The 288,358-nt window shown below is 39.3% G+C and overlaps 4 protein-coding genes and 2 long non-coding RNA genes across 19 annotated transcripts in view; 2 read left to right on the forward strand and 4 right to left on the reverse strand.

The window, feature by feature from the left end:
- Positions 1-33,186: 33,186 nt before the first annotated feature.
- Positions 33,187-58,374, forward strand: SP4 (Sp4 transcription factor). Of its 3 annotated transcripts, none has more exons than XM_080577855.1 (6): positions 33,203-33,721; positions 34,352-34,452; positions 34,938-36,498; positions 53,027-53,255; positions 53,494-53,693; positions 54,785-58,374. In XM_080577855.1, the coding sequence occupies exons 1-6, from the start codon at positions 33,715-33,717 to the stop codon at positions 55,030-55,032; spliced, it is 2,346 nt and encodes a 781-aa protein (XP_080433981.1). In that variant the 5' UTR covers positions 33,203-33,714; the 3' UTR covers positions 55,033-58,374. The 3 variants fall into 3 exon arrangements, with proteins under 3 accessions (XP_080433983.1, XP_080433981.1, XP_080433982.1); XM_080577856.1 differs by lacking the exon at positions 33,203-33,721 and adding an exon at positions 34,091-34,241; XM_080577857.1 differs by lacking the exons at positions 53,494-53,693; positions 54,785-58,374 and having other exon boundaries at positions 33,187-33,721; positions 39,845-53,071.
- Positions 58,375-63,359: 4,985 nt separating this feature from the next.
- LOC308188633 lies at positions 63,360-65,591 on the reverse strand. The gene is made up of 3 exons (XR_013945657.1): positions 65,542-65,591; positions 65,350-65,400; positions 63,360-65,157 (listed from the first exon to the last, which is right to left on the reverse strand). It is a non-coding gene; the product is annotated as an uncharacterized lncRNA (long non-coding RNA).
- Positions 65,566-204,565, forward strand: DNAH11 (dynein axonemal heavy chain 11). The gene is made up of 48 exons (XM_080577863.1): positions 65,566-65,932; positions 67,589-68,423; positions 72,159-74,461; positions 77,042-77,184; positions 79,467-82,432; positions 95,441-95,596; positions 96,731-96,955; positions 98,255-98,336; positions 99,234-99,360; positions 103,990-104,132; positions 104,360-104,499; positions 107,109-107,247; positions 108,818-108,910; positions 109,763-109,889; positions 114,145-114,293; positions 117,204-117,328; positions 118,278-118,406; positions 119,472-119,568; positions 120,751-120,979; positions 123,770-123,872; positions 124,362-124,561; positions 125,380-125,472; positions 127,150-127,343; positions 132,300-132,423; positions 132,514-132,692; positions 133,227-133,335; positions 140,558-140,716; positions 146,651-146,884; positions 148,676-148,822; positions 154,653-154,766; positions 165,233-165,370; positions 168,950-169,007; positions 171,503-171,611; positions 172,101-172,211; positions 178,754-178,957; positions 181,746-181,906; positions 184,466-184,694; positions 186,833-186,995; positions 188,682-188,893; positions 189,452-189,665; positions 190,362-190,470; positions 194,601-194,808; positions 195,685-197,534; positions 199,073-199,244; positions 199,371-199,490; positions 200,333-200,442; positions 201,572-201,641; positions 203,755-204,565. Exons 28-36 carry the CDS (start codon positions 146,681-146,683, stop codon positions 181,813-181,815), a joined length of 1,155 nt encoding a protein of 384 aa, XP_080433989.1. The 5' UTR covers positions 65,566-65,932; positions 67,589-68,423; positions 72,159-74,461; positions 77,042-77,184; positions 79,467-82,432; positions 95,441-95,596; positions 96,731-96,955; positions 98,255-98,336; positions 99,234-99,360; positions 103,990-104,132; positions 104,360-104,499; positions 107,109-107,247; positions 108,818-108,910; positions 109,763-109,889; positions 114,145-114,293; positions 117,204-117,328; positions 118,278-118,406; positions 119,472-119,568; positions 120,751-120,979; positions 123,770-123,872; positions 124,362-124,561; positions 125,380-125,472; positions 127,150-127,343; positions 132,300-132,423; positions 132,514-132,692; positions 133,227-133,335; positions 140,558-140,716; positions 146,651-146,680; the 3' UTR covers positions 181,816-181,906; positions 184,466-184,694; positions 186,833-186,995; positions 188,682-188,893; positions 189,452-189,665; positions 190,362-190,470; positions 194,601-194,808; positions 195,685-197,534; positions 199,073-199,244; positions 199,371-199,490; positions 200,333-200,442; positions 201,572-201,641; positions 203,755-204,565.
- On the reverse strand, positions 204,293-221,487 carry CDCA7L (cell division cycle associated 7 like). Of its 5 annotated transcripts, none has more exons than XM_080577861.1 (9): positions 221,333-221,487; positions 211,510-211,641; positions 210,705-211,064; positions 209,121-209,195; positions 208,499-208,684; positions 207,830-207,961; positions 206,833-206,982; positions 205,892-206,028; positions 204,293-205,239 (listed from the first exon to the last, which is right to left on the reverse strand). In XM_080577861.1, exons 1-9 carry the CDS (start codon positions 221,432-221,434, stop codon positions 205,209-205,211), a joined length of 1,305 nt encoding a protein of 434 aa, XP_080433987.1. In that variant the 5' UTR covers positions 221,435-221,487; the 3' UTR covers positions 204,293-205,208. The 5 variants fall into 5 exon arrangements, with proteins under 5 accessions (XP_080433987.1, XP_080433985.1, XP_080433986.1 ...); XM_080577859.1 differs by having other exon boundaries at positions 211,501-211,641; XM_080577860.1 differs by having other exon boundaries at positions 207,830-207,964; positions 221,333-221,486.
- Positions 221,488-247,578: 26,091 nt separating this feature from the next.
- On the reverse strand, positions 247,579-258,690 carry LOC308191230. Of its 3 annotated transcripts, none has more exons than XR_013947820.1 (3): positions 258,579-258,690; positions 258,197-258,267; positions 247,579-247,786 (listed from the first exon to the last, which is right to left on the reverse strand). It is a non-coding gene; the product is annotated as an uncharacterized lncRNA (long non-coding RNA). The 3 variants fall into 3 exon arrangements; XR_013947821.1 differs by lacking the exon at positions 247,579-247,786 and adding an exon at positions 253,632-253,764; XR_013947822.1 differs by lacking the exon at positions 247,579-247,786 and adding an exon at positions 253,875-254,832.
- A 14,946-nt stretch (positions 258,691-273,636) lies between these two features.
- The window catches only part of RAPGEF5 (Rap guanine nucleotide exchange factor 5), a 161,708-nt gene continuing 146,986 nt past the window's right edge, over positions 273,637-288,358 (reverse strand). For all 6 annotated transcript variants that reach the window (XM_080580454.1, XM_080580452.1, XM_080580451.1 and 3 more), the window contains 3 exons: positions 286,480-286,544; positions 280,320-280,374; positions 273,637-277,303 (listed from right to left, as the gene is read on the reverse strand). In XM_080580454.1, coding sequence (XP_080436580.1) covers positions 277,185-277,303; positions 280,320-280,374; positions 286,480-286,544 — 239 coding nt within the window. In that variant the 3' untranslated portion in view covers positions 273,637-277,184. The remainder of the gene's footprint in view (positions 277,304-280,319; positions 280,375-286,479; positions 286,545-288,358) is intronic.

Raw genomic sequence — 288,358 nt, forward strand, 5'->3', positions numbered from 1 at the left:
GGACATTGTGTTGGAAGGAGACCATGCAAACAGGCCAAAAGCTGAAAGATTTTAGTGATAAAAGACTAGGAAAGAGTGAGTTACTAGACAATGGACTCCATAAAAAGACACATCTGTCTCTATCTAGAAGTGATACAGCATACTAAAGAACATTTATAAAAAGTGTAAGTGCTACATACATGCAGAGTACTGAGTACTTCTACCTTATTGATTTATTATATCATTTGACAGTAGTTTCCCAGTAATGGATCATAGCTGCTTCACAGCTGCTAATGATAATTTTAAACTGCAATTGGAATGAAAACAGGACTTCTCTTTAATCTGGTATGTGTGACATGTTACAATAGATGTGATTCACTACTGATGTTGTGAATTACCATGATTGGCCAATATTGGTGCAGTATGTTCTATAAAAACATACGCAGAAGTAAACTATTTCATACCCTCCCTTCTAGCTTTCCAGCTGTGCTGGCAAGCAACTTTTATATGTTCTTACTCTTTTATGAAATACTGATTGCTTGATTTTTATTTCCTGAGCAGTTAATTATATTAAATAATTATTAAAAAAAAAAAAAAAAAGCTTTTACAATGCAAGGTGCATCAGCACTTAAAATTCATGACAGTTTAGACCATACAAATTGTTATTGCACATTTTTCTCTACAAAACACTTCATAGACACGCTTTCATAATACTTAACAATAGCTATATGAGTCATTTATTTGGTGAACTTGACCAGTTCAGGTTTTGGGGGGAAAATTGTTTCTGAGGCCCACAGAATCAAGTGTTCACCAGAACAAATTATCAGTCAGTGGGCTCAAGCAAGTAATGTGAGATAATCAGTGAGAAAGGTCAGGGACCACACCTATCACCATGCAAACAAAGGGTTAATTCATGCTCTATTTTCTCCAGTTCTCTTTCTAAGACTTGCACCAATACTGAGGAGGAAATCTCAAAGAACAACTAGTAGGATGTTGTGGTTTAACCCGGCTGGCAGCTAAACACCACACAGCCGTTCGCTCACCCTCCCCCCTCCCTCTCTGGGATGGGGGAGAGAAACGGGAAAGTGAAGCCTGTGAGTTGAGATAAAGACAGTTTATTAAGACAGGAATATAATAATAACAATAATAACAATAGTAATAATAATAGTATTACTACTAGTGTGTATGAAACAAGTGATACACAATGCAATTGCTCACCACCCGCTGACCGATGCCCAGCCTATCCCCAAGCAGCCGGCCCCCCCACCCCGGCCAGCCACCCCTATATATTGTTTAGCATGACGTCAGATGGTATGGAATACCCCTTTGGCCAGTTTGGGTCAGCTGTCCTGGGTCTGTCCCCTCCCAGCTCCTGCTGCACCCCCAGCCTGCCCGCTGGCAGGACAGAGCGAGAAGCTGAAAAGTCCTTGGCTTGGTGTAAACACTGCTCTGCAACAATTAAAACATCAGCATGTTATCAGCGCTCTTCTCATCCTAATCCAAAACATAGCACCCTACCAGCTACTAGGAGGAAAATTAACTCTGTCCTAACTGGAACCAGGACATAGGAGAGGAGAAAAATGGATTCCATGTTCAAAATTCAGTGGAGTAGAATTTTTTCACATGTCCAAAGCTAAAAAAAAAAAAAATAAAATGTTTTCAGGTATTTCATCTCATCTTTCTACCACAAACATAGCTATATATTCTTTCTGAAAGAAACTATAAGATAAGCTGGTCTCAATTTGAGGAGATAGACAGAGTTTCTGGGGTTCTTTCAAGCAGAGATTTAATGCATACTTTAACATGAATTCCTGTTATTTTGAACAGTTTAGTGTTCTTAGAATAGGAAGCATACTCACCATGTATACTCAAAAAGAGGTAGTAAGTTCATTCCAGAATTATATACAGAAATATTCATCCCAGATCTCAGTCTGTGAGATCCCATGAGCCTGTGACATTCTTACTATTTAAATTTTCTGTTTGCTTACGATGAGAAGGAGGGTCAATTTAGGCAAAGCTGATGGCAGCAGAGATTAGCAAAGGAGAACAGACACAGAATTACGGACCAGAATTTATATTCAGAAAATGAAGAAAAACAGACTGCATTTGGTGACTAACGTGAGACACAATTGAGCTGTACAAGAAAGAGAATATTTCATCACTCCTCTTTTTCCTGGTATCATTTTGCTAGCTATTTTCCTAAATGGGTTCATCTTTTTTGCAGGTTCCAGCTCATTTTCAGAGGAGCAGCAAAGAAGTACTCCACATGGTCAGCACTGACACAACTCAATTTTACATACACAGCTGCCAGTCATGTGAGAAAGAGCTTACATATTTGGGGATATGCTACGTATCAGTTCTTCTAGATATCTTGTTTGTTGGTTTAAAAATAAGTGCAGTAACAGTCTCCAATAGGGGGTGCAGGGAGAAAATAATTACATTACTGCCCAGATCTCTCTTGCTTGCAATATCAGAGGGAGTGTTACCCTGTTTTCTCTGCTTAATTATCCAATTGTACTTTAAACTCTCATTTCATGCACTTGCAGAACAGATCCACACTTTCTCTGTTTTCATTTCTAATTGCTTTTTTGACTAGTTTTCCTTATGTGCTATTCATATCTTATGAAGCATTTCTGGGGGGAGAGAAACTAAACAACAGAGCCTATGTACAACCAATGAGAAATGAGCCATATGCTCCCCTAAATTACTAATTGTGCTTATTAAGTAGAAAAGCAGAAATAGTGGTGATCTTGCTTTGCATGAAAGCATCTTTGTTTCTGCTTTAGTTTCTGCTTCAAGTCAAAGCAATGGTCTTTTCCTGTAATCCTAATTCAGTAATTAGAGTGGTAGGTGCTTTCTTTCCAGGACCATGGAGAGTGCTTCCATTAGCCCTGAGGGGCATCCCTCCAGTCCCTGCACGTGGCAGAAAGCATTTCAAGTAAATATGTATTTGCAAAGAAAAAGTCATAGGTATGGGTGTATGTTTATGTGTATATGTATGTGTAATGTGTACATGCATGTGCATGTGTATGTTTATCCATCTTGTTAAGCTGAAGACTAGATGTATGTGCAAGTGATTTATGAGTGAAATTCCCCTCAAGGAAATGTTTTATTTTTCCGGTTCTGTATACACTCCACACTTCTTGTCTGTTGTTCTTTGTCTGCAATGAAAAACAGTTTGCTTGAGATTTTGATGGACATGTCAATTTTTATGGATTTTTTGAAGTGGTATCCTGAAATAGGACTTTTAAATCTTTTGATAGCAGAAAAATAACCCTGAGTCCCCCTCTCCTCACACTGATAACTGCATAGAAACACCTTGCCAGCCATTTACCTTTTTTTGTATTGCTTACATCTCTCTTGTTTCATGTAGCAACAGCAGTGATTGCACACATGGACACAATTTTGCAGAAAGTGTAATGTTATGTGGCAGCTACATTGGGCAGGCCTCTCTTAAGAGCCTTACCAACTCTGTAGATCCCAGCATGAAAACTTTTGTTTAAAAACTTATGAGTAGTAAAAAAAAAAATGTATTTTTATGTATAAAAAATTAAATATATGACTCTCAATTCTATTCCATTTTGGGAGGTACTTTTCCCAAACAATTTTCCTGATAGTGGTTTTTGTAACTAGTTGCAAAAATCTCTATACTGAAATGACATGATAGAGTCCTACAAACAGCACGAGTGTATGTTAACATGCATGTTCAACAATGTACAATTTTAAGTTGAAAAATATATTTCAGATCACTTTACATCTCACTGACCCAATATGAAGATTAGCTCTGAGAGCTTAAGTGCCTGCTTTTCAGTGGCTTATGAGAATAACCTGTACAGAGCCAATGCACAATGTGATTCTTTTCAGTACATTCTCACAAAAGAGATTGTAGTTATAAAGAGAAACATGAGGTAAGGGGAGACAAGTTCAAGAGCTGATGTCTTCTTTAACTGCCAAGTTTCTTGAATACTTAGTTGGCTTTTTATCTCATACATGCCAGACAATTCCAGCAGATAAGATTCTTGAAGAAAAAGCACTTTGAGCAGAATATAATCAATTTACTATTTAGGTGTCAAATGGTTGACTATTGAGACACAGGGAAAATACTAATTCTGAAAAAATGTAACAAGCAAAAGTGTAACTGAAAAAAAAATAGCAAATTTGAAAAAAAAAAATCTCCTTGTGTGTGTCTAACATATAAAAATACATTTGAAAACATAATATATAAATCAATTGTTATGTGGGTGGAGGCTGGATGAGATGATCACTTTACATCTGTTCAACTATTACAAAATCATATAATCATAGAATGCTTTGGGTTGGAAAGGACCTTAAAGATCATCTAGTTCCAACCCCCTGCCATGGGCAGGGACACCTCCCACTGGATGAGGTTGCTCAAAGCCTCATCCAATCCGGCCTTAAACACTTCCAGGGATGGGGTGTCCACTTCCCTGTGCCTCACCACCCTCAGAGTAAAGAATTTCTTCCTAATATCTAATATACCTACTTTATTTTAGTTTAAAGCCATTACACCTTGTCCTATCCCCACACCCCCTGACAAAGAGTCCTCAAGCTTTCCTGTAGGTCCCCTTTAGGTACTGGAAGGCCGCTAGGTCTCCCCAGAGCCTTCTCCCCAGAGCCTGTCTTCTCCAGACAGAACAACCCCCATTCCCTCAGCCTGTCTTTTTAGGAGAGGTGCTCCAGCCCTTTGATCATCCTTGTGGTCCTCCTCTGGACTCATATTTTCATGTCCTTCTTGTGCCCCCAGAGCTGGACATGCTTCCTTTGATCCATCCCACGATACAGTTGGCTTTCTGGGCTGCAAGCTAACATTGCTGGCTTATCCTGTTGGTAGGAACTTCACCAGTCTGCCATAGCTTCTCAAAGATAGTAGCTTAGCACCTACATCTACCAGTTCCCTCAGGACATTCCTCCTCTGTGATTCTCTGTATATGAGAGTGGACACATCCATGCATAAAACACTCTTCTCAAATAAGGATAGGACATGACAGGCATTTAATTACAGGCTTTTAGTGATTTGAAAGAGAAAGTGTAAAACTGGACTCTAAGGGCAGCTGCAGAAAAGATTTTTTTATTTTTTCAGACAAAAAAAAAAGAGAACATTTCATAGTAAAAAAAAAAAAAAAGAGATCTGAAAAAGTTCTAAAAGAACACCTGAAATTCCAGATCTTTTTATAAGGTTTTGAGCAGAAAGGTCTTTGTAGTTGCTGGCATTAAAGAAATACTATACAGCTTGAGCAAACCTAATGCTTCTATTCAAGGCTGTCTCAAAGGGGTGAAACTAACTAAAAGATTAGGTGGAATCTGAGTTTTATACCAGAAATTCATGCGTAACAGGATTCCCTTTAATACCAAATGCTATTTAATATTATTGATGTGGGTGTTACAGTACCCGAAAGCATGTCACCTCCTCGAAGAGCTCTGTAATTCCCTTAGTAAGATGACTGTAAAGAAGTCCTCTCCCTCTTTGATAACTGATGCAGAGGGCATTTACTCAGTTCAGAGAGAAGGCATAGATCTATTTTTTCCCCTGTAAAGGCAGTCTACATAGAAGAGAGAGCACAAAGGACCTCCCTTTTTTCCATCCTACAGAGGCTTGATTTAACATATACATTCATAAATAATCTTTCTTTTTCTGAGTTTTTGACTCAGCTTTACTTATTTGGTATTTTCATGCATAATTCTGAGCAAGCAGCCCACCAACCCCCCTTTTGTTGGGACTCCTTTGACTTCTGGCGATTTATATTTATCTCTATTCTATATAGGATCATCCCCCAAAACATCCTTTTTGAGTCAGCTGTCCCAGAAAACAATAATATTATATATTAAAAGCTGCATAAAATGTTGCTGATTTCAGGGAGTAAATACATCTGTATAAGTCAATATGACAATGCCTTGGACTCAGTAGCCATGTAGCTAACAGAGGACTAAAGCTTCTAAAAATGAAAATGAACCTGCAAATCTTTTTTCTCTTTCTCTCTATTCCTGAATACTGGTTAACACCAGGACTTGTTCAGACTGTCAATGAAATATCTGTTCTGGGACAGCTGAAACATAATAGGAAAATATGCAGTTTGCTATTCTTCAGAATTTTTGTATATGGTGAACAGATGCATACTTCTACTTATCTTTGTAGTTATTCTGCTTTTGTGCTACTTTCAAGAGCCCTCAGATTCTGGAAACAGTTGCTTGATAGTAAGTAATATATTTAATTCCTATTTTTTCTCTCTCTCTTAGTTTTTTAATATAAATTCTCCTATTAAAATCAATCTGACTCTCCTTTGTTGAACTAAGACTTATATTTAAAATATAACCATTTTTCTACTTAGCAGATGTAAACTTTCTTACTAGGCACTTCTTTGTGTTTCCATTTCATTCTGAGCAAACAGTATTTGCAAGTTGTCAGTACTGCCTACAGTATCTCCCACTTTTCTTTTTAAATATTTTGGTATCATAGTCATGCATCTGAGAAAAACAACACCTGTTGCCAATGTACAGTACCGGACAGGTTTGCAGCTTTCAGTATATACATGTGCACACGCAAACATGTGCAGGCACAATTTGTCTCTCTGCTTTGCAAACAAAACCACAGGAAGGACTTCCCATTCTAAGCATCTGGTTCTCCACAAATACTGGCTTTCCTGCCTGTGAAGAGCAGAGAGCGACAAACTGTGGGAATCCTCCTGAATGCTTCAAAATGTCACTTTACCTTGGGACTGTAAGAGGCAAAAAAAAAATAAAAAATCGTACTTTGAACTAGATTCAACACAAGCATGAAGACTAGTCTTTGCTAGAGAGCTTCAAAAATTGTTTTCCTTTTCTTCTGCATTCTAGTTTACTTCTTCTCCAGCACTCTCCCTGTAAATATCCTTTTTTTTTTTTTTTTTTTCTCTGAAACTCCATAGTATAGTCATTTTCTTCATGTATGTTCCCTCACTGTGGGGTATAATTGAAGTAATTCTCTTGTCACCAATTAAAACTTCTTTCTCAGTGGGTAACTTGGTGGGTACTTAGCCAGAAGAACACATTTTATCAACAGCCCATAACATTTCCACATAGATACCAGCTTGCTGACACGGCATCTTGAACATCAACCTTATTCTTACAGTTATTATCTACCATCTACTAGGCTGAAACAGAATTTTAACCTTTTCATGTGAATAAAATACAGGCCACAGCCTCCAGTAGAAATGGTTTTCTGAAAAATGGTTTACCAAATGTCATAACAAGGAAAGATTGTTCTGTGGCTAACACACTGTGCTGGCTACCAAAAACAATTAAAACATTATTCCTGCATTTCCTCTCTCCATATATACACAACCCATTATTCAGTCACCTCACATGCTGACTTATAGTTGCCACCTGTTACTGTGGAGACTTTCAGATTTTTAATCCTGTAGATTCCTAATGTAGATCAGAAAATAAGCACTACCTTTATTTATCAACAACATTTCAACAAAATTGCTGGTACGATCACACGTGGGAATTAGATCTCTTCTTTCCTCTCCATGCTTAAAATAAAAACTTTTAAATGAATGTGTTCATTATATTAGTCTCTAAAGGTCAAAACTTTTGATGAAGCTCTTTCAACCAGACTAGAGTGTAGGTTATGTCCATTTGAAACTGTAGCCTGACATATGCACAACAAAGGGACATTTGACCCTTTCTTCATTCCTGGCATGTGCTGGTTCAGCATTCTCATACATTTCCATCCTGTTCACTGCTACTGTTTTGATGCTCTGCCCTCACCGTTGTCTCATGATCCTGACCCAAGTGACATTCCCAGGCTGATCATATTCTGCTAATATCCTTGTCTCCACTTTGCCTTCAGATCCATTTGCTCAGCTCCCTGCCATCTTGTGTAACTACTTATTTTCCAGATGTCCTATGAGAAGTTCCTCTTCCAAAAGCTGCAAGAAGAAAGCCTTTGCACTTCTAGATAAAAGCCTTCCTCTGTTCAGCTCTCTCTGACTAACCATGAAATGGCTCATACAAACAGCAGCGTGGCACTTTGGTTCCTCAGGAACAGGTGTTGAGACAGATGAGATTACTGCAGAACTCCCTTCTAGTCTTATTATATTGCGTTTCTGTACTTTAAAGTTATCAGACATTAACAAAACATATTTATCAAGTAATAGACCTTTGTGAGTCTATATATTAATAGCCTGCATTCTTCTCCATCACAGGACACTGCTTGCCAGGAAGGTGCAGATCCAGATCAGGAAAGTAAGATTGCTGGTACCCCCTCTAATTCAGTGGTGATCTTCTATTTTATGAAATAGCAATCAAAAATGAGTCTTATACTAAACCTTAAAAACAGCAACAACAACAACAAACACAAGTTCAGCAGACTTTCTCAGTATGGACCAATCTAAAGCACATTGTAAAATAAGATTTTTTCTCCAGAAAAAAAAAAAAGAAAAAAAAAAAACCAGCCAAAACGTTGTTTTCAGCCAGCCAACTCAATTTCAATGTTAATACTATTAAGAACGGCAAGGTAAATATTATTAAAAATGCCAAAATATAAACTAAATAGAAAACAAAACAAATCAAAAAGATGCTATAAAGGCATCTATAAGAACTTATCATATAAGCCACCTATCCTATAAAGGCATCATATAAGAGGCTACAAAGATGCATCCAGGGGAAATCCAAATTAAGCAGTCATACTCTTTTAGAGATAAAAAGGCACTTATGTACAATCCTGAGCCAATTTTCGAGGAGATCCATATCTAAAATGTTTGATTAGATTTTGTGAATTGGTGAAGGCTGACTTATGTTTTGTAAGGTAAATTTCTTTATTAGTACGGCCAGCTAAAGGCTGCACACTGCATAGAGCCCAAATTCATCTTTTCTCTGGGATTTAATTTCCTGAGGCCATAAATTAGCAAAGGTACAAAGGCCACTCTTTCCTCAAATATATATATGTATATATTTTTTTTTCCAAAAAATGTCTTCTCCAGCCTCTTCTACCTACCACTTCATTCTCATTTCACTTCCATTTGAGTGAGGTTATGAGAAACCTGTGAAAGGAATCCTGAAGATTTCCCTTAACTCTTCCCAATCAATATCAATATCTGCCAAGACAGTAAGTTTCAGAGAAATATTGAGAGACAAAGGGAACCATTTGAAGGGACCTGAGGACTGTGAAGTCAAAATAGATCATCACAATGACCATCACTTGTGGCTGAAACAACACGAAAGACAGCAGAAGAGTAGAAACCAACCCCTGTCAGCATCCTCAACCCCACCCCCCCACCCCCCCACACCCCCCATGCCACTTCAGAAACAGCACCAAACCGGAACAGGCAGACTGAATGCATGAAATCCAAGTGTTTCTAAAGAGCCATTTATCACAGCAACACTGTAATAAAAGAGAGAAGCATCTTCTCTTTCCTCTTTATTCTGTGAAGACAGGCTGGGTGTAGCAAACCGACATCCTGCCTCGGATGCCAAAATATCCTTCTATAGCACTGCCTCTAGTTCTTTATCTATTAATCAATACTACATTTCGTTGGCCATGACTGTTTCTATAGGTTTATTTTAATTGCAATAACAGCATAAGGAACAAAAATCACCTGTTCCTTCAGCACTGACAGACATTTCAAACAAATAACACTTGGAAGTGTTAATACAGGCTGTGCTGTGGTTCCTGGTCATTTAGGATTTTTAAATCATGGAAATATCATCAGCTGGCAAGAGAAACACTTCCACTTCTTCCTTCTGACAAGTGCTTTCACTATCCAATGTTTTCATTATTCAGAAAGCAATTAATAAAAGATAGCCAAAGAGGTAAATTAATTAGAGATGCTCTAAAGTAGAGATTTCACTTTTTACAAGAATAAAAAAAAAAAAAAAGTCAAAACTTATAGAATGGGATGATTTCTTTTTAAAGAAAAATCCAAACTTTTTTGTTAGAATCCTTCTACATCTAAGTTTATTACAGCAACACTAATATTGTTTGCCAAAATCTGCAGTACCTGTTAATCTATTTATTTTTTCTTAATACTGTCCTGCAGCACATCCATCTTTCATGTGTGCAGAATTTAAATGAAATTAATTACATTTAAAGATACAAGATTTCTACCTACAATTCAATAGCACTACACAATTCCAGGTTATTAATCTTATATTTCAGGGTTTTGTATTGAAATTGCTATGGATTTCATTGCATATTTATGCCAGAGATTAATTGCAAAAAGAAAGCATAAGTAATTTTCATTTACATACTAATATGTCTTGGTTCTTAAAGTCATCATAAATTAAGTATTCGACATATGTAACTCATGAAGGTACACATCAAGTAAATTTTCTGACGGCAAAGTGCATGAAAGCTCTTTCTGTATACCTTTCTTTTAAAGGCATATTAATAGCACCTTTTTTTCTCCTAGGCTGTCAAATAACACTTCTAGGACTATCACCATTTAGGGAAAGAAGACATCAATGTTCTTTCAAAAGGACATATTTGCCGTTTTATTAGGTATTAAAGATTATATGAACATTATGTTACAACATAGTGATTATTAACTTTAAGGGACACATGCACTTCATGCTTTTTTTTGGAAAGCTGAGGTAACACATGCTTTCAGTAAATCTCATCTCTTCTGCTGCTCCTTGCTTTGTTGGAATGACAGATCAGGTAACATGGGCAGCATTGACTAACTCCTTGTTTCTACACAGAATTCACCTTGCAGGCTGCAAAGGATGGTTCTAGTCCTCAGAAATGTCCTATTTTTCACACATGCTGTGAATTTTCTGGCAAGAATAAAATGACAGATTTGTAACATATCCATTTCAAACCTCTATCTTTGCATGGACTTTTTATGGTTTCTCAGCCTTAATTTATTCTTCTACCTCTTTTCTGTTGCTCTGTGTGTTCAGGGGTTCACAAGTCACCTTGGCATTAGCTGACAATTTTTCAGCAAGATGAAGTTTACATTGATATTGGAGACAAATGCTTTAATAACATTAAATTAGGTGATTACAGTAAAGTTTAAGTCTAAGATGCACGCTAAAGACCCAGAATAATTCAGATGACTAAAGTTAATACATATGGGCTGTTAATCAGTAATGTGACCTCTAAAACTATGAGGGCTGGTTATTGGCAAGAGCTGTCATTCTCTCCTGTTAGAGTCTGAAAGAATCTGGCTCCTCCATTTGCCTTCAGAGCTTGATAGTGACTGGTAAGCTGCAGAAAAAGGAAAAAGCGTGCAAATCAGTAAAGAAACCAATAGCTTCTGTCTGCTTCTTACAATCTGTAACACTGAATTCAATACTGACATTCCACAATTACCAGTCCAGCATGTGTGGTTGAACTGCGTCATGATCTTACTGTCCAAATTCTGACGCAGAACTGGTTAATTGGCTTAATGCAACCTCTGTAAAGACCAGTCAAGAAAATTTGAGAAAATAAATGCTTAAAAAGTATTCACATCATCACCACAGGTACATCATAATAACCACACATACTTTTATTTCTGTAACTAGAACAGTAATTCAAACTTGGGGAACCAGACAGTGAATGAACATAAATGCTTTTAGTAGACAATTGGGGGATTTTGCCTAAATGGGTATGATATAGCCTTCTTGGTATTTGTGCTGGCAAGATGATCTGCTGTGCCTGTCTTCAGGAGGTGGAATGGCTGCTGGTGGGTACGTGTTAGAGCAAGGATAATCTATTTCCAGAGCCAAGGTTAGGAGGAAAGTCCAGAAGCCATAAGTGATTGTTACTGCTCATTCTACTCCACTGAGTCACTGCCGCAGATGTGCTAAAAAATGATTTCTGGAGATTACAATGTTATCTTTTTGCAAAACTGCCTTCTTTTCTCCCTGCCTAAATTTCTCTCTCCAGACTGACTCACTCTGTACTTAGTGTCTGTACGCAGAAGATATTTTCACTCTAGCTTTAGGCCAGTCTCCATTTTTCAAATTTTTTTGCCAAGAGCTATTTTTGACAGAAATCACGTGCATATGGAATTCTGCCACAAACCCAACTTATTTAAAACCGCTAGTACCAATAATAAACTATGAAATTAAAATGGGAAGGAGGATTGAATCTAAAACTGTGGTCTATTTTAGGTAATGTATCAATGTTTCTATTTTGAAGTAAAATATCTTTCAAATATAATTCAGTTTGTCAGCAAAAGAACATAATAGCAAACTGAGTAGATTATTTTTCAGCAAAGGAAAGGATATGTATGTGAGTTTTGGTGACTGCTTGTCCCAGTTTTACAGTCAAATGTAGAATCCTTGATCCAGGCTACTAGAAGACAGTAACTCTTTGAAGATGACATTACAAATTTATAAAGTATCTCATAGATTTGATTGCAAACAGCAGATAACATGCAGCAACTTTAAGACAAAAAAGAAATCTTTAATTTCCTTACAAACTTCCTACAGAAATGAATCCATTTGCTACTAAATTTTTTAAAAGCATGTTTGTAATTCAAATCAATCACATTTCTATAGTCAGCCTCTTTGTACATCAATCTTCTCACATACTAGTTAGGATCTTATACCAAATATTTATTACATATTAATAGCAATAAATGGCCTAAGTATCTAAATCTATTTTTATACATTGATTTAGATACTTTATATATGGTTGTGATGAGTAAAGAGTAAGTACAAGGCCTGAGGTTGACAGAAAGCACCCTCTTTATATATTTTGTTAATCAAGTTATAGCTCTATTTAGATGGAAACAGTGGGGACAACTGTTTCACTCCTTAAAAAATAAAAGAATCTTTTTCTCAGCTTAATAAATGGAAATTTTATTTTGTATAGATGGGTAAAAGTAGCAAAAAAAATATTATAAGACCTAGTGAAGTTTACGCAAAGGTTAATGTATCAGTTGCCTGTGGTGGACTATCAAATGTAAGATATCATGCAAACTGAGATGCTTAATAACAATAATTTGACTATAGTTTTGGAACAAAACTCTTGCAATGTGCTGCTGACACACATAAAAATATATAGAAAAAGATATGTCAGGTTCTGCTGAGGAACAAATGTTTCAAGTAGTATTTTCCATCAACTTTCATATAAACATCATCTGCTTGTGACGCACTTTTCCAGGATGCAACCATACTACCATGATGTATATACGTAGACCAAATGATTCATGTGTTGCCATCATATTATTAGCTCCTTTTTCAGTTGAGTCAATGTTGTTACAAAATTTGTTAGAGAGAAGTTATTTTCATCTGTGGTCACATAATCCCTGGGACCATGGAAATACCATATAGTTTCTGATATTTCTGTGTTACCACCAGGTTAAAAGAGTATAACCCATTGTTTATCTAATTGTCTTCAGACTCTTTTCCATGTCAACCTGGGAGTTCAAGAACTGCAGGAGATAAAAGTTTTCACTCTGAAATAGGCAGAAAAGTTAGAGCCTCCCAAGGAGATGTCTTTCCTGGTGCTGGGTACTTCATGTGGTAGGTTTAGGTTTCCTTTCCTTGCACTAGTGACTAATAAAGCACGGTGACTAGACCTCCTTGCTGACAGATAGCTGGAGAGCACAAGAGCAAAATGTGGTTACTAAAGAGTCAGCTGGTAAGTTTGCACCAGAGGGAGTTTCCCAAGGCCACATCTGTGCCTCATTCTCTCCTGAACATTTCCTCATCCTTCAGCTTCCATCATCCTCATGTCCCCATTCAAGCCTACCATTACTCCAAATGACTAGGGCTTTGGTTACTGATTTGCATTTTGCCTAACTGGTATAGACAGGTTGCAAGAGGAAGCCACAAGAAAGCTGTACACTCCTACTGACTCTCAACAGATTTTTACTTCTGCGGCAAACCTGAGCCTATGCCAATATCTGTGCTGTGATCAGAATTTGGGACTGCAGCGTGCATTTCCTTCCTTTAATCACACCTCATTGTTATTCTAATCCTAGGCTACTTTGGGGAGTATGTTTGAGCTTGAGTAAAGCAAAGAAGCATTAACAAAAATGTAACATTAAGAATTACTTTAAAATAATTAAGAAGTCTTCATATTTGCCTTGCACAAATACTGCAATCTGAAACTGAATGCAGCTCAAGGAATTGGGGCCTGCCCTTTTTTAACGTAGTTAGGTCAATCTGTCAATAATTAGACGTTTGTTTTATAGCAACCAAAAAAATAACTGAGAGTGTTTATGGTATTCACTGGAAGCATCTGCCTCATAAAATGAAAACGTAATGTTTCCAGACAACATTGATAAATTGGATTTTTCACTAATTTATCATTAGTGAAATCATCTTTTGTGTTGTTTGCAATGTTATACACTTGCAACTTGTCTCTTCTTCATAATAACTCTTCTTCTGTTTTCCACCTCACTAAGCTAACAGAAGCATCTGGGTCCTAAGCTTGTCATTCTTTTCTTCATTCACTCTTCTGTTCAACCAGGCACACAGAAAAATAATTCCTGTTAAATGCCAAAGTACTGGATCCTGTCTTTTCAGTGCTGAAAAGAAAAGCCAATAGCTTCTTTAATTTAAAAAGGCGATGCTTGTTATTCCTCCCCTTCAAGCCTAATCACACATATTTAAAGGATCTGACAACCACAAGTGACATTACTTACAGTCTCTTGAAGCTCACGCATAGCTTTTATATCCTTTTAAATAACTGTTCTTACATTCCTTTAAAAGAGGAAACTGCCCATTTTTTAACAGTACTTGAGTTGTCGATCTATAAACCCAGCCCTTTCCTGCACCTTCTCTGGAGCTGGGGGAGGCAGGGGAGCCAGCTGGAAGGGGTCAACAGGCTGACCTGCACAGGTCCACTGTACACAGCCAGTTGTGCAATGGTATCCCCACTGGATGATCAGCCACTCCAAATGCTTTATCTCTGCTTTAACTGTTTGCACACCTCCACTGACTTATGCCTGACCTTCATCCCTGCCTACAGCATCAAGTCTTTCAGCCTGAGAGATGACAGGCTGGTTCAGGAGGAGGTCTAGGATCTGCAGTTCCTAGCACACACATGGAAGAAATAAGCTGTGGAAAAGAAGCTAGAGAAACTGAAAAATATCTCTGCTTGATGTCTTTCTTATAATTTCACTTTTCCAGTTGCTCTGAACGGCAGCAATATAATAACCTCCATGATCTCTAGTGACTTAGAGATACAGCCTGATGGGTGCCACGAGTAGTCCAGCTCACTGTGCTTTGAGCCTCATCCCCAGCAGTTAGGGACACTAACGGGAGGAGGTTAGCTTAGTCCTCAACACTTTGTTCAGCTGCTGGGAAGAGCTAATCCTGTCAGTGTAGACGTTAACAGAATCTGAGAAGTAAAAGTGTTAGCAAAAAGTGTTAGTGAAAAAGTGTTAGCAAATACAATAGAGCCCCATTAAACATAAATAAATAGATAAATATAATTAAAAGGACATTGCTTGTTGTAAAAATTCTTCATTGCAGTTGTCTCCAGCTATATCATTTTAGAACAAAGTTTATCAAACAATTTCTGAAATTTCATACTGGTTAATTCAGTACAATATTAAAAGTTATATCAGCGTAAGATGCTCATGATTATCTAATCAGGGTCAGGTTCTGCTGTGAGTCACCCAGGGTACATTCCCACAAGCAGCTCCCCCTTTGTCCTCACCCTAACTGACTTAATACAAAAAGACCTTTTTTCTTTTTTTTCTTTTTATTCTTTTTTTTTTTTTTTTTTTTTTTTTTTTTTTTTTTTTACTTTGCAACTCACTTGGAGGATACCTCCTTCTGGACAAAAGCACAGAAAAAAAAAAGGAAAAAAAAAAAAAAAAAAAGGACATGTCCTGCTTGAATAGTGAGTTCTTTTGTCTCAGGGAGGGGACAAGGGGGCTGACGAGTATTAGAGCAAGAAGAGAAGGATACAGTAAAGGGCTGTCTGGTAGCAGAGAGAGCGTGCAGAAGAGAGACTTGTAAAGAGATCCTTGGAGCACAGGAGGAGCAAGAGATCCCCTTCTCAGGTGGCAGTGAGCTACTAGAAAAGCCCAGGGGTGCTTATGGAAACACATCCTGGAAAACATTCTTTTTTTATCTTTCTTAAATATGTCAGTGTTTGATTGTGTGAGTATTGCCAGGAATAATACTAAGGGAAAGGAAAAAAGATGAAATACAGTGAGAACAGAATGCATTTGTAAAATCACCAGAAGGTTATTGAACTGGACAAATCTAATGACAAAACAAACAGTGCATATGTTTAGCATATGTATTTCTTTGTTTTTAGTATAGTGCTGCTTTCTGACAAGTTTCATGTGTTCAATTGTTGTTGTCATTGTTTCAAGGCTACTCAATAGCATCTGTCTTAAATTCTTGCATTTAAATCCAATTTTCCTTTATTAAATCAAATACACTTAATGCCCTGAAGAGAAGTTTTTTTTATTGCAGCACTAAATAAAAAAAATATTTTGAATATAAAACATATTACCCATGGGATCGCTAAAATAACATTTAAATACTGATTTTCAATACAGCCTGCATTTCACAGAAAGTTTTATCAATAAAAAATAAAACAAAAATATAATGAAAGTAAAAAGCTAATTATTATGGTATAAAAATATAAACAGATTTATTGAGCAGAAATTTATCCTGTAAAGTAAGACTAGTGTGCTGTCTATTTTGTCTGATTAATACCCTTAACACTGAGATAAAAATAGCAACAAATAATTACATGATTATGAAGATCCACAGGGCAACCACCTACATACCTGTCTGAAGGCAGCTTCCAGCAGGCCATAAATGTAGCATTCACCTTCTGCTACCTTTCCATATACGAAGTTTGTTCACACGAAGCCTGATGACTTCTGTGGGCTAAGAACATCTTGACAGTAGACCCTGAAGTCAACCTTAGAACCATTCTCAAGAGGCAATGTAGACGTATCCATGCATATATCTGCACACCACATACAGGTCTCGGGAAACTCACACACTGCTCCAAAGTCCTATTCTGTTACCAGTGGTATTTTAAACTCCCAGAACAAGGCAAGTCAGAATAAAGCATAGCCTAGTTTTTGTACATCACCTGTTAGAAATTCAACTTTTTTGTTCCTATAGGCAGGTATCCTATAGGCAGCATAGGAAATTAGAAGTACTATCAAAAATTCCTTTCATGTCAGGGAAAACTCCTTTGGAAAATAGTTGTTCCATGGTTCATGTATACTTTCTTTTAAAATTTCTTTTTTTAGCTGTAAAAAATACATGCAAAACCCCTCTAAATTTCTCACAAAATTGATTTATATAAAATAAGGCTACAAAATTTAGAGACATGATTATATTCATAAATGATCTGAAATACTAAGTGTTTTCATGTTAATATAGCAAAGCAAGCCTGCAACACAAAGAAAACAGCACCCTGTGTATTAACAGATTAGACTTAGTCTTAAAACTGATTCCTTTTCTTTTACATGCTGTGCATTCCAAATAGGTGCACAGGATGTCACCAGACCAGCTTTCTGAGGAACATCTTGTTCTAAATCAATAGATATTGTCATATCTATCTAATATCTATCTAATAGATCTATCTATCTAATAGATATATCTATCTAATAGATATTGTCAATATACAGAGTACCTTCTTGTGTTGCTTTTTTCTTTTTTTTTCTTCAGAGGAATTCTTCCACTCTCCTGACTTCACGGTCTCAGGGCTTCAACATAACTTGGTATTCCTTAATTTAAGCTCGGTTTTGATGTCATGATATGAGTTCTCAAAACTTTACGCATCAGCAGCTATTTTATATCCTTCCCACATCCATGACCTCCATCCAAAATTCCCCTTATATGAAAATTTTTCCACACCAAAGTAGTCTAAACCCAGCCTTAAATGAACAATTTGTTGTAAGCATAGTGAGACAACAAAGACAAGGCCAGTAGTAAAGAAGGAACTCTTGGGTATGGCAGGTTGAAGTTCAGTGCCTGTTTCATGAGGGTTTTTCTTACTACCTCAGGCAAGTCAGCTAGTCAGATCTATGCACTAAAATATCTTTCGTGAATATGGACTTTAGCACCTCTGCGCTTTGATATCCCAACAGTACTGGTAGCAAAAAAGCTTCCTAATTTTACCAGAGGGTTGTGAGCATACAAATGTTAAAAATTAGAGGTGTTGCAAACACTCTGGCATAAGGACTTAGGGATAAGATACCCTTTCTGAGTCTTGTGGGATTCTGATGGATTACATCATTAAGCAAAAGTCTCAAGCAAAAGCTCAGCAAGTGTGTATGTATGCCCTTCTATTAACAACAGAAAAAGCCTCAGTAAATTCTACTGCAAATTAGGAATCATACAAAAACGGTGCCATGCAAAATTAGCTATTAAATAAATAATTAATAGAAGTAATAATTAAAATAAATTAAATAGAAAAATGAATACTACAACCCACACAGTTTTTATTATTAAATTCATCATAAAATACTATAAATAATTCAAGCTGCCCTCAATGTTCCAGTTATGTTTTGATTGTGCATTATTCTATTAGCAGTGGTGCATTTGCAGAGAATGAAGACCTGGGTCTTGGATAACATTCCCTTCTAGCTTTTGTCCCCATTACTTACTGTAGTAATATGTTTAACCACTGTTTATAGAACCTTATTGGTAGGTACTTTCACTGCCTTTGCTTGGAAGACAGGCTGTTGACTCCAAGTGACTGTTCCACGCCTCGGTTGAGCTGAATTAACACCCTAACACTGCTGACACATGCACTGCTCCCAACCCTACCCTCTCACCTTTCTGCCCCAGCACTAGCCACTCTGGCTGCTTACAGCATGCCAGCTCCAGAGCTAATGAAATATTTCTAGTAGCCAGATTCATTCACTGAAAGAGCAAAAAGGGATCATTTCCCGTTGCTGGGTGAGTTAGATCAACTTACAAAAAAGCCTGCTGATGGTCAGAGCTGGAACAAGGAAGGAAGAGGGGTTGAAGGAGCAGGAACACCTGGGTGAGGAAAAGGAGGAGCAAGGAGCTGGGGAATAAGGCTTTCTTGGCAACTGAGATCACGGTCACTCACTGCTGACTCTTGTCTTTTAGTGTGTTACTTCACTAACCCGAGTACAGGCTAAAAAGGAACAGTACAGGTTTGTTCCTGCTAAGGTGATACTTTTGGTTGTTCTTCTCTGCAGTATGCTCAGTATTTGCTGGTGAGTTGTATCCCAGACACAATCTTCAGATTTTGGGGTCTTCTTTCAGTGCAGTACAAAACTAGACATTTGGGCTAACAGCAACCTTGACAAGTTGTCTTCAAAATGCAGGCACAGCTAATGGCACAGGTATCCTCTGCCAGAAGCCAAACACCAGGATGTAGCAATGATAATCCTTAACTTGTGTGTGTGGCTGGGAGGTACTAGGCTGATCAGGAATTGTTTTCCCTTGAAAAGAAATTAGAAAATGTCTGTAATAAAAAAGCTGACAAATTTCATATCTAAAGGTCTTAAATAATATGAAGTGTCCAGCCAAGGATCTTCTGTAAATCATGGAATACTCTGAGAACTGTAAAACTAGCAGAATAGCTGGTTCACTCAATTCAGCTTCTGGCATAAAAGAAAGAGCTGGGAGCAAGGCCAAGGAGCTATCCGACCGGCTATTCTCACATGCCATAGTAGCTCTCCAGGGAATGTTGCTGTGCTGTATTTGTTAAAGCAGCATTGACCTCTCCTTGTAAATATCTGTAGCAGTGGCATGGTAGACAGGGGAACAACTTTCAGAAATGTTTCCAGAAGTAGAGGTAATTGTGTCACCTCTATTGCTTTTTTTTTTTTTTAGGCTGACCCGCAGTTGGTATGAAATTCAAATTATACCTTTAAAATCCATATGACGCCATCTCATCTCTTGAAACTTCTTGTATACCATGTCTCAAGCAGAGTTCTTTTGATGTATCCTACTTCTAGGCTTAATTCTCCATTATGCATAACTTAAGCCAGCTCTGCCCCATGTGGCCTGTGAAGAGTCAGTCAGACCAACTTCTCCCGTCCACACTTGAGTTTCCCCTTCTAGCACGTCAGTCCACTTGTGCTAACACACAAACTGAAGTAAAAACCTGTGTGGACAAATGCGGAGTTTTGGCTTGACACCTGAGCTGAAATAACAGCTAGAAGGTACTGGCAGGCCATGCTGCCAGCAGAGGTGGCTGAAGGGTCCAAACACAGTGTGCATCTCTTTTTAGCTGTACTACAAGCAGTTTCACAGCAGGACTGAGCCTATTATGAAGGAGGGAAACAAGACCTCATGATAACAAGGAAAATCAGTGCAGATGTATTCTGCTAACCCCACAGAGGAGTGGTTTCATTCCTGTGGTAAGTGACCTCCACTGCTGCTGAAAGGTGCAATTCCTCCCTCCGCCTGGCTACGTCTCCTCACCTTTCCTTTGTGTTGATGCCATGCTGCTTTGTCAGCACAGTCAGCTGTAAAAGCTTGTTGACCTAGGTGAAAAAATACATTTTTTGTGACTGTTTTTCCCAGCTGGGTTAAGCGAGCTTCTCTGAGTCCCTGTGTAGCCACACAAGCGCCAGCACTACCACAGGGGCATCAGTGGTAACGTGCACCAGGGGGAGAAGAATTGCTCTTTTTGGAAGAGCACCTTCTCAAGCTGGCTGAAGATAGTTGTGAAACCACAAGGCTGCAAATGAACCCAGCATAGGTAAGTACATGGCTGCAAGTGAATCAGCACATAAAACTAAATGAAGAGCCCAGCAGATGTTAATTAGACTGTTGTTAATGTAGCGCTGCAGCTGCTAACAACTAGCATGGGCATGGCCGCTGAGGTTGACATAGATCACAGCGATTTTCCAGACCACGGCTTTTCTGACTATGAGCAGAGTATTGTCAGGCACCAGCAAACTGAGAGAAAGCATAAATGTTAAATGTTTCTGAAGACTTTCTTGTTTTATATAACAATAGGAGATTATTAACTTTGGCAAAACACGAATAATTTTTAAACAAGAGTTGAAACTAAGCAATCCCAATAATGTCCTCTGATACAGGATATCAGACAGGAAAAAAACTGGCAAAAGCTCCACTGTGCTGAGTTTCTTGTTCTGGAGTTTCCTGCTTTGATGTGTTCATAGCTGGTCATGTCAGCTTTATGGAGAGAGTCGACAAGAAGTCTGCAAAAATCATAAGCTGATATGAAACGTAAGGTTTGGCTCTGGCCCTCCCTGATGTTCCCCTTCTCACACTGTTTGAAGCAGGAAAAATAGGTAGTGTCAGGCTGAGGATGGGGACCAGGGAATTCTAGCTGTGGTATAATTTACTGTCAAACTGACAAAATAGTTTAGCCACTTGCTATCAAATCTTCAGTCTGCACCACTGTGTGATTACAGCAGCCACTTCCCTGCTGTTTTCTGCCCTCACCTCTCCGTAGTAATTAAACATGTGCATTCCCACAGAGTGAGGCTTGATGGCACCCAAAGAGTTTGGCTCTCCATGAATGCTTTTTAGTCATCTCAGCTATGCAGCAGGGCAGTGCTTATTCCAGAGCTGTGAGGTGCCCTTGTGAAGCTTGGAGCTGACTTTACTCCAGTAAGAACGTCTTCCATTTTTTAATATCTAAACTACACATCTTAAAATGGTGGGCTTATATCTTTTAATGACCTTTAAGTTATTATTTTTCAACTAGGTAAAGAGAGAAACAATTTCCATATTATATTTTATGTCTTCCTAGTCACTTTTCTGGCAAGGTTAGTGTTCCACTGTAGAAAAAAAAAAATCAAAATACAAAAGATATCTTTCACTATCTGGTAACTGAATTTTGCAGTGCTCATACATTTGTCACTGCAAATACGTATTTCAGCAGGAAACCGCATGAGACAAATTAGATTTCCTGTTCACCTCACAGAGTAGCAGAAGGCTATTGAAGTGTCTAGCTAGTTCAGAGTTGTTATCTACCCTTACAGGAGACACAACTCTGACATTAAAACTCTTTAGTTTTTCTCAATCCAAAGACTAACATTAATGGGTTGCATAGTGTCAAATTAGTCCTGTCCAATTCTGTGTACTGCTTGTTGCTACATGCAGCTACCAAGACCAGCAAAGTGCAATAAATTTGCAGCCCAGAAAAGCTGCCTTTGATGTCAGGCAACTGTGCCTGTGCTCTAAAATAAAAATTTAAAAATACAGCTATAAATTAAGGTGCTCTTCTTAGTCAGATGGAGAGTTGTTCATGGCCACATTCTTTTGCCAAGCAGAAAAGGTTGAACTCTCTTATTTCTCAGCAACAGCATCTTATAGCATCACATAATTCCAAGGGGTATCAGAAAGCAATTTCCTTTCTCTTTCACATAATAACTAAAACTTGATGAAAAGAGAAGACTTTCATTATGATTTAGAATGCAACTTCTAACACTTTGGAGGTGAATCTCAGCAATCTGCACAAACCTCTTCATAAAATGGAAAGCACTTTTTATGTTTCCATCAAAATTAAACACAAAAACAAAACAAAATCCAAAACAAAATATGACACAGGTAAAGTGACATAGTCATTTTCTTCCTTGATTTACTGACATTTTTTCCTTAAAAGAGAAAAAAGAACAGATTCAGGTAATCATTGGACCTTCCACAACACCTAACATCAAATGGGGGTAGCTTGCTTACAAGAACCATATGGTGCCATATGTTATATGGGTGTTTTCCTGAGAGGTTTAATCTCAAAAACAAAACAAAACAAACAAACAAACAAACAAACAAAAGTTGCATATGAAACTTTCCGATTGTATTTTAGAATTTTTTTGTGTATGTATCCAGAGTCTGACCTATGGCAGAAGAGCTATTCTGTGTTAGGCTGTGTGATAAAGCTCATCTGCACACCCTTAACTGAGCTCAGAGAGTCAATGGCAGGTGGTGAAGCAGAAATAATATCCTGCCAGGCTACAGCCAAGCCCATCACAGGAGCCACCATCCCAACAAAAGTTTGTCTCTAGGAGTGCAAAGGAACACAGGGACACACAATGGCAAGCAGGAACCCGAATCAAGGAGTCCTAAAGAACGAACACCTTGTCCAGGCCTCCCCAGACCTGCCCCAGCAGAGCTATCAGCCCCAGTGTCCAGGTGACAAAGCCATCATGATGAGGTGTCGGGAGCAGCTCTCTGGAGTCCTATGGGACCTGGAAAATCCTGGCCAGCTGTGTGGGTGTGATGGTCTGTAAAAGCATCTGGAGCAGGGCTGCAGCCTCAGAACTGTCCACATGCCAACTGGGGTGACTGGGATTCAGTGGGAGCTACTAGGCAGACTGAAGGTCCAAGCCTGGGTGCTGGAAGGATCCACATTGTGTATATGCATATGCATACTCCCACTAATGGACTTTTGTCCTGTCCAGCCAGAAAGGGGAGCATCATGAGGCCGCTGGTAGTGTCTGTGTTCATGTGGGTGCTCTGAGCATCGGCCTGGACATTGTCCTGGGCAACCTCCTCTAGGTGTTCCTGCTTGAGCAGGGGGTGGGCCAGATGGCCTGCAGTGGTCCCTGCCAACCATTCCATATTTCTGTGATTCTGAGGTCTATGTGGGTACACAGGTGTGCTTTGTGCTCATGTGCTTGGAGACAGTACCTCTTGTAGCAGCCTCACCTCTCTTGGGCAGTTGGAGCTGGCACGATATATTTTCCTTATCATTTTCCTTATCATTTCCCTTATCATCAAAGCCCTGAGGAGAAGGGCCTGGGAGTGTTTGTTGCCAAAAAGCTCAACATGAGAAGGCAATGTGTGCTTGCAGCCCAAAAAGCCAACCCTATCCTGGGTTGCATCAAAAGTAGCATGGCTAGCAGGGTGATGGAGGTGGTCCTCCCTCTCTGCTCTCTTGAGACTCCGCCTGGAGCACTGGGTTCAGTTTTCCAGCACAAGAACGATGTGGGCCTATTAGAACAAGTCCAGGGGAGGGCCACACAGATGGTTAAAGGGCTGGAGCACCTCTCCTATGAAGACAGGCTGAGGGATTTGGAGTTGTTCAGCCTGGAGAAGAGGAGGCTTCAAGGAGACCTTATAGAGGCCTTCTAGTACCTAAAGGGGGCCTACAGGAAAGCTGGGGAGGGACTCTTTGTCAGGGAGTGTAGGAAGGTAGGAGATCCTACCCTCTTTTTTAAACTAAAAGAGGGTAGGATTAGATTAGATATAAGGAAGGAATTCTTTACTCTGAGGGTGGTGAAGTACTGGCACAGGCTGCCCAGAGAAGCTGTGGATGCCCCATCCCTGGAGGTGTCCAAGGCCAGGCTGGATGGGGCTTTGGGCAACCTGATCTGGTGGGAGGTGTCCCTACCCATGGCAGGGGATTGGAACTAGATGGTCTTTAAGGTCCCTTTCAACCCAAACCGTTCTGTGATTCTATGATTTTGTAGCTTACCCTTCTTGGCTGCCTTCCAGTGGGCAACATTCCTTACCTTTCATTCAGTATAACGCTCTTCAGGCCCTTTCTATGAGTTCAATAGCAAAACATCCCAAAACAGGGGATATATTTCTTCAATTATTTAATTTCTGAAATTAAATGCACACTTTTAGTTAAATTTTCTCTATATTTTATACCTGACTGGCGTTGACTTTTGTTTTGAATTTTCCTGAACAAGGTTAACCAAATGAACACACAATTTGAGTGAGTCTCATTCATTCATGAACTGACATAAGAAAAAAAATATTTTCTGTATTTCCATACCTCACTATTTATATCCTAACATTCTGTATGCTTTTTAAACTCATTTTGCTCACTGAATGACAAGTTTCAAGTATGCAACTTGGTAACCAGCACTTTATTAAGATGCAGTTTTGGTAAAGAACATTAAAAAATATTCCAAAAAATGCCTTTGTCTACACATTAAAAGTTCATATATATTTCCGTTCCTTAGTTAACTACTTTCTAGTGCATGAGAGTCCAGTCTCTAATCATAACTTCTTATAACAATATAGCAATATTCAGAAGGACAAGCCTGTAAAAGTTACATAGAATACTAATACACTGGTTATACAATTTTCCTTCTGATACGTTATTCTACTATATTCTTTTCTGCCTTGTAAATTTAGATACACAATCTTCATTTCTACATTCCCTCACTATCTAAATATTTACCTCAGAAATTTTCTGTGTACTGGTTCTAGAATTAATACATTCATAACATCTCATTGCCATCCCTGACTTCAAGAATTCATGGAAGACAGGTGAATATGAATAGAGGAGAAATAATACGATATTCAGAAACAAAGGAGGAATCAGGCATACACCATAATTTTGATATCAAGAAAAATACTCCAATAAATTATTAAACAGTTACATTAAAAGCACCTGGAGGGCACAATGAAAAAGAAAGAGACAGCAAAGATTTGTTGCAAACAAAAGTTTGTTAAACTGATGTATTTTCTTTCTTTAGCAGAATATCTGCCTGCAGTGAAAGAGACAGGAGTGATGTATACGGACATCAGGGAGTCCTTGGGTACCATCTTACAAGACGTTCTCATAGACAGTGTCAGAGATATTTTTTTCTGGGAAAAATTACTACAGAGTGGATGCTGAGCTGCTTGAAAAAATACTCCAAGACTTATCAATACTGCATTTTCAAGTAAAAAGTTTATATGATATAGAATTATGCTGGGTCTAGCCAAGATCAGATACAATGCAACATTTTAATTCATGACTTGGGTGACTGAATGGAGAGCACGCTTACAAAATTTGCTCATGATGCCAAAGTATAAGGGGCTGCAAGGGAGCTGAAGGATTAGAATTCAAAATGGTTTTTATAAATGGGAGAAGTGGTCTGTAATCAATAAGGTGAAATTCAATAAAGACAAGTACAAAGTACTATACTGAGGCCAGAAAAAGTCAAATGCATAAATATAAAATTGAGAATAATAACAACATCATAGAAAGAGACCTGGGTGTTACTGTAAACCACATATTGAATATGAGTCAACAATAAGATGCTGATGCAAAACCAGAAAAACTCATCCTGGGACATTTTAACAGATGTGTCATATGCAAGACAGGAGTGGTAATTGTTTTTCTTAACTCATCTCTCAGAAGTCTTAGTTTGGTATAGTTTAATAGGCTAGCACAAAAAGAGGTTACAAATTGATATTTAAAAGATAGAGACTAATTGAAAAAGGGAAAGGATATATTTGCTCTAAAAAGTAAAGGCTGATGGCAGGTGCGGTGGTGATATGATAACAGACTTCCAACATGTAGAAGGTTCTCGTAAACAGGGATGCAACTGACTGTTCTTCATGACGCTGAGAACACGACAAACACTAACTGGCTTCAATTGCGGAAGGAAAAGTTTAGGATAAAACTGGAAAAACTTCTAAGGATGGAAAGAAATAGATCACTAAAGATGTGGTATAATCTCCATCATTCAGGTTTTAACAAATAAGTTAGAAAAACACATCAGAGATTGTCTGTTCCTTGGAGCAAGAGACAAACAGTATGGGTTCCTGCATTTTTTTCATTCTAGTTACTGTTGTTATAGTATCAAAGAAACAGAAGCTCTTAACTTAAATGACCTCTTTTAGCTTGATATCAAATGTTTTCATATCAATTTCTGACAATGACTGAGCTTTCTTATCTGCAAAAATAAATTCATGCCCTGGTGGCTTGCTCCTTGTAAGCAGTAACATCTGCAGAGAAGTTAGATCTGATGCTGACTTTGATCTAGTCTCTCAAGACAGCTTAACAAGTCTCTTGATGCCTATGGGTCTTTGATTCCAAATATTTATCTTTATTTGGATTTATTTCTGGCCACATACATCTGAGGTTTCCCCACAAAGCCCCTCTAATACATGTCAGCTACAGAATTCAGTTGCCGTTGTTCACGACACTTCCTGCTGGTATCACTGGCTGCCTGTAACTCTTGGTAGACTTATTTATTACGTGAATAAATTATCTAATGCAACATCTTTGATGGTTTTACCAGTCTACTGGGGCATAAACTTAAATAGATACTAAGTTCATTTTAAGGATCTTGTTTTCTTAAGTACTTTACATTTGGTTTTGTGTTTTTATGTCTTTGGACACACTACAGTTTGGATCACTATACTAATCTTCACTATCTTCCAGCTACTGTGACAGTGGGATTCAGCTGTAATTACTTCTTAAAACAGATCTCATTTGTTACTTAAGACTAAATCTGTAGTGCACCAGCAAAGCTACCTACTGCTTAAAGCAGTCATTTGTGGTAACACGAATTTGGTTCTCTTAGCTACATCCTTCTGTGACATTTGAGCCACTAATCCTGGGTAGATGAAATAATCTATTACTACTAGCTTACTTCCATTTGCATCCTTTTTTTGTGCACTTCTTCTTTTACAGGGGTCAGTCTTCTACCACCAAATGTATTGAGACTTACATCCAGATAAAAATGCAGTCTGTGTCTCATGTTCTCAGTTTTCTCATCTAAGAAATTTCATTAAAGCAAAACTGTATCATATCGAGGAGTCACAATTAATATATATATATATATTTGAGAATACAGAATTTGCTTTTTTCATTTTGTTTTCTATTAAAGGTCAGGAGTGGAAGCTCCATCTCACATTTCTCCCATACACCTACTGTACTTGTGGACTAGGCATATTAATTGATTTTGTCAAACAAGAACCAGTACAGTTATTGACACTTCGCTCGTGCAGCATTTTCCACACTTATTAATACCAGATTGTGCACAACAGGGTCACTGGTAGCATATACAACATCTGGATCACATGTAAGCGTGAACTACAATTTATGCAGAGCACAGGCTATCCTCTTTACTCTTATGTGTATTATAGGCATGTTAACTACTATCCTAGATTGAACTGCATCCCAGTTTCTCATCCTCCAGTACCTTGTAAGCTGCCAGCCCTGTTTCACTGCAGGGAATATGGGAGAAGGAGCATCCTATTGTCTTTGAAGTACTTAACAGCTTTAAAAAGTTCATATAAAACACTACAGAACTATCACCACACCCATCACCACAGCCTCTGCATTTTTGTAGTCTTTGCAAGCAACTGAGCAGGAAGCATGTGTCTGGGCACGGCAGTGGTGCTTCAGTGGCAGTTCAGATGCACACAGACTTCCTGAGCCAGAAGCGTTGTTTCCTGCACACAACACACCACAAAAAACTAGACAGCAAAGTCAGAGTTACATCAGGTACAACCCTCTGTAGAGTCAGATATTGTCACTGATGACAAGGACAAGATCCCTCTGAGTGTCATGTCTGGCTCTGTGAGAAGAGTTCTGCAAACGTAGGTGGGGTGGTTCAGCACTGAAATGAGATTTTTAGAATGGGAAGTACAATATTAATGGTAGATTTGTGACAAATTCAGCCCTTATTCGGTGAGGTAATGACTAGTATAAGTGTCTTGTTGAACATGTAGAGGAGGGTGACTTAGTCACGTGGCAACCCAGGGCATACCTCCACAGCACTAGTGCTCTGGCAGCATGTTGGGATTGGAAAATCAACAGCAAGCAGGATTATTTTGGAAATGAAAACAATCATTTTGATAAGTGACAGCAGACTTCTCTTGGATACTTTCTCAACAGCTTTCTCAACTACTCAGGGTCACTGAAGGGAAAAAAATATACTCTCTGTATATTCAGCTCTCCATGCTCTGGATCAAAAGGAAAGAGTAACAGTGGTGCAAACTGTTGTAGTTAACTGTGGAAGACAAAACCGGTGTTGGGTGGTTTAGCAAAGTGTGTGATGCCTGGGTGTCCCACAGCTCTCTCCTGGCCATGCCAACTGAAGCAGGCTGCCATTCCCCACATTCGCAGCACACTGAGATCAACAGACCGTCAAGAGCCACTGGTGACTGCGCCTGTAACCCAACGTCCCAGCTCTTCAGCTCATTCATTGGCAATCTCCACTGAGGCCTTTTCTATTACTGCCTCAGCTGCTGTCAAACGGTAGTTGGATGTGTGCTTGTCCAGCTCAAAGAAAAGTCACGGTCTTCTGTCAGACTTCATTCTAACCACTGCTTCCCCATAACATTTTTATTTTATTTATTTTTAATTAACAGTAAAAATTCTCCCTGGTTGGACAAGTAACTGTCTCAAAATTGTGAGGATGTACATCCCAGGGATTCTCCTTCCTATGTAATTTAGCACTGATGATGGTAGGTCACATACACAGCAACAGGGGCTCTCTGGCTTGGAAGAAAAAAGATGTCTGCAGAGATTAGATCTGTCAGAAGTTAGGGACAGGAGATGACAAGCCGAGGACTCTCAATAATAACGATGAGTAGGGCCCATAGCTCACCAAGCTCATACAGACTTTGAGTAAGGCTTTGTTTCAGTTTTCAAACTTGCAATAGCTCAGCATACAAAAGTGCACAGCAGAAAGTGATCACCCTCTTAAAGTATGCATGTCACTTTTGTGCTGGATAATGTGTTTCTGGGTAGTGAAAAAGCACATCTTTGACTAAGCCAGGGGAAGCCCATAAGTGGCTGTCCCGAAACTAATGTGCATGTCGTCTCCTTGGATTTTCTGCATAGCAGCTGTGACCTGTTGCTGTGACAAGGAATGAAGTTCGATGTCTTGAGTAACGTCAGGTGGATTCCACTTTTCTATCCAAACCTCAAGTTCATTTGTACAACGTGTGACACAATGCCACTCAATGGCCAGGGCTGACATGTCAGAAGGGTGGAGAGTGCATGGGCCCTGTCTAGATTGACATTATTGCATAATTTCTGTTTAGAATAAATAAAGGATTGATTCAGATTCTCAGACTGAATTATTTTCTCATAATTACCACCACATCATTATGACATGACAAAATCCTAGGCAAACATCAGGTAAGAATAAGGTGCAATGGGTACAGATGTGGTAGAAGGAAGGAGCGCCTCTTGTTTCAAGCTTGGATGTGTTAAGGCCACGGCAGTCAGAACTGGAGCATTCATTTTTACCATTGGGTTTCCTGGAGGCAGGATTCTTAACCCAGTGCTGTGCTGCTTGAGGTCCCTCAGGCTGATACATTTGCACCTTGACTTCCCACGGTGTTTTTGATACAAGTTTTCCACAGACTCCAAGCAGGTCAAATAGCTCTGAGTTGGTCCACTTGGGATCACATGGAGCAAAGCCTAGGGAGTATGCTTGCCAAGCACATGATTTCCACTGTGGCTCCGGTCCAGGCTCTGTCTGATCAGTAACACTATGTCGTCACTGAATTCTTCGAAGCTGCTGTTGTTGGAGCCAAGACAGCTTACAACAAAACACTGGATTCCAGGAAAGGCCCAAATAAAAGAGGAAAAATATGCACCCGAACCTGCATATACACAAGAAAAGTAATTTCCTGGAAACATTTGGCTTCTCTAACAAAACAGCATCAAGAGGAGAAAGGGAGCATGAAGGAATTGGCAAAAGAGCCTTCGGGCTGTCCGAAGAAGGTTCATTCAGAAATGCAGATATCTGACACCTGATCTTGCACAATCCTGCCAGATTAAAATTATTCCCTCTTTTATTTATACATTCTCACCACCAACACCCACCTTAAATCAAATAGAGTGGTTTTATACTAGTCCAGCATCTTGTGTCTAAGGGGTATAGCATTATTAATCTAACACCAGCTGCACTACCACCTGATTTACAGTTTTGTGAAGCCATCGTCTCATTACTCTCTCCACTGTTTACAGCCACTGTCCGTCCAAATGCAACCTATGTAAGTGCTGGCAGATAGTAGAGAGGTTAACCAATGAAACTGGAGCATGCAGCCAGCTGTCTCTCCCTCCCCCTTCACGCCCCCCTCTTTTTTTTTTTCTTTGCAAAGATATTTAGGTGTTACTCTGTTCAGCATTACAAGCCTTGCTGTGTTCAGTACAGAAATGCCTAATAACATTTAAAAATCTAAGTCAGTGTGCTAGGTAAAAAAATCAACGGACACTAAAGTATAGCTGAGAGAGCAAGCCAAAAGTGACATAAAAGAAGATATAATTTGGGATAAAAAAAAAAGGAAAGAAAAAAAGAAAAAAAAAAGGAAGGAGAAAAAAATAATGGTAAAAGCATGATTTGGGGAAGTAAGTATAAAGAGGAAAAAGTTGGACAAAGTGAAGAAAATGAAATCAGGGTACTAAGGAAAGTCATCAACAGGTTAGAAGAATAGAAACAAAATTTAAAATTGATAAACAGAAGAGACAGAAAACAGCACATATGAACACCGAGAAGGCATAATTGAAAATATTAAAACAAAGAGATAAATAAACTTTTACTGATTAAATAAAACACACTAAGAGATGCCAAGCACCAAATGAACTTTATTAGTTTGGGCCCTAATGCAAACTAGCCCCCTCATCTGATATTACGTCTGAGCTAAGTCTTGCCAGAAACCTCACCCTTCAGTGGGTCTCTGCTGATCCATGAGTTTCCAATCTGTGATTTGTTTCTGGGTGTCAACATACTTTTAAAGTTTTAATCCTTAAAGAAGGTTGTGATGAACACTTTTTGATTAATTTTTCCCTGTTTCTGATAGTTTTCTTTCACCTATCCCAACAGCAGATGGGACGCCTGTGTCAACGGATATACATCATTGGATCTAATTTTCTGTTAAAACCAATAGGTGACTTCTGCTGACTTCTGTGAGAGCCTGCAGAGAGCAACCAGTATGAGGGTGTGCAGGGTAAGCAGTGGTTCATGCGGGAACAATGCTGAAAGTGGCATGCTCAGAACACTTAAGCTGGTAGAAAGAATCTCAGCTGGAGTGACATTTGGAATTTGGGAAACAGTAGGTGGTACAGGAGTGGAACTGTAGATGGCAAAGATATATAAAACCATGATGCCCCTACTGAAACCACCTACACCACCAATATCTTATATCTGTCATTTTTATCACACATAGTTGAGACAGCTTGCACTCTTTGCACCCTAGGGCCAGATTTTCAAAAGGACTGTACTTACACATGAAAATGGGAATCCAGTGAAAGTTTAAAAGCTTCAGTAGGACTTAAAACACCTGTCCCTCACTATTAAAAAAAAAAAAACAAAAAACACAGTAGCCTTGCTAATGTATTTGCCCAATCTTCATGCAACCTCTCATTTCATCAGGTGCTTGGCATTTGGGGTCCTCAGGGTCCTGCGTGTGTGGCCAGGCTGTGATGCCATGACCATCCTCCATGGGCCAGGAGTTCATCTCTATAGCCCTATGCCCCTGAGCCTGCTGGAGCTACACTGCCAAGGGGCTGTGCCCAGCCCTCTCCCTGCTGTCCTCCTCACCAGCTTGAGGGGCCCAGAAGAGCCAGATGCGCACTGCCAGTGACCTCAGCCCCACGTCTATGGCAGAGAAGGCCCTGCTTCCACTCTCTGGTTACTACCTGATTCTGTCAGCTTGTGCTGTGTGATGCCCACTGGACATCAGCAGATTCTGTCACCACCCTGGCTCTGCTCAGACATGGGGGACTGCACCCAAATGGGGGGCACCACCCCACAAGAACTGGGGTCATCACCTTGGCCCTCGGCTCCCTCCTGGGGAAGACCCGCTCTTTCTGCTCCCTGACACTGTCTAGGAGAAGGCACCGAGATTGGGCTGAGCTGTAGGCTGTGAGATATTACTACTTGCTCATCTGAACACAGATAAGCCAGCGTTTATAAGGCCATTTCCTGATGCATCAACATGTGACCTGCATACTCACGGCACATACAACACCTATTAACAGCCCAGGCCATTTATATTTCATATTGTTTTATTTGTCTTTGATGAAAAGGCTTGGTATTTCCATATTTCCCTTATTCCAGAGGCCTGAATTGAAGATCGATCAAAAGCTTTGTCATCCACATGTGCGCAGTACCACCAATGTTCTCTCCCAGATCAAAATGGCGCTAGCAGGCTTGGCCGCTGCCAGCCCCACAAACCCTCCACTTCTTTCACCACGCCACACCACGGCGAGCCCTGCCTCAACCAGCGCTCCTCCAGAGCCACCACGGCATGGCGGCCAACGGGCAGCACGAGGGCCGGAGGAAACCCTGCGGAGGAAACCAGAGGCACAACCCTCATTTCTCTGCCTTTAACGCGCTGCTGCCCAGCCCTGCCCAGCCCAGCCGCGGGGTGACCGCAGCACCCCAACATCATCGCCCCCCCGTCGCCCCTTCCTAGGCCGCCGCCTCAGCCCGGCCGCCCCCCGCCCCGCGCATGCGCCGCCTCCCTCGAGAACTACATTTCCCGGCGTGCCCCGCGCGCAGCGGCCGAGCCAATGAACGGGCGGGACGCCTGCAGGGAATATCCAGGGGCAGGTGTAAAGGAACCCCCCGGGACCGCGGGGAGGCCACGAGGGCCCAGCCCGGGACGGGACGGGAGGGGGGCCTGGGGGGGTAGGGGGGGGGCGCTCCCCTCACTTCCCGCGCGCTGTCAGTTAGGCGGGCAGCTGCCACCCGATTGGCCGGCGCGGCGCGGAGGCCCCGCCCCCCGGCGGGACGTCAATCAGCACGCCGAGCCCGGCTGTCAGCAGCGCGTGTGCCGAGCGCGGGAGCCGGGCCGCGGCTGGCAGCAGGGGAGGGGGAGGAGCCGGGGCGGGGGGCGGCGGTTGGGCCAGGCGGGCCCCGCCCCCGGCGCCGCGCTCCCTCCTCCCTCCTCCCTCCCTCCCCCGGCCGCCCGGCCCGCGGCTGTCACTCACGGCGGCGGGCCGAGGCCGGCGGCGGAGAGGCGGGCGGCTACGCCACAGCCCCGGCGGCGGCCATTCGTGGAAAAATAGGCCGGGCCGCTCCTCCCCGCTCCGGCTGCGACCGGCCTTCTCCCCGCTACCCCCCACCCCGCCCTCCGCCGCCTCCTCCTCCTCCTCCTCCTCCTCCTCCTTCTTCTCCTCCCCCCTAGAGCGGCGCCTCGGCGGGGCATTAATGCGGGATGAGCGGTATGTAACCCCCTCCCTCCCGCCCTCCCTCCGCTCCTCCCTCCGCCCTTCGGCCCCCCCCAGCCCGCCCTCCCGCGGGCCCCCCCTTTTTATTCTGCCCCCCCCCACCACCCCTCTTACCCCGGCCTCGCTCCCCCGGCGTCGCCCCCCGCGCCCCCTTTCTTCTCGTCCTCCTGCGTGCCCCCTTTCTTCGGCAGCCCTCCCTCCCTCCCTCCCTCCGTCCCTCCCGTGCGCATCCCTCCCTCCTTCATTCCTCCTTTCCTCCCTCTTTCCCTCCCATGCACAGCCCTCCTCCTGCCCCCTGAAGCATCGACGGCCACTCAGTGGCCGTCGATGCTTCAGGGGGCAGGAGGAGGAGGAGGGTTGTGGGTGGTTTTCTCCCGCTGTCTCCGGGAGAAGGAAACCAAACCTCCCCTTTCTGGGTGTTAACTCTCCAGCCCCCATGGGTTGGGTTTCAAACCACGTTTCTCAGGACTCGCTCTTTTGTAACGATGGCTTGCGCCGTTGTTTTCCCGGGGAGGTGCGGGCGAGAGGCTGGGAACCGAAAAGGATGTGCTCCTAGGGTTTGTTGTTGTAGGAATGGAGGTGAATAATTAACCTGTTACGCTTGATTTTTTTTTTTTTTTGCAGATCAAAAGAAGGAGGAAACTATGCCCACAGAGGGAGAGAAATCTCCCGAGGCAGAGAATAACAACAATAATAATAAAAAAGGGAAAACTGGAGGCTCACAGGTAAAGCACACGCACACACCCGAATAGGGAAGTGCCCAAACTATTAGCATTTAAAATGAAATGTTCAGCTGACAGCGTTTCCTGTTCAGGGCATCTTTCTTTGGGCTGGATGAAACGTAGTTCTTTGGGTGCAATATTTTTACTGCCTGGACATGTTTTTTGATCGCGTTTGACAGTGATCAGATGCTTCCCATGTAACTGAGGTCTTTTTTTTTTTTTAATTTGCCCTTATTATAGGGGAGAAAAAGACTGGATTGAGGAAGTGGTTGAGGTCCTGGTTGTCACATACTCATTGATAACTGCTGGCCTATACTTAAAGATTATTTAAAGAAACATGCACTTCCTTATTCAGAATTGTATCGTTGGTCTTTATGTGCAGAAACACACTTAGGTCTGTTTCCTGTGCAAATCTTAGTGCTTACTCCTGATAATTAATACTCGTGCTCTTCTCCTGAATCTGTTCTGTTTTCTCTCCCTATGGCTAGGATTCTCAGCCTTCACCTCTTGCTTTGCTAGCAGCCACTTGCAGCAAAATAGGAACTCCTGGTGAGAATCAAGCAACTGGACAGCAGCAGATCATTATAGATCCAAATCAAGGTTTGGTGCAGCTTCAAAATCAGCCGCAACAGTTAGAATTAGTAACAACTCAGCTTGCTGGGAACTCTTGGCAGCTTGTTGCTGCTGCTCCTCCTGCTTCAAAAGAAAATAATGTTGCTCAACAAGGATCTTCTGCTGCCTCAAGCGCAGCAAGTCCCTCCAGTAGTAACAATGGAAGTGCATCTCCTTCAAAAACCAAATCGGGCAATTCTTCTGCAACGACCCCTGGGCAATTTCAAGTCATTCAAGTACAAAATCCAAGCGGTAGTGTCCAATACCAAGTGATCCCACAGATTCAGACAACAGAAAGTCAACAAATTCAAATTAATCCCGCTAATGCTACTGGTATACAAGATATACAGGGTCAAATTCAGCTTATTCCTGCGGGCAATAATCAAGCTATTCTCACAGCTTCAAACAGGACAGCTTCGGGGAATGTTATTGCTCAAAACTTAGCAAATCAGACAGTCCCGGTCCAAATCAGACCTGGTGTTTCCATACCACTGCAACTGCAAACTATTCCTGGTACTCAGGCACAAGTTGTAACAACTTTACCTATAAACATTGGTGGGGTAACCCTAGCGTTGCCTGTGATAAACAATGTGGCAGCAGGAGGAGGCTCGGGTCAAGCTGGACAGTCTTCAGAGAGTGGAGTTTCCAATGGAAGTCAGCTAGCGTCTACGCCTGTCACTACTGCCTCTGTTAGTTCAATGCCAGAATCTCCTTCCTCATCGTCCACTTCTACAACCACTGCTTCAACATCTCTAACTAGCAGTGACACGTTAGTGAGCTCTGCAGAAGCAGGCCAGTACACAAGCACAGCAGGCAGCAGTTCGGAGCAGACAACTGAAGAACCTCAAACCACTGCGACGGACTCTGAAGGCCAGAGCTCTGGTCAGCTTCAGTCCAATGGACTACAGAACGTACAGGATCAGTCTGGTTCCCTTCAGCAGGTCCAGATAGTAGGCCAGCCTATTCTACAGCAGATACAGATCCAGCAGCCTCAACAGCAGATTATTCAGGCCATTCCTCCCCAGTCATTTCAGCTCCAGTCAGGGCAAACTATACAGACCATCCAGCAGCAGCCTCTGCAGAATGTTCAGCTGCAGGCAGTAAGTCCAACTCAGGTGCTCATCCGGGCTCCAACTTTAACACCATCGGGGCAGATCAGTTGGCAAACTGTACAGGTTCAGAATCTGCAAAGCCTTTCAAACCTTCAAGTTCAAAATGCTGGGTTACCCCAACAACTAACCATTACCCCCGTGTCTTCTTCAAGCGGTGGCACAACCATCGCTCAGATTGCACCAGTGGCTGTTGCCGGTACCCCAATCACACTGAATGCTGCCCAGCTTGCTTCAGTACCTAATCTCCAAACAGTAAGTGTTGCCAACCTGGGTGCTGCAGGTGTTCAAGTTCAAGGAGTTCCAGTTACCATTACCAGTGTTGCAGGTGAGTGGTCTGACAAAGTGGTGGGATTTTTTATTTTATTTTTATTTATTTATTTACTATTGCAAGAATACCAGATCATCTTTAATACTTCTACAAGGCTTTCTTTGGTAGTAAACTTAAAACCCTTAACTGTGAGAAAATACCTTATCACTGAAATTCAAATTTTAAAATAGTTGACACTTCTCCTAAACATTGAGTGGATATTACCAGTTTCATCAATTGAAGTAGAACTACTTGTATTTGATAAACTATCTTTCAGTGACCCTTTTCTCCATCTTATTAAAAAGTTTGAGGCTTTGGGAGATAGCTAAAACCTCCCTAGTAGAGCTAGTAGAGCTTTGATATGTTTATTTTATATATAAATTATATATCGTTATATTTCATACTATATATATATAATATGAAATATAACGATATATAATTTATATATAAGATATATATAAATATATATTTCATATATAATATGAAATATAATGATTATATGTGTGTGTGTATATATATGTGTGTGTGTATATATATATATATAAACAAAAGCCAGCAACACAAAAGCTTTTTTCAAGCAGGTAGTACTCCTTATTTCTGCATGGGGGATATAGGATGAGGAAGGTGGCAGTATGTGAACTGTGAAATCCTGGGTCATGACATGCATTTGTATGGAACTTCATTATACTCTGTACTAGCTCATAAAGTTGTTCCCTCAAAAGTCTGAATATTGCAGAGAGATTGAGTGGAGTAAGGTATACTTACACACAGCGTTGTTCCTGTGACTTATTTTAATTTGAAAACAAACAAACCCACTTGTAACCACCTCAGTGCTTGATGATGAACTTCTGACGTGTATTATGAAATGCCCATGTGGTTATGCTGGTCTATTAGTTGTGGAAAGAGCTGCTAAAAGGTTCTAGGCTGGAATAAAGAACTTAGTTCTAAAGTAAATTCACTGCAAGGAGTGCAGTGACCCACAAGGGCAACTCTGTAGGCAACTCTGTATGTAAAACTTGCAAACTTTTAGTATTACAGATAAAATTTGAGGGCCTCTCTTCACCAGTTTGATAACTGCTTACAACAGTTTGCTTTAACCCCATAAGAGGAAAAGGCTTCTGTTGTATTAGTTTTAATAAAAACTCTTGTATTGACAGTAACTCAACTGTAGTCACAGTTTTTCTTACAAAACTGTAAGAAAAAATGCATTTACTGTCCAGTCAACATGAAAAATGTTAGTATCATATTGACTCTTAATCTGTTTTTTATAATCGTGCTAAGATGAGAAATGTTTAACTGGGCAAGGGATTGTTCAGCTAAACAGAAGTACTTCCAAGGAGACTAAACGTACTTTGCCAATGAGAAATTTGCTATCGGGAGAATTTTGTCTGCTACAGTGCTCTCCAGTACTTGATGGAACATGGTAATACTAAGGGTTGGGTTGGATGAGTTAAACTTGTCTTACTTAAGGAATGTTACAGTGATGTTAATCAGGGTCATCAGAATTAAAAACTTGACCTTGTGTCTGGTTGTAATGGTTCAAAAATAAATGTAGGCTCGCTGGAGCTGACCAGCTGCTACAATATCTTGCAGTCTAATTTGTCTTGGAAAATTGTCCTTGATGAGAAAGTGCAGGTTGGCTACTGTTAGACAAAAGTGCCTACTTTGGAAGGGGCCAAAGGAATGGAAAGCCTGCTTTGGAAGCAGCTGAGATTTGGGTGTGGGAGAAATCTTACTATGTGCTGTTCTCTTCTGCTTCCCTGCTTACTGATGGCTTACAACTGTGGCAGTTCAGACAAGAAATTCTGAATATCATCTTGCTCAGTTACCTTGTCTGCACCTCTGACTGCATGTGATGTCTTCTGGAGAATAGAGGGATTGAGATTCCTTACTGAGCAAGGGGAATGAGTCAGAAGTATGCTTCTGGAGAAGCCAAGCCTTACTCATAAAGGGTTCATATGTTACCTAAACTTAAACTGTATGACCACTGAATTCCCCTCTGCCTTCCTCCCCACCCCTTGCCCAGGTAAGCTGCTTCTGTAGGGCTTTTAATTTTATACTAGCAGCAGTGAGTACATCAATCATTCCTCCATGTATAATGTACTATTTATGTTCCCCAAGATTTAAGGTTATGGAGCTAGAACTTTGAGAATGTGAGAGAGAAATAAAAGAAGGAAATTATAATTTCTCTCTCTCTTCTGTGAGGCTTCTGATTGCTATTCCCAGAGCAAAGCAACATGGAAAGGAGAGCAGAGAGCATGATGTGCAGTCCTTGTGTTAATGCTAAACTAAGTGTTCAAAGAAGAAATGGTTACGAAATGGAAAATTATAAACATGCAGAAGTCTAAACTTGCCAATTATAAGGAAAAAGTTGTCTTGTTCAGGGCTATTATCACTGTTGTGTTTGTTTTATTTGAAATTATTTTTGCTATTATTGTTACTGGACGTCTCCAGAAAAAAATAAACTGCTGAGTTACCTTAACATCTGCAGGCTGATATTTCCATTCGCTTTCCTGCAGTACCTAAGCTTGTCAATGTGAACTCTTTTTGCACATTAATTGAACTCTCCAGAAGTGGATCATTTACAACAAATGAGCAGTGGAAGTAGGTGTTAGAAATGAGGAGTACAGAGGATGTCCAGAAAGTGTCAGGGAAGAGATGGAGTGAAGGACTCAACCCATCCATTGATTCAGGTGCTCTACCCTTGTTAGGACAAAAAAAAAAGTTTTTGTCCTTTGAGCAAGCCTGACTGATATAGCCAGCCAAGTTTCAGACAAAAAAAAATGGAATAAGTAGCTGCCTGAAACAACTGTTCTTTTATTTGTGCCATATGTTTTTCGTGGACATTGTTTTTTCCCATTTATTTTTACAAATGGGTAATTTAGGTACCTTTTTATTAGTTTTTCAGTAATAAATGAAACAAAGCAGTAGAACTCTAATTGCAAATAACAAACTTGTGGCTTAAAATTCTTATGGAAATGTTAAGCTATAGAACTATGTTGGGAAAGCCTATTTAGGAATTTTTTGTTGTTGTTTTGTGTTTGTTTTTTTTTTTTGCTTAACAGTTTGTAAATTCTAATAGAGACAGATCTCACATTGGGAAGAAAAATATTTAAATCTTCAAGTAAATGATGTATTTTGGTTTGCTTTTTATAACCTTTGTTTTTCTGCTTCCTGGCCTAAGGTGTGTAGGCTCTACGGTAAACCAAGAAAGATGAAAAAAGTTTGTGCTTTTTCTTTTGTAGCTGTTCAATTTTTAAGTTAAAACCTCAAACATGTTGGTACCACACTTTCAGCTGTACGTTGTGCGTGGTCAAAAAGCAAGGCAAAAGCAAGAGTTCTCCTCATGTCTTTCCATTTTCAGACCCACAGAAGAATTCATTCAGTATCAGTGATGCAGAAGGAAGATATTTTTTTTCTACTGTAAGGGTGACTGAGTGCTGGCACAGGTTGCCTGGGGAGGTTGTGGAGTTTCCATCCATGGAGATACTCAAGGCCTGTGGTCCGGGTCAGCCAGCTCAGGTGCCCTTGCTTGAGCGAGGGTTGGACCAGGTGACTTCCAGAGCTTACTTCCAGTCTGCACCACCCTGTGATTCTGTGAAGCTACGCAGAGATGTACAAAGTGTCAGTCAAAAGAATAATTGAAAATATAGGGGCAAGGGGAGGGGGGTATGAAGAGAATCTGAATTCAGGAGGATAAAGAAACTAAGTGAAGTGCTAATCAAACAATAGACTACCTAAAAGCAGCTGTGTTTACTTTAACATGCAGGGATCTACAAATACCTGCCTGGCTATGAGGTCAGTACCTGCTGTGGACTTTAAACAAGATAATTCTGTACAAAGTAAACTGCATTTTTTTCTGTAATATATGAATTAGCTGTTGTTTTATACATGATTCTCTGTGGAATGGAATAACCTTTGGTGTCATTTGGATGTAAGATAGATGGTGACATCCCAAATTTACCCCATATAACCTTGGGGACAAGCAGGTGCTTGACAGTTCTCTTGCCTTTTTTTTAAAGCTTCTGCTGTGATAGGTATAAAATTAAGATCAAGGATTCCCCTCCCTTCTTAAAATAGGGTAGCTTCTACCTTTTTTAAGCTTATTTTTGTGCCCTCTTAATTGTTGAGATGTGTTAATTGACAAAAGTGAGTCTGTGGAAGATGATTCTAAGAAAAATAGAGTTCATGAAACCATTTCCTTTTGGTGGACTAAAGTTCTTTTTTGTTCCTCAACACACTGATCTTGAAGTGTGTTTGTATTAGGAACAGCACAAATTATGAATATTTTTGTGGGTGCTGATGAATATGGAGTGAAATAAAACATCTGATTTTATTAGGACAAGTTACAGACAAACCATGAATACACAGCATTTCATTACAATGTAAGACTTTTGTGTGCCCCCTGTTCTTACACAGGGGTCTTCAGAAGAGGTAGTAAGCTTCTTTTTCATTTTTTTTATCATTTCTGTTGACAGTGGGAATATATTGATTCTGTCCTCATGGTGGAAACAATGGCTTTTCAGAATTCCCTGTTTCTAATGAAGAAAAAATAGTAATAGATCAGACTTGTCTACCTCTTGAAATAATTTTGTTACATGACAATGGTGTTTGGCTCTCCTTACATGGGATGTTTTTGTTTTAAAAACAGTAAGAAATATTACTTGTATTTTATACAAGTGTCTGGTCCGAGCTTTGTTAGTTGCTTTAAGCAAGAGTCCCCAGATCCCACCACCTTGCAACTCAAGTGCAAGCCATTTTAACCCATGAGTATTGGCATGGCCTGAATTACAGGGAATCGGAGTTCATCCACGTAAATAACGTGGAAGAATGACTAGTGTTCAGTTTGCTGCCTGGCAATACCGCAACTGGAGAGTTTTAAGAGTCTTCTGCAGGGATGTGTCGTGGATAATAAAACAGTTGGTAATGACAATGAAGTCCAATACTTAGTATTCTCATTAGGGGGCTTTTTAAAATGTAATTGTCCTTTTCTTTCATACTCTCTAGTATATAATGTGACTTACTAAGTCTTTTTTCCCTTGGCCAGTTACTAGTTGTACAATTTGCTAGTACCTCCAGGTCTCTTCCTGTCATGTATTTCTCAAATTTGTCAGCATCCATCTTCTGCTTGTTTTCCAGACTTTCTCTTCGCTTTGCTTCTTTATTAACTCTTCTTGTGTGAGTCACTAATTCTGACTTGCTGTTCAAACGCTGAAGAGATTGGTAACAAAATGTAAATGTTCTGCTTCAGACTTTGCAAGGGAGTTTAAAGAATTTGTTAAAATGCTTCAAACAGGAATAAAATGGTAGTCCCAAACTACATGCATTTATTCTATGAGTCAAAGGAGTTTCTGACTAAATATTTAGCTTCTGACCATGTCTGATGCTGACTACATGCAAGAGTAATGGGTTTTCTCAGGTACTCTTCCCACCCTTCAATGATCAGCAGCTCAGGTCTTCATGAGTCAGAAGTGCTATTTTTTTAGTACTTAGTAATCTTTAGATTACTTTTCTTCCATGAATTTGCTTTTTTTGAGTCTGTGTAAATTTTTGACATGTTCATTACTTGTCTGCAGTAAATGCAGTGTCTCAGTTCTTGTGTAAGACATCGTTTTATTTAATGTTCTCAAACCGTTCTATTATGAGAAATTAAACTGATTCACCTTTGTACCACTCATGATCATCTATTATCTCTGCCATTTTTGATATTATGATAGTTATTGAGAGAAGGAAGGTGTTTAGCCTGAAGTCTTAGAATTTTACGCTTAAGTCATCAAATGAAAGAAAGAGCATTTTCATTACAGTGTAATCGGTGGCTCTCCTTGCTCATGTTGATGCTACAGTGGGTACATGTAGAATCAGAACTCAATGAGTTGAGTAGCTAAACAAGGAGAGATGTCTGCAGGTGGTGACAAGGTGAAAAGGGTTTAAAATAGCCACAGCATATAGAAGCAAACCGGCGTTAAAGTCAGAGGAGCTAAAGGGTGGTGGTCCTGTGAGGAGGTTTTTTGAACAACATCCAGTGCTTCTGTGGATTCTCATTGACAAGTGAGTTGTGGCAAATACCTGGGAAGAAACAAGCTGCAAAGCTATGGAGTCTGCAGTGGAAAAAATAAGTACAAAGAACTGAGCTATTTTCTGCAAAAACAGGACAAATACAGGAGTTCTGCTTACTTCTTGCATCTTTTTTTGTCAGTTGGCATTCTGAGGCTGTAGTTGGAAAGAAAGTAGAAATTTAGTGTAGTTCTTCCAAAGTCATGAAAGGTCACTTGCAGCTCTTCTCAGGTTGCCTTCAGCTGAGAATTGTTGCAGAACCACAGTGTTCTAAATATTCTAGCAGCGACATTGTTTTCAAATGCTTCAGAGTAATTAGAAGCATTTAGTCTTCCAACAACAAAATTGCTTTGTTTATGGGGTTTTCTTAAACTGAATTTCAAAATAGTGGCGGAAGCAGTTTAACTACAAACTGTGCTGGAGACAGCAAACACTTGCCTAGGTGATGGCAGCTTTAAAATCAAGTGTCAATATTCTGTTCTAAACTTGATGCGTAAGGTGTACACAATCTTCCTATTCAGCTAACGGGAGAATCACCTGGTAAAAATGCCTCAGTAAAATAAGCCTTTGCCTTACCTGTCAGTGGCAAGACGTGACTCTGTTAACAGTCACTTCCAGGGAAAGCAGGAAGGGGAAGTATTTCAAGTATCAGCTTTGCTCATAATTGCAAGGTGAAACAGGTTTTTAACGAGCCATTTCTATGCTATCAATTTCAAGAATTAGATGCAAGTTCTTAAGCTCTTCAAAGTAGAGCATTAGTAAAACTATTTCCCAGTTAGAGTACATGGTCTTACAAAAACATTTCAGCATTATGGGTTCTCTCTAAGAATATCAATTTTTGCCCTCCCTTCTCTAGTTCCCTGTTGCCAAGAATCAGAATATGTAGAGCAGGAAATCAAATGGCAGATCTTTCTTGTTCAGAAAGTACCAAGCAAGCAAATGCTTATGAGTGATGCTGCACGTCTTCATCACCTTGTTAGTATTTAATTGTTTTTGTTTTTAAGAGTGCTTGGATCCATGCTAAGCTAACCTACTTGCTCCCCGAAAGGAGGAAGATTGTGAATCTTGTGCTTCCCCCACTCCCTCCATTTTTTAATACCTTCCTCAGCGTAACATGCAGTATGTTATGATGTACTTAGCTTCATGTGATTTTGGTAGTGGTAGAAGTGAGAAATTCTCACTGTTCTAATGTATTAAAAGTGCTGGATGTTAATGATTATTACTTACAATCTAACTCACGTAATGGGACATCATGTTCCAAGGTGAATGGTTAATTCTGAGTATGAACAATATTGTTGAAACACCACTTTTTAAATGGTTAGCAATCTGATGGATAAAAGTTATTAAAAGTTTTATTCATATGCTGTAGCTTAGTAGTTGGGACTGCATATAAAATATAATTTTCATAACGATTATTTTGTTCTTGTCATTAAACTTTCACCAAAACAAAAACTCTGGACATCTGCAATCTCTTGAGAAGCTTAGCATTTCAACATCTGTTTAGGTTAGTTTGGGGTATCATTTATACAGATTTCTGCATGCATCCATTCTTAGAAATGAATGGAGTTTGTGGTATTTAATACTACTGACAGTGGCTAATAGTCACGTACCTTGATCAGCCCAGCCAGTCTTTAAACCATGTTATCCCAACATGCATAATTAGTCTTGCTAGATTGGCAGACTAGTATAATTCTTGTGTAAAGAAAATATCTAGTTAATATCTTCCTGCCAAAAGCAACTTGGCACACATCTTAGGTACAAGTCTGACTTTCCTTAATTATAGAATGGTTTCAAGTGATGATGTGACCACTCTTGCTTTGAGTTTCTTCTGAACTTTTTTCAAAGTTTTTTTTTTTCTGAATTCTAAGAGATATGTGCCTTGTTTGTGTTGTTTCCTTGGCCATTGGGAAACTACTCTGAGTAAAACATCAAGCTTTTCAATTTGTTCTGAACCAGAAAGGAAGATTAGGTAAGATCAAGCATACTCTTTTTACAGGAGTGATGATGTTACAGAATAGCTGGCAGAACTGCCGAGGGTTTTGATCTTAGAGAGTTACATGGTCTTTATAAGATGTAGCTCTCTTGTAATCTTGCTAGACCCTTTATCAGGCAAGGACCAGGTGTTTCAGCTTTAATAAACAAATTAATCTTCATCGCTAGCATTTCTTAATTCTGAACAAATTATCAAATGATAAGTGACTTAGCCTAGTTTTGAAGTCAGCTAACTTCCTGTCTGTTGAAAGAATTTTCCATTTTCCAAACTCCTGTGCATAGCATCATATTTATTTTAATCTTGATCAATACGAAGATAGCATTTCATATAGCCAAAATGTTTATTTCAAGGACATTTATGAACCTTCTAGTCAAGTGTGGACTTGAAAGTCAACCATCTAAACTGTAGTTAAAAGCAAACAAAAAGACAACACTGAAACCTTAGTTTGGGTTCTTGTTTATTTTGTTTTTTCTTTCTCCTGTCAGCCTTCTTTCAAGATCAGGCAATTGCTATTTCCATGGTAATATACAGAAGTTGAACTGAGGTGCTGAAAAACAGACTTCCTAGAAATCCCAGAAAGCAGTATTTTGATTTCTGTATGTCAGAACTGTGTAGGATGTGTATGTAACTTCTTTACTGTTACAGTTTGGCAGGTAGTGAGCTCTTCTAGTCAGGCTATAGAGACTAATAATCAAAAAGGTTCTTTCTTGCCCTATCCCTATTTCAAGGTAAAGGGGAAGAGATGGAAGAAAGAGCCCAGCCAACTTCTGTTGTGGCTATAACCTGTAAAATAACTTGAGGGTTGGGATGGGATGATAGAGTAGAGGCAGATGCTCAGTAAAAATAAACTTTAAAAGCTACATTTCTTATAACTACTACTAGTTCCATGCAGTGCACCTAACATTCGACAGCACACTTAGTAGTTGGATTTTCAGTTATCTATCTGCTCTAAGGTTCAATATACAGGGAACTAACTTTCATCTGCAGAGGAGTGTTCTCGAACACTTATCCTAAATGCACTTTTCTATTTGACTTTTTAATACAGGAGAAAAACAATTTTTTGTAAAGGACCTCTTGTCTTAGCAGTAAGACAACAAGGTGTTTTTTTCTGATTCCAGCTCCTTTATAATATCTAAAAACTGAACACATTTTCTTTCTAATTGAAGCCTATTAAAATCGCAGCAACAATCCTGAGCAATTAGTTATTGCCTTGCTTTGACTGAAACCTCTACTTGGTTGTGCAAGGCTAAATTTTGTGAAAATGTACGTCCATGTCTATTTCCCTGTATTGTTCCCATACAGGTCTTTTTGTGTTATGTTTGTGAGAGCTCTTTGCGAAGTTTAATAATAATAAAGAGAAAATAGGCTTTCAATTAATTGAAAGGTAATACAAGCTGGAAAAAACTTTTCTGTTTGAAAATACTGAGGTGACTTCAGGATGTCCTAATCCACATGTGAAAAACCTGAAATTTTTGAAAAGTTATTAAAGTATATTAAAGTACTTTCATGAAACTCCTTGGGTGATGTTTTGTTTTTCTGTGTTGCCTGTATGATTCTTGCACAAAAGGAAAAACAGTACATTTTTAAGGTGTTTAAAACTCTAAAACTTTTTTTCTGCCTTAATCCTCATGCTTCTTAGTGGTATTTTTCACAAAAGCTAAGTTTGTGATGCTGGTTAGTAATTTTTGAACAAACCATCCCATCTGACATGGGAAGAAAAGTCTCTTGAGGAGAAGATATATTCCTCTGAATATTGTTCAAGTCAGAAACAGGGAAAAATAGAAACTTGCTGCAATGTCCCTGTAGGCAGTAGAAAAGAAATCTATCTACTTGATGCTGCAGTTTGTGCTGGAAATTGTAGTAGCATCTGGACACAATGTGCGGTGACAACCCACATTTCCTACAGTAGTCGGTTGGATCCAGTTCCTTTCTCTACTCCAAACTGCTCTTCTCTGAACAATGTGAGTCCCTTGCATCAACCCTTGAGAAGTTTCTATTCTGGGAAATAATTCCCCTGACATATATAATTTCTGTATCAAAACTTTTATAAATTGACGAGAGGTCGGTATTGTCTGCATAATGTTCAAGTAGCATCAAATCACTGTTGAAATCACCATTGTCTTCTGTGTCAATACTGAAACTCACTGTTGTCTTCACATTATGTTTAATTTTAAGACACGATTTTCATCTCATTCTTCAGCATGAAACCTTTCCAGTAGGTGATGTTAAAAATCGTTTTTTCCAACTATAAACTATTGCACGGAGTTTTTTAAATTTTAAAATCCTGGCTAATCTTAAAGTAAATTCTAATTTTCCAAACGGAATATTAGACTAAAGAATGTTTGCAAGCTAACTGCAGTTAGAGTATGCAGAGAGTGGAAAGGAGCTGAGACCTCTTTTTCCCCATTCTTTTTCATCAGTAAGTTATTTAATGGGTGAGTTGGTGTGTCAGCTCCAACGCTTGTAGAACTTTGAAACTTTGCGGCTTGTCATTAACTTTACTTTAGTCCTCTAGCAATATACATACAGATATGGGTGTCGGTTGCAACCTTCTCTTTCATTTTTAGAATATACAGCTAAACAATTTTTTGTTTTTGTAACATTAGTAATATTAACCATTTTCATTCTATGTACAGTTTGCAAAGCGTTCCTCAGCTTTTGCAGTAAGGTGCACAATATGGAGATATCTCTCATTAATGCTGACATCTCTGTGACTACAGAATGCTGGCTGCATAACAGCAACAGGAACTCAGTGTTAATTGTTTTGGGGAACTGAGTGATAGAAACTAGAAGTGTCCTTTTCTTGTCTTAATTTCTCTTCCGTACAAGATCCATTTTCTAAAGCTTGACTCCAATGACTTCTGTGGATTGTCAAAGTACAGCCCTTTCCTTATCCACCCTACTTGTCTCAAAGAGTAGTTTTTCATGCTTACTGCATCAGGTGAACAAGAACAGTGTGATAGGAATGCATACGCAATGTGTAGTAAAAGGAAACTTCTTTAGACTTAGGATGGATGGCTAAGCCTAATTAATGACAATGATTTTCAGTTGTAGGTCACTCTGTAGCAAAGTCACTCTACAGGACAGTGTTCGTCAGGTAGCATACCTTAGCTTTCTTTGTCATTTGGATTGTGTTACAGGAGTTCTTATTTTGCAAGTTAGCTTTGAAACCTAAAATTGATATGTATCCTCATGATGTTCGGCTTTATAGGAAGTACCTGAAAATGTTGAGTTTTCTTGCATGAACACATTAGGCTCATATATACAAGAAAGTATATGCGATGTAACTGTTAAGCCATAGGGTTGTGGGTTTCTTTCCAAAATTGGAAGAAAATGTGGTACTGAAAAACAAAGGATGCACAATCCTGTATTTTGTGATAAGTCATTCATTAAATGCTTAAGTGTTTAAGATTAGTGACTAAAATCGTGTAGGTCCTTCTATTTGAGAAGGTTTAAAATGTCTATAACATTCTCAATTGTATCTTCATAATCATATATGCAATATTCTAACTAGTGAGAGGCTTACAGTGCTTGGTTTGCAAAATAAATGCTATATCAGATTGCCTTGTAGGTTTTTTTTTGTTGCAGGACAACATGCAGTGGTTACTATCCAAAAGAAAGAGTACTTACACCTGAGAGAAATAAAATCAAATGCAGTAATTGGTGTCAGTGTTACTTTGTACAGTAGCACATTGTTGTAACTTAAAGTTGTAACCTGACAGCATGTACAGTAAAGTTCAGTGATGATTTTGTTGATCAAGAATGTTTCACAATTTCAGAAAATCAGCATTAAAAAGAAATTATGGGAATTTTAAGAAAAACTGTCTTCTAAAGGCAGGTAGAAATGTGCGGTGACTGCTTTGACAACTCATCTGTAACACCACAGATGAACTGAAGTGTGACTTTGTTTATTTCCTCATGTAATGGTTTGTTTAGAATTCTTTCTGAAATCTGTGTTGAAACATGAGAGCTCTTGTTACTAAAAAGCTTGATTATGGATGGTGAAGTATACTGATACTAGGTCTTGTGGTTTGGAGTACCTCAGAAAGAAGTAATGTTAAGTGATATCATGATTTTAGCAGAATTTCTGGAAGGCTTTAAATTATATTTTTATGCCCCTAGTAGCAAGCCATATGGATTATTTTTAAAAGTCACTATAAAGTGACGCTAGACTTTTCTGTTCCTGTATGTGTAACATTATCTCAACTAGTTGGTTTTAAAATCAGCACTGGTTTTTTGTTTGTTTGTTTTTTAATGAAAGCTAATTTGATAATAGGAGAAAGTACAACAGTGCATTTGACAAATTTTAGTTCACCTCATCTGATTACTAGTACTGATGAGCTCTGGCAGCATGTTGTAGTTTCTACTGCCCTGTTAAAAGTTCTGGGGGACAGCAGAGGCTCTGCTTACTGAATAGATACAGTGTTGGGGCATTATATAGATAAGAAAACTACTCTAAGTTTTAGCATTGCTGCAGGTTTTGGTGTAGGATGTTGGGGGTGTTGGTCGACACTTGCCTGAACATGAGCCAGCAGTGTGCCCAGGTGGCCAAGAAGGGCGACGGCATCCTGGCTTGTATCGGGAATAGTGTAGCCAGCAGGAGCAGGGAGGCGATCGTCCCCCTGTACTCTGCTCTGGTGAGGCTGCACCTTGAGTACTGTGTTCAGTTTTGGGCCCGTCACTACAAGAAGGACATCAAGGCACTGGAGCATGTCCAGAGACGGGCTACGAAGCTGGTGAAAGGCCTGGAACGCAAGTCCTGTGAGGAGCGGCTGAGGGAACTGGGGGTGTTTAGTCTGGAGAAGAGGAGGCTCAGGGGAGACCTTATGGCTCTCTACAGCTACCTGAAAGGAAGGTGTGGGGAGCTGGGGGTCGGCCTCTTCTCACAGGTAACCAGTGATAGGACTAGAGGGAATGGCCTCAAGTTGCGCCAGGGGAGGTTTAGGTTGGAAATGAGGAGACATTTCTTCTCAGAAGGAGCAGTCAGGCATTGGACCGGGTTGCCCAGGGAGGTGGTGGCATCACCATCCCCGGAGGTGTTTAAGGAAAGGTTGGACGTGGTGCTTAGGGACATGGTTTAGTGGGTGATATTGGTGGTAGGGGGGCAGTTGGACCAGATGATGTTGGAGGTCTTTTCCAACCTTTATGATTCTATAAGTTAAAAAATAAATAAAAATAAAAACAGATGCACATCTTTCTATCTTGTATGCTAATAGTGTGCTGATTTGTTGGGATGCTTTTTGAAAAGTACAAAAAAAAAGTCCAGGATTTACAATATTGAACTTTCCAGTGTTTTCTGATAAATACTCTTTTCAGGAATGTACATAATTATCATATATCTCTATTTCTTCCAGTCACTCTTTTACCTCAATAAGCAAATCTCTACTTTATGAATACTGCATCCTGGATCTTTAAATAAAGCTATTTGTGTGATATTTTGGGAATTTCAGAACCTTCTGTTCTGATCTTAGTATGTGGAATTCAAGGAAAGGGACGTTTAAAATAACTCCTTGAGCTTAATTTAAAGAAGAGAATCAACATTTCAGTTCACATTAGAAATGTAATAACCGTATTAATGCTATCTGAAAAGCAGTCATTTAATTACTGTTTAACTGAAACCATACGGAGAATGTAACTGTTTGCCTGAGCAACCTTACTTTTGTCATTTTATCTTTTGTATTTTTGCTGTCACCTTTACAGTTATTATGAAGAATTTCTGCTGAAATGTATCACTATATCATGTTAAATAAATAGATAGAGATTGTGACTCAGTAGTGTGTATCCTGTCCCCCAAGATGCGTATGTGGACCATGCATATATTCCTTGGAGGACAAATGACAAAGATGGGGGAAGGTGCAGGATCAATAAAATATGTAAGCAGTGGTGCTGGATATTATGAGGAAGTATCAGAAGACCCTTGTGTGGATGGCTCTCTCATGACTTGGACTGAAAGTTGTTTTTTATCAAATCAGCACAATATGTTGGGGTGTTAGAAATGCTGAACAGGCTTCCACATAAATGTGTATTGATCAGATCCAGCAAGTGTTATGTGTCACACATTCATCACTGTAGCAATAGTCATGGGGTAAAAAAATAGTCGTCCTGCTCAGGGTTTGAGTGCCCCAGTTCACATTGTACTGAAAAAGCCTTTAGTCTGGCAGCCTGGGAAAAGTTGTGTTGAAGCATTAATATCAGTTAAAGAAAATCGTGGAGAAAAAGAAAACTAGGAGAAAATGGTTAGGTCATGGGACTTTTTTTTTTTTTTGTCAAATAGGACTTTGACATGGATGGAGTCATCTCTCTAACAGACTCTGATGGCAAAGAATAACTTAATGTGCTTGAAAGCACACCTGACTGTTGGTGAGAATAGCAGCAGATGCTGCTGTAGGTGTGACTGTAGTACACGATATATCTTTAGTTTTGCAGTGACAGTCGCTAGACTGCCATCACTTATAGTGTTCACCCTGTGGATTAAAGGAGTTTGCATCTGGGGTCTGTTTAGCGCACTGAGAGCAGTTTGTGTCTCTGCAAAAGACTACGAGCGGAGCCAGTTCTTCCTGTTAACTTATTTACCTTTGTCTAACTAAAACCTACAGTTGGTTTTTAACACAAGCAATCACATTAATGTGTTAAGATAAGTATTAGATATAACAAAAGCAATCAGCCTTCTTTGACTCTAGCTATTCATAGCACTCAGTACTTCAGCAGCTTAACGGCCTGACACGGAATTGCCGATGGACTAGCACTTTGGAAGCTCATGTCCTGTTCTGCCAGTGCTAGACCCAAGTGCTAGATACTACTATCTATCTGCCTTTATACCTCACTGTTCTCCTTAACTTATCATATTCTCCTTCAAGAATTCTTGTGAGTGCTTTTCTTTCCTGTTACTAGAAAGAAATTTATTTAATACATTCCTATTCTGGAAAGAAAGTCTTTCTTCTAGCCTAGATATATGGAGGCTCTACACTCAAGGTTAAGGTTTTAATTCTTCTTCTATGGTTCCTCTGCTTCCAATTCCAGACTCTTTGTAGAAACGTTTTTCTTGTATTACTGTCTACTTATCCCCAAAATCCTATGAATTCCATGTGAGTTTCAATCATCATCACTTCTGGGTTTGCCCTTGTTCTTTTCAGAGAACCAAAAGTACTCGATATCTGCTGATATTTGTGGCCTGCTAAAGAAAACATGGAATTTGTGTTTATTTGTATCTAGCTGAATCGGGTGCAAATTCCAGAATGAAACCAAGAGAGTTTACTGGTCAGTGCTTCTGGTGAAAATAACCTGGTACTGACCCAGGCACAACACAGATTTTTTCTGTTTCCTGTAGTGAACTACAGCCTGTCGGATGATAGTCAAGTCACTTTGGGAGGTTCTTCAGTCCTAATCTGTCTGTGTGTATGTGTTGGTGTTTGTTAGGTTCAGTCTATGGATGTTACCGCTGCACTGTACAACATATCCTGCCCAGGCAGATATTGCTCCTTAGCAGTCACGTGAATAAAGTAGTTGTTATTTCACACTCCGTTGTATATGAACTCAGTTAGTAGCTAGGCAGTTTAGGCTTGAGTGTTCTTCTCAGTCTTGTCCTTGTTGATTTCTATTACAGATGTCTGAGAAGTAGGTTTGAGTACCTATTTGAATATCTCTGAATCATATTACCTTTAAGGGATTTCAGAGTTTTAAATTAGTGCTTCAATACTGCAGACTTTCAGGTCTTGGAATATTCTATTTGGGAATTCTGTCTGTTCTTGGGAATTCTGGTTGGTCATTACACTCTATCAATAAGTAGGCAGTGTTTCCTCTTATTTTTCATTTGTATGAAGTTTTGAAAATGGCAATATCTGATGATATTTTGAACCATTCCTGTTGAGATTGATAAACTTATGTAGTGAAATTGAAGTCTTAATTCACCAGGTCAGTCTTTTAATTTTATCTGATTCAATCAAGCTGCTTTTCCAGTCTTTTTGAAAACATACTCCCTTCTGCAAAACAAAATCAATGAGCTAGCGAAGCAGAGCTTAAGCCTAGTCCTATGACCCTTCTTTTTTTTTGTGAAAGTTCCTTTGTGGCTTAGTGTTTATTCAGTACAGATTGTAGAAGTGACTTCTGTATATCATAAAATAACTTTCAAAATGAGCTAGTCGTAGTTCTCTGAGTGTAGGTGTACTTTCATGTTTTCTATGGCAATAGATTTAACAAAATCTTACACAGAAATATTGTCTTCTCATTTATCTCAGCATTTTGGGTGTGAGGTAGCATTTGTTAAACTAGCTCACATTTCTTAATATCATTTGCAGTCTTGTACTGTTCTGGTAACATTAAATTACATTAAGCAGGACTGTCTGAGCTAACAGGTACATATTCTGGTAGTGCTTCAGAAAAATGGCTAGATTTAGTATTTGTTTTATGGATTCCTTTTAAGTAGTTTATTTTTCTATAAAATATATAAAACTTATTTGTGAAATGACCAAGAAAAGGTACAAACACTGTCTTATTTTACAGGTCAACAGCAAGGTCAGGACGGAGTAAAAGTACAGCAAGCTACAATAGCTCCTGTTACTGTAGCAGTAGGTGGCATTGCTAATGCAGCGATTGGTGCTGTTAGTCCTGATCAGATAACACAAGTACAGCTGCAACAAGCTCAGCAAGCTTCTGACCAGGAAGCACAACCTGGCAAGAGACTGAGAAGAGTTGCCTGCTCGTGTCCTAATTGTAGAGAGGGAGAAGGAAGGTGAGTATAAACTTTATCAATACATATTTAGGCATCTTGTCACAACTTACCTCATTTGGACTTGAGATTTTCTTTTATTGTCTATGCTGTTTATTGCTTTCCACTAGGAAGTATGATTATATGTTTCTTTTCAGAGAGTGAATTATAACTGTATCTATTATCATGAAGTATTTTTCCTAAGCCAACTAATAATATTTTAGAATAAAATTACTTATCTGTTTAAACTTGATCTCTTTAGAAGCAGCAATGAGCCAGGAAAAAAGAAGCAACATATCTGCCATATTGAAGGATGTGGAAAAGTTTATGGCAAGACATCTCATCTTCGGGCACATCTGCGCTGGCATACTGGTGAAAGACCATTTGTATGCAACTGGATTTTTTGTGGCAAGCGATTTACAAGGAGCGATGAGTTGCAAAGACATAGAAGAACCCACACAGGTTGGTCAGCCCTCTCTTTATACATAATACAGTAACTCTGAATCATAGTGACCATGAATAAATAGTGATATCGAAAATCTCACTCATTAGGGTCTCTGAAAATTACTTTTAAATGTAAATACAGTAACTTGAGACAGAGAAAGCAGTAGATTTCAGCTTTCATCAATGCAAGCTGACTGAAAAATCAAATAAATAAAGGTCTGTTCAAACTGTTCTGTACCTTTCCTAGAAAGAGATGTCATTTTCATCACTGAAGATATAAGTTAGATAGTGCCTTATCAAAATGTGACAAATTTCCTTGAGCACGTAGGATTGGTCATGGATTAGGGTTGGTTTTCCTCACTTAGATTAGCCCCAGTCCTTAAGATTTTTTTTTTTAACCTAGTCCATTCATCAGATTTGGTGGTTTTGGGAAATTCCTTGACGTTTCAGGTAAGAACTAAAAAAGCAAGCTCTCCTAACAGTTTAGATTAGAAGGGTGGACCATTTAGAAACTAAGCTTTATTAGTCTTCGTATTTCTAGCCCCAAGAAGGCTTTCTTTTTTTCTCCCCCCTCAAACTTACAGTTGCAGAAGGTAACATTCAAAAGGAGTCTAATGATATTTAAACAGTGTCAGAACATTTAGTATGGTGATTTTTTTTCCTGAGTTTGATTTTATATATTCTCACGAGACAGATTCATGGAGCTTTGGGATTCAAATTTGTGTCCAAATTCCATTCTTGTAATCTAAATAAAAGTTTTTTTTAAATGCTATCAAGTGCTTCATTCACTGTTTGTACCTCTGCTACTCTGTCAGGTTTATGGAAGTTTAGGAAAATTCTCCGGTGATCGGAAATTCAAACTACTCACCAAATAATCACAGCATAGCAAATATTTGTTAAGAACTTTTTAATAGTGAAGAGTAGATTGCCAAGAACTTATGACTGAAAAGAGCAGACCTGGAAATCAGGCAGGTAGAGACGAAAGTATTGTATCCGTTGAAAGATACTTCAAATGTCAAATAGGAAAGTGTCAGATTTAAATGATTAAACAAAAAGCATTTGGTGCTCTCTTTCACTAACATTTTGGTTTCATTCTTCTTTTTAAAAAGGTGAAAAGAGATTTGAGTGTCCTGAATGTTCTAAAAGGTTTATGCGAAGTGACCATCTCTCGAAACATGTCAAAACTCATCAGAACAAGAAGGGTGGTGGAACGGCCCTTGCTATAGTTACCTCAGGAGAACTGGACTCTTCAGTTACTGAGGTTCTTGGTTCTCCAAGAATTGTCACTGTTGCTGCCATTTCTCAAGATTCAAACCCAGCAACCCCTAATGTTTCAACAAACATGGAAGAATTCTGAAAGGATAATTTATATGGACGCCTAGTGCTGCACTTAAGTTTACATACCTTTCAGAATATGAAAGTGGGCTGGTAAAGTGGATTACAGAGCAGGAAATCATGTTTTCAGTCTTGACTTCTGTAATTGTTCCAGGCTGGAGGGTCAGCATGGGAAGTGTACACTGGTGCAACAAGACGAAAATTTCAAAAATACAAACAGCGCAAATTGATGTACTGGATAAACAGATGGGGGAATATTATTTCCATACTGTACTTTTTTAGTTATATGTCTGTATATCATGTAATGATTTTAAATGAACTTTTCCCCTCTATTTTGGCATTGTATGTTAATGTGTTTGTAAATTCAGATAATATCAATGTAAAACAGGGTGGACCGTGACTAGAATTAATATCGTTTGATGAAGGTACTTTGTTTTTAATATAAATTTGTAATATTTTCATGAGAACATCTTTTCCCATAAGGAACAGCAAAACTGAATATAGATTGAATGATAGTGGAAATAGTTTAGTTTTTTGCTCAGTCCGCAGAACATGTCAGTTTATTTTGGCCGTCTTTTCTCAAGTTTTGGAATTACTCAAACAGCAGCTGGATGATACGTGCTTGCTGCAAAGTGGATCTGAGGTGGACCTCAGATTAATTTTGACCACTACATTATAGTAGTGTGTATAAATGACAATCAGTGAGTTCTAATTCCTCTCTTTCTTTGGAGAGCTAAGGTTATGTAGAATTAGTGTGTACAGTAGGAAAGATTAAACCATAGAAAGATATTAACATAAGATTTTACAAAACTAATGGTGTCTTTATGTAGGATAAAGAATGAATATGGCAACTTTTTGGTCAGTTTTTGGTATTTCATATTTTAAAGCATCAGCAGTCCATTTCTAACTCATAGGTAACATGAATCATAAAAACTCAATTTTAGACATTTATATGTTTTAATTTTGTTAGAATTCATGGAAGTCAATCAGAGAATTGTCTCCATGAGTGTTGTAGATCATTCTCCTGTATCATCTTCCTGTAAATACTAGTTATTTTTTTTTGTGTGGTTAATGTGCTGAGTTCTTTATGCTTTGACTTAATAGCCAAAGAAAAGAATTAATTACCACATTTTAACCAAAAAAGGCATCGTAAGTAAACATTTTCTCTCCTTTCCCCTAAATATTACTGTCTTCATTTTCTCTTCAAGGATAACATGTGGGCTGGTAATAAATATCTGTTACCTGACAAATCTTACATTGAGACTCCAACCACAAAACGAAATGGGAAAAGAGGAATATGGTTATCTTTTTATTACGTGGCTTTTGATTTTAAAGGTTTGGTTATATTTTCAGATGAGTCAGATTAATAGGTATATAGAGGAAATGGAAAGCAACAATAACAACACAAAACTGCATTTCGTACGTGAAAACTGCAGTACATAAGAGGAGGAAAGATGGCCAAATATTTCATGCTCAGGATTTTGAATTGTTTCCCATAGTCATAAATGTAACCTTTTACACACATAGTCATTTGGTAACAATTCTCATGATCGGTATTTTTAAAAATTTATACACCAAAATATTTTTCATGTAACAAAAGGAAGTACAGTGCAAGAAGGTTAAGATTTTTGTTTGTTTGTTTTTCCTGCAAGTTAAAAAAGGGAGAATGTATTTGGTAACTGTTGGTTTGAGATGCATAACGGATACCTTGTGCATTCTCTCACAAAACATATACTTCTCATCTGAATACTTTATCAATCTTGTGGTGTTTTGCGTATTTTTGAAGCAAGAGAAATACCAATCATTGTTTACACTGTGTACACTTTAGGCCAGCCCTTTGTAGCAAAATATTAAGCTGAAGGTATTTTATACTTTCAGTTTACATTTAAAAAAAAAAAAAGCTTTGAGATTAAAGAAAACAATTTTACACTGTGGTTATAAATTTCAAGTTTCTTAAAGCTTTTGTAGACTTGTAACAGTCTTTAAATTTTAGTTGGGTTTTGTACATTATTTTGTATATTTTATTTAAAGTACTCTTAACTGATGTATCTGGACTTAAAACATCAGACTCAATTAGATGTTACATTTAATACAGATGAACATTAGGTAGTATTAACTGTTAATTTTATTATATAGGAAATGAAATGTCAAATATATATTTTATCATTATGCTTCACAATCAGTGCTATAAATTTCTTTATGCAAAGAAAAAGTTTCCTAATGTTATTACCATGTTTCCTAGAAGTTAACAATTTTTGTAAACTGAAGTTATGAGCATTCTGCACAACCATTTCATATATAATTTGTTCATGCATACTTACATATGCAGATAGGAAACTGAAGTCATTTTTAATTGATGATGAATCCCTATTGTAGATGTATCGAAATCTAAATCTGGTTGGGTTCCTAGCATCTAAAGTACATTAACTTGTGTTAGCAGGTGCACATTTTACTGATGAAATTAGAAGCATTTTGACAGTCTGTTCTGCATACCATTCTGAATCCACTTTTCTGTCTTAAAAGGATCGTAAATTTCAATGTCCTTTATTTGACTCAGTGGGATATAGCTGTTGTAAGTAATAGGGCACAGATGTGCAGTAGTATCTTGTTTAATGGCATTTCACTGTTCATTCCCTTTGCCACCGTTAAAAATTTTGCTTTATTGTAATTATCAGTGCAAAGTGTATTTACCATGGTAGAACTCCAGTGTTAGACTAGTTTTTTTCTTACAATATACTTTTTTTGGTTAGGTTTGTGTATGTGTTGCCGATTACATTAGAAATTGGTGTTAAGTCATTATTTATCACATTCTTTCATGAGAGCAGTAATAAAAGTGTGTAATCTAGGAGAAAAAGTTAATTTGTCAGAGTTAGGTAAGCATGATGTTTAGGTCCTATTTTTCAATTTTATAACTGTTTTATTGCAACAATATTTGTATTTAAGTCTTCATTTTAATGCCTTGTGGTGTTTTTTTATGCATGTCACTGAATTGTCATCCCGCAAGAATTGATGTGCAGCATAGGGTATTAAATCTACATAATGATTTTGAAACAGAAAAATAGTTGATGGTAAAAAATGTAAATGTTTTGCAAAAAAAATCCTTATAAAAAGTTTTGTAGTAATATTTCACTTGTAAATTTTTCTAAGAAAAAAAAACGGAAAAGGAAAAAAATGAGTAACATTTCCCCACATCTAGAATTTAGAACTTAATTCTGCCAGCAAAGCCTGTAAGGCACTAATCTGACACTTTTACAATGCTGATTTGTATAATTTTTTTGGTGGGTTTGGAACTAAAATCATGTACAAGTTGTTGCCTGCAATAACATTTTGCAAGTAACCTATTAAAATTCCCTTGAGTTTAAAAGGTTTCTTCATTTAATTACTTATAAAGCAGCAATGAATTATGTTTGAATGATAATCTGTTCATCACAAAGAACACTAGAAAGCAAACGCTTCTCAATGGGGAAAGGTTGGCAGCAGCTTCTGGATTTGTGTAATTAAGACCTGCACTTACTGGTCAGCGTTTCCCGACTGGCAGGCTCCCAGCAGGGAATTAAAACAGCAGATTCTAGCTCAACATGGACAGCATGGATTCGGTTGGGTTTGCTCAGCTCTTGGGAATGGAAGTTAGTTATTCCTGACAATATTGAAGGAGCAACTGAAGGAAAAACTTTGCTAACATAAGGAATAGGAACACCCACCCACTGTGTGCACACAAAATTTAAAAATTGTAGGGAGAAGTAAATAATAGAAGTGTCACGATTGTCTTGCAGACAGGAAATGAACAGAATGAAACAATGGAAAGCTGAATGAACCTACTTCAACTTGTATAAACTATACTGAGCTTTTTTTCTTAGTGAAATGTTAAATGGGTTCCTGCATTGTCTTGTACTTAAATAACTTTGATCGCATACCAAACTGCTAATTATCGAAGTATACTAAATGCTAGGGCTTTTTTATACTAACAGTTTTTTCGTTTGTTTGGTTTTGTTTTTTTTTTGGCAAGCCATCAAAAAGTACAGTACTTCTGCAGAGAACAAGTAGTAGTATTTCACAGAGGAAGAAATAAATACCAGGAAAACAACTTGCTTGTTCCATCTTCCAAAAGAAGATGGAATTGAAAATTTGTGACTTCTAGTACTGCAGGACAGAATCATCTTTCCTCTCTTCTAATTCAGACCTAAAGTCAATTATCTTTATTATATGTTTGAGGAACAACCTATTTAAGATCTATTTGAATGCAATGATTATCAAACAAACTTTCTAACTGAGGTAAAAAATATGTCGTAATTCAAAGTAGGTTCATCTGACCAACTAAAATGCTTTTATTACCCAGATTTTAATATTGTGGTACTTTTTTTTTTTTAGGATTGTTTTCAAGTAGCATTTCCTAGATTAATTATAAGAAATTAGTTTTCCACTTACAAAGCTATTGTTGTGTTAAATTGTTACATCTGATCTTATACAAGAAATTAAGGATGAGTATGCATATTTCATTTTACCCATTTTTGTGTTTTAAGTGTGATCTACTCTGAAACAGAATATAATGCTAAATAGAGCAGTTTATACTGCAGTTTTAAAGTACATTCAATACCATTACTGTAACTTTCAGAAATAATTTTTATATTTTATTAAATAGAAATTAATAAATTAATGCAGCTAGGTAGCAAATACTCAGGTGACTCTCTTCAAATGTAAAATTCATATTTAATTCATACTAAGCTTCTTGCTGTCACTTTCACTTCCTTATGCTTTCCATGTCCCTGTTTTCCCTCCTTTTTTCCTTTCTCCAAAACTACATGCATTATTTCCCAATATCCTGAGCCTTGCAAATGCTGGGGAGACCAATGGCTGCTATATGCTGTCCTTGCTCAGATAACTTTCCAAGGGAGAGGACAGCAAGATACATTTTTCTAGCAGAACTTCCAGAAGTCAGAGTCATAGAATGGCTTGGGTTGGAAAGGACCTCAACTATCATCCAACTCCAACCCCAAAAAAGTCATTGGCAGCAGCTGGATTGGTGGTGTAACCCACTGATGGGAACGTGACTAAGGGCATTTTCTCCCTCTAAGCTAGATCGGTAACCCCTAGCACTTTGGGATTTGGCTCCATGTGCCTATCCCATAATGGAAGTGATTTAATGTTAACAAAAATGTCAAAAGATCCCTAATGTTGCCATGGAATAATCTGTCCTCTGAAAGTATTTGGGATAGATGTATAGCATACTCACAAAGAATTTTAACAGTCTATGCTATTTGGGAATTTTTCAAGTCTTTTTGGTTTGTTGTTAGTACATGTTTTATTTACTTGTCTGTTTCCTGGCTTGTTCTAAACCAGGATAAAAAAGTTCCTACTTCTAAATTGCCAGATCAGGAAACGAGCATTTCTTTGACATAGTGCAGCACTAAGTAGTAGTGCTCAATCTAGTAAGCTTCGTAATTTTTAGACTAGAAGCTTTGCCTATCGTTTCTACTTTGATCAATGGAAAATGTCTAGCTGTGAACCATCATTAATAATGTCTTCCAATAATGGTTTTTAGCATGACTTTTTAATTTAAAAAAATAAAAAATACAGAAATCATGTCAACCTTTAGACTTTCCCCTAGGAAGAAACCCATTCAGTTCTAAAATGAAGTATCGCAGACACCATAAATATTCAGAGTTTTTTTTCGTCTCTACCAGCAAAACGTCTTACAGCCTTTCTAGATTTTTTTACTTTCTCTCTGACATCTCTACCGTACGTTATGTCCTAGCCTACGTTTCCATTATATACCTTTAGATATGTCTTATAGTTAATTAAAAAAAAATGCCATTGCCACAACAGAAATATGTTACAGGCTTTCTGCCATGTGGAATTTTAGAAAGTCATTAAATCCTGCCAAAATGTCTTACTTGGGGGAAGGAAATTTGCAGAGGTATTGGAACTTCTAAGCAATCTCCCTCAAAAACTTGCAAATTGCACCATTCTTGCTGTGTTCTCAAATGCCACAGCCTGTTATCTTAATAATCTTCTACTTCTTGCTAAAATCATCATAGAAACACATAAACTTGACAAAAGAATGGTCCATCTTAAATATTCATTCTGGAAAACTTTTTTGGAAAGTATTTATGAGTTGAACAAGGTCTTTATGTCATCCCCACAAGTTATAGAATCATATTCCAGGGTAGAGTTTAAAATGGAGTATAAATTTGCAGGGCAGGATGTGTTCCTAAAAAAATGTTTGTACTGCTGATCTGGCTAAGTGTTAATTTTTAAGCTGGTTTAAGTTCAATACATAGCTTCATGACACTTTTTTACATTTTAAAGGAAAGTCTTGGGACAAATTCCAGGAAGAACCCAATTTCAAAGTTGGTTGACCTTTTAGTGTTGACACATTTGTCAAAATTTTGGAAGATTTTTAAAACACCTAAAATCAAGCATTAAGAGAAGCATGCTCTCTGTAGACCTAGGCATATACAGGGTGTTTTGTTTTTTTTTTTAATATAATTGAAATTATGATTTCATTGGCATTGATTTACTTTCACAGCCATTCTTTCAATTTGCTAAATTCAACTATTGCTAATGGGTAAGATGTGTGTAAGTGATGCGTGTGCATCTTTCAGGAGCTACATGAGTGGTTTTTCTGTTTGTCCACCAGCAAGTGTAAAAAATAGTCTCCTCTTTATAAGTCGTTTTAGTCAATTCTACTTCAGTCTTACAAATACACCTCTGCTTACAGTTTTAAAAGCCTAGGGAACTAATACGTAAAATTACAGGTTAGTGGAACAAAACCAAGAAAGTGAAAAGCAAACCAAGTGAATTAACTTTTTTAGGCACATATTTTGTCATGTTTACTCTGATCTCTTAGGCATGCCACATTTTTGTCACTTTCTTTTACTAGTTTGTAACAGGAAACTTCCATAGCTAGACATGGGAAAAGTAGTGTTATCTTTAGAGGTACCTTTTTCCCCTAAAGCCTTAGGTTTTTATTTGCAGCCATCATTAAAGTTTGCTGCCGTTTTCCGCTACTGCTAAAGGTGTTTAGTACAGACTGGCAAAGGAAGAAGGTATCAAAGTAATTGACTAACTGAAGGAGTCAAGAGTGGGATGAGAGGAATGATAAAAATATGTAACTAGCAGAAGGATAGTAAAAGAGTACATTACAAAACAGGAGACTAAAGATAAGGACGGGGACAAACCTGAATGGGATATAAAATAATCATAGAGGAGGAGGAAAAGTAGCAGATCTCATTTGGAGCTATAAGGAAATGGCAAATGTGTAGGATTGTCCCTTTGCAGATACACATTTTTTATGCTTTTGAATTTTGAAACAACACTGCTCATGCACATGGCACAGGCAGCTTCTTTCTGTCTTGATGAGAAGCAGAAGTCTTAGATTCAGTACTAAAAGTTCTGTAAAACTGGAAAGTGGATCCCAAAAGTGCTGGATTTCCAGTGGAATACATTAAAAGTAGAGTCTTCTGGGAGCTGTGCATGTGCATAGTAAATGTCAGTCATCCAGGATCTGTTACCATCTGTTTACGTTAAGACAGGCTTAATTTTTACAGACTGTCATAAAACAGAAAAAAAAAATTTTTTTTCTTCTCTTTTGTAGCAGCATGCAACTACTCAGAAATCAAGTCAGTAACCTTAATGGAATAAAAATACTCTTGTTTAAATAGCAAGAGCTTAAGACGTGAAATAGCAATACATTTAAGATCCCACTCTTAAATATGGGCAGAACTGTCCATACAGTGTCTTCCAACATCGACATACTGAAAAAGTTCAAGTGGTATAATTCAGATGTCTTATGGACATTATGGCTTTCACGTCGAGCACAATTCATGCTTCCATGTTACCATTTATAAATTTCACTTCTGTTGAACTAGAGATATGAAACCTCTTCTGAAAGTGATACTGAGGGTAGCTTTGTCTTTTTGTACTTCAAATTCAAAACTAGTGTGCCATTGTGAATCACCTAGAAACCACTTTGATTGCTATGTATTATTGCTATCTAGCCAGTAATAATGACTGATTGCACCTTTGTTCTTCCTTTAGTTATGACTGTGCTATAGCCTCTATCTTCAGTTTTAGCACAGTATTCTGTTACCATGCTATTAGAATAAAAGATTTTTTAAGAACTTAACCGTTCATCTAAGAACACTAGTACTTACTAGATTGTTTTCTAATTAATCAGTGGTAGCCAACTGATCATCCAGTAGAACAAATATGAAGTGTCCTCTGGAGAGCGCTGAAGTATGTAGCAAGAAAATATATAAAAAGGCATTATCTGCAAAAATGCTAAATGTAATCCTCTCTCTACCTGACCACTTCCTGTCTTTCAAGTTCTGTTTGTGGCCTGCAGGGAAAAAAAAAAATAATAAAAGTTATTCTTGGTCTTGAGAAGATGTCTAGCAAATACACAGGAACGCATGCAGTGAAAAAAAAAAATGGCTGAAACAAATATTTTTTGCAAACAACTCCTGCCAATTGAACAGCAGTGATATGTTGACGAAAAACAGAAGTGAAATTTACTGGGCAAAATGGTAACAGATTTCAAATTTGTAACAAGATCAGAGAAGGAATTGGGGGGATTACCTTGTTCTCATATTGAAAAAAAAAAAAATGTGAATTCCTGTATCACAACAATCTGCATGAATCCCTTCACTTAAATGCCTTCATAGAATGTCCCATGTAATCTCTTAGTTGAACTAGCCACCACAAAGATTCTATAAAAAGGAATTCATTATAAGGTTCAGAAATAGCTTTTTATGAAGGTACTAATCTTTTTCGTATCAAAGAACAAAAGTCTCTGTTCAACTGCTTCACTGAGATCATTATCTATTTCCTGTACATCAAGTCAACTCTCACCTTGTGTCCCTCAAGACTTAAGATTATGAATTCAAAATACCGTTGAATTTGTTAATTGTCTGATAATTTTCCTTCTGACTATCCAGCTGGGGGATTCAAATGTTTCTCTACATACCTTGCTGAATGTGTCTATTCATCGTGCTACAGCTGCAATACCTACCTCAGGTTGAAGCTTTCAACCATACTTGCCGAATCGCACGGCAAGAAGACCTTCAGTTTTACCAAACTGTTTGAGACAAGATTTAAGGAAACAAAAGAATTGGCAGCAAAGAATAAGGCGAATAAAACTTGGGGAAATTTCCTGTCAGTCACTGAGGTTACAGAAGAAGTCAGGAAACTTAGGACCCATCTTTTGGATTTTTATCCCTTGTTTAGTGGTAGAATTATCTTCTTTACTGCACTTATTTCTCCCATGGACATGGGGAAATTACTTGCCTTCAAAAGACAGATAGATGAAGCTTTTTCACTAGTGCCCAATTAAGCCTGTAGACTGTTCTGAAAGGTTTGTCTGCAGGGAAGCAAAAACCTCTGCACTTATACCGGGACAGCTATTTCTTCTGCCACTCTGTGATTCCAGAAAGGAAAAGCAGATCAAGCCTGCCAGTGAGGAGCTATACTCTACAGATCGATAGCTCCAAAGAGCAAGAGGAGTTGAAAGCAAATATTTCTCTTGCTGTTTCCTTGAAAGAGATGGAAAGTGCTCCAAAAGTTAGTTATGTGCTAAACGTTGACCAACGGGTGAGAGAGCCCAACTCCAAGCTCCAGCGACAGTGCTGGCCCCTGCGGAGGGGGCAGCAATCCCTTTGCACTGACAAAGAAAAGTTTATTTTCACAGAAAAGAAACCAAGGGAAGAAATTTAACGTCCCCTGTACTGCAGAAGAATTTGAGAAAAAATCATCCAGGGGCTTTACAGTTTCGTGTACAAAGCAAGAAGGAAGGACAGCTCCAAAGGTCTGTTGGGCAGCAGCCCGACATGCAATGGAAGCATTACCTCAAAACTTGTGCTCAACTTTCCAGAGTACTTCACAAGTGGCAGAGCAGGGCTCTGGGCACTCAGATCTTGGCTCATGCAAACATAGGTGCTGTTTTCTAGGGTGTGTTGGGAGTAGAGCTCAACTCCTACTCATTATTTTTTTTTTCCTAGATGATACCTGTTTTTGAAAGCCTTTCATGATCATAGAGGTCTTCTGGCTATTGCTGCTTTGGTTATATGGTGCAAACCAACTTTTGCTGTGATGAGAAGCCATCTCGGGAGGTTCTCTGCAGCCTGGCTGACCAGCAGCTTGGCTGAACATCCTAAAAGCAGAAAGAGGAATGAGCAGCTGCTAAGTGCAAACCTCAGAGAGAAATCACTGTCACTCACTAAATAAAGCCGGCTTTCTTTGCGGCTGACATAATGGATGTTTTTCTCAAACATCAACAGATTTTTGCTTTCGGTGGGTTGAAAACATATATTCTTCAAACAGGGATATGTTGTTTGTATTTAACTGGGCAGCTCTAGCAGCTGTGAAGGCAACCACCGGTGCCGCCGCCTTCTTTCTGCAAAAATAAAAATGCCAGGCGAGGAGCGGCTTGAAATTGCAGTAGGAAGCAGTGCCGCTTTCCTCAGGGGCAGCCCCGGGAGGGAAGCGGGGAGCTGCGGTGGGCCAGGCTCCCACCTCCCACCCGCCGGGGGCTTACCGGGCGGTTTGGCGAACCTTTTCGCCGGGGGACGGGGAGGCTAAGAGAGGGGACCAGGAGGCAGCGACGGGGAGAACGTGCTATGTATAGGCGCCGAGCTACAGGTGCCGTCAACTAGCACGGTTTCCTCCGAGCCCGGCAGCTCCGCCCGTGCACCCCCCGCCCTCCATCCCCGCCCCAGGGGCTGCCGCGGGCGGAGTGGCGGGGGGAGGACCGGAGGAGGCAGGGGAGCCTCGGGGCCGGCCGCTGCCAGCCTCTGCCAGTGCCTCCAACAGTACCTCTAACCCTGGTCCGGAGGATGCTGCTTGCCCTTCTCCATCGCCCCCGTGTGAGGGAGCAGCGGGTTGCTCTCCCGAGAGGCTGGAGGGCTCAGCGACCGGCAGCGGACACGGTGAGGATGTCGCCCCTCGGCGAAATTTAGTTTCAGCACGAAACAATAAAAAAAAGCGTGATTTTGGTTTTGTACGGGTTTTGTTGTTGTTTTGGTTTTGATCTGAGGGGAGCGGTTGGAAGGAAGGAGAGAGGGGGGGAAGCTTGGAAATAAGTTCTTCGTGTAACCCTCACCACATCCGCATCTCTTCCCAGATAAGCAGAGCGCGTTTTAAGAATAACTTGGTGGTACCAACGAAGGGGTGGAAATGCTTGTGTTTGCGGTGGCAGTCCTTCTCCTGTCTCTCCCTCCTTCTCCTCAATGTACGTGTCTCTGAATGCCTTTTGTGCCATTTACTTTGACAAAGATCATTGATTTCTTCTTCACTGTGCTGCCTCTGTAGCGTACGTGCTGCAAATCAGAAATATAGTAACTGTGTGAAGTGTCCTGTTCAAAAGGCTTTGTGGCAAATTAGCTGTTTTCATGACAGTGCCATTGGGGAAACCTGTGGAAACTTTGTGCATGGTTCACCTTCTTCCCCCTCCCTTCCACTGATGAAGTGATGCTTGTGCTACGGCCAGTTCGCCTGGTGTTTGTACCTCTGGTTGCTGAGCTATCCCAGGAGCATGTTAGCCTTCCTTGAACGAATTATTTCTCTGCTAAGGAGCTGTCTCAGTCCCTCTTAATGCTCTGCGTGATAGCATCCTGTGGGCTGTAACCTAAGCAGAAGGGTCACTTAATTCTATACACACTTGGTGTGATGGAGTGAATGACCACTTGTCAGCATGGTGTCAGGTTATGCTCAGATTAGCCACTTCTCAGTTATCATTTTTAACTTTTTCAGACAGGTTAAAAATGTTTTGCTTCAATGAATATTCAGGTTCTGAGCAAGCTGTGGCATTCGCAATAACTTGCAGAGCTGCCAAGCCATAAATACAGAATCCTGGCAGACAAGATTTTTAAGAGTTTGTTTGTTTTTGGACATGAATTCATAACTTATGGTGAGATTATGCTGTTGGAAATCTTGCATCCCACTGACTTAAGAAGGAGTCATATGCACGTGTACATAGAGATGATCAGAATTTAGTCTGTGGCAGTCTTACCTCATGTCCTAAATAAAATGCAACCTCACTGGTATCTGGAAGTGAGCCCATTATTCCATATCTACTAACTACAGGGTAGATTTTGCTTGCTTCCAGCTGGAGGATGAGAACAATACATCATCTTGGCAGAGCAGGGATGGTATAGATGACTATATGCAGCTATGTATATTAAATATGTCCACGGTGAAAGGTGGTATGGAATATCCACAGATAGTTTTCAAAATACAATTTGCGTGGTTGTATTTTCAAGCTTGGAGGCTTGGAAAAGGCCAGCACACAACTATAAGGAATCTGGAAAAGAAGGTTTAAGAGAACAACCTAAGTCTAAGCACATACAAGTGCTCATGTAGTATAGGTGTTCTGGAAAATATTCTTTGAACTCACAACTAGTCTGTCTATTTTTCTTTCTCTGCTCAGTCCAAACAAGGCTTGCTGAGTCTTTGACTTCTGTGATGGATGAGTTGTTGAAGAGCTCTGATGGCTAGCTGCGGCTCTCCTCATCTCGTTTATTCTTGTCTAAGTGGTAGTACAACTGCTATTATCAGACTGATAACCTGCATCTTACTTCCTTCAGATGCCCCATGAGCTGACACAGAGCTGTCTGTGCTGTGAGGAAGACCACAGAATGCCTTGAAATGGAAAGCAGCAGAAAGGACCTCCAGTTCAGGGAGCTGTCTCAAACACCACTTGAGCATACAGTAGTTTTTATAGAAGAGGTATTTATAGCCACATGCTCGTAATAAAGCAGCAAAGACAAGACACCAGAGAGAACTGATGAAAAATAACTGTTATGAAAGGAAAAACATACCCTTGTAAAAATGTGGCTACTCTGTTCTCTTAGATGCTCATCAGAGAAGGCTTGTTGCTGGAGGCTTAGTTCTGTGTAGCATGTCACTCCTATTTTCTCTGTTACTTTTCATAAAATGGATGTGACTGCTGTCATCTGAATTGTTTACAGCATGAAATATACGTTCTTTCCTGTGCTCAGGTCTCTGGAGCTATCCTCGATGTAATGATAGGTGGTGTACTTCTTGTCCAGCGCATGTCATTGTGAAGCATGAGTGATGAGTCACTTCCCTGGTGGGCAGTAATGACTAACTGCCGCTCATTCAGGAGCAATGAAATAGCGATGCTACCACACCAGCAGCTAGGTGCCTGTGGAATCATCACCACAAATCAGCTCTCTGCTGTCTATGTGATGTAAAAACAGTTTATGTCGTCACATGATTGAAGGCCTTTACAGCTGATGAAGGAGTAAAGCTCATAAGAAAGGAGTTAATAAGAAGGAGGGAAAATAGTGTTATACCAGATTTCCCCAAATTGTGCTGCTTCTGAAATGGAAACCGTAGGAGATTTCTATACAGTTCCTAAACTTGTCATATGAGAGTTACTAGGATGAAGCTATAAAAGCAAGTATTGGCATGAGATTTTTCTTAAAGAGTAAGACACAAGAAATTCTGTGCAATTCATGTTCAATTTCTTTTAGTGTACGTTAGTCTTAAAGTTGCATAAAAAGTTCTTGCTTTATTAACAATGCTGTCTAATGGACATGCAAAAATAGATCTGGATAAAAAAAAAATTGTTCTGGAATAACATAAAAATGTTTCATTTTGAAGTGTAGCTGACTCTACTTGAATATTTCCAAGAAAAAAATAAATAGGTAATTTGAGGTAATTCAAATCAGGCTTCTACTTGTGCAAGAAAAGTTATCTTAATATTGCATTCAAAGCTCTGTTTTAAACTGACAGTGAATTTACATTTAGTGCAAAAAGGCAGTGTCATTGATGTGAAAACATTGTGCAGTTCTTTCCTGATTTGGAGTCATGCCTGTGGTCCTGACCTCAATTATCTGGATTTTTTTTTTTTTTTTTACTTTTTCCCCGTCAAAATTTTGAGAAGTGTTGGCTTGTCAAAAACAAACAAACAAATATACCAGCCACACCATATTTTTAAATGGGAATACTCTAGTCCTGAGTACGTTTTTATAATTACAGATCCAGGATCAAATCTTGAATTGAGGAAGAGACTGATATTCAGTTGTTTGTTGTGCATAGTTGAAATGCAGGAAACCCACGTTTAAGAACAGGACAGCCAAACAGGTTTCACAGAACTGTTTTACTTGTGTCTCCTGCATTTCTATGAAAAAATGACGTTTCCAAAAGGGAATAAATGTATGCCATTTATGCCACAGTATTACAAATGCTGTGTATAAATACTGATGACAATGACAAAAAAAAATATTTGTCTCCTTTCTGTCTTTTAGTACTCTTGTTATCAGCATTCACATTTTAGGCTAGTCATTATCTCAGCAGTTTGAGAGGAAGTGATGGTCCCCTCCTGATCTTGAGAGACATTGGCTATGAATAGGAGTGGTGATGGAATCGCAGCTCTCCTGCTGGGAATGAAATCTCTTCCTGATTGAAGCCCATGACAAAAATCCCATCAGCTTCAAAGGAGAAAGATCTCAAGCACAGAAACTTGAATGCCTCTGAAATCCACTGTTGAGTAATTTAGAAAGGTCAAGGATTTTTGAAGGAAGAGAAAAAGAATGAGAATTAAACCATGCATAGTGTAAAGAAAAGAGAAAAGAGGAAGTTGTTAGATTTAGCAATGAACTGTGAATTTATCTATATTTATTAAGGAAGCTGATTTTTTTTGAAAGCTAATATAGGCATTCATCTGGCTTAGATATTCCTGGTTAAACTGTGAATGGGATTATTTCTCCTTTGGTTTGATGTCATGGAAATAAATATCTAAGATTTGGTTGTCATAAACAGTATTTATAGTGCAGTTGTGTCTGTTTTCTTAAATAACTTACTCTTCAGAGAGAAGCCAAAATTTTCCAGCAGTAGCACCTTGCCAAAGCTCTTAAATGCCTCATGATTGCCATTCTTCATGTGCTGCTCATCTGTGTTGCAAAGAAATGTAAAGGCTTCAGAGAAAAAAAAAAGTGCATACAAATATTTAAAACGTTTTGGAGAGAGACTAAATGAGAAATAAAATCTTAGGTTTTAACATGAACTTAGTACTTGCTCAGTGTATACACAAGAATTTTAGCCTTGATATCTAAATCTAGTCTCTAAACTGCAGTAACATCTCATACTCTGGCTTTGGAGGTCAGCAGCAGGGTGGGGAAAAAATAAGTGGGTTTAGTAGTTTCTCTTTTCCTTACTGGAGCAAAGCAAAACTCTGTCTATTGAGTTAGGGAGGTTTAAGGGGTTTATTATGTGAAGGGAGTGTAACTTCCTAAATAAAGCCACGAATGAACTCATTAAATCAATGTCTCTTCTCAGAGTCCATAGGGAGTATAAAACAAGTCTAAGGCATGCTCTATGTATGAGCAAGGTGCTTGGAAAAGCCCAGCAGACCAGGCTGTGAAGGGCTGAAATGTATCTGGAGCCAGAAAAGCTCCTGTGTTTTATGAGGCCTCCCATGTCCAAGTTCTCATATCAGGACAGATTTTATTTTATTTGGTTTCTCCACAGGGAGGGTTTCTCTGTCAAGGGTCTATAGGATGGTGGCCAAGGACACCATCGAGAACTGAACAGCAGCTGAGGAGGAGAGCTGTGGACTTCTTGAGGAAGGATGGAGGCCAGGCCCAGGAACTGGCCCTAATGACAGATCTTAAGAAGGCTTTCAAGAGAGAACAAAGGCTATATTAAAAGCAGGGCTCCTCTGCTCTGAAACATCTGGCAGTGCTCAGGTGGAGGCTTGGAAGGTGGAGTGTGAGCTGAAGAAATTGGTACTTTGTAAGGGCCTCATAAAATAAGGGATGAAGCTGGTTAAAACAGATCAACGGAAGCACCATGCTGCTTATTCCAGCTGCTTTAACTCGTATTTTGCCCGCTTGCTTACCCATCACAGTCAAGCAATAATTGCAAAGCAATAGGTACAACAAGGCTGCTCTGGAGCAATTCTTGTCTTTGCTGTCAAAGCAAACAAAACTAAACTCTAAAAGTGAACCCTGAGTTTGTAACTGCTTGTGCACAAGCAGACTTGCTTATTGTTCCTTACTGCTTCTCTTCCCGTTTATTTTTCATATTCTTGTTTCTAAATTATTCCTACACAGAGGAGTAAATGGAATACAGTATGGATGTAGCAGAATCTCTGTAGGTCTACTAAATCCTGAGGCTGAGTTCATGGGAAGGGAGTCACATCCTTGAATTCTGTAATTCAAAAGTTACTTGTCAGTATTGATATTTGGCAATGAAATACTTTGAGCCTTATGAGGAACTACTGTGACTGGAACCCATACACTGATGAAGACGTTCCTCTAAGAAACCCACTGGGATGCTGGTGCAAAATTATAATTAATCTGTCTATGACTTGGACCTGAGTCAGTGAAATATTTTGATTTGAACATATGCTTAATTTTAAACATGAAAAATAGTAATATCAAGTTTCTACGTGATGTTCTGAGCAGAGCTCTGTAATGGCATGTTTTAAGAAACAATGTGGAGAGAAGTTAGGGAATGTTTTTTGTAGGGAAAGAAGGTAAAGTATTTAAAATAAATGCTTGAACTGCAACAAATTTCATAATTAGTGGTATGCATTTGCACCATGTGAAAATGTATGTTTATAAAAGACTTAACACGTACCTATTTATCAGAGATCATTTTAAATATGAGATCATAGCCTGCAAACAAGCTAGATTCAGATAGTGTATATATTAGTGGCTGTTAAACCATGGAAAGGAAGGTTTGGGCTACACTCAGGACTTGTTTCTCCTGTTAGAAATACTGGGTTAGTGGATATAGGACTTTGCAGGTTCCTGTTTCCCACCGCTCTGTTTGCTTTTTAGGGAGGAGGGAGGGAAGTAGGAGGGAGATAAGAAAAATGGAGTTAACGTGTTCTGGGTTACTGAAGCTGCTTCGTATCGTTTTCAGCGGACTGATAAGCGGTGCTGTCCCAAGAAGTTATTTCCATCTACAAAACTATTTGACTGAGATTCAAGTGTGTATTTATGTTGACAGAAGAAAGAAAACATAAAGCTGATTATGATTTAAATAGTCATGAGTTTGAGAAGTGTGGCTTGGCTTAGCTTGCTCTTCTCACACATAAAGAAACGGTTCGTAGTACATCACTGATAATTAAGTTACTGCTATTACCAACTTGTAATGTTGCTTTTCCTGCTTTGTCTGCAGGTGTTAGTGCCTATCCTAAGCAATAAGAAAAAAAACAGATCCTGGCCAGGTTGTATTTCCCAAAATATGGAGCAGCATGTGGAAATCATGAAAAACAAAACACAAATTATGAAAGAGCCGATGTCAGGAAGAACTCATCTGCCTACATTACAGGTGCAACAGAGACTGATTTGCATCAAGTATATGCTGAAAATAAGTAAGGAGACTTCTGTGTGACTTATGCAACACAGCCAAAAAGAGGGGGAAAAAAAAAAAGTTCCTTCTGGTAGTTTCCAGTCTCAGGTATAAACTGATAATAAATTACATTAACAGGAAAAGAATTAAACACTTAGTGTTCCAAGTGTAATATTTTCACCACTCATTTTTTTCTAACCATTAAATTTTTAGAAGTATTTTCTGTGTAAATAGTACATTTTAAATGCTGTAATTTCTATGTCATATGAAAACATGAATTTAAGACTTATGCTGTCATAGTGTCACCAGACCTTTGAATTATGGGAAGTTATGCCCCCACAGTACAGAATAAGGTGTTTTTGTTGAATTACCTTTTCAATATGTTTTTGACAGATTACACTTTTCCTCTGTTGCCTTGAGCATTTAATGTGAACGGGCATCTTATTGTTTTCAGTGAGATTAGTACTATCTCAAAGGTTGGCATCAAAAAGGAGCATGACATTAACAACTGTGATGTGCATCTGTTGTTTATAGGAATAACAATAATCTGAGCCATGTCCCAGAATATTCATAGTTTAAGTAAAACAAAGGAACAAAGGCTTGATAAAAGTTTGGGGCTGTCTGTGTACAGAGATTATTGGTAATCAGTTGCTGGATGAACAAAGATTTATGATCCTATCAATAATAACTTCTCAAGGCTCCCGTCAGGGTCAGCTGCTTATTGTATGTCATGGCAAGGAAGTAGGTGTGCCAGGCAGAATTGTGTAAGTATGGACTTCAAACTGAGGCAGAATAAACGAATTAGCTTAAATGAAAGGGCTGAAGGGAAAAATAGAGTAGAAAAGGGAGAAAGTAAACTCCATTCAATTAATATTTATTAAAGTGCCTTGACACATATTGTTAGTTCCTCTTTGTGTAAACACTGGCAAAGTGTAATAAGAATATATGAAATCCGTTCAATATTTATATTAACTCAGAGCTCATTCAGGCGCCAAATTAGCATGTAACTTAATTATTAGAAAAGTAAACAGAAAAATTCAGATTTGCATCTGGAATAAGTGCAAGGAACTGTTCAAAGGATCTGCTGCCAATAATTTGAGGATGCTTGGCCGTGGTTTTGATTTGTAAATACACCTGAGGCTGTGATCCTTGTATTCATAAACAATACTTTTAGATCTGTCTTCAAATTTTTTGTTATAACTTTCCTCTGATCATAACTAAACTCCAAACTTTAACGTTGTCCATTCTTGAATGTAAAGGGGATGCAGGGATATCGCTCTACTATCACAGTACTGTGCTTGCTTCGAAATATGGGGTTCTTTTTCCTGTTATGCAGGCAAAATGTTCATTCTAAGTACTATGTGCCACTGAAACAGTGATTATTAGCGGATCGCATCAGATCCATAGCACTGTGAATGGGAATTGTGCTGAACCTCTTCTTCGTGGCCTTTGTCCAGAACTCCAAACTGAGCTGAAGTTTTGGAAAGCAAGAAAAGGCAACCTTTTGTATATAAATAACCAGGTAAATGGTTTCAGATGCCATTTTAAACTTCAAGGCTAACTTATTTTTGTTTGCCTTTCCCCCTACTTTCTGAAAAGTGAGACACCACGATGACTTTTTAGTATTTTATTTTTAACGATAACTTTTAGTTGTTTTCCAAATTCATCAGGCTTTGCATAAGTTACCAAAGAAAATGGAGTTAAAATGGACAGTGAAATTAGTGATGAAGGACTATGTAGCCATAAGGACTTCTGCACACCCTGTTGTTCCTGTCCATCTTTTCTAATTTTTTGCAAGTTTGTATTGCATGTTGCTTTCAAAGTTAAAACCAAGAAGCATTAGTAACAACAGTGAAGATCAGTCCTTTCTAATTAAATGTAGCAAATTCTTAAATTTGCCTTGTTTTGGTAGTGAGCGATGTGTTGAAATATTTTAAAAATGTTCACACAGGAGAGAAGAAACATTTATGTTTATGAATTCCTGTCTCTCTGCTGTATTTCCCGTACTCTTCTGGCATTTTTCCGACTTGCTACAGTTCCCCTCATCTGCCTAGATCATAGTCTCACTTTAAATAGGGTGCAGATGTTGAGGACAGGATGAAGGAATAACGAGACAGGACTGGTAACAGGTTATTATCTGATTTTCTATTTTGCAGCTAGAATATTTATTTCATTTTTTTTTACTTTATTTTTTTCTGTTTTCCATCTTTCTTTTCTGTAACATCCCGTCTTTCCTTAACTTCTTGTTTGTGATGTACCTTATGAACTCTCCTTCTTCATGCTCCCAATAGCTCTACAAAAAAAATGGAAGGTACAGACAGTTCTTTCACTAATCTAGAAAAACAAAATTTGGCTTTCATAGGTCAAACCATTCCAAATCTATGTGAAAAACTATTAGAAAATATTTCAGAAATTCAGTGTATTTTGTAACCCTATATTTGAAGCTGTTTTCAGTTGGGATTTGTTGTTTTGTTTTGTTTTTCGTTTGTTTGTTTGCTTTTCAGGGTATACATGCATTAAAATATAGCTAAATAATCATCCATTTATTTTCCATAGGAAATTTCAGTGGGGAAATTCTAGTTCAGAGATTCAGATGGTTGCTCTTCTGATTTATTTTTTCTCTCCAGAAAGCTCTGGAGAAAATGAGGTTTAGAATAAATTTTATTGTTGGGGAAATTGGTGCCAAACATGGCTATGAAACTGATGCTGTTGTTAAAAAGCTGTGATTATTATAATTTACAAGTGAAATAGCTCTTTTTAATTTAGAAAGATATGCAAGGGTATTTACTTTCCAAATATGAAATATCGTTGGGAGCTGTTTTTAACCTGTGCATTTTCTGTGCTCTTAATCAGCACTGTTGCAATGTCAGGTAAGTGAACATTGTAATGAGCCCAGTTCACTGAAAGTATCTGGGGCCTTTACAGGGGAGTTCATTTGGCATTGATCAGCCTTTATCTGATGGTAGACTCGAGACATTTATTAATTAATTCTCTGAGGGAGATTGTAAGTTATCCCAAATTCTCCCTTCTTATCTTCCTACTCTTTTGATGGGTGACCATGATCTTTAAGTGTTGGTTATTTTTTTCTTCTTTTGTTAAATTCTCGCTTTAAAGTCCAGTTGTTCAAAAAATGATTAAAATCTTAAAAGCCAAATAAAGCAGCTATTACCCTGCTTCTCAGAACATTTTCAAGGACATAGAAGATGGTATGGGTAGGGTGAATTACATGTATATTTTAACTGTGTTTATATGCATGTTACAGAATAATCTATAATTTGTCTTAAAAATAAGTATAAGTCATGATGTTGAGATATATTAGAGTTTCAGGGTATGATATGATAAATCAAGCTCCTTTGTGTTCTGAGTTGGCTCATTATTTGTGTTTTGTGTGTATGTCTTTTTTTTTAAGTTTATGTGGATACTTTTCATACCATAAAATAGAGGAGAGAGCAGTACCAAAATCAATTAGTATTTGCATGTTTTCAGCATCTCTTTTGATTCTTTAGTCACAGTTAATTTGATGATAGATAAAGTCTGGTGTTAAATGACATTAAACAATGTAGTTAGCAATAAAGAAATATTTGGCTAATATACTGTTGTGTATAAAATTAAGCTTTAATGGAATGTAATAAAATGCCAGCTTCTTCTAAATGTTATTCAGTTTAGGAGGTACTAGCTCTGCAAACAATGCTCACAAGTACTTATGGTTAAATATCACCCCTAGAATTTTGAAATAAAACCTTAAATTATTGACACATTTGAAGTCTTTCTTTTTTTAATAAAAATAAAAAAAATCCTGTAATAAAATTTTGATATTTCGATGGGTAAGATAATTTTGTATTACTGATTTGAAATATATTTAAGCCATTTTTATCTTGATGTATGACTAGAGAAAAGCATTGAAATTTTAATAGTTCATAAGGTGCCTTTACTTAGCAAATAATCTACAATGGCAGAATGCAAAAATTTGCAGATGTCTTCTGAAATTGTGAGGCCTGAGATGCATGGGGTACCTACCAGGCAATGGAAAGACAGTATTCAACAGTTCCTGGCCACCTGTGTAGGCTGGCATTGCTCTACAGCTTTCACTCTTTTAAAGTTTTGAGCAGTAAAAGCACAGATTTCATCTACATTGAACAGAGGGCAAACATAACTGCATGTATGAGTCTGGATCCTTCCCAGCTCCTCACACGACAGCAGCAGCCCAGTGCAAGCCTGCTGTGCCTTTCACTGAAAGGCAGAATAGCACAGGCTTCTGCAGCCTATGAAAAGAGAAAAGCTGATGGTGTCTGTTAAACTCCCATCTTGAAGTAAATATGGAGTCCTTCCCCTTTGACAAAAAATGCCAAGCCATTAAACATAATACTGGAAGGTGTGGTGGGGCACATAGCCTTTTCCAGAATACCCAAGTGCACCTACCTCTTGGTGCGAGATTAGCCAGGAGCATAACAGATCATCAGTTGACCGCTTGTGAACAGGCTTGGCCTGTCCACTTGCTGAGCCTATGTGTAGCTTCATAAGCAATCTTTGGCTTAAGATGTGACTATAAAACCTACATTGGATAAATAAAGGATAACTTTGAAGCTAGGTTAGTTCAGAAATGGTCATCTCTTAAGCTGTAGCATTTTTTTTCTTTTATATTTTACAACATTTGTAGATATTGCACTGTATCTGAGACCACTGGAAAAAAATACATTTGGCTTTTTCAGGAGATGGAGTTCCCAAAGATCCATAACTTAATCCCACTTTTAATCCCACCATCTGCCTGATATGGAGTCACTCCAAGTCCTACAGCATGCGTGCATGAACAGGAGTTCTGCTGCAGGAATTTTGCAATCTGCTCATTGACCAGGTAGTTTCAGTAAGGGTAGTAAAATGTATAAATATCTAATAAGTAAATGTTAGCTGTTATGCAGCATACCAACAACATAGTTTATTTTTTTGTTAGTTTTCTAATAAAAAACATAATTACATTTTTGATATGCTCAGACAGTATTAGATCATTAAATTGTGAGCTGAATCATCAGCTGAGTCATCAGCTGTACCATTCACATACTGTGTATTTAAGAATGAAACATGTTTCTTGTCTAGTGAGAGAAAACTGTTCTTTGCAAGCCATGTGTCCTCTTCAGGTTGGTTGTTGCTCCTTACCCCTCCTTTCACATAAGTTTGCTGCCTCTTTTCTTTCCAGGTTTCACAGTAGGTATTTGCTTTCATGAGCTGCAAAATGTTGATAAGAGTTACACAAATAAGAAAATATGCAGTTTGCATACAAGCTGTGAATGAGCCAGCTTAGTGAGTTTTCTGTCCTGTCATCCATGAACTTTTCTCATACTTCTACTGAAATCCACTAGTGGGGTGAAGTATGAGAACTTCCACATGCGGGCAGGCAAGGCCATTCTGTAGGATTCAGTGTTCTGGAGGCAATTCTGTTGGTCAAGAAAAAGAATCCCCTTCAAAGACAGCTTGTTGTACTTTCTAGATGGTCACCAAAATCCTCCCCAAGGACCAGCAGGCAGCCAGTCTCCTCAGCTTCCACAGTAACCTGTGAGCAGGGGATGAGATAAGAGACTTGATTTTCTCCTGCAAGAAACAGCTCCCAGTTCATGCTTACAGAACTGGTGGAGGCTTAGCAGGTCTGTCTCTGAGCAGGAGCCCTCTGAGAACACCTGGAGGAGTAAATCTCCATCTTCTCTCTTACAGGCTTATAGCAGTATTGGAGTGGTGAGTGGTGAGTGAGTAGAGGGTACTTACCTCTTTTTCAGGAGAAATAAATGTTCTGTGAACATCTACACTGGATGAATCCTCTCCAGCAGGATAGGAACCGAATGCAAATTGCATTAGATTAGATTTGCTTAGAAGGGAAACTTTATGTGAAGAAATCAGTCTCCCGCTTCACTATGCTATCAGACCTCCTGTTTATTTTCACTTGGTCAAACATCCGTTATGTGTGACAAGGCCCCACTTGCCACTCCTTTGACTTTACACCACCTCCTTCCTCACGTATTTTAGCTGGACTTCAACAGGCTAATTTATAATGTCGTCACTGAAATTAGTCTGAATGTCTGACAAATTATTGTTGTGCATTAGAAGGCCAGCACTGATGAAGGTCAAAGTCTGCTCGTTTTGATCTCAGCCCAAAATATCAGGTTTTGAAGTGGTGCCAAAAGGTTTGGATGGAACCTTATATAATCCTTGATTTGTAAGTCTTGGAGAAAAAGGGACAAGAAGTAACTACGAGGGGTGTCGATATGAAGTAGAAGAGTGTGGGGAAAAAATTAAATGAGAACTATGACCAGAAAAAGGTTTTACTTCCCCACATTCTTCCCCTGCAGACTCTACTTTCAATGCGTTAGCTTACAGATTCACATCAAATATGTGAAGTAAATTCTTTAATAAATGTCAGTTGTATCAGTTTTAGATAAACTGATGAGGTAAGCAAAAAACAAAACCAAAAAAATCTCACACACACACATACACAAAAAAAAAAAACTTCCCCCCAGCCCCAATAAAAAAATCTTACTGCATGCAAACAAGGTTACCCATGGATCCTGGTTTTCCCTCTCAGGTTCTTCATGATGCTGTCCAGAATTATACATTAGGTAAACATGTATCCTAAGTTTGATTCTGCATCTGGGAGAAGCCCTCTTCTGCTAATTTACTAAATGAAAAAGCTAGAAGGACTTGTGTAGGTATTTGTGTATGTGCTGGCACTACATATGCTACCTGAGGATTAGTACTCAAAGATTATGAAGGTGTTATGGCAAACAGACAAATACATTTCCAGCATCACTTTTTGAGGGTGGGAAAAAGTCCCTTAGCTCTGTTATTTCCTGAATGTTCACTGTGCAGAATATGCTACTTTAGGATCAGTCTAGTTGGTGGAATATGCAACTAGTTGAACATTGGGAGCACCTCAAATGTGAGAGTTGCTTTATGAGACAATTGAAAAACTAGAAGAGTTTGAGGTAACAAATTAGAAAGCTAATTATTTTTGTTTTCATATACTCATATATGAAGTGGAAAATAACTTTAAGTGATGTCATGAACAGTAATTTTTAAAATACTTTTATTTTAAAAATTACTTTTTTCTTCTTTTTTTTTTTTTCTGCTGCCCATTTATTTACATTCCAGTCTAGGTTGTATCTTTCATTGGAAAATCTTTCCAAAGATGAAACTGAAGAAACATTGGAACATGTGAAAACAACAAAAAATACCTTAAAATTCTTTAAGGATTCATTCTTCAGTCATAGAAACAGATCGGAAAGTTACTTCACCTGTGTCATGGGATTTAAACCATGGGATTTCAGACCTGAGATATTTTTTTCCAGATTTGATATGTTTCCCAACCACTCACTGAACATTGAGGTATTACTAATAATCTATCTTGTGGATAATAATTATAAAAATATTATTTGAGAAATATGGGCTATTTTCAGTTATACAGGCAGCATGACCTGGGTTTCTAATTTCCAGAATGAAGAATTACAATGCAGAGGCAGTGTTGAGTAGGATGCAAATATTGTATGCTGTGCAAGGAGCAGGCTGGTATTAACAAGAAGAAGAAAAAAAAAATAAAAATGTTTCCTGAATCCGGCCCTTCCTGAGATTTTTAAAGTTGCTTGAATGAAGTGCTACTCTTCATATACTTGGCTAAGACTTCGTATGTGTTCATAGCTAGGATTTTCTCCTGAGTGCAGCACCTTTATCTGTCTGTGTTTTGTTTTGTCTTGTTTTGTTTTCAAGAACTGAGATGAAGTCATCCATTTACAGCTAAAAAAAAAATGCGGTGTTTTAGGTTACAGATTGGATGAGACAAAATACTCTACACCTCTGCTTTTAAGTCTGTGCCAGCAAGCAAGAAAAGATGAAAAATCTGTGGCCAGACAAGGAAGGTAGAATGTTGTTTTCTACTCTTGTGGTTAGGGTGTTTGTGTAGAGCAGGAGCAGTCATAGGTTCTTGTTCCTGCTGCCAGGAATTTTTTGTGCTTTTCTGAGCCTGGAAGCAGTTGTAGCAGGAATGTGGGCTGCCTGCTGATTAGGGTGACCTTGTGAGGAGTGGGAGATTCACTTTAGGGATCTGAGCTGGAAAATGATGCATTTTAGCTCTGCAATTATTTAGCTAGTGTGCCTCTCCATCCTACCACTCTAAAATATTATCAGAGGGTAAGAAATGTAGTCCCACAGTGTCTGACAATGCCTACCAGGGCAATCTCTGAAAGGATTTTGGGGTAAATGCATGGACTCTTGACTGTCTATTGGCAGACCTATAGGTCGTGGGCTCAGGCTGGATGGTTGTTGAACATGCTTAGGAACAAAACCACACCAGCAATTTTGCAAAAGCAGCTGTCAGAGGCATCACATACAGCCACTACACATAAACCAACTGGTACTGGCAGTTGTGTTTCCTGACATTCAGGTGGTAGCCACACTGAGTTTACTGTGGTCAACCTGAATCGAGGCTTGAGGCACCTGAGGCAGGCTGAGTGGAACAGAGAGACCTGCCTTGCAGGAGCCAGGTCCCTTCACGGTGAGGAGGCAGCTGGGTGATGTAGGTCACAACTGAGTCTAGGTGTCCACGGCCCACCAGGAGTCTGCTTGATGAACCTGCAACTGTTTTGCTGTTGAATAGATGTTGCACATTTCTAAACACACTAGGAACCAGCTATTTCCATCCCTCTGGGGCACAAAACAATTACTTCATTCAAGTGAAATCAGAGACCATAGAAATTAATTTGGCACATGTTACAAAAGAGGTTAGAGTGGGTTCACTTTTACTCATCTTAGAAAGATTTATGTTTAATTTTCAGAGCAGCATTTAGAGAAGGGCTATGTTAATAAATCATGTTTATGCTTGAAAGTATGTTTATTAGTGTTTACTCACTTTAGCTCAGACTTTTTTAACTTAATCTGATAAAATTAAAATATAATTAAATTTGTATGTACTATAGGACAATTCATTTCTACTTGTGTTTTAATCTTATAAGTAACTCGACCAGGATAAACCATTGCTGGAATTACCTGTTACTCTTTCACATTTTTTTTTTAAATATTAAGTATTTAAATGATAGGTTTTAACTTCTCATTCTGCCAAACCAGAAGAGCGAAAGTCAAATGAGGCAAAAATATTTCAAACAGCAGGATTGTTATTGTGTTTTTTCTTTTGTGGAAACATACTGTTTGTTAATTTTTGTTCATTTGATCTAGCAAACTTTCATCAACATGTAGGGATTTCAAAAGATGGAAAAAATGAACTTTGGTGGAATTGTGGGGAAAGTTCTAAGTGAACATCTGCAGATGAAGATTTTACGGAAAGCTGTGAAGTTTTTACAAAGAGAGCATACGATCCTTGAGATTACAATAACGTTGTCAAATTGCACCCTGCACATGGGCATTTGAGCCTTCATATACTCATTTATTTTAAAGTATCTGAATTTGGAGGTTGTGGAACTAGGAAATATGAGTGAAAAAATCTGGATAATGTGGAACAAAATCCCCCACTAACATCAACCAAAATTTAAAAAATAAATAAAGAAAAAAAAAAAGAAAAAAAAAAAGACTAATTATTTTTGCTGTCAGTTAGTTCTGTAATTTTTTTCATTTATTTTTTTTTCCTGAGGGTTAAGAGGTAAATTATGTATGGTTCTGGTGTATATAACTAATCAGTTAATTTCACTTGAAAATATAGAAACATTTCAAAATGTTTGGTATATAATGTTGTCTTACACTCATAGTTAAAATAATTCCTTATAAGTATACTCATTCATTTTACATATATTTGGTAGAACAGAATATTTATTACTGTTCTTTCCAGAGATGCTTTTTTGTTGTTTTCAAGATTATGGTGTCAATTCATAGCTATAAATAACTGTAAACTTGGGAAAGGGTGTTTGTTCTGGAGGATTTAATCTTCTTTTAATATAAATTCAAACAAAGCGGTACCCTATCACGTTACTTGGCTTGGCACAGCTGCCTGCTGGCTCAAGCACCCAGCTGTCTTCAGCACAGGCTCTGGTCCAGCGCACAGGATGCTTTATGCGTCTGCATTAAACAGCGGCCACAGAGAAGTGAGGAGCAGCACAGAGCCATCCAACTTCCAGGTGAGTGTCCCAGCTGCTGGAACACTTCCTCAGACTTGTTCCTGCTCCACCTGGCATTTTTGGCAGAAAAGCAGCCAGATCTGCAGCACTGTAGAGCAGGGCACTGTCCTGGGGTCTGGGGGCTGCTGATTAAATCCCCCTGAGGTGGGGATGCTGCTGAACCCAGGTGTGCCCCCACACAGGTGTGTGCCCCAGCTCTGCAATGTGAGCAGTGGAAGAGGGAAGCAGCCCTGACACCAGCTGCAGGTTTCATGGTGTCTCTTCTCTGCCACTGATCCAAACATGCACCATCACAAGTAGGATTTAATCACCCCAAACAAGCTACCTTAACAACACACTTGTTCAATTCTGTCTGCTGACTGAGCTTCATTCGATTATTATTATTATTCGCTACTGGATGACCAATTATTATTTCTACACTTACACTTACTCCCTCCAAAAAAATGCTTGGGTCAGCTGGTTCTCTTAGATGTATCTCGGCCATTTACCTGTGGTTCTGACACCTGTGTGTACCCACAAGCCTTGTTGGGTTTGCAGAGGTGCAAACAATTTGGAGATGGGCTCAGCATCCCCATGGGTGGCTTTGTTGGCTTGTGGGAGCTTGGACCTGTTGTTTTTGGTAGTGCAGTTAATGCAAGGAGTGTGTACTTTGGGTAAGGTGTTATTTTTACAGGCAAATTTTCTGAAACAGACCCAAATCTTAGCATTGTTATTATTTAAATAATTATTATTTAGGAAGTATATAAATTTACTGTTCTATTTGATGTGGTAGGAAACAAAGCCTCTGTGTGTGTGCATGTTGATTTTTCTTGCAAATATGTGACTTAATCTAGGTAATTAAAGATCCGGAAGAATGGATGTAAACTAGATTTGAATTAAATGTATGGCACAGGTTTAATTCATGCAGAAGCCTTGCAAAGTTGTTAATGTTTTTAGGGTAAGAATACTTGCAGTACTGTAATATCCACAGCAAACCTTCCCATGTCCTCACACAGTCAGGATTCACTATAACATACCTCTAAACATCATCACTCCTTGTAAAATCCCTTATGATTCACACTAAATTCCTGCTAATCCTTGCACAAAGCTACAAAGCTTCTTCAGGAAGAGGTGAATGGTAGCAGGGACCTACTGCCTTTTTTTTTTTTCTTTCTTTCTTTCTTTTCTTTTCTTCTGGGGGCACAGGATGCTCTGAAGAGTCCTTGGCTGTGGGAGCTGTGGTTTCAAGTCACCCTTTCTCAGGGCTGTATGCAGTTTGTCTGGTTTTGCCTTTATCTCAGGAAAGGATTCCCTGCATACTTGGCATATAAATGGAAATGTTGCTGAGAATGCTTGAGTAACAGCTTTAAACTGCTAGTTAAAGTGTGGCAATTATCATATTTACATAGATTGTAAGATGGTTGAGGTTGATCTGGTTTTGAGGCAGTGATTCCTTCCTTAGTGACTTGACTGACTTGGTGCAAAAGCAGCCTTTGTAGTGCACTTCTGAGCAATCATTCTGCACAGTGAGCTTGTTGACTTTCCAGGTAAAGCATAGCCAACAAGAGTTAGATTTCAAGCCTGAGCCACTCTTATTCATCTATGCAGGCTGAGTGTTGACAGAAGATGTAAAAGTACAACAGTAAGCAACAATAATTGTGTTGTTTTTACTGTCATTGCTAAAATATTTTTTCAGTCTCTTCACAAAGTGTTTACCTTTAGGTTTTACAGTATTAATCTGGGGTTGCTCCAAACAATAGCTGTCAGTGTGAAGTTAATTTGTTTGTCAGAAGCTTCAAGGTTCACGCTGTTCAATGTATGATATTTGAATAGTGTCAAGATATTTCCAAGAACAAGTTTTATATATTTCTGAATAGGCAATGTGCTGTATGTTTGGTTAATATGTGGCTAGACTTGCCTGAAATCCAGAACACAGCAATGATTTTGTTTGTGATGGGACTGGGGATTTTGACCCTGAGGAGGACAAAAGGAAGTTCAGCCTTCAGGGTACAAATATGGACTTCTCAGATTGACTGTCTTAAGTGGACTTCTGAAGTGCGTATTTTAAATGCATATCACAGCCTGTGACAGAATTAAAATTGAATTTCCCTACTGGCTATGGAGAAGTGTGTGTAGTTCATCCTGCCATGTTTAGTCCCATCTATTTTGAGTATATGCATGCAGTTTTCCTGCAGTGAGGTTTTATTTGTTTGTTTTTAAAGCACATTAGTAGAAAGGTAGAAGACTCAAACAAGCTGGTTTGATAAGCCCTTCCATATTTGCTGGTTTTTATTTAAATGTCTACTTCAGCTACTGGTACTTATCTCCCCACCCCAAGTGACTTACAAAAAAAGAGATGCAGCCAAACAGTAAAGAAAAGAGAATATGACTACTTTCTCAGAGGTGATCAACGTTTAACACGTTTAACAAAAGAACAAGGATAGCTTTACTAGTACATGTTCCTGTTTGTGCTTTGGTGTCCTTTAGCAAAAGGTGCTGGAACTCTCCCTTCACAGCTGGCATGAGAATGCATTAATATGCTCCTGTTTTTTTCCTCCTCTGTTATTATTTTTCCAAAAGTGCTCATCTGTGGATGTGGTTAATTACTTTAAGTATTAAGAAAGTACAGCTGTGATATGGAAAAGGACTGTTGTTCTGTTGCTTAGAACATGTGGTAGATGCAGATTCTTAAGATAATCTAATTAAATGTAACAATGACTTAGAGTCAAAACATACTGTTTACTTAGAGAGTTGGCAAAGTATTTGAGTAGCTTAAGTTTGATGCTCATAATATCCTGCTTAATGATAACATGCAGAGATAGTTGGGACTTGTTAAAACTTGTTGAGAAGGTCTTTGTTTAACAGAAGAGTTAACAGTAGCAGCATAAACGTAAAGAGTAGTATTAACTGGCATAGTTGGCTATTCCTCTTAACAAGCTTCCTGAACAAAATATTGTAATAAGTTTCTTTCCTTGAATATCTATATACTTGGTACACAGGTCTTGATCTTGCATTGTAAGGTAAAAATTATCTGAAATGCTAAGTAAATGTTTCAGTTATTAACTCAGATTCTGTAAATAATAATCACTTAGATAACTGATCATTGCTCATCGGTTACAATAGGGAAGGAAAGAAGGTCAAAGAGTTGTAGGTCCCATGTCCTGCTCTAAACCCCAGAGTAACAGAAGAGCCATGACTCTCTTCATCCTCACCATTTCCACATGTGGAACTCCCTCATGTCCACAGCCTGTCCTATTTTTTTGCCCTCCTCCTGTATCATTTAGAGCTTGGGAACAGAAAATGTTCTCAGAGGTGTTGTGGTCACTTTGTTTTGAGCAAGAAACAACATAAGGTGTCTGTTTTTTTTTCAAATACAGTCAAGAAAATAGTATTGTAAGGCCTTTCACAGGTTGTTTTATTGATCTGATACCTCTTGTCTCTCATGAGTGAGCCATCTTGATAACTGCTGATGTGCAACTACCAGATGAAGGGGTAGGACACCTTTAGTGTGGTTTTATTTTTCACGATTCCTGGGGATTTTTCAACACTTACAGGATTCCGCGTGGTAGACAATTCAGAAACACATGGTGTGCATTAATAAGCTACTTATAAACTGTTTTCGGTTATTTTTATCTACTTCATCTGAGGAACAGGAAATTAGCTTGCAAGCCATTTAAGTTAATATATTCACAAGTTCACAATTCAAGTTTCAGGTTTTTCAGAGAGAAGTAGGTTTCTGGTGATGTACTTCACAAGAAGGGGATCACCTATCTTTAAAGAAAATACTGTATGTTGCACAAAAATTGTGTTTTGTTTAAGTACTTGCCCCTTCTGGAGATACCTGTGAAGTTTCCAGACTGGGTCAATGCTAGATAAGCTCACAGGGTAGAGTTAAATGCTCACATTCTCCCACAAATTAAGCATGTTATCTTCACGTCACAAAGTATTCCACTGTTTCAGGGAAGAACTCAAATATATACCTCAGCCTAGCCTCTGTATTTTCCTTCCTCCTTTCTTTCAAGTCATAATAGGAAAAGATTAATGAAAAGTATTTTTGCCTCAATATTTTCCTTGGGCAAGCAGGGAGGGAAATAGCTCTGTATCTGTGGTCTCTGGTTCTTATGTTTTAGAGGAATAGCAGATCTATATGTGTAAATTTCTAATTTTATTTTCTTGGCACCATTAAGGGCATGATGACCCTTGAAGAAGACATTATCATGACATTATTTTTCTAGCAATCTGAGAGAAACAAGTGATAACCAATGTTATATAAAATACGATTCATGTGCTTCCTGAAAAGAATCATGGTGACTATGCTAATATATCCAAACGTACTCCTGTAGTCATCTTGTGTTCACTTAGAGAGATGTTTTTTAATGTTACAGGAGTTAGATGATGATTATTTTGGATGTAAAACCAAAACCCTGGATCTTGACAGATTTTTTGTGTAGGATTTCATGACTGCTCAGGTTTAGAATCTGTGTTCAGGGATAGTACTTATTTAGATAAAACTATTTTTCATTTATTATTAAAAAAAAAATGTGTATTGCTTAAATTACAGTTTCTATCTAGGTAAGCTATTTGTGAATTGAATGCCTTGGAATATTAAGTACTTTGGTAGTACATCACAAGTGTACATAAACTTTAAGAATATGCCTTCAATTGAAGCTGGAAACTACAAGGGCACTATGGTTCTTTTGGAATAAATGTAATTTTTGTGAAGTATCTCATCTGCACAATCTAAGTCCTCAAAGTCTGTTTGCATTTTATGATGTTCAGAACACAGGTTCTTTCCAGGAGCTATAGCTAAGAAGTAAAAAAAAAAATATATATATATATATATTATATTTGATAATTTGAAGAAACAGAGATTTCCTGTTCACCAGCATTCTGTATTTGCACTTGACTGCACAAGACATGGAGAATCTTATGGATATCAGATGCATCCAGGCTCTTCCATCAACAGTGTGGTGTACAGTTAATTGGGTAGCTAAAACATATTTCTGTAGTGGTATATATTATTCTAAAGCAGGAATAATTAAAATGTAAGATGGAGAAAGTTGATTAGAAACAGTTTTTCAAGATACAGATTAGGATTTGTCATATTCAGAGCCTGAGTGAATGATATCAAATTATTAAGAACAAGGCAAGCATGTAAGATGTTCAAACAGGCAGTGATTTTGAAAGACACAAGGAGAAATCTTACATATCTATTACTGCCCGTGATAAGGCCTCCAACAAAGTATTGTGTCCAGGTGTAAGCATTACATTTTAAGAAAGATGATCCCTCAATAGTTATTGAGGCTGAAGAAGAAAAGGCTGAGAACAGACATAAATCTTCGAAGACATTAAAGATTTCTGCATACAGGAAGGAAATAGGCTGTTCCCTACATCCAGAACATAATGAGCTTAATCTAAAGTGCAGAAAGTTCAAGTGTAATAAATGAGAAAACTGCTTTATGGGAAGAATAATGAATCACTAGATTGCTAGGGGAAGTGACATGCTCTTCATTTCTGAAAACCTTTCAGGGAGGGTTAAAAAAACTTCTTTTGGAAATGGAACAGGTATAGCAGACATCGTCTTGGAGCAGGAACACAGACTTAATTACTCTTAAAGTCCCTTTTAGACGTGCACATCTTTGACATTTTATACATAACACTCAAACTGTTTCAAATTATTGCAAATTAGTTAATATATTAAGCATAAGACATTAATAATTAATACTTAACTAATAGCTTTGATTAAATGAATTTTCCTTAGGTTGTCACTTTGGCATTCTTGGCAATTAAATGAGTATCTTGCATTAAACACTGGCATTTCTTCTATTTCTTTCCAAACTTCCTCACTGGATTCAGATAATACAAACAGTATCAAATCTCTTTCAAAAGGCAGATAACTTCTCTTAGCTTTAAACGTTGCAAGGAGAATGGAAAATGACTTATCCTCAGAAAATTCACTTCTGCTTGCCTCTTGGTAATTTATTTACAGCAATAGACTTCTTCCAAAAAAAAAAAAAGGCATTGAAATAAAATTAAGACTTTGAATTTGCATGAGACTGCATGAAGAAACTAATGACATCTGAAAGAATATATCTGGAAAGAAGGAAGAAAATAAACAATTTAGAAACATGCAATGTGGTATTCAGAAAACATCTACAGTACAGAGTCCATGCCTGGATCTGGAAAACCTAGTTCCATACATTCTAGGATCTAAATTAAACTATCATACTTTAGATGAATTCTAGAATTCATCTGCATAGCGAAATTTAAGAGGAAATTTTGAAATGTGTGGTCTGTTTCTCATCACTTGATACGTACTGATACTGAGCTTGGTACAATTCCAATCCTTGTACTTGAAAAGCATTTTGAATGGGACTTCAAGGTGGGAGAAGAGTATTGCAGAGAGAACTCTCTAATGCTTGCTTTTTCTTTTCTTCTTCTTTATTTTCTTTTAAGATTTTAACCTTCTTTGGAAGCTTTCCAAATAAATAAAAAAAATAAAATAAAATAAAATGGATAATTGCAAATATTTATGTGATGAACACATTAAAAAGGTATGCACAATGAAAAAATAAAAGCTGTTTTTCTTGTTAATTCATAATGGTTTCATTTCTGTTCTACGAATAAACATATGGAAGAAAGAGATGAAATAATTAACAAAAATATGTCAATTGCTTAAGGAAAATTTGAATGGTCTGTACAACTAAAGGAATGAATAGAGACATCTTGGTCCTACTTCTCATCCACGTCTCACCGGTAAGTGTTCATAATCACTGATTTAGTGGAAAGTTAATAGCTTTTAAATAAGACATCATTAATTACTGAAAAAGTGTGATCTGCACAGTATGGCCCTCTTACACAAGTGCATTTATACACTCATGTTGTGCATGTGTACAGCTCAAGTTTATTGGTATATTCTGTTTCTGCAGCACTCTCAGAATTACTTGTTAACATCTGTAAGAGATTTCCCTGATCATTGTTTGGATGAGTCGATAACTAGCAAACCCAGGAATTTCTCTGTCCCAGGACAACACTACTATATGCCACGTAAACAGTATTATTGTGTTAATGCTTTCAAAGATACTTGTGTGGGAGCTAGATATCCAAGTTACTTGAAAATTGTGTCCTGCCTCTCTTTCGTTTCCTGATCCTTCACCAAACATGATTTTAGGTTGGAGCGCAAAGGATGAACAGCTCCTGTAGGAGAGTTAGACCCACCTGAATTAAATTGGGTAATAACCATTCCACCTGCTGATGAGCAGAGTATTTTAATGACTTCGTATCTGAGATTAAATACAAAGTAAACAAAATGTCTTTGTGTTGAGACTTCTGACAGGATAAATGTGAGATTAACAGTTTATTTGCTTCTTCCAGCTAGTGGCTGTATTGAGAGAAGTGAAATACCTCAGATGTTGAAGCAACCCAATATTCCAGATTCTACTTTAGCTCCATATGAGGGAAAGAAAGGAACACTTTTGCAAAGGTTTATGACTGGGTGATATGTTAGCAATGTGGGATGTATTTTTGTTTTTTTCTGCTCCCCACCCTCCCTGCCCTGTTGCAACTTGCATGTGTGTGTGAGCACATGCACAGCTCTAACTATCCCACTGTTTTGCTTGTTCAAAGGAAATACCACATCCTCGCCAAACAGAATCCTATCTGCAGCTTACCTTTCAGCTTACAATACTGGCCACAGACGAGTGTGAAGTACCTGGGGGCACTGCCAGCCTGGTTCTTTCAGGCTGCGGATCCACTTGTCTTCCTCTAGCTTGCCCTGCACCCAGCCTCCTGTTCTGTGTCGGCGAATTCAGGGGCCATAGTTTCACTTTGGTACTGTTCAAGTGTGAAAGGACCTCTCTCAAATAGCTGTCTTGCTAAGCAAAGCGCATAATGTTATGTGTGAGACATTCAAGGGATTTCATCCTGTGCATGTCTCTCCTGTGAACAGTTTGTTGGAAACCTTGAACCTGTTGCTCAGCTGTACAATAGACTAATGCGGACTGCTTTGGAGGTAGAATATCCCCTGATTGAAACAGAGCTGGGAACTATTGATGACCAGCTGAAAGAAGCAGAATGTGCACATAGCAGGTGGAAACCTGCTAGGAATGTATCTAATGTGAAAACGTTAGGGTGTGATTTGCAGAGAGTTCAACAGCCAAAGGACAACACTAGAACTAATCCACCTGGTTATGAATGCTTGAATGGAGCATGTACTCTTTTTCAGGAATGGTAAAAAAAAAAAAAAAAAAAAAAAAAAAAAAAGCAGCTCTACTATACCTGGATGGCAAAGGAGAAAGAATTGCTAAAATATGCAAAATGCTGCTAAATGGCATCTACTAATATATGCTTCTACTAATATCTACCACCTGTCTTGTAGAGGTAATGGCCAAGTGAGCTGTACTTTGATTTGGGTGTTAAATATTTGACTACTACTACTCTTATCATTTCTATGTTTTTATTCAGTTATCTGTGTAATTACACAATCTATGTAAAAGTTCATTAAGACTCACATTTGAAGACAAATATGAAGAAGGGAAGAATTTTAGCAAAATTTGAAAAGTGCATTAATTGAAAAGTGCATTTTAAGTTGGTAGATTGGGAATGACTGGCAAGCTGAGATCACGGTACTGCTGCTGTCCTATTTATGTGCCCCTAGGTATGTTGTTCCCATGATCCCCATAGATAAAAATCATTTCTGTATCTGGAGAAGTCATCCAGAAACACTTTTTTTGTACTGAATATATTGTAAAATAATCTTGATTTGAAATTTCACTATTGCTTGCTTATATGATTATAATATATATATGATTAATTAAAAATATACATAAAATTTATTTATAAATGCTATGTCCAATTATAATATCCTTAAACAATGGCTTCTGTGCTACATAACTACTAGTGATACAGTAAACCTGAATCAAAGAACTTGAAAGAGATGTGAACGCAGAAGCAGGATTTTTGACTCCTTGCCCCTTTTTTGCAAAATTTTCTTGAGGGACCTGCTTTTGTTTCTATTGCAATAATTTTTTGTTTGTTATCAACATTAATCTTAGTATCTAAAGAATATGCTTGAGTTCAGATTCAGATCTTATTTTGTATTATTGCCTTTATTTATACTATTGATATTTATTTAAGAAGGAAATCAAAATAAGGGTTTCTTTTTAATGCTTAGTTAAATATAACAAAGGTTAGTACTGGAATGCAGTACAAATGTGCAGAGGTATTCTTATAGAATGTGTAATATCAAAGCTGCTGTATTGTATGACAGCTTTGTACCAGCTTTTTACCAACCTCAGTGCAAGAGATACTTAACCCTTGTACAGTTTTGCTAGTGTAAATGTGATTACAAGGAGGTTCAAGAGTCTTCTACACTACAGATACAAGAACTATTACTGTTGTTTTGTACTATACATCAACTTTATAAAATAGTATAAAAACAAGGAAGCTTGCTGAATGAAGGCATACATTAACACAATCATAAAATAAAATGTTTTTTTAATTGTGAGAAGGCTTGTTTGTTTCCTTATTCAGGGAAATTTAAAGCTCTTCAAAGTAGATTCTTCCTCAGTCTCTAGGAAGAGTTACATGGATGACATTATGATTGATGGCTTATATAACACTCTAATGCAGTCTTCAGACTTCTTTTTGGAGAACACAGAAGAAAGTTTGAAGCCAGTTCCAGTTTCTCAAGCACAAATGATCCTTAATGCCACAGATATTCAATTTAAATCTTCTCTAGATAAAGAGGCTGGTGATGGCTTTTATGACCTTTGACGAACTCCTGGGTGATATTTTCTGAATGTCTGCCCAAATGAAAAGGTTAGCAGACCACCTGAAAATAGAATATTATCAGGTTCAGTTTCTTCTCTTATGCTTGAATCCAATTAATTGTAAATGGCAAGAAGTTTATTTTTAGTTACAAACTCATTTAATAACATGTCTTGAAATCCTGAGCCTCATGTGTTTTCTCAGTTGCACAGTTTATAGAAGCGTAGTCCCACTAATTTCCAAAGGATTACTCATGCTTTCACACACTTCTGCAACTGTGAGCAGCAGAATGAAGTTGTCCTTTTTATGCAAGCCTGATTTAAATTTGCTGAATATTTCTCTCTCTGTGTCTGTGCTTTGAGTTTCTATCTCGGATGTCATACTGAATTCTGTAACCTGCACATAATGGAAACTTAATATCTTAGGAAGATGAGTAGGGGAATATCCACTAGACTGATAACCAGAATCATGTATAGCCCATTTAGCTTTGAGTAACTTGAAAAAGATATGTAGAATCATTGAATGTCTTGAGTTGGCAGGGACCTTAAAGACCATCTACTTCCAACCCCCTGCCATGGGCAGGGACAGCTCCCACTAGAGCAGGTTGCCCAAAGCCCCATCCAGCCTGGCCTTGAACACTTCCAGGGATGGGACATCCACAGCTTTTCTGGGCAGCCTGTTCCAGTGCCACACCACTCTCTGAATAAAGAATTGTTATTAATGCAAGAATCTGCAAAATTTTGTTTCTTTTACTTGTAGTCTGGAATAAGTGCTTCAGTGTTGAAAAGAAATACAGTTGCTCAAGAAAGTGTGGGATATGAATGGTTATATTAATGTAAATTTGTTTTTGGAAAGGTATTAAAAGAAAAAGGAAAGGTTAAAATATATTCTGAATGTTATGTTCTTCATTTGATCCTAGAAGTGCTTATAGTATTGATTTATTTTTTTTAAGTTTTTAATATTGAATAATTTCATATTCCTTTTGTTTTTGAAATTATAGCTGCTATGTTTTAGGAAAACCAGATTAAAAATATTTCTATTCTCAGGTTAACAAATTTCAAGATAATCCCAAAGAAAAACAACTTTTGCAGTTTTACTTTAAGCTTATTTAATACCGATAGTTTGCTGGAATAATTAAAATCAGTGAGTAAAACTTCACGAAGTTCCACTTCAGAACTGAGAAAAATGTAAAAGGCTACAAGCAAAGCCAATTCACCAATGGTTATATCTCAGATTCTGAATCCAGAAAAAGGTTGTATGGGAAATCAGCCATTTGAAGTTCTATTTACATCAAGATGTTGGTTTTCATGGGCAAGATTAGAAATATATATACTACTTTTTTTGTGTGTGTATGCGTGTGTGTGTAATATTTTTATTGCCATGAAGAGAGAATGGGGCACATTCCCTCACATCTCCCAGCTGCCTCGTATGGGTGTGTTTAATAAGTATTCATATGTGTACCTTTATGGCACTATCAGAAACTGAAGTATGAAATAGTTTAAATGCTTAGCTTTTGGCTTGGATTTTGAGAAGATGGATTATTTTGCGTGCTTTCTAGGTAGTGGTGGTATAGGGTTGGAAACAAGTAATAAGGTCCAGAAGGTATTTCTGCATGCTAGGCCTTCCCCCTGCATCTATCTATCTATTATAGCAGATATATATAGCAGAAGCTTGTTTGTACCAAATGTTGTTGACACTTTTATCTGTACTTTCTGTTTCTGAGCATCACTGATGATTGGACTAAAACCCAGTGGAGACAGATTAATGGGGAACAGATGGATGTAGAGCTCAGAAGGTTTGCCAAGGCAGGTTCCATAGCTGTCTGCTTGTACAATTTATCTCTCTTGGTGCCACCCCTTCCTCACTCTTCCCACCCACTTTGATATTTCAGTGGATTTGTTGCTCATGTCCAAACTGAATGTTCTGGAACATGTTTTGGTTTGGGGCTTCCCTTTAAAACTTTATTCTTCTGGCTGAGTTTCCAATCCATGCGGAGGAACATGGTAAATCCATGCTGTCACTTTTCTGAATAGTGGAGGTGTGTGAACAAATAATGAAAGAATAATAAATGACCAGATGAAAGTCATTATTTTTAGAGACAAATTGAATTTGCAGAGGTTTATCTGCTCTACTCTTAGACATAGCTCCAGAGTAGTTGGATTAGCTTCATAGCTTCAGCAAAGACACTCATTTTTTCAAAGGGAAGGTACTTTGTTTGAAGTATTTGCAATGTGTTGTTGGTAGTAGTCTTACAGAAGAGAGTTTCAATGGGACAGAGGAAGAATGAAATAAAAATAAGAACAGAAGCACCCCAGATGATTTGGAGGACACTAAAGGAGTAGCTGTAATTCACAGACAATATTAAACTTGAGTACTGAATTAAGAAAGTCTTGAACCTAATGGGTATATTTCTCCTTATTCATGTATGTATTTCACTCAGAAATAAATAGGTTTCATTACATGATACCAGGAATAATGTGCTGTGGTAGGGGTAATAAAAGCAAGGACAAGACTGAGATCACTGTGTTGACCTTCTGCTTTCACATCATTCACTATGGCATATATGCCAGATCATGGAATAGGGAAGATGCTGATCACTGCCACTGCTGGTCGTCAGCTGATCGCTTGTGTCATGTTCATCACACTCAGGTGTACACAGAACTCTCCCTTATATCCAGAACTCCTATTCACAGAGGGTTATTGAATTTATGGATACTTTTATCTGCAGTGATATAATAAGAACATCGTTTAAGTCGTTGGAGCTGCAATGGAATAAATGGCTCTGATCCAACTGGAATTATAAAATCATTGTGTTAATAGTTGTTATTTATTATTTAAAGTATCATACTGGAAAGTAAATTTTCAGAGCTTTTGCTTTATCTACTGACCCCAATAAAATCTTCCACAGACTTGTGCTGTCCCAAACATCTGCATGTGAAACAGGAAAATAGAGCTTTCTGACAAATCTCATCATTTTTTCTCAGTTATCAACAAGGTAGTTTTCTTAGTAATCAACAGTAGAAACAAAAATCTCTTTACCTTGAGGGTGGCCAAACAGAGGAACAGGCTCCCTAGAGAGGTGGTTGATGCCCCAGGTCTGTCAGTGTTCAAGAGGCATTTGGACAATGCCCTCAATAACATGGTTTAACTTTTGGTTAGTCGTGGTCAGGCAGTTATACTACGTGATCTTTCAACTAGTTTATTCTAAGGTGGCTGTTAATAACAAGTAATTATTGTAGCTATTTTTATCCTATTCCATAGGAAATATATTCTTTGGATAATAAGGTTTGTGTCTGGGATGCATGTAGAGGCTTGGAGTTAAAGGTGAAGAATCTGATATCATCCTTGAGAGGAATATTGGAGAAGCAAAATTCTGCAGTCAGAGAGACATGATACCAGGTCAAGAAAGTGATGGGAGTAAGTATTCAGTTAAAGAGACCCCAGTAATGGTCTTTCATAGTCTACATATCTGCAAAAGTACACTCAGGCATGTGGTAGTGCTGCTGCTGCCAGCCATTCAATGTGGAAGTGGAACAGTGATTCAGGGTTTAGACAGAGCCATCTCAAGTACTGAGAAGAGAATCTGTGGTCTCTGCTCAGACAAAAGGACCCGACTCCCTGGGGGCACTCCCTGGGGGCACTCCCTGGGGGCATACCTCGCTTGCTAAATTAGAGGTTTGTTCAGTAGGTGTTTCTCTCCCTGCTGAGTTTAAGAGCAGCACTAAGCATAAAGAGTTCTCTGTTTTGTCTGAGACAGGAAATACTTACAAGTAATAATTCATATTAAATATTTAGAAGAAAAGCAAGCAATGTGGCTAGAAACTTTCCTGGATAGCAAAGAGAAGGTTTCTTGATAATGACCAGAGGAAATGAGGGGCAAAGTAAAAATGGAAAGAAAGGAAATAAATAAGCCACCTGAAGCATCAGCCTACTAGTAAATTCTTTAGGAATTAGTTTGTAGGGAGACTGTTGACAGAGGTTATAATTACTGTCGTTGTTTCCAGATTTTTGCAAAAATCAGCCAAATGTGGGCTGCCTTGGAATTTTCTTATGGAGAACATCACAGCAACAGAGCTCCTTTAATAAAGTCAATTGAACAGCTGCTTGAAACTCTAGATTAAAAAAAAAAAAAAAAAAAAAAAAAAAAAACAAGTAAAAGCTTAATAGAAATACTATTAGTATATCATTATTAGTTGTTCCTTTGATATGCTTGGTTAGTTAAAAACTTTTTTCATGAATCTTTGTTAGTGAGTTACATTTTCTCCAGATGTTAGTCCTGTGAAATTATATGCATGCTATGTAACTGTACATATTCTAAGAAAAGTCCTGTCTTGATGTAGGAGTTAATGAAATTACAGCTTTCTAAACTTATGTTTTCTTAGATTTTTTTATTATTCGATAATATGCTGTCCATGTGCAGCATTTAAAGATGTGTTCTGTTATGATATACAGTAATAACAAGAGAATTTATTGAACTCACCTTAGCCCTATTTCCTCTGATAAATTATTTTGATTAGTGCATTTTTTGAAGTTTTTTTTTTGTCTTTCTAGGTTCAGCTACAAACAATACTGAAAAGTAAATATGTGGTGTATTTCACTGAACAAATGAAAGGTTGACAAAATAAATGAAATGTGGCAGATTCTGTCATTTCCATTTGGATGGAAGTTCAATACACATGGGCTCATCTAGGAAGTATTTTCATTGTCTCTGATGAAATCAGAAGCCATTTGCCTGAAGATGTACATAGACTTAACGAAATCAATACAGGCTTCAGAGTAAGTAGAGTGAGTGTGTTATGTTAATTTATGTCTTGTATTTGAATTATATAGAGTGAGCAATTAAGCAGATATTTTTAAACAATACCATGTTGACAGTTTAGTCTGAGAATTTCTTTGATAGGTTTGTTTCTAACCCATTGAGTTAATGTTATTGCAGAAAGTATACTTAGGTGTAGTCTGCGTTCTTTATTATTAAAATTAAAGTATTTATTTGCCTTGTTTTCCTTTCACATGGACTGGCATGCAGATTGGCACATTATCACAGACCTCAGTAGTGGAAAAAGTTCTGTGGATGGTTCCTTCACATGACTTTAATATCTTCTTTTAGTTACTCTTTGTTAGCTTTTTAATCTCCCGGAGTTGCACAGAGATATGATACTTCTCAGTTAAGGAAATCCTTTCTGTGAAACTTCATATAATTTATGACAGTGATAGGTGAAATATAAGGTTATGATATACTGTTTATTAATGACCAAAAATGACAGCAGATCAGCCTAAGCATTTTCACTTACACAAAATATCACGTCTTAATTGTTCATTCTGACCAAACAAAAAAAGTCAGTGAACCCTTGTTGAGTAAAGAGAGTAACTTGCATTATGAACATACCTATAATTCAGTCTACATATGTCAGGGAAAATTCTGAGATCTCACTTTTCACTAGATGTGTTTCTGAAAAGCTAAGTTATGATAATGATCATTTCATAGGTTCTACATTTAAAACTTCAAATAAATTTCTAATTGTTTAAATCTGCAGCATAAGCAATATGGGCTGCAACATGTCTAACTATACACACAAAAAAACCCTACATTCACACCTTTGCATTAGTTGAAAACCTTGTTAAGAATGATGAAATTAGTCATGGCATTTAACATGCATGCTTTTCTTCATGATGCATATTGAAGAAGGCATGGGTCTTTCACATATAAGCAGAATTGTCATACAAGTTAATGTTTTTGGTGTAATCTGTCATTTTGTTAGAAGAGATCTAATAGTATAATCAAAGCAGTGTTTGTTTTTCTTCAATGGCTGTTCAAAGAAGAACTCAGTTGCCTGAGTTCCTTTTTCATTTTCTTCATGTTCAGTGTAAACATTGTGAAAATAAATGGTTGTGGATTTTCTTCTTTTGTCATTTAAAAAAAAAAAAAAAAACACAGAATCTTGAGCTGGTGAGGTTCCTTCTTCCACTTCCTTTTCCCTGTGCTTTCTTTGTCCCATTATACTAAATGGTATGAATTGGAAAAAATGTGAGGGGAATTCCACCTGTTGTAACTAATTTCCTCACAATTCTGTACAGGAATGACACAACAAAAACAAAAATGTGATAGAAGTTACCACCAAGCCATAGATGTATGAAAAATTGAAGATTTGCAGCACAGGTAAAATTTCCAGTATGACCATGAGTTGGAAATACAGTTCTGGAATAGTCGGGAAATGAGGGGTGTCAAGTCATGCTTGCTTTTTGTACAGTTTTGAAATTATATGATATATTTTTGTCATTCATTGCTATTTGAGGTACTGGACTTGTACAGTTTTTTGTATGATTAATTACATTTGAGGTATTATTTTGTTATTTATGAATTGCATGATGTAAACTTTTTCAAATGTCTTAAAAATATTTTCAGTTTTTATCAAATTTATTTTCTCCCTACACACAAACTTGTAGCTGAGAGTCTTCATTTCCCACTTTCAGCAGATATGTCATGCACAAATAAATGTGGTGTTTGTCTTATTTCCCCTGCAGATAGGCATGTAATTGAGCATTTTGAAGCTTAATACTTCTAGTGTCAATACCAGCATTTATTTTTGTGTTTGTTATTATTCACACATGAAAATGTATCTTAGGAGTCACTTCACACTCTCAATACAGTGGTTCATTGGGTTTTGCATTTTCAAAAATTTATTTTATCTATAAATATCTGCCCTGTCAAAAAGAAATCTTCTTGACCCTTGTTTTCTAAGGCTGGACTCTTTGGAAGAGTTGAAGAGGAGTTTCCATGTAGCCAAATGTACTTTCTCGGAGAATTCTCCGGTAACTTTCCGTTCTCATAGACTTCTTGGTCTGAAGGAGTGAAAAGAGCTGTTTTGAAAATATGTAAAGTTTGCCACTTTCCAGCTGTTTCTTACAGCTGGATCTATTGTTGGTACTTAAAATTAAAAGTAGACTGCATTGTTCTGTTTTACTGTTTCGTCTGATTTCCTCCTTAACTGGAAGAGAATTCTTGGTTTTAGGGTGGTTGAAGTCAAGTATCATTAAAATTTCTGTTTTCTTTCAGACTTCCTCTTTGGGAAAAAGCTCTGGGTGGATATTTAGAAACCAAGCACATAGCGTTTCCTCACTTCTATTTTGTTTCTTCAACAGACTTGCTAGCTATTCTTCCAATAGGAACACAGCTGGAACAGGTAAAATTCTTTGCACATTTTTGTACTTCATGTTGTCTATAGAAGGATATATTTCCAGGTTATGATGTGAGAAGATAGTATCATAGTACCTCACCTTTATTTTTGAATGTTGAGTGTTAATTTACTTATACAAAATAATTTCACATTTCTGAAGAAAGGCAGTAACCATTTCCTGACAGCTAGGAGAGGTACAAGGTCTTCATCAAGGAGAGATTAAACCATCATTCTGAGATATTAGAAATCTTGTGCTGTCTCTTACTGAAAATTTAGCTGTGTATGATTTGAATTTGTATGGATCATAACTTTGCAGGAATTAGAAATGGAAAAGGCCAATAAGATCATCAAATGAATTCTGCTTCTGGTGCTGACTGATCAAATTTCAGAAATGTTATGTGTAGTGGTGATAAGTAAGACTGAGAGATCCATGGTCTTTGTAACGTTGTTAATGGCTTTACTGCTGACCATTAATGTCAGCAATGTTTTTGTAGCTATCCTTGTTTTCTCTCCTTCAACAGTAATTTGTTAGATTTTGTGACATTTTGAGACCAGTTTGTATTAAAACACAGGCATTTTTCATTTCAGAAGCTCTATACTCTACATGCCAGATATATGTACATGCCAGATGATATTCCTGGCCTCAGTGATGATCCAGCTATGGCCATTAATTCTCTGAGTACTAGAGCTATTGGTGTGTCTCAGGCAAAGTTGTTTTAGGAGGGATGAGACATGTAACAGAAGAACTGATATTTTCCCAGAGGATGAATTATTTGATAGGCCTGAATGTTGAGCCTTTTTGGACATGATCATAGATTCTCCCATCTACTTTACACAACTAAATCTTAGTGACTTGTTTCATCCATTAATTGCTCTATGTTATATATAAGAAGAGCAGCCGGACAATCTTCTGTTCTACTTGTCAGGAATAGACCATGCCAGTGTGTAGACAGTGATCTTCAAAATCTATGGTCTTTGGAGAGGTGTGTTGTTACACAAGGCATTTAGACCTAAATCAACGGGGTTTTTTTGTGAAATAATCACTAACCATAATTAATAACAATTTCAAGACATCTGTTTCATATTGAGCTTAGACCTTCAGTCTCTTTGACAACTGACAATAGTGTCATTAACTCTATTCACTACTTGCTCTGTGAGCGTTTCCACCCAGCTTTTCCCATAAAAACCTCTTATGTAGTAATCATGCAACAGTCAGTGTTGCCGTGTCAGGCTGTGCCACCAGAGGAATCAGAAATATTCTTCTTATTTGTTTCATTGCCATAAGTGTTCTAATGTTATCAAAATACCATTTAAAAAAAAAATCTATTGTTTTTAAAACTTACAATTGAAGTGCTGTTAATCACCCCACCATTTGGTGCATTTTACTTGCTACAATCAATTGAATGTGAAGAAACATTTTCAAGAGCATGTAGAGGAATCTACAAATACCGCCTTTGGAATGTACAGCAGAGAAAAGGGGCATGTTCCTTTCCGCGAAGAGTGTGGTTGCAGTGGTCAGGTACATTGAGTTATATGAATTTTAGTTCATGAATTTTCCCTTCTTTGGGATGTAGATTAAATAGACACTTAGACTGGCATAAAATGTCACTTTTTAAAATGGAAACTTTAAAAAAAATCATAATAAAAAATTACAAATATCTTTTCCAAATTTCAAAATATTGTTATCATTATTACATTGCTCAGAGCTGCTTAATAAACTACTAACTTAATAAATAATCTAGTTGCCCTTTGTGTGGAAGCTTATAAAGAAGTGTAGAGAGTTAAGTGTTTAGGAGCAATCAAAAAAGAAAAATTGTGCTGAAAGCCACAGAACGTTGAACCCATACTAATAGTTCGTACTAATGAACCCTATAGTTAAATGTTATGTTCCTCATACTTCTCTCTTCTGCATTTCCATAACAATTTCAGTTCTCCTCCTCTCTAATCCTTTAAGGCACACCTCTCCAGACCTCAAGCTCTCTCCCATGTCCCCTATCAGCTGAACATGGGTTTAGCTGTTTTTGAGCCTCATGTTTGCTAATTGGCCAGCCAGTATGCATACTAACTGGGCAGTGGTAGGTCAGAAAGAACAGATCAGCAGCTTTTGAGACAATAACTTATTGTTCTCACAACAGTGCTGAATGGATAAGCATTCACATTGCATAAAATTGATGTTGCATGTAGTTCTAATGATTGATTGTCTCAGCAGGGAAGCCAGAGATTGAATGGGCAAATATATGCAGCTTGCCTCTTAGAGATAGTTTCTCCAAGACACAGCTACATTTGAGTGCCTGGAGACATAGGAAAGACTGTATTGTCTGTGTTTACTCTGTCTCTGCAGAACAGAAAAACTTCAGGCTTTTATATTTGGAGCTCTAAGACAGTAGGTCTGTGTGCTTCAGTCAAATGGATATGTAAAGCAAAACAATATCTGGTATCCCAGTAATTGGGAAAGGCTCCTCAGAATTAAATCCTACTGAAGAAGCAGTGTGGAAAGAGAAAATGGGGAAAAAAAGAAGAAAAGCAAACAAACAGAAAAACTCTCAGTTCAAGCTTGTAAAAAATGTTGATACGAAGAAAATCTTTTGTAAGGATTAAAAAGATGAGCTTCCTATTTTGTTAATATAAAACATAGCATTTATGCTATGTGAGTAGATTTATGCTTTTTTTTTTTTTTTCCAAAGATAGAGTCTTGGTTGCAACACCTTGGTGAAACTGTATGCAAAAACAGTGCGTCTCTTCATCAGTAAGGTGATAGTGGCCCATGAAGAAAAGCAGAGAGAACTTCTTGACTACTCAGGCTAGGTTGCACTTACCTGTTCAAAAATCTGGTGGGTTTGAGATGTAGAAATGGCATTCACTAGGCTGGAAGAGGGTTTGGAATCAGCTCTGAAGGATTACCACAAGAAATAGTTATTGATATCTTCTTTTTGCTTAATTCAGGGAAAATTAACACAGTGTGAAAATGGTCTCATAAAAAGATATTAGTGGCATATTTAATAATTTTAGTCTTATAGTAAATTAACTGCTACTAGCATTACGGGAAGGAAAAAAAAAAAAGAAAAAGAAATAGGCCTTTTGCTTCAGTTTTTGTTATCTCATGGGCCTTTTGAGTACATCTTTGTTGCTGGGTTTTCCATGGGACCATTCTGAACTGAGATGAAAGGTAAAAGCAAAGACTACCAGAGTTCATCCATGTTAGTGTAGCAAGAACGAAGTATGAAAGCAGTATAGATATAAATATTAAACCCATGTATTTGTTTAAGGAAGCAGAAACTGTTGTTTTTCTTTGAATCAAACCAAAGAGTTTACTTGTAATATTATTTATTTTAGTCCCGCTTCAGAAGAGTAGCTTCTGCTGTTTGAATTTTGTTTCACCTTTGCTTACCTCTGCTTCCTTTGAATACTTAAGTAGTCTGGTTTTCTTTACCAACTTAGAAAATCTGCCACATTGGAAATACAAATCGGAAAGACACCTGTAAGGAGAGGAAAATCTGATAGAGGTATCTAAAATTATCCCAATAATAGCGGAGATGGACAAAGATTCGTCTTTTGTTCAGTGTCTCTAATATAAATGTAAATAGGCACTACCTGAAACTATTAGGCAGCAGAGTTTTTTTTTTTTTTAAAAAAAAAGAAACACCTTCACACAGTGTGCAGTTTAAAATACAGAACAGTTGGCTACAGAATGACACAAGTATAAAAAAAGGTCAAATAAAGGGTTAGTCATATTTCAGTTCAGTTCATGGCTATTAAATATGATGATAAAATTGGTAGAGTGGTTTGTGGGGTGTGTTTTTTTTCCACTGGTTTGAGTTTGGACAGTTTTTGTTTGTTTTTGTATGTGTTTATTTTGTTTTTGTTGTTGTTTTGTTTTAGTAAATCCTGTCTGATGTGTCTGTGTGTGGGGGGAATATATGGCATATATTCCCAGGATATCCATCTCCTGGGCTTGCTTTTTTTATGTTTCTTTTTAAAAATAATTTCTGCTAGCTTCTATGAAAGACAAAGGGTGATCCACAATGAACCTTTGTGTGATGCAGCAAGGCTATGTTTCTGTGGTTGCTGCTGGTTCTGTGACTTCAAGCAGAGCACAGCACTGTCTCACATTGTCTCTGCTTCCTGACTGGACGTAGTCAGTGCTGGGGACTTTAGGACTTGTTCTGCTTTAAAAAAGGTGAGCAAGGAATGATAATCTGGACCTCTGTGCAGATGACATCTTCCTGTCATAAAGAAATGGAGCTCTGGTGTGTTTAAAACAAACAAACAAAAAACAGATACTTTTTGGGATACTAGACAGTTTCATTCCAAGTGTCGCTACTGATGTATCCTTTATAATTGCATTGGTACTTCCATCATGATATGATACAGAAAAATAAGAAGCCCAATGAAATTATCTGCTGGTTTTATTTTTGTAAGCATTTTCAAAATCTTTTAGGATTTAGACTAGGATTCTTAAGTAACTAATTTTCTGTAACTTGGTCCTGACAGGAGCTTGGGGATACTTTGAATTCAATTGCATCTCAGCAGAACTTCTGTTGGTGGTGGCAGTACAAGTAAAGATGATTCAGAATGTAATTAGGGACAAGAAAAAGAAGTATTTTTTCATTGCTTTTTTTCTTTTGTCCTTTACAGACCATGAATACTGAATCAGTAAAATCTTGCAAATTTCATCTGAAGTCTTTTGTAAATGCAATAAGGGAGTAGAGAATAACATTAAATCACCCGTGTAATATACTACGTCAACATAACTTCCTCTTCAAGATGTAGTAATAAATGTGAGTAACCTCCTGGCCCTACAGGAATGCAATTAAAGCTTTGCTGTTGAAATTCTGGTCTTGTTCAAGTCCTGCCATGTAAAATCATTGCACAGTATGGGCCAGAAATTTGTTGGGGTTCATTTTTTCAAGAAGTCTCAGGTTCCAGGGTTTCCCAGTGTTTTTGAGACAGGCCTTTTGTTTCCACTGTACCACATCATTCTCCTTCCTCTGCTTCTTTTCTGCAGTGCTGTCTCCTGGCCTTTTCAAGACCACCTCATCCCTGCCAGTCTCAGTCCTGTTTTATTGGCAGGCTCAGAGAGTTTATGGACTTGTGCTCTACACTTGCTTTCATCTTCAGTTCTGGCAGCTGCCTTGGCTCTACTGAGTGAGTGTACCTCTGTCCTGTACCATGTGAAGAACTGACCTCATTATATTTTCCTCAGAGAAGCAACCATCAGAATTTTCCTTTTTTACTCTTGTTCTTTGCATTTATAATGCATGTTTTAAAAGTTAGTTCCTTCTATATACGTATTTCAGCTGTAGGCACTCTTTGTTGCTCTAACTGTACAAACTTTTCTATCCAAATTATATGCTGGACAGTAGAAAGACAGGTTACTAAAAGCCGGTGCCCACCAGAGAATTCCCACTATGTTTCCTCTGCTAGCATAAACTTTCCTAAGCGTTTGCTTTTGGCCCTTGTGAGACATGATCTTGGGAAAGATGAACCTTTGTCATCTGATGACTGGTTTTGTATTATGCACTTGTTTACATCTAATCCAACAGTAAATATATGTGTGTGTGTATATATATATATATATGTAAAGGTAACAAAGATATTCCTTAGGCAAACCATTACACTGAAATCATCAGTTAGAACATTTATCACTATGAACCCAGGATATGCATATACCTGTGAGCACTAAAATGTACATACACACACAAGAATGTTTGCTGTCTAGTGGTAGGGATAGATTCCATAGATGGGAATCCTTACAGCTGGTTTAACCTAGTAAATTAACTACTTGTGTAAGTGCCTAGCTATCACATTCTGCCATGAGCATAGGTATGCCTACACAGATGTTTTGTGACTACCAGTTCCAAGTGAAGCCGTATGCTTTCCTAGTAAGCTACTGAATGTGTGATTGGTGAGAAGCTGTGAAAAGTATGGTACACAGCAAACAATTTCATATGCTTTTGGACACTGCAGGACAGCCTGTTATCTCTTTCTTAAAGTACATATTTATGCCTTATATCTTAACACCAGTCTCTCAAGGAAAAAAGTTTAGATTTTAAAAGATCTGACTATGTTTTGCAAGTTGCACTCAGTGAGTTAATATCAAAATGGTGTTCTGGGACTGAATTAATGATGCCAATTTATTCCAACAAAGTGTTGGAGCTGTGCTTTAAACTATGTGATGATGGTCTTTGACTTAAACAGTGCAGAGCTTGCTTAAAAAGAAGTTGTAACTTGCCTTGTTACTTGAAATCTATGCTCTTGCCTTGCTTTTCACTGATTTAACCAAGACTTGAGAACAATTTGATTCACTGAATTGATTTCTCAACATATTGAAGTTCAATAGGGCAAGCTGCAAGGCATTGTCAGGCTGTCTGGAGAGGCATGAGTATAGACGTGATATCTGGGATTGCTTTTCTGAGCAGTAAACCCCTTTGATTTTTAAAAGATAGAAACCTAGGGCAGAACTGGGCCTCACATTAGTGCTTCTGTGAGCAAGCTGAAATGGACGCTACTTTCTTATCTATTAAAATAGACCAACATTTTGGTATTTGTATTATTTTTGCTTTACCTATGACACCATACTCCTTCGTGCTTTCACAGCAGAAAGACACAGAAGTCTGCTAAAGTTGGAAAGCTGTTTGCTCAGGCACATCTCCTCTCACCAACCAAACATCCTGCTTCAGATGGCAGGGCTGGGCGGCAGCAGCAATTAGCTTTCTTGTTCTTTGGACCTAAATTTATAACAAGCAGGAAGCAACATCTGCTTATAAGGAGGAGGTTAGGATTTGAATTCATCTGCCTCTGCAAAGACTGTCACTAGAGAGGTTTCCATCAGTCCTCTCTTTATCCCAAGCAAGGTGGGGCAAAGCTCTGCTCCTAGCAAAAGGATTGCTTTTTCTTCAAATGCTCTGTACTCATTTTCTGAGGTGAAATCCTCCTAATCCAGATGACCTTAATGTCGTGAACCTTGGGGGATCTTTCCCCAGCTGTAACAGGGTGCGAGACAAAGCAACATAGATGTAGCAGTAGCTGAGCTCTGAAGGATGCAGCTAGCATGCAGCATTGCTACAGCATTCTGAGTAAGGCCAGTTGTAAACCGGTCTTATAAGACCCTTAAGTTGGGTCTTAGCAAAAATTGGAGGGACAATATCTTTCCCCACAAGTGCTTTTAGTGAATTATATCATTAGAGTTGTATTTTTGTTCCAGAAGTTTGAACTAATGGTTAAATTAAGGGGAGAAAAAATAAAAAAATAAAAAAGGAAGAAACAAACAAACACTGGAACCTCCAAAGGCAAACACAACCTTGTATAAGAGCATTAAACAACCCCCAAAATCCAAGTCCTTTTAAAAAAAAAAAAATATGGCCATTTCAGCAATGGCAGGGTGTAGCACCTGACTTCCAGACCCTGCACAGCTCCTGGCAATATCTTTTGGTCCTTCACGGCAAGTGACACTGCAGCAGACTGCCTGCTTGAAGTATCCCTAGTACCTGTCTTGCAAGCCCTGCATTTCTCAGCTGCCTCCTTTGTGTACAGCAATGTTACTGAATGCTAACAATCAACGGTTCCTAATTAGCTCCTTTTGCTTTGAAGTAAGGTCCTTGTTAGCTTTGACTGACACTCTTAATTGTGACTCTCTTGAGCTCTGTTTTTAAAAATGTTTGCACACATCAGTCATTTGATTTAAGTGACTTATTCTTACCATGTTTAAGTACTAATCTGTGTATCTGGATTACGGGGTTTGTTTTCTTCCTTAGACCCTGTGCCATGGTTGTCCCTGACATTGAACTGATCTGTGAAATTTTGTTGGTTGTTGAAGGGTTTATTGATGTGTGCTTGTTAGCCAGCAAGTTTAGCACCTTGTATACTCTCTGCAGGGAACTGTTCTCTAAACAGGTGAGGGTCTCTTTGGGCTTCTGGGTTTGCTATGTGTTAATTAACACGTATTCACTTGGAAACAGTGTAGCTGGACATTGTATAATAATTGTTGTGCGGTTTATTTTATTTTATTTTATTTTATTTTATTTTATTTTATTTTATTTTATTTTATTTTATTTTATTTTATTTTAATTATATGGTCTTTTTATTTTTAAGACACTTTAAATCACATACCCATCCCTACTTTATCATTAGATATGAATTTAGAATAAAGTGCCCTTTTCTCTGATCTTGGTACATTTGTAATGCATTAATTTCATGTTTAAAAAATTGTAAATTGCTGCCTAGTACCTGGGATGGCTGAACTAAATTGTGTTGTTGTTTTTGTATTAGAAAAAAAAAAAAACTACCTCTTGGAGAAGAGAAAAACTTTAAAGCAGGGTAGGAATTATTATGAATAACAATTAATTTATTCTGTTTGGGTGAATGTTTGTTTAAACTTTTGCCAGTGAATACAGTGGAGGATTGTTTAAAAAAAAAAAAGAAAAAGAAAAAGAAAAAAAAAAAAGAAAATAAAGCAGTGCTAAGTAATTATTAACCTAGGAAGAATTTATATTCAGAATAGCTATCCTAAAAATCTACATTTTTTTTTAAGCCCTTCCCTCACCATATGTTTCTAAGGTGTTTTTAGGCTGAATAGCTACCTGTGTCTCTTGTCCTTTAATTTTGGTGTTTGATGTAAAATATGTTGCTAGTCTACCCAGTCTTCTCTTTTGGAAACAGAAAAGTACTGTTAACATCAGGTCAAATTAGATGTTTGGCAGCAATTTTTCTGCTTTCCTTGTTTCATCATGGAGGCATAGTACTATTGAATACAATACTTTAAAATATAGTGGAAGATATATGAGGATGTAGTTAAATACAGCCTGTGAGTAAGTGCTGCGAATGACTAATATAAAGGACAGCTTCCCAAGAAAACTTGGTATTTGACATCATTTCTTCGTAGTTCCTACCCACAGCTTACCCCTGTGATAGAAAAATAACAGACATCGAAGTGACCTGAACCTAAGGATTAATAAGTTATTGAGTTTTTTAGAGTGCACCCTGACATCTTAAACTTGAGCCAAGTAAATGCTCAATCTGCGAGAAGAGGAAGGAGACATATTGCATCTGCGCTGGAAGAACAGTGTGTCGCCTCCTTCTGAAATCCATCCCTCCAGAGGAGTCAGCTCCTTGTGGCTGTAAATGGTGTCTATTAGTGTGAGATTGTCACTGGAGGAATCAAGGTGGAAATGCATCCAAAAGTTCATGACATCACATTCTCAAAGTATCATCCTGGACATTTTACTTCTGGTGCAAATCTGGTGCCATGTAAAGATAGATGGGATATTAGCAATTTGATAGATATACATATTTCACCCTTTTATGCTTTTACTTTGCTAGACTTCCAACACTGGCATAAAAACACTGCAAGGCTACAGCATAAACAGGGACCAAAAAGGTGTCACTTTAAACTTAGTGTTTTCTTATATATTAACACTTGGTTTATTTTCCTGTACTAACAAAATTCATTAAAATATTTTTCCAGGACCACTGTGACTGGGGACTTCATGCTATCAAGTCAGTTCTGGTAACTGCTGGCTTACTGAAATGGAGAAACAAGAACAGACCTGAGGATCAGGTACAACCTTCATTTAAAAGCGTACAGGAGTAGGAGCTGTTCCTGGTGTTCTCTCTTTGAATAAAACCAGAATCCTAAAAAGAGAAGGGTTTAATGCTCTTGTGATCTGTGGCTTCCCATCCTTTTCCAGGTGCTTATGTGAGCCTTAAGAGACTTCATTTTGCTTAAAATAGTGACAGATGATATCTCAGTTTTCATGGGCCTGATCAGTGACCTGTTTCCAGCTCTGGATGTTCCAGGGATAAGGAACCTGTAATTTGAACAGATGGTTAAACAATTTACCCTGGAGCTTGACTTGTAGCCTGAAAAGAGCTTTATTCTCCAAGTAAAAGAATTCATTGCCTTTAATTATTCCCCTTAAGAGTTTCAATCAAAATAATTGCAAATGGGTTGTATTAGACATGAAGGTTATTTTTGAGTATGTTACACTATTGATAAGGCATCCTCAAATTCTCGGTATTTCAAAGGCATTTTGTCATGGCAGTACAGGAACTCAGTATGATAAATATATCCATAAGGAAAATATATCTTTTCAAAAAGGCTGTCTCCACTGACAAGCATGTTTGTTTACTGCACCAAGTTCTTCTACACAGTAGCTTAGCAAATGTTGGTGACTATTTATAGGGGGGGAAGAAGGAAAAAGAAAACAAAACATATAAATATGAAGATATAGATTTGGAATGTGTGATTACCTGTGTTTTTTTCCTGTGTGTTCTGCTATTTCTGTATAATACAATGCATAATTAAGAGTAAGAACTCTATGCTTACTGAAAACATGCATGTGATTTTATACTCATAAGTATTACTCATCTATAAGCTAAACTGAAACACTAATTTTAATTTAAATTACAGACAGGTTGAAAAGGTGAAACTTAGAGATATTGAAACACCGTTTTGGTACGGACCAAATAAACTGTGGTTATTTGGACTACTAAGGAAATATTTTCCCACTGTCCTTCAAACACCATCTACATCTGAGGTATACAATAACACACAGCTATCCTTTATTAGGCTTTTTTGGAAACTGTAATAACCAAGCAGGTTAAATGTGACTGTCCTCAGGATTTATAAGGGACTTTCTGCTCCAGTCTATATTGTTCCTTTATCCTGACAACAGGGACAAAAGACAATAAGCTATACCTTGGAGTATTGTGAACTTTCCAATCAGTCTTCTTTAGGGTGTTCTGATTTCTGCTAACTGTGCGAATCAGATAACCAATGAGGAACATGAACTCACTCCTATTATACTTCAGAAAGTCAGTGTGGATGCTTTTCACTAAGACAGAAATTTATAAGCAGCCAGACTCTTTCCATTCTGCTTCTCACAGAACTAATTCTTTGGAAGAAATATTACTTTAGTGGGCTAATATTATATTTTACCAAACTATACGTGCACAACTGTTCTAACTTTGGAATGCACTCTGCTGAAGTGATCCTCTAAAGTGACGGCAAATTTGTGGTAACTCTTCTGTATCCCTGGTTTGGCACAATATTGGAGTGTATAGGTGTATAGCAAAATGATAAGATTTGTTCTCACTCATTGAAGTAACTACGTTTATTAAAAAAAAAGAAAGGAAAAAAAAAGCCAGCTCTCTTCCCATTTTGTGGAAGGCAAATGTTGTTGCTTGATGCAACATCGCTACAGCAGAGATAAGTGCTGAGAAGGTCTAAGTTCCTATTTCCTGTTAAAGGGAATAGGAAGGAGAGGAGAGAGAACTTTTGTGCATACTTCCCTCCCTTTGTTAAGAGGACAACAGGAGAGCAAAGGGTCTCACTATGTATCCCTCCTGTGTGGTAGGCTGTTCAACTGGAAGAGCAACTGGCAGTGTGTCACTCCATGTTTGCTGCTGGAAATGCAGGGACTGGAAAGAGCAAGGTACCTGCCGACCTACACAGTGGGTTTTTGATTTCACATTGCAAAGAAATTGCCTTGGTTCTTGCAGAAAACATTCTGCAGGATGATGATCTTTGTTTTAGGCTGTTGTATGGTAACATGCTGTTCAGGCCATCCAGTCAGCGACGTGGTGTGCAATGCCAAAACTCAAATGTACAATTTGCTCGTAACATTTTATATGTTGTTTGCAAATACCAAAGGAAAATTAATAGTGGCAGCAAGTAATAAGCATGCTATTTGACAGATAGACTAAGTAATACATTGTTCTGGAAGGAGAAGCAGGATGATTTAGTTAGACTTCTAGACAGAAATAGTGGAATATTTTGCCAAAACACTAGACAAGTATTTCTTATAGTGCCTATTTCTTATAACGCCTATTCTATAATGCCTATTTCTTATAATGCCTATTCCTGTTACAAAATTTTGGCCGGTATGAGGTTTTCTTTCCTTTTGAACATTTTCTGTTAGAGGAGATAGACTGTGGAGTGCAGCTGTATCAAAATGGGATTCTCCCTTGCAGTCATGGAATCACAGAATCATTCTGGTTGGAAAAGACTTCTGAAATCACCTGGTTCAACCTTTTAATCTAGTACTGACAAGTCCACCACTAAACCATGCTACTAAGTTCTACATCTACATGTTTAGACTTAATGGAAATTAGGTTTAATGTCATTAGGCTTAATAGAAATTTGGGGCTAAACTAGCACAGAGGCATGAGTAAATGAAGGTGAACAGTTGACTGAGTGTAGGCATTTGCAATCAGATACCCAGTTTAGAAAGGAATGCAAAAATTCCTACTGTGTCAAAATTGACACTAATGCACAGCCTCTCCATCCCCTTTAGGTGCTGAAAACTGCATTACACCTACTTGAACATGCAACAAAAGTCCATTTGGAATGGCCTCAACCCAAAAGCTCTGACAACTGATGAACTGTTTGGTTTTATACACAGTGCAACACAAGAGCAAAAAGATCACAGAATTGAAGGGGTTGGAAGGGACCTCGAAAGATCATCGGGTCCAACCCCGCTGCCAAAGCAGGTTCCTTAGAGCAGGCTGCCCAGATAGGTGTCCAAACAGGCCTTGAATATCTCCAGAGAAGGAGACTCCACAACCTCCCTGGGCAAATGGCACATGTCCTACTTATTAGGACCTGTTCCTAGAAACATAGTTCTCTATCAAAAATAGGCAATGCCAGAATTCAAGAAGGTGTTAGAGACTGAATTATTGTGTTGGCTTTTTTTCTGTGTTTTAATGCAATATGATGTGAATGCAGAGCACTGGTAATTGTGGAAAGACTGGAGGCAGGACAGGATGCTAGTAGACAGAAAAGTACTAAACTGAATGATGCTGATTCAGCTGCCAAAGAGGGCGGGTTATTTTCTCTCCAGACCCATGAAGCCTTCTGTATCTCACCAATATTGTTAAGACTAATGACATACTCTTCTGTAGCCAAAACAGAGATAGGTCCTTATTATATAAAATTGTCCTGGTTTCAGTTAGGTTAGAGTTAATTTTCCTCCTAGTACCTGGTAGGGTGCTATGTTTTGGACTAGGATGAGAAGAGTGTTAATAACACCCTGATGTTTTAATTGTTGCAGAGCAGTGTTTACACCAGGCCAAGGACTTTTCGGCTTCTCGCTCTGTCCTGCCAGCGGGCAGGCTGGGGGTGCAGCAGGAGCTGGGAGGGGACAGACCCAGGACAGCTGACCCAAACTGGCCAAAGGGGTATTCCATACCATCTAACGTCACGCTAAAAAAATATATAGGGGTGGCTAGTTGGGGTGGAGAGCCAGCTGCTCAGGGATAGGCTGGGCATCGGTCAGCGAGTGGTGAGCAATTGCATTGTGCATCACTTGTTTCGTACACATTATTATTAGTAGAACTATTATCATTATTATTATTTTCCTGTCTTAATAAACTGTCTTTATCTCAACTCACAGGCTTCACTTTCCCGTTTCTCTCCCCCATCCCAGAGAGGGAGGGGGGAGGGTGAGTGAACGGCTGTGTGGTGTTTAGCTGCTGGCTGGGTTAAACCACAACAAAAATGCAGTTATTCTGCTGTATCAAGAGTTCACTGAAAATATTTTTTATTTTACTATGAATAACCATTTACTAAGCAAAGCATGGTTTTCTTATGCTACATAAACTTCTTGTTTCAGTGATGCATTAGGAATCCTGAAGTTCTAATTGCTGTACGGAGCTATTATTCAAGCACTAAAGTGATGAGATTTTGTTGAAATACAATTTACAGTGGAAATTATATTCTGCTGTCTTTTCTTCTGAGAGAGCAAACTAATATTAACCATGAGGGGTCAAAATGGTTAGTTTTGGATGGGGATGTTAATTCCATGGGGATTGAGTCACTCAATACTGTTATAGATGATAACAAGGTGAGCAATTGGGAAGCAAGTGCACTAGATTCTTCTCTATCTGTTTTCCCCTTTCTTTATTTTTCTGAAGACAGTTTTTTTTTCCATTCCTTTCATTTCTTTTGGTTTTCACTGTTACTAAGTGATGCTTCAGCATCTGAGTAATACATTGCTTGCCTCTATGTACAACAAAAAGTCTTCAAGTTTCCTACATATACTGTAAGGCTCATTGTGCCTCCTAGTGTATAAATTGATGTAATTCAAGTTGTCAATCATAAGTTTATTGAAACCAGCATTTGGGAAACCTTCCAGTAAAACAGATGGAAGATTTCATGGATTAAGTCCTCACATCATTGTAGCAAGGAAGGCTAGCATTAGGAAATCTAAGTCAGTTTAAGAACTAACAGTAGTATCTAGACTTTTTATTCTCTTCTCATTAATTACACAGTGAAACCAATTTTGTTGTATGGTCAAAATGCTGCAATGTAATTAAATCCAAATCTAAAATCTAAATGTAACTTTCGAATGATGATTGTAGTTTGGTCCATTCTATTAAGTTTTCCTCTTTTAAGAACTTAAGCCCATCTCCGTGTGGTGACCTTCTCAGGTTACTCTGAAAGGTGCCTGTCTGGGGCTATCTGCATAGCCTGACTTTAGCTAATGAACAGAAAGTGTCATTCCCAAGGGAAGTTTTGGAGCACCCAAATTTAGGCTCCTCCTCTTAATCATTTTCTGTTTCTTTCTATTGACATTGAGAAAGATTTAGCTTCTCCTGCTTTTAGCGGCCTTCAGGAGTACTCTCATTGGTGAAGCAGGCTAATCTTCTTTTGAATGGATTAAACTGTGGAAAAACACAAGATCAAGTAAAACCTTTTGAACTTGTCCTCCTCTGTGTTTCTGAAGCAAAAACCATAGCCATGTTTGAACAAACTTTATTTAGCTGCATTTGAGATGTACTGATTCTTTCCAGGTTCTGACCCTTACAAGCAAAGAACGTGTGCTGGTGACTCCATCAATGTAGCTACTGTTTGAGGTGCACCATTTAAAAGCTGCAGCCACAGCTACAGGATCCAGAGCTGGCCTCCTCTGTCTGAACACACAGGACCTGAGCTGGAATCCGTGAGTATCTGATGACATTAGTTAACATTTTTAAGATACATCCTGAAGATTAATAGGAGTAGACATTATTATTTTACTATGATAATAGGGGGATGAATTAGTTGAAGGGTTATGTAAATTGTTAAATACAGTTTGGAAGATTTCAGCATAAGTTAAGTGTTTTATTTTTCCCTCTTATCCAGAGTGCTCAATAAGTAAATAAATTGGCTAGTGTTTCCTGTCCCTTTTAATAATAGTTGCAATCGTTGATACTGTTAAGGACATTATGGTTTACATCATCTTGGTTTTCTTTACCTCCTACCCCTTTTGATTGCAGTACTCCTCTTTTGACTTTTTATATGTGTGTTTTATTCAAATTAATCACAACAACAATTTTTTTAAAGAACATGGGTCTCCATGTATAAAAGGGAATTTAGTTGCTAAAAACACAATACATTAATTTAAGCAGTACAGTGTGATCTTTTCCTTTTGTCTTTTGTTGAGCTAAACCAAAACAGTTGTACAAATTTTAGTAAAAAGGGAGTTGAATATTTTCAATCAGTGTTTTTATTTTCAAGCAGCATTACTGCAGTTTCATGACAAAAATTGATTTTTCAGCACTCCAATACGTCATCAACATATCATCAATTTTAGTTCTAGCTATCCATTCTTAGAGTAGTGTGTCAGGACAACTGGAAAAGCCTTCAGTGCACATGTTTCCCAGAGAAGTCTTGTCAGTAGGAGAATTTAATTAAACAGCTTGAGTTGCTTCAAGCTGCCCACCTAGGGGGTCAGGATCAGAAGACTAGTATGGACATGGAGAGGCAATATGATCTCTCACAGCAAACAGGAATGTAGAGATGGAAACAGTAGGCAACAAACTGTTCAAGCAGAATAGCTGTGAATGAGTAAATAATTGGTTTAGGCAGTGTTTGACTAACACTTTGTGAGCACAAGTAGGGGATAAAATTGCCTAATCCTTTCGAATAGAGACAGTAAGGCATGTGGCTGCTAACCCGAAACATATGTTATAGTTAGCATAACGAAAAGGACTTTTAGGCCTTTGGTTGTGATAGGAACTAGCAGATGAGAAGAGTTACATTTTTATTATAATTGTCTCCAACTGTACTCAGCCAGACTTTTCAGATAGCCTGGGTTTTATACATACAACTGTAGATGTCTGCAGTGCCAGTCACGTTGAATTTGGGTGTCACATAATCATTGGTCTTGGGTACTACTTACACACTGGTATTTTAAGCATTTTTTTCTAAAACCACAGAAAAAAATATGGAATCCTTGGTCCCACCTGCTTTTTGTTGTCTGGCCCTCTGAAAGCAGGAGCAAACCATCATCTGGTTCCTTCTCCCTGCCCTCCCTAGAATAAAGGATATAGTCAAGGAAAATGGGTATAACTATATGTCAGTATACTCAGCTGTCAAAGCAGCTCTCAGAAATACAGTAGGACGATGACATTCACATGAACAAATAAAAATATTGTAAGACTGGTGACACCTATGTGTCACAAAGTACTGCACTGGGTGTGCATTCAGTTAAAGGTGGTTACATACAGTTTTCAAAATTCAACAAATCAATTTACATTTCAAATCCAGAGGGAAGAAATTTTGTTTTTCAAATTCTCCCTCATTAAATTGGAAAACAACCTTTTGTTTGTTTGTTTTGAAAGTATGTTGCCAGCTGGATAGAATAAAGGATACACCAATCCAAAAAGGCTAACAGGACTGTTCTCTTTGGTAAATATGTGCCTCCTTACTTGGAACAACTCAAAACAAACTCTAAAACTGTTGCTCGTATTCCTGAAAATATTATGGTACATGTAGGCATTAGGATTAAAGCTATTTATTTTTTAAGGAACAATATTTCTGAAAACATCCATTTCTGAAAACAGTATTTTTGAAACATCCATTGAGCACGTGGCCCTATGCAGAATAAAATAAACCTTTATTTATATATTTATTATTATTATTTAAAATTACTATAAATAAGATAGGTATGTGAGGTGAAGCTTAGAGACTCAGTACTGAAGTATGGCACATACTTGTGAGTGGAGAATTAGAAAGCATGAACTATTAGTAAACATTTAATTGCCTCATGGGGGCATTTAGTTAGTTTTGCTCTTTTTTCAGTATGATTCACATACAGTATTCTCAAGTGCTTTACAGTGTTTTGATTACATTATTTTTTAGGTCTTTTTAAATGCTTAGATAAGTAGGAATTTTCCTTGGGGGGATTAAAAGTTGATGGATATAGAAACATAGAGCTGCTGATCACATGTTATGCATTATCAGCTATCCTGAAATAAGATTTTTTGTTGTAGTATAATATTTGGTAGGAAAATATAGAGCTTGGAAAAGAAAGCTGTATAAGGCAGTGAAGGTTTTAGGTGCTCAGAGTAAGTAAGTAAAGTTAAACTGTTGCCAACTGCTTGCTGAAAGAGTTTTAGGTATGCTGAATGCCAGACCTAAAAGTAAATGAAATATTAATTGAAAAATTAAACAAAATGCCTGTTGCACCAACCTTTTGTTTCTCTTACCAGTTTTTGAGACACCAGAACTCCGTAAAAGTTGAGAAGGAATTGACACATTTCAGTTAAAACCTGATTTCAAAATTTTCCTACTACAAAAAATTGAGTACAAATTTTCAGGTAGAAATACTATGAACAAAAGAAATAATCCAGTAGAACATTCTGTTCCAGCAATTATGTTTTCAAATGAAAGAACAGTGTATCCCATTTCATTGCTTTTAGAGTTCAGTCCTAGGCATATATGGAGAAAAACAGAAATCAAAGTTGGCTTTTAAAACTAAACTGCGTTGCGCAAGTGTTTTTCTTTTTTCCTTTTCAATTTCAGCTAATTTTTGTTCTCACAGCTGAGGTGGCACCTCTCAAATGTTTTATTGATATACTTTTAACAGGCAAACCAGTCCTGCTTGTTGGAAATCCTGGAGTTGGACAAACTGTTTGTAGGCAATAGTCTTTGGAGAGATCAGCAAGGCTAACATTCCTCTCAACTGCTATACACCATCAGCAATGCTACAAAGTAAGTTCCATGCAGATGCAAGAATCTTATCTTCCCTCAAAGGTGAAAAGTTTTGTAGAGTTGTTATTATTGAATACAGCTGTTTTTCAGGATGGTGGATTGCAGAGGGCAGCAAAGAATTGAATGGCCATGGCCTTCCTACCTGTATACCCAGTTGAAAATTTCTCAGTTCCTGTCTCTTTCATGCATTACTGCTAGTGAATCAGATTGTCACTAGGCTTAAAAAGTATTAAATCCACAAATGTCTACTGAATAACTTTTTACCCTGCTTTTTCATTCCTGCCTTCTGTTGATTACTTCTATATTCAGGTTGGATAAGCAAACACTGCTTTCAGTTTACTTTGTAACTTAGTTCATTCTTTGAAGCGTTTCCAAGTTCATACTAAATTGTAATCCTACATTAACACAACTTAACCTTTCTACCCCCAAAATGGAGAGATCTGAAGAAATCTGATGTGCCTCAGAGAGAGATCATAAGTGAATATAAACTGTCAAAACTTCTTTAATGGAGAAACAGCCTTAGAAAGTTTTCAGATATTCCTGTTTTGGTAAGGATTGTTTAGCTAATGATTGCCATTCCGGCAGCAACCATGGCCAAGGCACTAGAGCACAAGGGCATAACACTTCCCATTGCAAAAGGAAGCTGATTAAAAAATTGGCAATTGATGCCAAAGGTTATATATTCTTTGTGCAGGAAATTTCTTAAATAAACCAAATAGGTGAATGCAGCATCACAGGGGCTTTCTATGCAAGTGTATAGCAGCACCCACTAACTGTACTATGGTCTAAAACTTGGGAGTTTATGAAGGCTTAAGGATTTGCTATGAAATGTTAGTATTATTCCTTCGGATTTTAAGTTGATACTGTAAAACATCTGCTGCTCCTTTTAACAGACTAACAAAGAAATGGACTCTATCTGCAGCTTTTCTTTCTCTCCACTGTTCTTCAGCCAAGTCCCTCTTTTCAAGTGCTCTTCTAGCAAGTCTGAGCAAGTTCCTAGCTGTGGGTGAAGAACTGCTTGACAATGCAGACCAACTATATTGTGTTTGCTTTCCATTGTGTTTACAACATCCTTCTGGTGAGTTGTAACAATATAATTTTGTACTGTCATGTATCGCTCAGAATGACTGCCTCTTATGTTATTTTTGTGTTTGTGGATACCAATGCTTCTTCCCATACAATGAATTCAAGTGATATATTTTGAAGCCTGCCTTATATATTTTTGGCTACCTCTCCAAGAAATTGTTTGGAACAATCAGGTTGTTGTTTAAATGGGAAGAGGCATCCACATCAAATTACACAAATGAGCAATTAAGTCTCAGCTCAAAAACAAGAGCTTAAAAGCTGAACTTGTTGAAGTACAGCTATTCTTCACATTGCCATGTTCCTTCCAGAGTTTAGAGTTTAAAAGATTTTTCTTACATATCATATCACTTTTAATTTGCAGTATTTTCTGCTAGCTCCCATCTTATCTCTATCTGCTTAACTTCTTTTGAGCTATCTGCTAGAGTGGGTGAGATTAGCATGAAGTGCCGGGTTTTATTTAGCATTCCCCAAGGCATATGACTCATCCGCTCTCCCTCTAGAAAATCAGAAAATTTCAAAATGTTACTTGATGATGGCAGTTTCTAATGCAAACTAATATCGGTACATTAAGTTTGGGATCGTCAGTAGTACTAAAGTCTGGAACGGTGCCACAGGGAAATTTGCATAAACATTTAAGTACAATGGGGTTTAGTGAAATATATTTCCTTATTGTACTGTAATAATACAGTATTTGAAAAAATATAATGGGATCAATAGGTTACAATTGTGGACACTAAAATTTGAGAAAGTTTAAGGATCAAGAAGAAGTGTTCCTAATTATGGGTTTAAAAGTACAGGTATATATGTACCTCTTCTAAATGAAGAAAATAATCTTTTTTCCTAAGATATTAAGGCAATTAAGATACTTTAGACCTTTCATATGCACATAGTTTCTGCATTTTTTCCCCTTTTGTGGTAGAAAATTAGGATAAGTACATACAGCTTATTTTTTTCCCCAAATTTGATCATCCAGCTGCAAATACACTAAGATTCTTCATTTTTGTCTTGTCCTCCAGTGCACCTTCACTCTTCATATGCTTGCTTTTGTTCTCCACAGTCAGTAACCATTCTTTTAGCTGACTGCGGCTAGACAGAAATGTATTTGAAAGCATTTGCTACCTTTCTTGAAGTGGCATGACAAACTCACTGTTGAGGTATGCAAAGAATTTATATCACTGTTTAAAGAATCTGAGATGACAACACAATGCCCCTTTTGTTCTAATGGAAGCTGTTTGCAGTGATATGTTTGTTCATACTGCTTTGCCATGAAACGAAAAAGTCTGTGACAAGTCAGAACTACAGTAGAGTTATGACATAAAGCATTTATATGTCACTACACAAGTGCTGCTTTCATTTCCTACAAGATCTCTTGATTGCATTGCCCTGTTGTTAAGAAAATAATCAAGACAAGCTTAAAAATGTATGTTTACTTTTCACTTTTCCTATCTAGCCAAAAAGATTTTAACATATAACCTACTATAATGCGTTTAAAAAAAAAAAAAAAAAAGTCTGTTGTCCACAATGTTAGGATATACTGAATGCATAATCTATTTAAATGCATAATCTATTCTACTTAGTATACATGGAAATAATTCTTCATTAAAGTTTCATAAACACCTTTGCTTCAAATCCCTGCTAAGAATGAAACCAAGAATGGTTCCAAAATTAGGCTGCTAACCAAATACATTAGCCATTTTCACTAGAACATGCTGAGAAGTTTACCTTGAAGTCCACCTATTCCTGTGATTTCATTTTCTGCAGAACATTTATATGATCATTTAAATAACAAAAATTAATGACATAAGAAGGGAAATGAGATGTTTTGATTCCAGCCCTGTTCTAATAAATTCCTAGTGATTTCCACAGGATCCTATTTCCATGCACAAAATAAAAGCAAGATTTGCTTGTGTGGTTGGAAGTCATATTTACATGAAGGTTGAATCCTGTGGAATACTTCACTAAGTGACAAAAAATGAGGATCACATTGTACTAAAATTCAATATTTTAATAATGCCTAATAAAAGTAGTTTTCTCTTATATTTTCAAGATATCTTATCAGCTTTCTCTAGTTATTCTTCCTCTTATGTCTGTAAGGAAAGACATGCAGCTGGCTAAAATCTGTATAAGCCTCAAATTCATGTCATAGGATTTTACAGGTGTAACGAATACGTGAAATTATTTGAATTAATTTGCTCACTGTTGTAGTAAGTTTATCTGATGGTCTGCATTCAACCTTATGTAAGCACCTCTGGGGAACAGGCTGAAATTTTATATAATCAGCTTAATATTCCTTAGTGATTAAATGATAGTTATCATTTGTATTTTTATACCTTTAGGTATATTAAAGTTCTCATTAATCCTTCTCAGGAGAAGAAGAAAATAAACTACTTCAGTGATAAAATTGTTGAATGTCAAATCCCTGGGGATTTTACATGCAAAAACATCTCAGTTCCAAAGGATACAGATATGTGGTGAGATTTTCAAAAGCCATGAAGTAGTCAAACTAAATCAAACAAGAATTTTCTGGAATTCAGAAGAATAGTCTGATATTTTTAAAGGCATTTTGTGAATATCATTGATTCCTAAGGACTTTGATAGTTTGAAAACCCTCATAGGTGGTGGAAATATTTCATAAATCTTAGCTAGAATGATTTTGATTTCTTGGTTTGTTTAGTTTCATCATTGCTTAATATGGTAATCATTTTTATGTATGCTGCGTGATCTTTCAGAGATGCTTGAAAAAAAAAATGTAGGAAAAATCCGGTTGTAACTGTGGCCCAGTAGGAAATAAACTTATCTATTTTATGGATGATTTGAATATGCCTAAAGTGGATAGATATGGTCTATACCTCATGTATTGATTCAGCAGCATATAGATTATGAACACTGGAGAGCATTTACTTCTTACAAAAATTATAGGATAACTTTCAATATTGTGGTCCATGATAGGCTCCCTAAACCACATAGAAATGAAAAACTTGAAGAATTACTTCAAAAACAACAACAAAAAGCATACTCTCCCTGGAGTTTTAAACAGTTTTAGAAAAGAGAAGCAGAAAGTGGAGAGGCTGTAGATAATCTTGGAAGGAAAGTATTCTTCAGCTTTGGTGGAGCATCCCGTGGATGGATGTGATGAGAACATGCATCTTTGAGGTATAGAACCTGATTCCCTAAACTACAGGTTGACAAATGCTCATCTTATAATACCATCTATCTCTTCATCACCCTGTAAAGACAGCAGGCAAAATCTGCAGAAACTTTACAGTACTGGTTCAAAGGAACAATTGCTCTTTCTCTGTAATGAGAAGAAAAACATACACAAAAAAAGCATGCTGAAGTTGATTTGGACAATTAAGGCTACTCCCCCCACTATCAAAAAAAAAAAAAAGCAAACCAACAACTGCCAAAACAAAATCATTTGGAAATTAAAATATATTAATATATTAGTAACCTGTTCCCAGATACTGTGAAAAGAGGAAGTTTTCAATTTAAAATCAACCAATTAATTTTTGATTTTGTTCTGATACAGGATCTGTGTCATATAAATATTTACAGTTGCTGTTATAAATACAATTGGCTTCTTCTTTTTACTGTACAAGCATGTCACTTATGTTCTATGTTTTCTTCATGCCACATGTAAAGAAAATGTTGTCTGTTGAGTAAAGGACAGAAGTGATCAACAATAAAAAAAAAAGAGTTACATACAGATATGTCAGTGTAATGTCAAAAGGAGGTGGACAGAGGGGCAGGCTATACGCTTACAAACGACGATACGTCAGTATTACGAGGCTGAGCGTATCTGCTCTGTGTTGTTCTTTGACATGTTCAGGTTGGTCTCACACACACATATACACCATCCTTAAAATACCCATACATTTTTGTTTCATAGAGCACTCTTTTCACTGTCACAGGTCCTGTAAGGAGGATGGTTGGACCAGATGATCTTGGAGGTCTTTTCCAACTTTAATGATTTTGTGATTCTGTGATCTCAGTAGGGTTGTGACCAACTGCGACCAATAGCTTCCATACAGTTCTTGATCTTTTAATGTGTGTTCGATTGAATTGTATAAGCATTTTATTAGGCAATATTTCATCTCGTGAAAGAACAATAACAGGTTTCAGCTGAATATTTTATTACGGAACAAGGCATAAAGAGAAAAAAGGAAGCAACTGCTCAAATCTAAAGCATCTCCAGCTCAGTGATATGAACTGGGTCTAATTTAGTGCTGTGCAAAGCTTGTGTGTTGTAGTGCCTTTCTGTTTTCTTGCCAGAGTTATATGCTATTAGAGCCTGTAATCTTTTTCTTTTCTCAAAAAAATTTCAAACTTTTATTCTCAATGGTTACCTGCTAAAGCTATTCAGGCTTCCCTGTTTTGAGTTGTTTCTTTTGAAACAAAACATAAAATTAAAAATCTATATTTTATAAAGCAATTCAAATTAGAGGAAGAGTTGACTTCGCCACTTAAGAATTTTAGACATAACCATTTGACAATTCTAAAATATAGCAGAATTTAATTGAGTTTTGTTGTACACATACAGGAAAAAAAAATGCAGTTCTTTGAGAAAGAGATGCATTTAAATATGGAATTGTGGGAAGGATTTATTGATTTAGTAGGGAAAGCCTGCATTACTTACAAATTTTCCTCTTACTGTAGGGTTTGGGGTTTTTTTTTGTTTGTTTGTTTATTGTTTTTTGTTTGTTTTTGTTGTTGTTGTTTGCTTGTTTTTGTTCGAGCTCCTTGGCCTCCTTCAGTTGTATGCTGATTTCTAAAGAAACAAGGCTGTCAACAGATTTGGGCAATTGGAACTCAAAATAGCCTGATACTGAAAACCCATTTTAAAAGTAGGCAACTTTTATTTTTAAAATTTACTTAGATCTATGCAGTATCATTTGGAGAGCCAGAAATAGTATTTATTGTATTATACAGCAGAACAGGAATGATCTTTTAACCTACCTTTTTTAATGTATAATGGTTTCTCTGAAATGTGCTTGGTTCCAATTGTTTTACACAGCTTTAAGAGACTTTCTTCATTCACGTGAAGATGATCTCTGCCATTTTTTTCATAGTGAAATCTGTTAATTTTATCTATTGTTATCTACCATGGCTGCACTCTCAAACTGATTTGAACTTCCATATTTTGCATTAGCAGCTGGGGGGGAGGGAGCAAGGGGAGTTTCTTGTTTGGTTTTGTTTTTAAAGTTTTTAAATGACCATCCTAATTTGATACTTCCATGGCCATTTGTATTCCAGAGTTTCCCGTAGGGCAGTAATGTTGGTTCTTCTACTGAGGGTAAGCCTGAAAAATGTACAGTATTTTGGCTCTAACATTAATCGAGCTACATTTTCTCTCAGACATGATAGGCAGAAGCTAACTATTAAAGAAGTTTGTAATTGTCGATATATTGCCTGTATGAATCCAACTACTGGGAGCTTCACAATCCACCCTAAGCTCCAGGTATGATTTTAAGTGTCATAACAATTCTGCATTTATTATTTAATACATGAGATAATTATCATTTACCCTATCACTGTAATAGGTAGGAAACTAATGGGGATAGGAGAAAACATATCTGTAGTTTAGCACAGGTTTCAAATCCTGCTCTTCCTATAGCTAAACAGAAAGAGAGAGAGAAGCCATGTGTATGACGATACTGAGAATCCACTGAATTTTATAGCAATTGCAGGCTCATGAAATTCACCTGGCAGATGTGCCCTTGGGGCTCTGAGCCAGACATGCAACTGCTGTGGAACTGCACCAAGGATGAGGCTAGAAATAAAGTATTTCCTGTGACACACAGGTAACTGCGTTTTCACCAGGCTGTATTGTCATTTAACACTCTATTGACTCTTATCTGCTGTCTTGTGATAAGGAATCTTTCTGTCTTTTTCCCTTTTCATTTTCAATGACATTTTGTGGTATTTGCTTTGAACTTCCTTTCCTCAGATTCCCTGACTACCATCTATAGCAAGCTAGTTTTTTTCCACTTCCAACAGCATGCTTTCAGTCCACCAGTACTGAAGAATATTCCAGCCATCACACAAGCAGCCACACGGCTTCACAAGGCAGTGATTCAAAACTTCTCACCAACTGCTGTTAAATTTCACTATGTCTTTAACCTGAGAGACCTCTCCAATGTCTTATGGGTCTGTATCATGGGTTATTTTTTTTGCTTGAAGACATTCTATTATTGCTGTTCTTTATAATTTAATGAGATAAATCCCTGTGGACCAATCTGAAGAACGGATGTTCTTTGTACAATGATAGTCCATGCCCTGAAGTGATTATGTTCAAGTAGATAGAAAACTAAGATAGAAAAGATATTTAATGAAAATAGAGTAATGGTTTGCAAATTTTGTTATGCTTACTTATTATTTTGACATGAGAACGTCAAAATCTGTTCCAAGGGAAGAGCAACTTTCTGGAGACTAGACTCCCCCAGAACAGTTCCCTTGTCTGCCCACCCCATGGACAGAGTGAACAAGGAGGCATGGATTTGTCAGGTTTCCTGATAACATTGCCCATTGCCCTGTATAACACAATCTCGGTTTGCATGAGGGGCTAGGGCATCTCCGTCATACCTGAACCCATACTGGTATGGGATTTGTTAAGGAAAGAATTCTGGGTAATGGTTTAATGGTTTTGAAAGTGCTAATTTTTTCACTAAGAACCGTGTTTTGTTTGTTTGTTTGGGGGGGGGTATTGCAAAATGGGGCTAGTGAACACATAAGATCCATAAGATCCTGGCAGTATGTGTCCTGTACTGCACCAGGTTGTCAGACCGTGACTGACCTCATGTGCCAGACCATGGAGAGCAGGCATTTGTTTTAACTATACTTTTGCAGACTCAGCTGGCTGAAGAACTTGCTAATTTACAGAGATGTTCTGGTTCATTTTAAAGGCTGTGTAGTTTCAAGCGTTAACACGTGTTAGATATCTAATCGGTAGGGTTAATGTCTTTAAGGAAAGAATCTGACTGATATCTAAACTGGTGGAAAACAAAGACTATAACTTACTTCATAAAATGACGATGGACGCTACGCACAGGCATTTTGAGGTATGTGTGAGTAGCTTGAAAATATTTTGCCTAATGCCAATGAATCGAAAACTGGGTAGAGAAAGCTCTTATTTACTGAAACTGTAAGTAGCAGTAGCATACTACCTTTTCATTCTCGGCCCCCACTGTAAGCATCTTCTTTACCAAGGAAAAGCAGGTGTCAGAGAAAGTGATAAGGAGAAACCAAGGAAGCTTTCCCCTTGAGAAGATTGGTTTTAGTCTTTACAGAGGTGGTAATTTCTTCCCTTGACTGTAATGTCAAATACCTCTGTTGCAGTGTTTTTAGTAACTTAAAGCAAACACCTGAGCCTTTGCTAGGATGGGGATGTAGCAACATGTCTGTGGACATGACTCTTCATGTCCTTCATTGTGTATGGAGAAACAAATTGTAGTCTTTGTTTTCTCAGTTTCCAAATTCTGTACTTCCAACCACAAGAATATACTTCTGTTTTTCCTGACTAATTGTTCCTTCTGTTTTATTTTTCCTTCCTTGAATAGTTTAACCTGAGTGTTAACTGTATGCGTATGTGTGTATATGTGTATACATATATATATAAAAGGAATTAAGTTATTTTTCAATTAATTTTAAACTACATTCTCCTTTGGGCATCAGAGTACGTCAGTAAAATGCATGTGCTTTTTGAACTGTGAGCATTGCTGGTAATCCAAAAAAAAGTATCTGTATTTAGAATTAAACTATAAGAGAGAATGCACTGTAAATTTCAAGACATACATAAAATAGGTATACAGGTTTCATTTTGGTATTTCTGCTCTATGTGGATGAGGCATAATACAACTATCTGGTTTTCAGAATGGAAACACTGCAGATATAAGCTGGGATACAAGTATGTTTCTTTGTCTTGATGTTCTCAGTTAAGCCTTGTAATGTATACCTTTTTTCCTTAACTTGTCATACATAACGAAATATAGTACTTCTCAGTATTGTTCATTTTATCAGACATGGCAGAAGGAAGACAAAATAGTGTCACGTATTATACAGTAGATATGGCATATATAGTTTCTTCTGGAACTAGTGCATGTTGGTGCCAATACCAAGTGAGGACCATGTTACTGTTTCTACACGCCCTTCAAAAACTTTTCACTTGAAAGCATGCTCATTTTGCACCAGACAAAGCAGCAGAAACATGAACTAAAATAAACATATTGAATTCACGTATGTTTGACTTAAAAAAAAAAAAACAAAAGTTTTCTTGACAGTTTGGAATAAGGGGGGGAGGGCAATATTTGAATTTATTCAATAAAAAGGGAAACTGAAAACATCATCTTTGTTTACTGACACTTTTTTCTTCCTTTCTATTTTCCATTTGCCAGTGAAAAAGGAGTGAGAGAGAGAGAATAAGTATATAAATGACATCAAAATAGACAAATTAAAATATTTGGTAGTCTGTGGACCTAGATTGAGCAGTGACTTCCTGTCACAAACAAATTATTGTTCCTTAGTTTTAAATAGTTTAGACATGAACAGTTAAAGGCATAGACAGCTATGCTAACAGTTGCTTGAAGCCTGGCTGTTTGGAGGCACTGTGTGAGTGCACCGATAGTGCATGGTTATGTCAATCACTACATTACTGGACTACTCTTTCAGAAAACATTTTTGTGCTATGTTTTGGGCAATTTTTAACTCTTTTTTTTTTTTTTCCTCTCACTTTCTGGTAGAATGTGGAAGACCAAGTGCTGCTGCAATTTCTGCTCATCTATTGCCATTTTGCAAACAGCAGAGCAGCCCCTTGCTACAAACCAGTGAAGGGATGGGAAGTACTAAGGAATGTACTTAAGGAGTTCCTAGAAAGCTACAATGAAATGCATGCTTTGATGAACCTAGACTTATTTGAGGGTAGCATGCAGCATGTGTAAGTAGAGTATCTATAAAATTTCCTGTGGGGAGCAAGTAATTAATGATGATTCTACTAATGTTTGCATGAAATCATTGCATCTGCTCTTTAGAGATGATTGCAGTGCTGACTCATAACACTCTTAATGCAAGGGTTATGGGAGGACATCATGCAGCAATACTTCTGCTAAACATAGTATATTGGTGCTGCTATGGAAAAGTAGATTGTGGCTCTGTGGTTAAAGCTAAGCTCCGTTTTGTTTATTTAAGCAGAGATTCAACCTTTTTTTGTGCTGCACAGATATTAACAACACTTACTCTCCAAGTTTGAAAAGACAATCAATAATTCTGTAGTCTGCTTTATTAGTTAATGAAGTAATTGGCCTTTATAAGAAAAGTAATATTTATCTTTTATGTCCAAGAAAGGGAAAATGCTTTTAAAATTAGATTAATTCAAAATAAGAACAAGTAAGAAAATACCTTAAGCATATAGATATTGAATGATACCACTGCATGGCAGGCCTTAAGTTGCCTAGCCTTGTGTGTTTTAGATCTAATCCAGCCCAAACTTCTAAGTGTGATCATATTTTTTTTTCACCTGTAGATTTTTTCATATGCATTCTTACCTTATCTCAATTTAATGTACTTTTTCTCATGTTGTGTAATTTCTTAATGTCACCATGGCCCAAAATAACAGTTTCTGTTTCTGAAAAGTTCAAAAGTACATTTGCTTTGTTTTCCTGTGCTGAAGAAAAACAGCCTATTTTCAGGAGATGAAGTGAAGATTTTGCTGAATCGATGAGTCACAGACATCATTGTTGCTCCTTGTCATTATTTATAAACCTTCTTCAACATATTCAGTCTTTCTAGTTATATGTATTATCAATGATTTCCAGAAAGAGAGAGAGAGGCCCATGCTGGCAGAGCTTAGTTTTGTTAAAGCATTTTCTATTATTTGCAGTGACAAATCATTTAACATGGAAGCTTTTCTTATTGAGTTGGATTAGAATTTCAATGTCATTGTTGTTTTCTCTTTGCACATATTCAGGTGGAAACCATATAAGAGAAGGCGCTCTTGACAAAGCAGTCTATTGTAGTAGTTTCTATCCAAGAGGATTAAAAAAGAGATTAAATTACAAAGATAATCGTATGGATCTTTCATAGGGACTGTAGATCTTGTTCTGCCGATTTAGAGGTTGATGTGATAATCATCAGCATTTCAGACAGAAGCCTTCTCAGGTATCACCAGTTTTGCTTGCAAATGTTGGTAAGCCATTATCTTCTTCTCTGAAGTCTAGTGACCGACGGTAGTATCCCAGTTTGGCAAATGAAGTGGCACGGTACATTAGCTTTACAGTTTGGCAGTCCCTGAAGAGTAAATGTGAAATTAAATCCTGTAAAGTTGTGGTGTTTTTTTTTCACCCACCTTTTATCATTTATTTTCATGGTTCCATTTTGAAATAATGAGTAAGGCTGACAAGATTCTACCATGAGGTCAGAGAGGATTGGCTTCCAGTAATATTTGGGTTGAACAGGTTTCTACCTCCCTATTAGGTTCATCAAAATTAGGTACATTGTCTTTGTATTTATTTATTTACAAATTTTCTCTTTTTTTTTGGGGGGGGGGGGAGGGCAGAATTATTTTTTTCAGGGCATGAGATATTAAGAGAATGAGGAGGTTGATATCCACCCCCCTTCCCCATATCTCCCCCCCCCCCCCCCCCCCAATGGAATTCTCATGCGTTCCTAGGACCCAGCTAACCAACCCTTCAAGTTAACTAGGTTTTTATTCTGAAGATAACTAGTTTTTTATCCTGAAGCAAGTCAGCATCTGTCAGGATCTTGGAATGATGCTTTAGAGCAGCTCAGTGTAAAGAATGAGCTGCCAGACAGCTCTGGTCATTGTAAACCACTACAGTTACCTTCAACATTTGACCAAGGAAAGCATCTCTTTCTGTTTGCTCGCATATTGGAAAGAAACTGGATGCTGACATGAACATAATGTACCTTTGGGTGTCAGGAGCACAGTGGCACAAAAGTGAACACGTTAAGTTCAATGTGCTAAAAAGAAGTTGAGAAAGTTTGCAGCTAGGGTTGCTGAAGTCTACGTTATGTTACTACTTTTTGTCACCAGCTGCCAGGCTGGTCATATTCTGGAAGTCCCTGGGTTACGTACTTCCAGTTGGAGTAGGTGGTAGTGGTAAACAAAGCCTGTCAAGGCTGGCAGCATACATCTACTCCATGGAGATTTTCCAAATCACACTGAAGAAAGACTATGAGATCCAGGACCTGAGGGTAAACTAATAGATATTATTTGAGTCTGTTGACAGTTAACTACTTCAAGAATGTGTTGCTTTGTTATTGCACATGCTTGATAAAATCACAGGCGAGGCAGTATAGTTCACAGTAACAAACCCTGTGGTTCACGTGGTTTTCAGCTGTACCTCTTATTTTCTTTATCTCTGAAAAACGGGGTGGTCAAAGGATATCTTGGTGTCTGTTTATGTGTTTCACAGAAATTTGGTAGTTTCTTCACTTCCTCCAAGACAGATACATCACACGCTACCAAGATGTGTTTGAAATTTTGGTAGTTAAAATTAACTGCTTGCTACAAATTTTTGCACATGTATTGATTTAGTGAATAAAACTGCTACGGGTGAACACAGGGCAAAATTTTGTCCTTGTTGCATGTGAATCGTTTAATCAGTGAAACTGCTCATGCAAAGATAAGGAAGGTTAGTAGAATGAGGTGCTTTATCAGGCTTATAGGCCTCAAGGCTTTGCTAGGCTGAGCCTTATCTATGTGAGCAAAGATGGAAGGAGCAAAATGTTTTCTTCCTCTTCACTCAAAGTGTACAACAATCAATGCTTCTAAATCTCAGACGAGGCTGAATGAGGATATGATTACCGCTAAATTTTGTGCATGGCAGTCTCCCCAGATGCTATATGTTAGCCTTGCAGCCTGAGACATCAGCTTTCAGAGAGGGGAGGAATGCACTGTTCTGTTTTGGCAAAGTGGTGACTATTCTTCAGTATCTTACATGGTCTCTCAAGTGTGCCCTCCTTCCCAGGGCAAATGATATGCAGTGCAAGGTGTAGGCACAAGTCATCACTCCCCTGTGCTGTTTCTGAGTGGGAAACTTACAATACTCTGCTAAAAAAAAAAAAAAACAAACAACAAGGATTTGCTGTCTGCTAGGTCATGTGGCAATATGTTCATATCAGTCAGCATTGACCTTATTCTTTATTTCAAATGTAATTACACTCCATCACAGCTGCTGGCGGGCCCAGCATGGGCTCATGAAAAGCAAATCCTGCCTGACCAACCTCATTTCCTTCTATGACCAGGTAACCGACCTGCTGGATGAGGAAAAGGCTGTTGATGTAGTCTACCTAGACTTCAGCCAAGACTTTGTCATGGTCTCCCACAGTATTCTCCTGGAGAAGCTGGCAGCCCATGGCTTGGATAGGTGCACTCATTGCTGGGTTAAAAACTATCTGGATGGCCAGGCCTAGAGAGCAGTGGTGAATGGAGTGAAATCCAGCTGGTGATCAGTCACCTGTGGTGTTCCCCAGGGGTCAGAGTTGGGGCCCATCCTCTTTAATATCTTTATTGATGACTTGGATGAGGGAATTGAGTGCACCCTCAGTAAGTTTGTAGATGACACCAAGTTGGGGGGAAGTGTCAATCTGCTGGAGGGTAGGAAGGCCCTGCAGAAGGACCTGGTCAGGTTGGGTCGATGGGCAGAGGCCAACAGGATGAGATTCAACATGGCTAAGTGCTGGGTCCTGCACTTTGACCACAACAACCCCATGCAGCACTACAGGCTTGGAGCAGAGTGGCTGGAAAGCTGTGCAGAGGAAAAGGATCTTGGGGTGCTGACTGATGCTCAGCTGAACATCAGCCAGCAGTGTGCCCAGGTGGCCAAGAAGGCCAGCAGCATCCTGGCTTGTGTCAGGAATAGTGTAGCCAGCAGGACCAGGGAGGTGATTGTCTGCCTGTACTCTGCTCTGGTGAGGCCGCACCTTGAGTACTGTGTCCAGCTTTGGGCCCCTCACTTCAAGAAAGACATCAAGGCCCTGGAGCATGTCCAGAGAAGGGCTACAAAGCTGGTGAAGGACCTGGAGCACAAGTCCTGTGAGGAGCGGCTGAGGGAACTGGGGTTGTTTAGTCTGGAGAAGAGGAGGCTCAGGGGAGACCTTATGGCTCTCTACAACTACCTGAAAGGAAGGTGTGGGGAGCTGGGGGTCAGCCTCTTCTCACAGGTAACCAGTGACAGGACTAGAGGGAATGGCCTCAAGTTGCGCCAGGGGAGGTTTAGGTTGGAAATTAGGAGACATTTCTTCTCAGAAGGAGTAGTCAGGCATTGGACCGGGTTGCCCAAGGAAGTGGTGGCGTCACCATCCCTGGGGTGTTTAAGGAAAGGTTGGACGTGGTGCTTAGGGACATGGTTAAGTGGGTGATATTGGTGGTAGGGGGACAGTTGGACCAGATGACCATGGAGATCTTTTCCAGCCTTTGATGATATGTTTGTACAGTTGCTACCACAATGGTCCCATGTCCCTCTCTGGAGCACCACTGTGTTTTGACAGAAAAAGTAGCAGCTCACTGCTCAGCCTTTAAGTAAATTTATTTAGGAGAGCTTTCTCATTTAAAAAAAAAAAAAAAAAAAAAAGACTCATGACAGTAGGGCTGCAATATACCTTTTTAGAATATTCATGGGAGGATTTCCTTCATTAGTGGCCTGTTCTTATCTTCAACACTTGGTCATGTCAAAACCTCAATGCTTGTTAGTAGATACAAGGACAGAGGCAAGATGCCTTTCACTTTGGATGTTATGCAGCAAATTACCAATATGTAAACAAACTGAAAAAAGGAAGAAGTCAGCAATGCGTTGCCATTCACTAACATGCATTTCATGCTTTCTCTGTATCGTTTTAACAGAACATGAATGATTGCCTCCTTTCCTTACAGGTAGATCTTGCCAGTTTGTACATCAAGACTGGTGCCAAGAACATGCCCACAGTGTTTTTGCTGACAGATGCCCAGGTTCCAGATGAACGCTTTCTTGTGCTGATTAATGATTTGTTGGCATCAGGTGATTAGACCAACACATTTCTTGAAAGATCTTCTCCAAAGACAAATGATCTGTGGTTTCACTGAACTTTGAAGTGATTATTTCTTTCAGGTATTTGTAAGAGAAGCCTTTAGAGAAGCCATATCAACCCAGCCAACTTGAGCATTGAGTCTAACCTGCCTAAGAAAACATAGCCCGCTGAAGAGACAAATTGCTAAGGCTTACCACGCATAAGTGCATTGATTTGGGGGAGATGGGAATTTCTTTCACTTAATATCATGTTTTCTTTGGTATGATTTCACTGACTTCAAGCAATTTCCTTGTGACTGTATGGGTATAACAGACAGTAACGCAGTTTCACCCATCTTTTGAAAATAAGAGAATCTGGATTCTGAATGTGAGGATGTGGAGAAAGGAAGAAAAAATGCTATACAGTTGAAGACCATCTTGAAGGGTTTTAACTGCTATTTATTTTTTTTTGCAAGCAAACTGGAAAACATTTTTCAAACAGCCTGAAGGGGGGGGGGGGGGGGGGGTGGGAAGGAACCACTATTCTGTGGGTTACACCATTAGCAGGTGAATTTCCTATCGGCAAGTATTTTTGCCTTTTTGAAGCAATGCTATTTCTTCTCCCTTGAAAAAGATTTGTTCTCTTTAGGTGAAAAGGTAAGGGAACAGGAGGTAAACTGTTTTGTTACTTGATCTATTATCATAACATATCTCTAGGTATGTGTCGCAACCCCTTCAAGCTAAATACCATGTAGATTATTTCTCTGGGTGTATTGTGTAAGGCTTCTCCTAACTTCCCCTTTGTCTTTTCACAGGAGAGGTTCCAGATCTGTTCAGTGATGAAGATGTGGAGGGCATAATTGCAGGAGTCCGAAAAGAAATCCCAGACATGGGATTGACAGACACCAAAGAAAACTGCTGGAGGTACTTCTCGGGTACTTCTTGTTGAACTTCAGTAGGTTAAAGTGGTTATTGTGAGGTTAAAGTGGTTATAATATACCACTTTCTCCCGCTTTTTTTTTTCTCCTGCTCATCTTCTCCTTTTTTCTTTCTTGCTTCAGTTTTGCTGATGTTCCCTCTTGTGTCTAATTTTGTTCCCATCACCTCTGTCCCTCCACAAATTTATTTTAAGTTATAGACCTTAAAAGCCAGTGGCGAATTGTCTTGTGTGACATATTCTGTCTGACTTATTCATACTGTTTTTACTTGTCTGGACTTCAGTGACAAGATCAATAGCAGTGCTTACCCTAAGTATATCTGTTTCTAGTCAGTACTATTTGTCTATGTTTCATGACCATTGCATATGTGTACATTTTTAAAGAAAGGACTGGAAAAATATGGTGTCTAATATCTCTTCATTTTCTTCTTCCCCATTTCTTTCCCTTTGTGTTTTCCTTAACCCCCCCCTACATTTTTTCTCTTTTTTTTTCTTTTTAAGAGCTTTTGAAAGCCAGCTTTCAAATGCCTTTTACCTTGCAACCATTTCACCAGTCCACCCACTGTGCAAATTAGCACTTCTGGAGGCAAGAACAGGAGATATCTATTCATATTGCAAGGAAGCAAAGTAGACACATTATAGTACTAAAGGAGACATAAATTTCACGAGTTAACACACTGGCAGATATCTGTATGGACTTTTAGTTAGTGCTGGGTGACCTCCTGCCTCCTACTTTCCCTGGGTTTGAAGAATAAAAGACCAGTAAAACATGAAAGGGAACAAAATGGGAGAATTTAGTTTCAGAATGTTGAACCTTAGTGAAGTGATATAGTCTCATTTTCCCATTTCATTTAAAAAAAAAAAAAATCAGGATCCTGTGCTAATCCACACAGAACCCAGCTCAAGAATCCAAACTATACAATGCTATACAATGCCATTCTTTGGACCACCATACCTCTTTGGTTTTGTGTTGTTTTTGTTTCATTGTTTTCAGTCTAGAAGTAACAATCAATTCTGCTATTAACATACTGAGAATGTGCCATTTTTGTAGGTGTAAATTTACATCAGTGTAAATTGGAAGCACGTCAGCTGAAGACAGTATATTGCACCATTAGAAAACATGGGTTCACAGCTGAAGTGTGTGCAGGGATGTATATGCACCTGAGGATTTCAAAAGCTTTGGTGATGAATGATGAAATAAATTAAAAATAAGAATACTCCTTAGGCAAACACTACTGATGGCTAAACACTGTAAATGGTAATGTACTGACAGAGCTTAAGGTATGCCATTACATAGGCTAACAGGTTTCTAAGGCTCACAGTTTGCTGGAGGTCCACTTTTTTTAATATGCCACATCTCTGTGCAGTAACCACTCTCGAATACTCTGCAAGTTACTATAATTTCTTAGAAAGAAAGGCAAGGATGAAATGCTTGAAAGAGTATACTTATCATAAAGTTTACATTTAAGAAGTATGTTTCTATAGGCCATGTGAGCTCCAAGATGTTTAGGCCTGGTCCCAGTTTGGGGAAAAAGTTGAAAGGTTGCCAAAAACAAACGAATTACAAAATCAGATGGAGTTCAAAGGACAGCAAGGATTAGCTGTTCTTGCCTCATATCCATGCCCTTGAGAAATAGTTGCTTCTTCAGGTCTTTACTTTTCTGAGTTCTACATTTCTTAATAGTTCTCTTGGTTTCCTCAGTGCTCTTAAACTTATTATATATTATAAAGCCTTACATATTATGTGGCTTTTTTTTCTAACTGAGTCTCAGTTATTCAATCTCTGTGTAGCCAGTTTTCTTCATGAGCTGCTGATCTCTGCTACAAATGTTTTCTCCCCTTTCTTGAACAGGTTTCCTCATTGACTGTTTTTCTCACTTTTCGAAGTTTATGGTCTCTCAATTCTGGCTGCTGTGAAGTCCCAGCAATAAGAACTAATTATTCTCCTGTTTGGGGGGAATGGCATTTCTCCAGTGCCTTTCCAATACTCAAACTGGACTGAACTACTTTAGCCATCACATCCTTATCATGTTCTCCTCCTTGCACAGTCCTCTTAGTATTTAGCTGGGTCCATATTTTCTAAGGGACTCAGCAGTCCAGCATTTTCATGCTTCAGCCAGAATTAATATAAAACATAGGCAGGTGCCCTGCATCGCATCACCACAGGTAATCTTGTGGTGTAATTAGTAATGTTATTACTAATACCTTTCTTTCAAATCATTATCTTCATTTCCAAATCCTCTTTCATCAGGGTATGTTAGCTTTTTCTTGTGGTCTGTTTCGCAACTGACAACATCTTTCATCTGTGAAGCAGAGAGGTACTTGTGCAGCTCCAGCATGGCCTGGCTTTTGGCCAGCTGTTACAGTTGTTTCTTCAAGGGGATAAATGCCTATCAAGTTGAATGCTTTAATTCTAGCCAGAGATACACGTTTTTAGGGATTCTGGTTCTGTGTTAGACTAATATTAGCCCAGACAAGATTATTTTTGACTGATTCATGGGAAGTAAGCGTACAAGAGATGGTGTGTGATGGGAAGAGACCGATCCCACCTCCCAGACAATTTCTGAAGTTACGAACCAGTTGCCACCACGGAGGCAGGTGGACCAGGGAGAGGCAGATGCAGCTACTGCTTCCCCAGCAAATGAAGGCTCAGTTATGCTCTTAGACAGCTGAGAACCTATTCAGAGTTCATAAGTTCTGTAGCACAAAAAACAGCTTCTCCTGTAATTGGCAAGCTCTTATGAAGTTCCTGTTTCTCCATGAAAAGTTCCAAGCTTTATTTATTTATTTGGATGTCAGCCTTTACATCTTGAGTGCTGTGGAGAACTGATTTTTAAGGATATTTCTATGTTAGTAAATTTGAAGTCCATTTTGTGATGCTGAAGACTAGTGTCATGACATGGCTGGCATCCACGTGACATAGCTTTTCCCTTCCTCTGCTCACAAAATGGCAGCGTCATTGCAGAGCCAGCTAGGGGTGATTCCTGGTCTATACAGCTCTTTACTCCTGCCACAGCACCACGTGGTTTCCCAGGGAACAAAACCATGCAAGTGAGTGTGCTGACACTTAAATGGGATGGGCTCTATCAGATCAATGGTCAAGCCTGTGCTGTGGCTCTCTTTAGTTCGTTAGTATTAAGATACTGTATAAGTATTAAGATCTGTCCTGCTTTGTTTGAAGCACTAAGTGAACCTAGAGAGCTCACATATCTGAGAACAACAAGAGGAGGCTGAGTTGACAAGCAACATAGTGACATCTGTAGTACTCCATCCACACTGATTGTCTTTGTTATACAATTGTGCCAATTTAAATCTTAAAAATGTCATATGAAAGACTTGTGTTGTACCTTTCAATCCATGTTTCTTTCAAAGAAAGGAATGGATTTACCTTGGAGAACTTCATAAGCCTTTCTATTACTGTATGAGATACTCTCACTGTAATTTTTATATCTTGGTCGCCTGCATGAAAATGATTCACTTGTTATGTTCACCAGCTTTTGCTAGATACTTCATCCATTTTTCTCCTGTCTGCCTTCACTCATCAGTCTGTTTACACCCTGTTCCTTACTTGTTTGTTATGGAAGTGTTGAGAGCCTGTGGTAATCCATATGAGCTCTAGTGCTAGATAAACATGAGATTAGAATAAAGATTAGAACATACTACTATAATGTACTCTAAAACTTTCAGATTTTTTTTTGGTGGGGTGGACAAGATCAAGGAGCAAACAGATGGATTCTGGGTATGGTTTACTAAATCTGACATTTAGAGACTAGCAGAAAGTTAGTAAGCAATCCTGAAATGCCACTATTATCTTCTCAAGGATCTGCAGTGTATATAACTTAATGCAGCTCCTTATAGATACTAGATCTTTTAAATCATTCCCATCAAATGACATTAGAGAAAGTACCTTCTTCCCTAAAGCTCAACGTAAGACTGATGTAAATAGACCAGGAATAATAATCATTCATACAAACAATTGTGTTTAATATTTAGGAAGCATAAAATGTTACATAAAGCACAAAATTAAGGAAAATGCTAAATACTGATTGCTGTTTGGCAAACAGCCCCAAACTTTGATTTGGACTCTTCTTGCAGCCCAATACTTAGAGGGTTAAGTCCAAATATGAGCAATGTGAGCAGTGTAGGAGGGTGGAAAAGATAACTTCCAGCATGTCTGTGTGTGTTTTGCAGCTTTGAAGGTGTGATAGATTGTTTGGCACCGCTGCTACAGCAAGGGCACTTGTAAGAAGAACATTAAAGGGTGGACAGATATCTCTAGGCTCTCCACTACTGTTGCTACTGTATCAAGGGTGGTATGCAGATCTGAGAAGGTGGCTGCTAGAGGAATGAGAGGAGAAAACGAGGTGCCCCAAACAGGAACATTTTTCACTGTGTTTCTGATAACATAACTGAATTTAGAATTTTATCAGAAATTGAGGTGACATGAATGAGAATGTCTAATCAAAGGGTTTATGGTGTAACAAAGAAGAAACTCCGGAAAGTTCAAAGATACTTCTAGTGTATTTGAGAATCCTGAATCAGACCTAGAAGATTCTTCATCTATATTACTTCTCTAACTCAGAGTTTTGGGGTGGAGACAATTTATTCTTGCATCCTTTTGATTACTTCTTCCTTGTTTGTTCCTCTCTCTGATCAGCATGATAAGATCTTGCTGTAAGTTCCAAGATCTTTCTGTGGTCTTTCTAAAATTCTATCACAGATTTCATTACTTTGCTAGAATGGACTTTTGTGTGGATAGTTCTGCCATTTGCTTCTCTTGAATACATTCAAAGTAGATGAAATCTTCTCTGTACCTCTGACCACTTTACTGATCTGGTGGCTGGTCTTTGTATTGTCCCTGGACAACCCAGACTCCATTTTCTTTTTGCATGAGCATAGACCAATGGTTATATTTCTGCCAAGACTCTAGAAGACAGCATTGGACATTCTTCTTTCAAATGTGAGAATGTGCATTGATGCTTGTAATTCTTGTCAAAGGCCACAACTGATTTTAAACCATTGGTTTCTCTTGATGACACGCTCTTAAATACGTTCTAGGCAAATCACCTGTGGTTAGAATTTTAGGCTCACCTGAGAGAGGTATTTTTTCTCTGACAATAAACTAGATCAGTAGGGGGATTCAAAACTCTGTTTTAACTTGAAATATTCTTCCACATCCGGTTTTATGAGACAGATTAAAAATGTACTGTGAAATGATGTAGCTATGGGAAGCTGGTAAGCATGTTGAAAATAGACTAGTGAATACCCTCCATTTAGAAACATAAAGAATTAAATGGATTTAAAAAGTGGAACATGCAGTTAGCTCACAGTGCAGTGGGGCTATAACTTATTTAATGCTTATGGTTCACCCATCAGTAAAGATTTCAGTGAATTCTTTATTTTATGCCACATATAATTTTCATCTGTATCATTTCTCTTCCAGTCTGCCACAATATGGAAGTCCATCATTACTTCTCTTTGCCTTTCTTGCTTCTTCCTCATACCCTTTTTCAGCTTTCTATCTCTTCTTTCTCTTATGATTGTTTCTCACTTCTGCCTTTCCTGCTTCCACTGTGATTCCCAACAGAAATGGACCATTTCTGTTTTTCTTGCTGTTATGCTTCTGAAAATGGTGCCATTGATCTGAAGCTTCCAATAATCTCAAAATCCCACTCATTTTATCCTGCTATGAGAAAGAAAGTTTCTCTGAGATACATACTGACCAGTGCTTGTGACCAAAGACCACTTCTTAATTGATTTTTCTAAAACGAGTGGAAATAAAAATGCATATTGCCTATGGTACAGCATAAAATCCAAGCCTTGCAAAGATATACATACCCTAGGAAACATTTTTCTGTCTGAGGGGGTTTCTGAACAATGGTAAAAGATTTTCTTGTTTTGACTCAGCTCTACTGAAACTTAATCATCTTTGCTCATAGCTAAAACTTAATTGCAGAAATTATCTGGTGTCTTCTAGTGCAGAGATGCATTTTAAAAACTACAAGATAGTAGCAAATCTTTTCCATTTTCTTTCAAGAATGCATAGAAGCTTTTTCCACTGTTACTCTATACTCACCACTTTTTCTCTCTGACTGCTTTAAAACCCATTGAGATATTGTCTCAGGTCAACCTCCTCCTTTTTTCCTTCTTTTCTTTCAACTCTCTGCACTTCTGTCTTTTTCATCTGGCTTAGCTTTCTTCCAGATAGTTTTCTCTTAACATGTAATGTCACTTACAGATTACTCCAGAGGTGGAAAAAAAACCAACAAACACTTCCCTAGTGTGCCCAACAAGACTGTCCTGCCTCTTGTGGTTGTTGGGGTAGTGATAATCTGTTCTGATACCATTTGGATATTTTGTGTTGAAATGAACAATATCAATGCTGTATGATTTGATTTGAGAAGTCCTGTACAGAACGAACAAAAAAAAAGAACTCATTTCATGGTATTCAGTGTATAAGACATTAGTCCTATACACTTCAGTGTTAAGACAGAACAATCCAGACCCATCTTAACAGCTTGATGTCTGTCATTTTGCTAATTAACCAAAAACAAACACAGTGGCCAAAACATGTGCTAACTGCAGTAAGTAGATCCACAGATAACAACTATGAGACTGGAATAATCCTTCTTAAATGTGAATTGCCTTGGGTAAGCCGAATACAGATTTAGTCTTCTCTGACTATTTTAGCCTCATTTGGGCATCCCTTTCCCCTTTTGTAAAAAAATGGCTCCTAAACATGCACATAGAAACCAAGATCCTAATCTCATTTCCTTTACATTCTTTTAATGGAATTGCAGTGTGTGTTAGAATGGCTGGAAGTGGCTTGAATAGGTTTAGGAACCCAAGAGCTGGCTTTGCGTCAGAGGGACTATCTGAATGCGTGCCTTCTGGCTGTCTGCGTGCCAGTGCAAGCGTGTGACTGCATTCCTACTTACAGACAGTAAACTGAGCGACTATCCCCAGGTGGAGAGACGGGGCAGAAACGGTAAGTATGCAGTGTACGTACAGTGGAAAAGGAGTAAATACCTATTTGCCCAAGGTAAAATGCTAGCTGACTGAATTTATTAGCTGCCAAATTTGTTCGGAGCCTCAGCTGCGAGCTGGCTTGCACGGGCGCGGGGCTACGGTTCACTGCATGCCTTTCTTTGAAGGCCTCCACTCGCCGTGTAATTCCTTTCTCCCTCTCTTCCTCCCTCCTCCCTGCAGATCATTCTGTGTTTCTCCCCGGCGGATGCATGCTGAGAGCTCCAGCTCGGAAGTTCCCAGCCATCGTGAGCTGCCTGGCTATTGACTGGCTTCGGCCGTGGCTGCAGGAGGCCCTCCGCTCTATCCGCAGGAGGCTCATTGAGGAACTGAGGGGTCAAGGTACAGAGCCTCCAGCTTGTCAGCCTTGTAAGAAAGCAACAGAGATCATTGAAAGATCGATAACTGAATAAGCTGGAAGAAAAAAAAACCACAATGCTTTTTTTTCACCCCTTCTTGCATACTTGTTGTCCTCAATTTTGCCCAAGCTCACCCTGCTGGAAGCTGCATTTTTGGGGCATGTCACTGCCCCGGTCCTTCAGAGGAATTTAGAGAGGTCTCACAGGCAAAAAAGTGAGTGGAAAAAGAAAAGGGCATTGTAATTTATAGCACACTCGTCTTTGCAGAATCCTTTAGTTCTAGAATGTTTAGGATCTTCATAGGTTGAGAATATATTTAACCCTTCCCAACATAGTAAAATATATATACTAGTGCTGTACCAATGAGGCTCCAATTTTGCAATGCACAGTCCAGGCTACCTAAAGCAAAGCTGCAAGTTTTCCTTCAGTTCAGCAACCAAGCAGGTGAAAATTTCCCCTGGAACCACACGACAAATGCATTTAGAGCTTTAATATCTGGGTACTTACTCCCTCGTTGCTCCTGATCAGTCTGGAGTGTGACTTTTTGTAAGGGGGGGGGGGGGGGAATTAAAATAATGATAATAATAAAAAGCCTGCAGGTGTCTGGGCACGCAAGTGCTGCGGGCCAGGGGCAGAGGCTGCTCCGCGGCGTGCTGGTGCCTCCTATAGGACTGCAAGGGAAGCAGAGGGCTGTGCTAAGCCTCCTCGCTTGTGTTTTCCACCAGCACCTCCTGCTTTATTTTAGCAGCTTACAGAAAATTTGAAGTGTGAGTAGAAGAGCTATTTGCTGTCCGGTGCGCTATGTGGGGTTTTTGTCTTTTTTTTTTTTTTAATATGATACCAATCTGCATCTTCCCATTTATTTTGAAAGAAACTGCAAAGACAATATGGAAAAAAAAAAAAGAAAATAGAAATTTGCTTTTTTTTTAATTTTATTTTCTGATCCTTAACTAATTATATTTTGCTCCTTTGAAAATACATCTGGTCATCAGAATTTAGGCCTTTAATACTGAAACTTTTTTTTTAATAGTTAAGGACTATATTTCTATATAATTCCAGTTCTTTAGGAAAGAATTCATTGATGTCAGCAACCATTTGTGAGCCTCTTTTGCACATAGGTGCTAATTGTTCCCAGTAGATATCTTTCCTGTTCAGTTCCCAGCAAGTGAAATAAATGGCAGGTAATGAAACAACATGATGCTGTATTGCTCGTGAGTGAAGAAGATATCTGTGTCGTCAACATACGTGGTGCAGTACGTGGTGCCTGAGTCATGCCTGCGTGTGCAGCCAAACAGAAAAGCAACAAAGAGAGCAGAATGTAAAAAAGTATTAGGAGGAGACAGGAAGAATTGGAAAGTGATGGAAAAAGTGAACCCAGAGCACAGAGGTCATAAGGAGGTGTGGAAATAAGAGACACTATGACAGTGCTATAAGAGAAGAGGAGAGGGGCTCAACTGGAGGAGAAGAGGATCAAAACTGAACTAGGAAGGTGAGAGAGGTGTACAGCAGATAGAGGATGAATAAATGGGAAGTGAAGGGAGAATGGTCACAGAAAGGTAGGTAGTAAAGGGAGCAGGTTCAGGAGCATTGCAGAGGTATTAGGCTATCAGAGTAAGAGGAGCAGGATGGCAAAGGACCACCCCAAAGTACAGGGAATATTGGCTGCAGACTGCCATCCCTGGTCTCTCAGAGATTTATAGCAGGCGGCCTCCTTTTCTGGGCCCTGGTGCTGCTGTGTTGATACAGTTTCTCTTGCCCCATTTCAGATATCTCAGGAATTTTGTTTGTTCTTAGTATAAAAATTGTTAGCAACAACTCATGTGTGCCTGAAACATACTATAACTGTGCTGCCCATCATGAAGAGCACTGCAAGATCAGTAATTATCTTGGCATAATTGACACTTAGCTCTTAATTATCCTGTTTCAGTATTAAAAAAAAAATAGTAATTGTTAGATTTTTTTTTTTACTGTATAATTATATTTCATATTATTTTTAATTAAGGTAGCTTGATGTTAAGCTAATGATTTTTTTTCCTCCTAAATGTTCTATACAGATATGTCACTACCTGATGAGGGTGTGGGAAATATCTGGGTTTAAACGCTAAGGGAAAACCGGGAAAAATCAAGGTGATTGTGAGAATTGGGAAAGAAGTCTTGGATTCTCCATCTCTGTATTTTCAAATCAAGTCCAGGTACTTTTCTGGAAGATACAGACTATCTGGGGAAGGAGGCTGCAGACTGAGCTTAGCAGGGAGATGGTGAGCTGCTCTGAAGGATGGTGTGAAAGTCCTGTCTGCCTTGCATGAAAGTATCTGGACAGAAAGAAGTGGTGATCCTACCTAGTTCTGGTGCCAGCTGAAGCTTCCCAGAACATAGGTCCCGTGCTCTCCTTTTCACTCAGGACACTGGCCAAATTGTGGGTTAAGAGGTAGACAGTTCAGAGATGGTCGGAGGGAAATGGAGAGTATCAAAAATTTAATTGATTTGGATGTCTTCAGTTTCCTTCAGAGAAAATAAAGGAAAAGAGCCCTCTTCTGTTTCAGTACTCAAATTGCTGAACTTACATGTAAAAAGAGCACAAGCAAAGAACACTGCAGCAATACTGAAATACATATACTGAGCTTAATGAACTTACATACCTCATTTGGTATAAAACATGATCTAATGTATTTTAACATAAATATTTCATCTCTGTATTCAACATGACATAGTCTTCCTTATTCAGCTACTTTCACATATCAGCACTGAGTACAGAATAAAAGAACCAGAATTATTTAATCAATCCCTTTTAAAATAAATTTGGTGTACATCTCTGCTATATGCTCTGAATATATATTTTGCTGCTGCTGTCTTACATGCTGCTTCTTCGTGTTTCAGCACTAAACATCACATACTATTAAGCATACCAAGGATAAATTAATTATGTTCTTAGTGTAACATACTCCAAAGTGTTTTACAACATGTGATATGGGAAAGAAGTCTAAAACAACTTTTTCCCTTCTCCCCTTGTATACTTTTCCCCATACACACATATACTTCCCAGTTTTCTCATCTTTTTGAAGCTGCATTGGTGTTACTCCCAGGCTTGATAATGGCCTGCAGGATGCATTCAAGTTCAGGGACGCTGCTCTTTCTTGATTTATCATGATTTGATTTGGTAAGGACAGATTTACATCTTTAGGAAAAAATGGAGGAGGATGCAGGCAAAACTCCTGTCTAAGCTCTCTTAGAAACTTCAAATTTTCACTTTTGCACCTGTCAGTCAGGCAAGGCCTAGAATAGAGATATTGTATATGAATGAACAGGCATCACCCTTATAGTTTCTTTCAGATTTTATATAGCTTTATTGCTCAGTAGTTTGGGGAACTATCGAATTTGATTCAGAACTCTATTCTTCATTACTGGCTTCAAGCTACGGTATACTTTCTAGTGAACTGCAGTTAAATCAGATTTTGTTACTGTATCAATTCTTTTTTTGTTTGATTTTTTGTAATAAGGCTAAATTAGCAATAATAATTTCCTTTGCCTACAACCCTGAATGGGCATATATTGAAAAATACAATGTAGTATTAGGGGAAAAAAAAAAAAAAGAGAGAGATAAATGAATGGCAGAATAAATAATTTATGCTAATGAAATTACTGCAATTAGTAGTTCCACAATGACCCTTTTAAAAGCCACAGCTGTTAATGTCAGGAAGTGCTGTCACTGCTGACCTTATCATAAGAGAAAGTGACAAATTGGAAATGCAGGAAAGACCAATCATCAAAGAGGTCTGTTCGGGAACGATTAGTGTTTTCTGAAAAACAGTGTGAATTACAACCAGCTGCTCTCTGGCTCGGCATGTCTCCCATGCTGTGCCATTTTGTTAAGCTTGATAACAATAGTTATTTTGCCCCATTGAGACAAGTTGTCTCGGGCCACTTCCAGCTCTACCGAAACCCACTTCTTCCCTCGCTGATTTACAAATGAAACTGTTGTTTGAGGGCTTTTCAGGGTTGCTGAGTAGAGACCTCTCATAAGGATCATGTGTGAGAAGGTTGTCTCTCTTAGGAAGATCTGTATGGCAGGGTATGCATATCATAAACAATGGGGAAAGGAGAGAAAGGCTGTAAGAGATTTAAGTGTGAAGCCAAGTGCTGGTCAAATCTGCATAAAATGTCCAATCCTACTGACCACTCTTGCTTTTAGAAACAGCTTTTTTTGGAAGTGTGTGTGATATTAGATGAATTTATGCTGGTTTTGCTTCAACTATTTTTTTTAACTTGTAAAGCAATTTATTTCTGCTTTCCCCAAATGCAGATCATTCTTCGTTTAGTCCTTGCTTTAATTTCTGTTGTAGTAATCACAGGTGAAATACGTATTCTTTCAAACTAGCCTTTTAAAGTCAAAAGAAAATAGTGAGGTTTCTTACTGAGAAAAAGGGCAAGCCTTTCTGCACCAGCCTGATTGTAATATTAATGATGTAGGCTTAAAACATTTAACTGCATCAACAACTACTCATGAGCAATTTTCCCAAAGTTCTCTAAGCATTATTGACAATGCTTTGGTAAATTATGTGTGACTTTCCTAAGAGTTGGTGTAGCTCATTTAATTCATATTAATTGATTTTTAGGCTTCCCTTGATTAATTGAACTGGGTTCATCTTGAACAGAATGCAATAAATAATCATTAAAATGAGGGAGATGTGACTCCACAAATTATAAAGTTAAGTATGCTAGAAGTCATAGAGGACAAAATGAAAGTTAGTTACAATGATGGAGTTAAATAGGCTTTCTTAATATTTCTCTGTTCATTTTGCATACAGTATTCCTGTTTAGACATGTAAATGGATATATTCTAATGGTATAAGTAGATAGAATCCTTTAAAACAAGCAAAAATTAATTTTGGGTGTTTCTTATTACATCTTTATCCAAGGAAAGTATACTGTAATTCAAAGCAATGTAGTAGCATCTTGTATTTGCTAGTTTAGTTTTCCAAAAATTTAGGAAAAGAACCTTTGAGCTTCAGCTCTCAGCCATGCCTTCCCCTTCTAAAGACAGGGATTTTACCTCTGCTCAGGACCATGCAGCTAAATGACCACCTGGAGCCATTTTAAATACACATAGCCCGTTTTGATTACCATATAGTCTATGAAAAGAGTTTTCCAGTCCCACTGCTGCATTTTCCTTCCCGCGATGAAAAGGAAAGCTCACATGATTCTGTGCGGTATCCAGTACAGCCCCTGCAGCTGACTGAGCTTCCGACCTGCGCCCTCCTCCACTCCCACAGGGTTGCCCTGGGGCCCTTCTGCAAGGTGCTGCCAGCTTCTGCTCTGAGCTGGAGGCGTGCTTCTTGGGCTGATGCATGGGTAGCATCTGGGGAAGGGAAAAATACCAACTCCAGTGCTGTTCAATCCAAAGTTAATGGCATAAAAAAATCCATTTCCCTCTGAATAGGAATTTGACGATATACAAGGAATGTAGAGATCAGTGTGATTACAGTAACAACTGCATTTATTTTTTTTAACCTATACAGGATTTTTTTATTATTTTTTTTAGGCAGGATTTCCAGAGGTGAAATGGAAAATCAATATAGTTTTAACTCTGCATATGGCAGCATAGAGACTGACATCATCTCTGGTTTTAGCTTTTAGGGGTATTTATTCAGAAAATGTAAGCATGGTGAAGCACTTAGCTCCTATGGATCTGAAGACTTTACGAATGCCAGCACAGAATTAACTAACTTGTATGCAAAAAAGTTGTGGGGAGAGTCACTTAGGTTTTAATAGTTTTTACATGCTGACAGAATTATGTTTTGGGTAGACTCTGATGAATGTTTTTGTGAATGAGCCATCTTTAACATAACCTTTTCTGACATTTTTGAAACATTTCTTTGCTCCTGTTTTTCATTTGTTCTTGTTCCTTGGGTATGTGCAGCCACTAGTCCAGGACTCCATCTGCGATTTCATGGCTTATGCCCACACCAGTGTGAAGACGCTGATTGCCAAATACAATCAGAATAAGAGGCGATACAATTGCACCACTCTGATGAGTTTCCTGGAGCAAATCGGACTGTTTAAGAGCCTACTGGGGAAAAAACATGAGAGGATGTCAGAGCACATGGAGCACTTGGTGAATGGTATACAAAAGCTGAAGGCAACAGCTTCTCAGGTAATCTGTGAAAGTCACAACTTTTTCTTTCATTCTTTATAAATAATCTGGATTTTATTGCTAATAAAACATAGTTCAGACTGCACCTTTTAATTAGACCAATTAGTTGCAGGATGGTACCTTTGTGTTTCATTGAAATTACATGATTTTGGAAACTTTTTTCTTCACATGGAAGCTGTTTCAGCTTTGTAGCTGGCTGTGGAAGGAGGGGTTTATCCATTTGATCAAGGACAAAGTCTGGACAGACGGGGGGTGGGGGGTGGGAGGGATGGGGGGGAGTAGAGGGTGTGGTGGTGGTGGTTCTGCCTGTGGCTCATTTGTAGCTAGTTGGTCCAAAAGACAGAAGGGGTGGAGACTGCTTTTGAAGCCTTTCCCCACCACACAACCTGTTCCTTAGTCTTTTGTGCAGCTGCTCATGACAAGCCATAGTCATGGAATTTCTTTATTCCAAGTAGAAAGTCTGTGTTTTACGTGAAGACTGCAAATGAAATGCTTGATTACATCCTTGCATGGCATTGTAGCTTTGCGCTGCTGCAGTGCGGTTAACAATGGGAGCTGACTGGCTTATTCCCACGTTTCAAGCTGAAGCTCTGCAAAAATAAATGGTCATTGGAAAAGGATGACTGCTCTTTTATAGTCTATTTTTAATAAGATATTTTAAGTAAATGATTAAAACATTTTTTCCTCTGAATTCTAATGTGATGATGACTGAATGGTAATTTGACAACTTCAAGTGTAGAATGCTCCTATCTAGCCAGCTACCTGAAAACTAAAGCATTTCTGTCCCTGTACTCTGGAGCTCTAGAGGAGAATATCAAATGCAGCACTGTTTAGATTTTCAGAAAGAACTACACATAAAGTTAAATCATTAAAAAAATAAAGTGAGTGGAGAGGTTTGGGATCGCTACAGTCATCTGTTTTGACAAATTCACTTTTACAGCTTTGTCTGCTCACTTCAAGATGGACAAATTTTGGAAATATGCATTTTTTAGGTTTTGTAATAGAATTCAGGAGTCCACCAAAGATGAACAATGCTCAAGAATTTCAGTGTGACAAAAGTTTAAGGCCTCTAATATTTGTCGTCTTTATCACCTCTATCCAGATCAGGTCAACGAGAGTCTCTTCTGATTAAGATTTAGCTTTTTGTCACGAAGAGCTGTAAGATAAAATGCTTGGAGAGACAGGGAAAAACTAAAAAGCAGGTATTTAAAACATTTGCATTACATGTGGAAAGATTGTGTCGCTTGGATATATTTATACAGGTTTCTAGCCTGTAAGGCTGTAAGGCTGTAAGTTGTTCTTTCATCAAACTAACAAGTAGTCTTTGTTAATCAATCTCTGAGTCTGTCTTAACCTTTCAGCAAACCTCTGCTTGAATTGTCTGCTCAGAGTGATTACTAAGCATTTTCCAGAATGTCCTCTTGCTTTTTCATTTGTACCTTTGCTCAGTCCTGCAGCAGAGTCTGGTTGCACTGCTGAGACACCTGGTTACAAAACCAACAACTGGACAGACATTTGAGCACCCTGAGGGAGCTGTGGAGTCCCTGGTGGGTGCAGTTAGACTGTTCTTATTCAGTTCTCCAAGTCATCAAAATCCTGTGTGAGCTAAAATGTGGAGCTGTCGTATGGAAATAAAAGAGGAAAAGGTGACACTTTCCGTACTAAGACCCATGAAACGTATGTGAATCTTATTTTCATTTTCAGCTTTTTGGGGCATATGTGGTAGAATCTCTCAGGAGTGATACCTAATGGCCCTCACTCCCAAATAATGCATTACCTTTTGCCCTGTAGGTAGAAGGTCTAAAATCCAAACTTGCTTCTGAAGACGCAGAACTGCAACTGAGAAATCAAGATGCTGAAGTTTTGATTGCTAAGATAGGGTTTCAGACTGAGAAAGTGAGCCAAGAAAAGGCCATTGCTGATGAAGAGGAGCAAAAGGTCAGCCTAATTCCCCCATTTAGTGCTGTTGAGCTATATTTAGCACAAAATAAACCTTTTTAGGTGAACAGTTTTGAACAACTTCCTCTCCAGGGAGCATAAAGTCTAAAGAATTATTATACTTACACATGTAACAGCATTTCACACCATGATTACCACTTGACCTTTCTTTACATTATGCCTTTTCCCAACCTTTTAGCTGTTTTAATGAGATGAAAGAACAATAAATACTGAGCTCATTCAAGCATTTAATGGATGTGGATCTTGAGAATCAGACCTATTTGTAATACAGTAAAGGTCAGAGAGTCATCTCTGAGCACTTCAGATTTCTAAAGGCTTTAAGGCTCTAGGTGAATTGAACAACTCAATTGATACAAAAGTCCATTCCAGTACATTGCAATGTTGCAAGGTGCAAACCTTGAATTTTAAGCTTATAATAGCATTTCTAATAGTATGTGTCTTCAGTGTTGAATCTTCCTCCTTTTCCTCTCAGTTAAGCCTACTAACATTAGTTATCAACTTCCATATTGGAAACAGAGAGGTTTATGTCTATTAGCACTCACCACAAAATAGATAGAAATGTCCCATCGCAATTCTAAAATTTTAATCTAATTTTAAAGGCACCATTTTTGAAAAAAAAGTCGTGGTATTGAATGCTATGAACTGAAGTTCCTCTATGTTAAAATCTGAAGGGCTCACTCAACTCTGTCATTTTGCTACAAAACCTAATGTCCATTGTGCCATTTATCAATACTGCAAAGAGGAAATTTTAAACGACTCACAATAGCACTTAACACCTGATTTTGAGCTATGGAAGCTTCAAGTTGCCAAAACCTTTGTAAACAGTCTTCAGATGCTGGTGAACAGGGAAAACTATACTGTTTGGAAGCAATTAAAACCGTCTTTCATTCTCTTCTGTTTTGCTTCCTTAAAATTTGTTGTTAGGTGTTATTTAGTGCTTTCAGTAATGACCTTATGTCTCATCTTAATTTTATTGAAAGAAAAGTGATTTTTGCCACTGATATAAGTGAAGACTAGGTCAGGACCTTTACGTTTCTTGGGTTTATGTTGATTACGGACTTCAGCCTTTCACTGGTCCATGTCTTCTATAGGGTTTAAAAAATTGCAATGAAATTTAAAGTCAAAATAGTGCAATTAATTAAGCTTGCACAAACTGAATCAGAAAGCTCAATGTCCTACCAACCACTTTTCAGTGATGCTTTTCCCGTATTGGTTCCATATGCTGCTGATGCATTTAGAATGATCAAAAAAACACCCTTAACAATTCAAATTACTTCATTAAGCAACTAGATGAAACACAGAGTGATTATTGTGGGAAAATCACACCTTTGGGCAACTTTGTTTCAGGGACGAGGTTCAGCACATGACACAAATGATTACTGTACTCCTCTGTTCATTGCTTTATTGCATTTCTGAAATGTTTCCATCGGAACGGAAGCGTCATTTTGTGCTACATTAATCTAAAACTATTTTATAAGGTTGATGATGGTTTCTAAATATTAATCTTCTCCTATAATTTTTGTTACCAAAAAAAAAGTGTATCAGCAAATGAAAATTCATCTTCTGGGTAAATAATATGTGAATAATATTCATAATTGATTAAATCTGCCACCCTTTTAAAAATTATCTTGGTTTATCTTTTCTGTAGGTTTCAAACTGAAGCTTATTAAGGTGGTGGTTTGTTTTTGTTTTGTTTTGTGTTTGTTTTTTTTGCTTGTTTTTTTGTTGAGTTTTACAGCGTTTAAGCCACTAAATGTCCTAGAGATAGTGTCTTAGAGTTAAGCATTACCTAAGAAAAGATGAAGAATGGAAGTCACTTAGATCAGACTCATCAGGAAAAGTGGGGTCACTCTGGATACCCCATAAACATGGTAGGGCTACATATCCATACAGTAATCAACAAGGGTCTGATTATGAACGTCATGCTGCTGAGGTTTAAAATAGTGAGCAGTAATGCTGCTGTCACTTTTCAGACTGTTTATGCGCTGTGAATGATGCCAGCCAGAGACATTTACAGATGATGATGCATGTGCCATTACTTTTTAAAATGGGCCCTACCCCTTCAGAGAAAAAAAACAAGCAGAGCACAGTGTAGTTAGGATGGGGGACAGTGACATTAGCAGAGGATTAGGAATAAAGATCAATCCAGACTGACCAGCATTTTTGATTTAACTCCCTCAGCTGAAGTACATTCTTTATTTACATGGTGTGTTTGAGCCACTCTACTCATGGTCTGATTGCTAAGGGCACACACAAGAGGCACACTGCTTCCAGCTTTTCTAACAGTTTAGCTGTCATTTAAGAGCTCTATACTGCTGAAATTATTGACGTGAAGGGGGCTAAACTTCTTGAGAAAGAATGAAAAACTCCTTCATCTCTTTGTGAGGGGAAGTAGATTTGAGAAATACTTTTCTAAGCCTTAACTGCAACCTACCCTGTTTACTTTTTCCTCCTCTAAGAAAAATAAGTGTAGTACTTGTTCATCTGGCTAGATCTTTAATGAGCTTGACCAAACGAGCATCTTAGCTAAGTTTTAAACTTCTTCCTTTAAATTAATTTCAATTACATGGGTGTCAAACCATGTTAGAAACCATATAAACAGATCCAAAGCTGTAACTGTATATGCACTATTTAATTTTGAAAATATGTTTTGCATAAGATGCAAACCAATAAACATTGGGAATTTCATCCTAAAAAGTACACCAGTTCTCTTCAGCACTTTTCTTTCATAAGAGACAGGAAAAGGATTCAACATTATTACTAACGTTTGTAATGTAATATTAATTTTAATTTTTTATTGTTTCTGCGGCTATAATGTCTGTGTGTGTCCCTTGTAATAAATGTATACATGAAAAGTTCCCCTGATAATTGTACGGCCAAGTTTTGTAAGGATATCAAAGTCTTACAGGGGCTTGTTGCTACCAATGCATAATGCTTGATCCAAATGTTAACATAGTGATCATTGTAATATCTTTTTTCTCTATAATTAGACTTTATTTAAGCAAGACCTAACAGGAAATGTGCCTGTGAGATGAGCATGAAGTAGAAGGATAAAGATGAACTTCAGCCTTAGGCAATGTATCCTTAGAAGTGTGCACGGTAATCTCCCAAATATGCAACTGCAGATTGTACAGAATGCCCTCCAGGGTTACTCTACCAGATAGATCTGCACCAATGAAATCATAATCAGCTTTTAAACAGATAATTAAATCAGTGCACAAAGTTGTGGAAGCACTCAGATTTCACTTAAAACTGATGCTAACTGATGTAAAGTCACTGATCTAAGCCACTGCTAAGCCAAAATAAGAGTTTTGACAAATATGCTTAGATTGGTATCTGCTTAATTTCCAAACCTGAAATTAAGCAAATACTGTTTTCATACGGGATATTTCCTTTTCTTCTGTTCCATTCCTTCTTTGAGGCCTATGGTTTCAGATACAGCACTGAAGAATTAAAAGAAAAAGTCAAATTTACCAAAAGATGGAGGCTGTTTTTGATGAATCCGATACATTTACCTAGACCTAAAAAATGCAGTCAGTGTTCTATTGGTTAGGGAAAACCACATTGCATCATTTGAATTTACTGTTGGATCCATGGTATTTTCTCAGATTTTCTAAAAGGGAAACCCTTTTAGAGATGAAAAATGGGGGAGTGAGGGGAAAAAATGTGATGGATCTCAAAATCTCATAATCTGTTGAAAAGTCTTCACTTCACCTTCCCATTTCTTGTTTATCTCCAGCTGCTGCATTTCAACATATACCTTTAAATGCTTTCAGCTTACCTGTTGAAATGGTGTAAGCTGGCGAGTTCTCCTATGTGTTTGGTAACTCCTCAAAAGTAACATGCTGCCCTAATATTCTCCAACTTTGTATTTCACATACCTTATCTGGTCTCCAGTTCTTCATTACTAAGTCCTTTGCATCCTTTGCAATCCTTTGATACCTTTGCATCCTACACTGTTGTATAGAGTCCTGACCAGGAGTACTTCTCAATTTTTGTATCTCACACAGTGATCTCCAGGTTCCTGTTGTAAACCTGGACCATTCACTATCTGATGTGTCTTCAGAAGTTTTCAGGGTCCTTTTTCCAAGTAATCTATATAAATAGGTGGTATTCCACATCCATATGGACATGCTTGGTCTTCTCATTTCAGCCTTCAGTGATCAACTTCCATATTGAAAAGTGAGGTTTACAGCTACATCTACCAGAAGGACAGTCTTCATACTATTTATTTTTCAGCAAGAGCTGTTAAAGGCTTATCTGGGGTAGGGAGGGGAACAGGATATGTCAATTGGTCTTGTAAATATATATTACCTTTCTCACAGCTGTACCTTTTTTATGTCCTTAGATATCAAGATGGCAAATAATGCATTACTGGTGATATTTTGTGTCATAACTTTCTAAGCAAGAACGAAACTGGGCATCACACATAATCTGTTAATTCAGTACCCATTTGAAAAACGTATACAGTTTATTATGGTCTCACTGAAATGAGTAGAAATTATATAAAGCTGACGCTTAGTCCTCCCATGACAATGGTATGATAGCATGTTGTACTTCCTTATCCTGAAGGCTACGCTAAGCAGCAGTTGGTTAACCAAACCGGGAGGCTTAGTCTTACAAACACCAAACAGGACTTTGAGACAGCTGTCTTCCTTTCTGCTTTGATCTAGAGAGTGCTACCAGAATTGTGCTGAAGTGCTGTATTTTCTTGAGTACAACAATGGTGAAACATTCATCAGGTTAACTACACGTACATCTAATATAAGAGTAAGAATAAGACAAAGTTCAGAGGCTGGAATCAGAGCATCCTATGAAAAAGAGAATTTGAAAAATAAGTATTTCAGATATAGACCATTTTTAGCAGGTAAAGCAGCTAAAGTTTCTTGATTTTCTATTTGCAAAACTGAGCTGTGAAGGATGATGGTGAATACTCTGTTATTATAAGAACCCAGATAAAGAGTCTTTGATGATACAGGCAGTTGTCCATAAATATAAACAAAAGTTATTTCAGGTATACCTATCTAAAGCTATTTGTTTCCTACCTCCTTAGTTTATGTATTCATCTCTTTCATACTCAGTCTGTATTTTCTCCAAAAAAAGGGGGAGTCAGCAGGTTTCCATCTCATGCTGTTGTCCTCAAGGGCAGAGCAACATGCAGAGATGCTTCATGATTCAAAGCAGCAGGGAGGAAAGGAACTTCATATACCAAATTTTCTCTCTGGCTCAATGAGAATAAATGTGATCTAGCTACCCAGAGGTTAAAATACTGTTTTGGTAGAAATAGCAGATACAATACAATGTGATAAGTAGTTCAGAAACCTGTTGACTTCTAGCGATTGTAGATGGCTGATTTGCGAGCACATGACACTATCTCCAGCTCTTCATTACCTTATCCCCAGAAGGCTTCCCTCCTGAGCAGCTGCATGGGTCAACTAACTTAGAGATTTACTGACACAAGCAGTGCCTGGTGGAACTTCTGGTACTACAGAACTCAGCTGTAATCGAGGCTCCATTCCCCCAGCTCTTCTGTCATACGATGGCACAAACAGGAGATGTTCATTCTCACAATGCAGAACATATGGAGTCTAGAGCCAGGCACAAACCTGCATAACTGTCAGTTGTAGATGTCTTTTGTTTTGTTGTTGTTGTTCTTTGTCTGGTTTGTTTCATATAAAATAAAATAATCTGTTCTAAAATCTCTTTGCATATACAGACATTGCAATGCAACTGTGAGTGCTTCAGCAGCTCTAATTTGATTTACTGTCTTAGTTTTCAATATAAATCTTAAGATTCATTGTTTTAATAGGTGAGAGCAATCCAAGGAGAAGTACATCAGAAACAGAAAAAATGTGAGGATGACCAGATGCAAGCTGAGCTGCTTCTTATTGTTGCTACAGCAGCCTTGGACATGCTTAATAAGGTAAAGATTTCACAGTTTGATGTCTGAAAACAATTTGTTCACTGTTCAAAGCTAAAAGGTCATTCCAGTGTCAAGTTGCCCAGCATGATCAAACTTCCATCATCTCTGGGCAGCAACAGGTACCTGACCTGGCTTTACACTTTGCGTCAGCCTACTTTGTCAAGTTGCACATAGGATTATAGAGCAAGGAAAGGGCTGTGATCATGAGTATTTTCACCTCAAAATATAATTAATGGTAGTCTTCAAATTGCTGGTAATCAGAAAGCTTCTGCAGAACAACATTGCTGTTGCACACTCCTACAACTGTTTCTCAGATCTTCTTTTTTCAGGTTAATTTTACAGTATTGAAAGCCTTCATCAACCCACCAATGTTATTGCTGCAGTAATGATTTTACTGGCACATAAAGGGATGTGCTCAAAGACCAAAGCAGGAACGCTGCAGAAGTCTTTATAGGAAAGGTAACGATCAGTGAGACATCATAGTATCTGAGATGAGAGAGGGGAAAAAAATAGTTAAAAATTTGAGCCAGAGATGGATAGACTAAATCACATCTTTGTTTTCTCACAGTTTGAGTCTATGGGGATAAGATCTGACACTGCATTGTCCTCTTTTATGTGGGCTTGGTGACAATCTTAAGCCAGCCTGGGCTCCATTGCAATTTATTAACAGGAAAAATAGAAGAAAAGTCAAAGGGAGAGAATTTCATGATATTTATCTGATCTCTAAAATTTTCTTAAGTGAGTCAAAAATCACAAAATATGTTTGTGAGGGTTAATATGTCCAGCTTTTTGGGGAAATTATATTTTTGTTTTGCACAACATTTCCAAAACAATAACCTAGTGCAGGATTCCAGTTTTGCGTTTGTGGTGAAAGTAGGAGAAAGTGTCTGGTTATCTGAAATGGAAAAGGGTTAATGTACTGGAACTTCTCTCAGGCTGATGACTTCTTGCAAACTTTAATCAGCCATGATAAGGAGGCATTCCTGAGAATTGTCTGAAAGTCATCAAGGAACATTTCTTGAAAGATCCAGATTTCAACCCAAATTATCTTCATACAAAATCCTTTGCAGCAGCTGCTCTCTGTGCCTGGGTTATCAATGTAGTAAAATTCAATGAGGTATATGTATTGTCAGTTCCTTTCTTTACTAACATTGATGGGAGAATTTCTCTTTTTAAAGGTCTTTATTATCTTAGTAAGCTTAGTGTTCTGGGGGGAATGCAACAGCAACCACAGATAGAGAGGGAGGTATTCAGTGCTTAACGACATGTACGCATGTGTTTATTTCTTGTAGAAGGCTGTAAAAGATGTGTGGCTGTCCCAGTCTTTTCAATTGTCATTATGACACAACAGTTGGGAAATATTCATCTCCAGATGTACGTTTCACTTGATAATGTCCATCTGAGTCTGGCTGTCTAGAATGTAAGACATGGAGTTCATCAGCAGTGATTCCCCTGAGCATGTGGTAGCAGGATTCCTCCATTCATCCTAGTTTGATAGCATACACATACCTCATATGATAGCATGTATTATACATCATGATATCATGCAATTACAAAATAGTAAGCAGCTACTCAATTTAGATATCTACTTAAACTTAATGCCTGAATTCCACCTGTATTCTAAAACCATGAAAGTGTTGCATATAAATTTATTTTAGCTTGAGAGTAGACCCACCTTAGGGATGTACTCAGTTCTGCTTAAGATATACTTACATAAACTATAATTAAACCTCCTGTAGTCTTTAGGTAAATATTGAAAGAAATCTCTGCATGCTTCACTAATGTGTAGAAGGATGACTCTAAAGCAAGTATATATAATAAGAGACTAGCAGGATTATATGAAAGACTTTCATCAGGAGTTATTTGCAATTTCAATAATGAATGTGAGACCAAATTTTTGTCTAATGTACTTACATTGCATGCCTTCTCAAGCTGTATGGCGAGGTAGAGTTGAAGCGCTGTGCATTGGTCCAGGCAAATGCTCAGTTTGCAGTAGCTACAGAAAAACTAGAAATGATTGGGAAAAAGCTTCTTTTAAGTACTGCTTTATTAATAAGCATTCTTCTCTAATATCTTGAGACCATTTATTTTTATTGATTTGTTGTTGTTGTTTAATTTAGTTGTTTTTTATTGATTTTATTACTTCCTAGTTTCAAGTATTAAGGATACCTTCACATTAAGCATTGTCACTATTTTTTCCTGCAAACCTATTGAAAAATTTGCAATGGTTTTGGCAGTAGTACACAAAATTGTTCATAAGAAATTCACTGAATTTCCTCAAAGCCATATAGGCACATTATACCCAATACATTAATAAACCAAAATGAGAATTGATATAACTAGTTGGCTATGATTTTTACTAGGTATATAGGCCAAGTGTTATATATGAGTTAGGACCTATTGAACTATAGGAATAACTTCCAGAAAGGGTTTGGTACCTCCTGTTTGTCTGTGTTTATGCTTGTCACTAATCATGTCATAAAAATGTCATCAAATCTCCTCTGATTTTTTGAACGACCTCCATACACATACACACATCTCCACACTCATAAGAAGTGGAAACTTTGACTATAGACTTCTACTGATGAAAGTTTTAGCTGTTATCTGAACAGACTAGGTTTATTGCCAAGTATACATTGAATTTTTCAGAGGGATAATTTGTTGTTTATTAATTATTCATTTAATGGAGTAGCTGCAACACAAAGCACTCTTGAAACAGACAAAGACATGTTGTGGTATCTTGAGAGATGGTAGGTGGAAGGAGTTCCTCTACTGCAGATAATTACCCTGACTTAGCAAACAAGGCTTTAAATTGTTCAAAAGACATGGCATTAATAGGCTTTAGAAGACTTTGACTTGCCTGAAGACTTTTTTTTTTTTGTAATATTTAGATATGAAATCCTACAGTTTTAGCTACCAAGCAATAAATGAAGGCTGAAAAATTTTGTAATGAGGGGATTATTCTCACTGTTTTCTCTTAAGGTATCAATTTAAGAGAATGAGTGAGATTTTCTTTTACTGAAAGACTTAGAAATCTTTGGGCAATCCTATCTGAAAGTTTCATTCTTTCTTTCAACAATTCCCTGTTATTTCTCCTGCTATCATAGTACCCAGTTTTTCTTGTTCGGAAGGAGATTCAGATTCAATGGTTAAGCAAAGATAGCATTCATTTCTTTTCCTCTTCTGGTACAACATGTATTTTGTACAACATGTTATACAGCCTTGTAACCTTGAAGTTGCCTATTCAGTTCAAAGCGCATCCGCACTAATGAAGCTTGTATCTACACTAAAAAATAGCTTGACTGAAAAATCATTTTTATTATTTCACACATCTATAGCAATGTATGTCTATTAAGTGCAAATAGTTTTTGGACAAAAATGCCATTAATGTTTTCTTATATTTTTTTTATTGTTAATTTTAATACACAGCAGTCACCCCTAAAACTCATGGAGTCTTATTTTTTTCCTTGCCTGGCCGTATCTCAAAGCACCTTCTCTTTTTTAAGGAATCTTGCTGTTCAGTAAGCTTCCAACTTAGAGTCTAGTCCTGTCTTTTCATATTTATTTACTTCTCCTTTCATCTCTTCATAAATTTTGCTGGAGATGGTTAGCAGCAGTTTTTTTTTTTAGCTGTGCTGAGTTCCTACTGGGAAGAATTCTGCACCACAGACAAAGCTGCAGTTCCCTCTGCAGTTATCTGTTTCCTGTGTTAGGCTAGCAGTTGACACGTTGTCATTTAATATGAGTATTTTTCCTAACTACTTTATACAACCCATAGTGCAAGTTCAGACAGGCTTCCTTTTACAAGGTGGGAGGTTCCAGTTAAAAGTATTATTTTTATAACTGATTCATACAATAGCTGATCAACTTGATGAACATTTTTAGGGAGCAGTAGCTATAACTTGTGATTCTCCAATAGCTATTACTCATAACAGTATGAACTCCTGAGCTCACAAGTCTATTGAATGGAGAGTACTATAGAATCATAGAATGGTTTGGGTTGGAAGGGGCCTTGAAAACCATCTAGTTCTAACCCCCCTGGCATGCCACACTCTAGACTGGGTTGCCTAGTGCCCTATCCAAGCTGACATTGAACACCTACACGGATGGGGCATCCACAGCTTCTCTGGGCAACCTGTTCCTGTGCCTCACCCCCCTCTGAGTGAAGAATTTGCTCCTAACATCTAATCTAAATTACTCCTCTTTTCGTTTAAAAGCTTTCCCCCTTGTCCTACCATTATCTGCCTGAGCTGGTGAAATTCACTGTTGATAAATGTAAAATAGTGTATATTGGAAGGAAAAAAAAAATGAGCTGTTTGTGAATACGTCTTGATTATTGTTCATTCATTATTCTTGGACATTTTTAACCTCATCAGTCAATGAGGTTGAAAAGTCAAGTTCAACCAGATGCAATTTTGAAGGCTTGGTTTGAGCTGGAACTTTGGTTCACTAACCTCCAGGGGTTCATCTGATAATATTTTGTAAAAATAAAAAAAAAAAAAAAAGATGAGTTTCAGTAAAAGAATAAAAAAGAAATATTTGTCTATGCAGTTTGTAAATAATGTGTGCTAAAATGTATTTGTAACAAGAGAGAAAGGTAAGAGAATGGTGTTTTGGTATAGTGAAAAAACGCTGCACACATTTTACTCAGAGAAACTTGCTTTGTGACTGAGTCCAGAAATCTGAAGATAGCAAAATAGGATTCAATTTTTATACGTGAAGGAACTTAAAAATATATATATATACTTCCATAATTCAGATTTTAATCTACCATCTAACTACTGAGGATATTGGTAAAATCTTGGTTTGAAGGTATATTATTCCTATCCAGAAAAGTCTGTTTGCTTCTCACAGTCCACATGTTATATCTCATCTCTCAAGAAAAATGTACGTCCTTCATTTTGTAATATTTTGCCATGTAATCTCCAAATATTTTACTTCAAAAGCTTCAATTACAGCACAATTCTTTGCACAGACCAATGCAAAATGATCATTCAAATGTATTGCAAATAGTCCAGCTGGCAATAGGGTTCTCAACTTGTTTGTCATGCTGCTTTCTGTACTGATTGAAGTAGTGACTGAAGTTGCTTATTAGTTACAAACTACTTACCTATACATAGTCTGTATCCAAATAGGGCATACCGTGCATAATCTTATGCGTACTTGGACTAATGATGATTTATATATCTATTGTACTGATAGAAAGAGTGTAATTTCTTGTTCGTTGAGAGATTTTAAAATGTCATTTAAAGAAAAGACTTGAAAGTGATTGCAGTAACTTAGTTTTAATTACATGTTTAAATTATGCCCTATCTGATAGCTGTGTGCCAGACTGGAAACGAGCAACGTGGCTATAAAAGCATAGTACGTATCATGAAGATGTGTATAAAAGCCTTTTTTTTTTTTTTTTCTCCCCAGGACTGGCAAGTAGATGAAAACATGAAAACAAAGTTGTAAATTAGCATGCAACAGAGCTTTTTTTTTTAAAAAAAAAAAAACTAGAAATCTTGACAGGAAGTTTAAGCATCTGGAATTATAAGAAGCTGGGGCTGTGTCACCCGCTTTACAAAATGTTAATCCAATAAGTTTCAAATATAAAAAAAAATAAAATTGTATGGCTGACAGATGCATTTCCACTGACATCCGGTCTTTAGTGCCCAGTTTTCTACCTAGAGGATTGAGGATAATGACAGGCTGAAACATTAATAAAGTTCAGTAGGTGGATTGAACCCTGCAGATTGGTAGGTACAGAGCAGGGTCCTTTCCTGCCTTTGCAGTTCTGCTTTTTAACAGAATTCACATTCATTAATTCCATGAAATCCAACAATAGTCTTGGTTTAGTTTTAACCATAGTTACAGCTGGCATTTCATAGAGCCTCCATGTAGCTTTCAGGGTTTAGTTTTTTTCTCCATCTAAACATACAGAAAACATGGTCAACAAGGAATAATTCAGTCTGCAGTTTTTCATTCCTACTAAATATCCTATATGTGATTGAGGAACTGTAGTGTCCAGCCTTACATTTAAAATCAGCTTGAGTTCCTCAGCTGGAAACTTGTATTAATCCCAAAGCTAAAGGACATGATGTTCAATACAATTTCCCAAGGTGAGGTCTGTTATGTACAGCAGCAGCATTAACCTTGATTAGCTGATGAAAAGATACAAGTTCAGAATGAAACCTTGACTTTCTGCTGGTTTCCATTTTTAGAGTTAGCATGCTGTATAAATATTCACCAATGTCTTCCTCTTTCTCAGAGGGACTTACATCTAGCAAACTTTCATCAGCTCCATTTTTCCAACCATGGTAACTTCTTGATCTTCTTCATTTAATATTTTGATTCAGTATTTTGTAATATGCACCTCTGTCCTGTGCAAACAGTTCCAAGTGGCTCATATCAGGCATCTTAACTCACTGTATAAGGGAGTCTGTGAAATGAGCATACAGAGAAGGCAAACTTGTATTTATTCTGAAAAACAAAGTACAATGGAGGCATTTCTCAGTGCCTAGATTTTGTTTACCTTAGCTGCTGATAACCCTATGTGCACCATTAGCCTGTAGAAAGCTCCTGTTCCTTACTTCAGTTGTATGCGTCCATAGCCTGTAAAAACAAAAAGTCCTCTAATGCTGAAGGAAGGTCACAAGTGCTGTGCAGGCATTCTTATATATTTCTCTCTATCTGAGCTGCCTGCTGGCTGGATCTGATCTGCAGGAAGTTTACATCTCAACGCTACTTCTTCAGAAGCAGACATGCTGTGCTGACCTATCAGCCGTCCACTGAGGAGCCAAATTTCTTTTAAGCTTGTACAAGGCCAGTATGCAGAGCTCACAGGAAGAAGGTACTCCACCAGTGTAAATCCATTTGCATCTGCATCAAATCAAGCAGTACGGCAAAGATAGAGATTTTGTTTGTCGTTTATTGATGCTAGCCTTCCAGTAGTCCTCTCCATTCTGGAGCTAAACAAATTCAGTAAGAGTGATGAACCAGTTACTCTTCTATCTTGTCTCTTTCAATTCACCACATTAAAGTGGCATTAAAGTTTTTCTTATCAGTATCCAGACATCAATCCATACATTCAGTTGCCCCCTATCCTTCAATTCATTCCCTGCCCTTTTCCTTCTGGTCATTTATTTAGCTGTCTCTTTCCCACCTTCCTCTCTCTGATTTTCTAAAGAATAGACTTTGAAGGCAGAGTATCAGTTGTTAGTGATGTTAGTGTCTGTTCCTGCATTCACGGATGTGCTGTGCTCCCTGACTCATAACTCAGCTTCTTTCTTCTAGCAGGGAGAGAGAGGAGAGTTATACATATTTTTCATATGGAAGTTTTTGTGGGCAGCAATTTTCAGTAATGATGATTGGTGCAGCTGTTAGTAATCAATAATACATCTTCAGCCTAGACAGCACAGTAAACTAACCTCCTTTCACTTTGCATGGCTTCCAGAATATATCTTTAAATGACAAATTAAATTCTTATCAAACTTGGGCAATATTGTAATAAATATTGTCACAGCATTTTTTTAATGTCAAACATACACAAACTAGTACTAATATTAATACAGTATGTTTTTTAAATATTTAGAATGTGTTAAAGATGACTGAAAATAACTCTGAGGATGATGGTGATGCCTACACATCCTTTATTTTATATTAAAACTTAAACATGCAAACACATACATTTGTCCATCCCGTTGAACAATTGCTATATATTTACACTAAATGGAAAGAAAAACAGGTTAGGAAATAGAAAAGAAAAAAAGTTTTTTTCATGAACAATTAGTTTGTAAGCATATTGAGTGAAATGAAATCAGATTTCCATCTTTAGAGACTGTAGTTTTCTACTAAAAATATTTGTGAAAACTATGATTTTGCATTCACATATAAGAAGTACGACTTGCATGCAAAAATAAAAGAGAAGATGAAGTAGTATGCTTATTAGAGTTAAGGCTAAAAAACATTTGGCCAAGTTAACCCTTTTGCAGAAAGATTGTGTAATTTGTACTTTACCACCGCTATTTTTACATGTGGACACGTGAATACTGTGAAATATTCTGTGCCTGAAAAGAATTGTGCAAGGGCACAATCCAAGCAGGATCAGTATGGAGAGTAATGGCTCTCTGCTCTGAGATGGAGAGCATAGATCCCAGCAATAACTTTCTCAGTAACAACTGATTTTAAAATGTGAATTATCCCAAAGATTACTGGGATATAAAATGCAGTATGTAATTCTGCTGTTGTTACCCTTTGTTGTGGTTTAACCCGGCCGGCAGCTAAACACCACACAGCCGTTCGCTCACCCTCCCCCCTCCCTCTCTGGGATGGGGGAGAGAAACGGGAAAGTGAAGCCGGTGAGTTGAGATAAAGACAGTTTATTAAGACAGGAAAATAATAATAACAATAATAACAATAGTAATAATAATAATATTACTACTAGTGTGTAAGAAACAAGTGATGCACAATGCAATTGCTCACCACCCGCTGACCGATGCCCAGCCTATCCCCGAGCAGCCGGCCCCCCCACCCCGGCCAGCCACCCCTATATATTGTTTAGCATGACCTCAGATGGTATGGAATACCCCTTTGGCCAGTTTGGGTCAGCTGTCCTGGGTCTGTCCCCTCCCAGCTCCTGCTGCACCCCCAGCCTGCTCGCTGGCAGGACAGAGCGAGAAGCTGAAAAGTCCTTGGCCTGGTGTAAACACTGCTCTGCAACAATTAAAACATCAGCATGTTATCAGCGCTCTTCTCATCCTAATCCAAAACATAGCACCCTACCAGCTACTAGGAGGAAAATTAACTCTGTCCTAACTGGAACCAGGACACCCTTAAATTTTATTTATGTTACATCCTATGAAAGAGTGACAAACAGGATTGGTGTGTTTTGTTGTAACACCTTGCCCATCCAGAGGTCGTGATATAGAAAGTGCTCTGATATAGGAGAATATTATGGCCCAAAAAAATTGCAACAGACCTTGCTGTTTTGCTCACTGTAGAAGGTTCTTGCCATCTATCCTGCTATTTACCACCTGAGCCTGGAGTCTTTGGATGAGTGCATCTTAACTATGGTCAGGTCTGTGTTGTTGTGCAGGCAAACTTGGAATGCTGTAAATAATAGTACCTGTGTTTAAAAAATAAAATAAAATAAAATAGAAAGCTGTGGGAAAGCTTCGTGGAGCTATGCGCTCCTTGCTCTGGCTGCTATTCTTCCATTAAACCTGAGATGCAATTTTTTTCTTCTAAAGTGGAAATTGCCATCCTTAGTTCTGTAGTTCCTCTAGAGAAACAAAGCAGTTTGCTGAGCTGGAAAGGAGTCTCTTTTTAATTCTGAGTAGGAAACAATGGAAATGTTTACCTTCTGATGACAGAAAAATAAATAAATACAGTGGCCATGCTTTTCCTCTTGTTTATTCTTTTTATGAACAAAAGCAACAGTTTGTCGTTTTTATTTTTTACAACCAGAAGAAACTTCTGCTTTTTTTTTCTTTTTCCCTCTCCTGTTGACTACTCTTGACTGATTATTACCATATTTCTTAGACTTCTTCAGGTGGACAGGTTCTTGAAACTTCAGCAACAATACAAAGATAGCTCCTGTTCTAAGTGTCTTTTGACATAGTTATATAGGTGCTAACAGAAAAATATATTTATATTAGATGTTTTATCTAACAATACCATGTCATCCTATGTGCTCAGTTAAGCAAATCTGGTTAAATTCTGCAGCCTTGTTATATGGCAGCTGTGGCTGATACTGAGTTCAGGTGCATTTGGTAGGAAATCTCTGAAAGCAGAGAGATGGCACGTTGCTGTCTTTTGAGCAGAGTGCATAAGGCCGTGGTTCAAGTGTGGATCATCATCCAGGACATCTGCCTTCTTTCCTACCACTAGTAAAGCCATCCTGTCTGCCCACTAGCAAACTGCTGGATCTCCTTATGCCATCAGGCTCCATAAAATAATAATAATAATAATAATAATAATAATAATAATAATAATAATAATAATAATAATAATAATAATGTGTCTTCTTGCATTTTTTTTTCTCACTGGTACAATTTTAAATGACACAGAACGCACAGAGCATAGTTACAATGTCCTAGGACACTTGTACTGTATCTAGCACAATAAACTTGCAGTTCTGTCTGGGATCTCCAGATTCTGCAATAATACAGATCATTGTCATCTAGCAGAAATATTTCCCTTCTTAAAATCATCTCCAAACACCTAATCTACATCATTTAAATAAATATTTCTTAAGGGATTTTAGTTATGGTTTTGTTCTCCATTGTTTTTATTTATCTTGTGCCAGGAGTTGTAGAAAGAACAAAGTGCAATAAACCTTTCTTCAGAAGTTTGTATCCTTCAGACTTAAAGGTGCTATCTACTAGTATTGTCATTCATATGTTATTTGAAACAAAAACAAAACAACAAAAACAAAAAGCAACCTTAAGCTATAACACTTTACCCATCCTTTTTCAAAATAGATCCTGGGTGGCAATCTGTGTAAACTCACAGCTTCATCATTTGAGAAAGCAGTTGCAGAGAAAGTCCAATGTCAAGATGATGTCAACCAACCAACCAAAACTATTGAGCTGGCTGAAGTGTTGGTCAAGGGCCTTGAGGTAAGAAGATTTTCTGAATGTTCTACGTAGTGTGAGTTTTGAAATATCTGAAGTGTTTTGTTAAACATGAAGTTAAATTTTGAGGATAGAGCATGGAAAAAAATCTGGGGTGACAGGCAACAAGATAACCCTCCTTAGAAATAATTTAAATGGAAGGAAAAATAAAAAAATAATAAAAATAAAATTCTGAGGAATAAAATGTGCTGCACCACACCTGAGAAATACTACTCTGCATTTCCTGTTAAAAACCCACAGGTATTACTGAATGGCTGATATTGGCGAGATTGCTAAGGAGAAATCTCGATAACTAAGTCACCACATTTATATACAACTGAGAACACATTGTGACAGTCTGGGCAGCCTCTAGTTAACGAGCAGAAAGACTGAATAATCCTCTAGGTCAGGATGGAGTTGCCCTGCGTCTGCCCCCACTGCACTTTAGATTGTAAATAAGTAGAAGGCACCAATCAGATACTTGCTGTTTGCTTCCTTTTTTTTTTTTCCTTTTGCAGAAACTATTCATTTTTAAATAAGAATGAAATGCATTTGTGTTAAAATTATACATATTTCAATGTGGTTATTACCTTTATTTGTAGACAAACATCATTAAAGCTAACACGTGCCTGTTTAATGGTCACTAACCATTCAAGTCAGCCACAGCATTGCTGTGCATCCTCTCCAAAGTCTTTACAGAAATCGTGCTGTCTTGATTCATCATCTAGAATTTTAACAATCCTTTTTTGATGGATAAATATAAATAACACTAAATTAAAATTGCAAAGAATAACTACACTACTACATGAGTTTCCACAGCAGTCTGAATAATTTTTTCATAAATGTTTTAACTTGGATTTCATAAGATTCCTGTGACTTTTCTTTCTGTGATCTTAGAAAGCACATTTTTGTTTCTGCAAATCTCTCAGCAGAATTTAGCAATTAAAAAGATTAAATCAGTTTAGAAGAAAAGCATTGTAGGAATATAGAACTAATAATAATAATAATAATAATATAAAAAGACATCAATTTTTTATACGTGATTCTAAAATAAGTATAGTTAGAAATTTAAAGCATGTGAATAATCTTTGTTTTGATAGAAAAAGCAGTGAAGTCAGTGATGTGTAGTGTTGTTTTCTGCATATGAGAATTTCTGTTTGTCTCAAGATGCCTTAATCAGTCACTGTTGGCCTGACCCTGCAGACCCTCAAAGCCTTTGGACACCCTGTGGAAGCCAATGGCTCTTGCCTATAGGTAGTCTCTGAGTCTTGGGTTTTGAATGTTTATGCGTGGTTAAAAGTTTTTCTCCAAGATGAGGTTTTATTAGCAATCTTATTGTGTAAGTTAAGGGGAAAATATTTAAAAGGATTAATTGAGAATGTCACATCTTTTCTGCTGAGAATAAATTCTTTTTGACTAGAACAGGAGACAGTTAACTTCTGAAAAGCATCAAGACTGATGATTTTGTCTATATAGCATTGACCTGGAAGCTCAACCATTCAGACTAATAAATCAGGCAATTTATATTTAATCATTAACTAACTCCCGAGCTGAACAGCTGTTCAAAATTAGAAATGGGTCACCCCGGCCAGGATGACATTACAGGCAATCTATAATGCATTAGAATAAAATTACAGTGATTTTTAACTGTCTGGAAATTTATTACACTGCATGTTCCAACTCTTAAACCCTTGTTAGCCAATGTCACTAGTGATTTATGGTGCTTGGACGGTATGGTAAAATTACTGAAGATTTAAATAGACGATCATTCTATGTTTAGTAAATCTTCAAATTTCAAAGCTATTTTGGAGAATGAGGTGGGTGCTCTTTATTGTTTATGACTTACCAGTCAGTGACAACAAGAAGAGAGAATGGATAAATCAAAAGCCTTCTTGTAAATTAATGGATTTATTGTCTTGTTGCATTCATTTAATGATTTAAAGAAGAATCCAATGACTTCTGTAGGAAAAATGGATGTCTAAAATACTTTAAAACAAAACCGCTACCTTACAAAGATTGTTGTTAGAGCTTTCAATAGGAGTAGCCCTTTACTTGTCATTTGCTGGGTATCTCTTTTGGACATAACTGGGGTTTAGGAAGCCTTCACATACTGAGTTCCTGCATTTTTACTGTGAAAAGTTTAAATGCTAACTCTTAAGCACTGAATTTTAAAGATAATTCAATTTCTTTAGTGGATATTTTATATTCCCACTTTATACTACAAGAGCTTGAATCTTCTGGTTAACCATTTTAGTAAATATTTCTGATTTTCTGAAAAACATAGATGGAATAAATATCAAGTTTAACAGTTGTTCTGTTTGTTTTTGTACACATAGAAATTTATTTTTTTTAATGAAAGAAACTATGGGGGATGCTTTCTATTCCATGGTTTTCACTGATTTTGATTAGATCATATAAAGGACTGGAAAAATACATTTTGATTAGTCATCACTCTGAAAAATGAACGTCCCATGAAATAAGAGTCAGTCTCATTTATGCTTAAAGGTGGCCTGTTCTTCCTATGTATTTCTTTTAAGTATTTGACAATCATTCGTTTTTTCTCTCACAAGTATAATTGGTATAGGTGCAAGTATCAGAAAGAAGGTAAAGTTTGTGAATTCCAGATCATTACAGCCCTTAGCTCAGTAAAGTTTCTGGAACTCATAGGTAAAACAAGCCAGACAAATAAGAGGAAAAAATATAGAAACTCTTTTTCTCTGCCCCATTCTTGGGAAAAAATAAATAAATAAATAAATAAATAAAAGTATAAGCCACATCTTTGTTGATGTTGAAACAGCTTTAAACTTTTTTTTTTAATTATTATTTTTTTTTCCTAGTAGTCTTCTTTCCTTATGCTGACTTCTGAATCTGGCTGGAAATGATTGCACAAAGCCCCACTGCCATGCTGTAGCTGCCAGCAGCATACCAGATGCTGCCAATATTGCAGTATGTCTGCTGTACTGTACCTGCCCTAAACAAAAGCACCAATTAGCTGGTGGGGGGGGGGGGGGGGGGGGGGAAATGACATAAAATGCTTTTGATGAAGAGCTCCATTCTAATTTTTCAGATTCAAAGGGTTCAAATTGCCACCAGAAAGCACAGATTGTTTTCAGCCTTATGGCCTTAGGAAGTTTATCCCTCACTGGCAAAGTACATTTCCTATAGTGCTTTTGTTTATTTAACATGGAGATTAAATGTTCTGTCACTTCTAAGTTGTTCAGGAGCTGTCATTTTCTAATTTGGCTTTGCAGTTTGAAAATGTGCATTGGAGCCAATTTGTTGAAAACCTCAAAGCACAAAAGAAAACTTTATGTGGTAGTGTCATGTTAGCAGCAGCATGTGTGTCTTACTTTGGACCCTTCACAAAACCATCTCTCCAGGAATTGATGGAACATTTCTGAATTCCCTTTCTAAAGCCACAAGTGGTAAATAAATAAATAAATAAATGTACAAAATGTAAGTCTCCAGTGAAGGGTCTGGTTTCCTAAAGTCACTGTTTTTCACAAATGTGAAATATTTTTATTGATTATTGACCATATTTGAAAGTGTCTATAAAATACCTATTGCAGTCTGTTTGTTTTCTAGTACATATATATTTTCCTCATTATTTTGAAGGGAATGGAAGAGAGAGGGGTAAGAAAAAGTAAGTTCCTTCCCTTTCCAATTCTCCATGTGAAATTCTGCTCTTTGTGACACCTGCGTAATAGCAAATGCTGTGAATACTGATAGCAATGTAGAGATACCTATTCTGTTTAGCTTTTCAGCTCCAAGCAGTGCATGTATTGCATAATGCTCCTTTCTCCATACATGGAGGAAACCATGACAGTATTCAATAAATGCAGACCGGCTCTAAGAGTTGTCTCTGCACATCTTTCTCACTCCTTGGCCTCTTAAATATATGCCTTGTACCTTATTTCACCCGCTGCTGCTGCTTCATCTCTCTTAACATTGCTCATATAGTATGGCTATAGCATAATGCGGTATGAGTAGCCTGAAATTTCTTCAAATGCTTCTGTTTCTGTACACTCTGTACTAGGATGTTCTCATGTCACCATCTTCACAGCTCTGTCACTGTGTCTTCCTCGCTAATCCTTCTTCATGAAGCTCTGGACATGTTCCTTTCCTCCTCGCTGCTCTAAGTGCTCCTGACTGGCTTGCTTCATATTTTGCATGTGCCACAAATCACAGTATTGTATCACAATCAATGTGGTGGATTCTCTCAAACACGTAAAGGGTGGAATGCTTTCCCCTATTTCAAATCGCAAAGTTAAGGCACACAAATGAGTTGATCTGCCTGAGGACGCTCTAGAAATACATATTTAAAGCCAAATCCAAGCTTCACAAGTTCAGCAGTCAATGACATCTCTTTGCAGTTTTTTTTTGTTTGTTTGTTTTTTGTTTGTTTGTTTGTTTGTTTTGCAAGAGTTTAACAATTTGTGTGAGGAAAAATGTCCTCTCTTTATTTGTTTTCACTAGTGGGGCCTTGGAAACAAACATCATTCTTTACTCTCTTAAGAATCTCCTCACATGGATGGAACACCTTTATAAATAAAAATAGTTTATACTCTTCGTATTTTTTAAGATGCTTTCACTGAAAAGTATTGAAATAAAGTAATTCCTTTCAGATTTGATTGTTTTCCTAAAGGTGGAGAAGAGTGGTAAAGGAAGAGAGAAAAGCATGTAGGAAGTGATGTTAAAAATAGATGATCATTAATAGTAATTTTTAGAAAGAATACCAACGAGTTCTGTGTCACAAAGTATCCATTTTGTGCATATGTAAGGACAGTAGATGTATCAGTATACTAAAATACATTTCTTGCATTGTGTCAAAATGTGTATTAGAAATTCTAATAGTACTCCAATGCTAGGTTTTTCCACAAGGAAGTATTTCAGCTCATGGAGCTGAACGTAGTGCTTTCCTTGCAGTGCAGGAATAAAAGAAAGAACATTGTCAGTCTTTTGGTACATATAAATAAATTATTATATGCAGGGAATTAATATGTCAAATATTTGCAGGGATGTCTGTCTAGTGCTTTTGTGCTTGGATTTTCAGCAAGTTCATCAAACGTTAAGTTTATTTTGGACTCTGTGATTAGAATCAGGGTTTAGCCAATTGTTTTCCTAGTATGCTAACTGTGACATTTGTGCCACAGAAACTGCACTGGATATATTGTTCTATTATTATTAATGCTAATGTGAAAATTTGGCTCAATTTAAATAGAAGAAATAATTTTCTTTATTAAATAACCATCACATTTGCATGTTTTTTGATTTTAGGGTGCACTTTTAAGATAATCTCAAATCTACAAGCCAGTACTAAGGACTATACATGTGTAATGAGGAGGAATTTTTTTACAGGAGTATTTAAAACACCTCTGAATGGTGCTGAAGATAGACAAATATGGATTACGCTATTATTTCCTTAATTTATATTTTTAGAATTCAATCCAGAAATGAGAAATAGGGAAGCCTGGGATAATGTGGTGAAGGAATTGGTGAGAGTTTGTCCTTTATCTCAGTATGGAAAAATTAGGGGCTACCAGTAAAAACCAGTAATATGTTGGTATCCAGCAAGGGGGGGCTGTCTGATGACTGCTTTAGTGTGCATGGAGCTCACAGCTTCCTTCTCAGTGAGCAGGCACTCACATGAGGGCTGCTGCTGGTGCTACACAGGGCTGCCTCTGACCTCTCTTATAAGTTTTGAAGGTGACCTCGTTAACACATAGCTGAGCTGTATTAATAAGATCCCAGGGGAATCCTCTTTGTAATTTTTGTGCTATTAAATACACATTTATATACCAGAAATACCTGCTCAAGAGCATACTTGAGCATGAAATTTGCAATATCAGAATCTAGATACACTGAAATTTATAATGTATGGGTTTACTTTATCACATATATTTTATGAATTAAATGTCTTAAATGAAAACACATCTTTTAAAACCCAAGATACATAAAATAAACTGATTCTCATCACATTTCCTAGTATGTTATTTTGCATCTGATAGTTTGCAGAGGTTCTCCTTACTTTCCTGCCTAGAAAATCTTAATTTATATCAGCCTAGCTCTATCTTGTGTGTTGCACTGAGTCATGCCTTGCTGCTTGGTAACCTGACTGGTTTATTATATTTCACTCAGCTTCAAAGGTTCCTGTTCCTGTGATGGAGGGCCTGGACCCAATTGCCACATTGACGGATGATGCTACGACTACAACATGGAGTAACAAGGGACTGCCTGCTGATCAGATGTCAGCAGAAAATGCCACCATTCTAACACACTGCAAGTGCTGTTTTTTTATGATAGATCCCCAGCAACAGGGAATTAAATAGATAAAGACTAAATACAGAGCTGACCTTAAAGTCATACGTGTAGGACAGAAAGGGTATGTGCATGCTGAAGGATCGTCTTTTGCATTCACTACCCCGAACTTCCTCTAAGTTTTGTAAGGGATTGATGCATCTTGGAATGTGTTTACTTGAAGACTTGAGATATTACAGCACTGCAGCTTATTTATCCATAATATCATTTTCTATTTGAAACAGTACATTTTTCATTTGAAATGACATAAATGTATCGAACTCAAAGATATAGAACTCTTAACAACTGAGAAAGTCTTTGCAAACAGTTTTGTATGGTTTAACCAAGCTCTTTCAGAAAAGCTTCTTCAATTCTATTATAGATGTCTTTCTATAAGCATCATTTATCTAATATTTGATATATTTTTTTTCATGGTAAGTTTTCTGAAGACCTTTGTCTTGTGGAGAGATTATACTAATCAAAACCATGGTGATTTTATTGATCCCATGCCTGATCTCCTGATTGGAAGGCATACAATTAAAAAGGGAAGGTAAGTATAGCTTGAGTAATCAGAATTTTTCTATGATGACTGGATCTACAATGCTTTGCTTTTCTACTTTTTGCTTACTGTTTCATAACACTTCATGAAGTTATTTATTCCTTTTTAAAATGCTATGCTTTAAAACTGTTGATAAGTAAATATTAAAATGTTAGTATCTGCATCTGATTAGATAAAAAAATTATTTTCTCAATTCTCAAATTGGACTAGAAATACAATATAGACATGCATAAGAGTTTTCTCAACCCACATTGAAAATGTTAAATTTTTTTTTTTTGAGTATAAGGGTATTTTCGTTTCTTCTGAGCCAAAATATAATACATGTTTCTTGATTTCCATTTTAGGCATCTATAGAAAATGGGAAAGTATTGGAAATGACAGGCTAGATTTGGATGTAACAATATATAGGATTTTCAAGCTGGAATATCAGCTTAAGGAAACCATACCTCCACTTTGCAGTGTGTTGCCATAGCTGTTTGTTGGGCCAACCCATGAAATAAATCAAGGAACTGGTTTAAAAATAAATAAATAAAATAAAAGGCTGATGAGGCAAAACTGATGTGCTACAACATGGGGCAGAGATGAGCAGCCGGTTTTTGGTTGCTATGATTGCCAGTGCCCTGAGTGTCAAACCAATCCAGTTGACAGTGTCCTCAAATCCTTTGAGGCAGACATAGTGGTGGTGTTAATGTCTCTTCAGCTTTACCTAGAAACCTAGTCTGTTGTCAACAAAAGTCACATGCCCCATTTCTTATGCAGTGTCTGAGGACAGAGCCTGTCCCAAAGTCTCACTCCTGATGGCAGCAACACAGCCCTGTGAGCTCCAGCCCAGAGGTCTGGAGGTGGGTATTCAAGTGGAAGATACATGTTTGAACCAGGTAACACACAACTGAGTTTATTGCGTCTTCCCTCTCTGAAATTGCTGTGGCAGGAGTGTAGATGGTACCAGATAAGCAGTCAGACATAGTATTCTGTCCTTTTCAGGGGCTGGCTGCAAATCCCATCTGTTGTCAAAATGTTTAGAACACATCATCAAAAATATTTCCTGTGATCTAGTTAAGGTACCTCTAGATACATTTTCAGGGATGATAATAGGAGAAGTAATTGAGTTTGTACTCAAGCACTTGGTGCAAGAGCATTTTAGTCTGTACTCTCTTCCATCACTTTTCATGAAAGCTTCCAGTGTTGAGTCTCCAATGCAGCTGTCAGCCTAAAGAATAATGTTGATTTTTGGTAGCGTGAGAGTAAACCTGATAAACCTCATTAAATACCTCATCCGGTGAACTGAAATGCTATGTTATTTTCTCCACTCAAATGTGGATTTATTTTTAAGACTTAAAGTATTCTTCTGCTCTATTCCTGTTTTCAAATAACATATTCATGAACTAGATCTTTCAAGTTTGAGAATATGATGCTTATTCTAATAAAAAATCAGAGGTACCCCTGAAGCACTCCTGGATCATTCTCAAATGTTACTCGAAGAGCATTTAGACTACTTGCACAGACTGTGATTTTTCAAAGAGAAAATATGAAAGATATATTAAATAAAAACTGATTTCTAGTTCTGGAGAGATTACTCAAGATTTTCTCCTTCCTCCTCCCTCCAGAATTTGAGGCTTTGATGTTCACACAGTAAATTTAAGTAACAGCTCACATCTCTGTGAATACTTGAAGCTCCTGGACGATACACTCTTACCCTGCAGTATGTCCTCTTGAAATGATTCTTTATTGTTGCCTTTCTATGTAATGGCAATAGTATTTGAAGTACTTCAATGTAAGACCATATAGGTTCATTTTCAGAATCTCCAGTGAAGACATTCTACTGAAAATTAGAATTATACTGGTCTAAAAGAGAGATGAGAGTCAGATTGCAAGGTATAACAAGGCTTAAGGCACAAGACAGAGGGATGTAAAACAGTAGAAAAAAAGTTGGACTGAAGAGGATGGGGGGCCCAGCAATAGAAATCTGCATTTACTCAGCAGAGGTTTCCATGTAGCACAGCAGACCAGTACACACTCACACAAGCATGAAGCTATTGTGATACAAATATAAGTTCTTTGTGTGAATATTTTAGCAACATTACGTGACCTAATGTTCCATTGCTCACTGAAGATGTAGCAGGTCTCCTCTGTGGGGCAATAGTAATATATACACCCCTTTATTACCAAATAAACAGAGTTTTCCTCATTCTGGATTAATTTCTATTATTTGTTTATCTTAGTAGTTGTGTCAGGCACTTTGGATTTTTTTTTTCTTCCTAATAAAGAAAGACTAGAAAGGTATTTGTGATAGATATGGTGTAGTCCAGCAGTTGAAGTTCATTAATAATTGGAATGTTGCAGAGTATGAAGTAATGAATACTAATTACTCCTTTCATGTCTGACAGCACCCCGTGGACCAATACATCAGCCCAGACTTTAATTTGGTTCTAGTAATGGTTTCATCAATAGTACATTAATTCTGTGTTTGAAAAGATATACAGTTGAACCTGACCCACACAGTAGATACCACTGTCATAAAATGGCCACATACTGACAACAACTGGATAATTACAAATAATTAAATCCACTGAGCTTCAGACAATCCTAATTTTAAGTAAAATATATCTTATCATATTAATCGACAGAAAGCATAGCTAGGGAGATTTATCAACATGTACTCCTTCCAAAGCAAATTTACTAGCCTGCATATTAGAGAACTTGCTGATCTGTGAAGCAACTTCATAAAATTATATTCCTCCCCACATTGTTTACCAAGATCGTTCTTGTGTCAGACTCCTTGATATTCTGTAACATCAGCTTCTGGTATTGTTTTTGAATGAAACCTGCAAAAGGGATTCTGAGCTTCAGAGAACTTCAGATATATGTATGAATTTACATTTTTCTCAAAAGTTGGGTGATTATAGTGTGAACTACAGTTACTTGTTATCTCTGCAAATCAGACTTTTTACTTGAGTGCTTTAGTTAAGAGTTAGAAGCCTAAGAAGCTTTAGGTGTTGAAGCTTGAGTATTTTAGTTTAGTTCAGGTTTCTGGACCTGCAACCTGCTCAGTGGGTCTTAATATATATTAGGCTGTGACCTGATGTTGACAATGGCTAAAAATTGCCAAGATGATTATTAAAATAATTTAGTATATTTTCTGGGAGGATGGAGAAAAGACAAAAGTGAATAAAATAATTTCAAAAACTATCTGTTGTGGTACATGTTTGTATGTAACCATGAAAGGCATAACCGGGGGCGGGGGGGGGGAGAAATTAGGTCTTAATAGCAAGGTATCCAAAAGTGATTCAGAATGCACGTACTGAGATCTAGTGGAGCAGATAAATCAAGGCATGGAAGTAAACAGGTGCCAATTCTGTACAGATTTTTTGGCACTAACCTGCTAGTTCAGAAAGAGAAGTGGTGCCATTGAATAGGTTTGGTCTGGACAGACCAAAGAGTTTTATCACTGTAATTTATCTCTGCAATTCCTATGCCATCTCCCCAGAACCACTGTTTTGGAGATAACTGGATGTAGGCATTTAACTGTACAGATCAATATCATTTTGACTCATATGGGAGATGGTAGAGGAATAAATTTGTTGTTCATAAGACCCTGCATGCACCATATGAACTGTTATACCCACTCATCTACTCTGCACCTTCAAAAAGTGGTAGTCATGTTTCTTCAGTTGAAAGATTAGGTTATTCAGGGTTATTTAAGATGTATTGAAATTTGATTTGTGTGCAAATGTAGCTTGTATTAACAAGTTTCCATTCTTATGAGGCATGACTATTATTCATGCACACGCACAGCAAGACAATTCCTTTGGTTTCTCCACAGGGATAGCTTTCCTTGCCTTGAACGTCTCGCCAGCTGTGCAACTTTAAGGCAGCATTTTCCAACTGAACTAGTTTGACCAACTTACACAGTTTGCCTACTGAGATTGCCTAGTAACAGCTCCATTCTGCACTTGTTTTCACCTGATTTATTCAACTGCTTTCTCTACGTTACTTGTTGGAGTTTGAAAGTCTTTTCCAGAAGCTTTTAATTTTAAGCAGCAGGAAGTGAAAGAAGGCTCCTTTGGAAAATGTGTTTATCCCTCTTTCTTCAAACAGAAAAATATTGTTTCCCTTTCCTTTTCTGTCCAAGAATTTATCACTTCTTTTCATTCTCGCTGAGCTGATACAAAACATTTATTTATAGGAAGCTATCCTAGTTTTTGCCATTTAGAGTCACAGCATGTTTTGGAGAACATCCACCCTGAAAGGTACTCTTTTTAATTTTGAGTGCATGAAAATGTTTGCTTAGAAAAGTGTTTGCATAAACTCAAGCCATTTCATGATAAGAGGTGATGTTTGAATGCTGAAGATTTTTTTCATCTTCATCAGATGCTCTTTTTGAAAGTCCTAGGCATTGTTTCCTTAGGCAGTATGTGACAAGGGAAAAGCAGTTCTTTGGGCTGGTAACGCAGATTTTGGCAGACTCATTCCTAGACTTCTCACAGATGAGAGTTTGCTGCATGTGTAAGCTTCTGCAATATATTCATTCTAAATATTTGTTTTTGCTAAAACTCAGTTATTCCTTAAAATTTACACAGGATTTTAAAAGTGCTTTGGAAACCCCTTTCAAATCTCTTAATCCATTTTTTCAAGATCTATGAGTATTTTGGCAGGAAAACACTAGCAGATAAGAATTTCTCTTTAATTTACTTTGCATGTTCTTAAATAACAGAGAGATACTTTTTTTTTTCCTAACTAGAATGGTACATTAATTCAGTCCATTCTAGCAGCCTCTGCTGGTGGAATAGGAGATTAAGAAGAAAAATTTACTAAAGACAAAATCTACTTTGGGTTATTTCTTTGGAGTAAATTTTTTGCTATGTCTTCTATCAAGGGCTTCCATAAATAGTGCCTATACCTGCTGCATTTCTTCAGAAACCAGAGTCAACCTTTAAATGGATGCATTTCATTTAAAAAAATGAAGCAGTTGTCTAAATAGTTGTTGCTTATACTCCTTGAACCGTGTGAGAACAATAACAAAACATTTATTTTTCCCAGATCTGTAATTAACAGAAAACCTAGAATAGCAGCAGTAATAAAAACCAACTGAGTCATTATGTAGTTTTTGCCTTTCATAGATGATAATCAAAGAACTTGGTAATTTATTGGTCCTGTGAACTGAGAACCCATAAAGTAAGTACTCGAATCCAGAACTTGAAAGCTTATTATATCACTACATAGACCTTCTGGAATGTAATGTGACTGTCTTAGTAAAGTGTTTCCACTAGCAAAGCAAACTGAAAGTCACCTTTTGTCAGATCTCTGCTTCTGTCTTTTGCCTTTGTGTATGTGTGTGTTGAAGGTACTGCAAAATTGCTCTGTGTCAAGCTCTAGTGCATCATTCTCTACAGCTGTAGCCAATTTACAATGGTATGAAGGGACCACAGTGTTGGAATTGAAATCCAAGTTGCAGAACTGAACGGTGAATTCAGCTCTATCTAAGGAAGGCTGAATTACCTGAAGGACAAAACCGTTTGGCTGAATGTATCTAGCTGAATGTGGCTACTATGCAAGCACAAGACAGGAATGCTCATCTCCAGTAGTTTGCATTGAATTAGTATACAGTGTGCACACATCCAATGTTGTCTTGTAGAGTCATGGGTTTCCTAGGACCAGTCGCATTAAGTTATTCTTAGGAATTCACTTGCAGTGTATCATAAGTGACTGCCTTTCCATCCTGGTCCTTGGTGAAATGCAGAAGTGCTTTCAGCACACCATTTTATTTAGCCTATGTCTTCTGGCTAAGGGGATGTCAGAGGCAGGCAAGAATGTTGACAGTTGAAATATATGCCCCTGACTCTGGCAGTGCACTGTGATATCCTAAAAAGTAAGCAATGTGTAAGTTTGAACAGAGAATTGCTTTATTCATGTACTGATGTGACTTTCATGAGTTGTGTTTTAATATTAAGTATCTGTAGTACTGCAATCACTTTAAAAATTGATTGGGCTTAATGTGAACTTGAGTTTTATGAAATTAGTTTCCATCTACTTGCATTCTATTGCATAAACGCTCTACAGACTTCTATAAAAAAAAAAAAAGATATTTGGAACTCCTTTCTTGGAAGAAAATATTCAAAGCAGCCATCGCTGTACAGAATAAATAAATAAATAAATAAAACTGTATTTAAAGAAACAATTGTAAGAACTAACAGCTATTTGATGAAGAATTGTTTGAAAACTCTCTTAAGCTTGTCATAAGCAATAAAGATAGAAGTTTACCCCTAAGCCACAGACTCTTCAGCACAGCAGTGAATAATCTACCAGTGTCTACTGTATGTGGAAAGGAAGCTATGCCAACTAGGAAACGCTGTATGTATTTTTCATATAGTTTTGGTGTGCTCAGTCATCATCATTTTGTTCCTTAAGGTTCAGGCACATAAAGTTTGGTTTGTATCCACTTCTTGTGCTGTCAAGATCACACAATGCTCATCTTTTTGTAATTAGGATATTTGTGATTTTTTCCCATTCTTGTGCATTTTATTCTTTCTCAGATATAACCAAATTGAAGAAAAAGAATGTGAATTCTACAGGAATTTCTGTCTCATCTTTCACACTAAGTTGGCTAACTCTCATACAAGCCAGAACTGCAGGCTCAGACCACTCTCATTAATCTCACTATCACCAGGGATGGGCTGGAAGAACAGTAGCTGGCTGTGTTGCTTGGTGCTGAAAGGCCAGACTTGGAAAATCGTAAGGTAAAGACTATCTTTTGATCTGTCCGTTGCTCCTTTTGAGATTGTAAGGCTAACTTTAATATGCCTGTTTGAATCTGCTGTACAGTAATTGCTAGCAACCCACATATTAGAAAGATTTTAAGGGTCAGATACCGCAAAGTGTAGAAAGTGTTTCTATAGATTTGCTCAAATTGGTGCTCCAAGAGGGCTGTGCTAGACCTAAAGCTTTCCTAGAAATTAAATGTATTGTGATCTTGTTCCCACACTTCTTTCTGCTGCTCAGTTTGCTCTGTGCATTGCAATTATTTTACAGTACAGTATTAAAGCCTTGTACAGTGCTTTGTGCTTTAGTGATATTCAGCCAATAAGTGCAAATAAAACTTCATGCCAGTCCATAAGAGGATATGATGGCATTTGGTTAGGACCTGGGGTACTTGGTTAATAAACTATAATTTATTCCTACAGAGGTGCAGTTCTGTGGTTCTTGCAGTCATAGCCAATGTATGGTACTTTATAAACAGAAATACTTTTATATATGATTATAAAGAGGACCTTGAGCAGACTGGTCTAAAAAATGGAAAAAGTACTTAAGGGTATCTTAAGGGTATGAAATGAGTAGTAAGAATTCTTCCTATTTCTCTGTCCAGTTAGCTCTTACACTTCACAAACTTCATCGGCAAAGATTAGCTGCATCTCTTTGAGGTACTTCTGCTTTATGCAAGGGCAGGCTGGGTCAGAGAGCTTAATTACCCCTTGAAGAATGAAAGCAGTATACTTGGGAACACCGTGTGAAAACAACTTTCCATTTTCTTCTGCATCTGCACATTGCTCCACATGTGGTTGTACACTTCCAACACCTACATCATGTAGGTTTTTTCAGTGTAAGGGTCAGATTCTGATGGAGAACTCCCAACAATACTGGTTAAACTCTTGCAGTGTCAGAGGGCCAGTCCAGCAGAGCAGACTGACCATACTTCCCCACCCTGCTTGCTCCCCTAGTGGGGTTCTCCAGCTTCATGCTATTCTTGGTTTCTCAACTGCCACGTAGATTACCACTCACCTTCTCTGGCAAGATCCCAATCCTTTTGTGTAGTCTGAGGAGGAAGGAAGTTAGGAGAGAACTGAAGTTCTAGTCCATGGTGAGTATGGTCTCCTCCTTGACCATGATCTTGACATTCTTGCTTTGGGTGTCCCGGAACTTTAATTCTAATGTACTGGGACAGAAGATGAACTACCTCCTTCAGAAATTAAATTAAATCATCTGGTGCGATTAAATAAAAATAGCTCACAAACGCTATAAACCAGCATTTTTACTGCTATTTTTTTTTGTTTGAGTACAGAGTTTTCATTCTCTCTGCTAGTCAGTGCTGGTCAAGCAGTAGAACTGCTTCAAGATTGAGCTCAAGCAGCTGGAGAAGGACATGCTGCTCAGTCTGTCAGCTGCCAGGAAAGTTTCTTAGATGACAATAAACTTGTAGAAAAACTCTAATCAGCAAAGTCAGCTGCAACAGAAATACAGTGCAACATAATAATGGTTGAACTGGTTTTAACAGCTTGAAGTCACTTGTAAAATGTGTATTATTAATTATTTTTAGTGAAATAGGTCTATGAACTAGAAACTGTCAAACTCCTGTCTGTCCAGCAAGTGCTGTCCACCCACGTATTCACAGTTTCGTATTTATGGTATGTAGCTGCCGCACAATTATTTTATTTTCCTTTTGATTTATGTGCTTGAGTTAGTACTTGTAAGAGAAATACCAGCATGAAATGTGAATAAATATATTTATATGTGATCTCCATGTTTTTACTAGTGAACAGGCACATTGCTGTGGAGAAGTTATTCCCTAATGTTTGTCCAAGCAGAAGCCTGCTTACCTTAAATATTCGCTGCTGTCTGAAATAGTCAGTTTGGTAGAGTGTATCCATATTTTTTTCTTGTACTGATAGGAATGTTTTGGTAATTGTGTGGTATAATCATGATGGATTAAAAAATAAGTGAGGCAACTGTCATCCTATAGATAGCTGAAGCCAAAGAAAATGAAGTTCAAAGTAATGTGATGAGACAGCTTTACAGACCAACAGCCATAAGAGCGTCTCTTTAATTCGTTAGTAATAGCCTGGACAGCATCAACCCTGTCTACTGGTACTCACTGAAGGTAAACAGTTATCTTGTTGATTTAGTTTTGCAGTGCAAGGAGCAAAATCCTACCCCCAGCAGTGATGCCCAATGTGTTGGTTATTATTTGTAGCAGAGGTGGTACGACATTACGGTAGCAAGGCTGCATGTCTGAGAAAGGAGAGTACTGTGATTTCCTGCTGATTCCTAGCACAGTACCTCCCCACTGGTCTCTCGTTGTTGGCTGCCTCTGTTCTGATGGTGTTTTCTGACCGTGCTTCTGAAGTTTGCCTGCCTTTTGTGCAGCTGTCCTGTGGGGTCAGGTAGCAAGAGTTGTCAGGGGTTCTCTATAAACAACCTGCTGTGGCAAATCATCCAAATTATTTGATGCTATAAGGAAGCAAGATAACCCGCTGCAAAATTATCATCTTTCTTGAGTGAGAGGGATATTCCTGCTGAGTTAAATAAGGAAGAAGAAGAGTATTGCAGTTTGCAGCCTTCATTCCTGGATTGCTGAGTTTCCTCAAAGCTTCTTGTCAGAAATGGTTCAACCCCTAGTGCCTTGCATTTTAGACTGCTAAGGACATCTCTTTCTAGAAGCCTACAGTCAGAAACTGATTGGTTATCTTGCATGCAGGAAAACAAACAGAATTCTGGAATTAAATAAATTAAAATAATTTTCTTTATTTACAGGCCTTCAAAGCAGTCTTCCACAAAGCAATTAAGCAGGCTGAAGACATTCAGTAGTGTATCTCCAGTCTGACAGAAGCTGTCACATACTCAACATTTGTTTTTATGAGCCAAGGACTTTTTGAAAAGGATAAGCTCATCTCCTGGCCCAAACTGCTTCTCAGGTGAGGAAAATTTTTCTGATTGATGTTGCTGATATTATTGGTTTCTGTTTCTTACCGTAGAAGGTGATGCCTCTGCCTAAGCAAGTTATCTTTTTGCATGATGGCTATGCAGTTTCTCACACAGTGTGATTTCTGCTTCAATATAAATCAGAATTGCAGAAATTCCAAAGACACTTTTATCCAACTCTATTTATTTAAAATACTGCAGTGACTTTTTGAAGCTACATTGATGATAGATGACATGATTTAACTGCTTGTGGTTATATAATTAATATTGGAATTGATGTGGTATAGTAAAATAAGAATTCTCTTAATAATACACATATCACATTCAGGCTGCTATTTTTCCTTTTAATTTTATAATCTGTAAATCCTGGAAAAAGATCAGGGATTACTTTTTCTTTGTGGTAGATTTTGCCCTGAAGAGCTTGCTCCAAAGATGTTGTATCACAGAGCTGATCAGTAACAAAAGTGGGGATTAAACTAGAAGATAACCATTCATGAAGGAAGTAAAAAGTTATAAAATGGGGAATCCACTTGGGGGGGGAGGGTGATAGGAAAAAGGGAATCACTCTACAGAGTGTATAAATGGAAGTAACAAGCAGACAAATATTTGGAAGAGAAAGAAGAGAGAAGGGCGAGGGGAGAGAAAACTGGTGATTTCTCTGCATCATAGTACAGATGGATTTCTTTGTATCACCCAGGCTTGTAGCACTGTGATGCTTAACTTTGACTTTTTTATAGCAGTGGTACTGGGATGGATCAAGAACACTGGAAATCTATACAAGAACTGAAAAATAAGCTCTGTCATAATTATAGTGTAGACAGAAGCCAGAATATGGGGCACAATAAATTTCTGATTTTTTAAATACATTTTTAGATGGAAAGAGAAGGGGCTATTAACAAAGGGAAAAAGATGTATTTATGTCAGGAAGCAGAGAGATTATAGAGTACCATGGCAAAGGTGTCACTTTTTTCTTCAATATATGTGATTAAATAGATAAAACAGCTAGAAGAAACCCTACTAGAAACTGAGGATCCTTTTTTTGGTATGCATTCAGTTCATGTACCAGAACTGATTCATTCAGTTGCTATAGTTCTGCAGCCTACTTCTACAAAGTCTAAATTGCCATCAAAAGAATACTGGATCTATCCCTCCAACAATATTTAAAAAAAAAAACAAACAAACAAACAAACAAACTACCACAATCATCATCAAAAAAATCAACTCAAGATTTGCAATTTTCCCAAAGCTTTGTGAGTGCTTGCAGTATACAGAGGGCCTAGAATGAAGATGGAGACAGGAGTGCACTATTTGCCCTTCTCTCCATCTTTCGAGCCATAAAAAGGACACATGGAGATAATTAGATGGAATTCAGAAGTATTTACTTTTTCAGTAGTAAAATAATTTGTAGCCAAGTTTGCGTAAGGTTAACTTCAGTGTGCAAGACTTATGTTTTTGTTTGTTTATGTTCCCACAAGCTAAAGGAAAAAAATGCTGATATTGTTTAGCTTATTTTAAAACTTGTGTGAATTTGGCATTCAGTACATAAATGAACAGTAATTACATTTTCTGCAAAAAGCTTTGACTGTCACATTGAATTTGATTTTCAAGGTGTCTTTAACAGTAAAGATAAATTCAGCTGTGTGTGTGTGAAGGAATGGTTTTGGGAAAATCTGTCACAACCTTTAAAGGCAGATATATAAGATTACTCTATTTGCAATAGATTTCAAATCAGTGTTTTAAAGCAATCTTAAAACAAGATGTTAATTCTTATGTCAGAGATTCAGAAAATGCAGCAATAGGAATTCTTGTGGCTTTGAGCTCCCTACTCGATGAGACTTTGAGTGGTGAATACTTCAAGGCAGAAGTGCCTCTGAACCAAGTCTGATGACCTTTTTCAATTTTGTACATTGTCAAGATTCTTCTAAGAAGTAAAGAGATAGAAGCACTTGAATTGGATTTCCTTCTTCGATTCAGAGTTGAATGCACTTACAAGAGTCCTGTTGACTTCTTAACTACTCAGTCATGGAGTGCCATTAGGGCAGGTTGTGAAAATTGCTTTTTAGTTCTAAATCCTTTTTGATGTTATTTCTGGAGGCAAGCTACAACTAGACAATCTCAGATAAAGTAATACATTCCACAGGAATTTGTAGTAGAAATAGTGATGCTTTCAAAGAGTTGTCTTTGATTTTGAATATATTTTTCCTTAGGCATTGTGTGTTGTGGTTTATGAGGAAATCCTGTTATACTATAATTTGTCCAGTTGCCTAGAAATATAATATTGATCTTCATACTGTTTCTTACTATAGTAAATGTCCCTTACAAGGTTTCCAGTTTGTCATATCTTGTTATTTAACAGTAAGCAGACAGTATGGTAATACTGACCAAAATAAACTCTTATAAATACTATTATATAGTAAAATAGTATTATATAGTTATAAATACCATATATATGTAATTTAGTATTTCAAAGTAAGTCCTGAGTCCCCTGTAATTGGTTAAATGAGACTTTTTGACATATCCCAATAGTAACAATATTTATCTTCCTCTTTCAGCCTTCACAGAGAAGGTACGTCCTCTGCATTTATATCTTTGGTATGTTTCCAGGCTATGGCAGTGATGGATGTGCTCAAGGAGGTAGATAAAGATATTGAATTATCCACCAAGAGGTAGAAGAAGAAGTAGGTGGACTCAGAATGTCCAGATACGGAAAAACAAAGGCTTTCTAGAGAAACTAATCATACTGAGGGTGCTCCATCCGGACAGAATGACGTATGCTCTCAGGTAAGAAACCTGACAGTACATCTGCCAGGGTGAGTATGTGAGAGGGTGGCTTCTGTGTTATCAGTGTGGAGAAGACAGAGATCTTAAGAAGCAGGCAAATAACTTCTAAAACTGAGTGGTCAACCGGAATTTGGAATCAGTGACTGTGGCCATTCCCAGACAATGTTTTGCTCGTGATGAATTTATGTAGAGATGGTGTAGTGAGACACAAGTTGTGGCATATTTGGAGAGCTCTGTTTGTGATTTCTTTTAGATTGCATATAGGTACCCTGAGGAGAGTGCTCATTAATAAACAAAAATAGAGTAAGTTATGTCATTAATAGCTGAAAGTGTTAGTTTTCATTATCATATCAGGACTGTTAACTAACCCCATGGGATGAAATTTTGGGGGGTCTCCCATTTTTAAAATTCTGTTCTACAACAAAGATTCAGTTGTGGATACTTACATGATCTCATCTCAGTTGTTCTATAGCGCTGTTTTAATCTTTTGATCCCAAGTGATGGTCTCATAGACCTGATCCTCCACACCACGCCATTACTGTTCTTACCTATTTAGATGCATTCTGCAAAAGCAGTTTCTTTGTTCTGGGTGTTTTTTTTGCCCAGCTACCATAGCTTTACATGGCAGCATTGCCTGCATATAATGACTTTTTGGATTCAGTTACTGAAAAGGTCCTTTCTCATTCAAAAGTAGCTAGTTTCTGTCATGTGGTCTCTATCCCATAGAAAAAACAAACTGATTGTCCTCTGTCTCACTTCACCATCTGGCTCCCCTTTTTGCCTTCAGTTCAATTCCCTGACGCCATCTTTAATGAAACCACTTAGACCATCGCTGTCAGCAGCTCCGGTCTAAGAATAGTGCAGGCTAGAAACCTGTAGCAGAAATCATTTCTGATCTTTAGCACGTTTTCTATACATATAAGAACTTTGTGGAGGAAAAGCTTGGCTCAAAATATGTGGAAGGCATGAAGATGGACTTAGCAAAATCATACGAAGAGAGCAGTCCAACCACTCCTGAGTTTTTTCTTGTCTCCAGGAGTGAATCCACTTGAAGACATGGAGACACTAGGTAAGCTTCTTATTTGCTTCTGGTGCAAGGATCACTCAGCTGTGCTCCAACTAAATAAGAAAAATTCAGCTCCCAATTGAAATGGAGCATACAGTGTCATATATGTAGATATATCAATATATGATATCGATGTATATGTCTGTATGTATGTGCCTATAAGCACGTGTGTGTATGAGTGTATTTTTACTAAACAGAACAAAGCCTTCTGGAATCATCTCTCATTAAAATGGAGTACACGTTAATATGGGAAAGTTGGGCAGGGTTTATTTTCAGCAGAAGATTCGATTTCTAAAGTTTCTTCCACCCCCACCATATTCACGGTAAATTGGGTGGATGAAAAGTGTAAGGCCATAAGTGTTACAGTAAGAAATTCTTAGACTGAGCATTCCTGTGCTTGGCATAATGCAGGTTTCCTTTGTACTGTTTTCTACCTTTTGACTAGATGAGGGCCAGAGGGCAATTTTCTCCATGCTCATGTAATCTTGTGCCCCCTGTGACTAAATAATGGTCATTATACAAACTATATTCAATTGTATAGGGCTCTGTCGCTTTATACTTAGGATTGCTATTCCCTGCAGACAATGGTGAGAATACCAGGTTAATACAGCTGTGACCTCACTGTGCTCAATTTAAACTCAGGCCTCACAAGGTGAGAGGCTTGTGCATTTACCCACTGAACCAATCAGTTAAAAAACTGATGTGGTATCTACCACATGTTGCTCCCTTTTTCATAACGGAATTGCTCTGTACCCCCTGTAAGAGTTTCTAAAGCTCAGTAACAATGCCGAGCATCTATCAAAATGTCAAAAGGTTCATTATCTTAAAACCAAGGGAACAGATTTCTGCAGGCTTTTTCTAATACCAGCAATAAGGCCACTGTTGAGAGCTCGCAATTTTGCTTGTTGAAATTGTAAGGGTTTAGTGAAGTGCTTCAGAAGAAGTAATATGTATTGCACAAGTGATAGTGAAATTAATGGGGGCATTATCATTCTTTTTCCTTTCTGCTCTGCTAATTTTCCTATCTCCTCCCCCTCTGTCACTCACTCTCCCCCAATTACTTCTTTTACAGGCGAAAAGCTTGGTTTCACTATAGACTCTGGAAGATTTCGTAACATCTCTTTAAGACAAGAGCAGGAGATAGTTGCAGAGGAGGCAATCAATGCCACACATGGCCACTGGGTTCTTCTCCAAGTGAGTGTTCAATGGCCTCTCTGATGGTGGGTGTCTGCTCAGTTGGAGGGATGTTCCCAGATTACACACAAAATATACAGCGGGTTACAGAAGAAGTGTTAAATGGCTAATAATCTTCTTCTTTTTAGCTTGAATTTGTAAAAGGATAAACATTATATTTATATGTTGTCAGATTTTGCTTAACACTATCCTCATCCTCCCAGGAGGAGCAGGAAAGATTACACACATGTGCCTAGGGAGAACCATCTCCAGGAATACATTTCCCCCGCATAATTAAGAACTCCTGGTCCGTTCAATGGGCCATGATGGAGACTTTAATAAAACGGGCCTGACTTGCTCTTGGAAACTGTATAATTACCGCTGGAGTGCTGCTCTCCCGAGATAGGAGCAACACCTTTGGCCAGCATTGTATGGATTGAGAACCCACTCTGCAGCAGACAAAAAGACCTGTGCAATGCCCTAGCAAACCGTGACTCCTGCCTTAATGATGGTGTTGACAGAGACACTACAACTGTCAATGCTACTGAAAGAAAGTGCTTCCCTCCCACTCTTTCATGCTAAATAGCTAGGAGATATTTGTAACAATCCCTTTGTCCAGAAACCTAGGAAAAATGCATGTTCCAGATCTTGATATTTAGGAGGTTATTGCTGGTGATCGCCGCCTCCTCTGGTTTTAACCTCAGCAACACACATTTGGCTGTCAACCAGGTTGCCCACAACAAATGAGGAGACAGGCTGGACTTAGGGTTGTCTGCCGACTGAAATAATGTCACTGAGGGGTCTTAACATGCCAAGCACTGTGCAGACATGCAAACTGACCGCTTCATCCACATTTCAGCTGAAAGAAATCTTTAACCAGGTTTCACAGGAGTAAGCTAGTTGCACTGGTCTGAAAATAGCCTGGCTTTTCCTGTAGTGAGCATAGAAGTGTTGCTGTGAAGGAAAGAAGAGAGATGGTTTTCAGATGTATTTCAGAGTTCCTAGCTGCTCTGGGGACTGAATGAGAAAATGGAAGATGGCAGGGACCTTAAATCAGCTTCATGGCATGTGTGAGGTCACAGGAATAAAGGGGAACAAGCAAGAGGCTTCTGGTATTGCAGAACTTCTCCATTTTCTAGTCTGTTACATAAGCCGTGCTCCTAAGGGAGGAAGGAGGTGACAATTCTGCTGTGAAGATTTTTGGTAGTGAAAGGTTGGGGAAAGTCCAAAAGAAGACTAAATAAAGATTTTGAACTAAATCCCGGGTGGTGGTAGGCCAACTGCAGCCAATGGGATTTGGATGTACAAAGTAATTCTCAAGCTTTAGTCTTCTGGGTTTTGATTCAAATACCTATAGCCTCCACCTTTATGTTAAAGAGAACTACATGAGCAAAAAGGTGAAGCTTTTTACTATGGATTGTGTTGTATAATTATACACAAAAAAACTTTTTGCTTTTCTGACTAACCTGGCATCACTTCTGGGAAATACTTTAAAAATAAATGAATAAATAAAATTGTGTTGGCTTCAGGCATATGCCCTTGAAGCAGGTAGGAAATTTATTACCTCCATGAGGTCAAGCTCTTATTTAAGGCTGTTCTTTACATTATCAATTTATTTAATAATAAAATGATGCTTTGAATTAAATAACTGTTTTTCATTATAAACCCACAATAATTATGTCTTAAGATAACAAATGTATCTGTTATCTTACCAGTGTCTGTTTTCCAACAGAATATTCATCTGGTAGCCAAGTGGCTAGTAACCTTGGAAAAACTCCTTGAGCAATACAGTGAAGAAAGTCACTCTGACTTCCACATCTGCATTAGTGCTGAACCAGCTCCAACCCCAGAAGAGCACATCATTCCTCATGAAATACTATAAAACTCTGTTAAAATTACCAGTGAACCTCCTATGGGGATACTAGCTAATCTACACATTACACTCCACAGTTTTGACCAGGTAAAAGCAAGATGGACTTTTTTTTCATTAGTTTGTTTTAAATATTCCTTCCTCTGTGGGGAGAATTGATGGTGTTCATGACTGTTGTGTAGCAGGCCAGAACTTTGGGATTTTTGTGTTTCCAAACTAAATGGCAGCTACAGGGTGTTGCCTGTGTCCTGTGCTGCCTCCATGTTTTCTGTCAATGTTGGGAAGAAAGGTGTGACAATAGTACCTGCATGCATATTATTAAATATCTTGGTATAGACATGAATAACTATGTTTAGAAAGACAGAAAAAGGTGCATTTATTACATGAGCTTTACCCAGTGGTGCAGTCTTATAAAAAAAAAAAAAAAAGTTATTTTATTCAATGGTACTTGCTAACTTTGTGAAGCTCTTAATTTTTGGTAGGTTAAACCACATCCATTCTCCCACAGTGTAGATTTATGCATCCAGATGTTCAAGCAATGCCTCACTACCCTATGTATGAATTCCTGTGGTTAGGCATAAAGAAGGAAAATTATGAGCAAGGGTTATGCACTGTTTGTTGTTGTCTTTTCCTCCTTTCCTGTGCAAGAGTTGCTTGGTGAGAGGAAGAAGCAGGTGAAGGAAGAGGTAAAAATGGGGAAAACAGGAGTGTCCCTGGATGGGCTCAGCCTGCATCCCTCCTAGTCCCTGGTTATCCCTGCTCTGAGGAACTTGTAGAGAGGTCTCCAAATTTGGTGCAAGTCGGCTGTGGAGGTGCTGCAGTAGCAAGCTTACTCATGCCAGCAAAGCATACCATGGTAAAGGTAAGCAGAACTTTTTACTTCAGCCATCTAGTAATATATTCAGGCTCCCCAGGGAAGTCCTCACAACACAAAGCCTGCTGGAGTTCAAGGAGTGTTTGGACAATGCTCTTGGATTCAAGACTCTTGAGGGTCTCAAGACCCTCAAGACTCTTTGCCAACACTACAAAAGCAAAAGAAAAGTGATTAAACTTAACTTTCAAACATGACTTTTTGGGAAACAGCGTAAAATCTGAAGGAACAGTGTGCTTTTCAATAAATGTTAAACTGGTAAATATTCTACTTGGAATAAATAAAATCTATGGAGTTTTCTGCTAAGAAACTATAGTGCTTATCTGAGTGATATTTATAGAGCTCTACTTTCGTTAGTTTCAGTCGCACAACAGGTCTCTTTCCTAAGGGACGTTTGTAAATAAAAAGGTAAATAAAAATCAACAATTTTGTTTCTGGGAAATACTGCCAAAAATACTGCCTAATAGTCGCTTATCACAGTATCTCACTCTTCTTCAGACCTCAGGCTTGTGAGTGCTCCATTTCAGCAGCTGAGGTGGGAACAGCTATCAATTACATTGCCAGTTGTTAAGTGGATAAATGTATTCCTTTTTTATTTTGGCATGATACCCTTAAACTGCGTAGCAGAGAACAGGAATTTAAAAGCATCCTTTTCTCTCTTTGCTATTTTCACACTTGCATTGCTAGTAGACTCAGGTTTGGCCCTCCAGGCTGGAATCAAAGATACCTGTTCAGTACTAGAGACCTCACTGTTTGCCTCAACGTCCTCTGCAATTATTTGGAGACTCATACAGAGGTAAGATGTGGTCAAGTAACCCACACACCAAAGTTATTTCAACTCAACTGTTTATACTGAATAAGGGGGACACAATTTTTCTCTGAAGCTGTTATTTAAATATCTGGCATTATGTGATTCTGTTGCTGAGTATGAAAATAAACCAGATCAAAGGTGGGGTTTTTTTATTATTATTTTTTTCTTTATTTTCCTGGTGGGGGATGCTTGAACTTTATAATATAGGTCAAACCAGTTCCACATCAGTAGCTAAGGGGGGAAAAAAATGCCCTTCATTATGTTAACAAAAACAGTGGTTTACATGTGCATATATGCCAAATTCATTAGGCAGGTAATGAAGCATTTGCACAAATGTAATTACATACAGCAATTTTGACAGTTCATAACACTGCATTAATAATCACTACAATTAGTTCTGATGATGGAAGCAATTTACAGCACGTCACATGTATAAATAATGGTGCATTTCCTGCATGTGTCATTATTATGTATTAAGGATGCCACCTTGTTGTGACTTTCTCAGTAATGTTCCCCTTGAGTCGAAGTTAAGGGTAGATGAGTGATTTTATTTCTGAGCTACAGCATGTTTTACACTTGTATAGTTTAAATACTCGGTTGAGGTCATTTATGTAAGTTCTGCAAATGCAATGTCTAAATAATTGCAATAGTTATTTATTACTGAATAATGTAGGTAGTACTGAATAAGTCCTCCTATGTTCATAATTTAAAAAAATCTAAAAGATATTTATAGCTTTAAAGGGAAAAAAAAGAGAGAGAGAAATGTTACCCCTTGGTGATATGCTTTTCTCTGTATCTTCCAACTTGTAATTAGTCTTAGAAATTAATTTTCCTTTTTTCTTTTTCCCCTACTGACCTTTTTTTTCTTTTTCTTTTTTTCTTTTTTTTTTTTTTTTAGCTAATAGAACTTGAAACTGGTTTTCCTTTCTGTGGTACTTCGTGTCACATTGAAATAATTGCTTAATTTTATAGTGATGATTTAATAATGCTTCCCATTTAGAAAACAAGTCTATAAAATCAGCTTATTCCAACCCTTAGTTTTCTTTGCTAATAAATCTTGCTGCTCTTTAAGCTTGGTTCTTTTCAAACCACAATTCATAAGCTTGATAATTAATTCTGCTAATTAATGAGAGGGAGGGTTCTGATGGCAGGAAGGGCTAGAAAGGTCTGTAAGAGCAAGAAACACTTCAGCTCTCCTGTTGGTAATACTGCTTATTGGCCCTTCTCATTGTATTGGTTAGCGATTCATTACATTGTGGCTTTATAAGCATTTTAAACATAGATATTGTAGAGAGAAGAGAGAGAACAGATTTTCAAGATGCAACTTTGTATGTATATACACATGTGCATATGTGTATAAACACACACACACACACACACACATACATATATTGCTACAGCTATAGCTCTCATTTGGTACCTTTTGTGGACAAATTTATTTAATACAGGTAGGGAATGACCAGAAAACATAAACTGGAAAACTTTAGCTAGCCCATCAGCTAGTGGAGTGTCTTAACTCCATCATCATTGGTACCAGTTTTGCTCTTTCCTTGTGAATATTTAACCTCCTTGCATCTCAGTTTGATTTAACCTATTTTCCTATTGCTAAGATGAACTCCACTGTTGTCACCTCTGATAGCTAAGGTCTTTTCAGGTGAAGTGCAGGATGCATGATCCTACCTCATTGTCCCACTCTTTCCCTCCACTTTCTTGTCCCCATACGCATGTTCATGGAGTCGTTGTTGAGTGTTGAGGGGAATGTGGACTCCGGCCTCTCTGTGTCCATCCAACAAGCTATGTGTCAAGGGTTTTTTGAGTTCAAACAGACCATTTTCCCCTGGATTACAATAACAGCAGTTATGCAAACCTGACAGCCTAAAAGATTTCTAATGCAAAACCCTCAGTTTTCTCACATTAGTAAAAATGTCCCACTTCTATTGCAAGCTTTGATTATTCTTGTGTTATCAATGTCCCCAAAGGTATGCAGCTGAATGAGCTTGTAATAATAGAATATTGTCTTCTAAAAGACGAAGGCAAACAACCATTTATAGAGATAAATATATATGAAATGAGAAAAATATTAAATGTGTTTCTATTGCCAACAAATAGAGAAGCAAGTTTCTTCTTACTGAACGAACATATTATTTTAAACCAAAGTTGACATTTTTTACAGGGATTCTCTGTCTGGGCTTCTCATCACCAGCTTGCAGCATTGTCCATTATATCCTGGTGGCCTTTTTTTTTTTTCTTCTTCCTTTTTTTTTTCTCCATTGTCTTCAACCCTATTTAAAAGAAAGATGGATTAGAGTTTCACATATTCAAACTGAAATAAACTTGTAACAAACACACCGGAATAGCTGCAGCTATTTTACATGTTCTGTTCTGTCACATCATGCAATATTTAAAGCCTGTAATTAAGTTTTTACTTGAACTGTTGGGAGGCAAATGCTGCCCCCAAGGGCGTAAAGGTTCCCGTCTGGAAAGGCTTCATCACAAACTGGCATATTTTGCAAACCAAAGGGTAGCAAAAAGAAGCTTCAAACTCTGTGAAGCCAAATAAAACAGAAAGACAGTAGTTCGTGGAATAAAATGTGTTACCACTGCTAATCACAAGCTATAAAAGCAGCATTATGGCTACAGCTCTACAATAAACATAGTGCTTACATGATGTGGTAGTAATGGGATTAATATTAATTCAATTTTTACTGAACTTTTTGAATACATCCCAAATTCAAATAATGTAGAATTTCAGTTACTTGGTGTTTCCTAGTGAGGAGATATAAAAGGCTGCAATCAGATACAAGTTTTTTATTTCTCCTCTAAGAAAGGCACAGTAGGTTACCTTCCTGTCACTCATGAGGATTATGTTTTTAAAGATCTGTATAGGAAAATACATGCACTTGTTAATGAGTTATGTTCTCGTATATCATGCAGTGTTTTGAAAATGTACTATTCTCTTAAAATCTTTTTATAAGGGATAAGGTAGAAAATAACGACATAAGGCTCCGATGATACTGCTTTATGCCATTAGACAATTTTAGTCATAAACTTGATATTTTTACTCAGGTATTTATAGATACCTCTCACTGAATTGGAAAAAAAAATAAAAAATAAAAATAAAAAAAGGGGGGAGGGGAAGGAAGAAATAATACTGTTTCAAAGTAGTTATTTTCTAAACAACAGCAATAAAAAACAGCAACAAGAATACATAGCCATGAAGCTTTGTGGAAGGATTTGATTTTCTTGTTTCTCATAACAGTGTTTATTCTGAGCAGCTTAGGTTTGTTCTTTTCAAAGCTTCTGTTGTTTTATTTAATGTTGTTACCTTGGGTCATAGACTTGTGTTTTCTCTTTGGTGAAATTTTGTATGGTGGCCACATCACTGATGCCTGGGACCGCAGTCTCTGCTGTATATATCTGCAAGAAGTCAAGGCCTCATCTGTGATAATATCTTTCACATATATAGCTAGAGCTCTTGAATGAGTATATACTTTGTTAACCCTGAGAGAAATTCATCTTTCAGAAATGGAGCCTTTTGGGAAGCACGCGAGCTTTCTTGTCTTTGCGGTCCCACCCATACCAAGGTCTTGTCTAGCTGTCGTGGAATAAATGACCCAACTTGTAATGAGTACCATGACTCATCATGTGCAGATTTTGTCTGCAAGGGTTTGTGACTTGGCACATGGCTTGTTTAAACACTTCTGCAGGCGCTTACTTGGCACCTTCAGCTCAGTGTTTTGTAACACGGCTTGTATAGCCAGCCTTATGACATTAGGGTTCAGTGCATTTAGGTTTTCATTTTCCTAGTTTAATTACTCTCTTTATTAATAAATTAATATAATTACTTAAAGGAGTTGCTGTTTAGAAATGTCTGGGCAGGCATAAGGAGGTGTCTTTTATAAAACTGTGCTTTAACCAATGGAATTGATAGATTCACCAGTTACAGCAGTCCAGAATGGCACAATCCTCAAAACTTGCCTTTAACTGTTTGCATGCCATCTTCTCTGAATACATTATGCATTTCCTTGGGTGTTTTCCTGTTCCCAAAATAGGAAAAACAGCTTGTAAGACTACACATCATTTTTCATTTCCCTCTCACACATCTGTTTCTGTAGCTGCAGTTTTGTCAGATCATCGCCAGCTGACGCATACTGCATGACTTGAATTTTGTCTTTGAGATTTGGTCCTGGACAGCAGTGCATGTGGAGCATCCGTGAGTCTAAGGTGCAAGACTGCCAAAGCTGCTCCTAGCCGGAAAGAAGTGTCAGAACTTTGAAGGGTACCAAAAGAAAATGTTACTTTTTGTTCTAGAAGCTTTGCATGGTAAATACTTTAATCTGTTTTCATGTGTACATACATATAGATAGATTTATATCATATATATAGATATATGTATAAAAGGAAAACAAAACAAACCTGGCTGATTCTCCTAAGCTGCTAACTAGTCACTTCAGAGAATTTACTGCACAATTTGCTAAAATCAGCCGAGAGCTTTCTCAAGAGCTTTCCAGACTTGTTATTTTTCTTTGTCCATAGGTAAAAGGCTTATTTGTAAGAAAAATAAAAAAATAAAGAAAAAAAAAAAAGAAAGGGGGAAAGAAAAAGCACGTTATGTTTGAGCAGGCCATTTGTTGCGGCTTGCTAGCTTAGGCAAAGCGCGCTTTTCACCCTCAGCCACGCTGCTGAAGCCTGCCTTAAGGCTCCGGGCGAGATGAGTTTGCTCGTGTCTCCCCCACCTGTACCGAGTGGGTTTTCCGATGTCAAAGAGCCACGTGCAGATTAACGCAATTGGAAGTAACTGCTCCGAAGAAGAGGCCCAAGCACGAGTTGCCATGGAGATGGGGAGGCTGACCTCCACTGTACTTGTGACCTCCGCCGAGGCTGATTTCTCCAAATGACAGCTGGGGTTGCGGGGGCGCGCTGGGAAGCTCGTTCTGGCGGTCCCTTCTCTGCATCTAGCCCGTGGATGAGTAAAGAATTACTGCTTCCAGTTTAGGCAGTCCATTAACCTTCACAAGCCTGAACTTTCATTCAAATAATTGTAAAATAAGTATAGGTGGTGAAACCTGAGGAGAATCACTGCTATTTGTATGGCCTTTGGAAAGTTTAGGGACCCAACCCCGAGCGGGGATCTGCTGGTATTTCAAACAGCGAGATGATATCTTTCCAAGCGTTTTGCCTTAATTGGAATTGTTACAGCACCAAATTACTGGCAAAAACAGAAACCCGTGCATTGACTGGTGGCCAAATGAATGCAAACAGGTTGGACGCGCATCTCATCAGTGCTGGTGTTGTGCGTTGGCTGGACAGATTGCCTGTTTTACCTACCTGTGTTGCTGAGCAATTCTTTTAGCTGAGAACCCAACCAGAAGGTATGTTAGAATAAACCACACAGTACCTCACGCGGGATCCGTCGTAGGGACACAAGGGTGGCGAGTTCCTGGTAGGAGCTTCAGTAGCCCCCAGCCTCCCATTGCAGGTGTGGCTCCCAGGAATACAGCACAGCACATCCTAAATGCCAGCACAGAGAGCAGTAAGTGCCGACTGACTGTCTGATGGAATTGATCTTTCACTCGAGGTGATTAGCGGGGCTTTTTTCAACACCCAGGCACTGCTTCAAAGTGGGGTCTTAAGGCACAGCTTATTGTGGGTGAGGTTAGCGGCTCCGGTGCAGGTAAATAGCTGGTTGCAGAACCAAAATGACTTCAGAAATAAGTGCTTACTGGTATTAGTGGGAGCAGCAGCTTGTTGTTGACTGTTCTAAATGCCAAAAGCCTTTAAATTTTATTGTGATTTTGTGGAGTGGACGCTGCATTAGGAAGAAATAGCTCCTGTGAAAAGCACCACTTATAGCCAGAAATAGGTTGCAGCAAAAACAACTTGCAAGTCCAGCCTAAATCCCAGACTGGTCTAGTCTGGGCTAGACTAGGCTAGTTCAGAGAAACATTTTGAATCCAGTGAAGTCCTTACCGCATAAGAGCTGGGAGACTAGAAAACAAATATGACTGCTACAGCTCTTATTCTGCTCTGTCATCAGTTGGAGGGTAGTTGTGAGCACAGTGTGTGTTTGTGCAACACCCCTAATTAGCTGCACACTGAGCAGAATTAAAGCTGTGACTCATGTATTGGGTTCAGGTGGATTGAGGCTCTTGTCCTGCCTCTCCCACAGGTGTCCCGTGTGGCTTTTACCGGTGCGTCTCAGGCCCTCATCTGCAAAAATGGCATAATAATCCTTGCTCATCTTCTGAGGGGATGCAGAAATTCAGTACTAAAAATAACACTCGCCTCAGTAGGGGCAGTCCTTAAAATAAACTCAGAGCATCCTCATAAAGGAAGAGGAAGCGGTATCAGTCCTTCAATACTACAGAAAATGGGAATGTCATAAAAGTGTGCAAATAGCAACCATCTTAAAATAGTTTGATAACCCTATTCCACTGTGGCGGAATGTATAGGTGCCATAATAGACTCCAGACATATTTCTGAAACTTTTTAGATGAAGAAGAATGAAAAAAGAATGGCAAAGATGAGTTGAATATTAACAGTAGTGGTGACAACGTGCCAACCTGTGTGATGGACTGCACTAGGGAGGAATTTGGACCAGAGGAGTTTGGATCAGAGGAACACTTAGCTCATTATGGAGACTGTTTCTTTTTAGCTTTGAATTTAACATGGGGTGTGAAACAAAAGATGTATCTATCTTGCATTTTTGTGTGTTTTTAAAAACAAACGTGGCAATAGTAACTCGGTAAAAATATGTTAAGGGTGGCTGAGCTGGTGAGCCTAGCCTTCACCCCAGTGCTATGTTCCCACTGCTGCATGACAAACCCTTCTGTGCTGAGCCCAGCCTGTACTCCTGCATTGTCTCCACATCCACTTCTCTTCTCACAGGTAACTAGTGATAGGACTAGAGGGAATGGCCTCAAGTTGCACCAGGGGAGGTTCAGGCTGGAAATGAGGAGACATTTCTTCCCAGAAGGAGCAGTCAGGCATTGGAAAGGGTTGCCCCAGGAGGTGGTGGAGTCACCGACCATGGGGGTGTTCAAGGAAAGGTTGGACGTGGTGCTTAGGGACATGGTTTAGTGGGTGACATTGGTGGTAGGGGGATGGTTGGACCGGATGATCTTGGAGGTCTTTTTCAACCTTAATGATTCTATGATCCAACGCCCGGCCTGGCCAGGACGAGTCAGGCCTCCATGCTGGGAGGAGCAGCCAGGGCAGAGCACGCTCCCACCAGTCCCAGCCTTGGCCCTTGCTCTGAGCCTTGGGGGGGGGGGGGGGGCTTCCCTGGAAAGCTGTGGTAGAGAAGGAGGAAGCTTTCTGGGATTTGTAGTTTTCTGATAGTCTGAAGGGGAGAAATCTGAGCAAGGAGGCTGTTTGATTACTTCTCAGCCTCAGTGCCTCCCTTATAACACGTGGAGTTTAGCAGAACAGTACCATCAATACCTGCAAGCCGTTGGATGCTGTGTTGAAGGGTATGGGTACTGATATCTCACATACCCAGATACCCTACTGCAGCCAAAATGACTGTGGAAACATGTGAAAGACTGGGTTTTAAGCGTGGAACAGCGCTACTACTGCACTTAATAGATTAAATGAAAATGGATGAGCAGGAAAAGAAATTGTAGTTAGCAATCTCTGCTAGCTCTGTTCTCAGGCCCTGCTGTCTTCTGTACCTTCCTTTCTGAATGTAGCACAGAGACACAATGCTCAGATACCCCAAAAGCTGGCGTGATATGAGACAGCCTTCAGCTCCTCGTTTTCCTCATCCTCACCAGTTAATGCGGTTCCGCTGTGACTGCCATTCTTGCTCTGTAATTCTCCAACCCTTGCCTTCCTCCCTCATATTCCTCTGGGCACCTATTTTCACCATTAGGTCACAGAGGTTTTGCAGCTGCGAATGCAACAGCTCTGGATACAAGCAGCAAAAACGTGCTTCAGTCTCACATTTTCCAGGGGAGCTTGCACTGTGCATTTTTTGGTTCCTGTTCAGAGCGTGGAAAATTATTTATGGCATTCATCATTAATTCTGCTAAAGCCAAGGGCTGAAATGGAGCTGCATTACTGTTTTGGTTTCAGTTCTTGGTCATTAGTGCTGTTAGGAATTGTTTTTCATTTGTGTTCTGACTCGATTCCAGAGCAAGCCTGCAGGGGAGAGAGGCTCTTTTTGGGTTGAGACGTGCGTGTGCGTGCCTGCGCTGTATTCTGCCTAATGCCTGAGATACCAAGGACTGGGGGGAAGGTGGGAAGCGATGGAAGCTACTAGGCACTACAGAAATACAAATCATCATGCTTGCAACATGATCTCAGGGTACATCACTATAGCAATGGTCATCCCAAGGCCAGGGACACATTGGCAGGACTTGGTAGTAACATTACTTGAAAACTTAAGAGGTAAATCGAGGTTAAGTGTCAATTGGTTGCTGAAGAGTCAGCAAAGGTGGGAGAGCACTTCTGTTTTTTATCTGCTTAGGAAAGTGGGATGTTTGCTCACTCCTGTAGAATAAATGAGACTTTCAAAAAGGAGTTGAAGAGTTCCTCACAGCAGTGATTGCTAATGGGTCTCTTTGTATTGGCCTGGAAATGTTAGGAAATGTGCTGGGTGATATTCTGGAGATGCTTCCTGAGGAGTTTAACGTAGCAGAAATCATGCAGAACAATACTGCCAGGAGCCCCTGTACCCTTGTTTGCCTTCAGGAGTGTGAAAGGATGAACCTCCCCCCTGTCAGACATCTGAAAGTCTCTTAAGAGCTGGACTCAAGGCAAGTGACTTTATTATTAACGGTATTGTTGCTCTTGTATGAGTTTTGGGACTTTTTGTTGCTTGGTTTTGAAGTGAAAGAATAGCTGTTCTTTATGATGCCAGTATGCTTGTTATTGTTCTCCAGACAAAGGGAGAGCTGTTGTTTTCTCCTCACATGGAAGAGCTGCAGTCTGCACTCTTCTGTGATGCTGTGCCAGACACATGGACTAAGCTAGCACCCATCTGCATACAGCCTTGCCCACTGGCAAGTACACTGCCCTATCTGCCAACAGCAAACTGTGTTTAGCTAGCTAGTACGCAGTTATTCCAGGGAAGTGCTGTTTGTTTCATTTTTGTCTAACACTTGTCTTAATGGAATCAGTTTTACTTTGAAGTGAGTTTTGCAGAAGCGCTAAGCACTTTGCTAAAGCAAGGCTTTGTCACCTCCTGTTGTCAGTAGTGGTAGGGTTGTTCAGCATCTTGCAAAATTCCCTTTCCCCTTGCCAGCAGCAGTATTTACTTGCAGGCAGAATGACATGGAGAAAAACAGGCAGTGTTTTTACTCTGTTTTTGGAAATTCCTTTGACATCTCTCAGCAATGTGTGCTGCACTAAGCTGTTATGCCGTCTGTCAGACCCTCTCGTGCTCTTGATTTGTATTTGTCCTGGCTTATCTTGAGGTTTTAAGTGCACCACTGAAGATGGTACCAGACAATTTGCATTTAAGAATCTATCAACTGTTGTTACCAATTTCAGGCAGTTTCTGAGCGTGTGCTAATGTGACTAATGGTGATGCTCAGGTTTCTCCCCGAGACAAACATTACACAACCGAGCACGCTCACATATGCTACAGTCAGCAACTTTACTCATGCTGATCACCTTCTACAATTGATTTCAGACTTTCAGACATGAAGACAACAGGGAAATAGCTAAAACTGTGACCTTATGCTTATGTAAGCATATACCTTCTGCTTACTTCAGCCATGTATCTTCTCCATAGACAAAGGAATAATGACTCTTGCACTGGAAGTTTGTAATTTATTTTGTCTAAAAAAAAAATCACAGTACAAACAGTTTAAGGCAGAAGCTTTTGCTGCTTCTCTGTTAGGGTGACTGATCTTCTGTGGTATGGAAAACTTGATGTCTGGACACAGGACCTTGTGCTGCCAGCAGTGGTGTGGCTTTCTGGCTTGTTCAATCCTCGGTCCTTTCTGACAGGTAAGCAGTGATGTTTATAAGGAACCAGGTATGTTGTTTCACTGCCAGACACTGATTTTTTATTTTTATTTTTTTACCTTTGGTGTTAGCTGTGTTTGTGCTGCTGTTTGGAGAGTTAAGTGCAGTTTAAATGAAAAAAATATATATATTAAAAATGAGCCAAATATTTAAGCTGAATAGAAAAGTTAAGAAATGACAAAAATGGCAGGAAAACTAAGACTGAAATGCCTTGGTTGTAATCATGTGCTATAAATTAACAGCTTTTTTTTTCTTCTTTAGTAAGTCTCTCTTTAAAGAGAGACTCCTTTTTATCAGGGACCCCTAGCAGAGAGTTGTCCCATTTTTAAAATCCTATAGTCCAAGTTCTTCTCCTGTAGACTTTGTTATCAGAATAATAATCTCTTAAAAGCAGGGGGTACCCATTCGAACTATCCTTCAGTCCTGCATAGAAGCGAGAAGACAAAGCTGCTAAGGAAATAAATGCTCAATTTCATAGTTTAAAAAGGTTCAGTGCAAGTTTTCCTGCCAGAATCATTTAACCACTTCAGTGTGCATGCTATAGTACCATTCTGTTTTATTTGTTAGTATTAACTGACAGTTACCAGACTAAGTAGGGAAAGCCAAGCAGTCTGCACATCCTCTTTGTGCAGTTGTTGCTACAGTAGGGAATGAAAAATTTCCAGCAGTGTACTGATAACAGCACATATCAAATCCCATGTGGCCACGTATTATTCCATGTATACTTAGATAATCCTTTGCTAGCCTAGCCAAAAGGGGTCCAGGAGCTTACAGGACACTTTGTCCAGGCTGCCGTGGTTCCCTGAAGAAGATGGGCAGTGGGGGTCCAGGCCACATTTGCAGCCCAGCTACTGAAACATCTCCCCCTGTACATGGAGGCAGAAGAGGGAAGGAGCTTGAGGGCTGACAGCAGCTGCTGCTCTGTGCTGAGGTCCCCAAATAGTGCTCACTTAGTGCCACAGGCATAAAGAAACCCCAGGGTATTTTTCATTCCTCTTACCATCTGTCTCCAAACTTTCTGTTCAGGGCTCTTTTTCCTGTTAAGGGATGGGGGGATGTAAGGACAATAAGAAGGCTACAATATATTTTAACAATGGCTTGTTCTGAACAGGGACACAGCTAGAGAGAAGCCTGATTGTGGATCGCAAAGCAATCTTGCTCTCTTGCCAGCAAGCTGGGAGGTTGGTTTGTTCTATACTGTGCAGAACTTGTTTCAAAATAATTGCATTCATACTGCTTTTTTGCCTTATTTCAATTAATGGCCAAAGGGGAAAAAAAAAAAAAGCACACACACACACACACACACACAAAAAAAGACAAAAACAGTCATTCTCATTCTTGTGCACAACAGGCCTGAGAAGGACATGTTTACAGTTCTGGCATCAATATTATTGTCCAGATACTGAATTATTGTGATTATTATTTTTAAAGCTGTTTAGCAGAGCATGGCATCCAAGAACAACTTGACTTTGGATAAGGTCTGCTTGACGGGAGATGTTACCAAAAAGACCAAAGAAGATTAAGGCCACAGGGAAGAAGCCTGTATTTGCCAGCTTTTCATAGAAAGTAAGAAATAAATGTCAATTTCTTGATCTCAGTACGCTATTACAGGGACTGCAGCTCCCTTCAAGTAAGTTCATCAGGAGCTGGACTCAAGTGCTGTGATCCTATGAACAGCACTGATGATGTTTAGGAATGATGGTGGATTGTCAGCATTGGTCCATTGTGACTTTAAATTTCATACCAGCTTGGTGTCCTTGTCACTGTCCGGAGTTCATGCACTTAAATTACTGTTAACTGAGACTAAACATAGTCTGCACTGTAGAAAAGCAGCAGCTCTGATCTAATTGAGGATTAGAAGCCTAAAGTCCAGAGATTTTAAACTTCAGTCTCTGATACTGGTGACCTATTTTCTGCAGCTCTTAGTCTTACCAGATGTTGGTAACCCGGATCAAACCACCTGCACAGCCCCACCTTTTTTTTTTAAACTATTCACAAGATCCTCTTTTTTTCTTCCCCCTGGGCACAAAGTTATCACTCAACAAAGCTGATCTAACCCTTTTCATTTGCCAGATTATAGTACTTACAGGTTGTTGGGGAAACATACCAGGAAACAAGGAAATAATTGAGAATCCTGTATTAGCATGAGGTATGACACACCCAGACGGGTGATGCGTATGTACAACAAGCATAGCACTTTCACCTGGGTTTCTAAGGAGTCAATTAGTGCAGGAGCTAGAACATAGTTTGAGGATGTCCCTGAACTTTTGGAAACCATGTTCAGCTGTAGAGCCATGTTTTAACAACTTGCAGAGGATAAACACTGTAGCTTGCACTTTTGGAACTTTATTCTTCGTGATACTGAAGTATCTAGTTTAGGAATGACAAGTAAGGCCAGCAGTCAAAACGTGGTTTTAATTTTAACGTAGAAAGGCTGTCAACTAAGTTACAGCTAATTAGAAGAAAGGCGCATGACTCCAAGAGGCAATTAGAGAAACATAACTATTACTCACCCTCTTCACTGGGCCTGAATGTAATCAAAGGAAAGCAACTCTTCTGAAAGGGAGTTGCTTCTTCAGGAGATAAAACACAAGGGGAAACCCAGGGTGGGGGATTGTGGTGATGATGAGCATGTAATTCAACTAGTGATTTGAAAAGGTAACATGGTTACTCAAAGGGCAATACTATTAATTCCGCCTCCAGCTATGAGGCACTGTGTGAGGCTGCAGTCTCTGTGCTTGTGTTGGTATTTGCAAACATAATCTTTCCTACCTAAACTCCTAAAATCCCCTACAAGCAACACTTTCTATGCAGGTTTATATTAGAACAAACAGTAAAACCTAGTACCATTCAGAAAGTGCATAGCCCTTCAGCAGTACAGCACTGATCTGTCATAATTACGCTGAAGCACAGTTAATGTCTCACTATCAAACATTCTAGTTACACTTCAGTGTAGTTCTCCAATTTTGGGAATACTTGACCACATACTAGTGAAGAGCTAGGAGAAAAATCTGAGCATTCGGCTGTGTATGCCTGTGACCCAGTATGTGCATCGAAGTCCCAACTGTAGGCATTTTTCAGTTTCTGCTTTCAACAAAAGGGCACAGATAAAAACAGAAGTCCAGTCCAAACCTCATATTCATCTTCACGTTCATACAACAGATGAAGCAAGAGGCCATGTTACAACATTCCACATTAAATTTGTATGTTCAAGTGTAGTTTTAAATATTTAGCAATAAGCAACTGTTTAGATTTAAATGTTTCTGGTAATCTCTGTGCCTATGTTTACTGCAGGTGCCAGGTGGGACATCCAACTGGAGACCGTAGCTGAAATCCTGCTCAGGGAATCGAATCCAGCAATGCCAGTCATTTTTGTAAGAACTATGCCCCTGGATCAAAGGGAAACTAAGGATGTTTATGAACGTCCAATTTATAAAAGCAAAAACATTTGGACTTTTAAACTGAGAAGCAAAGAGAAGCCAGCTAAATAGGTTCTGACGGGTGTAGCTTTACTCTTGGCTTTTTAGGACTAAGCTTTCATGCTTAGTCCTGCTTAGTCCATGCTTAGTACATGCTGCTTTCTCAATCTGCCTTGTAGTTAAAGCAAAAGGAGAAAAACATTTTTCACAGTCAGCTAGAGCACATTTGCCTCACAAAAAAACCTTCCTCAGTATGACAGTTAGGTGCTGTATTTCCTAATCCTTCAAGTGTTGTGTTTCTATGCTTTTCTATATAATTATTATTGATCTACAAACATTCCTTCATTACACCAGTTATGGGAAAGCAAATGCAAAACATTGTATCAGCTGAGTGCAGTTTCACTTATAAAATGTTCCTCTTGATTATTCTTTATTGTCTCTACATAAAATGAAATATGTATCTTACATAAATTTTAACATAATCATACTGCAATACAAACATATTGCTTAAACTTGTTTGAAAGCTTAGTTGCACAAATGAAAAAAAGATCTAACTATGAATTGTATTTCAAAAAAAACATTGTGAACATTGTGGTTTAAACCAATTAACTAGTTATGATTGCTGTGCTGGTTCAGGCAGCAGGTATATCATAAGATTTTTTTTTAAATTTTTCTTTATTTTTTTATTTTTTTACAAAACACTTCCACTTTCATGTTTCAGTGGTTAATTGCACTTTGGGTTAAAAAAAAATTCATCCTCCCACTGGTAGGTTACATCAGCTTTGGCTGGAATATAATGGCAATCAGATGAAAAGTACCCTTCTCTTTGCAGAGATAAGTTCTAAATATTACAAGTGGAAGAATAGGTTCAGAAAGCAAGGATTGGAAAATCGAGTCTTTGTGGTCAAATTGGAACAGAAGGAGTTTTGGGGTGTTGTGTTGTTTTGTTTTTGTTTTTTAAACAAGGTAGGCTTTATAAGTAGTTGTTAAACACCCTTTTTGCAAATTCACACAATTACATAAATAAAAATATTGCTCAAATCACCAAAGTTTTCCATCATGTAGTTGTGCAGTAGCCCTATTAGAAATTAACCACTCCAAGGTTCAAGAGTGCCATTCCACTTAACGTATAGGTCTGTGCACGTAGATTTCTCTACCAAACATTTTCCTGAGAGATCTTTTGCATAAGACCACATTAATCAAAAAGTTCCACACATAGAAATGTATATACTATACTCTAAAATTCTATCTTATATAAAACATAGTAACAACCTTTTGAAGTAAAAACTTGTGAAGATATTTTGCAGGCACAGCTTGAGTTCAGTGTTCTCAATTGCCATCCGCCAGTTGTTTTTGTAAACTAGAATACATATGAGAAAACAGTGTTAGTAGTTTTTAGGAAACTCAGATTCCCCATGAACAGGCGTTTTCCACTTTTGAAAATGACAATTTCCGCAACAACATTGCTATATACTAGAAGCAGCCTATACTGATTTCAAAATAGGGAAAAGCATTTCAATTTCTATAGCAAGTTAGTTGTTTGCACAGGGATATGACCCACTCCAAAAAAGCTGATTTCAGCCTAGGAGAAATCTGAAGAGACTTTTTTTGTAAAGGTACAGGATCTGCCCCAGGCCACAGAAGTCAAGTGTTAAAGGGCTTCAACATTTTAAAAAAGGAACTAATATGACTTTCATCTTGGTTTAAAGCCTAGAAAGTAAATAATTGTTATTAAAGCAAAACCACCCACGATTAAGTTTCCAGTAAGACTCCAAAATAAAGAAATACTCTGTACAGTTACTTGTTCTCCCAGAGACTAATCCTCAAGCTAAGTGTAAGGTCAGATAGTAATAAGGACATGTAAAGCTATTTTGGAGTGACAGAGTCAGAGACACTTGTAACCAACTATGTCTGTAATGAAGACACGTTTCAAAAGAGCTCAGCTCAAGCCTAGGCAGCAGTCTTGGAGTAATACCTGAGCTCACAGGATGCCCACTGGGCACAACCCTCACCTTTCCAGGTATTCTTTCACATTGTTGTAGCCATAGAACTTTGCCAGGTGGATGAGCATCCCCGTGGCACAGCGACCGTCGCGCCTGCGGCAGTAACTGCAGTTACACACCCCACGACAAGGAGGGCAGATCCAGTCCTGCAAGGAGGAGTGGGGGGAGTTAAAGGCAAGCAAAAAGTAAGGTTATATTCTCCTTTGCATTGCTCTACCAGACAATAATATGGCTTCCTTATCACATAATTATTCAGGGTGAGATTTTAGAAGTCTGAATCAGAAGCCAACCACACTTGTTACAGTTTCCAAATTCTGCAGAATTAAAGATACCATCAAGTACTACTCTCTTTGCTTGAATACATTTTACTCTTAAGACTCGGAGTCCCTGGATGAATTTCTCAATATTTATTCAAAATAGACTAAAAGCAGCTGTAATACTGCCTAATGATAATCATCCTGTGCCAGGCTGACCCTAGTGAGCTTCCCAGAAAGAGATGGGTACCCACTGTTAAAAGTTCCATTAGATCTGCCTGCTGCACAGCATGATTCTTGAGACCAAACTAACCAGAACGTACACGAAGTCAGGCATCTCGCAGCTGCTCAACAACCGAACACGGAGGTTCAGGTGCTAACAGCCTGCATTACAGCGCATCTGTGCCAGCACACTGGAGACCTTAGTTCTTAGTCTTTCAGAATGGATTGTAAGACTGTCTCTAAAGCAGATGTGAGGGAAAGACCGTATGAGAACACACTGCGCATGCTCCTTGTTCAGCACCTTGCGGGGAGAAAAGTTGCATTCCAACAAGATCCATGTCAGTCATGATGGTACTACAGACCTTCTTATGCCAAAAAGCTTCAAACACCATGTTACCATAAGCATACACTCATCACAACTAGCAAATCCGTATTCATAATATTTTCTTTCCAAATCCAAGAAATGATACTTACTGGATCAAGCAGTGCTGATTTCACATCTTCCCCATATCTATTTCGAAGACACGGTCCACAAAACTGCCCCCTTACACCTCCACAGCCCTGGCTGCGGCAGATGGTCTTTGTATCAATTGTCTTTTGACGACACTGGTGGCAAGTACTACCCTAAAGAAGTTGGAGAGGAGAAATAAGTATGCTTGAAGGACCTTAAATGCCTGTTGCCAAACTTTCCTAATACGTCTGCTATGAGCAAAGCACAGACTTCAAACCAAAGTCAAGTCCAGCAATGAGAATCTTAGTAAGAACTGTAAGTTCTGTCATTATAATCAATTATATAGTATTTCATAAAACAATACAGATTTTACAGTGACAGTGCCTGTCCTCACTTGCTTTGGAGTCTCAGACTATCTGAACCTTATTGCTGCAGTTCTGATCACTCCTCCTTCCCCAATCTGGCAAAAAGCTTATGTATGCTTATGGTATACGCAGATAATGACCTTGTGACTCAGCTCTGCAAATACAGTGATGCATAAAACATAGTAAGATGATCATCTAGCTCTTGATGACCATTAATAATAGCAAAATAAGGTGAAAGAATGGAAGAGGAGCTCCAACCAGTGCTTTGAAAACTAGCCAACCCCCGCAGAAACGTAGTTTCTAGGGGGTATAAGGAGTAGAGATCACTAACATTTAAGTGTACGGCCACCACAACAGCAAAAAATAAATTAAGCAAGAATAAAAGATAAGTGGGATTTCAACTCTTATCACTGATGAGTCATAGCTGTAACAACTTCCACTTAATTCTATGGCAAGGAAGCACTTTCCAGAGGCAAAAATTGTTGAGGTGTATTAACCAGCATAGGCAAGCCCACAGAAGTCTGGCAAAGCTTTCAAGCTGTGCTTGTGCTCGTAGCTGCCCTCTCCAAAACTTCCGGAAAGTACACCTTTTAGCAAGCGCCAGATGAACTATTAGAAGACAATAGATCCCAGAAAAAAAACAGCAGCTACTTACTAGAACTTTGTCATAGATTTTGTCTTTAACAGTGATTGCAATGTTGTCCAAGTCCTCATCAGTAATATCCTCTACTGGACGGTAAGATGAATACTTTGATGATCTCCTCCGTTTGCGCACGCCACAATTCCCCTGCTAAACAAACTCATCTCAACACCTCTGTGGCATGAAGACTCTGTCACCACACTTGGTGACAAATTCTTTCATTTATAATGCATATGCAGCCTAAAGGGGGTAGACTACATGTTTGTGGACCACTGGAAGAACAGGGAATAGAGCTGGGTTTCCATCCAACCCACCCCCCCAACTCTCTTCTCTCCCTCTCCTCCCTAATCCTCTCTCTACTCCATATACTATTTATTCTATGTTCTTCTTTCCCATCATTCTATCCTTGTTATTTCTACTCCCACTATTTTCAGATAATAAACACTAGAATAAGTAAACTGCCTTGTTATGCTTGGACAAGACAAGTCACAAGCAGAGCCCCACTAATGGATGAAAGACGGGGCAGGAAGGCCTGAAGGCAACTTCCTCTTGCTAATTCCAAACGAAAGGTTCTCATCAACTAACTTGCTGTAGGATATGATGTCTACTCTAAGTGCTGGCCAATAATCTATATGAATGTTTCCTAATCCCTGACTAGCAGAAATATCAAAGTCTGCCAAATACCATGCTCAGTCTTTTCTTTAAGAGGTTTTGTTGTTTGTAACTATGGAACTGTTCTGCAAATCTGATGGCCGACACAGTAAATTTTTCCAAGGCAAATTTCTCTGGTGGACGAGCATTTCTGGTTGGGTTCATGCGACGTGTTATCTGGCCTTCGGAAAACGCCCTCCTTGGGATTTTCCTCTGTTTCTAGAAAAAGAAAAAAAAAAATCTATAGACGGCATATTAAGATAGAAGCTAGTTCTCGCTATTCTTCAGCGCTAAAGGTTCGGATTTTCCCACAATCTAAACATACCTAAGGATCTAAGCATGTAAAGGATCTAAACAAAAAGGACAGCAACTACTCTTCCTAATCAGCACATACACAGGCATTTGTCTAGCATCCCAAAAGAACTTACAGGGCAAAAAATGACAAAATAGAACCTTGTCTTAGTCTTTTTATTTGTTCACACATTATCTTTTCAAAGTCCATTTCCTCACATAACCTTCGGCACTTGCATACCGACCAACAGCAAATACAGACAAAGTATTGCTACACCTTGGTGAAAGCGTTTCATGAAGAAACGCATTAATCACAAGTCTAGCACAAATGTCTTTCATCTCTAGCCAGTGCACGAAGACTTACCGAAGGAGTCGAGGCAGGTGTCTTCACTGGGAACAGGTCAGGTACAGAATTCAGTTCTGCTAATAACTGGGCAAGCTGAAAGCAACAGTGATACCATATTGAAGTCATTCTGAACTTGCACATATTTGACACATCATCCCCTCTTTTTGTATACACTCTGAATTATATCTGAACACAGTAAGTTGAAGTGCCTACAGTATGGTTTTGTGCAGTGAATGCAGGTGGAGCTCATTTATCCCCAAGTGAAAAAAATTTTGCATACAAAACTAAATTCAGAGCTCCAGACAGTAACGTTAAATACCAATCGCTTTGCACACACCCAGCAACAGGCGTGCACATTCATTTGCAAAGCTATAAAGCAACTAGGCCCTCTAGTCCTTTCCCTAACCATGGTGTGTGCAGTATCAGAAGTACTTCAGCAGGAAGAGCTTGCTGCATCATGTGGGAGATGTCCCAGATGTGCACTTCAACAGAAGTGGTGGCTGACGGTCCAAAACAATTAGGCCTTGTTCTGGAAGGCCAGAATGAGGCTACTTACCAAAAAGCCAGCAACAGAAAGGGTTAGCCAGGCTACTAGCCACTAGCTCCTGGTTTAGCCATGCTACTAGTTGTCTCTGACACAGCCAGAGCAATCACGAGATTAGCAGCACTTCTCAATAAATGCTTCACTGTGGTGTTTATTATGAGTGTCCTCAGCTAGGACACTACTGAATTTTACAGTGGTTGAATTGAAACGAGAAGGAAGGCTGGGAGGTAAGAAGGAACAGCAGCAAGAACACAACAGCAGTGAAGAAAGAAGGTAAGATTAGAAACAGATACAAATTAAATCAAAGTTTTAGTTGGGAGCTGCAGGCCCACACACCCAAGAGGTGTACAGAAGACTGCCTGGAGGCTGCAACATAGCCTGGAGTACAGTAACACTGAAGGAGTCACAGAGGACACAAAATGAATACAGATTTGCACAATATTGTAATAATTAAGAGGCCTAGTAGAATTTTAGACAACAGAACAAAAAAATGTTCAGGAGTGATCAGAGTCTCACTTCTCCCTTATCTGTATGCACATAAACACACACTTTCAGTAGTTATATAGCAAAGTATAACTGTAAGCATCACATCCCACACAACTGAAACGTTCATAATCCTCAGTGGTTTTGGGTTGGCTTTCCAATCAGTAACTGCAGAAGATCTCTCAGACACAAATGGAAAGTAGAAACTCTATTGCACAAACAACACCGAACCACCTGAAAGGACCAGCTGGTTTTCTGACAGGTCCTGAATATGGCTGTGACCTGTATATCTAACTGTGTTCACATCCACATACAAAATGTTTGGTTCGACATTGCTTTTAAACTTGAGTTGACTAGTCTTACTTGAGACTATTCTAGCAGGAAATGTCTGAGTGCTGATGGTTCTCCAGAGTCCTCCCTGATTTAAAAAAAAAAAAAAAAATCTACCTCAAACCACCATGAGATTTTCCCAGAGTCCCCACCCATCACCAGAAAGGACCCTAAAATTCAAGTGTGCCAAATTCAAGTGCTCAGTTGCCGATGTCTGAGAACAAAGAACTGTTCACAAGTCTTACCATGGCTTTATTTTCTTTAATATTCATAGCTCTTTTAAGCAGAGCACTGGAACTTTCTTCCTGTGTTTCTTTAATGTCTTCTTCAGATTCTGAAGCAGAGCCGTCTAGTTTGTCCCATCGCTTGCAATTTCTTTCTTTTGAAAGAGCAGTGGGGGATTTACTGTCCTTTATAGGTAACTTAGAAAAATCCTGTTCAGGCACTTTTTTCTCAGAAGACTTTCTGGTTGGAAACTGAAAAGCAACACGAAGACCAAAGCTTCTTCTCTTGGGGGAAACTTTCTTCTTTGACTCTTCCTCCTCTTCTTCCTCAGTACCCAATAAATTATCACGTTCTTCATCGCTCACATCTGACTCCATCTCCTACAGGAAGCAAGAATGAATCTATGTTACATTTTGCTGCTGTGACGCATAAAAGGGCATTTTTTAATCACTAATTTTAAGCAGCAGCCTCTCCACCTAAAACGCTGTTATAAATTCACCTAAATCAACAGATTTTAAAGAGCTACTAGTATGCAAGCTCTCCCAACACAAAATCTTCACGTCAATGTTGTTTGGTATACCAACAAGGCTGTCTTCAGAGGAACAGCATTGCCTATCACAGTCAGTCTGCAAGCAGGGGGAGAAGTTCTCATTTCTGATGTTATATTGCATTAAATAAAGGTCTTTTTACTTTTTCAATGTAATATATATTTTTCTTCGGTATGAATAATGAACATCACAGTCTATCAGAAACATGCTTACTGGAACATGAAGTTTACATGGAAGAAACAGAAAAAAAATAATAATATGTACATACTGCCTTTACCAAAACTCCTTTTTTCTTCACATCCACTTCACTTGAAGCAAAGCCTTCAAACGCTTCAGTTTCAGAGTCAGTGTCTTCAGTGAAAATCTTCTGCAGTTCTTCTGTAAGGTATCTGGGCTGATATTGAACACCCTGTAAAAATACCAGCCAGCAGGTATGAGAAACAGTCATACACAAAGTAGTCACCCAGTCAAAATCAACAGGTTCTAAGGCTTAAGGAGGTACCAGCTAGATTGCATATACTGTGAGAACACTTCACAGACAACACTCGTCAAAATAAGAAAAAAAAAAAAGCAGAAGACAACATTCAAAGTTTCAGCACTGAGTTATTTTAACTTTTTAGGATTTTTTTTCCTTCATTTTGAGCACAGGACAAATTGAGCTGCATCTCATGGTAGAAATTTTCTTCTTCACTTCTTCCTCCTCCTCTTCTTCACTACTACTCAATAAAAATAAATTATTCTTTTCTCTTATTTTTGAATTGCCAGGTTGTTGTGCTTGTTTCTTCTGGATTTTAAAAAAAAAAAAAGCAGCAGGCCTTAAAGAAAAAAAAAAGAAAACTACAACAAGACACAAACATAGTAAGAAAGAACCCTCCCTTTTCACTTAACAGTAGAAATAAAATCTCCTTTGGGTTTGCTGCTGGAGAGTTTGCTGCTCCTTCTCACACTACTAACATCATTACTGAAGCAGCAGATACCAACACAAAAGCAAAAAGCCTTCAACAGTCTCACTACTATCCCTCCACCTTCCCACTTCTCAACTTTCTATTTTATCATTCAGACATGTTCCAGCCTAGAGAGATCCCAAACTTCTGTCTACAGACTAGGAAGTGAAACGTCAGTCCATGAAAAAAATTAAGTCTTACTAGAACACTTCCCACGATATACACACACATGCCAAATAAGGGATAAATCCAGTGTTTGGTTTTGACATCTCTGAACACATTTACTAAATCGGAAATATATTTCCACACTTCTAATCAATATCAGCAGAAGGCCATCTGACAACTCGTCCCTGTAAGTCCCCTGAAAGAAGTGTTCATAGTAGGCATGTTCACACCACACCTGCTTTTTGAGAGCCTGCAACATTCACTTCAGTTTGTTTCCCCAATTTTCCTCTGCTATTTCTTCCTCCCACGCAAGATACAAAAATGACCTTTCATATGATTCAATTGCTAAATATCTTTATTCTTCCTTTCAATTCCCTCCCTTCCCCGACTTTAATTACACACTTCTTTACATTAAGATAATATCTGGCGAAAAACAGATACAATACATTGAGTGGAAAAACTTACAGGAGAATGGGAGCGGGAGCTACTGCATGTGTTGTTTCTTTACGCTTAAACATCTAGAAATTATTAGGGGTAATTGGAATGAGTTTTCTCTGAGCAAAATTACTTTATTCCTTTGTTGATAGCTGCAGTGCAGCTGCTTGAGAAAGGAACAAACACAATAGGGAAGTTACTTTAAAGTTAAATTGCATTTCTCGGAGGGAAACTGAAGTTTGTATGTGTTCTGTTTTCCTGAAATTCCACAATGAAGGTTAAGGGGTGGGAGGTGGGGAAAATCTTAACCTGTTTGTTCGCTAAAGTGACTGAAAATAGCACACCTAGAGCTAAGCTGTGTTACACCTATGAATAATGGCCTATGCATGGTGAAATAAGCATCAGGGATACCTATAGCAGAAACTGCTGAAACTCAGCAAAGCACAGAGATTTCTGCAGTAGGACTGCAAAAAGCCTGGAGGAGAAAAAACAGACACACACAGGTCAATACTTATGAATGTATTTGTGCATCGACGCCCAAGGGAACACCCAACACACGAACATCCCACTCATCACCCCTGCAAGGCAGCTGCCTCGCCTCCTCCTAACCATCACCGCTTTTTCTGAACTTCTCATCATTTTGCTCTTTACACCAAAACCTTATTGTTTCTTGCAGATAAAGTACCCGTGGTCCTTCACAGAAACAGTGCTGTCTGGCATCATAAATGGATGGAACCCAGGGGGGGAAAAAAAAAAAAGATTTTTTTTTAGAGTAACATTTAGTAGCAAAGGAATTAAGCTCTCAGTGATTTAAAATAATCATTAGCCCAAGGCAAAAAGAAATGGTGAGAGAGGCTACACCGCCAGCCGTAAATCCTGAACAAGTCTCACTTGGGGCAAGGAATATTATAGGATTCGCAGCAACACACGTTAATAGTACCTAGTTCCTGCACAACATTTTCCATCAGAGGATTTTAAAACGCTTCACGGCTCAGATCGTTACCATAATCTCCTTTTTACATGTTAGGAAACCAAGGCAGAGAGAAGCAATGCAAGGCGCCTGCAGTCACCAAGCAGGCAGCAGAAGCGCAGGCTGCCGCACAAGGCTCTTGCACACGAGCAAGCCACCTCCGGGTTGTCCCCAGTTCCCTGGCACTGCCACTGAGCAACAAGGTCGCAAAGTGACTTAGAGCCCGGTATATTTCACTTGGGTTTAGTCACCGTCTATCCCTATAGCACAGGCTGCAGCTCTACTCCGAATCCACTTCCACGCTTTGTACAAACCTCTCCTGACAGCGTTTCCTTCTGAAGGCTCAGAAGCAGTACGTCCTTGAACAAGCCTCGTTCTGCTTGTTCCCTTTGCTAATGCTAGCCATTGACTTCAGCAACTTTTAACCTGATGGGCTAAAAACATAATACAGACATTCTCAGTTTTGTTATTACGGCAATGGAAGGACCTTGGCTATGACGTAGCCAACAAAGGTATCTTTTAGCACACTGGACCACATTAAGTATGTAATTATAAGCTCCTAAAAGGCTGAAAACAGAACTTCCTGGCAGCCAACACAGCACACCAGTTCTCCTTGCTTGGGGATTCAGCTGATACTTCCAGTTAACAAATGAAAAAGATTGCAAAATATCATTTTTTTATGATAATCCACGCTATCTCACCACTAAGACATCAGAGAACCAGCAAATCTCACAGAGACGGCCTCTGGGGCCACCACCGCTAAAACAGCAATTTCAGTGAAGAAACAGCAACAGAGGGATATTAATTTCTGAAAGAAATACTTTGAAGTTTGCTGGGATACTCACAAAACCCATCTATTTTCATGCCTTTCCGCTGTCCTATTTATCCAGTGCACGCTACCCCAGGATGGCCATTTTCTCTCTCCTATTTGTGACACCTACCTATTCCACCTAGGCTTCCCTTCCACTGAAACCCATTTTCCTTTTCATATTATGAAACAGTTTTAAAAAGCAATCATCGATATAAGAAATAACAGACAGTTTGTATAAATGTATTTTTTAATATGAGGACTGCAGATTCCTGGTTTTGCTGTGAATTTATGGCTTGTGCAGCCTGGACACAGGCTCAGAGTACAACTGCACCAGGAGAGCACAGCCAGACTATGGCAATCCCTTCCTGGAATTATTCCTGACTCTTGGGTATCAAAACTACCATAGCTGTCCTCTGACAACAACCTCTGTCTGGAAGCATCCTCTTGGAACCCCAGAAAATCTTCCTTGTCGCCTGGGGCATTAAAAACGTCAGCCACTTCTTTGGGTATCTGTCTCCGATTCAAAACAAGACAGAAGACACAAGTCAGAGACACCAACTTCACAGGAAAACAAACTGGCAACAGCACAACTTTTATTTTTATGCTCCTATTCAAGCGCAAGTATGTATTATAAAACACGTCACGCTTAGCAGAACTGCGTCTCATTTAGCTAAACTCCAGGATATTTGGTGCAGACTGTTTTAATCCCTTAACGCAGATGCCAGACTTGGGACCAGGGAGGGGATGCAATATGCAGGCTGTTAACTCCACACAACAGCACTTCTCAGGCACAAAAACGTGTGTGCACCCTTGCAAGTGCATGATCACGGCACCTTTCTCTGCAGCGAAACCCATCTCACTATCACTACTCCTCATCTCACTGAGCCATGACGGCTCAGAACTGAGGATCACGCATTCAGACACAACGAAATGATGAACAAGTACAGAGAAATCTTACCATTGCATCTGGTAACAGTACCGTTACTTATTTTAGCAAACACTTAGCTAATTCCAAAAATAAAACCAATGCAACTCCTCTTTCATCAGTGCTTATCCGGGGTTCTTTCTGAGATACTCAGTAAGAAAGTGAAAACCCACACTGATCGAGAACGTCTCTTGTTTGCCAGAAGCTCCAGATCGAGCCATCAGGAGGCACTGCCAAAGGAAGGCTGTGGCACTTTTGGAGGTGACCAAGTTCACCACGTAAGAGTTCGCCAAGTTCAGCCCCAGCTCCAAAGGAGACCCATGTCACCAGAGCTGAACATTTCCCACTGTCAGGTACTCCATCAGCCACTTCTGGCAGGCCTCTCTATGTAACAGGCTAGTAAGGAGCCTTCAGCCAGGTCTCACCTAGGCCATTTTAGGATTTGGTGTGTGGAAGGATAGGATGAGCAGAGACTTAAAAAAAAAAAAAAAAAAAAAAAAAAGAAAAAAAAAAAGAGAGAGAGAGAGAAAGAAAGAGAGGCAGAAGGCATTGTTTTGTGCCAAGGTAACTGCCCAAAGGCAGATCATTCTCCAAAAGTAACACTACTGATGAGATACCGCTTCTGTTAGAAGATCAAGCAACATCTCGACCAAGACTTTGCTCCCTCAAATAAGCTACAGCTAATTTTAGTCTTGCTTTGCTTTTACAAAACCAATGTAGTCTGATTCAAAACTGATTTACCACTCCTTGAGCAAGAGCAGAATCCACCTCTATGCAACTGACCCTTGCAGGCATGTAACGGCACGACACAGTGCTCTGCTGCAGAAGTCCTGCTGTCTGTGTTCGAAAGCTTTTGGATATTTCCTTATCCCCATCTCTTAAAATGAACAGTCAGAGTCCAGCCCCATTGCTGTGATGGAATTCTCTCAATACAGAGCAGCCTGAAAAACGAAGCATTATGCATTTTAATGGCAAAACACACAAGGAGCTGTGAGCCTCCTTGCTATGAATAAATTGCTTCCAGGAGCCACTGCATTAGCTCTCGCGCTATTGTACAGCGAGTTAGCCACTGCTGTGATTACTGTATGCCTAACTAACTCCTTCTTCTTCGTCTATTACTTCTGCATCTGCACCAGAGGAGCCATTATGGGGGTGTAATTACTGATTTTGAACAAAGAAAAAAAATGCTTTCCCAGTATTAGACCTTTTTTGATCTTTATGCATTCTCAAATACTAAGGTACTGATTTAAGTAACTTACTGCAGAACTTCGGAGAGTTTTAGGTTGTGACTTAATCCCCACACTTTGACTACAAGAATCCCATTAAATCATTGGCGAGCCCTCATTTCACCGAAATGGCTCAATTTAATAGCAAGGAACACACACCAACACACATAAGGTGGACATACTGCAAGAGTTTGAAAAGAGTACCCTGGCAACCCACATTAAAAACTGTGTTCTTAGCGCCAAGAGCTGTCATTTTCTTCTTTGCCTGCTTTAAAATATACGCTTTAAAATATTTTGACCTGTTTATTCAGTTTATGCATGATTTACTGACTACCGTGAAGAACAGATACAATGCTTAGCTGTGCAGTTAGTCTTCCAGTTTGACCTTATAGTATCTAAAAACCAAAGAAATAGCAAGTTTTTATTCATTTTTTTTAGATAAACATAGGAAAATGAGGGCTTAGAATATGGACAAAAGGGTGATACTGAATTAGAGTGCTTGACCAAAATCTCAGTTATCTCTACAAATATTGGTAGTTTTAAAGCAGAACTCTTGAAGGTGCCAACTGCTAATTTACATAAGACTAATTAAGACTTGTATTCCTACAGCACCATGTCTGTCTGCAACGTCAGAAACGTGCTTAACACAAGTCTTATTTCAAACAGCTCTCAGAAGGTAACAGGATGTGAGTTACTGAACTATTCTGCACTTATACAGGGGTGAAGGCTTTAGACAGTTCTTATTTGCTGTAAAAAAGCTGTGCCTCTGATCTTCTAAACAGGACTTTGCTGATCCTGAAACTCTAGACTGCGGGTTTGCTCACCCACACCAGCACGGCACACACACCAACTCATCACACACACCTCTGCATCTTCCTCATGACCAAGCTCATTAACAATATCTTGCATCTGAAATCACAAATCGAGGTCATTCCCAACATCAGCCCACTGCCATCAGCAGCCAGATCTCAAACAGCGACTTGCACTGGAAACCTCTGCCACAATGGATCCTCCATTACTCACAGTGCAGTCCTGGAAGCCCCAGGCTTTTTCATTGTTAATTTTCAATTAAAGCACATTCAGAAACTGATTTATAATCAGCAACCAAGCCCATCATTGCAACTCTGTCAACAAAGTAGCATACACCAAGGAATAAAATACACACATGCTTGAAGAGAGATGTTAAAATATTAATCTGTTCTAAGCACTTGAAAGATGCAGGCACTTCAAGACAGGGTCTTTTTGCTGCTAAGCCTCTAAAAAATGTGACAGAAAGGCAGAGAGGTGATGAACATTTCAAGCTTGCACAGGGAAAATATTTCAACATGAGAAAACCCACGGGTTCAGAGAAAACGCAAGTCTGCTGTAATGTTGCAATTTGAGAAATGTTGTCTTTTGAAGATAACAGCTACAAAAAGCACTGAAAGTCTAGTGAAAACTGGAAATAATTCACAGCTGCAGAGAAAGTCTAAATATTATTCCCGGTAAGAAATCGTATGCCTATCAAGTTCAGTTATTTTTGCAAATAAAGTTACAGTTACTTGGTTATAACACCCAGAAGGCACTTTTCAAAAGCAGAAGAAAACACTCCCTTCTACAAACAGCACACAATCCAACAACTTCCAGAATAACCACACCTAAGTATGTTTCTTCAGCGGAAGATCAAAGTTCATTATATTCCCGTTGTCATTTCTTCTCTCTGAAGAAATATTGCCAGTACAATCAAGGCTGCCCTCAAATCTGGCAGCCTGCAGTGAGAATTACTGGGAACTGGGAGCATTTAAGCTCATTTGTGTCCATGCAGGCTGACAGACCTGTCAGCAGAGGCAAAGCATGACGGAGAGGGAAAACAAGGCTGAGAGGGATGTCAGACCTGTTTCCACGATGCTCTGGCACTCAGCACATGACTGACAGAAAGTAATGCACCTGAGGTCTCCACCAGTCACAACACGACTTCTCTCACCGCCGTCCCCACAAATTCCACCTGTCTCGTTAGGCAAGGAGAAAAAGAAGAGCCCGAGGTCAGACATTTTACTTTCCACATCAACAGGAAGAATTCTGGCGTCTCAATTTAAAACTCAGCTTTACTGACACCAAAGCCAAGCAACTTCCCCTCCTGCAAGCCAGTGCCCTGCTAAGCCAAGAAGAGGGCTGCCTGTGTACACACCCTGGCTTCTGGTAGGAGTCTTCAACATTGTTTGAACGCCACTGTCAGCTGTATGCACAAATGCCCCTTAACAGTTTAAAATATTGGTTTTGTTGACAATTGACCCACACCAGCACTTTCTTCTGTAACAACATATCAGGAGAATGTCATGGGTGAGAGAGCACGGAATGATGTAACCCACTATTTTTGCTTCTACCACTAAAAAAAGAAATATTTCAGGTGTCTTCCCCTCATTGAAATGTATACAATGCATGGACAATCCTCTGTGAAGCAGAGGACGGGTAATTTCAGCAATGTTCAAACTTTGTTTATTCATTTTAGTCCAACCGAAGTAATCCCAGTTTAATATCAAATGAATATTCACACAACCTAAACTTGTGCAAACCTGCACCTCCATCTCGTGCTGGAAAACCTCTCGACTTGTTCCAGGCTCAGTAGGCAGGCGAGCCCAAGGAACGCCACCCAGGGCTACAGGCGCTGCACTTGGCGCGCATCCCCAAAAACAATTGAGCGGAGAAGTGCTCCCAGGCTGACAATTATCACCAGCATTGCAAGAATAGAGGGCCCCAGCCAGAACGCTGATAGGTGCCAAACCAAAACCCCAGAACTATTCACAAGTCAAGATCCCAGTCTTTCCACTGGAACCATAATGGTGAACAGCATTGTATGAATGCTTAATTTTAAACATCCTACAAACATGACAAAGAAACGGAAGGCGGAGGGAAGCCAGGTCACGTATTGCTGTGCAGAAGGATCACCCAACTACACACATGGTCAAAAGGACTGTGACCACCATCTGACCAGCCTGAGACAGAGAGAGGAACAACCCTCACCCCAACGAAATATCGGAAGACAAAGATGATACCAGACGATCACAGCAATTTCTCAAAAGCATCAGGGCACAAAAGCCTGGAACCTGGACAATGACGTATACCTGGCACAAGGTAGCATGATGAAAGGCAAGCACGTGTTCAGAGAAAGGGAGAAACTCGCCGAACCAAACCATAGCAACAATTATTTCTAAATTAATTTTGCATAATTCAAGATCATTCCTTTTTATCTGTGGTGTCTAATTGTTTTCCAGGTCCTGGTGTTCCAAGCAAAGCACTTTTGTATGATGCCACTGCCACAAAGACTTGGCCACCACCCACATTTTGACAGCACACGCAGAAGCAGGCACAGTGGTTCAAGAGAGTCTGTAAAACCATGCCGCTTCATGGGAATTCAGGCATGCAATGCATCCCCTCTTTGTGTCCAGGCAGCCAGTGCCCAGGCCCTTTGGGTGCCAAGGCTTAGTCCATCAGTGCCCCTTAAACAAACCCCAAGAACTGAAGCGGTGGTGCCAGAACCTTTCAAATCAGCCCCTGGGACAGGGACCAGATCCAGCCGCAGGTCTCGCGATTCAAACCAATTCTGTACTACTGACTTGGCAGTTCTTTGCAACAGGGACATGTGTTTACTTACAAATTTACTTACTAATTTACTAGTCAGCAGATGCCACATCGCTTCAGAGAGACAAGGAAGCCTTGGCTGCCAAGTCCTTCTGGCTCAAGCCCGAGTGACACCCACCGCTTGCTTACCAGTGAGCTGCAAGGAACAGCGAGAGCCAGCAGAAGACCACAGCCCAAAACAAGCCCCCACAAGAAACGTGAGAGCACTGACAACAGATTGCACCTCTCTTCCCTTTGCTGGGCCTTAAGGAAGCGTGATGCAACAGCTTTTAGGTATAGCAGGAAGGATCGCTATAGGATCGGAGGTGAGAAGTGCCAGATGCATCCAGTGTGCCATGATCAGGGCTCCCTAAGAGCTCCCCAGACTGGCATGCGATGCTGTTGCGCCCGCTCTGCCCTGGAGAACGTGGGGCTGTGCACAGCTGGGAGGGTCACCGAGTCCCTGGGAGGTCAGAGGTACCACAGAGGTACCGACAGGCATCTCCACAACACTCCCGTATCCTTCTGCTGCGCAGCCAGGCACGCAGCCCCCTTACCTGCTGTATCAGCAAAAGCCGATTAGCGTGCTGATAATTAAATCTGGTTATCCTGCCTGCCTCCCACCGCCTCGGCGAGCCCTGATGCTTGTTGCCTCCCAAGACCCGGGCCATACAAGCAGCCTGGCGCATCCACGCTGAGGCCAAACCCCACTTGGGGGCACGCTGGGGGCCCCCCCAACCACCCGCCCGCACCCCTCGATGCAGCCCTGCGGCACCACGACACCACCCCCCGCGGACAACACGCGAGGGCACCACCAACCCAACACCCATTATTCCTGAAACTCCCGCTCCCAGCCCCCAGGAAGCCCCTCCCCGGCCCGCAGCGCGGGTTTTTGGGCAACCCCACAGCACCGCGGCGCCCGAGCTCCCCTTGCACCGGGGCCGGGGCCGCGCCACGTGGAGGGCCCGGGCGGGTCGTGGCGCCCCGGGCCCCTCGCGGCCGCCCCGGCGGACAAAGGCCGCCTCACCTTGCCGCGGCCCGCCGCCGCCAGCCTCACCGGGCCCGCCGCCGCCGCCGCCGCCGCCCCCCGGCCGGCCGGCCCCCGCCGCCGCCGCCGCCGCCGCCCCATCGCGCCGGGAGCCGCCGGAGGAAGGAGGGAGGGAAGGAGAGGGAAGGGAGGAGCGCGGGGGGCGCCGCCGCCGCCGGCTGCGCGGGCAGCGGGAGGCGGGCGAGGCGGCGGCGGGGAGGAGCCGGCCGGCGGCGGCGGGAAAGGCGGGGGTGGGCCCGGCGCTGAGGGGCGGCCGCTGAGGGGCTGCGGGGAGGGACCGGGGAGGCGGCGGGGAGCGGGGTCCGGGGCGGTCCGCAGCCCGTCAGGGGGCTCCCGTGGTGCGGGGAGGGATGGGCTCGGGGTGCAGCCCCTCAGCCCCTTCCTTTGGCTCGTACGCACCCCGTGAGGCCAAAGCTGCGGTCTTGCCTGGCAAGGGGCCTCCCTTAATTTAAAATGTTTATTTCTGTGCTACACGCGTGAGGTGTTAGCCTTTGGAAAGCGCTATAAAAGGAGATGTCACTTCCAAATGTTGAGCGTTCCCAAGCCTCCCAAGTCCTTTAACTTACAGTTATCATGCCAGTGAAATGTGAAGATGAAACCAATGTGAGGCAGCGCTGTTCTTCAGCAGCAAATCAAGAGTTCAGATTCCATAATGCCACAAATGGTGGGATGGAAATCAAATTATTAAAAATGGAATGGGAACACGCTAATTTTTAAAACATCTTTTCTCCAAGCATTTTCCCATTTTACTGTATTCTTCTGGTGTTCATCTAGCAGGAAGAAAAATGAACACAAAGACGTGGAAACTACTTTTCTTTGAATAACCTTCTCTACTCCTCAGCTAAGCGGTTCGGTTTTTATAGAAACTTGGAGTATTTCACGTATACGTGTATTAATCCAAAGGGTTGCTACTAGGTTAGGCACTTTATCCGATGGTTGCCCAGTAATTCAGTAAGAGAAACAGCCCTTTGCTGGTCCCAGCTGCATGCCCTGGGCAGTGGGGTGGAGGTCAGTGCACCCCTTCACGCTGTCCCATGGATGCTGTGAGTCTTGGGGTGCTCAAGGCAGTGTGAAACAGGCCCAGAGGAAGCCTGCTGAGATCATAGATCATAGAATCATTAAGGTTGGAAAAGACCTCCAAGATCACCTGGTCTAACCATCCCCCTACCACCAATGTTACCCACTAAACCGTGTCTCCAAGCACCACGTCCAACCTTTCCTTGAACACCCCCAGGGACGGTGACTCCACCACCTCCCTGGGCAACCCGTTCCAGTGCCTGACTGCTCTTTCTGAGAAGAAATGTCTCCTCATTTCCAACCTGAACCTCCCCTAGCACAACTTGAGGCCATTCCCTCTAGTCCTATCACTAGTTACCTGTGAGAAGAGGCCGACCCCCAGCTCCCCACACCTTCCTTTCAGGTAGTTGTAGAGAACAATAAGGTCTCCCCTGAGCCTCTTCCCCAGACTAAACAACCCCAGTTCCCTCAGCTGCTCCTCACAGGACTTGTGTTCCAGGCCCTTCACCAGCTTCGTAGCCCTTCTCTGGACATGCTCCAGGGCCTCAATGTCCTTGTACTGAGGGTCCCAAAGCTGAACACAGTACTCAAGGTGCGGCCTCACGAGAGCTGAGTACAGGGGACGATCACCTCCCTGGTCCTCCTGGCTACGCTATTCCTGACACAAACCAGGGTGCCATTGGCCTTCTTTTTCACCTGGGCACACTGCCAGCTCATGTTCAGGGGAGCATCAGTCAGCACCCCCAAATCCTTTATCTTTATCCTGCAATTTCTGATGGTGCAATTTCCAGTGTGGCTGTAACTAACTTTGCTCTTGTATTTAGGGCACGCTTTTGAATGTCCCCCTCACTTTTCCCATTCTTGCATCTGAACGTTTCTCCCATGGTGACCCTGAGGAGTGTAGTTCATCTTGACAGTATTGCAAGCACACACACCTCCTCTGCTGGGGCTGAAGCCAGCTGCTCCTCAACCATCTCACCAAGATGGCGTCCGCAGGCGGCTGATAGGTAAAGAGCCCTCTCAGGGTCAGCAGGGAAGTACCTTCAGTGTCTGCAGTGCCATGAAATGCATGTCTTAACTGTTCTCTCCCTGGGATTTGAGAAGATAGAAGAAGACTCAATGGCTATGTGTAAACCAGGGGATGTCAGGATAAGGTCTGGGGGCATGTTCCACACACAAGTTTCTGTCTAGCAGCATGGGGGTGTGCTTCCACAAGGCCACAGGTCTGGATATTTGGACTAGGAAAGTGAGGCATTCATCTGCCCTCTAATCTAGCTGAAGTAAGCCTATGATTAGCCTATGATTACGCTTACTTCTATCTTAGAGGTTTTGCATTGATAAAAACAAATCATATGAACTGACTATGTTCCTCCATGGCTTGCCTTCAAACCCAGTGGTGGATTACCACACTAAAAATAAATTCAGTTGTTTTGACTATTTTAATATTTTCTGAATATCATAGAATTATATGTTTTATATATAACATTTTAATTTAGGGGAGAGCTCCAAAATGCATTGTGCAGTTTGCCTACTATCATGGGTTCCCGGTCCTGACTATGTATTTTAAATACTGTTCTGTAAATATTGACTTACAATAAAAGTCACAGAAAAGTAATTGTCTTGTGGGAAAGCGAAGGACAGATGAGAAATGATCTTTTTCTGCCGTTCTCTGTAAACCACTCTAAAGTGTGAAGGAAGAGCTGCCACATTTGCCTCTGTGCAATATAATATCTGATCCTCGGTATAACACCCACTATGGATTCCCAAGGTGGACTACCCACTGAAGTTCTTCCAAGCCTTTATATTCAGGCCATGTGGAGAGTATTTGTTAGAAATGAATGTGAGGAAAGTAGTTACATGCAAACAAAGAACCGTTTAGCCAAAGCAGGCCATTTAAATACTGGTTTGCATTGCAATATCCACTATAGAGGCACCTGCAGTTGTCACTCAGACTGCAGAAATAAGAAGCTTTGTGGATAAGGTGGGGAGGAGGGAGTTAGTAGCAGACGAAATGTGGGAATTATGTATAATATCAGCAAAACCAAAATGAAGACTTTTTAAATTATGAAAGAATAAAAATCTCTTGTGCAATGTGGAGCTCACACATTCCTGAAAGATGTGTGGTTTATGTATTTGATTGCTGACCCTGGGTTTGGTTCTTTTGCTTGTCCTCAGCAGTCTACATTATGAAGCACTTCATTTGTTAAAAGCTGTCAAGATGCTATCTTGGGTTGTGAACAACAGGTTTGAAATGATTGCGTTGACTGTCCCACGCTAAACTAGAGTGAATAAAATTGCATTCCGTTACAATAGAGATGTGCAGCCATTATGCTGTTACAAATACATTATGAACCACCTGGTAATATCTTGTGCTATTTTATGCAATTTGGTGCTTTGTTTCTCTTTTTCTGTTAACTTTCCACTTCATTTTATACTTTCACAACCATTCTCCTTCCCAGCATTTTCAAGCCCTTTGTGCCAACTGTTGCTCTTTACGTTGCTCTTTTAGAAATGAGGTTTTGAAAATTCCCTTAGTTTAATTTGTCTGAGGTGGCACTGCAAATACTTATCAGCGTGGATTTTCTGTCACTGAATACCTGCCCATTTTCTGTATCTCTTTTCATATTACTTCAAAGTTTGTTTTTCTAATCCCCGCTAGCTTTCATGTTTTTGCCCTGCCAGTGGAATCTCATCAGCTGCTCAGATGAGGTTCAGCCAGATTCCAGGTACACTTTACCTTCAGCCGTGTATATTAAACCTGATTTTTTTTGCAATGACCAGGTCCAGAATAGCTTCTGACCCTGCTCATCGTCCTGTGAGAGCATTGCCAATAATGTCTCAGTCCAGGACTTCAGACTCTTAAACTGTATAATGAAACTCATAAAATAAGTTTTATTTCAGGCTCAGTGAGACCATTATAACTGGACTATAACTTCCTGAATGGAACAGATATGGACTGAAGGAATTACTAGCTGCTCTGAATATGTATCCAGAATAGCACTTCTATCAGTTTATGTGGACCACCTTAGTAACACGCAGATGCACAGTAAAATTACAGAATAGGGCTGCCATCTCTACAAGTGGCCTTGTAAATGAGAAATTTGTTTGCTGTTTGTTTCAAATGAATAGATACCCTTGTAGGATATACTTCTGGACTTTAGTGCTGTAAATTCACCAAGCTGGGTAAACACAAAAATCAGTTGTCACTCCTGAGCTCTGTTTTCACTGCCCCCTCCAACAGTCCCTAATTTGGGGGCCATTGTAATCACGACTGGGGGTTTCGCTCCTATCTTCCTGCCACCACATTTCTCTGAGACCTGTCAAGCATTTTAAGTAGCATGCACTTTCCCACACTTCTCAATGAATGCTGACATACCTACCTTAAAAGGATTACTTTCTGCTGAGAGGAATTGTAATCCTCTTTTCCTGCTCTGCAAATCCTCTAGTAAGTGTAAAAGAAAGGCCAAGATCTGTTCTGCTGTGCAGGGCAATTCATCATCTCAGAAGGTATAGAAGAAAACAACAAATCTGAGATTTACTTGTGGTCACGCTTTTCCAGGAGCTGTGTGCCTGAGTATTAACTCATTGACATTTTCCATCACTGGTTTTGGTTCTTTAATTTTTTCTGTTTTAGTTTCTAATAGCTATATGAATACACACACCATTGCTACATGAACGGTGCCCAGGACAAAGCAATTCTCTCAAATGTTGTCTACAAAGAACTACAGATGCTGAATGGCCTTAACTTGAACCCAGTTTTTAATATGATGTATTCTCTTAATAAGCCACAGAAACATAACTTTAACTTGCATACAAAAACTAGGATTTTTCTGAACTGCCTAAGGTCAATGTGCGAAGCTAGTGTTGAAGATGGTGGTGGTGACTTGTGCTCCGAGCGCGGGGTGTGGGTCAGTGGTAGCTGACACAGGAACATGAGCACAAATGGTCCTACAACTTTGATTTCCACCCACCCATCTCAAAACCTTTCCTCATACCTGGTTGCTGTTGCAACAAGTTGGTTTGTGGGTGAAGCTGAGGGCAAGGTTTGCGTCATCTTACCATACCATCTGATACCGATGCCTCAGGTTATTCTACTGCAATAGCAACCTGAATAGTAAGAGAGTCTTCTCCATGCTCTCCTGTAGTTTATTTAGAACAGCTGTACTGAGGTTTGAGGGTGTGTGAGGGTCACCAGTAAAGATTTCATTGTTGAAAATTTCATTTTCTTCTTTCAAATTGTAAACGGATGTTTTGTTTCCAGTCATTCACAAGTAGATGAACCAGCTTAGTACCGCCTTTCCCCCTTTTCCAGTACAATTGGCCAGCCAGCTGTACTCACGAGGTTGATGAACATCAGTTTCCATGATCCTCACAGGAGGTATTTTCCTTTCTAGTACACTACTGCTGCAGCAATATATAAATAAAAATAAATAAAAATTCACGCTCCAAGTTTGTGGGACCATCCTTGGCATTCTTGTCTTGATCTAATTCTACAACTCTCAGGTCAAGGTAGGCAGCCACATATTAGTCCTTGGTAGTATTAGTCCATTGATCCTAGATTTCCTTGTTGACATTTGCATATGTCAGATAGTTTTAGTAATTTTTAGATGTGTTTCAGCCCTCTCTGACTGATGGCTTCTTCCAAACTGCCTGTTGACAGAGTTGCGTTAATACTAGCTGATTCCTCCTTGGGTCAATTCTTCAGCATCAGCAGAGCTAGGCCATTTCAGTTGGCTAGGGGAAATGCCCTTCTCTCCCCTACCTTCCCAGCCATTCATCTGGGACAAATGAGCCTTATTGTTTGAAGAAGTGAGCTTTGGATTTTCCCTTCAGAGGAAGTGTTGTTTTGTATCATGTGAGCTGGGAGCATCTGACCTTTCCCCTTCTGCTTTTCCATGGGTTAAAAAAAGGCCAGGAGCATATGGCAATGTCCCATTTCATCCATATTCTCTAGGGGGTTCTCTTCCTGATTCTTTTCCCTATGATCTGTCATCCTTTTTATTTCTTTTAGAGGCTGATTTGTCAGTTCGGTAAATCCTGCTAAAGATCATTGTTGCTTGCAAACTCCAGATTAACCAAAGTTTGCCTGGCATAAATTTCCTCTGACAATCTGCTGTCACTCTTCATCACTTCTTGGGATGCTTCAGGCTTATTTCAGTACTTTTGGCAAGTTCAGTTTCAGTTTCAAATACATGAGTCAATATTGAAGTTTTGCAAGTCTACAACCTGACATAAGGATTCCCTCAATTCAGTTACATCATGACTCAATGGATTTTTCTCCTCTGCTTCTGGATCTTGCTTAGAAATTACCTACATGATTTAAGCAATGAGTTGAAAGCACAGGCAATTACAGCTTGTTTCACTGAGAAGTAGAAAATGAAGGAGTATGATAGGTATTTATTTGGTGCATTCCCATTTACTTACAATACACTTACAGACTCATTTCTGCAATAAAATAGGAAAAAGAAAAAATTGGACTATTTTATTCTGCACAGTTCCAGTCCACCCATCCCATCCAGTTGTCTGCCCAACCTCAGAGTTTACTTTCTATTTTTTAGCTTCCATTCAGGCCAAGTGTCCTTGCTGCTTTCTACATCGGAAACCAGTTTCAGTCTTGGTCTTGTGCTTGTATTGACATTCCTGGGAAAGCCTCTCTTCTTTCCTCTTGAGATAATTTTTGCAATGGCATTTCATATGAGCAACACTTTGGCAGGTGGCCTCTATTGTGTTAGTTCATTTAATCCCTGAAAGGCTTAATCACTTCTTTTACATAGTATGCCTAGAATCTACCTAGAGGACTCATCAGCTTCAACCCACATTAGCTACACTTAATAGCAGCTAGCAGTATCACATCATATACTGTGTCACTTACAGTGTAAGTTTGCCTCTGAATACACCGTCTCCACACTACTGCTGAAAATATAGTGAAAGGAGAAAGGAAGAAGTTTTTGCTGTCCAAGTTATGTACGTTTCAGCTGAAGGAAGCAGTTTCTCCATTCTGAAATCTGCCCCTTTCCTTTCCCTGGCCCCCTCTTGGAGGGCACACAGGAAAAATAAAGTATGAAAGCAATAATGGAATATTACAAATTGTACTGCACATTGAATAGTATATAATAAACAGACATATCATCCATGTCTAAGCCACAAGGGTAGAGAAGCAAAGACAACGGGTAAGGCATGAGAAAGTAAAAGTTTTGCCTTCCTGTGACACAGTGTTGCGCCATCTGGATTCCTCAAAAAATCCTCATTATGTGATGCCATTTTGCCTTTCACAGCCACTAAACAGAAAGTGGAGATTAATTTATTACCAGGAGTTGCTATCAGTGCACCATGTACTAAATCTGTGCAGCAAGAGGAAAAGGAGCCAAGATAACATGCCAGAGAGTATTGGACAAAATGTAAACCAGAGCTGGAAAATCAGGCCACAGCAGCACAGATCCTGGAGGTGAAGAGAAGTGGGAGATGAAAACACAAAAGCAGAGCACAGATCTTTGCACTCCTCCTCTCTGGCAGCCAAAGCGGCACATCCCTTGGGACACCTAAGAGGATTCAAGCCTAGTCTGGACCATGCCACCACTTTCCCACCTTGATATAGCAGCCAGATGGAAATTCACACTGGAGACTGCCCTGTCTCAGAGAGCTCTGTGTGAGACGAGAGCTCCCCAGTTCACCCAGTTTCCCCTGCCAGCAGGGGAGAAGGATGACCAGTATACTGCCTCATGAACCACAGCACTCTGCTCTCCCAGATCTCCAGTTGCTTAGGGAATGCGTTGCTTTTGTCTATTTGAGTGTGTTTTATTTTCTGGCAGATGGGCTATTCCTCAGTAAATGCTTCTGTGTGTGTGAGAGAGTCTCTTAGTAAAATCATTTTATTAATGGCTTGCATTTAATTCCAGCAACTGGAATAGAAGTGACTATACTCAGTAGTAAGAAACATTGGCCCTCACCCAGCTTTTCAAATACCTCTTTAATTTAGGGGGGAAAAAAATGGTACCTGTGCTAATGCAGCTTCTCCTCTTAGCCCTGTCTTGTGGGAACAGCCTTGTTTCCCTCCTTCTCCTGGATGTGGACTTAATTCTCAAGGTGCGTCCACAGTCTGCTGGCTCTGGCCTACAAAAACAGCATAACTGACACTTTCCCCTTTTCTTCTCATAGGTTGGGCAGGATCATTGAGTGACATTCTGCCAGCACCACACATCTGCTCAGGGCATTGTAAAACCTTTAGCCGGATGTCTGCAATTCAAGCTTATCATCATGCCCCAAAGAATTACATGGCAAAAAACTACCAGCATGCAAAAAAAATCTGTATCTCAGGTATTATTTCGTGGCACTTTGATGCTGGCAATGGGTAAGCATCCATAAACTTCTCTCAACCTTCCACCAACACCTGTACAGCATCTGTGCGAGGTTTTTTCCTGCCGGCATTCTGCAGAGAGAAGCAGATAATGGGCTTACATGTGCCCTCAGTGGCCCTATTGCAGCTCACTGAAAGCCTGCAATTATTTTGGGAATACTGCCCTTCTTTTGCCACCTGCAAATGAACTGAAGCAATAACTCCCCCAGCAAGCATCCATAACTATGGGTTTAGTGGGTGGCTTGCCAGTTGCAAAGCTTAGTGGGTGGCTTGCCAGGGATCTGCAGCAATCTGGCCAGTCACCTTCCACTTCTGGCCCTGTCCACCTGAGTCTTTTACAACCATGTGGGCCAAAACAAGCTCCTCGCCCAGCTCGAGAGGTATCATCTACTCATGCAAAACACCTGGGCTCATTGCCAGGCATCCCGTGTCTTGTCGAGGGTGCAGTCTATGACTGTGGCCTGATGGGCTTTCCCATCAGCAAGGAGCGTTGCTGCTTCTGCAGCTCAGCAAGGAGCCACAAACCCTCCTTCAGCAAGAGTTGGCTAGAGCCACAGCACAAAAAAAAAAGCATGTGCCAGCATCTCTCTTATCACTGGAGAGACTGAGACTTGTGCTAGTGCTCAGTGTCTGGTAGACACAACCGCCCGTGTTGGATCTACATTTTGTCACTGGCTGGAGCATGTGTTGCAAGCACAGGTCAGGAGAGTGCCAAAGTGCAACTAGCGTAATTCAAATCAACTTTTTCCTGTGCTTTATTCACTCTTCATCTGCTAAAGGACCAAACAAGTCTTCTCACAGCACAGGAAAATTTATCAAGAAGCAGTGCATTTCATTAGAAATGCAGGCTTTGAAAAGTAGGTGTTCGGTTCCCTGCTTCTATAGTCAACCATGTCATACTCTTTATTTAAATACATTGATTGAAATCCACTGTAAAAGGATTTCCAATGCCATTTTCCTAGAATACAGTTTCAAAATCTCATAACTTTAACTTCTCAGGTGCATGTTAAAGAACTTTATCCTCTGCATTTAGAAGTGGTACAGATCAAGAGAATTTACATTCTACTATAGAAAACCTGGAAAATACTGTCTACTGTAGAAATTAATTTAAATCCAACTTATACCCATGTAGCTGTAAGCACCTCCAGTGATCACTTCAAATCACTTTCGAGATAAAACAGAAAGCTCTTACAAAACCACTACAAAATTCTGTTATTTTAACAACGTTTTAGTACTAAATTTTGAAAGGTGCTAATAGCACTGAATGCAAGAAGCCCAAGCCCCTGCAAGAGCCTAAGTGGTACCTAATCAGTGCCTGGTGTTTGGTGCTAAGGAGTAATACCATCACTCGCAGTCTGAAAAATAGAGTATGTCGATGTACCGATCGGTAAGTGGGAAGGAGAGGAAGAGTCACAGATTCAAGATGTCTTGATTGCATTTGTGCTCCTAAACTACCAAGATTTCCCTCTTAGGGACAAGGAGAGGACGCATGGAGCAAGGGAAATCTTTTGATACTGTCTGTCATGCTGCAACGTCATTAATACCTGACTTTCTTTTGATACCAAGTTGTACCTAACCTGGGGTACAGCTGCCGTACACACTACTGACATCAATGGTGGGCAGAATCCTGTGGGAAATTGTGGGTGTGCTTTCTTTTACTAAAACAAGAGAGTGCAGTAGGATTCTCCATCTTGTCTCATAAAGCACAAAACCAAACTCCCCATAATTCCTTGTATTTTTAAGATCTTTTCCTGCACAAGTCAGTGGCTCAAGGAAGTCAAGAATGTAAAAATCTGTTATAGGAATAGCCTCCTTTCTTCTTATTTCTATGTATTGATGACTAGAATTATCCTCTCTATTGTATCAGTGCAAAGACTCTCTGGACCAGACCCTATCTTTAGTAAAAGTAAACAGTTAATTTATTAGTCCGAAGACTTATGGGCATATCTATTACAGAGATACAGCTTTATACTACCATACAATTAGGAAAGTACTCTATATTTAAGAGTCCTTATGTCATTTGCTAAGAACTCTTTTTTTTTTCTTTGTTTTTTAGTTGTTGTAGGAGTGAACTCATTAAAATAAAGCTTGCTCCATGCTTCAGAGGAGGGTAAGGTAGTAATTAAGTGAATTGCACATACCTCTCACCTGCCCTTACCAAAAGTATAATTCAAAAGATTGATGGGGGAATCGCCACTTTCCCCCACAAACAGACAGAAGCTCTTACACACTGTCTGGGGGCCAAACCCTGGCTCCAGAATGTCCTCCCATTGAATTGTTGTCTTTCACAGTTTGGAAAATGAATATGTCCCCTTCTCCTGCAGGGATGCAACAAGGGTTGCAATAAGAACAAAGAAGATTGGCAGACTCAGGAGAAGTCATGACCTCATCTATACTCCCACATCACACATCCCCCATAGGAGCATGGGATGAATGTGCAGGGTAGGGGAAGCCTTTTGATACCACCAAACTTTTTCCAGCAATAATAACGCTCAAATGTCTTCAGTGACACCTCTCCCGTATGCACACACGTGACACTGCACGTGTTTTTGAGCAACTCATCAGGCAGCGGTTACTGGCTGAATCTAGAGTACAGAGGAACAGATAGGATAGGGAAATAGTTTGAGGGAAACTCAGACACAAGTAAAAACCTGAAGAGAACAGTTATGTATCCTTTGTGGTAGGCTACATGTTATAGCATTACATACGTCAAGTTATTCAGATTGATCCTCATGACAGGGACAATACCTCCTACATGCTGAAACGGAGCCTAACGAGATAAGGCCTGAAGGCACTCTGGCAACACAGTTAAAAAGCATATCTCCAGGTTGATTGGCAGAACACGGAGAAACAGATCACTGCTTACACTTCCCTCAGGAAGCTCCTGTTTCAAAAGTGGCAACTCAGTCACAGAATCCACTAAATCCCTCAGGACAGAAGATGAGCCCTTTCCTAACATTCCGTAGCAAACAGCAATAGGAGCCTGATTTATTTTTTTTTTCTGCAGGGACATGTGCCACAGGAAGGATGGAAAACAAGGGAAATTTCACACAAGGGAAAGAGTAGTCGCATAGCAAATGGAAGGATGGGGGCAGGTTTGTGTGACTGCTAGTTCAGAAATGCATCAGCCCAGCGCCCTTCCCTCCTACTCCTGTAGGTTCTTGGCAGAAGTTCTCCTTTCATCTTCAACAGTGTAACTGATAGAGCTGAACTGAAAAAGTGGGACTTTGGCAGACCAAGAAGATGAGTTCTCACATCCCAGCAAAGAGGAGGCGGTGATAGCCACAGCAGGAGGATTACATCTCCTCAGAATGGCTTGTCACCAGCAAAGCAGAGATTTCAGGAAACTCAAGTTTGTCTACATAATCTATGTGAGCTATGCTAGCTCACAGGAGAGCCCATCAGGAAGGAAGATTCCTTCAGAATAACCACCTACCTGAAGGGGCAACCATCACTAGTTGCCATACATTTTCTCTCTGGTCTTTGCAGTGCTAAGATGCATTTACAACAAAGCTTGTTGAACATTGAAGGCACAAGGTGGTCCCCAATGGCAAACCTATGTCATGTCTGCCTAAGGAGTTCAGCACAATCCAAAGCAGCATGAGTAGCAGCTCTACTGGAGCAGAAGAAATGGGTTGTGTGCATGCAGCCTGCCTAATGCAGGGAAGCAAATGATACTTTAAACAGGGTATTGAACAGTTTAGGAGGCATTAAAGTTTGTATTGGCCTAGATATAAGCTTGTTCCTAAAAGTAAATTTTCACTAAGGTTTTGATAGAGATCCTTCAAGAGTCTGACTGACCATCTGTTAGACTCACATCTAGTTACTATCCCCATCTTCTGCCACATGTCCATATCTGTGTGAGTTTCACTAGTTAGTTGATGGTTACCACTTATATTCAGCAAGCATTATGTTTTTATGCTTTTGATAATCCGTAAGAAGGAATGACACTTTGTGGTCACCACACCCAGTTGTTGCATCTCCCAAGACATGAACTTTTTGTAAGTTATAATCCTAGTCTAGGTTGTAGGTCTAGGTACAAGGAATGCCTTCAAGACTCTTATTAGCATGCTGTAGTTCCATCACTATTACTACAAAAAATCTTTTTATATTAAAAAACCTGGACCAATTGCTCTGAAATGAGTTCTGCACCTCTACTTTAATGCCTGTATTTTACGCTGAAACACGGGTTACAGGGAAATGTGAACATAATGTATTTGCTTGTTGGTCTAGCAGGCAACTACCTTGAGCCAAGCAAATAAAACACATTTTTTTAAAAAAAAGCCTTTTGCTTCCTGTAGAATACTGCTTTGTTTGCCATCATTGTTTGGCAAATAGGAAAGGGCTTATCTCTCCTTCCCAGAAACTATTGCAGCTATAGAAGAGCTCCAGAAACTTGTCAGTCTTCACTAAGAAAAAAAATATTGGTTTAGCAGCTCTTGCCAGGAAATTATCTGAAGCTTCAGAAAGAGAGAAGGTGTAAAAATTAGTTCACTGGACCATGTCATTCTTTCCTGGTTTTTAGTGTTCTGTTCAAATTCAAGCTTCTTATCAGGTGCATTTTCAAAGGCAAACTACACTAATCTTTAACATTACACCATTCGCATATTAGATATTTCTTGGTTAGCTACAAAATTAGTAGCTAATTTTGCCCCTCCAGTGCAAAATGTGCCATATTTTTGTTTGATTAATTTGTAATTAAAATTTAAGTGACTTTGTATGGTTTCTAGCAGATGGAAGTAAAGGCATAGCTTTGACCCTAGTTACAGTTTTGTTTAACCCCCTCCAGAGAAACATAGTTACTGTGCATTAATATACAGCCTTTCACCACCAGACCTGTTAGTGTACATTATGGACTAATAATAATAATTATATTGTCAAACAATTCAAACTGCGTAACAATACAAGCTCCTCTGAAATGTGAAGCGCTATAGGTAATGAAACCTACTTTTCTTTATACAGTCAGCTCAAACCTCTTTTTGAACAATCTGGTGTTAAATAAATAATGGGCCTGGTTGCCCCCTCCTCCAGGAGAAACCATAGGAGGGAGCAGAGTGGGAGGAAATCTCCAGGAAGTTTTTCCATGTTGAGACTGTGCCTAAGCTTTTCCCTTGAGATTGGAGTTGTTCATTCCCTGCATTGCCCTCTCCTTTTGTGCGTCTGAATGGGGGTGTAAGAAGGCAATCCACCTGGAGAAGATTCTGGTGAAGGTCTCAGGCAGGCTGGGAGAGGAAAGGTGTGCTGTTCCTGGCATGGCTGTTTTGCTTGTGGTTCTCTGGGCACACAGCAAGGACAATCTTGAAGCATAGCATCATTACTGCAGTGGCAGCTGTTCTTTTTTAAGGGCAGCATCAAGCATGGTGACGGCCAGGCATTGCATCCTCTCAGCTCTGGGGTGTGGCCCAGGCTGTGTGGTAGGACTGGGACACTGTTTTGACTTTCATTGGTGTTAGCAACCTGCACATTTCTAAAGCCCTGTGTTACAGTTCTCCATGCCATCACTCAGCTCAGTGTACCCAGATGACTCATGTTCTCACTAGCACTTTATGTTAATTTAGTTCTTCATTGAAAATAAGAGCTGTGAAAGCAGATGAAACTCAAAGACTTGTGCAGTTTTGGTACGGCACAAGCTGAAGGAAGCTATCAGGTTTTTTCCTAATTCTGAGCATATGCTCATATGAGCAGGAGACATGGGGTGCAGTGCTGCACAGGCTTACAGGTGTGTGCTGTGAGAGGATTTGCTGGGAAACATTCATCTGCCCAGTTTTGTTCAGAAGTTGCTTCCCCACAGGTGAGGTGCTGCAATAGTTACAGTCCACTCAGCTCCCATCAACCACTGCCATCTGTGGGGCTCACTGCCCCGGGCCGGGATGGATGCTCACATACAGGACCTACCAGTGAGGCTGCTGGGACAACAATCTTCAGCAGCAATGCAGCAACAAGCAGGCGGAGACAGTAGCTTCAGCTGCTTTCACTGTCTCAGATGCTGCCGTGCGATTGAGGACAGTACTGGGAAACACACATGCAGAGAAGGAGGGATCAGGAGGATATTGTGGGGTGGGAGACGATCCATTCATACTTCTCACAGCTTATATAGTGACCTACGGCAGATGCAGACCTGCTCTTCTAGGTCAAAGCCCCATGTGAGAGGTGTGGTACAAGAAAGAGATGATTCAACTACTTTTTCCACAGGCATTCCTTAACTATATCACTTCTTCCCCCATGAAACCAGGAACACCCAGGTAAAGTTACCATGCATAATGGCATTTTCTGGCACCTGTCTCACCACTTCGGTCTTCAGACTCACATTAAAAAAACAAACAAACAAAACCTTCCCAAACAGAAAAAATAAGCCCAGCGCCCCGAGGTCCCCCCCTCAGGAGCAGCCGCGCCCCGCGGCCTGCTGCCTCCTGCCGCCCTTCCGTGCTGCAAGGCCGCCATCTTCTGGAGCAAAGCCGAAGGGCACGGTCTGGCCCAAGCGTTGGCATCCCCGACACCGCACTCGGTTACAGAAGGTTGGGTTGGTGGCCAGCTGGCCTGTGGAAGGTCAAAAGGGCTTGGTACGAAGGTGTGAGCGCCGGGCATGTACCGTCCCGAGACGCTGTGCTGGGTCTTGGTGGTGTTACGAATGACAGCGGGCAGAATGAGGGGAGCCACGTGGAAAATGTTAGCCACGGTGGCCCAGACTGGGTATATTACCTGGGCTTCACCAAAACTCATGTGAGGAAACCTTGGTTTTGAGACGCACGTTTAAAAAAAATCCTCACGGCTGAACTTCTCTGCCTCCTGGTATAAGTCCCTGGATGTTGCTAGAATGTGTCCTGTGGAAACCAGAGGCAAGCTAAGCCCATAGCAGAGCCTCATAAACTAATTTATCACGCTGAAAATCTGGCTCAGCCATCCCAGCTGGGACACAGAGCTTTGGCTGCAGAAAGGGGTCCCGTCCCTGAATTACTCCATCCCCCTGCGGAGGTACCTGGCCATGGTAGTACTGCGCCAGGGAAAGCTGGTAAAAGCCTTGAGGTGACAGTGAAACCAGGTAAACTTCCACTCTGTCCTTCAGAGCACGAAGAGGGTGGAACAATGATTGCTGCTGAGGCAAGAAAATAACCAGGATCTAAAACATTTCTAAGAAAAAAAATCCTAAAAAAAAAAAAAAGAGAGAGAGAGAGAGAGAAGTCCCTATTAGTTCATTCTGTCCACCCCCTGACTGTCAGAAAAACAGCAAACAACAACTTGTCCTCTAGCACACAGTATTGTACAGTATGGGTCCAAATTCTCCTCCCACTTATATTGGTTTAAATCAAGAAACCAGTGGAGTTACACAGGTATAAAACTGGCATTATCAGTTCCTAGGTCTCTTTAAATATTACTGAACCCTACTGCTGATTCTTCTTTGTCTGCCTGTTAGAAATGATTGTTAAAAAGGCACATGCATTTTTCCATGGCACACTGTATCATGTGAAGGGGTTCTTTTATTGGCTTTGATCTTTCTTTTTACTTTTATTATTTCTTTGAAGAAATGCAGGATTATTACCTCAATCTAGCCAGCTGGCCTGCTGGGGCTCCCTTTGCTACATCAGGGGTTTCTCTTTTTTCTAATCCTCTCTTTATGGATAATCCTTCTCTACCTTCTAATGACTCTTGGCTAAGGAGTGTATTTTATTATTACTACCTGTTGTTTAGAAATTCATTTTATTTGGTGTAGGCGTTGCTAATTGTTTGCTAGTGAAAACCTTACCGCAATCAATGCAGGTCAGGATTATGCTGGTCTTCATGGCAATTAACCCTTTCTTCCTATCTGTTCTTATTTAGGTTCTCTCATGCATTTTTCAGTTTTTAAATATCAAAACAAATTCTATTTTTTGGGGGGCCCATGGCAGAGGTTTTTATGCAATTACAGGTAGCACTGGGAACCTTTACTTCCCACAAGAGATTTTAGAAGGGCAGAAATTGGTGTTTTTTAATTTGCAAAGTGTTTGTGCATGCAAATGCAGTAATGTCAAAGGTAAATCCTGGAGCAAAATATGTGGGACAAATCTACAGCTTAGGACAAGAAATGGAGACCATTCTATTTTATGGAAATGTGGATAACCTCAAGGCAGGCAAGACTGCGTACTCTTAAGGACTCTGTGTTCCTCCACATCACAAATGCTATTTAGATGCAATATGTACCCCCTTTACACGTAGAGAATGAAGAATAAGCCCCGCTTTGAAGAATTTACAGTTTAAGAAGACAAAGGCAGATCAACAACATTAGGAAGACAAAGAGCAACAGCTGCGCAAGATAATAAAAACATAAAGCTTCTCGGGTACCATTCCCTCCTCCCCCTTTTTTTCATTCCATCAGCGTGACCTTATATCTCATGAGTTTCCTTACATACACGTTATCAAGAGGAACAATGGTTTCTAGCAGGTGAATGCCCCCAGCCCACACGCTGCCCAGACTATGGATCTGTGAATATTGAGGCATATAACAGTATCAGGGCTTTTAGGAGGAAGCTGCAACACAGGACCCATCTCCTGGGGTAGACATGCCTGAGAAACAGGCCCCTCTGTCCTTGCTTAGGAGTGGAGTTTTGCCTCCACTTTGCGACTGCTGGAAAAAGGGTGAAGCTCTGACTGCACAAAGAGGAAGATGCCTCTGCCACTGTGCCTCTTTTCCTTAGGAAAGGAGAAGGGAAGAAGCAAAGGACTAATGTGGGTCAGGGGCATAGCTGTTTGGAGAAGAAGCAAGCAAAAGCCCTGACCTTCAGCCTGGAAAACTCAAGGGACTCTTGCTGATAAGGGATTCATGAGTTTGACTTCTGGCTCTGTCAAAGGCAATCAGAGCTCATCTATGGCTTCAGGTCATTCCTATACCAAAGAGCCTCAAGTTTTTTGTGAGTTAAGACTTTTTACCTCAAACAAGTTTTGTTTTTTAAAAAAACAAGCCTGAATGTTTTCATACTCTTCAGTACCTCAGATTTGAGTAACATGGCTCAGAACAGCCATACTTTGCATTGCCATACACTGTGTAAGCTATTGTTGTATGATGAAGAATTCACAGTAACTGGCCAAGATAAAACCAGGAATGCTACCTCTATAGCTGCAGCTAGCAGCTATAACAAGCAAGGAAGTAAGTAATACTGAAAAAAATAAAAATAAAATTTAAAAAGTGAGGGAGAGACGGGGTCATATATCAAAGGCCATAAGGCTTTTGTTTGTTTCCTTCAGTATTGTCCTGGTTGCTGAATACTAATGTGCTTTAACTAACTGTTTTATCAGAGCCTAGACCTTTCTGAGTTCCTTTGACAGCTGACTCTATAAGGCCAAGACATTATGGTACATCACTAGGATGTTATTCAGCTGATGTCTCCATAATAAAAATATAAATGTCTTTATTATTTTTTCCAGCCACCATTGCCAGTTCTGCTGAGTGCCAGACAACAGTGCTACTGTGTGTGATTGATGGCACTCTGCCAGTCTTGTGTAACTATATTATTCATTTGTTCATTTAGGCTCAAAGCAAAAACAGGTTGGCACTGGCTTTTCAAAGCTGGCTTCAGCAAAGGCTCTTTTCTTTGAGCAACCAATGTGCAGAAGGAGAAATAGAATAGTAGAAGGACCAGGGCAAGCCAAGACTGAAACTGAGCAGCATGTTAGCTTGCTCAGGTTGCTTTTCTCCTAACTCTTTAGGAGAATGAGGGAGTGGGAAAAAACAGGCAGTCTGGATTACCAAATTACAACAGACCTGAGCTGCTGCCATGGCAGCTTGGGTGATACTCCTCATCCTCTCATGCTTTTTTGGCTCAGGTAAAGGCTATCGGGTCCAGGACCAGCATGTTTGCTGCACTGACCCAGGCTCAAGTCCCTTCTCAGAAGCAGGATTACAAAGCAGTGACAGCCACGTGGCTCCGGGCCCAGCCAGGGCTGAGGCTGAGCTGAGCCACCCTGCCAGGCTGAAGCACTGGCCAAGCTTCTTGCCTTGGGCTCAGAGCCACAGCACTGCTGGTGGCTGCTGGCTTCTGCAAGAGCGCTGTGGCATTTGCACAGCACTTTCAGACATAAGCTAATGTGCCTGGTAGGACCCAAGCTGGGTTTGCCTAGAGTCATCATAAACTTCTCTGCACCCACGGTACAGGTTAACAGCAAAGTGGACGACTGGAGCACGGGTGGCAATGAGCTGAACTCCTACACGCCAGCCATTCACTGGGTCCTGTAAGCCCCTGAGCAGGTAGGTGCTGGTGCCATGCAGTGATAACTCAGCTGCAGTCTGCAAACTAGGGCAAGGCACGACTCCTACAGATCCAGCCAGTGCTAGCACAAAGTACAGAGCACAGCATGCTGATGTTGGGGAGATCCTGGAGAAGACCCGCAGAACAACCAGTGGTGTTGTGGCCCGCAGGCCATGATGATAGAAAATCACTGTGACTGACTATAAAATACAGAAGATTCAGTTTATTATTTTTTTTTTCAGAAGAGTTCTCCAGATGGCAGGTAAGCCACTGTCAACTGAACAAATTAAAAATGTGGGATGGGACACACTTGGAAGCATGAATAAACCCTACTTATTTGGAGTCTGAAGGTCTTTTAAAATCTAAATAGAAGTTTTCCTTCATCTTCCTCTCGTTTCCTCACCATTTTTGAAACTTCTCACTTGCTCTTCTGCCCATTCAGTTCATTATTTCTGGGGCAGATGCTTTTCCTGCCTTCAGTCAAGCTCATCTCAGTGCAGTTTCTGGGTAACTGCCTGTGTGTCCTGAGTCTAGACAAACATCCTGTTACAGTCTAACTGCTTCTAAGAGCAGAGGGCTTCAAAGGGCTTGCACTTCTTTTCTTACACCTGGGGCCTCTTCACCCAGCTCAGCTGCAGCCACAGCATGACTGGCAGAAACCTACGTCTGTGAAAGCTCAGTGAAGAGTAACCAGCTCTTCTTTTTGATGCAGACCGGTATCAGCAGACAAGGGAAAGGCAGCTCAGTTTAACGGCATAGAGACAGTAGTGCAGAGAGCCAGAGGCAAGTGCTATCCTAAGGCTTTTTTTTTTCTTTCTTTTTTTTTTTTTAAGACCATTGAAGCAGCAAAATCTATAGGTAGGAACTTAATTCCTGATTTGCACACTGTTCTGTCTTATTGAAACTTTGTTGGGCCAGATGCTAATTTTGGCCTTTCCTTGCACCAGCAAAGCTGCAGGTATATTTGGGTACCTCGTCTCACAAGCTATCCTGTTGTTAACATACACCATTACTCTTGCATTAGAAATGAACTATTTATTTTTACCAAAACAAGATCTTGCTGGCAGGCTGCTGAAATCTTTGGGGTTTGAGATGTTAGTTTTGTTGTTGTTGTTGTTGATGATGGTGTTGTTTTTAAAGAGCCTAGCTTAGAGGTATGATATGCTCTGCAAGGTATAGCATAAACGCATCAAATCATATTGCCACATATTTCCTTTTGGCTTAAGGCAGTTCTGTGGTGGCCCTTATCATAGCAGCAGTTGCTGTTTTAACAGACGTTGGTTTGACCTCCTTCTAGCTCAGTGAATATGACCAAAAGAATTTACTTTCATTTCTTTCACAATGCATATGTCTAGATTTAACTTAATTCTTTCTTTTTTGAGATTGCTGGTGCAGAGCAGGTTGTGTCATACTCTACCTTATCCTGCTAGACACAGAATCTCATCTGCAGTTTCAACAAGTCCCCAGACGTCCAAGGAGGTATAATCCATTTCTTTTTTTAGCCATATGCACCAAATACCAAAGGCATGCCAGTGAATCAGTGACTCTATAGCAATGTAAAGTTCACGTTGATTTCCTGGTACTGCTTTGCTGACAAATAGCTATAGATAATGGAATTGTAGATTGAAAACTGCCCTGAAATTAAGATCTTGGCTTGTGTTGGGTGAAGATCCTGGTATAGTTTAAAGAGGGCTGTTCATTAAAAAAAAAAAAAAAAGACTAAAAACAATTCCTGATAAACCTCTCTGAAAATGCCTACCAGGAAAGGATGCTACCAGGAAAGGTCCAAGGACCATACATGATATCAAAAGAATTTTAATGGCATGTTAAAAGAATTAAACTGTTTCTCTGTGTCAACCTGTGGAGAAAAAGATGACTGTTGAAGTATGGGCATCCTCTGTCTGTGACTGTGGACATCTTGCTATATGATCTGTGGTGCGGCTGCAAAACTTTGCCATAGACAGACTCCTGTTGCTCAATTCTTTTCCTACACAGTTTTTATCTCTAGAGAAAAATTATAGTTTTGAATTGAGATGAGGGTTGTGTATTTGCTCTCCTGGCCATGGGTGCTCAAAGGAAGAAAAACAGCCTCCAGAACTCAAAGGGGTCTGGAAGGGTGAATGTTTCACCAGCGTGGGAATGGAGAACTGCTGGCTTCTGTGCTCATGTGAACAAAGGCCTCCAGAGTGAGCTTGGGAGGGGCTGGGAGAGCACATGTGAGTCTACACCTGTAAGTCATGAACCAGCCATGTAAGACCAGGGAAGCACGTGTTAAACTGAGTATGTGTTGGATCTAAGACACAGGACCAGTGCAATCCATGAAGCTTCAGCCCATAGCTCTTGGCAGTACCCGTAGTCCGTGCTTCATAGGTTCTTATAAAGGTCCATTAATCCCTTACCTAAGCTCACTTCTATGATGAAGCAACATAATGGATGATTGTCACATGCATTTAGTTGTTCTCTTTTATCCTCATTCAAGAACTTTGCAGTGTAACATTTTGGGAGGGTCCTTGAAACGTCCTTAAGAGGTTTTACAACTGAGAAAGGTTTGTCCCAGTCTCTGTACTGAGGACTTCAGTCTTATAGAAGAAATGTGATTTGGAACTCAGGAGCTGTGAAAGACAATCCTGAACTTTGAGGTAACTTTGAGCTCCTAAGTGCCTTGAAGAGGAGACCCCATGACTTTGAATTTGAGTTAGGCAGGGCACTGCAGAGCAGGGAGTAGGGATGAGGCACTTAGGATGTTGCCAAGGAGGTACTGGCAATCTTTTGTGTTAGGTCAACATTTCATGTGGATTGGTTCACTGCACGAACAAAGTTGGTGATCTCATTAAGTTGTCTGCATTAATGATCACCTTTTTTTTCCAAGTGTCATTTATCAACCTTTCGGTCATGTTATAACACTGTGGCAGAGGGCTATCTATATTTTGGGATCTGGTGCTGTAGATAATTTAATCTTATGTACTCCAGAGGAACTATCCTAATTCATGAAATACTGCATTTTTCCAGGACACCATCTGTCTTCAATCTTGCTGAGTTGTCATTCTTTATCTAGTGACATATTTATTGAGCTCCCATGAAGATCAGTTCTTCTTTGAAAAGAAGCATCAACATAGTTTTGTCTTACAATGCAAGACTTTCAATATACTATATCAACACTTGTTTTGGTACAAGTTCCTTGTATATCCAACTGACCTCCAAATATAGAAGATGCAGAAAAAATATAGGAAAATATAAACAGATTTACCCTGTTGTCATCAGTGATTTCTTTATTTCTTATCACTTCTAGGTAACATTCATAATGAATTCTCAGACCCATGTAGTCAAAATGTAAGAGAAATCTTTTTCAATATGCAGTTGCCTAGGCAGTGTTGCTGTTTTGTGTCTCGTTTGCCTTGAAAATATCAGTACAGGTCCTTTACAAAACTCCACCACCAGCTTTGATAGAATTGTTCTTTTATGACAAGATGCTTTTCTTCCTTGCAGCAATGGGTTGAGATTTTAGAGTTCTAATCAAAAACTGTGGGACAATAGCACAAAACCAGAGATCTGGCCTAAGAGGTGATGTTCCAGTTCTGTTCCAGAAGTTCTGGTTCTGTTTAATGAAAATCAATCCTGGGGCCTGATGCTGGAAACAAGGAATATACTCCTCCTCCCCTGCCTTGTCTATCAGGCTTGAAAACACTTTGGGGCAAGCGCTGTTGTAATGTGCATTGGTGTGCCCTGAGCCCAGCTGCAGCAGAAAGCACAGCTGCAGCAGAAATAGTCAGCTTGAACAGTCATTCCGTTAAACCTTTTTGAAGACTGACACATGCAACATTACTTTAGTATATGCATACAGCACCTAAAGGTGAAATTCAGTATGCATGTCAGAGGGTTTTGTACACTGAGTTCACAATGAAGCACACATGAAATAAAGCTGGGGCTGCACTCAAAAACCATAATTTCCCACAACTTTGGCTAGACATATGGAGACAAAAACCTAACAGTAGAGGTGCAGGAAATAAAATGTAGCTAATTTAAAATATCTTTTTAATCACAAATCTGGCTTTCCTACATGAACACAAAGGCTTCTGAAAGGGGAGATTTTGTTTCCCATAATAGTAATTTTTTTGCTATTAAATGCTTTTTTTTATCCTTCTCCACTTCTGGACTAAATGAATGATGTGGAGACACATGACTGGCTTGGTGAAATCAGCCACTTAGCAACACTAAGACCAGATGCCCATGCAATAGAATGCCAAAGAAAAGTGCTGGCGTCCTCCATGGTTTGGAAAACTGTCTGGGTCTAATGACTCCATGGCATTCCCATCTGCAGAAGCTTCAGGGGCATGATCACAGCCTGCAGAGAACTACACCCAGCAGCAAACCCTCGAGTGGCAAATCTGGGCGGCTACTGGCTATTTTTCAGCCATTACTTTGGCAAAAGTACTGGTGACTTTTTGCAAGTGTCTCTGCAACTAACTAAATAATAAATAAACACAGTTTTGTGTGCTTTCCCCATTTTACTAGTGGGCTTGATCAGCCCACAAAATAAAATTGAAAAAATTAAAATTAGAGAAAATAAATCTGTATGCCTGCTGTCAGACTGGTAACGGCAAAGAAGTTGTATCATGTGGCTTGTGCCAGTTCTATTAATTCTTATTTCGTCTTTTTTGAGGATTTCAGAGCTTCCTCCATAACAGAAATTTACTTAATGCAGTAGCTCAATAGCTTGATATGATTACTTAATGTGAAGCACCTACTAAAATAAAAAAGAAGTAAACTTTCAGCCCTCTCTTCTTGGAAGAAAAGAATGAAACTCTGACTAAATTAAACCCACATTTTCCAAGAGGAAAGGAAGTACAAAGCTGAAAGACATTTTGTTTCTTAAGTCATAACTTTTAAGCCAGTTTTATGAGTTTTGGTTTGTGAATGTTGGATGATAAAACTTAAGGTTAGAGCTACATTTAGTGTTAAGGGAAAATAACATATTGCTAAGACATCCAGGTAACCTCTGTGTCAATGTTCTGGTTATCTCCTTAGAGAGAAGGTGGGTTGCATGACCACCAATTCTGTAAATAGCGGCCAAAGCCAACCGAGGCTCTGCATAAACAACCATATGATAACAATCTTTGTCACTGATGCCCTGGTTTAATCCACCTGGAAAGACACAGCCTTCCTTGTTGCACAGACTTTACACCAGTGTCGTTTTCCAGCACAACAGGTCCAGGAGCCAAGGCAGCAGTGTGACCCCCGTCAGCTTCATGGTAGGTGAGAGGAAGAAAGATGGGCTTTGTGATTCAAGCACTTGGTTGGCACTGAGGAGATTGGGCTGAATTTCCAGAGTCTGCTTCAGGTTTCCTGCCTGTCAGTGAGCAAATCACCCCAAGGAAATCCATGTAGGAAAGTCTTCCATAAACCACAACAGCCCGGTCAGAATTTCTGGGTCCTTAGACTCCATGAGGAGATGTAACTGGGTGGCTCAACTATACTTGGAAGGACCGTATAGGGGCTTAAGGACTAAAGGGGCAGGGCTGTGGTTGGCAGGAGTTAGAGCTGGAGAAGAGGTGAAAGCAGCCTCTGCACCCAGAGCTGCCCATGAGGTGGAAAAGATGCTGATCCCAAGGGTCAGGCCCTGGACACATGGAGAAAGCTGTGAAGAGGCTTATTGTTGGGAGCTCAAGCACTAGCCTGTCACTTATGAAACTGTGAGGAGAAACTTAAATTGCAGCTGAGCACGGTTACAATGGCTGATTATAATACAGAGCAAAGTATTTCTAGCAACAAAGGGCCTAGGCATATTAATTCATTCAGCTAGTTGCATTGTGTGTAATTCTTGCTTACACTTGCTGTCATGCAATAGAGTTAAAATTTACAATCTTACTGATGTGAGAAGATATTTTTATATATACTACTTTGTTAGCCATTTTGCTTCCTAATAATTAATCAAATTCCTAAGAAGTATCATGTTGGGGAGTGTGGATTTATTTGTGTTATTAAACTATTCTAGCAGAGCATTTATGTGTGGTAACAGCTCTGTTACAATATGGCCCACTTGTTTTATGACAAGTTACAATTTTCTTGTAATGTTAGCTGCAATTCATCTCAATAATTATGCTAAATTAAGTACTCATGCACATATAGAAATAAACATTAAATACATTAAAATAAAGTGAGAAACATAATTTAATCTCTCTCAAGCTAAATAGAGCTGGGATTGCATAGAAGTTCTTAACTCAGCCAGCCTGGCTGAGGAGCTCCAGGGCTTTTGGATCTCGGGGCGGGGGGCAGTGGGTTTGGAAAGGACTTTGTGGTGACTGATTTCTGCCATCTTCCAGCAAACCTTCCTGCTTTAGTGTGCTCAAGCCCTGCCTGTACTCAGGTCTGGCTCTGCAGCCCCACAGCACCTGGGAGTGGCTGTCCCAGAGCCTTGCTGCTCTCCATGCTAAAAATCTCCTTGCATTCAGGGCCAGGGAGATGTCAAATCCAGAAACCAGGAGATGCTATGGTCATGCCTCTGCCCAGGGAGTCTGCCTCTGCTGCCTATGCTCCTCTGTAGGGGTGAGTCTGAGGAGAGCCCCATGTTGTAGGAGGAGATATTAAGAACACAGTGGTTGTGTGTTTGCCCCATGTGCACGTTAGGGTGTTAGGCAGAGCCAGGATCACTCACAAGGCATCAGCTGTGTGCCCGTGTCCTGTGGAGAATTGGGCACAACATGCCTCTCACCCCTCTATGTCTTCCCTCGACTCAGCAATAGGCAGAGAAAGATCTCTGACTGAGTAAAAGGGTGGTGAGGAACCTGGGAAGGAGACAGGATGGAGAATGTGTTGTCCTATTGCTTTGAAAATCTGCTTAGTCATCAAAATAAGAACTATTAAAAAAAAAAAAAAGTCCAAAGTTAACTATTGAATCCATTGTTAAATCCTTTGTAAACAAGGTGTATGCTGCTGTTTTCTTGTCTTATGTTTTTCTCTCTTTTCATCACTGTTGAAAAGACTTGTATTAACCAGAGAGGATTGTGGTCAGGATGGCACCTCTTTAAAGAGCCATCATGAAGCTGAGGGGCAGCACCTCAAACCGTGCACAGTGTTCAGAACAGCTCCGTCTTCACCTCTGGAGTAGCAAGGTTGTAATGAAAATGCACGGGAGACCCTCACCTGTGTCAGGTCTGCTGTGAGCCATTCTAATAAACAGCACGTTTTTCTTCCCTCTCATTTGAAAAAAGAGGTTTCCCTAGAAACCATTTTTCTGGTAAATAAAGTCACTGTTTGTAGGTAGATTTGCCTGATACTGCTGAAACTGCTTTAATGGCCTTAAAAATAATGACAGGTTATGTGCCTTTGACTGTCACTATGGAAAGGAAGTGACATAAAGGAAATAAGACAAACTCCACTGGAAAAGCAAAGTACATGGAGATAGAGATTTTCCCAAGAGCCTTCATGAAGGCTTCCATTGTCAGGATTCCCCAGCTAGCCACCACTACTCCTGTCCCCAGCACTAGCTACTATCACAGTGCCAGGTGCAGTAACTACATGGTCACTAGTCACAGCAAAGTTGCATAGTCCTATAGCTCTGACTGCAACTACACTACAGTCCCAGGCTTTTTTTTTTTAAGTAATTATATCCTTTTGATTGATTTTTATCATCTAGGAACAGAAGCACCATCAAAAATAAAGATTTGGTTGAGTTAGTAGCCATAAAAGGATATGCTGTTTGAGATTGCTCCCACATGTGAGTCTGAAGCTGGACTGCCTTACCTGTTTTATTCATCATCACCTGCCAGGAAGAGACCTGCGAGGGTGTTCAGCATCTTGAAATCCTTCTTTGCCTGATTTTTGCTGTAAATCCATTTCCTGTACAATCTAAAAAATAGATAAAATCTATAAGAAACAAAAAATTGGGAAGAAAAAATTCTTCTCGTGAATTAAAATTCAGCAGGGTTAGAACAAGGAATGGTTTACAAATGAGTCTCGTGACTGTTTCCCCTCTTGAACTTTCTTTCCATAGAGGGAAAAAATTGCTAATCCCATTCTGTGCTGTGCCCATAGAACAAAGCCCAAAGTGATCAAAACATACAAACCAGTTTAAATATATATATGTGGAATAAACCAACCCAAAGAGGTGGTTTCCTTCTCCATGTGCCATGTGATGGTGCTGTGGAGTCATTCTTGCCCATTCAGTAGACCAGCCCTCTCCCTCAATAGCTTTATCTATACCGAGGAGTAGCTGTTAGCCAGGTAAGAATGGCACTCACAGGGCACATGACATACATCAGGTCAGGTCACCTTATTGAATGAGACAGAGACGGAAATCTCTTCTGGGTGTCCCTTAGCCACAGAGGTAAGTGCTGTTTCAAGGTGTCATATCCTGACAGCTTGGTATCCTCTAATGAAAAATCCCAATCAGCTGCAATCAGTACCAGGAAGATACAATTCAAAGCAGGAGGATCTTCTGAATGAACAAACTTGTTTGTGCACACATCAAGTGATGCTATAAGACCAGCATGCCCTCCCTGTCTGAGAACATTTTTTCATTTCACATTTCTGTGGGAAGCATTGTAATTGTTGGCTTGATCTTGACTGTTTTCAGTGAGACACGTGCCACACACCTTTCAGCTTTAAAAGTTTCTTGTATCAAATTTTATGCACTGCATAGGTAAGAATACTTAGGTAAGGTAACTTCTCAGGGATATGGTGCTCCACAAATAATGACATAGCAAGTTACAAACATCTCATTGTCTTAGAGCAAGTTGTCAGGGATTTTCAGGTTCTGAATTTTATTTTCAGGATTGACCCTTTTCACCACTGGTGCTTCCCATTTAAGAATTCCTAACTTGGTTCTCAGATCACTCGTTTTTATTTCCTGCGTTGGATTATTTTGTTTGGCAAACTGAATTTGACTGAAAATTGAAGCCACCTTCAACTTGTAGGTGTTCAGGAAAACGAAGCTCTGAAATATTTTGAATCAATTGTGTTTAGATTTGCAGTAAACTAGATTATTTGCTTTCAAAACAGATTAAATCTACTGAGAAATATTGAATTAAAGAAACTATTACCCTTTACAATTTTCCATTACTGTCAACAGTGTCCTGAAGTACTCAGTGCTTTCCAAACACAGCTTGGGTAAGTATATCAATATCCCGAAATCCATACGTCCTTGAGAATTCTGGTATGTGTTTCAAATGCAAATCAAAGTAAACAAAACCATTAGGTCATGAGCCTCTGATGATGAGGCAGTTGTGAATTATTCTAATCTTTGGAGGCCATGTGCAGTCTCTCTCCAAACAATAAATGGCATATTGAGCTGCACACCAGAGGCTAAACCACCATATACTGCTATGCTTCACCAATCCTGAATACAGTAATTTGATTATTTCCAACGTATTTGGAACTGGTGATTGCTCAGTGCACATGAGATACTGAAGTTTACTATTTTTGCTGCAATTTTCTCATTTCTTCAAGCTTTGCTTTTTTCATTCCCAGGGCTTGTTGATGTCCATTGTAATGAAACGCCAAATATGGGTGTCCAAATGCTTTTTCAAATACTGCAATTAACCCTACATTCACATCAACTGCACTTGGTGTGCCATCTGTTACAACACATATAGCATTTGATGTATCAGTATCAATTTCAGATGACCACTTGTATCATTGTTTTACAGGCACCTTCACCCTTTGTTGCTGAAGCTTTACCAACTTTACTAATTAATTCTTCCCTTAGTTCAGTGCATTGTTTAGATCTATTTTTGGTCTAGTCATATGGAAGAAAACTCACTTTTAAATTATTTTATAGGTAGTTTTTAATTCATCAGTCATGTCTAGCTCTATATAGTCCTACTGCGTTACATATATTTGACACATTATCTATTGTAAAGACTTTGTACAAAATACATTGTTTCTTTTACGTAATTTCTGTCAGATAATGGTTTTTGATGGAAAGCCATGCAGTGTGACAGTCAATGGCTTCCTAAAACAATATTGTTGCTATTACAGACCTACACCACTGAGGCCGTGTAGTGGTAGATATATATAACTAAAAGATAGGCAGACAGACAGACAGACATAATAGATATGTGACTATATAACTAAATAACTAGCTAAACTAAAGTAAGTTCTTGTAATAGTTTAGTTCATTTGCTTTTCTTCTTCCTCTCTGACATCTGACGTGAAGATTTAAAAAGAGAAAGAACATAAACCAGTATTTACACTGAAATTCTCACTAACAACGTTCACATCATCCACCTAACTTCATGTATTCTTAGCAGCACCTACATAACGTTTTATCTCTTATCTCTAGACCTCAGTACTCCTCACAGAAGAGATAAGTATCATCGTTTCTTCCACAAGGTGTGTCACATGAAATGAAATAAGCCACCTCCTAGAAGGCTGAGCTGAGGTGGCAGAGCTATGAGCAAATGTAGGTTTCCTGAGTCCCAGCCACACTCACAATGTCTGCAGCTCATCAGGTAGGATCTGTAGCAATGAATCAAAGATCTGTCATTACAGCCTTCTCTAAAAGGCCCTGCTTTAAATCCAGAATACCTTCAGCGATGTAAAAGCCAGCTTGAATTTACACTCCCACAAAGTGCAGGGAGAATTTAATTCCTGATGACTCTCATAGGGACCAAGAAAGGTCTGAAGACACTTTGATACCAAATATTGAGAATGCACAAGACAGCTACATTAGAGCAGAACAAAGATTTTTTAACCAATTTTTGGTGACTTTATCTTCAGAAGCGGGGAGGGAGATTTTTCTTCATACAAATTCTTAAAGGTAAGAATTTAGATGGCTACAGAAGAAGGTCGAGTTAAATCCCCATAGTTCTGACTAATGAGCAAGAGTTAAGGAGTATAATGACTGCTTAGCTCACTTCTCCTTGCAAGGCTCACTTTCCTACCAGGCTGACTCACAACAGCAAGCCACCAGGAAGGGTGCTGCCTTGGGGACGTTTACAATGGAGCCATGTGATTCCTACAACCAATTTACTCAGTGGGAAAATCCCTATCTTGTAACTACTATTCTTTCCCAGAGCCTTGTTTTACTTTTATTTGCCACAGCAGGGGCAACTTTTCCATCTCGATTACTGCACTGCAACTCTGCCTGTGAAAATGAGGAGAATGTGGCTGCAGAAGTGGAAATGGATGCTATCACTCTGTAGCACAGAAAGGTTCCTAGGCTGATTGAACTTTCTTTTCTTCCACGACACCAATTTAGTTTTCAGAAATACGTATGTAAAGGCTGACTCCTGGAGATGTTTAAGAGAGAAGGTAAACTAATGCAGCAGAGCAAATGCAGGGCTGGTGCAGTGTAAATAGCTTGTTTCTGTTTGGCTCAAGTTTATTTATTTTTCCTCATTGAAACAAACAGGCAAAAATTTCATCAGACTTGAAACATTCCCTTCAGCTTGTAACAAAACACGTTGGGTACTCCTGAAAGAAAAGAAACACTGGGCTCACATAACAGGAGGAAAAAGCTTCTCCTTTTTCTCAGGAGGTCAGTCACTGGTGCACTAACCCCAGAATAATGGAAACTCTCGTTTAAAGCCCTTCTCCTCAGTCTGGGATTTCCCCTACCTCTCTCATCCTTAGTAGCAGCATGCATTAGCCACACATTTACAAATTATTCTGGGAGCATGTAAATATTTTGTACCACTCTGCATAAATACAAACATTTGTATGAATAAAAGAGCTGTAACCCGCTGGTTAAGGCAGTCCTGGGAAATGGGTGAGCAAGCTTCAACCTTCACACTGACATAGGTGAACAGGAAATGTCAGTATGGGATGTCTTATTAGAAGTGGAGAACTCTAACTGGTATCTAACAGAGTATTCCTGTGTCCCAGATAAACGTGGCGTTTCTTTTTTATTCTGGAACATAACAGTGGACAACCATACGCTACTAGCCAATCCTTTTTTTTTTTAATCTCTTACCACTTTTTTATTCTTCATTCACATTTCTCAGCTAATAAAAAGAAACAGTATTAATAAGCACTACAGATGCATGGACTACCTTGTACCTCCAGACGGTACTGTATGAACACCTTGCCTCCAGAGCAGGATAGCTCTTGAATCCAGATGTCTTAGCCATAAATAGTTTGGGCTCTGCAGGTTCTTGGGAGGACGGCTTACTTACCAGGCTGCACAGTTAGTAAGGACTTTCCTATATTATGAGGTGAATAGCTTCAGTGCTGCTGGCATTTTACCCTGTGTCTGGTGGACTGAGACTTCCCTGAGCTACCCAGTAAGATATTTCCATGTAGCTATAGAATTAGACTGAATATAGAAATACATGTGTATAATGACTTCCTATTGTATAGCACTTTCAATGCTTGAGAGGTTTATTCAAATACCTAATTTTTATTTTACAAAAGATTTCAATTACAATGGTACAGAATATGGAATAGATGCAAAATATACTAATGCTTTTAGCTGAAGACAAAAGTGGCTTACAAAAAACAAAATGTGGCAGGAAGCACTGACAACCATGCAATTTGAGCATTGTACAGGAGTGCCAGCAGCAGCAGTGTAATTGTTTTTCTAGTTTTTGTTTGGTCCTCATGCTGGCTCGCAGTGTTAATCTCCATATGACTTTTTTTAAAAAATCAAGTAAATAAAAGAAAAACAAAGCTCCAAATGTACACACTGATTTTACTTGTTTCTTTGTCTAAATGTGAGAGGAGGATGGGTTATGTGGGTATGTAATATACTGAAAGTTGATCCAAAGCTATTTTCCTACTACTTGCTAGTAGGGGAACAGAATATCACTCACAGTTCCTTGGTCAGGAAAGCAAAAACAAGTTCACAGTAACCATATTAGAAGAAAACACTTTTTTTTTTTCCACTGGATGGCCCAAATGTTGCTGAATGCTGCCATCATTTTCATTGTGATAAACAAGTATGCCTTTTCATTGTTTTATTTACAGCAATTGAAATTAAGAGAAATTGCATTGTCTCACAATTTAGTTTGGTGCAGAGGTAAGTGCATTTATTCCCTTAGGCATCTCTTGCATTCCATTTATTCATCCCCACATCATCTTTTTTTTTTTTTAAGCTCTTTTTTCTGTCCTTCTATTTTGCACTAGCTTTAAAATCTAATTAATTATTTTTATCAGTTTAATTTTCTTGTTCTCTCTTGTTCTTCTTCATGATTCCTTAGAAACTGAAGCTGAAAACCTGCCAATTAGTTCCTGTGTGGCTGTGTCCACATGAAGATTCCTCAATTTCAGAAGCTAAGCCCTTTAATCAAACCCAATCAAGAAATGCATTTCCAAATTTTTGGTTGGGTTGGAAGGGACCTTAAGGATCATTTAATAATAAAAGATCATCTAATAAATTTTACAACTTACATTACAGCCAGCTTACCTGATCACTAAACGATATTTCTAACACCAACAATTTACTTCCCTTGACACTTTCTCTGAAACATTAATGACAAATCTTAATGACTTTCTTTTAAAAGCAGAAGATTTATAGGTAATGAAAATAACAGACCCTTAGAGAAAAATTACGACCGCAACATCTTCTAGAACATCAGTTCACCAGATGTAAAGCTGACCTACGTGTGGTCACTTTCTTTTGCTGGCTGCCCCAGAACCACACTCATGAGGATGGGGATAGGGACTGGAGAAAGAAATGAATTTCCAAGCTATCTTTGTTTACAGATTACAAAGCACAAGTTACTACTTGCCTGATTGACATATGAACAAATCTTGATCAAGAGATGCTCATCATTAGGACTTCTGGTTATTTTTCATATCCGAGTGGATATGAAATGGTACACCTGGTATGGCACGCTGTGTTCTTGATTTTGAGTCTGTATTCCTTGAAAGCCAGGGCCTGAGGACTTGGAGACAGGCAAATAATTATTTGTGTGTTAATCAAACAATTTTAGTGAAGATAAAGATATGGATTTTAAAGGCAAAACCAGAGATTAATACAGAAATATTTGGGGGATGGAAGTGGGGGGATGGAGAGGAGAAGTCCTCATTTGAGTAGTGGACGTTTCCAACTGGACAAAGAACAAACCAGAATTATTTTGATAACTACTAATTGGTTTGTACCATTGGACTTGAAAGGGAGACCGTATGCTGACTATTGTGATTTAAATTCAGATTCACTTCTGAATAAAGTTTGAAACAAAAACATCAAAATACTTTCCCCAAAAACTTAAACCATAAACTTTTATTTCTCTCTTTTGAATCCATTTTGTTATTTTGTGGGAAGTTTACAGATAGCTTTTGTTGTTTCCTACCTGGGTTTGGGGGAGGAGATCAGAAGGGCCTCATGAAGATTTTGAAGACGCTCTGTAGATCCTGCAGGGTTTCTTTTGCTTAGTCTGCTGCTTGTTTAAATAACTTGTTTTTTAAAAGGAACTCTGCCACCAGAGATATTCTCAATGCAATGAGTAAATAAATCAACTGTAAAAATATTTCTTAAATATGAGACATTGTACACAGGCAGCTGCCAGTGTGAGAGTTTGTTGCTGCCAGTTAGGATGCAGGGACTGCACCTCACCATCTGAATACACAAAGCTCACAAACTGAGCACAAGCCAACTTCGATTAAATATTTTACAACTTCTACAATGATAACATTTGGGTTAAACAACCATTTGGTTAGCCAGTTTTTAATAGAATTAACCTTGCCACATTTACAAATGCTCATCACAAAGACAGATTTTCAACATTGTCATATTTTTTCCTTTAAGTTTGGATAGCTGAACAGTTTTAGGAGCTGTTCCTGAGTGCAGTGCTGTACTTCTTTTCACGTCTGAGCACTGGTCTGGTAAAATGTTGCTCCAGCCACAGGTAGAGACACAACCAACTGCATGCATATCCACATTATATGAAACTTCTTGAAGCAAGAAGCTGAAGTTTGCTAGGAAAGCCATGGTTACACACTTCCATCATGCCCTCCAAATAAAAATGGACATAAAAAACTGATTCATAACCTCTCCATCCTTTGAATGCCCCCTGTGCATGGATCTACATCCCTGAACTCCCAAGAGAAAAGATAGTCTGGTAGCTACACCGAGGAGCAGAGCTAGCTTTCTTTTCTGTGCTGAGCTCTGTCATAAGCCCCAGTCTGACACTGGGCCAGCCAGGTCACATCACATTGCTTTATGCAAAAATTCAGGGGAAAAATTAAATGCTGATAGTATTTGTGCTTGGTCTGTGCAGCAGTAAGGGCATGTAGACCCTGGTGTACTGGGTGGGATCCAAGGCACATCCAGTTCAGTGTTTTGCCTCAGACAGTGATCGGGGTGGCCAGAGAAGGAACAGAGGAAGCAGGGAAAGTACATACAGTGTGGTCATTTCCCAGCATAACTTCCCAGTTGGTGTTTAACACAAAATTCCAGAGCCTTGGGCCGTACCCTGACCACCTATAAGCAGCGATAACCTTTTCCTCCATTAATATTTCCTGCAAAGTATTCTTGCTTTGATTTTCACAGCAATTACTTACAAATGTTCCATGTGCTAGGTTGAAATATATAGCCTTGTATTTGTTTTAAAAGACCAAAATTCAGACTAATTTGCATAGCTAACAATCATATGGAACTCTTGTTTTCTGTCCTGGTGACTCTTTTCTCAGATGAAAATCCTGGTCTCAAGCTTGGGATTTCTGTTGCCCTTCTCTACACTTTCTATTTTTAACTAGTACCCAAGACACAAGCGCACCAGTAGTTTACAGAGCAGCAAAATGATGTTTTCTGGCTTGTGCTCAGTTCCTCCCCTAGCAATTGCTAACTTTCTATTTCTCTTCTGAGTACTCAGCTATTGAAAGACATGGACACTAGTCACTGTGGGTGTCCTTCGTTTGTCTAAAGGTTGCAGTGTCTTCACAATGAAGAACAAATTGGGAGGTAGCCAGAAAACAGAGAAATTTGGAGTAGATGGGCCTTGTGAATTTGAAGGTAACAGAGCAATCCTGTAAGTCTTCAAACAAGGGAAGTATGGATCTATGGAACCTACTGAAATACTCTGGCTTAAATATAATGATATTATCAATTTTAGGTGAAACTAACCTCAGATATAGAGGTTTGCGTGTGAACAGATAGCTCACAGGAAAACAGTTCAGTGTGATCTCCTGCCAGGTAGGCGATTTGGCAGATCCTGGAGATCTGGCACATCCCACGCTGTGTGCAAATGGTTGGTGGACTAAGGACATTTCTGCCCCAGCACCATAAAGACCCCTTCAGTGCTGATAAACCAGAGAATATGAAGCTTAATGAAGTAGATGCCGCAAGCTGACAGGAGTGTTGGAAAGGGATAGAGAGAAACCGGAATGATCATGGGCAGAATTGGCAGAAGAAGCGGCTGGCTATTAGACAGAGGGAAATAGAGTGTAGCTGAGCATTCACCATGGCCAGCTGGTGAGAACAGAAAGGGAGCACAAGGAAGTAGTAAAAAACAAAAGCTCAGACAGGACGGAGTTGTGTTTAGAACCCCAAGTTACTCCTGAAGCAATAAACGGAAGGGGAAGGGGAAAGGGAAGCCTGCCAGCACTATATATTAAAGCTATGATGGTGAGAGAAAGAAACTCGCTTGGCCTCAAAATTCTGTAAGCAAGCACAGAGAAGTGAAAGTTTCTCTGAGGAAAAAGGGCAGGCATGAAACACGAGAGGAAAAACAAAATGCATTTACAGAAGGACTCTGGGCCTGAATTCTCACTGTTTTGTATTTTAGCATCTGTTACATAAGGTGAATTTAAAGTTCTGCTGAACAAATAGCAATATGCATCAGCATAAACTGTCATATATTTAAGAAATGTATGTACAATGTATACATATGTATGAAATGTATACATTTTCCTTTTCAACGCAAAATTCCAGTCCTTCCATCTGACATGTTTTTTCTTCCCAGAAAACTCAGTAACCTGCTACCAAAATCACTAAAAATGACATAATTAAAAACTTGAGATTTGTTGTGCAATACAAAGCCCTGCTGAAGCTGGCGGAAGCCTTGCCTGGTGAAAGATAAGAACACTTCAGAACCGTAAATTCTTTGGAGGTTTTGGAAAAGAAAACTAGTTCTTCTTTGGGAATGATGTTGTCTTGGCTAGCAGAATTTCATTAGTTAACTTTATAAAAACATGCCTCTTGTCGATTCATGCTATTTGACTGAAGGAATCTACATGCTCTAATCTTGTTTTTTACCAATTTGAAGAGATGGGGTGGCAGTGTGTGTGTGTGTGTGTGCGTGTGTATGTATGCATGCAACAAAATGGATTATGAATTTGAAAATTGCCAATTATGTTGCATCACACAGCTCAGAGCACTGGCACAATGATGAACCGCAATCCAGATTTTTCAGCTTAAATGGCTTTACATTCAAGCAAGCAAATTAACCATAAAATAAAGGAGGGGGGGTACAAAATATCCCAAGAAAGAATAAACTGCAGATAATAAGCACCAATCTGGTGTTGAATGCAGCCCAAGATACCAATTGTTTTAAGTCACGACAAAGACAGCTGAATGCTCATCTTGTGGATATAGAGCATGGATGATTGCTTGCCATGAGTATCTTCTCTCACAAATAACAGTTTTTTCGCTCTTAATTTTCTGCTAAATTGGAAGCTAACTGCTTCCCACATTGTCGTCGGAGCACCTGCAGCTGTGCTGGATTTCTGCGCACCATTTCTTTTAGGTAAAACAGCACTCCACTTCCTTGAGCTCATCATTATGTTTATGTCTTCCTTTCATTGCACTGCCGCACTAATGATTCAGGCAGGCTGGTCAGTCATTAAGTGACAAGCAAATGATACCATATGCAACGTGTGACTAATCGGTCTGAACAAATGAAATCACAGACTTGCTTTTCCCATCATTCATTTCACAAACAGTAGCAATGTGGTGCACAGCAGGTAGTTCAGTTAAAACCAGCCTTGTAAAACAAATTTCCTGCAGCCGTTTAAGTGTGCTGTGACGGATTCAATGCTTTAGCTGGTAGATGATGCCCAGGGGAACTAAGGATGGTTTGGGCGAAGGGAAGTGGGGAGGAGGAGAAATGCTCAGTACATACATTACAGTAATTAAAGGTTTAGTTATCTTATTGGTTTGTGTATTTTGTTTGTATGGATCACAGAAATGACTACTGGATTACACACCCCAAAACATACATAACATACACAATGCTTATCAAGAGAGAACACACAGCTCTTTAAATAAAGTTCCCCTAAGATGCATATTTTATGCAGTTCTAAGCAAAATTATCTCTGATAGCTGTAATGGGAAGACAGTGTGAGCTTTGTGTATACCAAGAAAGGGCTGTCACATACCTTTAGAGAAGTTATATTCTGTTTTTCTTACTGAAACACTGCCTACAGTTCTGCTTTCCCAGATTCAAGACCTGAAGTGATATATTCATAGTGGTCAAAGAAGTGCCCAAGTGCCCTCTAGTCAAATCTGCCAGAGAGCACTGCCTAAATATTCAATCAGCAAATCAGATAAAAAAAAAAACAAACTAATGTGTTATATTTCAAAACAAAAACAACAACAACAAAACACCTTTAAATACCTATAGGAAAAACTATGAGAGCAACTAGAATGTATCAAAGCAAAATGATGAGCCCAATATCATCTCTTTAGCAGCACCACAAATGAGAAAGAGAGTATAATGACAGAGCAAATTTGTGATGCTTCTCTCTAAAACTCTCCTACCTCCAAAGCATTTTTAGTTCAGGGACTTTTGGCAGCTCGTGTTGTTTCTATGCATGTAACAGTCATCGATGGATTTCTCTTTCATGAATGTGTCCAGTCCCCTGTGGAACTGTGATAACAAACAAGCAATCAAAGACAATAATGAGATCTAAGAGCTGGAAGTAGAATCTCAACACATTTAGAGTATGGGGAGCACCTGGTTTTCCCAGTTGGGCTAATTAATGATTGGAATGGTGTAACGAGGATTGGAGGGGGTTGCAGAGCAATAACAAATCTTACATCATTTTGGCTGATTAATTTATTTTAAAACTTGCTCTAGTTCAAAGGGCTGTTTAGGCAACCAATAGGCCATGTGCTGTTCCAAATACTATTATTTTTACAGTTGAGAGACACCTTGCTATTAGTCTACTATGGAAATTAAAAAAACTATACCTTCAGTGACATACATTATTGCACTCTTAAAAATAGCAAAGGCCTTCTTCATTTATATCATATCATAGCTTACTGTGTTATTACAACCTCAGAAGTCTCCATGTGAGCTAAAGATATACTGATTTGGTCCTGTTTATTAACATCGCTCCAGCACTACAATTTCCGCATGGTACCTTGGTAGTGCTTTCTCACCAATGTTGTGATGTCTTTTAAGTATCAAACATTTCTGCAACAGGTTTTTTTTGTATGTTTATTTGTTTTATTTTGTTTTGTTTTGTTTCGTTTTGTTTTCCCAAGGGGCCCTGTTCATTTTTTAAGCCATATTGCAACAGTGAAGAAAAAATATATTGCCTGTTTCTACTGCATTTTTTCCTTACTATTCCATAACCCAGAAGTCTTTTTCATAAGATGTCTCACTCAGATTCTTTTTCTTCGGAGAAAATAAAGATATAAATATCCCAATTACAACAAATACAGTATTTCACAGGTGGCCACATAACCTTCAATATAATTTAGTGCTTATATTAGTACATGTTTATCTACACACCTAATGTTGCCTATTCCAGGATGCATTAATGATGTACCTTTTTCATATTCTGCAGCTCTGAAGAATCTTTTAATCCTTTTTAAGTATAACTAAAGAACAGAGAATGATAAAGTATGGAAAAACACATGGTAAAAATAAAAAATAAAAAAGACAACCTTGCTAGCATCGAAAGCTGAAAATCAATGCTCATATATTTCCTAGTGACTTTTGTTTCTTTCTCTCCTTTCTTTTAAACAACACCATTAAAAAAAATGCAAAGGAAGATGCTCCCCATAGTTTTCTGTCAGATACTATCTTATTTGTATATATTTTTTGTGGTTTAATTACTCCCTTTGTTGTTTTTTTCCTCTTGGTTAAAGAACAAATCTCCAGATTGTTCCATGATCTTTGTATCTATGCAGATTAGATTTGGAAATTAAGGCAACTTACATCAGCTACATAATTAAGTGCATTAAAAAAAAAAGATCTGCCACAGTTTATTTTTTTGTTTTATTGTTACTAATGAATGCATGTAATAGGAAATGTTTAGGGGTTTTAGGGTTGAAATAAATATTTTCTGGGAAAGCCCTACCAAAATCAGGTTGTGTAAGTAAGCAGTGAATTTCAGCTTTAATAGTAAAGCTTTAACCTTTCCAGTCTCAACCCTCCTGTCCATTGGGCATTATTCCTCCTGCCCGTCCACCTACTTGAATAAAACATATAACTATCATGACTTATGACTGCTTCTGTACCAGCATCCTTGGAGCGTGCTGTGCAAAACCAAGGTTATAGCAAGAAGGTTGAAAAAGCAATAACACAGACTGTATACATGGGACTAGGCATGTCACGTTACTTGCTTCATAATGGTTATGAAGCCTGCAGTGCCCATGGAGGTTTTCTGGAGGATTTGCATGCAGAGCTGCTCTGGCACACTTTGTCAGAGTTACTAGTGGACTAATTCTGCAAACAGCAAAGAGGGAAATTCCCAGGTTGATTGGCCCCTCTTACTCTATGCTCTCTTTCTACATGAGGAGGTTCAAGGATGAAAATTAGCGTGTCTGACATGGGAAAGATCCTTTTCTTACGGTAATTTCAACAGAAAACTTGGCTTCTACCTCCTCCAGCCAGCCAAAATTGTGCCTGGATGAAATGATGCCTTCCCCAGAATGATTGCGAACTGGACTCGCGGAAATTGTAGGAAAGATTTTACAAAAATGCCCACAAATTCTCAGTGGGAATAGCAATAAAAAACTCAGTTATTCCTAACCATTTGACCACTTTGATCATAGACTGCTCAGGACATAAAGGAGTCTGTACAAAGGAAACAGATTTTGAGGCCAGCAGCCCCCAAAAGTGAGTCTGTAACCATCCAACCCAACCCAACTTCACTCACTTTTCCCACCATGAAAGGATTATGCATTCTGCATGGTAAATTTCCCTTATATTACCAACATAAGACACTATCAACCCCCAGTTTACTCATCTACTTTCTTCATTCAGCATGCCACTAGCAGTTCTTCAAATGCTCTTCATATGTCGATGTCTCCTCTGGACTTTGGCTTCCCAAGTCACTTCAGCCCGGTTTTCTAAAGAAAGGAGCCTGATGCGATCCTATCATCCATTTTCTGCTGAATTACTCAGCCTTAACTCATGAATTCTTCAGCCAACTGCAACTTAACTTGATATACAAATTTCTCATACATTTTCTGAAGAGCTGCAACTGAAGAGAAGGGAAAGACTCAAGATAACATCTTCTCCTTTCCCCTGAAGAACTGTCAAGTGAGGTCCACCTCATCAGCAGCAGGACATGCCAAGCTAGGGCTGAGCTGTGATGGACGTAGCCTGTGGCTGTCCGAGCAAACAGCTGAGGGTGCTGAGCCCTGGGGGAGGTGGGCAGAAGGAGAGTCAGTGCTGAGGGTGGAGAGTGGGGGGAGAGGCTGAGAGTAAACTGGTATATGGGGGGAAAAGCAGGGTCTGTCACAGTGGATATGCACAGAGATAGAAAGCATAGAAATTAACATAGAAATCACCAATTTAAAAACAGGTTTCATTAATTTCACTGTTCGCAGAACAATATGTTTAACAAAGAAATCGGTATTCAGCATCTCATTGGTACTATAATGGTGGGCTGGGGAAAAATGGAAAGAAGTGGATTTTGAAAAAGAAAAGTATTTTTCTAACGCAAACCTGATGTCAGTGTTGCTGGCAACACTGAAATCTGCAAACACATTTATTAAGGAAATTATGTCCACAGTGCAGAAACTGCAGGTAAAAGGTAGCATTATTACCTAGCTTTAACCCAAATATTCAATAGTATAGATATTGTGTTAAAATAAAACTCTTGGAAACAATAATAAGAAAACTTTTTGAAAAGTTTTAAAGAAAATGCAGAAAGTGTCTGTGATCCTGACACACTCCCACAGAGTATTTTGACATCTCTTGGTGAAAATCTTCTGTTTCAGGGTAGCGTGAGAGGCACTACCACACAGAAGGGGAAGGAAAAGAAAAACCAGTAAAAGCAAAACAAATAACTCTTCCCCTGCTGCCCTCCTTCCCCCAGGGCAGGGGAAGGGTGCCCGATGACTGCCCAAGCTGCTCAGATCATAGCTGGGTGTGAGAGAGAACCTCAACCCTACTGAGCAATTCCATGCAGAGAGCACTGGGGTTTTTCACTGTTCAAGGAAGGAGCTAATCCCAGTAATTTTAACTTTCAGGTTTACTCGTAGGTAATCTAATTTGTGGAGTTGATACTGTTCTTTAGCAAACTTGCCGTGTTGTGTAAAAAACTACTCATGGTACATTATGAGAAGCAGGCACTTGTTTAATTTGATTCTTTTATCCCTTGAAGACGTATACATGTTTGTATGTTATGCAGTGAGATGAAATTCAAGTTTTTGTATCCCAGCATCTGATTAACACAAATCAATTATCTCTACTGAAAAGAGGCAAAATTTTACCCAGATATTGCTGCTTCTTCCTGCTGCCAGTGCCTGACATTTGTAGAGTGTAGCAGGTTGGATCTGAAAGTGCGTAATAGTATTTGTGCTGAATTAATACGGAAAATAAACTAGAAGAAACTGTTCAATTTTCAGTGTTGCCTGAAAATATTGCCTTGGCAAATTGCATGGAAGATGTGAAGATATGACATGCAATTCTAAAAGAAAAAATCCCTCCAAAAATTAGAAAAGGCCACAAAATGTCTCTTTTTATTTCCTCCTTCTTAAAAAATGTATTCTCCCTGCTTTCTCCCTCCCCCCCAAAAAACTATCTTTTTTTCTTCCTCTCCTGACACCCTTTAATTAATGCTCTTATTTGGTGACACTGCACACTGTGGATTACATGCAGGAGTGGATGTGTACCCCTGCCGAGCAATCAGGCACCCCGCAGGGCACAAACAAAAAGCCCCAGTGTCCGACCCGGCTGTCTCCTATGAATAGATCGCCCTTTCTTTATTAGGATAAGAGATGTGCAAGTGCCTGTGTGTGCTGGATTTGGAGAGGAGAGATATACATCTAGGTAGAAATATAGTATGTCTTGGGGAAATTTCAGAATGTGACAGACATCACTTGGTCCAAAAAGGGATTTGGGGCGTGCAATATCTACAATGTTTCTCAAGAAGGGTCACCACCACCCCAAACCAAAACAAATGGAAAGCCCCCCAGAAAACTTCGTGTTGCTTCTCTGTTGATGCTGAGAGTTGTCAGACCTGCCACCCACCACCTCGCCTGTCCCCCAGGGTGGCCTAGCATCGACTGCCAGGTGTGGGAAATACAAAGTCTCGGAGGCAATGGGCTGGTGCATGGGTATATAGCCAAAAGATGCAAATAAGCTGTTTCAAAAGTTAAATTTCTGCAGTAAAAGGGTAAAATCTGAAATGCACTGGAATACAAATGTCACCAATGTCAACAGAGGCTTGGCCAGCAATTTAGCTCACCTACACAACTATATATCTATGATTGGTACTTAAAGCCAATACGATATTAAATTTCAGAGAGCAGGCGCTGTAGTAACTTTCTCCTGACATTGCATCTGATGTGCCAAACACAACATACCACTCAAACAATGCTCTCCTGCCTGCTTTATTTCAGCTTAAACCCCAGTAATACCTGGCACACTGAAAGGAGGGCAGGTCATGGAGGAAGAGTTAAAATCTGACTCATGCCACCTGATGCATGAAGGGACACGTGGTTACTTGGGGCACCATGAAGCACAGTCGGTAAGAATTTGAATACACATGAGTTAAATCATTAAATAATCTACATTTCAATTGTGCCAACCTGTCAGTTTCAGAAGGATTATCTTGAAGGTAAACAGATAAAAATAAATAAATAAATAAAATAAAGATCTAGCACCACTGTACTTGGTCAGGTTACACTGCAAAAATTCCTGAGGATGTATGACATAGACTGGAGTCTTAGTTCTTGGTCTAGCTCTCCTGAAATTAGGGAAACCCTAACTGCCTTGACAGAAGAGTTAGTGAGTATGGGCTGAACATTATAGCAAGTGTACAAGGAAGAACTGGCATTAACAGAGCAGGGCTGTCCCTGCAGCTCTGATGCCCATTGCACGGTGGAGGTGCTGCACTGCAACGTTTGTGTACCCAGAACTACGTGCACTGCACGCCTGTTGTACAAGCACTGCGTATCACATCGAGGGCTGTGTTCATGCTGTAGCAGCCTGCAGGTGGCTGTTAAAGCATCAAACCCTCAGATTAAGCTTGTGATATCTGATAGCTACTATGCCAAATATGTAGGAATCCAGTTAATTTTCCAGTCTTAAACAGAGGTCTTCATGCTTTGTCCAGTAACATGGCAGAGATGCTAAGCGGCAGATAAGGACTTCCATGATGCCGTTCAAGAAAGCAGAGGGTGTGGAGGGTCACTTCAGCTGCAGTGCTGCCGAAGGGCTGATCGGTGGTAAAGATGCTGGACTGAGGCTCAGGATGTAGATGTTCGACCCCTAACTGCCATATGCTATAACAGTGACTTCAGGCACACCAGCTAAAACTAAAATCCCTAAAAATCTCAGATGCTTCAAAGTTAGTTCCAGCATCAGTGCTGGCTGCTCCCTTGGCCACCTGGAGGCTCCACCTTAGGACTTTGTGCACCTTAGGCTGAAGGCACTGATCAGACAAACACAGAAAGGGCTCCAAGCACAGGAACAAAGCCCAGGCTTCCCCTGCCCCTGCCCAGCACACAGCCAAGAGCTTACCAGGATGCAGAGTCTGGCTCCCTCTTGTGCTCTGTCCTTTTAACGAATTAATTTGGGAAATACAATGCAGTGGAATATTTTTAACAGGTTGTCTGCAAGTGCCTCTAACATGGGGTTGGGGCACTCATGAACACTGTGAACTGGAAATCCTTCAGGTAAGGAGTTCAGCTTCTCACTCATTTGGTTAAGCATGTCTTGGGATAGGAAAAAAATGAAAAAAAAAAAAAAGTGGGTTAGGAATGCTGAACAGGTTCTAACATTTCTAATCTTTTTTTTGCAGGTTTCCCTTTTCCACAAAGCCTCAGCTTATGGCTTGTCAACCTGGGCACATTTGTGCAGCCCAGCAGGGAAAAGCCACTTCTCTGTAGGGATGTCTGCTTCAGAAGCTGCATCAGCAGCTCTCTGCCAACATCTAGGTTAGAAATTTCCAAGGCAGAATGAATGACAAGAACATGACATTTCTAGTGTTTTACAGAAGGTGTCATTGTTGCGCTGCTCTGTTTGACAAACTCCTTCTGACTGTTCAGTAGCACATGGAGCGAGTCACTTCAGAAAATGAACCTTTCTTTTTTTTCCTTCTCATTCAGCTGCAGTCTATCCCACATTAAACTCAAGATGAAATGTTTCCTCTCATGGAGTTTGACTCTCACAGAATAGACACCTCACTACTGGAGGCTACTTCTCCAATTCATTTTTTAAGATTAATCGAGGGTGTGTAACCTCACAAAATGTTGCCTTACATTTCTGGTAATAATAGGAATTCTGCTTGAACCATAAAAAGCACGTTAAAAGCAGTGTGACACTCATTATAACATGTTATCTGCACTCTCCTACCACGACCAGCACACCTGTATTCAGGAGTACTTTGGTCATGACGTGGGCACTGGGAACACCGAGGCTCCTGAAAACAAAGGGGAAACATCTCCAGCAGCCCTCGGAAACCTGCTGGCTACCCCTATTCAGAGACATTGCACCAGTTATCAAAAATACCCCAAACACCATTCCTCTCTGAAGGAGACCTAGAGTGGGAAAAATAATCTATGTGTAAAAAAGAGAGTCTAAAATAGCTTCTGCAGTGGCAGAGGAAGGGCCTAGAATGCCAAAAGCCTGTGTCTTACTGTGGTGTTATGCACTCCTGCTTTATCAACATGACCCAGAGTCATCCCTGCCACCACTGCTGCTGTAGTTACAGTTGACGTGATACCTTTGTTCCAAAGCTTTCGCTTCAGAAGAACTGTGTGATGATGCCACTTCCCCAAATCAAATTCTGCCATAGACACTCACCTCACCCGTAAATGATTTTTGACTCTCCTTGTGCTCAGCAAAGCCCACAAATGAATTTTGTGCTTAGCAAAACACCTGAAAAACCAGGACCTAGAAACAAGTGCAGAATGAGGTGAGGACTACCTTTCCTGGACAGAAACGTGTCATTCAGTACCAAAACCCTGCTACTGAGTAGAGGAGCAAAGTCTGGTCAAGTTGCCTGCCACAACTAAGATTACTCTTTGCTTGTTTGCACACAAATTAGGGAACTAGTAAATACTTATCCATATGTTTTTCAGATGTGAGCTTACCCAAGATCTCTCAGGGATTGCAGGTATATGCCCATACCCCTTGACAGCACATCTCTCCAATATTTTATGACTCTCTCCCTTATGAGAGGGGGGCTCAGTAATAAACTATTATCCGTTGTTGGGACTACTTTTGGCAAGGTGAGAGCAGCTAAAACACTGCCAGCTTCCAGCTACTGGCAACTTCCCCGTCGCTCTCCTGAGCACAGCAGCCCCTAGATGGCGCTGCGAGACTCCTCTTCCACTTGGCAGCATTGAGCGCTACCTGAAAATAGATTTTTCCCTCTTTTTGCTTCTTTTTTACACAACAGGGTGAGAAGATAATAAATAAATATATACAAAACAACCTCAGACAAATATCAGTTCACATTACTTAAGCTCAATTCCATGTTACTACTTGAAAACAAGGCAGGAAACTTGATCTGATTCCCATCCAACCTGCTCCAACTAGAAACGTCCTTTTATTGATTAAAAGCCAGCATAAAATGTTGTTGCAGTAAAGTGTACTTGCACTACTATCTGCTTTGCGTAACCACTGTTCTGCCTCAGATCGGTGCCACTCTGTTATATTCAGATTGTATCATCTTGCTGAGCCAGACAAGGTTTAAGACCTCCATGGATCCTTCCTTTTGGGAGCCCTAAAGCAGTTGTGCTCCGTCAGAAAATATGCTGTATGGCAGTCAAACACTCGTCTTTGAACTGTGAAATATCCAGGATAGAAATAGGACTGGTGTTCAATTTCTGTTCCCCTGATGTTCAATTTCTGTTCCCTCTTCCACTTCTCCATACAGCAGCCGAAGACATAAAAAGCAAGAAAGCAAGAAAAAAAAAGACATACACACCCCATTTACAAATATTGAATGGCACTGCTGTTTTACTGGTAGTAGTCAGCTAGGAATGGGGCAACACTAACACTAGGACATCAGCAATAACATTAGGTAAAATCAGGAACTGGTTCATCAATGCCTTGCCAGCTCTACCAGCCATTAAACCTTCAGGATGAAAAGCAAGGTGTGCTAATGGTACCTTGCTTGAACGTGCCCACACACCGATTCCTGTGACCTGCAAAATTTCCACCGAGCACGAGCTAACATAGCATTGGGCACGAGCTGGCTTTCTGCCCGCCGCAGAGCCAAGGGGCTGGGGAGCGGTGCTGCACCCTCCTGCCTGACTCCCTTGCATCTCTCCCAGCTGCCCTCCACATTCCCCACGGGCACATAATTATTTCTGAAGCCTTCATTACACTTTCAGTTTTGGATGAATGAGTCTCAAGTACTAGAAAGTTAACAAGGGATAAGACGGAGCAAGCAAATGAGACATTTTTTCTTTAGAAACTAGGTTAAAAATGCTTCCTGTTCTCCCTCAATTGTATCAGCAGCAAATTCTTGCTCCCACAAGCACTTCAGGTTACTACAAACATGATTGCTGGCATAAAGGAGAACAAAACTCAAGCAGAATTTAGTCTTATAGTTCCTTCTTCTGCCAATCATCTGATGGTGCGATCCTCTGCACAAGACAGGACAGGATTTTCCTAGAGCCAATTATCTGCTTTTTGGTCACAGTATGCTCTTGCTGGCATTCAGCCTGAGATATTGCAATGTAAGGAATACAAAAGTAACCCTCTCTTCAACCTCCCTTAACAAAGATATTCACAGAAAAAATAAAACCATTAAACTATATACTAATGAAACCCAAGCCAGTAAGATCTGGTTGCTGTTTTGGCAGAGTGGGAGGCCCAGGGAGTAAACTCCTGCTAGTAGCAGCCTGTTGAGAAAGGTGTCAGGGTGAAGACTGGGGCCATGCCTGTAGCAAGCAAGGAGAAACAGAAGAAACAGTCCCCAGGAAGAGGGGCTCTTTGTCTACTAAAAAGGGTTGCTCTGAGGAGCCTGAGAAAGGTGCTCCACCTTTCTCCAGCTTCTAAAATGTCCCCTCAGGTCTGTGGTTGTTGACTGTGGTATCTAGCTCTATGCACATCAGCTTTCCTATACTCAGAATGACTTGTTTCCTTGGGCTTGTCACAGAGTACATTACTTGAGCAACCATCAGCCAGCCACGGGAAGTGGAAGTGGGCTTTGGAGAAGCAGCAGATGTGGATAGCTCACTGGCCAGGCTGGACACTGGCTGAGTTTCCAGTCCCGAGGGGAAGACCTATGCCATCCCTGGAGGTGTTGAAGAGGTGTATAGACATGGTGTTTAGGGACATGGTTTCGTGATGTACTTAGAAGTGTTAGGCTGATAGTTGTATGTGATAATCTTAAGGATCTTTTCCAACCTAAACCTAGATCATGATTTCCGTAAGATCTTGGCCAAGCCTTTTTGCTGCTCTCTTAAGTTGCTGTGTGTGTGAAACAGGGACAGTAACTTCTCTCTGCTGATGCTGTCTGGGGGACTTCAGCCAGGTAGCATTTTTATGTGCTTTCAGATCCCTCTAAATGGCACTAAGTGAATAAGATTTATTAACATTTCTTTTATCTGCTGCTCACAAACACCTGAGCTCAGGGAAGAGCAAGTGTTAACAGCCCCTGTCACCGCCCCAGGCTGAGCAGTGACAATCGCTGTGACCACAGTCACAACCGCACAGCAGCTAGTCCCTGGGGAGATCCCATAATGATCTGCAGGCTTTAGTGGTAGGATAGAGTTAACAAGTTGTGTGTGTTTTTTTTAATAAGAGGGTTACTACATAGAGGAGGAGGATGGCCTTGCGACGAGGACATCTCCCGGGTTCATGATCTGGCTTAGCCCGCAGGCTCAGGAGCAGTGGCATTGTGCTTCTTCATAACTAAATGATAAATGTATGATAAAACTGCAGTGCTCCCAGTCCCCAAGTCACACCAAAATCTGGTTATTATTTTGGGGGAAATTCAGATTTTCCCAGAGTCCCTACAACCTGCAGCTGTCACTGACCAGCAGCAGAGATGTTCAGCTTTTCTGAGTTTTACTCTTTTTGGTAGTCACTGGCTTCCAACCAGCAACTTGTAACACAACTGATTCCCAAACGCTCCATTGTCTTATATATTTGCAGCTTCCCTGTGACACCATACGCCAGCTCCAGCTGGCTGGCCCCAGCTGTGCTCAGTCCCTCACCCAGCTGTGCACATGGGGGCACTACAGAAATGGGGAGTTTGGGGTGCTGTGCCCAGAATGAAGAGGACATAACCCATGATGGCACAGAGATTGCAGACCAACCCCAAACAACAACCCCAGGTGCAGCACTGCCCCATGTCTGCTCCAGGGGACAACCCAGCAGGGCCGTGCCTTCTGGCCTGCTGACAGAGACACCTGAGAGATCTGAAATCAGGAGCAACCTGTTTTCCTTTCACAGCACGATACGTTTGCAGCACGTTGTATTTGGGATCAAAGCCCAGCACTGCTACACAAAACAGTTCAACCTCCTCCTTTTCAAAGGTTGGGTGAACTTAGCTGCCGACAACCACCAACAGAGCACATGTACAACAGCACCTTCCTCAAAAACAAAAAACATACAAACAAAAAAACCACCAGCACCAACAACAAAAACACTCCTTGGGCTCACAAAACCACTACTTACATGAAACAACAAACTCAGCATTGTGCTATTAACCCAGCAGGTTGGGAATTTGCTTGTTTCTGTCAAATGCATGCAGACAACTCTGTGGTGTGTTTGGAGAAGCTAGCCCAGACCAAATGCTCATGTTACAGCCAGCAGCTTTGGGTGAGATGCTGACTTGGGGGGCTACGGGCAGATGAGGAGGTGGAGGTCTTTATTCCCGTTAGCATCTGTCCTAAGTGAATGTGCCCTCTCATCATAAAAACTGGCAACTAAATCCAAGGGGAAATGTGCACAAAAAGGCTGAACAGATAATCGCATCAATCCACTTAAACGGGAATCTGAGTCAACAGATCTAATAAACAGAGGCCAGTGGACCACACAGATGATAGAGGAGCCTCTCACGGCTGCACTATGCCCTTCAGTCCCTCGAGATCACACAGGCAGTTTTAATGCAATAAACTGGCTCTCCAGGCACAGGATTTCACCACTAGATGTCAATGGCATCTGAGTTTTTGAAAGAGAAGCTACAGCTATGAGCAGGTTGGCTGCAGGAAAAGTTTGTTCAAGCTGGCAGCAGCTTTTGCTGGAAGCAACCATGTCAATCAAGCCCTCTCCTTGGTCAAAATGATGATGTGCTCCCTGTAAGATGCTCCCTGTAAGAACCCTGACTGTCTTTTCATAAAACATGGTGCTGGCAGCTTCTTGTCTAGTTCTTGCCAGGAAAGATCCCTCAACAGAAGTCTGTACTAGCCACCTCCACTGACAGCACACTTTGTGGGAGCAAGCCTATGCAGGAATCAGGCCCAGGTGGCCTCAGCAGCAGTTTAATTACTCATCAAGCAAGATAAACCTTGCAAAAAAAGAGAGCTCTCACAAGCATTTGTTAAAAGCTTGTATAACTTAGTGTGGAATTGCTTGATCTGGGGTTTGATGCTCATCATCCGCTGTCATCCCTAGGTTTGAATCATCACTATTTATATTTCTTGGTAAATTCCCCTCCAGCAAAGCATGGCTCTGTGCTCTCAAGCCATCTGTCACAGCTGGTGGAGCCTCTCTCAAGGGGCACTTCACCACTTAGGTTAAACGGGTGACTTCTGCCAGTGTCACGTCCCCATGACAAGTAATGCTCCCATCAAACCCATATTCCTGTGGAGAGGAAAGGACTTGCACCTGTGACAGAGCAACAGCAGGATGCCAAGACAAGAGCCCAACCTGCTCAAATTTTAGAAGCCTCGACAATTTTCTGCAAGACTTCAGGTGCAAGACAAAAAGAAAACCTGTTCCAAACTTCGTACAGTCCATATCCCATCTTCCCACAGAAGTCATCATTTAAATTGATCAAGGGAAGCTACCACAGTGACTGTCCTTTGGTGTTCTTTTGCTCATTTGGTTCTGATTAAAATCTTAATTTCTTACTCATTTTAGACAAGTACCTCTCTAACCTTCTGTAAGTTAAAGAAGGTCAAGTAACTTTGGTTTTGCTACCAAATTTTATTCTAATCACTGCTGAATCAGTATTTCTTAGCACCCCCAGGACTGCTCTGACTCCTTTCTTCAGAGATAGCTGAAACCTTACGGAGAGGAACTAACAGCACCAGGACCTTATGGCACACCACAGCTAGTCCACACACAAACTGCTTACACACAAACCCTGCATTCTCCACTTCTCCCTACAAGGTAACAACTTAAGCAGGCCGATGTACAGGTGCAATCAATCACAAAGAGCTTCCCCTTCACCTGCTGGGTTTATGTGGCCTCCTGAATGGCTCTTCTCTCTCCTGAGACCCAAATTAAATTCATCCTGGGACTTAAATGCTTTCTCTCTGCTTGCTGTGTTTTTAATAATGGTAAGGACAAGAATTACCTCTAACTTGAGGATTCCCCCTGCAGACGCAGGACCAGGAAAGAGTTAGCAACACCCTTCAGAGCAAAGGAAGCTTTCTGAGGCTTTCAAGATGATGCCCCTTTCCCTCCTTCCATAGTCTGCCTGGGATAGGAGAGGGATGGAAGATAATGCTGAAGCCCAGCCAGTTCCCAAAATTGCAGGGTCTGGGGTGATTTGTGAACTATGGTGCCTCTGCAAATCACTGGCAGTACAGTCCTCCGAGGTGGTGGAGTGAAAATGACAGTGAAAGCTAAAAGCCAGCATGCAGACTGCATCATCCCTGACCTCCGAGGCCAGGCACATGCCAAAGCTCACTTTTTCTAGGCTTTCAGGACTTTTATAAAGGTCTTATGAAGTCCACCAGCCTTCCCCCAGCCTGGAGGGAAAGCAGAGGAGAATATTTCTCTCCTTGCTTCAAAGATTGTTTATTTGCTCTGTGTCTGCAGGCCTCCACTGATATATTAACTGCACTGTGTGATTCTCTGAGCTCTGATAAAACCACGGGTATTTCACGGTATTACAGTAGCTACCTGTGCATGGTGCTGTCAGCGTGACATGGTGGTCACTGTAGGAAGTGTAAAGGTAGAGTGCTGGAGCCCGAGGAGGTGTTGTTTAACCTGCTGCTTTGGGCTGTGCTGTGTGTGTGCTCAGCTGCCTTCCCCACGGCAGAAGAGAGCGTGACCCAGGGCAGGTGCCCAGTGTGGCAGGGAAACCTGCTGAGATGTGAAACAGAACAAATCTTCAGGTTTATTTTTCAGGCTTGGCTCTTTCTTAGACAGAGAAGAGGGAATCACCTCAGGGCAGATAAGTCCTGTTTTGTACAGTTCACCCCAGCAAACTGCCCCCACCTGCTTCCTCCTGCCTTCCCACGGCAGCTTAAATTACAAGTTTTTGCCAATGAAGCACTTTTCTGGTTAACAAGAACAAGGGATCCCTTGCCTTAATAGTTCAGCAAGATGGTTTGAAGGAACCACGTTTGGAGATCAGCTGCTGAGTGCAGCAGCCTCTTCTTATGGCTCTTCTGGCACAGCTGGAGCTGAGGCACTCGTCCTACAGGTCCTACACATCTCCATGGTCCTGATAGCATGGAAAAGTCTTTAAACATTGTTATAGAACTGGGTCAACATTTTGGGCTTGTACTGTTTCAATTATTCCAGTTGCAATTATTACACACCCTTCTCAGCTGTTACACTGGCACACACACTTTGTTGATGAAGTTTAAGTCTAGGTAAGGTTCAGCCACTTAGAGGATGCAGTATTGCCTGTTTACAAAGCACTTCAAACAGACATCACACCATAGGTACCAAGTGTTATTTGTGTGTGAAATAGCCAGGTTTGACCTAGTGGTTCCTACAGTTTATGAGTGGAATGGATGGAAGGAGCAGACAAGCCTCAGATGCGTTACAGAGCACTCACTGCTCATCACAGTCTCTGACTTTCATACTCCAGACAAGCTGAGAGAAGGGAGAGGAAACCAGAGAAGCAGCAGCAGGGACAAATGATGCGAGGGGAGAGCATTTGCTCCCCTCACTAAGAGGATCAAGTGCTGATAAGCAGACTCCTGGGAATTTGAAGATAGATGTACTCCTACCCTCTCCCACAGGGACTTCTCACCGTGGCTCCAGGCCCCTCTTAGACTGTGCAGTGACGATAAGGAACAGCTGAGACCCCATTAATATAATCTCTGCTTCTGAAAACACCTACTATTTATCAGCATTAGCAAGACCCACCAACCAGAGAGGTACCAGTGGCTCTGAATGGAGCCAGGCTCCCAAGCCAGGCCCACACTGCATCCACCTCGCAAACACAGGGAGGGGCTGCAGAACTGAAGAAGTATGAGCATAAAATATTCTGGTTAGGAATAAAAAGGATGTGTGATAGGCAGGAAGGCACAGAGCCCGGTCTTCATTAAGGTAGTTTTTATATTTTGAAAAGCAATATTAAAAAACACTGGAAAATGCAAGATAAATGTAACAGTTGCTTCTACAAGTTTTAACCTTGTATTGCTTGGCCATTTTGACATATAAATTATTGCTTACTAGCTCTCATAAATACACAACACAATTAATATGTACAGAGGCAGACAAGCATGAAATATGAAAAGGAAAACATTGGCAACATTGATTCTGGTAAATCAGATTATTTCATACATACCAGGTCTCATAGCGGTGGATAACTACTAGCTGTAGTCCCTGAGAAGTTAGGTAAATACCTTGATTTGGGGTTTTCTGTTTTATTACTTTTAATGCAAGCTGACAGCATTATGGCACCCAGAGAGAACATAACAGGCAGGTGTTCTTACCTCAGCTCACTGACTTCATCCCAGTATTTCTTAACAGTGTAATAAGATGACAATAAATAGGCTATGCAAATAAATATTACTCTGCTAAAATGTTTAGTATTTACATCTTTCTTTGTAATTTTACAGCCGCATATCTTATTGTTTCAATATATTTTTATTTATTTTTTTGCCAGTGTCATGCAAATGCAGTTAACTTCTATCTGAAATGGGGCTAGAATCAAACAAGTACTGGAAGCATCTACATTTGATGCAGCAAAATCACACACCAAAGGTACAGAGTGACCTGGCTTTTTCCGTGGTTTTGTCTAATTACTCCTCCTAGCTACTCATGAAAATATGCGATATATTTAGCCTCAGGTGTGACTGTGATATACTGAACTTACGGGATTCATGGATTTTATCCACGTAACATAAATGTGCTATTAGGCAAGGATGAACAGTTCAAAAATCACAGTTTTACCTGTGCTGGACCCCAGGAGAGGCTATGTAGTGCCCCTGGCATTTTCACAGGGTTTGTTTCTCCTCCCACCACACCTTCAAAGTGCTTGCCAGTCTGAAGCCCAGCTCTGCAATACTTTAGGTGTTGAAGGAAGACTTTGACAGGCCTTTTTGTTTGTTAGACATATTATTTGGGCTACTTGCCTTTCCTTCAAGGTAACAGTTTTAAGACCCATATTTTCAATGTGAAATTGATGCACCAAAGTCGGCCCCTCAGACCATTAAGTCATATTCAAATAATAAAGGCCACTATGAACACTAGTTCGTAAAGTTTTAAAAAATAGTCCAGTTAGCCAGAACTTGGATAACATGCTTAGTGCTGGCTTTGTGCCTTCAAACTGTTTTCACGCCAGCTGTAAGGGACAGACAACACCCGATTCAGTATGAAGTTACAGTGATGCAGAAAGCAAATGCTCAGGCTGGCTCGAAGCCCACCGGTACAACGTTACCCAACGATTTGCTTCAGCCAGTTTGAACTGGCAGTGAGGAGCCTTCAAGCTGGCTTTAGCATACTTTAAAATCAAAGCCAGAGCAGTTGTCTTTTATATATATATATATATTTATTTTTTTTCCCTCCCTTCTTTCATTTCCTTTATTCTTCTCTGGCACTGCTGCTGCTTCAACAGCATTAACCACCAAAACTATCACAGAGCTGAATGCAGTGAACCGCAAATACTTTCTTATGCTCCCTCTCCCACAGATTTCAACAGAACAACTTGTGGAATAACATTATAACATATGTGCTAATGCATGCAGTCAGGTCTACATGCAGGCTCTTAAAAATAATGTCGTAGTAATGAGATTTCACAAGGGGGAGCTCAAAAACCAGCAGACAATGCAGGTAATGCAACTAGGGTGGGGATTCAGGGAATGCTGGAGCCAGAGGAAGAACTGCAACAGAACAAGAAGCAAATTCAACCCATGGTTTGTGTTCTTACACTGCAAAAAGGGAGTCCACTGCAGCTAGTATCCTCATCGGAACAGTTTTGGTCTGTTTGCACAAAAGACTTATTTACAGTATGTGCAGTCACATCTACAGAAGAACATAGGAAATTTTTACTCCATGGCCAGCAAGAGTTTATTTTTTCTTTCTTTTTACTGGGTAAAAAGAAGATTTTTTTTCTTAAAAAAAAAAAAAATCATATAGTATTTGATAATAACAAAGTACAAGCAAATACATTTCTGAAACATCTGTTTCCTTTACAATAGATCTATACAATATTTCACAGATGGGAAAACTGAATCCATTCTACAGATTTCCCCCACAGACTACTTATTAAAGCTGCTTTTTAAAAATCCCTTTAAACCAGAGATAACACAATGATGAAGAGCATGCTACTTCAGTAGATCCACATTTCAGTAAAGGAGTATCTTCTTGGAAATCTTCCTCATGTGGAAAACATAGGATAGAGACGGGCAAAGTGGTGCAACGTATCCACCTTCCTGCTCTGCAAAGGGACTGTTACTGCAAGTCTGTGTATGAACGCGAGTGCCAGGCAGAGCAGCACACATTATTTTGTGTAGCTTCTTCATGCTGAAAACCGGAGCTATGGTGACAGTGGTGTGTAGATTTAGGTCAGCTGTAGACAGGACGTTAGAAATGCTGCCTCAGTATGTGCCCAGAAGTACTACTATTAACTACATGAAAATTGGCTAAGGAAAATATGTGAGGTGCACAGAAGCAGTAAGGGACCCAAATGCTGACAGCCTGATGTGTATGCAGGTCGTTACACTGGTACCCTGAAGGGTGTACAGTGCTGTTCTTTAGGAACTGGAAGCTTGTGCAAGTTAGGTGAAATTTTACCTGCTGAAACAGAGCATTTCCAGAAGGTTAGTTAGGAATGTAGGTGAGCCTAGGCATTGCCTCTGAATTGACACAAAGGAGGGTGTAATACAAGCTGAAAAAAAAGTAGCTCCTGCCATAACAGTCTATAACTCTTCAGCTGCAGAAGCTAGTACTAAATCTGAGATAAATGAAAAGGAAGAAAGTAACGCATTTTCTGTGTACAAACAATTGTGTCCAGAAACTGCAACAAAAGTGGATTGGCTCCTACGGTGTGTTTTATAAAGCAGATTCTTAAGGGACCATTACAGTATCAACTGTTTACTGACCTCCAAATTGTGACACACTCTTGAAGTTCACCTGCTGTGCTGCCTTTTTATGTTCCAGTTCTTGGCTGTCCACAGTTATCCCAAACAAAATGCTCCAGTGGACGCAGGGGAGCTGCCTGGATTGCACAGTATTTTTGGCAACCTTGAATTAGTGAGGTACACACTGCGAAGAATTGCGAACCCCCTTGCTTCATGTTGCTTGCTGCAATGGTTTGCTGCTGTGTCACGACGCTTCCTTTCTAATACTGGCAGAATCTGCATTGAAAGCTACACTGGACCAAACAATATTTTCACAGAAACCAAGCTCTTGAGCTCAAAGAACACTGCTCCGCTTGGTGACGAGCAGGGACGGCACCAAGCTTGCCCTGTAGCTCTGTGAGCAGCTTCTTTGCTTGCTCTGCCCGATTTTCCTGTGCATGTTGTGTGAGCTACTGATAAAACTCAGTAAACTGTTCTCATATAGGGAAGCAACATGCTTGGCATAAACATTCACTTAATTCAAAGTGCTGCAGTTACAAGGTTATACGAAGCTGTGTACGCTCACACGCGCGGCTCTATCCTGTGAGAAAGCTCGAAGAGAGCTTGCTGGTTGTCGATGACATGCAGGTGGTGGACGTATGGCTTCAGTTCGTGGTGCTCTTTCGAAGGAACTTCATTGCCTATGGGACAGAGAAAGGGAAGGAATCAGAGAGCTGAGCCTTGCCTGCTGCTCATTTCTGCGTGCCAGCGACCCAAAGGACTTGCCACTTCAGTGCAACCCATGAGGTAACAGATACAGGAAAGGGGAGGAGGAAGGAAGAAGTAGACAACACCAGCCAGCTAGCATGCATGTAGGCGTAGCAGGAGGGGTAGGCGGGTGGCAAGACACTGAACTTCCCAAGAGGAAGATGTGCTCCTGCTGGGAGCATGTGCAGCATGTCCCCTGCCAGGGCAGTGCAAGGGCTCCCTCGTGCTGCTCTGGCAGAGCAACAGGTAACCCCAAGCGTGGGTGGGTGATCCACTTACACAGTTCACAGGGTGAACTCTTACACAGTTTCAGCACAAATAGGTAAGACAGCAGGCCCCTCAGTCATTTCCTTTGGAGCAGGTGAAAGGCAACAGTGCAGCAGACGGATGCTGAAGTACTTCAAAGCTGCTTTGGCAGGCCCCTGGGTTTTCATCTGTTATGCTTTTGATTTCTGCCTAATAACAGTCTTGCTGCTCTTTCATGGGAGCTTATATGGCAAGAGGAATCAGCTGTACAACTTGCATGTTCAAGGGTGGCTTGAATAGCATGTGTTTTCTGCTACAGTTGCTAAGCTTGGCATGAGTTTTTGGGAACTCACTGCCTGTGAAACCTTCCAGCATTGCTGGTGACATTGACAGCAGAGGCAGAAAAGGAAAAGCTAAGTCCATTGCTACTGAGACAGCCAGAGGAAACGACGAGACATTGCCCTCTGTTGCTGACTGCTGACAAACCGGCGAAGGCTGAAGAGCTCTGTTCCAGTCCTTGTCCTCAGGGAATTTTTAATAACATTACCATAAATTAAAGAAGAAAACCCTTAAAACTCCCCAAACCAATCAGCTTAACTTGCATGCTCCCTCCCTCTCTTTTGTTTCATTATCATCCTTTTTTCCACACTTCCCAGCTACATGAGAACCTTTCCAGGAACCAACCGTCCTACTCATTTCTACTGAGCGCTATTTGATGCTATGCAAGTAACATGGGATGTCAAAGCAGCAGCTTCTGCATGCAGCTGCTAATGGTGTTCCTGGGAAGCTATTTTTAGGAGCTATTTCTGAGCACCTATCTGACTTCAGAAATGTGGACAGGACAATGTGATAAATCTGTGTCAGAATATATCAGTGACCTTTCTGGTCCTAGGGAATAGATCACAGCAGCTGTGCTGCATGTATTGAGAAACATTTGTATTTCTCATTAACACCTGAAATTACAAAAAACTTCAACTGTGTTATTTGTTCAGGCTGCCTTGCCTGATTTTGGAAGTGCTATTATTTGTTTTCAGGATATAAAAGCATTATTTCCATTAAAAATGAATTTTAGTCTTGCTTGAAACCTAATCAGCTTCTGATCCAGAAAGACACTTACTAGACAAGATACAGTTCATAAACAATAATAATATTCCTTGCTTGGCTTTGTTTGAATTCTTTCCTATAGTAAGGTGCCTGCTGCTCTCAGGCCAATCTGGGAGTTGATGCAGTAGAAAGATTCACATTCCTGAGAGCAAAATAAGCCCACTAGAAAAGGAAACTGTCCATAAAGTCTCAATAAATATTCAGTGAATTCATTTCATGCCTAAACGAATCTAACCAAAAAAAAAAAAAAGTGTGCCTACAGGGATATCTGTATAAGCTGCTTTTTAATGCCAGCTTCACAATAAATCAAGTCTGTGGTAAAATAAAATAACAATCGTGCACTTCAAACAACCAGATTATATGATGAATCTCAGGTATTAACCTTAGATTTATGTTGCAACACTTACAAAACCACTCATAAAAATAAAATTAAAAAAGCAAAGATGAGATGAAAGCTTTGCAAAGAAGCTGCAAAAAAAATCACCTCATTATAAGGAACCAATGCTACTATTTTATAATGCCAAATAAAAGGCATTCTAACTTATAGAGATATGGGTTGGATTAATCATTATTTCCTTCAGTTTCTGGTTTAACAGAAGAAAAACAAAAAGTGTGTCATTCTTCCTCTTCCATTCTTTCTTTCTGTATGTATTAAAATAACACAAAAACCATAATAGTAAGCAACCTTTCTTTTTTAAAAAAGTCAGTGCATATGCAAGTAATTTTATAGAAAAAAAGTATTCAAAAATCTTAATAGTACCTATAGTTCTCCAAGGTAAATGTATTTACCCACTTTTTTTTTTTTTTTTTGTCAGAGTCTGTGCTGCCAGCTGCTGAAAATACAGCTGCAAAGAAGACGATTCAAACTTTCTCCCTAACCATGAAAATCCCACTTTCATGCTACAGTACAGTTCTGAAGCTCTTTGGAAAAGAGGTTTTAGTGGCCCCAGTAAATTACATGTTCAGCGTGTTTGGCTTAAAAGTGGCTCTAACCACTTCCTAAAGAAGTGTGGTGTTTGTCCCCCCTCTTGTGTTTAACCTCTCTGCAGAGAATGAGAACTGCTGAGAAGGAGAAAAACAAGGTTCCTCCTCTGTTAGCAGCAGAGGAAAGCAAGCTGGGGTCTTCTAACATGGGCCCTTAGGGTTTGATCCTCTGGTGTCTAATGCTTCTGTGGTGGCAGTCTCTCCAGAACAGACTGAGGTAACTGAGTTATAGCTGGGAAACGGAGAAACAGCAGCCTCCTTTATTAAGTGTAGTTTGCACATCTATACTTGTATCTTGTTTTTTTGTTCCCAGTATTTTGGGAAGGTAGTAATTTTTGCAGGAAAATCATTTTTATAAAAAAAATCTAGAAGTGCTCTACAAACATTTTATAAAGTAAAACTTTATCCAACTATGGTTACTGCTGCTTTGGCCTTCCAAAAATTACATCCCCTCTTGCCAGTTGCTTAAACAACTGGCAATAATGTTTTGCTGCTGAAATAAAGCAAAGCAAGTGGAAAGAAAGGATGAAAACAAACAAAACCAAACAAAACAGAAAAAACAATCACCCTCAAGTCTGTAAAAAGGCAAACCAAGTAGGAAATCTGGCTACTCACCAAACTGGTTATTTCTGCAATGTCTCAATGATCGAACAGTATCTGCAATCATGTGCTGCAAAGACAAGACAGATAAAACATCAGTGCAAAAATCTGAGATGGCTTCTGTCATTAGAAAATCCTGAAAAATCTCCTCGCCTTACCATGTAAAGCAAAAATCAACTGTAGTAAAGTAGTAAAAGAGGACAGTGGGGGAACAACAGAAAGGCTACCCTGCTCTCTGGCTCAGTGGTAATATATGATGAAACAAAGTTAGTTGAGGAGGTCTTTATTGGTATTGCACAGATTAAATGAGAACAACTCCCAAAGAGCCCGTGGAAAGCAGTGATGAAAAACAGCTGTACAATTACTTATTCTTTGTTCCCGTGACTTCTATTAAACTGAAAAGCTACAGGAGGGAAGTTGTGTGGATTAGCTGGGTATTTCTGCATTCAACTTGTCCTGGTTCCAGTTAGGACAGAGTTAAGTAGCTCATAGTAGCTGGTAGGGTGCTATGTTTTGGATTAGGATGAGAAGAGCGCTGATAACATGCTGATGTTTTAATTGTTGCAGAGCAGTGTTTGCACCAGGCCAGGGACTTTTCGGCTTCTCGCTCTGTCCTGCCGGCGAGCGGGCTGGGGGTGCAGCGGGAGCTGGGAGGGGACAGACCCGGGACAGCTGACCCAGACTGGCCAGGGGGGTATTGCATACCATCTGACGTCATGCTAAACAATATATAGGGGTGGCTGGCCGGGGTGGGGGGCCGACTGCTCGGGGATAGGCTGGGCATCGGTCAGCGGGTGGTGAGCAATTGCATTGTGCATCACTTGTTTCGTACACATTATTATTGTTAATACTATTACCATTATCACTATTATTATTATTATTGTTATTATTATATTCCTTATATTCCTTATATTCCTGTCTTAATAAACTGTCTTTATCTCAACTCACCGGCTTCACTTTCCCGTTTCTCTCCCCCATCCCAGAGAGGGAGGGGGGAGGGTGAGCGAATGGCTGTGTGGTGTTTAGCTGCCGGCCGGGTTAAACCACAACACAACTCCAGTCTTTAGTGCACTGTCCAGGGCTTCCAATATTCTGCAACCTCTCCTGTATCCACGTGTTGTTTAATTGGGCTGCAAGCTCTCTGTGGCCCAGCCAAAACCTCAGCATATATCCATACACTGCCAAGCATGAGCAGGTCCTGGTATCAGTTAGGCAGTTTTCTGCAGTATGATAACCAACATACAAAAATAACAGCCTACATCCCAGATAGAGCAAGCACCCTGACATCTCCACAGACGTTTTCCAAAGAATGGCACACCATTTAAAAAAAGCTGTTGCTAACAAGAATATATTATCCTCTTGCCCCCCAAAAGGAGAATTTTTTCCCATTCGGCAGAACAAAGTATAAGCACAGTAAATTACTTGGAACCTTCCACACTCTCAAAATACCTGCCTATAGAATAGGGAACAAAAAGCATTCCTAGGTAATTAGAACAGCAAGTTGCATTGCGGAAGAACATAAGTAATAATGAACCAGTCTTCCCCTATGTGCCTCTAAGAATGATGTATTTTTTAATTTACTGGGCTTTCCAATCAAAGAAGAAAGATTTTAATGCTCTGAGAAAATGAAGTCCTGGAAAAATGAAATGTAAATTTGGAATACCATTGTAAAAAATTTGACTTTTGGTCTGAACAAAGCATTAATGATGGCTTTGCATGGTTCTTCAAGATTTGACTCCAGAATTCACCTTCAATTGATCCTGGAACAAAAAAATATCTTTAAACTTGAACTTTAATTCTTCTTTCTAACCCACAAATCAGAGGTAAGAAAGATTAAGAAAGATGCATTTGTAGTTGTCAACTTCTTCCCATTTAGCGTGGGGCCATGTACAACGTTTCAGCAGCTATTTATATTCAGATTCCCTCATGGTAGAATAATTAAAGCCATCTTTGTATCATTGGTTACAGAATCATAATTCATCTGAAAGACTGCTGCCAACTGCCATACAGTAGTGCCACAAGTACTGAAAACGTCTTTCCTTGGCCATTCACTGGAAGAATATCATGGTAGTGCAGGTAGGAAATTCAGGCTACATGGGAGATTTCTCTTCAGTGCTTCTTATTACACTCCTGCAAGTATTTTTCCTCCCCTGAGTTACAAATATCTATCCATTTTACGGTTCCAACAAATCATAACTCATGATATATGGTTTACTTTGATATGGCATTTATTTAAAACATTGCCATTTTACTGTTCTTCTGAGGTACAGTAAATTTTGGATGTTCACTTAGATTACGCAGAGGAAATAAAAGGTTTAAGTCTGGTTTTTCATTCAGGCTCAGGTCTTCAGCCTATGAAAACTGGAACTGTTCAGTACAAGTCAGCAAAGTATACTCATTTTCACTAGATTTCACCCATACATTTGTTGAGGCATTACTCTTATTTATTTATTTATTTAATTGCTTTAGTGATAGAAAAGTGAAAACATACAGAATTTGGCCAACAACTTCTCACCAAATCTGATCACTAATTTAAGCAAATTGCTTAACTGCTCATTGCAAAACTGTTGATGGTGTTCTCACATCTCTCTCAAAAATAAACAGAGGTGGAACAGATTACCTGTCCTCAGCAAAATATGTTTAAGATCAGAATAACATAGAACAGCTCATCTCTCAACGCTCAGAGAGTAGCTTACAGAATTCCTCCGCAGGAAAGCTTATCACAGGAAAAACAGCTTTAATGGAAATTTCATATTCAGTGAATCAATTTTTAAAATATATTTTTGCTACGTGTTGTGCTTCATTTGCCATGCAATCACGCAATCTCTTGTGCTGATGTTCTTGCACCGATTATAATGAAGTTCCCAAGAGATGTCCTTCATGGTCAATAGTGCGAGTATTGGGAAAGCTACAACTTCCACCACTGCTGCCGCTCTGATATTTTTAACATAGAAACATGGAATGTTTTTCATAATTTTTAGCTGCTACCCTTTGAAACTAGCTTCTAGAAGAGAAACCCCCCTTAGCGCACACACTGTCATTCTTTGCTGATTCTTTTGTCAGTCAATGTGGGGTCCATCCCAAGATAGCTTCTGAAGGTGATGTTCTGGTGGTGAAGAACCTATTTGTGTAACACTCTATTAAAGCAGAATCCCAAATCTCTCTTCTTTACTAGCCCAATTAGAGCCTCTGTCCATTTCCAACTCTCTGGGATCCAATTGTAATACAGAAAATCAGCTTATTCATCTGCAAAGTAAATGCTATTTCCTGACTGTTTAAACAGATGCTCGTGTACCATTAGTGTGATGAATAACACATTTCTTGTGGGTTTTCAGCCTCCCAGCTACCTAGAATCATTAGCACTCCTTTAACTGATGATAGCAAAAGCTCAGTCTTGGGAATTGTAGAGATATTTGGGGGGTGGGGGAGGTTGAAATTCTTCAGCTGCATGTACAGTTCTCACTGCTGAAGATACTATGTAAGATGGCATTATCTAAAATGGTAATGGCCACTGACCTGTATTAGAGTTTGTTGAAGTGTATCTAAGACATGTCATTGTTAAGATATGGGTGATGGCTGCTTACTGAAAAAAAAAAAATTGAAGCCACAATTCAGTGAAACAGCTCAGTAAATCTTCAGATGTAACGATATAAGGCTGTATTTTCATTTATAGATGAAGAGTGTATGGTACTAAGTAGTGATCTAACTCTATTGTAGAGTTTACCCAAAATCAAGTTAAACAAACCACTGCAATCCTTTCAACTTTTGCTATTACTGGGTAACATTCCAAAGACAAAAGATCATTTCTTTTTCTACTCCTTGCAAATTCTTTTCTTTATATTTTGAATTAACTTTGTCTTCATTGCAATCATGTCATGTCAAATCAAGTTCAGTCATGGTAGGATTTTGTGGCCATGATGGCCTAAGAATATAAAATAAGCAGGGACTGTAGTAAGAGATTATATATTTTATTAAACCTACTGATATTGTTGGAAAAAACAATGGTTCAGACTAACAAGTCTTCCTTCAGGTCAAGTGCTTAATGCAGACCTGAAATATTTCAAAAGTACTGACTCAAATGAAGACATAATAAACCATCTTTGCTTTGAAATTCATAAGCAGAAACTCTACGCATTTATGACAGTGAGTAAGTTCCTTCCCCAAAGCAGTAATCTGCTATGGTAGAATGATTCTTTTCTTCTTTTTCTGCAACAGCAAATTTGCAGGTGAGGTTCTGCAGCTTGACCCAAACTAAGCAGGAGTCAATGTCAACCCTAATTTTTCTCAAGCAGTCAGAAAGTGCTCAGCACAGTAATAAAACACCAGAAAAGACTTTCTTCACTGGGACAAAGCCTTTACAAGTAAAAAAGAAACATGTACGTATACATGGTGATGTGTGAAGCGTCTTGTTAGTACATTCATGCCCAGAGACTAAACACCTTAGAATCCAAATGAACCAGTGTGATACATATACCGTCTGAGTTTCCACTACGCCCCTATTTAAATTTCTTCTAAGCTTCCACTTCTGTAGCTTGCACTATTGTCTGCATTCATATGTACACAGGGCTTGGGACAACCATGAGACAACACGTTCCCCAGGGCGTGATCTGACTAACAATTTGGAGGAAGTGTCAGTGTTAGCAACCTTCACCCCACCACCATCACAGACTCTTCCCCCATTTAAGATGCCCATTTATCCTTTTGCATCAAAAAGGTGAAATCCTGGCTCACTTAAGTCAATTAGCAAAAATCCCACCACCTCTGGGGACACAGTGGAGACAGGAAGGATAAGAAATCTTACCAAGCAAGCCCAGCATGCATTAAATGTATACGTGACATTAAACAAACAAACAAACAAACAACAAGGTCTGGCTAAGACTGAAATAAGAATCATATCCTACATATCAACTAAATTAATATACGGGCCAGTGGGGGGATTTCAGTAACAATTATTGTGCATCAAGGGCTAGTTTAATTTACATGTTAATTGGATGTACTTCCAAGAGGCAATGAAGAAGAACATGCTAATGAGTTTTATGCAAACACCTAAAGGTCAAACAGTTAATGGACTTGGGACAAGGAAACCTTTCATTAAATGTAAATCAGTGGTCTCCTAAACTCTGCAACAAGAAAAGGTACAAGAATCAAAAAGAAAACAAGAACAGAGGATCTCAGGTTCAAAAGACAAAGTCTACATCCGCTTTTAGGTTGAAAGACAATGTATATTATGATAGGATGTGGAAAAAAAAAAAGTTCAACATCTAGCTCATGAATAACTCCCTGTTTGCATGTTCATTCTTGAACAAGTGTAAACACATGGAGAAAATACGTAGCAACAATTCCCCAGGAACAACCATCTGGACTCACAGTCCCATGGCACACCTAGAGCAACCAGGAAGAACATTTTGGTTTCTTGATCAAATAGGCCAGCTGAACAAAATCAAAGCTTCTCCATGCCAACACTGCTCTGATGTGTAAGCTATGGTTTTCAGTGCTACAGAAGTGTTATCAACAAAGAACTAGAGCAAATGAAAGAAATCAAAACTCCATCTGGAATATCATGCCAGCATAGGTGTCATGTCTAGAGTAGATGTACACAAAGATACAAAGCTATTAAGTTGCCTTCTATATAACAATTAATATAGTGACATGTACAGTCAGTTTAATTCACATTTTAGGCATTAGTATCTTCATCATCTAACCTAGACCAAAAATTTTACTTTAATTTGAGATCCCTGGAATTAGCATACCAGGCACTAGTGTTGAACTAGACCTACCTTTTCTATGGTGCCTTGAGAAAACAGAAAACAACTCAGAGAGAGCTCAAGCAGGTGAACTTAACTGAGGAGAAACAGTCCACAGGTGGTGTAAAGGAACAGGTCTCTTTGGGAAGGAACTGAGTGGACTGTGTGGCACTGACGATGGATACCACTGGCTTAACTATTTTACAGGACAAAAGCAGGGAGGAAGGAATGAGAAGAGGAGCAGAGGAAGGAGGCAGGGGGGTTCAACTGTTGGCTGTTTTATCCTGTTTGCTGTTTGAAGCAGCAGAGCTAACCTCTGTTCACTTCCTCTTCTTTCACTCACAAGAAAACCTTTTAGTCTTATAAGTGGGGGAAAGGGAAGAAGAGAATGAGAATTTCTATGAAAAACAGGAACGACAAAATTAACTTACCAGTTTTTCAAAATTAACAAGGTTATCCAGAAATGTTTTATTTCCTTCATGGATGAATGTTACATCTGAAAAAAAAATAATAATAATAAGGCAAAAGAATTATTTTTCATGGCTTTGTGGTTCAATATGAAGAAATAAAATGACTGAACAGAAAAAGAAAAAAAAAAAGAGGAAAATATCCCACTAAGGATTGCCACAACACCTTACAAAAAGGGAACAAAAGCTTGGCATAATGAGAGACATTACATACATATGGTAATAAGAGGATTTTCAAGTGAGAGCCCAGGTTTCTTCCTGTTCTCTGCACCCTCGGGATTTATCCAGCCACACTACCCAAAGCTGTGCCCAGGCTGGGGCTGGCCTGTCCCTGAGCCCAGAGCTCCAGAGGGGCACAGCTACCAGGCATGGGGTCAGCTCTGACACCCCTTCATCTCTCTTCACTGGGCACCATGACTCTGAAGTCCCCACAGAGATGTGGACTACAGCAGCGGCCAGACAGTGAGGTTAAACACAAGCAACTAAACTGGAGCTGAAAGCCTAGGTTGGAGTAAGCATTGTGGCTAGGCAAACCCCAGGGAGTTAAAAGACTCTTACACAGCATTGTTGGAGAGAATTTGCAAAGGTAAAAAAAGGTCAGTGAGAGGAAAAGGAAAAGGTCTATATTTGTATCCAGGAAGGGAACTGAACACGCTGTAATGAACTGGAGGGGGAAGAAAAAAATAAAAATTAAAAAATCAGGCAAAACAAACATTGTGAGGTTAAGATTACAATTAAAACTGTAACTGGAGGTCATTTTTTTCCCATTTTTCTTATGCCTGCTATGACACGAAGCAATACCTGCCTCTGACATGAAATCCCGAGGTCATGGGCAGACTCCCCGTGGGGACTGAAGCTCTGCCTCCAGTGGTGCATCTTCTGGGCAACAAAAGTACTAGCAGGGCCACCACCACCATCCATACCCCCTTATCACCTCCCTCCTGCTTTAGCTGCGCACTGCATGGATGCACGTGTACCCACGAGGACCAGGAGCAGCCAGCACTGATTTAACGAGATGGGACTCTGACACCACTACTTCATAAGTCACAGCTCTCTCTCTGCTGAGGTGCCAACCTCCAGTACACCAGTGTAACTGCACATCTCAGCATTTCCCTGTGTGCATCTCCAGGACTCCTTCTCATGTCCACTTGGTCCCCAAGCTGAGAGCTAGTTTCGGGTGGGTTTAGGACAGGAACCTGCAGCTGACACAGGGGGTTGCTTTACCATCTCCCTCATCCTACCCCGAAACAGCCAACCGGATTTATTTCCTTTTGTTTCAAAGATTCGCTCTGTGCCCGAGGGAGATTTTGTAATTGCTTAGAATGGAAATGTTAATGGCTCAATATGAGGTTGGAAACCCGAGGCTGGGACTCATTAGGCAGAGCTCTGCCTGCGGGGTGTTGGGGAGCCGGGATCTGCTCAGGGACTCCTGAGCAAGTGGGGCAAGCATGGGGATACGCTGGGCATGCCTCCAGCTCCTCTCTGCTTCTGGGTGGGACCCTAAAAAATCAGAGGGGAAGGAGGGAACAGGACCATCTGCACCTCCTCCACCTTTGGGGCACCCGGGAAAAAGGACAGGGAAAGGACACAGCTTCAGGACCAGGCTGGCAGGCAAGCATTACTTGTCTCTGTATCAGTGCAGTGAAAAAATGTCACTTCTAATGAGGAACTTCTACTGGAAGCAGAAATTTCCAGACAGCTTTTTAAGTCTGTGACTGCAATGGATATCTCTCAGGGTGGAAGGAAGAGAAATTTGTTTTGCGGCCAACAACTAAGAGTCTAGATAAATTCAGTGGAGCAGAAAATTGCATCTGAGCTATGTTGTAATGGTACAACACAGCAT

The sequence above is a fragment of the Anser brachyrhynchus genome, assembly GCF_964034855.1.
Source record: "Anser brachyrhynchus genome assembly, chromosome: 2".
In the NCBI taxonomy this organism is placed as follows: Eukaryota; Metazoa; Chordata; class Aves; order Anseriformes; family Anatidae; genus Anser; species Anser brachyrhynchus.

Bases quoted from the DNA above. Each gene is read 5' to 3' on its own strand.
- SP4 (XM_080577855.1), top strand. The intron at 34,453-34,937 runs GTAAAGCACACG...CCCTATGGCTAG, and splicing joins GGAAAACTGGAGGCTCACAG to GATTCTCAGCCTTCACCTCT. The intron at 53,694-54,784 runs GTTGGTCAGCCC...CTTTTTAAAAAG, and splicing joins ACATAGAAGAACCCACACAG to GTGAAAAGAGATTTGAGTGT.
- DNAH11 (XM_080577863.1), top strand. From the start codon at position 146,681: ATGGCTTATGCCCACACCAGTGTGAAGACGCTGATTGCCAAATACAAT. The intron at 148,823-154,652 runs GTCAGCCTAATT...TTGTTTTAATAG, and splicing joins CTGATGAAGAGGAGCAAAAG to GTGAGAGCAATCCAAGGAGA. The intron at 178,958-181,745 runs GTAAAGACTATC...CTTTATTTACAG, and splicing joins CAGACTTGGAAAATCGTAAG to GCCTTCAAAGCAGTCTTCCA.
- CDCA7L (XM_080577858.1), bottom strand. From the start codon at position 221,434: ATGGGGCGGCGGCGGCGGCGGCGGCGGGGGCCGGCCGGCCGGGGGGCG. The intron at 211,642-221,332 runs GTGAGGCGGCCT...GTATTTTTACAG, and splicing joins CGGCGGCGGGCCGCGGCAAG to GGTGTTCAATATCAGCCCAG. The intron at 208,685-209,120 runs GTAAGTCTTCGT...TTCTTTTTCTAG, and splicing joins CACCTGCCTCGACTCCTTCG to AAACAGAGGAAAATCCCAAG.